Consider the following 288358-nt stretch of genomic DNA (forward strand, 5'->3'; position numbering starts at 1 on the left):
GAGGGCGGCCGCCATCTTGGGAGGGGCAGTCCCACGAGCCTGGCCGGAGTTAGCGGTCCAGTGCTCGGGTGGGACAGGATACAAAAGGGCCAGCTAGGCAGGGGGTCGCTGCGATCTTCAGGCGGTGGCAGAGCCTGAGGCACGCTTGAGGTCTCCTGTAGGGGGGGAAATCATCCTTGAGAGCTGTGCCAGAAAATTGTATTAATTGCGCCGCCCGGCGATATTTTTTTAAAAAGCATATTTTTAATTGTATCACTGTATTCCTATGCACTAACCCCTTTTTGTTGTGCAGGTGCCCGGTGTTCCCATACTTTTCACGGTCTTCCCCTCGTAGTCCCTCACCGGCCTGGTGCCGAGAGAGTAGAGGGCGGCCGCCATCTTGGGAGGGGCAGTCCCACGAGCCTGGCCGGAGTTAGCGGTCCAGTGCTCGGGTGGGACAGGATACAAAAGGGCCAGCTAGGCAGGGGGTCGCTGCGATCTTCAGGCGGTGGCAGAGCCTGAGGCACGCTTGAGGTCTCCTGTAGGGGGGGAAATCATCCTTGAGAGCTGTGCCAGAAAATTTTATTAATTGCGCCGCCCGGCGATATTTTTAAAAAAAGCATATTTTTAATTGTATCATTGTATTCCTATGCACTAACCCCTTTTTGTTGTGCAGGTGCCCGGTGTTCCCATACTTTTCACGGTCTTCCCCTCGTAGTCCCTCACCGGCCTGGTGCCGAGAGAGTAGAGGGCGGCCGCCATCTTGGGAGGGGCAGTCCCACGAGCCTGGCCGGAGTTAGCGGTCCAGTACTCGGGTGGGACAGGATACAAAAGGGCCAGCTAGGCAGGGGGTCGCTGCGATCTTCAGGCGGTGGCAGAGCCTGAGGCACGCTTGAGGTCTCCTGTAGGGGGGGAAATCATCCTTGAGAGCTGTGCCAGAAAATTGTATTAATTGCGCCGCCCGGCGATATTTTTTAAAAAGCATATTTTTAATTGTATCACTGTATTCCTATGCACTAACCCCTTTTGTTGTGCAGGTGCCCGGTGTTTCCATACTTTTCACGGTCTTCCCCTCGTAGTCCCTCACCGGCCTGGTGCCGAGAGAGTAGAGGGCGGCCGCCATCTTGGGAGGGGCAGTCCCACGAGCCTGGCCGGAGTTAGCGGTCCAGTGCTCGGGTGGGATAGGATACAAAAGGCAATGTGCTTCCGGGAGCGCAGCGGACGGGCGCAGCGAGCGCGACGGAGGCGCGCCGAAGGCGCCCCAAAGGAAAGCCCGTCTGTGCCCGTCCGTGACCGCACGGGACCCGGGGCCTGCCACCATGGCCGATCCCCCTTGATATACTCTTCCAGGTATTTGTTATCCTTACGTAAGAGCTACCCCATTGACCCAACAACTGCCTCACATATCTTGACCCTAGGCATCATTTGTCCCCCACCTTTACTGGAGGTTATTAACCCCCTGCCCTCACTCCCTAGTAATTCCCCGAACCCAGGCACCTCCATTATTCTATTAAACACCAGATCGGCAGTCGCACACCAGCAGGAGATATTTAACCTCCTTGACAGCGACAGCCCTGACATACTGTGCCTAACCGAGACATGGTATCGCCCTGATTCCCAACCCAGTGTTTTGGCGGCTCTTCCCCCCTCTTACTCTATTTTACGAGCTGACCGCCCTGATGGCAAAACGGGTGGTGGGGTGGCCTTAATTTTCCGTGACAACCTCAGATTTCAAATACTGACATCTCCCCCTTTACCTGTGGCAGACTGTTTGGTTGCACGCTCTGTTTCATCTAAATCCCCTGTAACCTATGTGTTGGTCTATCGTCGTCCCCAAACCCCCTCTCAGTTTATTCTTGCGCTCCAGGAGCTGTTGGCCCCTCTGGTGGTTAATAACGCCACTGTACTTGTGCTTGGTGATTTTAACTTCTGGCCCAGCGACCCCGCAGAAGACACTACTTCCAAGGATTTTACCTCACTGCTATCGAGTTTAAATTTTACCCAGCACGTCCAAGCCCCTACACATACCCGGGGACACATCCTAGACCAAATATGGACCCTCATTTTACCCACTGCCAATTTGTCCATTGCCCCCTGCGTATGGTCCGACCATCATTTACTGTCCTTTTCCTTGGACCTGCACTTGCGAAATGCTCCTCGTAGCTCTAAAACCTTATGGGCTAGAAGTTGGAGTCGTGTTGATATCCCCGCATTCTGCGATTCATTAATTGCCACCTGCCCTGACCCTATTGATACACCCTCTCAACTTCAGCTGGCCACTTTGGACAGTTGGTTAATCCATCTTCGCGATGAAAAGGCCCCTTTGAAGAAGGTCACCATTAACCACCATCACTATGCCAACAAGTGGTTTACTCCTGCTCTGAAGGTACTTAAATTTGCGGTCCGTCAAGCAGAACGGGCTTGGAGGTCAAAATACTGCCCGGTCAGTAAAATTAATTATACCACCTTACTTTCAGAGTATAAAATAGCCATCCAAGAGGCCAAGAAAGTTTTTTTCTCACAACGCATACTGACAGCAGAATGCCAGCCTCGCGAAATCTTTGCAACTGTCCATGAGTTAGCTATGTCAGATAGACCCTCACCCGCGATTATTCCCTCCCAGTCACTGTGCAACTCACTGAATGAGTTTTTTATTGACAAAGTTGCACAAATAAAAGCACATATCCCATCCCCGTCAAATCCTTTTTTAGATTGTTCTTCGCCACAAAATACCCAGTCCATCACTTTTATTCCTGAGTTAACCAGCGAATCTTTGTCCCCGCTTCTTAAGCGTATAAAATCTGGGTCCCCGTCCGATGCGTGTCCGGCCCGCATTCTGGCTCAGGTGTTCTTGGCCTGTCCTGTCCCTGCCCTTACTGTTATAAATGATACTTTCTCTAAAGGCCTAGTTCCTACTGTATTTAAATCTGCCACTATCATTCCTATACTAAAGAAGCCTGGGGCTGATCCCTCCTCCCCAATTAATTATCGTCCTATATCCCTGCTTCCTTACCTGGGAAAGGTGGCTGAGGCGCATGTTTCCCAGGTGTTGAGCTCCTTTATTGAGGACAGTAATTACCTGGCCCCATGTCAAGCTGGCTTCCGACCACGACACTCAACCGAGAAGGTGGTGATCTCGGTCAGGGACCAACTTAGGGAAGGACTCGACGCCAACACCCCCAAAATACTGGTCTTATTAGACTTATCCGCCGCCTTTGACACTGTGGACCATGACATCTTGTTATCACGTGTCAGGGCGGCGGGGATAGAGGGGTTGGCACTAGCCTGGGGTCGAGTCTTTCCTGATGAATCGCACTCAGGCAGTTCACCTAGGCACCTTTTCGGCTCCTCAGCGCAATGTCAACTGTGGTGTTCCCCAGGGGTCTGCTCTTTCTCCTTTATTATTTAATCTCTATATCTTTCCACTGGTGTTTGCTTTACAGAATATGGAGGTCACTGTATACAATTATGCAGATGATCTACAACTCATTTTTGATCTTTCTTCTCCCTCAGGAGTTGGCAGTTTCCAGTCCGTCATGCTATTTATCCGAGACTGGATGAACATCAATCAGTTAAAACTTAATCCGGATAAAACAGAACTTGTGATGACGGGCGGTGCTGCCAACCCCTGGTCCCCTTCCTTTTGGCCCCCTTCTCTTGGGTCCCCCCTCTCCCTTCTTGTTCAGTTAAAACACTTGGGATTATGCTTAATAATCAATTAACACTTCATTCACATATTAACTCGGTGGTTTCCTCCTGTTTCTTTACACTTCGAGTGATCCGGAAGGTTGCCAGGTTTTTTTCTGCCTCTGCATTAAAACTTATCTTAATGGCCATGGTCCTGTCAAAGATTGACTATGGCAACATTATTTATAATGGAGCCCCTGCTTATGCTCTACATCGGTTGCAGTTGATACAAAATCAGGCTGCTCGACTGGTCTTTGGCTTATCTAGGTCCCATCATTCGACCCCACTGCTCAGGAGCCTTCATTGGCTCCCTATAAAACAACGAGCCAGGTTCAAATTAGGGTGTCTAACTTATCAAGCAAGAGCGGGTACTGCCCCTGCCTTCATCAACTCGGCAATCTCTCCCTACGTTCCCCTTAGAGACCTTCGCTCTTCGAGCCTGGCCTTACTAACCACGCCCCGTTTTAAAAAGAAGTGGGCAGGGGGGCAGAAGTTTGCCGTACTCGCACCCACTTTTTGGAATGACCTCCCCCTACCGTTAAGACTCTCCTCCTCCTATATGGAGTTTCGGAGGTCACTAAAAACATTATTATTTCAGCAGGCTTTTGGCATTTAGCTCTCTCCTTTGTTCTCACTTAGGGACCTCACCAGCGCCATGAAACTGATTCAGTGTACGTGCGCTTTACAAGTGTTTTTAAATTCAATTCAAATTCAAACCACTGCTCATTTTCTCTTTGTCTGTCCCGTATATGCAATACCAAGACGTGTGTGGTTAACCCCGATGTGCAAGTTACTGGGTACAAACAGTAATACTGAAGCACTAAGACTAATATGTACTAGCACTTTACCAGTCATCTCATTATCAACTGCTAAATATTTGGGATGGGCGTGGGTGCTCAGACAAAAATCTTAGGCTGCCATCATCAAACATGTGTCTGTTCTGTTATTAAGAAAAATTAATCAGCATGATTATGTAATAAGTAATCTGCCACAATAGCTTTTTTCCATACAGCCTTTGAAATGAATTTTTTATTTTTAATAGTTTTTAATTGTTTTATCAGGATCACTTATATGTATATAATTGATAAACTTTCTTTGTACATATATTTGTAATATTGCGGAATGTCTATTTATGCTTTTATGAATACATCTTGAATAAAGCTAATTTGACTTGACTTGAATGTTTTGTGACCCCTTCCCCTTTGGAAATGCATGTACAAATATTTTTTAAGAGGAGGCAGTGGTCGCAGGGACCACTGCCTGCCCTTAAATAATGAAACTGAAAAGTTTCACTTTTAAATGCATCCCCTTTTCCTTTAAGGAAAACGGGCTGCATTAAAAAAAAAACTGCTTTAATGACAAAGCAGTCCCAGACATGGTGGTCTGCTGACCCCAGCAGGCCATCATCCCAGTGAGTGCTAGCAATTCCCAAAGGGGTCGCAAATTGCGACAGCCTCATTAATACTCATGAGGCATGCCATTTATGACCCCATTGGGAATCACACACAGTGTCTGAGACACTGTTGCACATTGGATTTTGTGACTTGCTATTTTTCACAATTTGCGAGTCGCAAAACCCAATGGTCGAACATCAGGCCACTAGTTCCTTGAAGTGGGTGGATTCTGGGCATCTAGCTCAGTTTCTCCCCCTGAATTTGTACCTCATTAAAGACTAAATGTAGCCATTCCTACTCATTGGTTGTGTTCTGAATCTTTTATATCAGTGTGTATTTCATGTGAGTTTTCAGGTAAAATGCAGTCAACACCTGTGTTCATCTGAATTTTAGGTACAAATGTATCTTGTTCTTCTTGGTTTGGTGGTGGGGGTAAGAAAATATCTTTGTTGAGGATGAAGGGTTACATATCCAATTACTGACAATTAATCTCAATGACGTAAAGTCTTAATTGTTTATATCACAGTCCTCAGGACTCTCTTCCCTTACCCCTTTCCTTGTTCGTAAACTGGTTTTACAGCCGAAACAACAAGCGTAAGCGATAGAAGGAGGCATCCTCACACCCTTAGGCTTCAAGAGTTTGGAATTCCCTTCCCCGGGAACTCCATCACATCCACCAGTGGTGTCAGAAGTGGGATTGAAATAGCTTTCAAGTGTAGACCTTTCCTATACATGGTAGAACGCGTTTAGTCTGAAGCAGTTTAATATATTGCAGTCTCTCTTTGTGCATACAAATTTGTATTTCTCTTCTATTACCCTTTCCACTTGAGGATTTTATTTCTTGATTATTATCTGCTATCAATTCCTTGGATCCTTTAGATGGCCACCTCTCGTATTACTTCTGTCGATGTGGTGCAACAACGCTCTATTGGGTCTGGATGATTCGAAACAAAGCCACAAATAAATGAGAATAAAAAATAGACATGAGGACTGATGCAAAAAAACAAAAAAATATATATGTTGACAAAATGTAAAATGTTGTGGGTTAGATGCTGGTGTTGAGTTGCTGACACCACCAATAAAAGAAGCCGTGGGACAAGAAAGAGGAATGAACTCCATAACGAAGATCACAAGTAACTTCCTTCATCACATAGAGATTCAATAGCATTTATTTTTTCCCATTTATTTGATCATTTCTCTGAGCTGTGTACTGGATACGACTTACCGGAGTTTATTTTCCACTCGAAGTCATTAGCAGCCGCGGCCCGTGCAGGTAAGAGCGGTGGGGCCGGGTGGGGGTGATTTAGACAGACGACAATGAGGGAAAATTAATTATTTGTTCAATTTTCCCTCGTCATGTGTTAAAATCCCCCCTCCACCCCTCCGATCCCTCCCCCAATCGGTCCCACCACACTTACCTGCATGGGCTGCGGCTGATCAAACTCGAAATTGTGAAAACCATGCTGTGCAAAAATAAGACCTGCCCATTGGTGACTTTAAATATTATCAGCGGACACATGTGCACAGCAGAGACACGGGTACCTCCCACACAGGGCCAGATGTAGGTGGCCATTTACCGGCCGGTAACGGCCGATTTCGGCCGTTACCGACCGGTAAATGGGTTTTTGGGATGTAGGGGGCCAATGTTACCGATTTGGTAAATTTACCGATTCGGTAAATTTACCGAATCGGTAAAATACCGATTCGGTATTTTTACCGATTCGGTAACTTCTAGATGTAGGTGGGACTCTTCTGAGTCCCAAAGGCCTTTCAGATTCGGTATTTTACCACCCAATCCAATTGGGTGGTAAAATACCGAATCCAGGTGTGCTTGCACATCAGTACATGCACACCTATTTTTTTTTTTTTTGAGTTTTATATAGCGCGAACTAGAACCGAACCGAATCAGTTATCAGAGCGCTTTACATAGCATCAGTTACGTTACATGAGGACACACTTTCATTTTTTTAGGCACGGGGAGATTAAGTGATTTGCCCAGAATCACAGGGGGTTATTGGCGTTGTTACCGAGACTCGAACCCAGATCCCCAGGTCAGAGGTCGAGCGCCTTAGCCGTTAGGCCAACCCCTCTCCCCAATGCCTCTCACCTATGCCATGTGACAGACAGACATGCCCATAGGGCATGTCTGTGTGCCACATGGCACACATGCCTGTATTTGGGGTGCTAGAGGGTGTCAAAGTGACACCCCCTGCAACCTTGCTGGAATCGGTATTTACCGAATCTGTAAATACCGATTCGGTAATGCCCATTGATTCCTATGGGCTTCAATGCCCATAGGAATCAATGGGCATTACCGAATCGGTATTTACAGAATCGGTAAATACCGAATCTTAACGATTCGGTATTTACCGAATCTGTAATACCTACATCCCCCCCTCTATTTTACCACTTCTTAAATACCGAATCGGTAAAATTCGGTATTTAAGAAGTGGTAAAATAAAGTTACCTACATCTAGGCCTTAGCGTCCAGCCACACAACATCTCCCATTTTTATACCTTGATATAGACTTGAAAAATAGAAACACACGTGCAGTTTTTACAAGACAATTAGACTTTAATAATACATAACATTCACAGTTGCATCTAGGTACACAATTGCTTGAACATTTTTCTTGCACAGGAGGGGTGGGGGTTCCCTGTTCCATTTAGAAATGAGTCAGAAGTCTGTCAGCAAGAGTAGCTGGATTGGACTAAAAGTAAATGTTTAGTATAAATCCAGAAAACTTCACAGGATCAATTGGTTTCAAATATGTTCAATGACATAAAATGTTATTAAACCATCTCTATTGGTATTAACAATTTTTAGAATGCGCCATTTGATTCCAGGTGGAAAAAGTAATCTTTATAGATCAGTCTGCTTGTTGTTTATTTGGAATGCACTTCTCAATCTGGAGAATTACACAAGATGCACAATTTTAGACTAAAAACTAAGCACCCAGTGTATTGTCTGGTGGTATTTTTTCATACAGTACAACATCATAGAAGCTAAGTACTTAAATACTTTAAGGAAATCCCAAGGGACGTCTTTTTTCCAACTGGTATGTAATCACATCTTCAAGTATCAAAGGCTCCCCTGAAGATGATGGAGCATCAGTGTGCCAGTGTCGTAGCAAGGGACGTCTCTTCAATGTAGCCACCGTGGGGGTGGCAAATGCAGGAATCACCCCGGGTGGTCAAATGTCAAGGGGAAACAACCTTTACAACGCTACTTTTACCACGCAGTGCCTTTACGACGCAACTTTTACAACGCAAACCATTACAACGCATTGCGCTGGGGGGCGCTCTAGGATAGGGAATAGGTTTAATTTACTGTCCAAGACCTTCCCTACTATCCACGGGGACTGGAGTTGGAATAGTAAATTAAACTATTCACTATCCAGCGCCCCAAAGCACTATGCGTTGTAATGGTATGCGTTGTAGAACTAGCGTTGTAAAAGCATGCGATGTAAAACCATAATTTGTAATGTCATACATCCAATATCAAGCTACACCACTGCAGTGAGCTGCGACTGGCATGCTGTCTGGCTGCCCCGGCATTTGCAATGCTGGTCACTGTCCAACGCCTGCTCCCTTCATCCGACAGCAGCCAGGAGTAAGTTAGGGTAGTAGACAGGGTACCCCACAGATGTGTTTATCCACTGTGGCCCTCAGGGCAGATGGCCTGACCTACCCCTTGCTTCCCTTGTCAGACAACAATTCGAGCAGGAGGCGGGCACACAGGTGCGGCTGACAGGATGGTTGGGGGACGGAATGGAAGAACTGAGCACGTGCAGGTGGGGGTCTATCACGACATGCACGAGCATGGGACATAAACCCCTTTCCCAAGCGCTTCCTACTGTAACACACTTGCAGTCTTAGCTGCAAGAAAACTACGGGGTGGGGGCGCTCATTCGCTTTCTTAGCTCCCAAACTCTGGAATGCTCATCGGGTGGAGCTGAGATTGAATTGGAATTGAGATTCAGAAAATGCTTGAAGACAGCTCTTTTTAATTAGTTTTGTGCGCTCAGGGCGATGCAGTGGATACAATGTTCCCAGTGCTGGGAGGGCCTCGTGGGTAGCTATGCGCTCCAGAAATCTACAGGAATGGAATAGAATGGAATGGAATGGAATAGAATGGAATAGAATGGAATAGAATGGAATGGAATGGAATGGAATGGAATAGAATGGAATGGAATGGAATAGAATAGAATAGAATGGAATAGAATACAATGGAATAGAATGGAATGGAATGGAATACAATGGAATAGAATAGATTGGAATAGAATAGAATACAATGGAATAGAATTGAATGGAATGGAATAAAATGGAATAGAATAGCGGGGGCCGTTATTATATATATACCCATATGTGTAGCCCCGCTTACGGTCGTGCTGAATAGCACTGATGGTGCACATCTAGTGTCCAATATATATAAATGCCTCCGGAGAGAGCTACCGGTTGTGGAGAGTACGGCTAGGGCACATTGGTCACTGGACCTTGGCAGGGAGATCACAGAGGACCAATGGGAGTATTGTTGTGACCTATCGGGTGCGGTGATGTCTAGCTGTCGCTTCAAAATTATACATTACAAGTTCCTCCATAGGTTATATTACACGCCTGTTCGGAAGGTTAGATTCGGCTTGGCTGACTCGGATAGGTGCGAGAGATGCGGACAGGGAGGGGCGGATTTCCTCCATTTGGCGTGGAATTGTCCGCAAGTACAGGAGTATTGGTCACAGATCCGTGAGGGCATCTCCCTTATGATAGGGGTGGCTTTGGACTTAGACCCACTGTTGTTCCTGTTGGGTTAACCACACAGATAGCGCGGACGGTTCGGAAATACACTAATGTTGCACTGTTGTTGGCAAGGAGACATCTGGCCTGCAGATGGGGTCGGGGTCGGGCCCCAAAATTCAAAGATTGGTTACAGGACATGTTATACTGTCAGGAACAATATGGAATATTCTCAGAACTGTTGCCTCTCAATTCTAGGCCGGCTGACATCTGGGGGCCTCTGCAGACATACCTTCTCTTAACTGCAACGCAAGGGGTGGAGGGTGCTGATGCTGTCAATGCACCCCCAGAAACAGACTCGGAATAGATACACGTGCTATATATAGGAATGGGGCGGAGGGGATGGAATGTTGGATGTCCATACCGCTGTTGGCCTATTGGATGTAAGGGTTACTGCCCGGCCAATAGTTCCTCCTACCTGTCCGATTGTGCAGGAACGGATGCTCTACGGGTCCATACTTGATAGATATTATGAACTGTGATGTTTACTTGCTCTGCTTCTTGGCTAAGCTACTATACATCAGGTCTGCACTACCACTGCTTTCAGGAGACGTTGCTACGCCTTGTGTCAGATTGTTACTGTGATACCCTCTCCAATGCTTTGTTGACCCTGATAATACTTGTACTATTCCACGAACTAGGCTTCCACTGACTACCGCCTAGTTGCAGGGTAGATTGCTATTAGGCCTGTCGTACATTGGCTGATATTTTACTGTTTTGGTGTTGGGTGCTCCCGACTACTTCTATTGTGCTCACTGCTGACGAATGTCCAACTGCCTCACTGATTGTGTATCGCTGCAGGCCTAATATAGTTGTAGGCACACTGCTGTGTATGTGCGCACGAATGTCAATAAAAGTTTATAATCCCCCCAAAAAAAAGAAAAAATAGCGGGGGCCGTGCACACTACCACACACGGCTCCTACTTACGGATCTACGAGTACCAGAGCAAGAGCCACAGTAGGACGTTGGGGCACAATACATACTTCTTGGAGGTCACCACTGCAGTGGCGTATGAAAATTGTTAGGGCTCCCCTGCAGGGTACATGGAGGGGCCCCCTCTTGGCTCAATCTGGAGCTCTCCAGCTGAAGTGCGGTGCTGAGGGGGCCCCCTAGAGGTTGGGGGCTGCGCGCCTGCGTTACGCCCCTGCACCACTGTTAGGAACCGTACCTTGGCTGACAAGCAGTCATCTCTCAATAGTACCAACTCACCACACTGACATTGAGAAAACATTCAGCTCAGGTAGACACACCACTGCCAGATGTGTGCTGAGCTGCAGCTCCTACACACACTATTGTAGGAGGGATTGTGCTCCACGACATCAGCCCCTTCCAAACTTCCAATGTGTGGTAACACATGCTTGTACCGTGATAGCGCCACACCTGAGCGGGGTTCAATCACGCAGAGCATGGCACTGCATCAATGCAGGATGAGTAAGGAGAAACATGGTTATGCCCCACCCATCAGCAACAGCAGGAACCTGGGCCAATAATCTATATCCGACAACAATGGTCCCTGTAGTTTTAGTTGCATAAATAGTATTTGTTATATCAGTTGCTGTGGTTGCTACCCATGATGGAAACAGTAATTGAGAAATAGATAAACTTTTAATCTGGGATATAACCTGGATATAACATTGTAATCAGACACTTAGTACAATTTATTTTTCATGAATAATAATGATCATAGCAAAAAAACAATTTTTTACTGCACAAATTAAAAGTGCTCAAAAGGTGAAAAGGCGCTAAGTGAATAGTTAAGTGACAAGTGCATATAGAAAGACAAAGACATATGACTCTTGACTCTGAAAATACTTTGCATGACTTGAGGCAATCTGAGTCTTCATAGCAGTGGCGGTGTGCAACTTTAGAAAGGCGGGGGTAGGCAGGCGGGCCACACATGTATACTCACACCCATGCATTTATACTCACCCATTCACAACACTCCCTCCCAAATATTTATACATACACACACACAGGCACGCACGCACCAAACATTAAAAAAAATTACGCACCTGCTGCAGCTTTTGGGAAGGGACGCCTCAGAGGTCCCAGGAGGGTTGGAACTGCAGTCTTCTCTCATTGGCTAACCTTAGGTCAGCCGATGAGAGGAGGCAGCAGCCCGCACCTTGTCACAGAGTCAGATGGGGTCAATGAGGGTTGCTGACCCCACCCCACTCTGTAGCAAGGTGTCAGTCTGGCCGTAGCAGGCACCGGGCGTTTTCCCGGTGGGCCGCCAGGGGGTGGGCCGGTTTCGGAACCCTGGGTGGCTGTTTTTGTTACCGGTAGCATGTTTTGCAGCATAGTTGTTTGTTACAAAAGCAGCTGCGGTGTTTTTCATGAGAAATACCCACCCCCGCTCTGCAGCCAGTTCGACTCAATTGCCAGGGCCGGTTTGCGCTCCCAGTCTGGCCCTTGTGTCATTGATAGATACTTGGCCTGGCCTCAAAACTGAAGAGCCCACGTCTGCGACCATCAATGGCACTCCCCTTCATCACGAGGGGCAGTGCCTCAAGGTAATTTACTAGACTGAAGAAGTCCTGCCCACAGGAGCTGTGACATCTTCAGCCCGCCAAAGGTCAGCTTAGGCAGCCAGGAGCCTGCACATTTAGCACATGTCTAGCTCCTGGATGCCGAACCTGAACAAGAAGAGTACCTGTTATGCTAACCTTTGCTGAGCCTGACAGACGCTCTTCTTGTAGGGAAAAAGGTGAGGAGGCTTGGCCTCTCCGCCCATAAGGATGGGGCGCCGCTGCTATATTGTGTCTGTAGTCAACAGTGTTTCAACCTTAACTTAGTCAAAAAAACCATCATCAGGAGAGTGACATTTTTTACTGAGGACAATTTTGTAGGCCAGGTCTTCCCGGTGAGGACTGTTAGAATGGAAAAGTAGCTACACACACCAATTTAACAAATACTATTTGTGCAAATAAATCTACAGTGAACCATTGTTCACAATGAACATCTGCTATTCAGCACCAAGATACCCTTGGGTGAACGTGCGCTTCACGAATTCACGTTATGTTATTGTTGCTTTATACAGATCAATGCAAGGCACATTCTTCTCTTTGCTGATACAGCTGTGCACAATGGTGGCCTCCAAAGAATCACAGGGAGCATGAAATGAAGTCTGCAAAGGACACTAGAGTCACCACCTGCAGACCGGTAGACTGCACTTTACCCTGTGAAATGATTGAAGACAGCAAACATGGCCCACATTAATGCACACATTGAACGTTGCCATTACGGAATAATACTGGGAGACCATCTCAATATGTTTTCCTTTTGCTGATGTATTTACCTTTATGACACATTGGTGCTGTTAGTTTCCTTAATGGGTCACCTGTCAGGACCTTGAAATATGATCTGATGTTCAAAGGAAAGCAACACTTGCATGTTTTGCAATCTTGCCTGGGAGTTGACAGACTTCATCAACCTCACCTGGTCATGTTGATCTGGAGAACACACAAATAGAAGAACATGGCTAGGGGAAGCCCATCAAAACAATTAGTTTCAGGAGAAGTCTGGCTTCACCATTCTGCTATTATCCCATTACCCAATAGCATGTGTGAAATATTCTGCAAGATACCTCAGGGTACATGCTTAAAGATGTATCTAAGAAGTCTCTTCCAATTGGGGCTGCAAAGGTAATACTCTTCTAAGGCACCTGGATATACAGTGTCATTTGTTAACCAAGTTGTACAATCTGAAATTTAAAGTGCATTAAAGTGCAAGGGCAGAGGTGCGATGAATCATAACGGCTACAAGCAAGAAAGGTTTACCTGTCTAGTGTAAGGGTGCGCACCTAGGTCCTAGAGGACTGGATCCCGGCCTTACATTCTGGCTAACCACCACCATGTCTGTACATTTTGTCCTGTGTGTCTTCTGTACATCTATTCCAGGCCATATGGCCTACATTGAACAAACCTTGCCTAGACATGCATATATGCTTGTGTCTACAACATGCAGGTGAGAATCAGTGCAACTGAATAAACAACAGTACAAAGTGCTGCCCCATTACACCAAATTGGCCAGAAAGGGGCGATACATGATTCCCTTGTGGCTACACCAGTGGCGAGCCATCACTTCCCCATCCGTGAGCACTGTGTTTAGAGTACGCAGCTTTGGCAAGAAAAGCATACCCAATACAAGAACATGCTTCAGACAAAGTATTGCAATTAATATGAGCCCTTGTGACACTTCCAGTAGTGTTAACAAGATCAACTTTGTACCATGACATAGAATGAACCACTAGGAATAGCCTTCTGCTGACTTCAGATGCATACTGGAGTTGGCCATCAGGAACTCTGTGTCAATTGCTTTTGTAGCTAGTATACATTCTCTACTTTTTGTACTGCACACAAACTTCAATTAAAAAGAAACATAGTTACAACTGAACATTCTGCTAGAGACAGCTAACTTTTCCCACTTTCTGTAAGACTCTTGGGGTAACCAAGTCGATTACCACTAGTAGAAAACATAGTAACAAATAGCAGTCTTAAAAGGATTAAAATGTGGAGGACAGAGATGTGGCAAGACGCGGCTGAACTTCACAGTAGTCAGTTCGTTCGAGAGAAATGAAGGAATGCCCAAGTGTCCGGTTCACTGGCATTAGACGGTCCACTTGGAAGTGGACATAGTAAGCCAGTCTCGAATCCTGCTTCAGGGAGCAAATTCTTCCAGTTCATACAGATTGATTTTCCTTAAGTGAACATGTTACCAAAACATGCTAAATTAATTTGGGAAATGGCGATCAGCATTGTCTTGCGAACTCAAGAATACATTTCTGCGTTGAAAATAGCCACCATATCTTTCAAACCACACTGAACATGCTGCAAGATATGTCAACCCTTTGACCACAATCTCCTATAGGGTTGTTTGTCCGATTTCATGTATAGATGCACTCGATTGGATGAGCAGACAACTGCAGTCAAGAGTTTGATAACGGATTATGAATCAAAGGGATATGAGTAAGACGCACCGTCTGGGACACTGTGCCACCGTCCATTTGATCCCTGGTAGCTGAATAAAGGAATCATCTTTGAGATAAATATTTCGTGGGATTGCCACAAAAAGTGTGTGGCCTTGTTCTTTTCTTAAGTAGCACACACTAGTAAATTGATGAAGAATGCCATGAGCCATGTTAAATGCCATTTGAGAGTGTTTAGTTGATCCTGTGGCAGACAGAGAAGATGCAATTGGATGAGTTTTGCTCTCCGAAATCTCTGCTCAAATGCACTTAGGAATAAATATATTGCACCATGAAAAGCAGGTGTGGGGCGAAGAGTTCCACTGTAAGTGTTCAGGTGGTGGTCCATGACAGATCAAACCTGGTAGATCTCCTCGTCATTTTCTAGAGCGTGGTTCACCCGTCCTTGAAGATGTTCTATAGTGGTGTTCCGTAAGATCTGCCAGCCACGGCTCGACCTTCTCTCAGAGGCCGCTCGCGAGAGTCCTGGTGGGGAGGCATCAGAGGGTACATATGGCCTGCTATGTGGATGGCATGGAATCTCCAGCAGCTCAGATTTCAAAGAAGTCTTCTCACTGAAATCTACGTCAGAACCCAGGAAAGCATTTGCGTATCGTCTGATCTTCTTCTTCGTGTTATCTTTACGGCTTACCACCCTGTTGATAGAAAGAATTGTCCACAGGTCAGAATCACTACACAAAAGGTAATCATCATTAACACTATTATACCTAGTACCAAATCTGTACATATGTTATAGCAAATGGAGAGCTGGAGAAATGGCATGAGTTGAGGTGGGTAGCAATCGGAACCAAAGAAGACAGAACAAAAAAGTCTGCACATGATCAAAGATTATGTTCTTGCAAAGACAGACCCATGTGGGATTGTGAAACATCCGCCATACATTGCTTACCTTAAAGATGAGGTGCCAGTGATGGCCCCTAAACATTTTGCTGTCGTGAATCTAAGCAACATATTCAAAAATTATAAACAGAAATGGAGGTGATGCCATTTTGTGTACTGAGTACACATTTTTATCAATTCCTCAGTACGCAGAAAAAAGAAGCGCTAAAGTTTGTGTTCTGTACAAGGCACTACCTACTTTCAGATCACGGCTACCTTACCAGAGAGAAACCTTGTTTTGCTTGCTCACAAAGGTTAGAATTTTGCCAATTTTTTATAAAATGTGATTGACAATGTTTTCGTCTCTATTGTTACCACTCAAACACACACTGGTTCAAGGGCTAGAATCTTCCTTCTGAGTTAGAGTGTTTTTTAAAACACTTTGTTGGGTGTATGGTTTCCAACTAGACATAACGCACACTAGTTAAAATATATTTTCCCTGAAGTAGATAGGGACAGGTTTATAGTGGAACAGTGTCACAATGGAAAATTACCTTCATATACAAGGGAATTCAGGGTAGTCACACAAGGTTATTGAGGACATGAGCATTAAGGAGTGTTGGATGAGATGGTGAGAGCTTGACATGTGGTGAGAGAGGCTAATGGCTGAGTTACAATACTATAGGAATTCATTTTTGTCGTGTGCTGTGAGCCTGACCACCTGATATTGGTTAAGGGAGAAATTAGGAAGGTTACCATGAGTACAACGACCAATCAGAGGTTTTCTAAGGGTATAGAGGAGGGGATAGGATGTTATGGAGAGGTAGTTGTTACAATATTCCAGTTAAAAAATTGAGCAAGGACTTGGTCAAGTGAAATATGAAGAATCTTGCTGAGGAAAAGGAGTTGCTGCCAAGAGTCAATATGGTTGGCAAAGACATGTTCCTAGATGTGATGGGGTGGGGGGAGAAAAATATGACACCACAAAGCGACTAACACCAAGGAGCAAATGTTTTTGTTTTAGTGGAGGGATTAATGGACACTTGATGTGGAAGAAACACAGCGGTGGTGGTAAAGTTCAGAGATTTGGATTACAGCTCGCTTAGTGGAGAGCACTCCGTGAAAGCCGGCCTGAGGTAAGGTGAGATTATTGTTGGTGGTAAGAAAATGTGTTTAAGACCAGGGAGATCAGTCAAAACTTGGCAATGATAAATCAGGTAACTCAGAAGTTGGCACTAACAGTAAATTGAAGCATGAAGCAATTTGGACAGTGGTTGGTTAACTTTTTGCCTTACAGTAATTGCCTGGAAATGGATCATAGTTACTCAAAATTGGTGCTAGGCGCGCCTAGAAATTTCAGTCAAGAGTCTCTCCTAATAGTTTACAGGTTTTGCACCTTATTTGTCCCAATCCAAAGCAAGACCACAACAAGTAAAGATAAGAATGTCTTTGTATCCTGCATTGAAAAATGTCTACCTGTGTGAAAAAGGACTGTGGAAATAGAGCTGTCTAATCTGCCTTTCATTTCTTGTACCTTGGTACCAGTCTCTTATTTACCCCCAAGGCTGTTGGTTGCAGTTCTTATCTGTGAAGCATGCTTGCACCTGTAGCATTCCCTCCTAGGGTGAGCGGTGCTGAATGTCTTGTGGGAGAAAACAGAAAACAAATTAAAAGACCACTACCACTGGACTTTGCTCCAGCTTGCCCTTTGTGTGACCTCCCTCCTGTGAGCTCTTGCACCACAGAGCAATTCTGCTATTTGCTGTGGACTGCTGCTGAATTTGTGCGAACGCCTTTACAATTTACTTAATCCTTTAGCATTATAATTAACTGTTAGGGTTCACTATAAGAGGGACCTGTAAGCATTAGAAAAGGAAACTTAGGTTTATTTTGCCAGGTTGAAATGACACTTCACAATTCAGGCTACAATGGCAGGCCTGAGACATGCTTAAGGTACACATTTAGTGGGTGGCACAACAACTGTTGCATGCCTACTAATAGCATTTAATTTACAGGCCCTGGGCACATGTTCTACCATTGACCCAGCTGTTTCAAAAAAATGAAATGTGCCAACTAGGTGTAGGCCAGATTGACCATATTTAGGAAATGAACCCAAGCACTTCAGCACTGGTTAGTAGAGCACAAAGTCCTAATGCCAGCAAAAACGAATTCAGCAAAACAGGACGGGTGAATGCAAAATGTTTGAGGGAATACCACGCTAAGAATGTCCGGTCTAGCACAGATACTGTGATGTCACTGCAGCTAACAATGACACAACTGCCAGAAAGTATTATTTTGTATAATACAGATACAACCTAAGATCTACATTTGAAAAATCTATTTTTGGCATTGATCAAGAAACTCACAGAAATATACAGCATGCTTTGCATTCCTAAAAAGTGAATGTGAGCTTTTTCTAGGTCAACAGAAATCCATCAGTATTTTTAGAAGCCTGGGGTAGAGAGAGGTTGCAGTGTGTGCAGATAGAAATAATCCACACCACAATTCCCAGGAGGATTAGAGTTGTTTCTTTAAAGTGCCAGTTCATTCACTTCAGAGACATTTTCTCCACTTGTACCCCCACTGTGGAGTAAAACTACAAAAATCCGATTTTTCTACTCTGAATCAGCCCTCACTGATGTTAACAAAGCAACTGAAGTCAAAGTGCTTGGAAAATGGTCTGATTGTTTGGATTGGCTGTCTATCTATTGTCACATTCTAGGTGTGATGAAGGACTTGGATATATGCTGACTCATCCCTTTTAACTAGAGTCTTTTTTTCCCCTTGGCACACCCAATCCTTCTTCCACTGATGGTCCATACCCAGTATAAAAAGGAGGTTTTTCGGAAATGTTAACAAAGTTTGGGGACTTGAAAAAGGATTCTAACATTTCGGGTAGAAGGGTAAAGAGCCAGGCACATCAGTATTCACATTCACCCACTGAGAATTCTGACTGAAATATACTAAATACACTTTAATAGGGAATTGGTCCTATCCTGCTGTGGCTCACCTGAGGTACCATCGGTCCAACATGCCGTAGTCCTTTCCACATATCCCTTGCCGTGGCCAAAGACACCGGGGAAGCTTTCGTTCCAGCATTACCGTTGTGGCAACAACCTGCAAAATAAATTCTTGGTGAAGATAGGAATAGATTCTTGGAAGACAGTCTTAGCTTTTATTGAGTGCCACCACAGATTGCGCCAACAAGTGGATGGAGAGACCCACGCCAGGGACATGATAAGACAGTTATACACTGGTCCAAGCTAGAATTTTACCAACAGAGGCAGGTAAAGGGTTTTAAGATTCCTCAGTTTTTCCATTGGTAGACAACAACGTAACACACAATGGTTAAGAGATAAATAACTTAGGGCCAGATGTAGGTGGGCTAATACTGGTCAGTAACTGTGAAATTCGTTAAATTTCACCATTACCGACCAGTAGGATGCAGGGAAGAAATCAGTAATAAGGAATCGGTAAATAGAGATTCCTTAATATCGATTTCTTATTGGCCTTGCATTTAAGCAATCGGTAATACCGATTCCTTAAATGCAATTTAGGTAGCACTTAAAACAGTGCACCTCAGCCATAAGGAATCGCTATTTACCACCAACTTCAAGTAGGTGGTAAGTAGCGATTTCCTTTCAAAAAATACTTTTTTGCTTTTAGTAGATATGTTATTCAGTTATTTGGGCAGTATTTTAGTATAGTTGAATATGGAATTTGAGAAGTGAACATGTTAGTCTGTTAATTTTGATTGAAAAGGATATTGGAGGGATAAAAGAGTGAAGGATTTTTTTTATGTCTTAGCAGTAGGAAGAGGCTTTTGGATGAGTAAAAAGGAGTTTTGGAGGGAAGGAGTCAGAGGGGAGAGTTTAGAAAGGTTTGTTTTAGGGGATCGGTGTAGTAAAAAGAGGTGTCAGATGATGCAAGGAGGGGTAGAGCAGGAGAGAGTCTAGAAAGGGTTATTTTGGCGATCATAGTAGTGGTATGGGGTTTGTGATAAATGAGAGTGTGGATGTAGAGGATATATTGATAGATGTATAGGATGAGAGATAGGATAGTGCATTGGAAGGAGTAGTAGAAAGAAGTTTGAGATGAGTCAGAAGGATGGGCTAGAAGATATATTGAGCGAAGTATGGGCTGAGAAATAGGCTAGCGCATTGGAAATGCTAAATTAGAAGAAAGTGATAAATATATAGATCCATAAGTACATTGAAAGTATATAGATACATAAAGGAAGTAAGTATATTTAGATTAAATATATTGATAGAGGCACAGGATGAGAAATAGGGTAGTGCATTGGATATGCTTTTTCAGGAGAAAAATAACAGACACACAGATCCAAGTATATGGAAGGTACATAGATACACAATGGAAGTATGTACATGTAGACCAAAGATCATTTTTATTTATTGATTAATATATATATATTTTTTTCTTTTCTCTTAACAACAAAATTATTTTAAATGTTTTATAAAGTAATACACAAAGATAGGTGCATATCTATAGTGAAAACAAATGCTATATACAGAGGGATATGCTGTAAATTTCGGTTTCCGTATGGTGCTTATATGGGGAAGAGCCAAATCTTGAGTAGTTTTCTGAAGATAAGGTGGTTGTCGGTGGATCTTATGTTGGGGGTAAAGAGTTCCATAGTTTGGCTGCTTGTACAGAGAAGGATGTGCCACCCATGGTTTTTTTCTTGTATGGTGGCATTTTGAGGCGAGATGCTCCTTTGGAGTGGAGGTTCCTTTGCTGAATGTGTTTGGTGATTTTATTCCTGATGAAGAGCGGTCCCATTCCATGTGTTGCTTTGTGGGTGATACAAAGCAGCTTGAACGTGGATCTTCTGCCAACCGGCAACCAATGCAGGGCTTTCAAGGCAGGGGAGATGTGGTCTCGCGGTTTGATATGCAAGAGTAGTCTGGCAGCCGAGTTCTGAATCCGTTGTAGTCTTTTCATGGTCGTTAAAGGTGATCCGTGGTAGAGGCTATTGGCGTAATCGAGTTTGGATAGAGCAAGGGAGATGGTAGCTTGGACCTCGTGTGGAAATCCCAAATGAGGGAAAATTTGTCGCAGCGTTTTTATAGTAGCAAAGTTTGATCTTGCTAGTTTATCCACTTGGGCATTCATCGACAGCTTGGAGTCCATGGTCATTCCGAGGTTTCTTACATCCTTCGATACTTTAGGCAGTGATCCCAGTTCATCAGGCCATGCAGCAAGCGGGTTGTACTTTTTCCAATCGTCACACGTGAGTATTTCAGTTTTTGAAGCATTCAATTTGAGATGGCTCCAAGTCATCCACTCATCCATGGCTCTGAGACAGCTGAAAATTGGTGACTTTTCAATGTCTTTGGGGCATTCCAGTTGAAGGTGTATTTGCGTGTTATCTGCATAGTTGTAGCACGTTAGGTGAAATTTATTGATATGTACTGGTAATGACTTCATGTAGATGTTGAAAAGCATGGGCGAGATGATAGAACCTTGAGGGACCCCTGTTTTTGTGGAGTACGGTTTGGACGAGAAAGGTGGGGTATGGATGACATTAGTTCTGTTTCAAAGGTAGGACGGGATCCAGTCTAGAGCATTTCCCTCTATGCCAGCTTCATAAAGTCTTTGTTTCAGAGTGTCATGGTCAACCGTGTCAAAGGCAGCTGAGAGGTCCAAGAGGAGTAGCGCAGCAACACCGTTGCGGTCAACTGTATTCTTTAGGTCATCCCAGATGGCAAGGAGGGCAGATTCAGTGCCTCTTCCCGGACGGAATACTGTTTTGAAATCTGAAAGTATGTCATTCTCTTCAATGAATTGTGACATGTGGGCGAACGCTGCTCTTTCTATCAGTTTGCCCAGGAAAGGTCCATTTGTAATGGGTCTGTAGTTGTCAGGGTTCAGCGGGTCCAAGTTTGTTTTCTTCAGTAAAGGGCGTATGTATGCATTTTTTAGTTCTTCTGGAAATATTCCAGTAGTTAAGGAATCGTTGATGATTCTTCTTACTGGAATGGCAGCAGAGGTTGGTAAAAGAATTGTCTTGAAAGTTTGTGGTGGACAGGGGTCAGAAGGGCTGCCGGCAGACCTGCTTGCTTTGACCAGGTCCATAAATTCATTGTGTGAGATGTGTTGAAAGGAACGGAGAGGCTTAATTAGAGCATTCTTGGATAGTTGTTTTGTACAAGGGTTAGTGCTGGTGCTTGGTTTCTGTTTTAAGTACGAGTCCAACGTGTCTGCTTTTTCCGTGTATTGATTTGCCAGTTTGTCTGTGAAATATCTTGAGTAACAGGATGAGTTCCTTCTAGGCAATTTGGTTTTCGAAATTCATTGAGTATTTTATAGAATTCTTTATTTGCACATTTAGCGTTTTGAATTCTGTCTGAATAGTACCTTTTCTTAGTTTTTTTGATAGCCGACTTATATAATCTGTTTATTTTCCTGTAGGTGAAGTTTGTCTTGTTTGGCGTTTGTTTTGAGCCAGGTACGTTGCACCTTTCTAATTTGTTGTTTTATGTCTTTTATTTCTATGTTTCTCCAAGGCGCTTTTTTTCTTTTGTTCTGTTGTGTGGTTTTCAGTGGTATCAGGATGTCAAAAGCTTCCTGTAGCCACTCATATAGATTCTGAACAGAATACATGGTTTCCAGATTTATACTGGTGTTAGTTGTGTTTCCAAGTGTTCCAAATTGAGTTTGTTCCACGGCCGATAGGTGGATGGATGTAAGGTAGTTTTAGGTGAGTCACTTAGTGTTGTCTTATGTTGGAAAGCAAGCAAGTCGTGGTCTGACCATGTGACTGGAGTTATAGTTTGAAAGGTAACTAGTTCAGTATTAGCAAAAATGACATCTAGGATATGTCCAGCGATGTGTGTAGGATTGTGGGCAATCTGATGCAGGTTCAATGCGTCTAGGCCGGTGATTTTTGTTTTTGGATGGGTCATTTTGGTTTTATCAAAACCAAATGTTAAGGTCACCCAGAATGCATAGGTTGGAGTGTATTGTTATCAGGTTTGAAACTGTGTCTAGAAATGCGTCTGGGAGTGTTGCCTTGCTAGGTGGAGGTCTGTAAAGGAGCAGGAAGTTACAGGTGGAAGACGGTGTAGGATTGCATCTTGTTTGAAGAGCCTCACAATTCTTTATGGAGATGTTGTCAACTTTAGTGATATGTAATGTTTGCCTGAATACAACAGCTAGACCACCTCCTTTTTTGGCTATACGATTTTGGGTGATTATTTGATAGCCTAGAAGAATGGATTCATGCAGGACTGGAGCCATATCCTCTCCCAACCATGATTCGGTTATGAATAGTATGTCTGGTTTTGCATCGGTGAGAAGGTCGTAGATGTGATGCTTGTTTTTAGAGAGGGATTGAACATTTATTAGTAGACAGTGTAGAGAGTGGCCTTTGGTGATAGTGGGACTTTGTTTTGTAGAAGAGTGATCAGTAATGTGTGGGAGTATTTTTAGTGCCGGTATTAGCTGTATTAGGATAGCAATCGTGTAGCTGTTCTGTATCGTGTTTGAAAGGTGGGTATATGTATTTATTTTGTGATGGTAAGTATTATGAGGTGTTGTGCTCTGAAGATCTTGTTGTGCTGGTGTGTGTGATAAGTTTTGCTTTTGAGGTGTAGTGAAAAGGGGTGCTGATGTATATGTTTCATGCACCGGATTTGGTTGTGTAGTATTGTTTATGAGAGGAGGTTGTGACGTAGAGGGGGTGGTGATGTGTTTATGAGTAGAGTGTATGTTGTGTGTAGGAGGGAATGAATTAGAGGTGATAATGTTGATCTTAGACTGGTTTGATTCAAGAGTTACAAAGTGTGGTGGTGTGCAGTGTGTGTGTTAGTGGTATTATGGTAGAAGGGAGAGGAGGGTGTTTGTTGGACAACTGATGGAAGGATCATTATATGTTTGTCAGTGATAAAAGGTGGTCTGTTAGGTGTAATTACAGCAGGGAGAGTGCGTCTGAATGGGATGTGGTTATCTATGGTGTTGATTGACGCTGTGTTAGTTATGAGTGTATTGGTTAGTGGTATAGGATAGAGTTGTGTACTGTTTGTGGGTGATGGTGGATATGTGTGGTAGTTGGGATAGTAGGGTGTGTAGAAGTGGTTTGGTTGGGTTGGTGATGCATGCTGGTACATTATTCTGTGCATAGTGTTGTGCATAGTGTTGTGCGTGGTGTGTTGCTCTGTTTGTGGATGTGGATGGTGTGGGCTGGGTATTGCTAAATGAGAAAAAGGGCAGCATTTATGGCCCAGTCTCGAACAGGCTCAAACAGGCAACTACCCATGTCCTCTTCATCCTTAACAGGCTCAAACCGGCAACTGCCCTTGTCCTCTCTGCCCTTAACAGGCTCAAACAGGCAACTACCCTTGTCCTCTGCACCCTTAGCATCGACTCCCGGGCTGAGAAACCCTAAGCCTGGCCTTGTTTATAGCCCTAGTAATCAGGTGACCCCTTCAGCCAATGGGAACCCTAACCCTAAAACTATCCAATCACAACACTAGCCCTAAAATCTAGAACCAATAGGAGACCAGGACCTTACTGTCAATCTTAGCCCTAGTCCAAGCACCCAATCAGTTAAAAAACCCTGATCTCTACGTCCAATAAAGGCCCAACCCAAGTCCAAGCAGCCAATGGTACAGGTAGCCCTAGTCCCTACTTCCAATAGAAAGCCTAACCCTACTCTTAGGCGCACAACTAGTCCAACAACCAATCACACCAGAAGCCTCCAATTAAAGGTCTAACCCTAGCCCTAGTACCACCCTACTCCCAACAACCAATAACATAGGAAGCCCTAGTCCCTACTTCCAATAGAAATCCTAACCCTAGCCCAAGTCCCAACCCTACAATGATTGAATCACAGACCCAGAAACCAATCAGAACCCTCAAATACCCAACCAATGAGGACATTAACCCTAACCCAATAGAAACACCAGATACAACCACCAATCAGTGTACACATGTGCCAATCACTAGCAGACCATATAAGGTCCCAGCGACCTCAGACAAGGTTTGCTGGCCAGGGATTTGGAAGCTGCTTCTCCTGTTCAGAATCTCCTAGGAGACAGACAGGCTCAATCCACACTTTGAACTTCTGCAGGTAAAGGCTTCACTAACTCGAAATCTAACAATACTGTTTGAATAAAACTTTACTCCCCCTGCTGCCCAAAAAACGAAGTGCACAGGCCCCAGTAAATACAGTTTAAACAGCTCACAGAAGCACCCTCTGATGTAGAATATCCCTGTTGCTGAGAGGGAGGCAGGGGGGCTGCCCTCACTGGCTTGTGAACACAAAATGGTGGCTGGGGGTGCACTGTTTTAGCACACAGGTCTTAGCACATTTCAGGGGTGCAACAGGGTGTCCTTTGTAATGTCTTCACATTCATTCCTATGGGCCTCCAAGCCCATAGGAATCAATGGGTAGGTATTCGTTATTACCGAATCTCAATTACAGATTCGGTAATAACGAATATTAAGAATTCAGTATTTTGTACCAAATTCTTACCTACATCTGAAATACCGATTTCTAAATACCGAATCGGTAAAATTCGGTATTTAGGAATCGGTATTTCCCCATTACCTACATCGGGCCCTTAATGCCAACCAAGACAAAGGATGATGTACAATTAGTAAAAAATATTTCAATTAAATAACACAAAAATTTCAGAAGTGAATATCGGAGGGGAGAAACAAATTTCCTTCAACAATCATTTCGAATTTGTTCCCTGAGAAGAGAAATCTCAATTGGTTGCATCATTTAAATGCGAGTGCTGAACAAGTGGCTTTTTCAATGCTTCTTTCATTTTTCTCTGCTAAAAAATAAAAATAACAATACATAACAATGCAAACAAAATTACCACCAGTGATTCTCAAAGCATTTTGCATGTGTAGGCAGACATCCTGTAGTGGTTTTCACATAAAGAAAAAACATTCCAGGTTTACTGCCCAGACGTTACCATGCAGACTGAGGCAGTAGTTCATTTTGGGATTTATTTAGAAAATTAATTTACTATTTCCAGAAGTTCCTTATCCATCACCCCATGGTAATTGAAAAAACAATATGTAACGCACGAGCCGCTGAGAAAACCGAGGGGTGCGGTATCAGTGTGCAGCTCATGAAAAAAACAAGGGGTCTGATATCATTGTACAGCTCATGGAAAAAACAATGGGCTCGTTGTTAGAGTACAGCTCATGAAGAAAACAAGGGGCCTTTATCAGTGTGCAGCTCATGAAGAAAACAAGGGGTCCGGTATTAGAGTGCAGCTCATGAAGAAAACAAGGGGCACGTTGTTGGAGTGCCCCTCATGAAGAAAAGAAGGGGCCAGTATAAGTGTGCAGCTCATGAAAAAAGCAAGGGGCCCGGTATTAGAGTGCAGCTCATGAAGAAAACAAGGGGCCCGTAGTTGCAATGCCGCTCATGAAGAAAAGAAGGGGCCAGTATCCGTGTGCAGCTCATGAAAAAAACAAGGGGTCTGGTATCATTGTGCAACTCATGAAAAAAACAAGGGGCCCGTTGTTAGAGTGCAGCTCATGAAGAAAACAAGGGGCCCGTTGCTAAAGTGCAGCTCATGAAGAACACAAGGGGCCCGTTGTTAGAGTGCAGCTCATGAACAAAACAAGGGGCCAGTTGTCATAGTGCAGCTCATGAAGAAAACAAGGGGCGCATTGTTAGAGTGCAGCTCATGGTAGAAAACAAGGGGCCCGTTATCAGTGTGCAGCTCATGAAGAAAACAAGGGGTCCCGTATTAGAGTGCAGCTCATGAAGAAAACAAGGGGCCCATTGTTAAAGTGCAGCTCATAAAGAAAACAAGGGGCCCGTTATCAGTGTGCAGCTCATAAAGAAAACAAGGGGCCCGTTATCAGTGTGCAGATCATGAAGAAAACTAGGGGCCGTTGTTAGAGTGCAGCTCATGAAGAAAACACGGGCTCTGGTATCATTGTGCAGCTCATGAAGGAAAGAAGGGGACAGTATCAGTGTGCAGCTCATGAAAAAAACAAGGGGCCCGTTGTTAGAGTGCAGCTCATGAAAAAAACAAGGGGCCAGTTGTTAGAGTGCAGCTCATGAAAAAAACAAGGGGTCTGGTATCATGGTTCAGCTCATGGAAAAAACAGGGGTGTTGGTATGTTATGTTATAAGCTGTTTTGTAACGCGCTCAATTACTACCGGAGTATCCTGGCGCGGTATACCGCTGGGGAACCCGTCCTGGCTTTCCCTGTGGGAGGGTCCCTACTGGGAGTACCCAAGGTGAAGCCAGACATCCCCGGCGTTGATGGGGCCATTGTGGAGATTAGGCAAGCTAATGCCCAGAGTTGCCGAGTGGGACCCTTGGTTAGAGTAGGCACCGAGGCGAGAATTATAGAGTCCGCTGACCCTGGTCCACGACCCTGCCGCGTCGGGAATTGAACCCTGGGCCCGGGCCGACTCCTGATTCCGGGTCTGCCGCCTCTAACCAGGGAGCCACACCACTCCATAATCATATGCAGCTCATATCATTGTGCAGCTCATTAAGAAAACAAGGGGCCTTTATCAGTGTGCAGCTCATGAAAAAAACAAGGGGCCCATTGTTAGAGTGCAGCTCAGGAAAAAAACACGGAGTCCGGTATTAGAGTGCAGCTCATGAAGAAAACAAGGGGCCTGTTGTTAGAGTGCAGCTCATGAAGAAAACAAGGGGCTCGTTGTTATAGTGCAGCTCATGAAGAAAACAAGGGGCCCATTGTTGGAGTGCAGCTCATGAAGAAAACAAGGGGCCTGTTGTTAGAGTGCAGCTCATGAAGAAAACAAGGGGCCCATTGTTGGAGTGCAGCTCATGAAGAAAACAAGGGGCCTGTTGTTATAATGCAGCTCATGAAGAAAACAAGGCGCCTTTTGTTATAGTGCAGCTCATGAAGAAAACAAGCGGCGTGTTGTCAGAGTGCAGCTCATGAAGAAAACAAGGGGGCCGTTGTTAGTTCAGCTCATGAAGAAAACAAGGGGTCCGGTATTAGAGTGCAGCTCATGAAGAAAACAGGCGGGTTGGTATCATTGTGCAGCTCATAAAAAAACAGTGGGTCCGGTATTAGAGTGCAGCTCATGAAGAAAACAAGGGGCCAGTATCAGTGTGCAGCTCATGAAAAAACAAGGGGTCCGGTATTAGAGTGCAGCTCATGAGGAAAACAAGGGGCCAGTATCAGTGTACAGCTCATGAAAAAAACAAGGGGTCCGGTATTAGAGTGCAACTCCTGGACCTTTACAAAAACAATTCAATTTTAAAAGATTTTTTTTTAAATTGGGGAGTGTGAAAAGTAAGGGATCAAAGTGTGAGGGAAGGTGGGGAAGACCAGCATGCGGTACGAAGAGGAACAGCAGACAGGGAATACAGCAAGGTCATGGGAAGGGGAAAGATGGGGAAGCAATAGATGAGAGGAGGTGGGGAGAAGGGGATGTGGAGTGGAACACTCAGACAAAGAGTGCGCCAAGAATGATATGCACTCAAATGGAGCACTAAAACATGGATCCCCGATTTCAGCGGTGGAAGAATACAGTCATACAATCACACACATGTTGAAGCAACTATGCTCATGTGCAGGGCATAATATCAGGAAGGAAAACCATTCAATAAGGTGTAGGGGACTGAGATTGACAAGAAAGCCATCAAGTCAAAAGCAAGGGCTGATCCAAAACCTATTCTATGCACGCCATTAACCCCTTCGATGCTGGTGACGGAACCGTTCCGTCATCAATCACGGCTGAGCTTTGCTGATGACGGAACGGTTCCGTCACGACCGCGCCCTGTTCTGGAATGTCCAGCACAGGGGCGGAATCGGCGCCGCGGTCAAGGTGTTAAAGACAATAAGCATTCAGTAACAATGCAAAGCCTGGAAAGCCTTAGTGCAGATGCCACAGTGGTAGACAAATGTTCAAGATAAAGAGTCAGTGCGAGTATTCCCGTCCTCAGGAGAACTAAATTTCCTTTTAGAAGTTCTAATGTTTATGTTAAATATTAATGTAAGTTAATGTTGTATATTCATGTATATTTATTTTGAATGTAGATTTTTAAAAAGCTATTGCACTATTAACTCAATTTAGAATTAAATCTGAGAAAGGCCCTGTAGGTGTGAACAGTGAGTGAATAACTCCCTTATCCATCTTGAAGATTACTTTGGAAGAGTAATTTGCTAGAAAGCCTACCTGCCATAACAGCCTAAGCAGAAGAAAATAATCCCCTCCTTTCATCCTGCATAAACCTTAAACCTGTTATGGTAATGTATCAAAGCTTTTTGCTCCATAATCAAGACACTATTAACAAAACCAGATAAAATAGTTTCATAATCTGGAAACAATGTAAAGCCGAACATCACCTTCACTAAATGATGCCTATCATACAAAGACGCTTGACAGCAATTTACACACTCACATTTTTTGATACTGAATTTTACGAGATAGTGTAAGGAAATGTGAACTATGGTTAAATTCAAGAGATCATTTTATTAAGGTAAGGTGAGATAAGCGGTGCAAATTTCCCCGACAATAGGAACAGCAGCTGCCATCCTAAAAGCTTGGAACCTTCCACCAAGAAGGAAGAACAAAGACTTCTTAAATCAGGCAGGAGACCAAGATGCCTACAGTAAGTAACAACATTGAAGTGTTTACAAACTATGAATTAAGATCACAATAAATGGTTGACAACCTCTGAAAGTAATTGTGCTTGTGGGGTGACCACAGTCCACCTGTTTCATAGCTATGGCAAATAACGAAAAAGTAGATGAGCTAGACATTGTATTTTGCAGAGCAAAATAAACACTCACCTTTATGCAAGTAATATTCCATTACTAATCCTAAAAATAACTGTTACTGTATTCATCACTATTTTTTCAGGTAGAATTTGTTCTGTTGATCACTACAGGGGTTTTGGTCTCTTACGAAAGAGGCAAGTCTTTGTTCCAACAAGCTATTCTGGTTGTAACTCACAATCTATCAATATGTCTCAATTTCTAAACATGTAATACATGGCCACATGCATCATTGTTACATTTTGCGATTTCTTAATTGCGAAAATTAAGGAATCGTAATTAAGAAATCGCAAAATGCTATGCATTAAGAAATCGCAATTTTTTTGCGATTTCTTAATTTTCCTTAATTGCGATTCACAATTTGCGAATCGCAATTAAGGAATCCCTTCCCATTGATTCCTATGGGCATAGAGGCCCATAGGAATCAATGGGAAGCCATTCTCATTTTGCGATTCGCAATTAAGGAATCGCAAAATGAGAATGCTATTTCAAGGGTGCAGGGGGGTCCCAAGGACCTCCCCCTGCACCCCTGAAATTGAACTTTAAGAACATTTTTCACACAAGTGTGTGTGTAAAATGAAACTTTCAAAAATGCACTTTTGTGCATTTTTGAAAGTTTTCGCAAATTACCATGAAGTTCAATTTCATGGTAATTTACCTCTTCCAATTTGCGAATTCGCAAAAACAAAATATTCATGCATTGCATTTAAGAAATCACAAATTGCGATTTCTTAAATGCAATTGCAAATTAAGAAATCACAACATAATTGCGATTCCTTAAATTGCGATTAAAGAAAAAAACATGATGCATCCCAAAAAAATGAAATTGCATTCGCAAACGGCCGAATTTTGCGATTCGCACCGTTTGCGAATGCAATTCACTTTGATGCATGTGGGCAACAGAGTCTTATCACTCTAAGTAACTGTAATAATAAACACAGGACCTTGTCTGTGTCATTGCTTAACTGTCTTGTCTGCTGCAGGACATATATGTTTGTTATTAAAATGTTTAAATAGCAAAAACACTTTTGAATCCTACTCCGTTTTTAAAAAGGCCCTTACAAGAGCCACATACCTTTGGTTTTCTGAACATATAATGATCTAGATTAGCTTTATTGGTAGTTTCTTAAATTACTCTACTTAAAAAAACAACGCAAAAGGTGTCATTCTTTTCGTCCTGCTCTCTAAATTCACAACACACAAGTCTGAAGTTACCTCGCAACGTTCATTACCTGCGCTCGCCAGAGCTCGTCTCGTTCATGTGCCACACGCCAGTGTGTATCCCCCATCATGGCGATGAGCAGGTTCAGCATTAGCAGGGCTGCGATGACCGCAAAGGCAGAGTACAAGACGCTGAACATAAAGGGGAGGTCTACGTCGTAATTTGCCGGTCCATCAATGACAGTGAGGAAAAGTTCAAAAGTGCTGAAGAGGGCCATAGGGTAGCTATAGAAATGTCCAAGCTGATCCGGGTTCTCAGTTTGAAAAATTATGTAAAATGCTGAAAGAAAAGTGATCTTGGAATGAGGTGAGTGTGCAGAACTGCTCTACACTCTACATCAAGAGGCATTACAAATGTAAAAACGATTGCAGAGAAAACAAATAGACTTTTGGAAACCACTCAATAGAGTCATTTTAGCATCAGCAGTATGTTGAAGGATTATTTTCGCTACCAGTATATCCTTAAAGTAGTCCATTCAAAATTTTAAAGAATACAATACAAACATAAACGCATACAAATATGGGAATTCTTCATGTCAGTAAATACAATACCAACAAAGTTACGTTAATCACATTAAATAGATATCACATCATCTGAAGAAAATTGGAACATTTTTGTTACAAAATTCTTCTTAGGAAGGGACGCTTTGAAGCCTCTGCTGTACATTAGGTCCTTAAAAAAGCCTTTTACTGGAGCTCTCCACTGATGACCATTCAAAAGCCAAAAAGTTTAATTCTATACTATATGCATTGTAGAATAAAGTTTGTGATAAATTAATCAGAGACATAGCAGCATCAACTGTGCACTGCACCTTGCAGGGATAGGTGTGAGCAGTGGAAACACAAAGCACATGATCCCTACTTGGAAGGAACACTAGCACATGTAGGAGGGCATGGTGGGATGCAAAAGTGCTTATTTTCTTAGTCTGGTATCCCTTCCACAACCAAGTATCAAGCACCGATATTCATGCGTATTTTTTGTATATTAGGGATATACTTAAATTTTGAAATAATAATGACGGAAGCTATAGATTTATCCTAGTTCTAAATCTTTCAATGCATGTGCTCTGCATTTATCTACTTACATGTATGGAGTGAAATTCGCTAAATAATTGAACATTCCCTATTGGTTTAAGTGCTTAATTTATAAAAGAATATGTGCCAGGGACCAGGTTGTACACAGAAGCATGCAGCTGATGCTACTGAAGGTGGGGCTGCCGAATGCAAGGGCTGCTGTGTCTTGATTCCACAGGGCTTTCTTGTAATTGTTTTTCTATCTTTCTCTTCCTCCTTTCTCCTTTGTGTGTTTTTCTCTCTCTTGCTCTGTCATCAAAGTTTTTTGAGGAAAAATGTGTGCCGGTCTCCAAAGATAAGTGCTGGTGTGCTCACCTGCAACCACCGGCTCAAATTATGCACGGACTGGTTCCCTACATCTGCAATGGGAATTTCAAGGGATTATTTAAATCACCTATGCTCCTCCAGCTTACCTTCACCCCATCCGCTACTGTACACACCATGGAATCCACTATTTAATAGAGATTACCACACCTCGAATGGATACAGTAGTACTGTCAATGAGGGCTAGACCTTATCACATTTTTCTGCCTAACGCAGGGCCCTCTTTTCCAGAAGCCCCTACAGCAGCAAGGGTCCACATACGAGAATAACTCCACGCGGACTCTGCAGAACTCCTCTGCCACATTATATACTACTTTTACTTATAAATCCACTTAATGTTATAGACTCCTGGCGTAGAGATCTAATTCCTGCTTTACTTTACAATTAGGAGGGATCTAAACTAGGGGTGGGCGGAATTTGCGTAATTACGTTATGCAAATCTCCGCGAAACTGTAAAAAATCTCTGCGAAAATGCAGAAATTCCGCAAACACGCGGAATAGCTTGTTCGCAATGCTTTTTTCCTGTTCACAATCGGTTTTTGTAAGCTCGGGGGAAAATATCTCATGAACACGCACTTTTAGAACGCGAACAAGCAAAAAATTTCGCAAAGTCACTGAGCGAAGAATTTTGGGTAATTTCGGGTTTTTCCGCGGAACGTGAAATTACCCAAATTCTGCAAATTCCGCGAGTGGAACGGAATTTACTGCCCAGGCCTAATCTAAACACTTACAGCTAAAATGGCCAGTGTAGGAAACGCTTGTTGGAGGCTGATCAACGCTCTAATAACATACATTTGGGAAACAGCCGTTACTATGACAGCTGAACCATGAGCTGCAGTTACAATGCGACCGTTGTAACAAACGCGTCTTTACCACGCCTTCCTTTACCAGACATATCGTTACAACGACATGCCTTAGGGAAAGCGGCTGTTGCACAGGCTGAAGTTGGGATAGTAAATCATACTGCTCCAAAGTCCAGCGCTTCCCCTAAGTCATTGCGTTATATTGATATGCTTGGGAAAGGAACGCGTGGTAAAGATGTATTTATTGTAAAACTGTGTAGTAACAGCAAAAATGGTATGGGCATGCGTTGTTCCGACAAACATACATGCAGAGTTGCTTAGATAACGTCTTGTATTCAGCGATATCACTCTATCTTTTAATACACTGGCGGACATTCCTGCCCGCTGCCAGTGTTGATGGTGCAAATGGTAATAAGCAAGTTGTAATCTGAATCCCACTGTGATCTCACATCTCAATATCCACGGGCAGGGGGTGTTTTGATTAGTTTGCACATATACATGACATGTGCACATTTACCACAATTGAATTTTTTTTTATTCTTTCAACATTAGCCCTGAAGTCTTCATTCCTATGTGTGTTATCTTTGTGCTCTTAAAGCGCCGCAGCACTCTTCCAGGAGCTCTTTGTGCACTCGGCAGCTGCCCTCATCTGCTGCCAAAGCCTGAGATGATGAGTGCATTCTCACCATCAAAGTAGCAGTTCTAACATGACACCCAACTCACAGAAGTATCAGAAGTGACTTCACACCTCAATGACATCACAGGAAGTGGCATCATATGACCTTTGACCCCCAATCCTAGGTCATGGGGAACACAAGACCTTAACCTGGTGACATCATAATAATAATGTTATTAGATGCCACTGAAGAGTGAGTAGTAAATACCCTGCAGGGGGGAGGTATTGCTAAATCTCAGGCGGATACACAAAAAAAGAGTTAAAAAAAACAATAGAGGACAGCACTAATTCAAAGGGACTATAAATTGTGTATGAACTATCTGGCTGGCTACATTTAGCCATTTTCTTTGTTAATACGTTTTAATTTAGCAGTGTTTGTAAGGAACTATCACAAATAAGGAAAACACAGGTGATGTTCAAAAACATATTCTTTCAAGTATGCACAGTGATAGACAATGTCCCAAAATATAATTTAATGTATATTTTTAAATTAGGTGGATTTTACTTTGAACTTTAAAGAGTGCCATGACACTTCTGAATGTATTTAATTTAAAGTGTAATTTTCCAAAGAGACCTGAGGGTAAACCATGTTTATCAGAAAAATGTTTAACTCCTGTTCTTGGTACTGCTTTGCCACCTCTGAAGTCAGGGGCTGCAAATGTGGGGATAGCAGGGGCAAGCCAGGGGTCACAGCTGAGACCCCTGGCAAGCCCTAAATGGCACACAGGAGTCCTAACGTCAAGCAAAGGTACTGAATGACGTAATTCACAAAAAGACAGAGCAAATGGAAAGCAGACACATATTTAGAATTGAGCCAAAAGAAGGACTAGCTTCTAAAGGTGAAATAGAGAAAGGGAAGAGCTTTTAATGTACTATTTCGTAGCTTTCCTGATGTTTTGAACAAATAAAGTTCTACCAACTCATGGAGGTGTGGAATTAGTCACATAATGCAACTGAAAGATGGGATACATGTGGCCACAACAACTGCAAATCTAAAACATTTTTATGATGGAAAAAGGCATTGGGAAGGCGTCGCTAATGATGGTGGCGAGGGAATAGGGGCAAAGCTCACAATCAGACTAAGTGATGTCAATACATGCTACCATTCCAAACTGAGGCACACATGTGCAGAATTGATGCACTTACCTGCAGCAAAGCCAAGTATGACAACAGCCATGAGCCAGCAGAACCGCAGCAGGTCTCCAAATATCATCTAGGCAAGAAAGAGAAAACCATGAGATACCCCAGGATTTACACCATCTTCTGTCGCTGTGCCACTTTTTTATTTATTTTTATTTATTTGATTTATAAAGCGCACTATCACCAAAATGGCATCCTGGCGTGGTTAACTCCAGAAAAGAACGGACAAAAAGATGAACAGGAACCAAACAGCCGACTACGTTTTAGGAAACAACCAGGTTTTAAGTCTCCTTCTGAAGACATACAGATCACTAACTTGTCTTAGCTTCAAAGGGAGTTGGTTCCAAAGTTTGGCAGCACATACTGAAGCACTGAACACAAGTTGTCCTTTGATGCGGGCCTCGTTGATGTGAAACACCCTTCCCTGCTCTAGGTGGTTCCTCTCACACCTACTGTGCTCTTGATTCGTGACCTCTGCACCGCCCCCACATGTTGTGTCCATTATTGCCATTTGCTTGGCAGTACACATTTTTCATCATTCCCTTACCTTCTGTATCATGATGGTGAAAGGCCCAAGCATCTGAAATCCACGTGTGAAGTACATGACGTAGCACCAGCCCAGGACCACGGTGAAGGACATTGACACGGCTTCTCCCTCGGTGCTGGTGACGCGCAAGACGAGTGTGATAAGGACCATAAAGGCAAAGATGATTCTGTCGGTGGAGTAAGACATGCAGAGAAATGAGGAAGACATGGTGGGACACCGGTTCTACCAGCAAACCTTGTTTATATATGATCCTGAACTGCAGCAACTACTCAATACAGCGCCACATTCAGACTCTCGAAAGCTAGAACACCTAGCTTGTTCAGTGTTCCATACAGAATTACTCTGTGCATCTGGAGAGGTTTTCCCTATGAAGGGCATAGTATTAATCCCTCATAGTGTCTGCTTTAAATTTCAAGCTGATCGTTGAAGGAAAGTGTACTTTCTGTCGCTGAAGTAGTACTGCTGTAGGATATATAATGTTAATTAACCTTACAAGACAATTTAAACAGCACCACCCTTCACACTACGCCTTGCGAGACACTGGACGCGGTCAAACAATGTTGTTTTTGTGACCAAAGGGACTTTCTTTTAAAAGAGCTTTGGGAAGGAAAGTCTCCACAGCTGGATCCTCCTTTGAGTTGATAAATGGTCATTTAACCTTACAGAAATGGCTTGTAGTCCCTGCCTATTAATGTTCAATTCAAGTATTCTTTTGAACAAATCTATAAATTATTCAGAAATTGCTCTATGGAGCTATCTCTTCATCAGAAATTCAATAGGTCACTTTATTTGGTAAAAGAAAAGCTCAAAGAGTCTACCGTGGACCTGAACTGAGACAGAAGATTGAGTCGGGGGCAAATGAGACTTCTTCCGGTGGTATGGAGTAGCAAAGACTCCCTTGCAAAGGCATTTGAAACTAAAAATAACACCCCTGTGCACACTGGTGTACATTAGTAATGGGACTATTGTATCTAACATTGTGCTCTAGCTGAAGAACCTGGTCAAAGGCAAACAACGAGGTGTGTCCATGAAGGAAATATGAAAGTGCTCCCAGAATTAATTGTGGGATTTGAAGTGGGAACCAGGTATATGGCATGCAGATGCTTAGACAGGGACCAAGACATTGGGACACCAAGAGAAGGGAGGTGTCAAAGTATTAGCAGGTGGCCCCTAGGATGCCTTTACAACACGCAAAATCTGTGTACCTTGTGCGGGACCAGTGTAGAGAGATACTTTTGTCTACTTAAGATTGTCAAATACTTTATTACAACAAATATGGGGTCACCTCTTAGGTGACAAGAGACTTTAGCAGAGGAGATATATGTGAGAAACCAGTTCCAATAAGGCAGAGGCCTCAATTTAAAACATACATGTATATCTCGATTAAATGGCGCAAGAACGCTCACATTGTTAAATCTATTTTTTTGCAGCACAAATAAACATATCTCTGATGAGCTAAGTAGCATGAATGTAACAGAGGAGTAAAGATAAAAATGTGTGAATTCTTACATCATAATGTGGAAAGGACCTCCAAGCACGGTCTGACCGAAGTACCGGGCAACGCCGACGCGAAGAATGTCTGGAACCTAAGCGCAGACTGTAAGTTAGTAAGTGGAATACTTAGCAAGACTGACCAAAGAGATAGGGAGAGTGGGAGGAGCCACGTGAAGTCCTCACCTCTAGGAGTAATATTGCAATTGCCCCGATCACGCTGATCAGCTCGCCCACAAGCCGCAGATCATCCTCATAGGTACCATATGCCTCCTGTGAAGAAGAAAAGGTTAATTGTTTACAAATGTACAACTTATCAATTGTCTATTCATTCAATGTTTATTACATAAATGAATTAAAATAAAAAATAATAATACTACATCACTCTGCAATAATTTATATCCATGTTCAGGTATAATAAAAATGAATACTTATTTTGCATGTTAGACATATAGATTTACAAATTGCTATATTCACCGTATTCCTACAATCAGACTTTAAAAAAACTTGAAAAACAGACACAGATCACAAAATGTTTTTAACTGACACTATTTCATGTTCTGTGTAGTTTGATATGGCAGTGTTTTGTGAAAACACCTCTACCACCTTGTTATGAAATCACATTTCTGGAGGTTTCAATGTATGACCAGTAGGTTTCTGCATATTTGTCATTTGACATTTTGTTGTGGTAGTGATATGTTCAGTTTTTTTCTACTGCTGTGTTTTTGAACTGCTTTTAGCAATGCAATGTTTTGTGTTCTATGTTTATATTGAGGTCTGTATGGACTTTTGTTGTTTTCTATCCTAGTATGTTTGTGTTATGTTGCTTTGTGTATGTTACTCTATTATGTTCTGCTGTTTACTTCAGGTGTCAACAAATGCTGCTACATTTCCCACCAGAAGCAGAACACAACAATAAGGTTCCTGTGGCAAGCAACCACTTACCACTACAGTGGTAAAATGATGCTGGTACAGAAGAAAACAAAATATGGGAGCACAGACTCATACACAATTAAGAACAAAGTTATCAGGTTGTCCCATCAGATCTTAAAATGGAAAACAAATTGTTCATGCTGTATGTAATCTAGTTCCAGTTCAGCCTGCCCTCACAAATGTGCCAAGAAAAGCACTCAAAGAAGGTAACTGGAAATCATGTTGGCATCCTTGATTGTATCTTTAGATTGGAATCTGTTCCAATGATTCAGTGCTAGATCGGTTAAATCTCTCCAAATATGTACAAAGTAAAACAAGTTAGTGATTGTTAACCAGTACTAAGGTTAAGGCCCTGAATACAAGTTGTGTGGACAAGAGTGGGGGAATTACCACACTTGGTAAGTAGCGTTGCCCCAGTGTGAGGTGATTACCAGGTGTGGCAAATACCTTCATGGTTGCATTTTCAACCTGGAAATGAAGGACACAAATCATAAGGCAGGTTCACCCTACCAAAATCTGCAATCCCTGTCTTTTTTACAGGCTCTGTCCACTGATAAACTTTGCAAACACAAGGAGATGATGGGTGGAGAGCTGAAACATTTCAGACACTCACCCTCAGTCACAGATATGGGTTCAATCCATCATCGTTCTTTAACTCACTTCGTCACCCCAGTTCAGACACAGCTATATGCATATCAGTCTTGACCCAGTGCCTCAAGGGAACAGTCCAGCCCGAACTGCCAAGCCAGGTCTTCCGTGGACCGGCAACAATCATCCTGGGACCAGTTTTGGGCTTACAGCCCATATCAGCCAGGCGAGCTTGAATCCAGTGGCAAAGTGAGCAAGGGACTCACGTCTGAGCATACCCTGCCAACTTAGGGCAAACAAAGCAAATACAAGGAGAAGATGGACGGAGCATCTGAAACTTTTCAGACACTCACCCCCGGTCACAGATCTGGGTTGAATCCATCATAGTTCTTGGCAGGTTTGATAGGTGAAAATAGTGAGAATAAGTTATGTTATGTTATGTTATGTTAGATGTGCTTGTATAGCGCACGGCTGCCCCAGCCAAGGGGCGTCCCGGCGCTAGCTGCCTATGTCCAAAGGACAGCAAGATGGAATTGCAGGAAGTCCAGAAGTGAATATAACATAACTAGTTAAAAAGGTGAGTTTTTATAGCTTTGGGCTGGAAGTCCATTCCAAAGTTTGGCGGCTAAGTATCCAAACGAGCGGCCGCCCATTCTGGATAACTTGATGCGGGGGATGATGACCAAGTTCTGACCTTCTGACCGAAGGGACCGCCTAGGGACGTAGGGTGAGAGCAGAGGACATAACATAGGTGGTGAGGAGAGTTTCAAAATTTTAAAAGCAAGACAGAGAGTTTTAAAATGAATCCTCTTTTCAACAGGTAGCCAGTGTAGGTTCCTGAGGGTGGAGGAGACCGATTTGTGCCGGGGTAGCCCTGTAAGAGCTCTTGCAGCGGCGTTTTGGACTCTTTGTAGTCTCGTTTTCTCAGCTACGTTAGTTCCCAGCAGAAGTGAACTAGCGTAGTCCAGCCGTGATAAAATAGCCGACTGTACTATCACTTGGCGGGTTTGGTGGTCGAAGAATTTTAGGATGGGCCGAAGATTTCGAAGAATCCCGAAACATGTGGCGGCGACTATTTTTGTGTGGTGGGTAAAGTTCAGCGCAGAGTCCACCCAAACTCCTAGGTTTTTTACCACCTTCTTGGGGACAGGCGGTTGGCCTAAGGTTTAAGGCCACCAGTTATTGCCCCAGACCGAAATGTCTTTGCTTAGAAGCAGAACCTCCGTTTTACCGGCGTTTAATTGGAGGTAGTTTGCTGACATCCAGCTGGTGATGTCACTGAGGGTTTGCCTAAAGTTCATGGCACTCAGGCCGTTATCGTCTTTTAGAGCCACCACCAGCTGGGTGTCATCAGCGTAGGACACCAATGTGAGTCCATGTTTCCTAGCTACCTCTGCCAGTGGGAGGATATATACATTGAACAGGGTCGGGCTAAGAGCCGACCCCTGAGGAACTCCCTGTTCAACGGGACATTCCTTCGAAATGAAGGGTGGGGTAGAGACCCTAAAGGATCTGTCGGCAAGGAAGGCCCTAAACCAGTCAAGGGCCTGGTCTACAACTCCTACTTCCTCAAGTCTGGACAACAGTACCTTGTGTGAAACTGTATCAAAGGCAGCACTGAGATCTAAAAGAATCAGTGCTGCCTTTCCTTCTGCGTCCAGTATGGTCCGAAGATTTTCAATGACGCTAAGGAGTGCAGTCTCAGTACTGTGCCCAGCTCGGAATCCATGTTGAGACCTGTCTAGAATGGAGTTAGACATTAGGAAGTTGGTCAGGATGGAATTGACATAGGCTTCTGCCACCTTGGCAGGCCAGGGGAGCAGGGAGATAGGCCTGAAATTCTCCGGGAGGCTAGGGTCAAGTGAGGGTTTTTTTATAATAGGTGAGACCCATGCATGTTTCCAGGTGGTGGGGATGTTGGCCGTAAGGAAGGACGAGTTGGTGATGGCTCTGAGTGGGCCCAGGACGAGCTCACCAGCTTCTCTGAAGAATTCAGGTTTTAAAGGTTCGGCGGGAGAGCCGGATTTGATATTGGCGCCGACTTTCAGATAGTTGTCATGGCTAATGGGTGGAATAACAGAAAGTTTAGGTCCATGAGAATCGGCGATGGGTAAATTATGGGGCACAGTTGTAAACGTGTTGTAGATTTTTTTAATTTTGTCCATAAAGAAGGTGGCCAGATTATCGCACAGGTCAGGGGAGGTATTGATGTTTTTTACAGTTTTTTTTGCACTCAGCTCTTTCATTATGCGAAAGATGGTTTTAGAGGCATTGTGGCTGTTCTGAATTTCCGATGCATAGTATGCCGCCCTGGTCCTACATATGTTACGATGGTAGCTTTTTTGAAGCTGGCAATAGATGCTTTTTAGCGTGGGGTCGTAGTCCTTTCTCCATTTGCGTTCTGCTTTTTTTAGCTCTTTTCTGAGCAAAGTGAGCTCGTTATTAAACCAGGGGCTAGATTCATGGGCTCGTGGTTTAGTTAGTTTAGCTGGTATTAATGAGTCTAGAGCTTTTGTTATCCGGTTGCAGAAACAGTCGTAGTCTAAATGGGGATCGTCGCTGGAAATAGAGGGGTCTGCAGTAAGGAGAGTGTGGAGATCTTCCAGGCGGAGTTTTTTCCAAGGTCTTTTCAAGACCTGGTGGGTGGGAATGGTAGAAAGGTCACTACTAGCGGGTAAATCCATAGTTACTAGGTAGTGATCTGTCCAGGTCATGGGGATGGGAGAATGGACTTTCAGGTTATCCAGGTTGGAAAAAACTGGGTCGAGAAGGTGCAGACCGCTGTGTGTGGGACCCTTCACGGGTTGGCAGAGCTGTAAAGCAGCAAGGTCAGCAATCAGGGAGTTGATCTTGTTGTCTGTGACTGAGTCAAAATGGATGTTTAAGTCTCCAATGATGGAGAAATTGGTGGTTTTGATGACTAGGGAACAGACATTCTCCAAGAGAGAGTTTATAAAGTTAGCATCCGCGCCCGGGGGTCTGTAGATCAGGAGACCCGTAAGGGTGAGTTGGGGGTTAACTTTGATGTGATACTGAGCACTTTCACAATCCTCTATTACTAGGTTAGTGAAGGTGCACGTAAGATGGCTTTTAGCAATCATTGCTATCCCGCCTCCTCTGGAATGTCTATTTAGAGTGTACGCGGCATATCCCTTAGGGGTTGCTAAGTTTATGATGGAGTCCATGTCCTCCTTCAACCATGTTTCTGTAACAAATAGAACGTCACAGGTTTGGTTGGATAGCAACTCGAAGATTTCTAGATGGTGTTTTGGAAGGGACCTGACATTCAAAAGACCTAGTCTAAGGGTTGCAGGGGGGGAGTTATACTTAATTTCTGAACTTGAAATTGGGTCTTGATAAAATTTAAATTCTACCTTCAAAGTACATTCAGAAAGAGTTCAGAGAAGGACCCAACCAGTTTTATGTCGAAGTGGTAGTACCTTCCTTACATGATTTTCATTACCCTATCTTCTTCCATTCATGAGTGCTTCATTAACCTTTAAATTGTCACAATACAAAAGGTCTTACTCAGCACCCCAACTAAGTTACCAAGACATGTACACCTCTACACAGAATATAAACCAATTGTCCAAGTTTCGATAGAACGCAAGCAATGAGTGGTATATGTAGTCGTTTTTTACTTCTTTATTTTTTATCTTCTTATAAAAAAGTACTTGTTGATTGTAGCCATAGCCCTCACTTCTTCACTTTATGAGTGTTTCAATAACCTTTAAATTAAAACTAGACACAGCTAGAGGTCATACTGGCAGTGACCCTGTAACAAATCCACTCATTCTGAAATGTAATAAAATCCTTCTAGCTGGGAAGAGCAAAGGCTCTTAATAGGTTACGGCTATTGTCTCAATATCTGAATGATTTCATATCCACTTGTTGATGCTTCAAGGCTGACAGAATCCAGTATGTTTCACACTAGTTGTCAAGTTAGATTACAGATATCCAACTTGTATGGGTTTAACCTATATCAATTTCTAACTTTAGGTTTAGTGCTTTATGTAGACCAAAATGTAAGCTTTAGTTTCATGAACAGACTCCCCATTGTAATTGTAAATGGTATTTATATAATGCTTTCTACCCCAGATGAGGCATTGAAGCACTTTGCAGAGAGTACCCTGAACCTAAGATTAGAGGTTAATAGTTAATAGATTAGTAAATTTGTTTTGTGCATTAGTTGTGTTAGAAGTGTGCTCTAGAAATGTAGAAATGTTTGTATGCTTGGTAGAGGTTAGAGTAGGGTTAGGGTGATGGGAATGGATTTGAAAGAGGAAGTAGTAAGGAGATGAAAGTTTTAGAAGGATGTTTGGGAGTTAATGAACACATTCTGCTTTGATGAGAGGTCTTAGAGTTATATGGAAAGAAATATACCATACTCTGAAACAAAATGTTTAACCGTGGCGGCAATTCCGCTGCGGTGCGGCGGTTTAGCGGAGTTGACCGGGCCGCGTCGGCCAATGGACGGACGCATCACTACGAAGCAGGCAAAGGGTTAAAGTTTCTCCGGTTCGGCTGCCCGTCTTCCTAGTCCAGTGTCATCCCTTCCACCCTTGACCCGTACTCACCTGCAGGTTTTTCTGCACAAGTATTGCCATGTCCCTTGAACTGTTGACGCTGCCTGGATCTTTGATCTTCAGAGGTCGGTAGATGCAGCTCATGGTGACACAGATCATGTAGATCACGTACAGGGCCGCCAGGAACCAGAAGTAGGGCCGGCCAAAGCTCTTCCACTTGAGACTCACCAGCTCCTTCACTGGAGTGAGGTCTAGAATCTGACGAGCCTGAAAGGGCAGAAGGAAGGAAGGCGAATGAGTGATCAGAGGGAAGGGAGGTAGCAAGGAGGCGTGAGAGTAAGAGAGAGAAGATCGCTAACTATTGGGCAGGGTCACTGGTTTTTCCGCATAATTGTGAATTTGCCACATTTGCCACATAACCCATCATAAGCTGCATAACTTTCATGATTTAAATAAAAGAATGTGTTTGCAACTCAAACGGATCAAAAGTTACAAAAAATGCAGCACCGCTTGTTGCTCTACAGCGGAAGGTACTTCACAAAGGTTGACTGTTCACCTTTCAGCTGCATTTGCTGTATTTGGATGTTAAACTTTTTTTTATTTTTTTATTTTTTATTTATTTAATGCGATTTTATATAGCGCGACCATTACCCGAAGGTGTCAGTGCGCTTTACATAAGAACCAATTGCAATACATAAGGAATTGCAAATATACAAGTTGTAAAGTCACACAAGGAAGAGATATTCAAGGAAAGGATACAAATGGATATACTCTAAGAGTCACATAGGAATGGTAGATAGTACACAGGTCTACTGCATATACTAGTGATTAGAGTTATCTCTCTATACATAGGGAAGGGATATGAATGGATATACTCTAAGAGTCACATAGGAAAGGTAGATAGTACACAGGTCTACTGCATATACTTTGTCAAGGCAGTGTGAAAGCAGGCCCACTTCCAACAGTAATGTAGATTGCATTGCCAGAGCCCTCGAGACATGTGCGATGTTAACATTTTAAGGCATAATTAGCATCATAGGTGAAGATGTCAGTAAATATCAGCGCTGAGAGTTACCTTTTCCTAGCACCTTTGCTTCTGTTCTTTTGTATCCTGTGCTGTTTCACAAGTTACACAGCTTAAATAAATTATCCTATAATAGCTATAAATACATTATCACCTACTATACTCTACTTTGACACAAGGGGGCTTATTTACAAGCCTCTTGAGACACTTTTGCGCCACCATTGCGTCACTTTTTCTGATGCACCGATGGCGTAAACAATGCGTCAGGTTTTGGCCTATTTACAACATGACGCATCTAGGCAGATACGTCACCTTGTAAACCCCTGTGCCACATTACACCTGCATCAGGTATAATGTATGCAGGTGGGCGTACCCCCACAAGAAAGCCTTGTAGAAGTGACGCCGTGAAATCTACAAGATTGCCACTTCAAGGACACCAGTGCATCAAAACCGGACTCCTGCTTGGGGCAGGCGCAAAGACTGATGCACTGTATTTGGTATAGACCTTCCCCAAGAATTGATGGAGTTGTGTCAGACTTACGACCAACTCCAGCAATGCGTGACTTTTGTGCCAACAGATGCGTCAGGATTCTGACATATCGGTCAGTCCTTGCGACATGGTGCGCTGTATTTTAAATACGATGCATCCATGGCGGACCAAGTGTTTCTTTGCCTGGCGCAAGGCAACTGAGGCATTTTTGCTCTAACGCGGAGATGCATCAGTTTCTTGTAAATAAGCCCCAGAGCTGGTACAAAATGTGGAATACTTGGTCAGAACAATTTCCAATGTCATGTTAAGATTGAGTACTACTGCTGATGGTTAGTTGAATAAGTGAAGCCGAAACAGATGCCACGAAGCTGCCAAAATGTGCCAGCACAGTGACGCGCATGGATTGACTGTAACTCCAGCACTTACCTCTCTTTTCTTCGCAGAGACGACGAGTTCCAGGACCGAGAGGTCATCGCCCCACGAGTCTATCCCGGTGAGATCATACAAGGTGGACGTCATTGGGCCAAAGGTCCACTGCACTTGCTTCCTTTTCTGCACAATATGGTGGAACATCTGTGGGGACAGTGAGAGACATAATGACCATGAACGGAGATGGAGCGGGCAAGCAACAAACTGACATGAGGAGCAGGTTAAAATATAATAACAAAAACAGCACTGCAAAGTCAATAGGTCTCACCTTTGTTACCTACTGGATTTTGTCAATGGGTTGTAGCCAGGGTATAGGGCACCCCTGATGCTGAGGAGCATGGCTAATGGAAATAAATCTAAAAAAAAGTGCTATGACCCAGCAGTCCTGGTGTATTGTAGGCGCACTCCATGCAAGTTCATGCGTACAAAAGGACACGTGGTTTTTGTTCCTGAAGCACCGGAGAGGGGCAAGCAACACGGGGGCCAGGGTGGGGGAATCATCATGGAGTGTGGGATGAGGAGGAGAATAAACTGTTGAAAAAGATTGAAGACACGGAGAGGGAAACTAACAGGGAGGGTGGACAGAGAAGCAATGGGTGACCGAGAAGGAGGTAACGGATGGAGGAAGCACCTCAGAGGGAGGGGTGGGAAGGAGAATCAATGAGCAAATAATAACATATGGCTGGTGAGCGAGAGAAAGCAACACAGAGCATGGAAGGGGAAAGAGAACAACACTAGAGAGACAGCTGGAAAACACATGCAATCTAGTGAACTGCTTAAGGTGAGAGAAAAAAGCAGGGATCTAAAAGTGAACAGAAGAGGGACACGTGTAAGTTAGCAATGCTCCAGGGGTGGGATATAAACAAGATGGACAAGGCAAGCCATCAACATGCATTTGCAATGCAATAGGTCTCACATTTACGAGAGTTTGAGCTATTAGCATTGCAAATGACAATGCCTTTTATTTATGTGTTTTGCAAACCTGCAAGCAGTGTGTAAGCTCCCATTTTGTACGTTTAGTCTTTGCAGCAACTGCGCCTCTTTTACTGCCAACCTTGCATCTCGTAAGCAGCAACTATAAGTATAAAGTGCGTGCTTACGCACTGCTTGTAGGTTTTCAAACCACATAAATAAAAGGCATTGTCAATTACAATGTCTACAGCTCAAACCTATTGCATTGCAAATGCTTGTTACTTATGCAACTAACAACCATTGACAAAGCAAATAGTCCTAGCTTGTCCTAGGTATAATGCTACTTGTTGCTTTATATATCTGGATATAATGACAAACAGCAAAATACCAGTCGGGTGGCACATTATGCTAAACGCACATTTTCTGGTTTGTGTTTGTAAGTCATGCCCTTATTACATTGGCCACGGCCCTTTGAGAGACTCCCCAGTTATTTCATCCCACTTAAAGCCCTGTGGCTCCATGCCACCACTTTTCAAATTCCTGGACTTTAATTTTACATGTCATTAATATCAAGTCTGTTGATCCAAATGGCTCAATTTAAATTAACCAAGACAACAACTCACAGAATAAATTCATATGTCAATAGAAAACTCAGAACTGCAAATACAATGAAGTCACCTGGTCACCCTACTCATGAAGCTTCCCTAGTTGTTGCACCTACACTCCCTTATAAACCCTACTCTCTAGTCTGGTCTGCTAGGGTCTGAATGCCTTCCTCACTTATGATATATTGTCTTGAAATTCTTCCCGCTAAACACGCCATGGCATCCATGTGGGGAATCTCTTCAGCCAGCCCCAACCCCCAATAGGGTAGCTGGCGGAATCTAAATACAACACTAAGCTATTAATTAAAGAATGGGGGAATGGAGTGCCCACCCTGTGATAGGGAACACAGAAGGAACCAGGCCTTCTGGATTGGAGCGGCCATCTTGGAATGACATATACTCATTTGTCAACTCGAAACAGTTTTGTAAAAAATAAAGTTTTGCCCCTTTATTCTATTTTGATAACTGCGGAGGTGAGTTTTGGAAAATATCTGTCCTTTCACTACAGTGTACCAACCATGGTGATTATCCATTCTGTGAATTATTCCCTCTGGATGCTGTACTGTGTTGTCACACAAGGTGACCCCTGAGGAACCTCAGGACTGTTTCACTCATGACTTGTGCCGACCTTGAGTGGATTCATGCAGAGCAGTACTGGACTGATCCAGGGCACTCCAAAGAGAGTTATGGATCGGGCATCCTTCACGGAAAGCGTCATCGTGTTATTTCTTCCTCCAACTTCGTAGCACATTTTTACTCTTCCTACAATGTGATCAAAAGTTTGCTTGGTAATTTTTTCATTATTTTGAAAGAATAGAAACTGATTGAACCTTGGTTCAAGTCTATTGGAATCATTGATATTATAGATTTGTTCGGTAATTTGTTGAGTTTAACGATTAAGTAATAATATATTGGTAATTTTTTCATTATTTTGAAAGAATAGAAACTGATTGAACCTTGGTTCAAGTCTATTGGAATCATTGATATTATAGATTTGTTCGGTAATTTGTTGAGTTTAACGATTAAGTAATAATATATGGCCTGACGATTTAATTGGAGATGGATCTGATTAGCACAGACAATCACACCTCCAATGATGTCATAGACCACCTCACCTTTGATCCAGGCAGAGGGAGTAGGAGGTACCATAGCACCTTAGCTATGTGAACAAGCTCCAGCCATCGGAGCAACACTAGTTGTCAAAGGATATTCAAGCATGAGATTACACCCCCATTCTAAGTGTCTACTGGAGAAAGCTTTCCCAGTACTGACTGATAATTCTATTCAGAAGCTGGTAGAGCCAAAGAATGTGGGTCCAAGTCTTTTTCACCTACTCTTTTACCAATGCCAACCACGAGAATTCTATACGTGCTCCAATATCATCCACTCTTCGGCCATTTCTCTGATGAACCCTCTGCGATGTCCCAGCCACTGCTGCAACCATTGATATCCATCACCGTTGTGACAGAGTAACCCGTCCACCAAGACCTAAATCAGGCCTACATCCATCCAAGGTATCAATAAATTGGTCTTTTACAACACTTAGAAATTCTCAAGAACTGTGAGCAGAAGCACTGTATTAAAACTAAAATATAAGTTACAGTGGTGTGGCTGGCTCCAGAGACCCAACATCTGTGTATATTAATGTGTATCCTGCACGAATTGGATCACTCTTCCAAAAATGTACACCTGTGTGCCACATTTGCCAGCAGGTGCTGACATCTCCTTACCTGGCACAGGGATTCAAAACTTTACTAAAGAAATGGTGACATTGCGGGCCACTGGATGTACGCGTAAATGTATGCAATGTGATGAAAACATTTGCAATTTTGCCAGCGATACCTCACAAACGTCAGGATTTTGCCCGCTCTGACAGTTTTTGGTTTACCTCTTCCACCGCCTGGGGACAGTGTTTCCTTATTCTGAGATCATTGTTAAGACAGACAGCCTGGTTTAGATCTTGGCGGACAGGTTACGCAGTCACAACAGTGACGGATATCCCATCTGCCGAAATGTACATTACATAGGATATAATGAGATTTATATTTTGACCAACGGGATATCCGTCACAGTTGTGATGGAGTAGGCTGGCCACCAAGATCCAGACCAGGTCCAGAGTGACGTATTTTTTATTTTTAGATCGAACCTAGCGCAGCGCGCATGTACTGCTCTGCTCGACTTTTTGATGCTCCTACTGTCTCTAGTCCTTTCTCAAAGGCCAAATCGCTACTGGACCCAGCTCAGTCCGCCAAGCTGGTCTTTGTGGCTGCTTCTCCTCTTTTCTTACAGCCGTGCATAGGAGCCCTCTTCCTCTCTCAGCCAGACCACCTGCTGTTGCATAAAATGCTGAAAACCTGCCTTTTGACAGCCACTATCTAAATCCTCTGCTAGGTGAGGCGGGTAAGCCCACTGCATGGATGTGCTTCTGGGTAATCACACGCGTTACAAGCATCACATTCATTCATTCAGAATAAGTGTGACATAACTTGTTGCAAATACCAGTGTTTTCATGCCAGGTGAAAAACTTTGCAATCTTCCATACTATATTCTGCCTCTCCTCCCCCTCACTCTCTGGTTTCTGCGATTGAGTGTCAACCAGATTACATACTGTACCTAAAAGAGAAGCACTCTCTGTAAGGGACTGCAAACCTTATTGGACCAAGGTGTCCACCTTATCAAATACCAAACAATTGACAATATTTATTTGTTTCTTCTGCAGATCATCTGAAACTCTATTACTTCCAGCCAGTCTAGAAATGTACCTTTAGACATCTACCACTCGTCTGCAAATGGTCCGACTAAGATGGACCTTATATTCCCTACTGAGAGACCTGATTACTGGATCTCTGTGATCAGAACGCAACTATTTATCGCCAAAACCACATCCACTCCCCATAGTTGCAAACTTACCACTATACTACCTTTTAGATCGGTCGGTAGAGGCTACACTACGGTGACCATCTACACCAACGGCACGGTCCTTATCCAGGCCAATAACGAGAACCTTGAAGCCTTCGACGTCCTTTTCCCCACATTAAGATCAACCTCCCCAACCCTACCTCACCACGCCGCAACCCCCTCTCCGCCCTCCCTCACTACTAACAGAGAAGACTATCATCCTCTCCTCCGTGACATCTTTCCTGCCTGCTACGCCCCCCCTCGCCCCGTTGTCTCACAATGGGCATTTACTACCAATCAGCCACAACAGGAAACTCCAACCCCTCCTTCAATCCCCTCTTCCAACAGCCACACCTCCCCCAGTTACCGCCTCCCTCATCCCCCTACTGACAATACTTCCTTGCCTCCAGGAACCTCACGCCCCACGAACTTCATCCCAACTCACAGTCACTCAAAGCCTCCCCCTGTCCCTTCCCCTCCCTCCGTCTTCAGTAACCCCCTCCCCTCGAGTCTCATCCCTGCTCACAGTCACTCAAAGCCCTCCCCTGTCCCTTCCCCTCCCCTTCCCCCGCCTTCTCCCTTGATCCCTCAACCTGATCCCATCAACCGCACCCTGATCCCTCAACCTGATCCCATGAGCCTCATCCCAGCGCACAGTCATTCAAAGTCTCCTCCTGTCCCTTCCCCTCCCTTTCCTCCGCCTTCAGGAACCCCCCTCCCCTCGAGTCCCATCCCAGCTCACAGTCACTCAAAGTCCTCCCCTGCACCTTCCCCTCCCCTTCCCCCGTCCTCTCCCCGGACCCCTCAACCCCCCAACCCGAACCACAACACACCTGGTGCTACCCCAGATACCCCCATCCCCTCCCTCAACTCTGTACCACAACGCCTGGCGGCTCTCAAAAACCAGATTGTCACGATCACCCAGGGCCTACTGGAGATCCTTTCTAACCTAGGTATAGCCCGCAGACCCTCCAAATGCCCCCCGCTGACGGCTCACTCCAGCAACGCTAACAGCTCTCCTAGGCCCACAGAAACCTCTAGTACCCAGCTTCACTATCCCCCCCCCCCTCAAGATCTCGGAATCCTGCCTACAGCAGAGTGCAAAAACCGGAGACCCCTTCCCCAGGTCCAAGACTCATACTCCTTCACACACTCCTCCAAACCCCCTATCAGACACAAAACACTTGACTTCAAGGCCTTTAAGATCAGCAGCACCTATGTCAGACAGCGAAGCAGCCCTACTAGCCGCCACATACAACACCACCGCATTAGATTCTCCCAAATCCAAAATCCAAGTAATCACAGGTCACCGGAAAGTCCCTCCCAGCACTAAACCTCAGAGATACCCGGTCCTCACCGCCATACCAAGGGAGATCAAAGATAAATCGGCCAGCAATCAAGAGCAATTCTCCAATTGCTTGCTAATCAACTGTAGATCGGCGTCACTGCACGCAACAGAACAAGCTGAAGCCATCCTCACTCACGATATTGACATTGCGTTCCTCACAGAGACCTGGCTAAATAAGATATCCCCTCCCTGCCTTGACTTGCTGGTACCACCTGGCTTCTCCCTCATTACCAAAGACAGGATAGAGCATAGGGGAGGAGGGGTGGCTATCATCCACAAGGACAGCCTGGAAATCTCAGAAACCACCTCTTTTGACTACGATTCTTTCGAATGCCTATCCACCATCATCAAGACTAATGACAAAGACTCTCTACGGTGTCACCTGCTCTACCACCCCCCAGGTAAAAACAACCCTTTTGGAGAACAACTTTCCGACCTGATTGCACAAGGCACACTCGGTGACTCCAATAACCTAATTCTTGGGGATCTGAATCTTCGCTGGAATGAGACGCACAATCCCCTAATCCAATCGCTATCCAGCCTCCTTCATGATAACAACTTGCTACAACATTGAGACTCATTACAAAGGAGCAACACTGGATGCTATCATCTCACAAAAGAAATCAATCACGATCAACCACATTCTTCCCGTCGACTGGTCAGACCACCACATGATCCTCTTTCATATCAATCACCCCATTACCTCACATAACCCCCCCCAAAACCCCCCCAAATGGACAAGAAACATCTCTCAAATACCCCTGGATATCCTGGATGATCAGTTGAGCTCTCTTCTTCCGGCCAACAAAGCGCGTTTCTTTCCACCAATGAGCTCATCGACTGCTACAACTCCGAGCTAGTGTCCATACTCGACAAACTTGCGCCACTAAAGCTCAAAAGAAGCAGAGTTAACCCTTCCAGAACGTGGTTCAATGCTGACCTCAACGCAGAAAGGAGAACTCTAAGAGCCAAGGTAAGAAAGTAGAGAAACAACCCAACGGCCATCCTTCGTGATCAACTGAAAGCAGCCCGAAGGAAATACAACAACCACATCAAAAACAAAAAATCCAGCTTCTTCCGCGAGGCACTGGACAAAGCCAAAAATAGACCGAAGGAACTTTACAGCATCATCAGGCAACAAACGTCCAAACCACTGTCTTCTTCTGTGCTAGCGTCCAAAGATCTTTGCGACAATTTTGCCAATTTCTTCAACGAAAAGATCACAAAAATTTAACTTTCACTTGACCCCAACAATTCACACCCCAAGAAGACCAGCTCGGCTGCTCCTCAGGCTCTCTCTCCCGGCTCTTTGAGCACCCTCTGGCTTAGTTTCCGCCCCGTCCCAGACGCAGAGATAATCTCGCTGATCTCGTCCTCCAAACCATCAGCTCATATCTCTGACCCCATCCCTCCCTCACTAATCATGAAAATGAAATACTCTCTTGCACCTATATGGGGCACCATCATAAACAGCTCCCTAAAAAACGGAGTGGTTCCTGACTGCCTAAAAATTGGGCAAGTTACCCCCCTGCTGAAAAAACCAGGTCTTGACTCAACAGACCTGAACAACTTCAGACCAATATCTAACCTCCCTCTACTAGCCAAAACATTGGAACGCTGTGTACTCCTGCAACTGACTCATCATCTGGACAACATCAATCTCCTAGACCCCCTCCAGTCTGGCTTCAGATAAGGATGCAGCACAGAAACAGCGATGCTGAACATCATAAACGATATCCACGGATCTCTGGATTCAGACAAATGCTGCCTCCTCATTCTCCTTGACCTTTCTGCAGCATTCGATACGGTGGATCACAAACTCCTGCCTAACCCACAAAGCCCTCCATACCGGCAAACCCGAATACCTGGCAAATAAACCAAAACCAGAAAGAAAAGAACAGCGGACTGCTCCTTCACTGGAAACGCCCCCAAAATCTGGAACTCCATCCCCCCCGCACATCAGAACTATTCCTTCTTTTGTGGAATTCAAAAGGCAACTCAAATCCCTGTTCCTGATCCGCTCCCTTGGCTGTGGATAACCGGGGTCAGCAAGCAACCCCTGAACTATGTGACTACAGTGAATCCCATAACGAAAGAAGCTCGGCAACTCACCCATGTACCGCTTACAATGTCACTCATTGAATGCTTATACCTTACATATGTTATGTTCATGTTCATGTTTATGTTATGTATATGTTTATACAGATTTTGTTATTCTATTACTGTAAAGCGCTCTGCTACCTCCGGGTCTTGACAGCGCTATAGAAAACTTCCTAAATAAAATAAATAAATAAAATAAATAAATATGATGTCAAGGTATTTCCTATCACTTGTGCAGCAAATGATAATACATTATAAACATGCAAGTCCTCTAAAACATATGGCTACAAAGTGTACAAGAATTCTGAAGAGCAGGCATATAAAAAATAAAAAGCTAAAGTCACTTGAAAAGAGGCGAGAGGTTTCTACTCACCACAGTGTTTCCTTCCACGGCGGCCATCTTGAATGGCGTGAGCCCCTGATTGTTGGTCATCATGTCTAGATACTGCCCATCCTCCCCCTTGTCATAGGAGAGGATCAGGTCATAGATCTGACAGGCAAAGGTCTTGTTTGGCTGCAGTGTCAGGATATGAAGCACAGTATTGCCTGAGGCCAATGACAGGGAGGTAATGAAAGGAGAAACAGAGAGGAGTAGAGGATTCATCCAACCGCTATTAATAACTTTCTAAGGCTCTAAATAGTTTTGCACTTTTTGAAGACTTAGAATTATTTATAAAGACACTGACATTACATGATGATGTCTTAACTCAAATGCAATGCCCTCTAATTGATTCCCATATGAGTAATTGATTAGCAACATTTTTAATCATTGAGCAATGTTTGAAATTCAATATATTGCGTCTGTGTTAAATTATTAGCTAGGTCTAAGTATTTTTCATAATTTGTAAAAGATTGTTCATTTAAGAATTTTTACTAGGATATTTTTCTTCATTTAGAAATAGCAAAATAGTTAAGCATATATGGCAGGAATGGCACGTATACATACATTATTTAGATGTATTTATTGTTAATATACAGTTATTAACATTTCTCTGGAATAAAAACATTGGATGTGTGAGGCTCCCTGAATCAGGTGCACGTTAAATGTACTATCACCAATCTTTAGCCAAAGAAAATGAATATAGCCATAGGTTCAGTGCTTCACCAACACAAATGTCCCTAGGGTTAGATGTGAACTTTTTCCCATTTTAGCAGAGGGTTTGTGATTGGTTGCTGGAGATTGAGGAGTGTTCAGTTCATTCAGACTGGGTGCATGCATAGACAACTGTTGCCATGACTACGGTGAAGAGCAACTCAGAAGCGCTTGCAAGTCTACGCCTTCAGTCCAACAAGCACAGCATGAAGGTAAGCGCTCTGAAGGCGGGCTCCCAAAGTTACAGGACTCGCGGATCTTCAATGTTTGCAAATACTTAGAAGACCAGGCGTTCCTGGTTACCTTTGCACAGGGAATAGTCTGTCCTAAAATATGTTTTTCTGTTTTAAATATGCGCTGTATTTCACACCTCCTTTATGGTAGAGCTTCAAGCAAGGTATTTTAACACTGATGCTCATGTGATAATAAATGAGATTAAATTCCTTGTGCTGACAATTCCAATCCACTGTCAATCACAACACTAGGTATACATGTCTCACTCAGTTATCCTAATAGATTCTGATAATTTCTTACCGAGACAATCCTGCATTTGAATGTTGCTTCCTTTGTCAATAAGTAATCGCACAATCTCCTCATGTCCTACGCAAGCGGCAAAGGATAGGATATGTTCACCTGCAAAGGAAGCAGGGATCTACATGAAATACAGTCTAGAGGTGCAGTGCAAAGCATTATTCTAAAACAAACATCTGAAATAAATGATGATGAAAGAAACCAACAAAAGTGGGGCAATGTACCTACAAATGGTGCTAAAACCACTTAAAACTGGTGCAAAGTACCTCCAACAGATGTCAAAGGTAGTTTTATTTCAGTTAATAAAAACCATAATATATTGCAGAGATAAAAACATTAAAAGGTATACTAGTATATTGTGAGTCAATTTTTAAAAATTTCATTTAAATATCACAGAAGTTCTTATTGTACTCTGTTGGGATAAAATCGCAATGGAGCCATCTTTACATTACATTCCTCAGACCTTTTGCTATCAGTAGCTGTTCTGCTTTGAGATAACATTTTATGAAAGCTGCTATTATTTGTGGGGACCCCCCTTTCATACAGACTAGTAAAGCGAACAGACATGATCTCCTACCATACTTATTAAAAAATATTTTCTGTTAAATTGTTCTTTCCGTTAATAGGATCGGGCAGATCGATAAAATGGGAGTCAAACTTTCTTCGTACCTCTAACAAAACAACCCCACCAGAAACACACAAGGCCAATTTACCAAGCACCCTATGAAGTAAAGAGGGGGAACCCTAAACCTTATAAGGAACAGCAACATCTCACCTAACAGTCATCCATTTTAAAAGTTGACTCGTTAGATCAACAGCTCATGCCATTGTATTTCCACCCTTCACTCATTCATGCCAAGATCATAACATCTGAAAAATTAGGTTTAAAAAACCTGAAACTACAGACAAATGATGTCCTTGTAGCTGCATCATAGAACTTCAAGTCAAACCTTAACAAAACTGTTGTTGGCTAGAATAAAAGCCTCCTTCAACTAAACAAGGTTGGCAGTTCAACCCCTTATCCTATGATCAGTTCACCAAGCCAAGAGATATGCTTGGTTCACCGTAACTCTGATGATTGAATAAAGACAGATGAAAAAACCTAGAAATTGGGATATAATAGAATGTCAGTAATATGCAGACTTCTTACACATTTCCCAGCTCCCGCCCGAGGTGAACAAAACGTATAAAAGAACAATGTTATTCAAAGCATCATTTCTACAAGCATATTTAGAAATTCAATGAAAATCAAAAACTCACAAGGGTCGAAGCATTCCAGGCTTTTACGACAATGATAGACTATATAAAGGATTAACATCTATATTAATTGTAGAAAAGGATATTATGTCTCTATCCTAAAACTCTGGCATGCAACAGCCCACTTTAACCCAAGTTAGTTATCCCAGATCTCAGAATTCAGCTTTAAATAACAGTATGGATCTCCCACTGATGATACATTTGCAGACTTGGTTAAATACTAGAAACTGATCTCTTCAGTGGTCTCTTCTTCGTTTAGCCCCATCTGTATGAATAGCACAGATGTTCACCAATCTCTACTTCAGAACTTTCATGAGTAACCACAGACCCACCACCTGCTTAATAATGTCCCTCGAGCTGACTTTGGAAAAGACTCCTTCAACCGACTCATACAGTCATGGAACAAACTTACCAAAGGATCACAACTTTCTGGAATGTGTCTCACTGTCCTAACTAAGAAGGCCAAGCTTGGATCAGGTCTCTCAATACAACACTGTCATGTAAACGCTAAATAACCACACAACACAAAAGTTCTGAAAGACATGAGGCCATTCAACTTGAAAATGCATTACGGAAAATAAATATACTTTTTAAAGATCCTTGATGGAACACTCCTCAGAACTTCAAGAGAACCATGGCAATCTGCCGTAAAGAGCAGATGCTTTGATCAAGGGTAATTCTGGTACAGTATTCTTCACAGATGTTACCGGAATATTAATGTTGCAATTAAACACTTTAGGCTGTCTAACAAACTCAAGCACATTTTCTCCAACCATGTAGGCCAGAATTCTTTGCTGGTGTTGATCTGCTGAAGCTTTGCTGCAACATGCTTTGAGGGATAACACGCTTGAGAGCCATCCACCTCATAGCTGTTTGACATCATGCCAATCTGAACTGATCTGAACTCAGAAAAGCACAGGGAAATCCAATGCAGTCCTCATATCAGTGGCTTTCACAGCCCACAAAAGCCACAGTTTGAAGTAGGAGGTTAACTGGAAGGGAAGCTGCGAGTCATGATTTCACTATAACATTTCATCCAAAACAGACCTGAATGCCTTTGGTCACGCACTAACATGTATGTACTATCAAGTGAACACGCACCCCGTTCTGACTTCGGTATCCGACTTGGCATGGAATCTCAGCCGGGGGAATCTTTGGTTTTGAAGGCACCAGGTGAACTCCTCAAAAGAGCCTCAACACTTCATGAGGCCTTCTGGAAGCCTTATGAAGACACCGTCAGAATATTCCATCACAGTACATCATTCAGACAGGGAAGCTTTCAACATTCTGTCCATTCTTTTCAGTCACAAATCATCTCCAGCCAACTGGCCCATAAAGCTGAAGTGTGGACAAGCAGTGTCTACACTCAGAATTTTTGGGTAAATTTTGGAGTGGAAGTGTTATTGACAAATTTGCTAATGAAGGCAGACCAAATCAAAAGCGCAGCTTTATCATCCTTAAGCATAATTCTCCATAAATACCTAAACATTTTAGGGGAGACCTGAGAAATGGGAAAGGACACATTTTCTTTACTCGTCTCCCCCGATGAACATCAATCTAAATCCTCTCTCATTGAAAGAGAGGAGATGAATATGGCCCATTTTTAGGGAACCCCTTGTTCACCTCTGTGATTTGTTTATCAAAACATACTGTCCTGATGAAGGTGGAAGTAAATTAAACCCACCGAAACGTGCATCGACAGACAACAAGGGAATCGCACATATGACAACATACCAGTGGAAAGCTTGTTCTTTGATTGATTTTTACCACTGTGGTCACGACTCAGTGTTTGTCATTCTAAACATTTGGAGTTTCCTGTATATATTTCTTTCCTTTTGTGCATGAGTGTGTGGTGTGTTTGAGACACTTTTGGCAGATATTATGAATGATGGATGTTTGTTATTGTTATTCTGTTATTAACCACTTGTTATTTTTGTAAATTTGTACTTGCCACAGTAATATGAATTACCTTTGTACCATGTTTGTTCTATAGATTGTCAAATGAACCAATGTTTTATATGCATTTAAAAATGAAAGTCGACTAGACAAACAAAAAAAAAATATTTTTGTCCCTTCTATAATTTGACACCTTGAAATATTAAAAAAATAATAAAATGAAGATAGAACTCTTTTTATATAAGTATCTATCCAGAGTGTTTTAGTCATACCCGCTCTTTACATGAGCCTAATGGAGGCCGCTTAAAAATTTGTGTAGGTCTGACAAGAGTCCATTTCATTGTTAATTGTTCTTTCCCCCCAACTCTTGGACCTCATACGTATTCTGAGGAGTACCTTTCTCTTATATAAGTTCATATGGCCCATCCAGAGCCCATGAGGATGAAGTGGAAATAGACCAAACGGAAGCAGCTGGAAAAATGAGGAGTAACTGCACGAGAGAGCTTAGCAAGGATGATGTACCCCTTTCCCTTTTCTGAAGATGTCAAGTGACTATCCTCACAAGCAAGGATACTCTAGTTGTCTCCATCAATATCACAGAGACTTAAGAACTTCAAGCTTAAGGATCCTCTAGCTGAAAACTCTTACCAAAATAGATGAGGTTGTGAGAACTGAGTTTGAAGAAGGTTCCAATGGCTCGTGGAAGACAAACATTGGCTCCCCTGTTGATCAGCAGTTCCACCAGATTCAAGTTTTGGTTCACCACAGCAATGTGTAGTGGTGTCTGTCCTGCAACAAACCAACAGAGGCGGTGGTTACGAATGCATATTTGAAACTTCCCGCATTAAGTACCAAAAATGAGAAATGACAACATAGATGGTACAGCATTCTACCAGGCTTCAAGTTTGATCAAAGAGGACATTTGAAGGTGAGTCTGGAGAATGATTTCCCACTGACACAGTTGTGCAAAGATCACCATTTTTGGTAATTTTTACACATCTTTGCTAGGCAAAAAAGTTTCCCACAATAAAAATAAAGGTTTTAGTACAAAAGTTTTTTTTACTAAAGATGCTTCTAATGGAAAAATGTAACCACTTTTGCAAGATAATTTGATGGCTTTTTACAAACAATTGTTTTAAATGTTGCACAAATTCTTGATATTAAGCAAGCTTGTAAAATGTAAATGTTAAATACCTCTTGATACAGCATAAAAGAAGATGCTCAATGTCACACACCCATGGTTAGTGGGTAGCAAGTAAATTATTTGATGAGGAAAGAAGGGTCTCCTCTATGGTAAGCTGGGTACACATCACACAGAGGTTTGGATTGAATCTTATTGGTGATGGGAAGCTAGTTAAAGTTGCCTAGCTCTGCATACTTTCAGAAATTGATTAGCCTCATCCTTCTGGAAGTTCTGGAGCCTGCAGAGAAGTATCTGCATGTACCAAAGGTAGCTGGCATAGTGGGAGTACAGACCATAGTCCCTTTTTCAGGATAAGAGAGTTAAAGGCACTATTGTTTTATGAAGGCACAGCCCTATGTCCTGGGTAAAGTCACCTCACCTTGCTCTCTACAAGACCAGGTCTTCTTTCAAATTTCATCATACCAATACTATACATCATTCTCTAGCAAAAACGTTTGTTGGCCCCAAGTTTCTTCCGCGTCTTACCTTCATAGAGTTCGGATGTCATAGGCTCATTGACGAGATCCGGTGCTGCATCCAGTATGGCCCGTGCAGCCTCAAAACTATCGTACAGAGCAGCTACATGGAGCGCGGTCTCGCCCACAGCACCTGCAGATGACAAAGCACATACATGTAACTTGTAGAGAGTGTGTAATAGAAGGAAGAGACAGTGGGGCAGGAGGAGAGAGGGCTAGACTGGAGACCTATAACTGGCAAAAAAGTTCAAACCAGTCCCATCATTCTGGAGGCTGTGACTCAAATATGGTTGCGTTGATGATTGGGCCATGGCGACCCATCCAGCTCTGAAAGCAGCCCCTTAGCCTACAGCCTAAAGGCAAAAAGAGTGACTACATGGCCAGTTGAACCCTCAATAGGTCAATATGTTGCAATGACCAATAGGCCACCACCTAACCCCAGCTCTTGCAAGAAATGATCTTCTGAGGTCTTAGGCGAGTCTTGAAAGACCCACTGGGGTTGCACTCCAGTCCACAATCAAAAAGAGAGGCTTGTATGTGTATGTATGTGTCTTGTAAAGCGCACTGCTGCCCTGAGGCATCGTGGCGCTGTAGACCGTTGGGGAACCCGTCCTGGTTATCCCTGTGCGATGGTCCCTACTGGGTATCTCCAAGGTGAAACCAGGCATCCCCGGAGAATGTGGGGGGCCGTTGTAGAGATGAGGCAAGCTAATGCCCAGAGTTGCCGAGTGTGATTCCTGGTTAGAGTAGGCACCGAGGCGAGAATTATCGAGTCCGCTGATCCTGGCCCACGACCGGGTCTGCTGCCTCTAACCAGTGAGCCACACCACTCCACTTGGCTTCGTCGCTATATCCTCATCTCACACTTAAATTTTCAATTTTACTGTGGTATCTGCTATTTGTTTTTACGCACTTTTAGGCAATGTTGTTGATAAAATGACAGCTGATCATTATGAAAATGGGTTCTTTTCTATTCAATAAAAAGACACAAGCAAACACGGTGTACTTTTCAAGCTGTATGTATGGTTAACAGAAATCTCACAGGTACCTTTACTAAATTTAATGATGAGAACATAAGACACAATAAAAGACAATAAAATGTTTAAGTAAGTACCGTCTTGAAACTAGGGTTGTGGGGCTAAAGAACAGCACCCCTAGTGTGTTCAAAAGGAACTACACAAACATAAAGATAGATAAAGCCTCATTTATATGCTCCAGCTACTTGGAAATTTGGTGGGAACCATGTGCATTGAAAGTTCCCTACCTCTTGTAAACAGGTCGGTCGATGGACAGTCCAGCAGTTTTCGGACAGCTCGGACATCGTTCTCCTTGGCAGCCAAAAGTAATGGTGATTCCCATATTCTGGAAAGAAAAATGAAAGTGAGCTAGCAGCTTGTGTACACATGAAACACAATTGACCGATCACAATTGAGAACATATGTGGCACCCCTGGACCTGGAGTCTCATTATTTATTCATTTTTTATACTTAATCAAGCCCTGCTGTGAAGAGTAATACAATTAGACACCACAGGTTACAGATAGGTGTATGTAGATATCAGCTACTTGGACACTGAGTGGTGTAAGCTTGTGTTTCCCTTTCATCTACTCCCTGGGTTCAAATGGTATGGTGTTAGTCAGTGGCAGGTTTCATCAGGTCATGAAGCAGTTGCTTTTTCCTATTGACACTGTGTAAAATTGTTAGGGAGCCTGATCCATCCCCAAGGGCAGTCTTCAGCACTTCCAGTCAGATCTACATTGTCGTTCAGCATCAAAGTGCACAGGAAATGAGGGTGGTAGGGACAAAAGAGAGAATGCATCATAACAAATTTGGCAGAGGTAGGAGTTGTGGTATTACAGAGAAAGCCGGAAAGGAGAAAACAAACATTGATTATGTCAATATGTCTGGCTTTACAGAAATGTTGATTTATGCTGCATTACAGGTATACATTTTTACAGGAACAGTAGGTCCCCTACATCACAAAAAATAGTTCATGTAATAAACACAGAGCGTTTTAAACGGCTTTAAAGGTCCTTTGTTGTGCTTACCTGCGGTGTAAAGATCTACCTTGTAACGTCCATCATGGTAAACACCACGTTGTAAATGTTACATACCTTGCAGTACAACTCAACACGGGGAAAAAAACACAACCCTTAATTAGGATTCAAACTTGAAAAGAAAACCAGTTGTCACCCAGTACGCACGGTACTTTTTAAAAAATATATTTTTTTGTGTCACTTTAAAAGGGAGGGTTAAAAGTAGGGCTGAGCGTAGTTTGCGAAGTAGCGCTACGCGAAATTACGCAAAGTGCACTACACAAACAGCGTAGTACCCTGTTTGCACTGTGAAAGATGCCGTTTTCAATGATTGCACAGTGCGGACAAGCATCCGGCACTCTGCAATCATTGAAAACGGCATCTTGCACAGTGAGAGCTGTAGTTTTCTGCCGCTCGAGTAGATTTTTACTCGATCGGCAGCTTTCTCAACGCAGACTGGTAGTTTATCATCGCGAGCGGTCGCGAGCATACGCGACCGCTCGCAATGATAAAGCGGACCTCCCCGCGTTGAGAATCTCGCCGGGAGGTTTATTTTCCATGCTCACGATCAGCAACTTGATGTTGCTGATCGCGAACGAGGAAAAAGTCTCGCCAGGATGTCATTTTGCTTGCTCGCAGTCACCAACTTGACGTTGAGGACTGCCAAGCAAGCAAAAAATTACTGCTGCACTACGCTATGCTACTCATGTATGAACTGTGCTACGTGCAGTTCGCGTAGTGCGAAGTAGCGCATACTACGCAAACTACGCAAGCGTAGAGTAGTGCTTTGCCCAGGGTTATTTAAAAAGATTAAGGGATGGGTGGTTAGAGGTAAGGTGTGGGTAGAGGTAAAGGTGTTCAGGGATGGGTAGAGGTAAAGGGGTTCAGGGATGGGTATAGGTAAAGGGGTTCAGGGATGGGTATAGGTAAAAGGGTTCAGGGATGGGTTTAGGTATAGGTAAAGGGAGTTAGGATTTTTTGCGTGAGAGTGAGCTGGAGATAGATGTTTCAGGCCCCTCCCCAAATTAAGACCCCCAAATAATATAAAAAGAACATTGGCCTTTATAATGACAAATGTGTTGTGAAGATAAAACAATATAAAATAATGCATGTGGTTATGGCTCCTTTGATTTATTTTATTTATTTATTTTATTTATGCGTTTTTATATAGCGCGGACTTTACCCAAAGGCATCAGAGTGCTTCACAATAGGAACAGTAATGATACATGAGGAAAAAATTACAAGTGAACAGATTACAAAAGCAAACGTTAAGTTACAGGAGGCAAAAGTGACATTTGTGAGCAAACAAAATACATGAGGTAGTAAACGGTACATTACAGGAGGAAAAAGTGACATGTGTGCAGGTTACAAGAGAAAACAAAGTACAATTAGAGGTATAATACTGCAATATATGGCAGACACTCGAGCACAAGAACAAACGTTACGTAGGCAATGGTGGCACTTGTGCAAGTATCAAAAGCAACCAAATGTGAGAGGTAGCAAACAGTGTGTTACAAGAGAAAAGTGGCGTGTGCAAGTTACAAAAGAGCACCAAACACAGGTACAAGGATAATAATGCAATAAATGGTAAACACTCCAACCACAAGAACACACTGGGAAGGCACTTCCATAGTCCTGGAGAATAGAATTTTCAGTAATGGAGGGTCTTCCTTCAGAAAATAGAGCGGGCGTGAATTAAATTTGGAGGTGTCTTTGGAGGAGGAGAACTTTGAGGTCCGTTTTGAAGGCCTGGGAGGAGGTGGTGGTCTGGAGCTGCGGCAGAAGTGAGTTCCAGATTCTCACCGCGTTGCCTGAAAAGGATTGGGCCATTGTTCTTTCCTTCTTGAAAGTGGGATGTTCAAGCAGTAGATTCTCCGCATTGCGTGAAGGTCTAGAGCCTCCAGAGAGTTTCAGTTTATTCGCCAGGTAGCGAGGAGAGGAGGAGTGCAGGGCTTTGTGGGTGAGACAGGCAGTCTTGTAGATAGCTCTAGCCTCGATGGGAAGCCAGCGGAGGGTGGATAACATCGGTGTGATGTGGTCGCTTCTTTTGGCCCCATAAATGAAACGAGCTGCTGAATGGAGAACAGATTTAAGGGGGTACAGGTGGGATTTGGGGAGACCAGTAAGAAGAGAATTGCAGTAGTCCAGTCTGGAGAGGACCAGCGATTGCACCAGGGGTTTAAGGTCTTGCTCCTGGAAAAAGCGACAAATTCCCCAAAGAAGGCGCAGTTGGTGTCGAGCAGACTTTGCAATGGAATTGATGTGGGAGATTAGATTGAGTTTTTTGTCGAAAATGACACCAAGGGATTTTGCGCTTTCGACAATGATAGGTTTATAGTTAAGTAGATTCATCTGATCCATCCATGATTGGACCGGGGGAGGAGAAAGTGAGGAGGAGAGGAGGAGGAGGAGGAATTCAGTTTTGGAGGGATTCAGAATCATTTGATGAGTTGACATCCAGTTTTGAATGGAGTCGAGAGAAGAGCTTAGGATGGCGAGATCATGATTAGAGGCAACCTTGAGGTAGATTTGAGTGTCATCTGCACAGAGATGATAGTGGATCCCGGATTTACTTAGGTGATTTCCCAGTGGTTCTAAATGGAGATTGAACAATGTGGGTGCAAGTATAGAGCCTTGAGCAACACCTTGACCTACCGCCACAGGAGACGAAAGGCTGTTCGCTATTTTGATCATTTGGGATCTACCAGAGAGGAAGGAAGCAAACCATTTAAGCACAGTGCCCTCCATGCCCATTCTCTGTTGCAGAGTTTTGAGGAGAGTGTTGTGATTGACAGTGTCAAAGGCTGCAGAAAGGTCAAGGAGAATTAAAAGACAGGACCCCCCCGAATCGAGTATCCTCAGCGCGTCATCAACCACTTGCAGTAGGGCTGTTTCAGTGCCGCAGTTTTGGATGAATCCGGACTGATAATTGTCAAGAAGATCATTGTCCTTGATATGACAAGAAAGTTGTTTTGCGACACATCTTGCTGTGATCTTCGCAAGAAAGGGTAGGTTAGTGATGGGGCGGAAGTTGTTGAGGTCATTCGCATCAGCAGTGGGTTTTTTAAGCAGAGAGGTGACCTGTCCAGTTTTGAAGGAGACAGGGAGGGAGCCTTGACAGAGGGAGAGGTTGACCAGAGTGGTCCAATAGGAAAGGGAATGGGTATAGAAGTCAATGGCAATGGCACTGGGGATGGGGACCAGAGAATGGTTGGAGGGCTTTGTTTCGAGGATGGAATTGAGAAGGGCACCTTCAGAGATGGGGCCAAAGTTCTGCCAAATGGCTAAGGATTTGCGTTCCTCTGGAGGGGTAGGGTGAGCGACCTGATCCACAAGGGATTTCACTTTTTCGTCAAAGAATATAGCGAAATCCGCTGCTTTCTTTGTAGAATCCTCCAACTTGGAGGTTGGGAGAGAACAGTTAGGAATTTTGATGAGATCGAATAGTTTTTTGGGTCTATTTTTGGCTGAGTCAAGGAGGGTTTTGAAGAGCGACGCTTTCCCAAGGCAGATGTTCTTGTGGTACTTGGATCTTGCTGAACGAAGCGTGGCCAAATTATCGGTGGAGGGCACTTGCCTCCATTGTTTCTCCAGGAATCTTAGCTGCTTCCTTTCTTCATAGAGGGATTTGTTGAACCAAGGTGCTGAGGGAGTGGGCCTTATCTTTTAGCTTTTTAGTGGAGCGACGTTATTGATTTTGACTGCAAGGACTGAGAGGCATTGGGAGGTGAGTTTGTCAACATCTAGGTTCGGGTATAGCCTTGGAAGTGATAACAAAGCTGATTCAATAAGATATTAGTATCTCCCACCAACACTAACTATGTCTCCCTAGTAGGACACGACCCGGCTCAAAAAAAATCAGCCTACTCTGAACGACTTCCCTTTGCTTACTATCGAGGATACAAAATTATTATTGCAATCCGCCAAATCAGGCTCTCCCAAAGACTTACTACCGACTAAAGAGATGAAAATACTCGCTGCAGAATTAGCTGAGCCTATATGCACCATCTTTAATAGCTCCATTACACAGGGCCGTCTCCCCAATGAATGGAAGGATGCGCAGATTATGCAGATTAGGAAAAATCTTAAACTTTCCCCCAACGAGGTATCCAACTACCGCCCGATCTCTTTGCTCCCCTTATTAAGCAAATTACTGGAAAAACACATTAATGCCCACCTCTCCTCCTATATGGAAGCCTGCCACTGCCTTGATAAGTCCCAATCAGCTTTCGTCCTTTGCATAGCACCGAATTAGCTTTGGTCAATGTAACGGACGATATTCGCATGCTGGCAGACGATGGTCAAGCAGTTATTCTTATACTGCTTGACCTATCCGCCGCTTTTGACACAATTTCCCATCAAATCTTGCAGGACAGACTGAGCTCTATAGGCATCCAGAACTCAGCATTTGCCTGGCTTCAGGACTTTCTCAGAAACAGGACGCAAACAGTCCAACTGGGACCTTTTTCTTCCAAAACCACTCAAGTCACCAGAGGGGTACCACAGGGGTCATGTCTCAGTCCCTCCCTATTCAATGTGTACATTGCCCTTCTCTCTGCCCTTCTCCGGAAGATTGGGTTTATCCCAATCTCCTACGCGGATGACACACAACTTATCCATTCGTATAAGAAAGACACACCTGACATCCAAAAGTTGTTTCAAGAAGGGATGAGAGTTATAACTTCCTGGATGAGCAGTAATATCCTACAGCTCAACGCAGGGAAGACCGAAGTCATACTTTTCAAGGACGCCATCACCAGCTGGTCCCCAAGTTGGTGGCCTGATGATCTGGGTCCTTCCCCCTCCCAAAGACAGTTGTCAAAAACTTAGGGGTGCTAATGGACAACGATCTCAGAATGGACGAATACATAGAGGCTATAAAAAAAGCTTGCTTCCTTGCTCTTAGCCTCCTTCGGAAAGTTTTTCATTTCCTACCGGTACCCACGCGCAAAACCCTTGTCCATGCTCTGGTACTCAGTCGTTTGGACTTTAGCAATGCCTTGCTGATTGCCGCTAAGGAATCAGCTCTGCAAGGCCTGCAGGTAGTACAGAATACAGCGGCCCACCTGGTAACCGGAGCTCCCTATCGTACCCCCTCTCTCCCTCTGCTGCGCAAACTCCACTGGCTGCCAGTTCGAAAAAGAATACAATTTAGAATCTGCTGTTTTGTTTTCAAAGTGGTACAAAAGGGGATGGTGATGGACGGAGCATGGACGGATGTTTTCAACAGATCTGGGATTAATCCATCACCGTTGTTTAGCCCACTCTGCCACCCCAGTTCAGACATGGCCATATGCAAATCAGTCTGACCCTGTGCCTCATGAGAACAGTCCAGCCCGAACTGCCAAGCCATGCCTTCCCCGGACCGGAAACAAGCTTCCCAGGACCGGTTTCCGGCATTTCAGCCATCCTCAACCAGGCTTGCTTGAATCCAGTGGCAAAGTGAGCAAGGGACTCACGTCTGAGCATACCCTGCCAACCTATGGCGAACAGAGTGGTACAAAAGGGGGTGGTGATGGACGGAGCATCCGAACCAATCAAACACTCACACACAGTCAACAGATCTGGGTTTAATCCATCACCGTTCTTTAGCCCACTCTGCCACCCCAGTTCAGACATGGCCATATGCAAATCAGTCTGACCCTGTGCCTCATGGGAACAGTCCAACCCGAACTGCCAAGCAATGCCTTCCCCGGACCGGAAACAAGCTTCCTAGGACCGGTTTCCGGCATTTCAGCCGTCCTCAGCCAGGATTCCTCAAATCCAGTGGCAAAGTGAGCAAGGGACTCACGTCTGAGCATACCCTGCCAACCTATAGCGAACATAGCGGTACAAAAGGGGGTGGTGATGGACGGAGCATCCGAACCAATCAAACACTCACACCCAGTCAAAATATCTGAGTTTAATCCATCACCGTTCTTTAGCCCACTATGCCACCCCAGTTCAGACATGGCCATATGCAAATCAGTCTGACCCTGTGCCTCATGGGAACAGTCGAGCCCGAACTGCCAAGCCATGCCTTCCCCGGGCCCGGAAACAAGCTTCCTAGGACCGGATTCCGGCATTTCAGCAGTCCTCAGCCAGGCTTGCTCGAATCCAGTGGCTACAGAATGGTGAAGGATTAAACCCAGATCTGTTGACTGGGTGTGAGTGTTTGATTGGTTCAGATTCTCCGTCCATCACCACCCCCTTTTGTACCGCTTTGTTCACCATAGGTTGGCAGGGTATGCTCAGACGTGAGTCCCTTGCTCACTTTGCCACTGGATTCAAGCAAGCCGGGCTGAAGACGGCTGAAATGCCAGAAACCGATCCTCGGAAGCTTGTTTCCGGTCCAGGAAAGTCATGGCTTGGCAGTTCGGGCTGGATTGTTCCCATGAGGCACAGGGTCAGACTGATTTGCATATGGCCATGTCTGAACTGGGGTGGCAGAGTGGGATAAAGAACGGTGATGGATCAAACCCAGATCTGTTGACTGGGTGTGAGTGTTTGATTGGTTCAGATGCTCCGTCCAACACCACCCCCTTTTGTATCGTTTTCAAAGGCATAAACCAGATGGGCCCGGCGTATCTTACAGCTAAACTAGTGAAATATATCACCCCCCCGCTCCCTCCGCTCTGTAGGGAAAGGCCTACTCAAGGTCCCGAGCATAAGATATGCCAGATTGGGAGGAAAGTTCTTCTCCTATCTCGCCCCTAAACTATGGAATCATCTACCTCTTGAGATCCGCCTTACCACCAACTACTTAGGATTCAGAAAGAAGCTCAAAACACTACTCTTTTAATCTGGCTGCCTGTCCTTACAGCTGTCCTTAGCGCGGAGATACCCCATTTGGGGTGATTCAGGCGCTTTACAAATGGCGTAAATAAATTCACAGAGGGGACCGACATTAATATTTTTAGCATCACGGAACCAGGAGGTAGCCCTGTTAGGTTGGCCAAGAGGTATATAGTGTGATAGGTGAAGAGAGAATGGGATGAGGAGGTGGTCAGACCAGTCTACATGAATAGGGGTAGCGATAGAAAGCATGCCTGCTTTAGAAATAACAAGGTCCAGGAGTGAGCCCTTAGAGTGTGTTGATCTGTGCAGTGTTGGATAAGATCGTTTACAGAGAGGAAGGTGGCCAGCGAGTTCGCAGAAGAGTCTTGCGGTAAGCCCCAGTGAAGATTGAAGTCACCCACGAAGGTCTGATTGTCACTTTGTGAGTATTGGTCGCTGATGAAGTCAGTGAGTTCCTCCATAAACGAAGGGCTACTACAAGGCGGGCGGTAAATGACATGGAATCTGAGGGGTGAGCGGTGGTACAATTGAAGCTCGAGAGAAAGGCATTCAAAGGAAGGAGCTGCTAGGAGAAGCCTTAAGTTGAAGGGAGTTTCGAAAGATGACTGCAACACCTCCCCCAACATTGCCAATTCTGTTATTCCTAAAAATAGAATAGCCTGTGGGTTAGAGGAGATAAAACAAAGAGTAAGAGGTATCGTTGAACCAGGTCACTGTGAGGAAGAGCATGTCAATATTGTGAAAGGTGATGGTATCGGAGATTTCAAGTTTGTGTTTTACTGCAGATCTGCAGTTGTGGAGCAGACAGCGCAGCTCTGTCAAGACTGTTTTGGTGACGGGGCACTTGGGCTCTGAAGAGTGATCGGGATATTGTACTTATACGGGGGTGCTCGGGAGGGTTTAGGTGGATGCTTGGTTCTAACAGAGGAGATGGTCGGAATAGTGTAGATCGTAAGGTTACTAGGAGATGCAGGTTGAAGAACGGTGGCGTTCAAGGGCTTGTGTGAGTTAACGACGTTTGCAGATGACAGGTTGAGCTTGGCTGTATTGGGGTGAGGGGGCGAGGTGCATCTCGTGGGAAGTTGAGGGTTTTCCAAAGGAATAGTGGTGTATGGAAAGGTGAAAATCTTGGAGCTTATAAGTGAAATGGCAGCTACAAGCTGGGAGATGGAGGTGATAAGAGAGCCTAGCTTATTTTCCAGAGAGAGTAAGGCAGAGCACGGAAGGTTGGGTGGCTCGATGGAAACAGGAGGGGGTGGAATTGGTGGTAGAAGGCACGGAGAGGTGGGGGACAGGAGGTGAGTTGGGGTATATGGTTCAACCGTGGGAAAAGGTGGGGGTTGAGAGCGGGAGTTGGTGAATCGGAGGTGAAGGGAGCGTTGATGGACGCGCATTCAACTTTTGGCTGGTGACACATCAATTGCAGACCCCAAAATACAACCCATATATCTGAACTCCTTCGCGTCTCTTCGGGATGTGTAAGATCATTGTTTTCCTTTTGCACATCTCGAAGTATTGTAATCTGTTTTTTACACATCTTTAATTACCACCTTTCATCATTGTGCACAGTTGTCTGGTTCAAATTCTGAACCTGGTTCTGGAATCACTATAATTCACTATGCAGCAAAGAGTGGTCATCACAGTGGGTTGTGTAGCCTAATGGCGCCTCCACTGAAGTCTTAAACAAGTTGTTCAGCAGCTCTGATTGGCTGTGTTGATTGCAGTTTATTGTATTGCATTATTTGTTCTATTGAAGATTAAAGTCAAACCTAACACATCTACGTGGGATCCACAAATGAGCGCCAGCTCTTGCGTGTAAAGTCAATATTGAAAAATCTGTGTTTTGTCTGAATATTTGAAGTAGGGCTGAGCCAGTGATTATACACTCTTTCATCATCCCAGTATTTAAACCTTGTTATAATCTTTAACTGAAAAAACTCAAATAATGCTGTCAACACAATGTCAAGCATCGTGTTGGTGAGATGTAATGAACTCAGGACAGGTAACCTTTTAAAGTTACCTGTTATGGATTCTGTCAAGAACACGGAGCGCATGGAACGCAGTACCGTTGGCTGCTCATTGAGAATGCATATTATTGATGCAACACCCAACGAAGATGCTTTCTTTGGTATCTAAAACTACTGTGGGGTTAAGTGGTAAAATTAATGGGAAACAACCATTACAACGCAGTCATTACAACGCACTACATTTACAACACAGTCATTGCAACGCAACAGCCTTCAAATCGCATGTCATTACAAAGCAGCCACTACAACGCATGTCAGTACAATGCATGCCATTACAACGCATGTCACTACAACACATCCCATTACAACGCATTAAAAGGTAAGTAATGTGGAATAGTAATTTTTAACCCTACACTATCCAACACTTATCCTACTGTTGCACTCACTGGAGTGGGAATGGTCATTTTTACCCCTACACTATCTAAAACTTACCCTACTGTTGTACTCACTGGAGTGGGAATGGTCATTTTTACCCCTACACTATCTAAAACTTACCCTACTGTTGTACTCACTGGAGTGGGAATGGTCATTTTTACCCCTACACTATCTAAAACTTACCCTACTGTTGTACTCACTGGAGTGGGAATAGTAATTTTTACCCCTAGAGTATCCAACACTTACCCTACTGTTGCCCTAAAAGTATTATGCATTGTATTGGAATGCGTTGTAATGGTATGCGTTGTAATGGTACGCGTTGTAAATGTAGTTCCTAAAATGCATTGTGGTGGCATGCATTGTAAAATCATGCGTTGTAATGGGTGTTGCAATGTAAAAACGGTGTTGTAAGGGCATGAGTTGTTAATGTTTGCGTTGCAACATGTCCTATTCAAAATTAACTATTATATGGATAATCAAGACATTGTGTCATCCTTAGCTATTTTCCATCAAACAACAAAACAAGAGAGGCATCTTGCACTTGACAGTCCATCAGCAGGTGTGAGGAGTGAGGTGTTTTGCTAGTGAGGTTTCATTACTTGCATCTTTGAGCGAGGTCAACACGCCTTCATGCAGACCACTAGGATAAACCTTACACATCCTTGGCACATACTTTTGACCAATTGTGGTGGAAACAATTACTGCCCACAACTTTTTCCTCAACTTATATCCACCACTAGAGTAGACTAATGACTTAGAGCTGTGTTTAGTATTTGGTGTACTAGATATGAACATGAGAGATTTCTTCTGCTGTATTATATGAACCTTCGGTTATGATGCTCTTGTAATATGGTGAACAATACATACGTCACGTTTTGACAGAGTGTCCCAGCCACCAAACTCTAAATCATCTTTTAGCATGGTTAAAGTCCAGACCTTCAGAGTGCTTTCTTCTATTAAACCACTTCAACCGTGCCTTAATTACTATAAGGTTAGCACATATTTTATTAAATTTTTCTTTTCTGTCCTATGTGCAATACTGAACGATTCCGGTTTTCTAAATAAAAATACCATACCTATACTAAGTTAGTTCAGTTACACTAAATGCCGATTGTTGACAGAACTGATTGTCTGAAAAAGTTAAAGCTATTTAAGATTTTGAAACGAGTGATTTGTTTAGAACATGTCAGCCAGGAGCAGGGGCGGCTCCTAACAGAGGGGGCTGGGCTCTGTCCATCCAGTTTTGCATTTCTGTGGATGGTAGCAATCGCCATCCAAATAACATTAGGATATGAGACCAAGCCACCTTAAAGGCCTGGCTGCCTTCCTTTCTCATGTCCTTACTGGCATGACAAGCTTGGTCGATGCTCGGTGGAGCTGTCCCATGCAGCTATAGAGCAGTTTTGGCTCTGGTTCACTCCCTTGGCCGACACCTACCCAGCCCGGAAAATTGACATGGTTTTTCTTGTCGCCCTTTGGATTTCCTTCCCTCCCCTGCATCTCATATTTTTTTTTTGTTTTCTCCTAGGTCTTTACTTGAAGCCTGCAATTAATGTGACTATGTAACCTGTAACGCTCAGATCCTCATGTAAAGCGCTCTTATACGTCTGGGTCTAGCCAGCGCTATAAAAAACTTTGCAAATAAATAAAATAAACAAACAAATAAATAAATAAATAAATGATAGTCAGGCAGCCAAGCACTTTCCAGAGGTACGTGCGCTAGTGCGCATGTGTCTACTCACAATATTCTTTGTGGGAAACATCCTTTACAATGCAACTTTTACCACGCAGTGCCTTTACGACGCAACTTTTACAACGCAAACCATTACAACGCATTGCACTGGGGGGCGCTCTAGGATAGGGAATAGGTTTAATTTACTGTCCAACACCTTCCCTACTATCCACGGGGACTGGAGATGGAATAGTAAATTAAACTATTCACTATCCAGCGCCCCAAAGCACTATGCGTTGTAATGGTATGCGTTGTAAAAACCGCGTTGTAAAAGCATGCGATGTAAAAGCATGCGTTGTAATGTCATACATCCTTCTTTGTTTCAGGCTGGGCTGACCTACCACCTACCCGGCCTGTATTTCTTGGGGGTCTCAAGAAACCACCCACAAATGACACTCAGCAGCGTCACATTTTAAAGACGCCCCTTGTGCCTACGGTATCAGCCCCATATTTTCAGGGGGTGCTTGTTAGTTAACAAACAGGCTGCAAGCAGCAGTAACACCCATCCTTTTCCAAGTTGTCACAGAATGGGGTGGGGTCAGTAACACTTGCTGACCCCATCCAGCCCTGTGAAAAGTTGAGAAAGGGGGGGGGGGGGACAGCATACTGCTCAAGTATGACAAACTTGATGGCTTCTCTTCCCCACTCCAAACTCCATCCCGGCCTGCGCTGTGAGAGCAGCAAGTGAGACTATTGCAGAGAGGAACTCAGCACTTTGTTGGTAATCACACGTGTCAATGATAAACATTTCTTACATATATTGTGCTGAAATACCTGACCACACAGCCCTCCCCCACTGTGACACCCCAGGTTGTGGCTGTAGGTCCTGTGCCCCTTAACAGTGGAGCTGTTGTATTTATTACCTGGCGAAGTTGATTCAAAAGTTATGCAGGTCTTTAGCTCCCTGGCAAAGCTGACCCTATATCCGCAGCTTCTCCAGGAGTCAAGCACAGAGGGACAAATATGTGCAAATAGCATCCTGATTTGTAGGATGCCAGAAAAATGCCAAAAGCCATGAAAAGCAGTGATTTGCAGGCTTAGTATATGCTTTGCATACTTGGTGCCTATTAAGATCCCAGTGTATTAGGATTAGATTGGAGCAGCTTTTCAAGAATGCTCTATCTAACCCTGGGCGGTGTTTGCGGAGTTGCATTACGTGGAGCTACGAGAAGTGCAAAAAAACCTCTGTCGCACTGGGCAGAGCTCCGCAAGCGGCTGAGTTCCATAGAAAAATGCCCCTTGCGGTGATTGCACAGTGCGGATGCTTGTCCGCACTGTGCAATCATTTTGAACGGCACCTTGAACAGTGCAAGAGGTCCCTTCTTTCTCTTTTCTTCCGCTCAAGTAGATTTTTACTCGAGCTGCAGTTTTCTCAACGCGAACAAGTAGTTTCTCATTGGGAGCGATCACAAGCATACACGAGCACTCGCAATGAGAAACCTGACACCCCGCGTGGAGTAATCTTGCTGAGAGGTTGATTTTCCTCGCTCGCCCTCACCAACTTGACGTTGATGAATGCGAGTGAGCAAAAATACTCCGCCCCGCTACGCGAAGTGGAGTTTTTCAGAACTCGGCGAGCTCCACATAACGCGGAGTGCGGGAAACTCTGCAAACTCCGCGAGTGGAGCGGAGTTCACCACCCAGGCTTAGCTCTATCCCCACTCTGGACATTTCAAAGACAGATGCTGCAGCATGCTAGAGGTTTGTGGTTGTGTAATTCTGGGTAGCCGACTCGGTCATATGACATTAACTTTGAAGCTAAATTATAGAAATGTAGCACTACAGAAGACCTGGCTTTTCAAAGAAAACCCACAAACATCCACAAAGTTTTCATGCATAGAGCTCATATTACAGAAGTGGAGTCAAACTTGCATAAAGCTTGTGACTTCGAAAATGAGTTGAACACAGGGCTTTAAGTGGGCCTGGTCCTTCCAGGGCTCGGACACAGAAATAAATGAAAAGGCTGTTGAAGCAAGTCCTTGTTGGGACCTGCATTCATGTCCTTAACATTAAATCCAAAAACACAGATTGATTTCTGAACAATGAATGAATAGATATTAAGATAGTGCATATCAGCGATTTAGTTCCTGTTTATGGTTCATGTTTTACTAAATCTTTCAATCTTCCCAGGATGTTGTGCTTCTGTATTTTTCTTCATGCAGCTTAAGACTCCTGTACAGCACATACTTTGGGCGGAGTCTCCTCCAGGTGCTTATAACAGATCACGATTGGGAGCTCTGGAGTTGAGACTGAAGGTAGTGCGCGTTTCTCACAGTGCCGGTCAGTGGGCCAAAAAGTGTGTTCAGAATACATGCTCATCCAATCCTTGGCCTCTCTACAGAGCAATGGTAACATATTCCAGTTACAATTGAAATTCTGTATAAATAAGTGCAAAGGAGGTACACAGTTGTCAAAATATTGAGAAGTCAATAGTACAGTGTCATAGCAAACACTTTGGCCGATTAAAGAGCGGGGGGGGGTCGATTGCCACCCTGAGAACGGCAGGTAAGACGGGGGTGCTGCCGCCTCCAAAACTCATGTTGCCTGGGGTGGACGTGCCCCTCCTTGCTACACCACTGCAAAAGTAAAATTAGGTGCAGTGATTACGGGTGAGGGGGTGTGTTGGGTGTTTAGGGGTGGTGAAGTGAAGGAGATGGAGCAAGTGCATTCAGGAGGGAGTGAAAAGAGGGTCCTGAAAAGGAAAGAGATGAGGTGTGAGACATGCAGATGGACGAGATGTGGAGAGAAAAATGGCGTACATGTCTAAGGAAGAGTGCACATAACAGATGTGACCAAGACACTCTGAAATCCAATACCTGTTCCATTCACAAGCTTCAGTAATATTTAAATCACAGACTTAAGAACTAAAACACTTTCAATATAATTATTTACAACAAAATCATTGCAGGTACTTGTTTATCTTAAACATCTAACAAAGAGCATTTTACTCCCTATAGTAAATACATAGTCACACCATCACCGTTTCCAAAAAACGCTTGCATCCTTGTTGCCTTTCTCTTTCCTGCTCATTACAGATCAGATGAATAAAACCAGAATATGTGCTGCAAAGTTAAACACACCAAAAAGTAGTTAGCAACTTTTATAAAAAGATATTAGAATCAGTCTAATGTAAGTCATGGCACAAGAATTTGGGACCCATCCTATGTACTAATGGGTCAGAAATCAAAATTCTGAAAGGCAGTGGGTCGCAATCCAGCCTATTCATCAATATTCATCATGAGGTGGTCATAAATTGTGAATCAGTAATATTGGATGCCATTATAACCTGCCGGGGTCTGTAGACCACTGTGCCTGTGACCGCAATTTAAATAAAGTCTTTTTTTAAATTTGTTTTTATAAAAACAGTCAATTTCTACTACCTGGCCTACTACCCAACGAACTTTTTTAAAAATTATTATTCACCTCCTTAGTGGAGCTGCTAGAATGCCAATGTTGTGTGATTGAATTTCAGCCTCAGAACCGTGGTCCATACCTTAATGAACAGCTGTTTTGAAGAGACGCCCTGCACAAAACCAATAAACCTGGTTAGTTGTAGATGTATGTACGTTAAGTTATATAACTGGGTGAAATAACAGAACCCTCAGAGAGAAACCAAAATACCAGTCGGGTGGCACATTCTGGGCATCAAAGAAATGTAGCTTACATGTTTAACCACGTCCCTTTTAGGGACCCCCGCTTTTTTATCCACCTTGAAGCCCTCTATTGAGCATCTCTCTTTAGGACTGCTTGCAGCTGGCAGCGGTTGGGTACTTCCTCAAGCCTGGGTAGAACATTTTCTTCTAATGTTGATGCAGGGCGCAGTACAATACACTGGGTAAGCATACACTTTAAAGGGCCTAAAGGCAGTGCTTAATTAGATCCGGTGCTTTCCGGTGCTCAGCACCGGCACTTAATTGGTTTCCGGTGCTCAGCACCGGCACCTGATTGTCAACACCATACTGAGAACAGTCTACCACATGGTGGCGCTGCTCATCTAATTTAAAGATGAGCAGAACAACAGTTGTTTAGAAATACAATAGACATTAAAATAGTGCTAATACTTGCCTCCCCAGCCATTCCTTTAGCTTTGGGGACCTGGAATAATCTGAACTGGTGCATTTTCATGGTAGAGAGATGGTTAGTAGTTAATTTGGCAACGATGACAAGGGCGATGGGTGGTGCAAGCTGCAGTGGCCTCCTGGTCAGAGCCCTGGCACTTAATATTTTACAAATTAAGTACTGCCTAATGATACCTTGGGGCGGTTATCCATACGGTGATAAATAGCATCTTCTTAATGAGCCACTCGTAATCAGGGACAATGTCTTCTAGGGTAAATACAGGGCTTAGTCGCTGTCATTTCATATTATGTCACTGTACATTTGATTAATTTCTGTTATGTTATACTAGATTTTTGGTGAAGTTTAATAAGCCTGCTCTCATGGTCTTAGTGTGGCATGGCACCCATTGTGGGCAAGCGATGCAGCTGTGCTCCTCCCTGGATGGGGGTACTCTGAGCTCTTAGGGAGTGGCATGGAATGAACGAATAATATGTGAGAGTACAAAATCCTGAATCAGGTCCCTTGAACTTGAGAACAAAAACAACCAGTCACCATCTGGTGCTGGAGCTTACAAAGTGATCAGTGATGCCCCTGAATATTAAAGGTATGCTTCTCAAAATGAAATCTAAAGTCCCAGCACATTTGATTAAATAACTAAAATCACAGCCTCAGCCTCGCCCTCGCTGTAAATCAATAGTGACCGCCCTCTGCACCTTCGCGGGCCATCAATCCCCTTACCTCTAACGGAAACCCGTAAGGACCACCAGCTCTCCAACCTTGGGCCACGGTGGTGTACCAGAAACTCAAAGAATGGTCAGGCAGAAGCATGCAGACCAAGGTGGGTGGAAGTGAAACCAAAGGACTCTCAGGGAGAGGACAGCTGCAGCTTTTCTTTCTTAGTGGACTTTATGATGTCAGGGTCTATACAGATGCAGGTGCTTCCATATGAACCTCTGCTTTCCCACAGCAGGAGGTGCAATATAGCCATGTTCTCAGTTGTTGGCTTCAAAGGGTTCTTTGATTGTTATCTATCCATTCCCTTTCTGCAGGTTGGAGTGCCTGATGTGGAAGACCTGTTATTGCATGTGGCAGGGTGCTCCCCAATCATATATGACTTGACTTCCATTTGGGATGACCAATGCTGTTTGAACTAAGAAGTCCTGTTATATAGGGGATAAAGCACCTCCTGCCACACATTATAAGGATATCACATGTCACTGAGGTGTTTCTTTATGAGATAGCGGAATTCTGAGGGGATGTGCAAAGAGTATTTTACTCCTTATAATGAATAAATAATCAGACCATCACCGTTTCTTAAAAAATGCTTGCATCCTTGTTGCCTTTCTCTTTCCTGATCATTACAGATCAGATGGAATAAAGCCAGAATATGTGCTGCAAAATTAAATTAAACACACCACAAACTAGTTAGCAACTTTCATAAAAAGATATTAGAATCAGTCTAATGTAAGTCATGGTAAAAAAAATTGGAAACCAACCTACATAATATTGGGTCAGATCTCAAAGTTCCAGTTGGTAATGCAGAAGGCAGAAATCTCAAGAGTACTAAAACACAGCCTGTAACCCTGACCCTCTGTGGTAACGCAGAAGGTGGTAATCAGACCAATCCTAAAACACAGCCTGTAACCCTGACCCTCTGTGGTAACGCAGAAGGTGGTAATCAGACCAATCCTAAAACACAGCCCGTAACCCTGACCCTCTGTGGTAACGCAGAAGGTGGTAATCAGACCAATCCTAAAACACAGCCTGTAACCCTGACCCTCTGTGGTAACGCAGAAGGCGTTAATCTCACCAGTCCTAAAACACAGCCTGTAACCCTGACCCTCTGTGGTAACGCAGAAGGTGGTAATCAGACCAATCCTAAAACACAGCCTGTAACCCTGACCCTCTGTGGTAACGCAGAAGGTGGTAATCAGACCAATCCTAAAACACAGCCTGTAACCCTGACCCTCTGTGGTAACGCAGAAGGCGTTAATCTCACCAGTCCTAAAACACAGCCTGTAACCCTGACCCTCTGTGGTAACGCAGAAGGTGGTAATCAGACCAATCCTAAAACACAGCCTGTAACCCTGACCCTCTGTGGTAACGCAGAAGGTGGTAATCAGACCAATCCTAAAACACAGCCCGTAACCCTGACCCTCTGTGGTAACGCAGAAGGTGGTAATCAGACCAATCCTAAAACACAGCCTGTAACCCTGACCCTCTGTGGTAACGCAGAAGGCGTTAATCTCACCAGTCCTAAAACACAGCCTGTAACCCTGACCCTCTGTGGTAACGCAGAAGGTGGTAATCAGACCAATCCTAAAACACAGCCTGTAACCCTGACCCTCTGTGGTAACGCAGAAGGTGGTAATCAGACCAATCCTAAAACACAGCCTGTAACCCTGACCCTCTGTGGTAACGCAGAAGGCGTTAATCTCACCAGTCCTAAAACACAGCCTGTAACCCTGACCCTCTGTGGTAACGCAGAAGGTGGTAATCAGACCAATCGTAAAACACAGCCTGTAACCCTGACCCTCTGTGGTAACGCAGAAGGCGTTAATCTCACCAGTCCTAAAACACAGCCTGTAACCCTGACCCTCTGTGGTAACGCAGAAGGTGGTAATCAGACCAATCCTAAAACACAGCCTGTAACCCTGACCCTCTGTGGTAACGCAGAAGGCGTTAATCTCACCAGTCCTAAAACACAGCCTGTAACCCTGACCCTCTGTGGTAACGTATTAGGCAGTAATCTCACCAGTCCTAAAACACAGCCCGTAACCCTGACAATCTGTCGTGACGCAGAAGGTGGTAATCCCACCAGTATTAAAACACAGCCCGTAACCCTGACAATCTGTCGTGACGCAGAAGGTGGTAATCCCACCAGTATTAAAACACAGCCTGTAACCCTGACCCTCTGTGGTAATGCAGAATGGAGTAATCTCACCAATCCTAAAACACAGTCTGTAACCCTGAGCCTCTGTGGTAATGCAGGACTCGATAGGTGTTGGCAATCCACAGAGGCTGGCACAGTCGCCCACCAAACCTTGAGACCCCCTTAATCTGCCCCGATGTGGGGGAGGAAAGCACCAGGCTATGCCAGGAGGGACAGAGCTCCCACACTGCTTAACAAGAAGAACCCACAGAGGCTTCAACAGGGGAATCTCGTTCACCTCCGATGGCTTGACATGACCAGGAAGGCAGTGCTCAGAGAGTGAAACAACCAATCAACAGAGAAAGAAACAAAGAAAATTACACAGCAAGTTTATATAGTGCTAGAAAATGAGAAGGGAAAAAAACAAGGATTTAATGTAATCAAAACTGAAAAAGTATCCTATTGCAAACAAAATACAAAAGGAATGAATTATTTTATGTCACAGTAAATTTCAACTTTTTGGAGCCCCCAAAAAAACCTCAGTACAAGGACCAACCAGCAAGGTGTATGCAGTCAGGGCTGCAGGGGCAGACACATGCTGCAGAAGCTGTAGGTGAAAGATGGACATCTGGTTGGAGAAGCTCTCATCTTGAAGAGTCCAGGTAGGGCCGGTCATGAAGCCTGCACTATGGCTGGGTCTAGGGCATTGATTCATCCCAGGGTAGCTTTTATGACCAGACCTGGAAAACTAGATGGACCACGAAAGAGTCCAGCGGGAATACCCAGAAGCCAGGGGTCCCCGTAAATCTGACCCTGGAAGCAGGCCCTGCTCACCCCATCGTCTGCAGGTCCAACTTGGAGGTGAGGTTTGAACGTCCAACAAGGAGGTTTCTGAAAGTGGGGCGCATCCATTTCCCCCCCCCCCAGAAGCAGTCAGTACTTTCTCTGTTGAATTGATGTCCTAGGGTGGCAACAAGGAAAGGCGAATGACAACATGTTGTATGTGATTGTATGAACAATGATGGTACTGCATCACTGGGCCACCCACTACATTAATGGTCCTACATCCTCGACACTGCCCGTCACTGCAATGTATACCATGATTGTGCCCGCACAGCAGCGCCGACATCAGCAATAATGATACCAATGCATGTCATGATCCATGCTTGTACAATAATATTGTTGATAATAAGCAGGGGCGGCTCCTCCATGTGGGCGGAGGAGTGTCGCCCCACTGCTTTCTCGCAGTGTGAGAAGCAGAAACTTAAAATGGTATTATAAATACCATTTTATGTTCCTGCTTCTCGCACTGCGAGAAAGCAGAAGTCTTTGGTTGGGGCAGGCGAGTGGCAGGTCTGGTGTAGGGCAGGGGAGGAGTGTGTTGCCCAATGCTTAGGGGGCTAAATGTTTGGTCCTTTAGGGCCAACCAAACCAGTCTTGCACACTCTGCCATTTCCTCATGTAGGCTGCATGCAGCCTAAATGGAAAAAATGGCGTCCCCATAGACGACCTGGATGGTCGGCGTCTGACAAATCACAATGTTGCCATTGCAGTGTTGTGATTGGCTTAGGGGAGGGAAGGGAGGCTACCTGCTTCCTGTTGAGGAGAGGAGCAGGGAATTAGAAACGACACGGGACCGGGCCAGCGAAGGCAAGTTCACTTTTTCTTTAATTAAACCTCCTCCTGCACGCGCCCCCCCCCTCCCGCACCATCCTGAAGCCCCACCTAGGTGTCAAGCCGGCCGCGACTGCTAATAAGAAAAATATCAATGTATGTTCAGACCAAAGCCAATATACCTTGGACAACACCAGTAAGAACAATGCCAATGTGCAAAATGACAACTGTGTGCTCTCTGCACGTAATGTAGATAAAAATGATACTAGAGGCTGCCATATTATTTTTAGGAGTTCCAATGAGTTCACATCATTGCTGTCGGATTCACCCAAGGTGACCTCCCTATCAACCCCGAGGCAGAGATATGTGGTCAGGAAGGTCCTGCGAACCCTGCACACCCTATTGAGTAACAAGTCACAGGTGGGGTCCCCATAAATGACAAGCAAACACACACTAAGGAAACCCCATATCTATTCCACCGATAGATAGTTTCACCACAAACAAGTCTGAGTTAATTGGCTTCAATAAAACCCGTTTGGCCAAAGGCTCACATTCCCCAGAAATACAACAAAGCTAAATGCCATATGTAGATAGGTACACTCAACCAATCAGGACACAATATGCACACCTCACGTACCGATCATGTGCTCCTCACACTGGTTATGTGTACACATACACACTGGCCGATGTTAGTTCTCCCCGAGGTTGAGAGCCATCTGTGTCCTTATCAGATGCATACTTGTGATTGATTTAGAACTAAGATGCTCTTTTGGGATCTAGAGAACATTTTATTGTACTTCATGAACTGTAGAAATTGACGGCCAAAAGTTTGCATCTGCTCAAAATCTTTCGATCTCCATTCTGTTCAGGCTCTCCTGGCCGCAGCGTTTAATTAAACCAACTTGATCCTGTTTTGCCAAACGTCTTTATATCCGAGCAACAGCCACAAGATCTATTAAGAATGCTTAAAATGTATTATACCACTATTCAACCTCATAGCATCAGCCCTTTCTCTACCATAATCTTTTTATAAATAAAAAAAATATATATTTTCAGTTATTGTGTTATTTACTGCATTTTTGGGATCTGCAAAGGTAAACTTGTTGCCTATTTTATTAGTACTTAAATAATGTTCAGTCATCCATACTCAAACCCTCAACGTAATGCTTACATTTACTCAATTTCAAATAAATTAAAAAATAACTAGCCTTACCTTGTGTAAATACTAACCTCATATTTAATTTAAAAATATTCACCCTAAAATTAGTACCCCTACCTAACTGCAATACCAATCTTATTCCTAAATGAATCTATTTTAAATTGCATTAAATCAATCATGTATCCTGAACATAACCCTAAAAAAGTTTAATTTAGGTTTAATTATTCATTTTCAACACAATCTCAGTGTTTACCCTATCCCATCATTAATAAACATAATTTATTTAAAACCCCATTTATACTTACTCTAGCTTAATTACATTTTTTAATTGTATTGCCTAATTAACTTTAGCCCCACTTTTATGTAAAACCAACATTAATATATAAAATATGTTAATTATATTTAACCTAATCTTAATTGATTTACATTAACCCCTTCGCTGCGGCGGCAATTCCGCCGCAGCGCTAGGGGAGAAGGGGGGCTGCGCGGTGCTCCCATGCTCGTGACGGAACCGATCCGTCATGAGCCTCGGGCGCGTTGTGCTTGTGACGGAGCGGTTCTGTCATGGCCCCGCCCACTCAATAGAACGCGCCGCACAGCCGCAAAATCAGCGCCACGCAGGCGCGCCGAGCGGGCCGTGACGGAACCGCTCCGTCACCAGCACAGCCCACCCGAGGCGCGTGACTGAGCGGTTCCGTCACCAGCATGGGAGGGGTTAAATGAACATAAAATATTTATCATCAGATTACAACGAGTACTAAACTTTAATTTAAATTTAACTAATTGTCCCTAAACCGGATGCTAACTGATATTCATTTTGTTGAATCAATTTCATATAAAATAAAAATTAAAATTGTACATACCCTATTTGTAATACTTTTCTTTACCTTCACTTATCGCAAATTCAATTAACTAAGGTAAGCTATGCTTACCATTTTTATTTTAAGAGACAATATTGAAATAACGTATACCATTCAAAAATGAATTACCTTTAATTATATGTAAACGTTTTTAACTAAGTGGATGTTCTGGTCATCTCTGTAGTTGTTACAATGATTTTGAGGCATTGATATATTGATCAATCAATGTAGTGCTATTGATTTTGTGGGTTAGAAAACAACTATATGAAGAGGAAATGACCAGCGCGTGAATCCCTACCTTGAGCAACAATACTGTCCAACACAGACAGACGTCTAAAAATGGTAGAAGATTGCACTGAAAAATAGAATACCAAAGATGTCTACAGTGGCTTCAGTGCACCGACATATGTACCGCAGAGGAGCCCTTGTGGCCCCTACAGCTTTGCATGGCATCAGCCATATATATGCCGGTCCAGCCGGTTTTACACCCCAGTGTCCCCTTCGGAATTTGTGGCAATTTGTCCAAAGGGCTCATGAACCTGGCCTAGCTTCTGATGTGAGCCTTCCAGCATGGGAAACATTTTTCTGCAAACTTCACAACGGTCTTGCCCTATCTTTGCAAGCTTTATTAGGTTCACCAAAAGTGCCAACTTCAGTTAAAGGAAAAGAATTTCTGGAAAAAACACCTTTTTTGCTGAGAATCTTGCATACAAACAAGGATTTTAGGGAACGTTTGTGTTCATAATATTTTCTCATGCAGAAATCTAGCTACGGTTGGAAACTTTTCCGACTTCTTGAAGTTGTCCAAAAAACCCTAGTACTCATCCCATAACATGTCGAGCAGTGGCACCTCAAGTGTTTGCTCTTCCAGTAAGATATGTAAGAATATTAGTTCTGTGAAATGTGTTTTTAACCCCTTAGGATGTATAGCTTAGTACCACCTTAAAGGATTTGAAGGGAATCTTGCAGCCATTTTGGAAAGATTTACTTGAATATTGAAGATATGGATAACACTTTTAACGCTGTGTGATTAAGATCAATCCGGAGTCGCTAGGGCGTAGGACTGCTACCCCTTGTATGTGATTTGTTACTGCTAAGGCTGTCATTGGGACCCTTGGCTTCAAGGGTTATTAAGGTGACAGCAGAAGAAAGAGAAAGTAAAGAGTTCAGCTTACTTTGTGCTTTGTACAGGTCACCCTCCCCCGTTACTGCCAACGGAGAAGGTGTTTTGGAGTTAGCGATGGGCCGGACAAGCCTGTTATAAGGGGTCAAAGCATTTCTTAGGTCACTTATGCTATCTGCTTAAGTAACAGCCACTGGACCCCAGCCTATTGGCAGGACCCATGACTCCTGGATGGAATACATGAAATAGGTGTCTAGAGGGTGAGATTACCTGTGATGAGTGTTTTATTTGGACCTGGAGATAAAAGTCTGGTTTCAGACTGCTACTCTGGGACCACAAAGCAGCTCTTGCAAAGTAAATACTAAAGCGGTCTGCACAAACTAAACCTAAGCTGTTGGACTGGACAGGTGTTTCTAACACCTTTCATCAGAGTATTAGTTTATCCCAGGTTATTATCTGTAACAGTAAACACACAACTTTGTGGTGAATGTGTCATGAGCATCCTGTTGGAACCTCTACAAGTGACCAACAAAGGCCGAGCAATGTTTTAAAGGAGTCCATTTGTTAGTTCTTGCGTCAACGGCTCATGGATGGTTTTTCTCAAAGTATTATGTTGAACTGATATGAACGCAGAGATTCAAGAACGTACAGCCATACAAGTGTTGATTCTGGAGGACCTGAGCAAGGTGGAGGCTCCACGCCGTGGTCATGGCACGGGCATGCGTGAAGATGAATTGGTTTCTATCCTGCATGTCCAGTGCTGCTATGTTGAATCCTCCTCCAAGACTTATTGAAAACTTGTGGGGGAGTTGTGTGTGTCTGTACCACACACGCCCTACTCGTGCACGGTCAATTGCCATTTGCTATCACCAGCCATGAGCTATCCATTTTTCTAAGTGTCACCACTAGACGCCGTCTTCACAGAGCCTCACAAGTGCTCGCCCCATTGCTTTTTCCATGGTAACTGCATTTCAGTTTTTTTCTTTAACACAGTAGTAAGACCCTTTGTGCTAATACTGACCACAGATTAGGATAGATTTCCAAAGCCTTTCAGCTTAAAACACATCCCCGTTCACAATTTTTGCACCCCTTGCACTACTCTCACTCCACACCACCACATGCAAACATTGGAAGGTCTACCTGGCTCAACTCAACGGCAGCGGAGTCTTGAATGTTACTTTCTGAGGTTCCGCTCAGGAGAAAGGTCTGCAGGTCCAACACGCATGAGCGGCCATGATCCTAACCCGCCATCTTGCCCAATGAATCACTACTAATCCATGTGCCTGCCAGGCCCCTAAAATGGACCCGTAGCGCTGCAAGGGCAACCGGTCACCTTTTGTCGCACCCTGATACCATAACACTGCTCACTTCAGATATCTTGATCATCTTGGTTTGTTCAAAGACATGGTCTCTGGAACCTTCTAACGGGCTCAAACCAGGGTGAATGCGGCAGCTACAGCTGTAGGAAGCTGTACGTAACTCTGCGTGCAGGTAAGTGAATTCCACCGAGTCTGATAATCCAATGCCGCTCCGCACCACCGCTTCCAACACCCTCCCCCTTCTTCCTCATCCTCTGAAGATACAATTCACAATTATACAGAACAGGAGTGACATACACCACCTGATAAACCTACGCTATGCCTCAATGCCATACATATATGCGTCATACACTTAAAACATTTTGTTTAAATTATTTAGAACCCGCTCAGACCCCTTGAGCGACCTGCAGAATTCACAAGAGTTCCACCTCCTTGCAAGGCCAACTTATCCTTTCATCCTACTGAGATCGATAAAGTCAGTACCATTGAATGTTAGCTTGTCTGGAGTACTTCAAAACATCAACACTGCAGCATTAAGAGGGGTATACAGTTCACATTTCTGGAATTAATATTATTATTAGTATGGTCATAGGTAATTAAATTACATCAAACCTCTACACGGCCAAGAGCAAAGTTACTCTTCCCTGCACTTACAAAGTGGATGCTTTCTTTTGTGAAGACAAAAATAGTCAGCATTTTGTTGCCACATATTTACCCTTGAAAATACCTGGAGCAAGTTAGACCCGAGGATTCCCCTACTAGAGAGCCAGAGAGAACAGCGAACATGTGTTTGTGAGTCATAACAGCTGCTATGAGACGGACTTCTTTGTGAATACATGGAATAACTTTCATAAAACAATCAATCAAGCATTGGCAAAGCGCGGCAAGTTACCCATGAGGGTTTCGAGGCACTGAATTGCTTGGGCGATGGAGCGGTCCTGAGGTGCAGCGGGTGGGTGTTCCAAGCCAGATGCGAGAAGAAGCGTCCTCCGTCGTTGGCTTGGCGGATCCTTGGGGTTTCTGTGAGGAAGACGGAGGCTGAGCGAAAGGGTCTGGTCAGTTAAACATTCCCCTCTGTTGGCCCATCCACAGACACTCCCATGGGCAGAGCGTACGTGTGTTTCATGCGCACTTGTGTGACACGCATTATTCACATATAGAACGCCATCAATTGGAATTTTTTACCAATGCACATTCGATGCTGCAAACAACACTTGTCCTCCAGGAAAGCCCTGAAAACCTGCCTCTGCTTGCTGTAAAGCGATGGTCATTCTGTTTTTTTCGTGGTCAGATTAGCGGTCTCTCCTAAGAGCACTTCACCCTGTGCATACCTTCCCTGGGACTATTATGGTCCAAGTTTATTTTTCACCTGGAAAAGATTGTGATTTGTCCTTCATACTTTAGTTACTTCAGTTGCATTGCATTTGAAGAGTGGTCGTGCACAGGCCCGCTACATATGCATGGGCCAAGGGTACATTACTGGTGCTGGTCTAATAGAACCCATTCGGATAAAGTCTACTTTTCCCTAAACCGGCACAACTCCTGCACTTTATTTCCTAACTTTAATGTTTTAAGAGAAACTCTGATTTCTGCTTGACGAGGGTGGTAATTTCTGATTAATGCCCGCATTACTTGCTGGCATACATACTTACTCCAGCTCATCTCTTCTTCTTACACTACTTAACTATTTGAATTCAAATGAACGTCTATGTAATTATTTTTTTAATTCTTGTATTATTTTATAAACTATTACGTAGTGAGGAATTACTAAGGATTGCTGAGTGGTTATATGCTGGAAGGACCGTGGGCCATATGTATGAACGTACCCATTTGCGAATCTCAAATAAAGAATTTTTAAGAAATCGCTATTTCAGATTCTCAAATTGGTATGTATGAAGCTATTCGCATTTTTTTTAACTAGTAGTTGGTGGTAATTTGAGATTCCTTAAGGACAATTTGCAATTTTTTTTGCTTCATACATTGCATTTAAGGAATCGCAAAATTTGCGATTCCTTAAATGCAATTGCAAAATAGGGAATGGCAACTTTTGTGATTCCTTATTTTGCACCAGATTTTCTTTTATACATACCATTTTGCGCATTCGCAAACGCCGAAATTCTGCGAATGCGAATTTGCTTCATACATATGGCCCCATGTTAGGGGCAATCCCATAACATGAAAGGCTCAGTTACTCAGATGCTAGCACGTGACCAAAGCTGGGTGCCTATCTTTATATTTATTTACAGATATTTTAAATCAAATGTTTGCCTATTCGGCACTAATTGTAGGATTTATTCTTCAATTTAAGTTTATGTTGAAATTTTAGGCAAGTAAAGAACTCTTCAAATCTCCTCATGGAAATCTCCACAGTCTTTTCTTTGGAACCACTGAATATGTTGATGTTTTACAGAAATAATTTACACAATTACAACAGTTTTCTGTAGGACTAAATACTGGTACGTAAACTGGGGGTTCAAAACCATTGAAAAAGTTTAGGAATACCCACTTCCAACTTTGAGGGTGCAAGCTACATTCCCAAGCGAACCACTCCCTGACCCTCAATCAGCAGGAAATACAACCTGCTGATGCATGAAGATCTGACCTTGGGTCTACGCGTGTCATGTGTGCATACTCAGATTTTTCTTTATTTCTAGCGCCCTAGGTGCTAAGGTTTTCAGTGAGTATAGCGAATTGATTTTTGAGTGGTGAAAGAGGGGAAAGAAAAAGGTATGCAAGAAAAAGGAAATGTATTCAAATTAAAAACACATGAAGAAAGCAGCAAATTTAAGTGGAAAGATGCAGAGTATTTCTTGCACACTCCATCACTCCACATTCGATAAAGACTCGTAGTTTGTCATCCTGTCCCCCACAACCTTCCAGCTTCTCTATGTCCCATTATCTCACTTTCTACCAAACAGATAAAGCTATACATCCTCAGGGTCCATATTTGTCCACATTCTCATTTAAAGTCACAAAGACTTACACTCAAGTTTAAGAGCTATGGACCATCCACATTGCAGAGAAAGGCCATAACCCATGTTTTAGTAACTAGAAATTCAATGAATGCATCCAATGATTAGTACAACAAAAAGTGTCCCAATGCAAGCCCTTCCTTCTGCTTGTTGATGAATACTGCTCGGCTTGATTTCCCCAGAGGTGGTCCTTAGGGCTTTCCTCGGGAAACACTCCACTCAAACCACTCCTCTTCGTTGGTTACACCATCACCTCTGGTGCAAGAAAGCAGCTAAATTGATTCCCAATGCACCACATGATGTGGCTCTTGGAAGCACCTTTGGAGACATTTGTGAAACCGTATAGAACACACAGAGGGTAGTGTAAGAGCACCTTCATGTCCTAATTTTATGTTCCTGGATGGTTCATATTCTGGTCAGAATGACAAGCTCACAGCAAATACCCATTTAGAAGCACTTCGCTTGCACAACTGCACTACACTAGCAATCACTTACTGCAGTAAGAAAGGCACAGTATTGGCCAGAGAAGAAGGCGGTCCAGGGCTCGAGTCGCGGTACCACGCGGGTGGACGGCATCCCCCCATGTATTTTACCGGGGGATGCCAACCCCCCCTGCCAAACAGCTGGACTTTACTCTTTGGCCTCTGTTGGACGAGATCGGAGCTCACAGAACGATGCTCACGCGCTGACTTCTCAGATGCAATCGTATCTAAGGGGTGAGCGAGGGGAGGCAATGAGCCCGATGGTGCAAGCCAACTTGTGTGACGTCACTTCCGGTCATGACATCACTTCCGGTGACAGCGTCCCCCCACTTCTTTTTTTAGGACTTGTGCGCTGGGGCGGTCCTATTCAACATGAAGACGTGGACTAGTAGTTCAACCAGAAGCTGTGTGTTGACACACCTGTAAAAGCACATTGAGTTCCATTCTCTTGTAGTGCTCAAAGAAAAGCATAGACGTAATACCCATGAAAACTATGCCTTTAATTTATGTATAGTTGCATTAATATTTTGCAGTGCATTTTTTTGCTTCTCACTACAGCAATTATCAATGTTTAAAAATAATGAAATTTAACTTTACTTCATGGGAATGTTTTGTAGTGTATCATTGGATTCCTCTAGTTCCCTGAACATGAGGACATTTGTGTTATGAGACAGCAACAACCAAAAGGAATGTGTTGGATGTTGGCATTCTGTTGTTGAGAGGCTGTTATGGGAACACTTTATAACTTTATAGGAACGGGGTCAGTGGGAGGAAATGCAAAGAAAACAAGATACAGTCAGAGTTTGCAAATTCCACCTGAGAGAGTTTTGTGAGCGAAACACTTCACCAGGTGGGATTAAAAAATTCAAAAAGTACACCTGTGTCTAAAATAAATCGCCTTTTAGTGTGTTTGACGTAATCCGTGATTTAAATCAATGAGGGGTTTCATACTTCCAATGTCGATAAAATGACCAGAATTACGATGTCGCACTAACAGCACCTGCTCTTCACTGCTTCGAAGCCACATGCCTTTGTCAGTAAGCGCTACATAAATACTGCATCGCGAAACCGAAAGAGCTAGAGTTTGCAAAAAAAACAAGAAAAAAAGAGAAAATCACATTGCGCTCAGTGGGGGCCCCCACCTTCCCTCTCCATCTCACTCGTCCCAGGGCTGCCGACGTAACAAACAAGAAGCCACGGACCCTGCGACTTCACCGCGGCGTCTCGGATGCCGTGCGAGACACAGTAAGCCAGGCGGGACTGCCTGCTTGAGGGCGGGGCCACCTGCACAGACAGGAAGCGGATGGGAGCCTACCCAGCGCTCCTGTAAAGAGAAGGGAGCAAGCGTGTGACCCAGCGGGGCTCCCGTGCTAAGGGAGAGCGCCGCCTGCTGCTGGGCTTGGACCGCTGCCGTGAGGAGTCTGGGGAGAGAAGCAGAGGGAGCTTGAGGCACTTTGCCGGTGCCTGCCCCCGCCGCCTACCAACCTGTGCAGCTACCACCACCGCAGGACGAGAGGAGAGAGAGAGAGAGAGAGAGAGAGAGAGAGAGAGAGAGAGAGAGAGAGAGAGAGAGAGAGAGAGAGTGTGAGTGTGAGTGTGAGTGTGAGTGTGAGTGTGAGTGTGAGTGTGTGTGTCTGTCATCCACTTGCTGGGAATCTGGAAGAGGAGATGTGCATGGCGCGTGGGTGAACGTGCGCGCACACATGGGGAAATCACCTGCGCATGCCCATCCCCTGCCCCACTTTCCCAGCAAGTGGATAACAAAAGATCTTTCGCTGGACGCAGCGCTTCGCACTGCTAACATCAGCTCGGCCTAAACAGATGCATGAAGAGAGTTCCATTTAACACACCAGCAGTTTTTTCCCACAACGGTGCAGTCTCAATTCTACTGGCAGGAAGCAGTATGCTGACACTGCACAACAACTCCAGAAGTTATTTTCAGCCTGAGACTCAGTCAAGATGAAGGAGCTGCCCATACTGCTTAGAAAAGGGCACATTTAGATAGATTTAGGCCCAGATCTCTGTACTGGGGGTAAGTGTGACATTGTTCAGCATTCCGTCCATCATTTGTTCTTTTTGTTTTTGTTGCACTAAGTGCGCCGGGTATGCCCAGACGTGGGTCCCGTGCTCTCCATGCCACTGGAGTCAAGCTAGCCTGGCTGATGAGGGGTGACACTCTGAAACCGGTCCCAGGATGCTTGTTTCCAGTCCAGGGAGGACCTGGCCGTGCAGTTCGGGCTGGACTGTTCCCATGGGGAGCAGGGTCAAGATTGATTTGGATAAAGCAGAGTCCAAACTGGGATGGTGTAATGAGCAAAAAACAATGGATTTAGGTCCAGACCTCTGTACTGGGGTTGAGCATTTGATCTTGTTCGTTTTTCCATCCATCAATTGTTCTGTTTGCATAGAAAAAGATTGCAGTCACACTGGACCAGGACATACATGGATATTTGCATACTGTGTACAATGCAATAAAGTTAGTTTGCAGGGTCTTTAGTGCTTGGTGCTTAGACTGCACCTAGAATGAACATAACTATTCTAGGTTGGAATGCTTATCTTGCTACTTGTGAAGCGGAGGTTGTTGACAAAAATGAAACCCGTTTTGGTATTAAATCTCAGAAGCAATTAAGATATCCATGCTCACAAATATCACTTAGCTACACCTGAGGCAGTGCCATTGGTCGTATTAGATCAACAATCCAGATGTAAATCAATATTTTTTTCTAATTCAGAGAGTGACCCATCAATAGAGTGTCATGCCTTTGAATCTTATTCTTGATGTATGTGATGCAGTATTAGGGTAATCCCTGTTTATTGCATTTCTAATCAACACATATTTTACCACTTGCACCCATTACTGGCCTGCGGTTCCCTAAAATATTAAAATTGTGGTCATACTCAGTTTCTGCATTTGATAAGGATGTATGGGACACCTGATTTCTGAGGAGATATGTTGAAATAAATATGTGATCTACTGAGCAGCATTACCACCCCAACAGAACAGAATAAATAAGGCTGGCAAAATGTTTCACAAGATGGAAAACCTGAAAGCAGGGGACATACGTGGCAATGCAAGGCCGTGTGCAGCTGGGGTTGGACTTCTGTAGCAGGTTCACAGGAGGACCTGGAAATAGGCCATGACCTGCATCCAACCCCCAATGGTCACAGTCGAAGGCTTCATAAAACCGGGTTAGGCCGCATGCGACGGGTTGGAGGAAGGGCCTTCCGGAGACCGGGGCTTGTACCCAACCACATATCACACACTCAAAGGCCATATACATCAGAGGTAGGCCACCCGCAATGGGTTGCCAAAACACTAATTTTCCAATGGGACTCTAAAAAAGGTGGTCTAACAATTGAGAAATATAGCATGGAACATTCAGTACTGCATTTAATGTATGTGTTGCAAACCATTAATTGAAAATGACAGGACTTTTGCATATTTGAGTCAAGACCATGAATCATTTTAACTATGTTTTTTCATTTAATAGATGTACAGTATATATGCAGATATGTAGAGCATATTTTTGAATGTATTGCCACCGTTGAGTGTGTGGGGCGGCTGTGACTCACTGTAGGAGCCCCAAGTGGGCCATAATGTCCCTCTCTTCCTAATGTTTAAAATTTAAGAAAATGTTTATTTTGTTGTGGGCTTCATGAACCAGAGGCTGGATTGAGGGTCGTCAGAGAGGCATTGCGGTTCTGCAAATGTAAATCGACGTCAAGTTTCAGTAGCCCCGTTGGCCTATGAAGGTCCAATAACCCCAAAATAGGTTGCAGAATCCATCTGAATGTCCAACGTAGGCCCATTAACCTTTTAGCTGCTGCCGTCGGCCAACGGTCATCGCGAGCACTACCTCGGTAGTGCTGCACACGTCCGTTGGCCTGAGGAAAATTGAATTTTGCCCTGTCATGTGTCCCTACGTGTTCCCCATTATATGTTATATGTGCATGATCGATTTGCATATTTACCTCCTTGACCTGTGGAAAAGTAAACTTTGCCATGTTCTGTGTCCCTACGTGTTCCCCATCTTATGTTATATGTGCATGATTAATATGCATATGTATTCCCTTATGATCGATTAAAGACGCAATTCCAGTTGTGTCCAACTCTAGTATGCCAATTTCCAGTTCTCGTGAAAGCTACGAGTATTAGGCCTATGTAAAGCTATGTTGCCACGTTTCACAGTGTGCACGTTAATTCATTGAAAAGTCCCCGTTTCTAGGCCTCAAAGGGGCCCGGACACCAGACTCAGCTCCTGTCTCCTGAACCCTCGCTGAGGAGCGATACAGCCCCCACCTGCATCCCTGACCCTTCACTTACTTCCTGCCTCACAGTGCCCGGCTCGGCCTGGCTCTGCCTCCCAGTCTGCCAAGAGTATGTTATGATTCTAGTTATCAGTCCAGCCCTCCTTCTCTGCATTCCTAAGCTACTGAATCGCATCAATAGTTTCAGTCATAGTCTAGCCTTTACGTCTCCATGTAAGATAAATACTGTATTAATGTTCATAGAATATTCCTCAACACGCACTACATGTAGAATAATGCATGCACCAGTCTTAGTGTCTGTTAGCCTTTGCCCTGATAACTTTTGGATTCTATCAACATGTTCTCTAAACATCAGATACTAGATAGTGTTTAGGTACATGTCGCTCTGACACTCCAGACTTTCGTCTCCTCTTCTAGCGCAGAAGTCATAGCCCCCAGTTCCTCCTGGTATCACGTCATTGCCAGCTTGCGCGCACCACTAGGTTAAAGGTCCCAGCTCCTCAGGTAGCCCCCTCCATGTTTCCGCCCCATTTATGACATATTCTGTTACATTTACATCACATGTCTATGTATACGCCCTGTACACGCCTCTTGTTACACCCACTTTATGCCTTATCTTTCGCGACTGCTACGAAACCCCGCCTACTGCTACGCCTACTGTATTGCATGTAATGTATTTTGTTTAACTATAAATATTGTGCACTGTTATTTAAAGTTATCCCTTATGCTCCCAGATCCTGCCCCCGGCAGCTGCCATCCCATTCCCATGCAGGCTGTCCTGTTCCTGTCCTTTATGCCTGATTAAAGCCTGTAAACTCCAGCTACCTCGAATCTTGACTCTTATTTATTGAGCTATCTGTTTATATTGAATCCAGTCAAAAATAGACCCGGTAATTAATTATTTATTTACCACATAATGGCGCCCGAATAGGGACTTGCCCTTTCCCCACGCGCCGGCGAAGCCACGCAAGCCCCCTGACCCTCTGCAGTCGTGACGGAACCATCCTGCGCAGTGGCAGATATTTCTGCTTCAAGTATCCCTCAGGCCCACGGAGGAGACGGAGGTTGCGGTCCAGCATCCAGACGAGGCGGTGGAGGAACGCGGCGAGTCCCGACCAGAGCCCAAGCCGAGAGTCCAAGGTCCGAGGTATCCGGAGGCCCACCCGTAACTGAAGTCCGAAGTTCGTAGTCCGTCGTCGTAGCAGTCCAGTCCAGTCCGAGGCCTTCCGTTCTTGCTGCCCGGTGAGTACCGTTGCTGGGGTAGTATCTAGACAGGGTCAATTAATTTGTCTCTGGTCCGTGGGTTTGGGTACGCAAATCCAACACGAACTGTCCACCTAGGTGGATGCGGGTCCTGACGTGTCTCTTTATGAGACCGGTATGTTTCGTACTGTTTCAGCAGTGCATCTAGTAATTCTAGTAAGTTCTGTTCTCGAGAAATTCATGTGTTTCTGTTCTCAGTATTCCAGGTAGTATTCTGTTCGAACTGTTATTTTAAATGTTATTTCAATGTGTTTTCAATGTCGTGGTATGAATGATTTGTTTTCTCAGTCATTATTGTGTTCATTGTGTATTGTATTGTGTCCAGATCCCAGTTTAAATCATGCCTCTATTCTCCAAGTTACGTCAGTTAAAAACTAGGAAAGGTCTGCTCGAGGAAGCAGTTCCTGTCCCGCCTAGGGACAGTCCAGGTCATTTTATGTATCATAAGCATGGCATAAGTGCCATATTATATCTAGATTTATGGGTCGAGTATACTAAGGAATTAGAAGAGAAATATAGATGGCCTGTATCAGGCACATGGGATGCCGAGTGCATCATGCGAGTAGAAGAAGCATTATGGAAAAAGAAAGCCAGACAGTCACAGAAAGATGCCATCGAGTTATGGCGCAAAGAATCTCATAAAAGAACCGAAAAAGAAATCAGAAAGTCAGAATTAAGTAGGGAATCCTCAGAAAGAGCCCAAGAAAGGGAATTAATCGAAATAGGTGAACGAGTTAAAACAGAACAGTCAGACAGACAGAGGAATGCCCTCATTAAGGGTATGTACCCTCTTCTTGCCGAGGGCTTGCCAAAAGCAACCCCGGAGGCATCCAGTAATTTCCCGCCACCATTAGTTCCGACCAAGCTACGTCACAAACCGACCGCAGCTGATATTTTTCTCTCGTCCTATTTGGACGACACAGTCCCAGAATATGCAAATCCTGCTCCGCCAGCTCCTGTAAATAATGTAATTCCTGCTCCTCCAGCCACCGGGGCACCCGTTGCAGCACCTGTTGCGGTACCCCCGGTCCAGCCTACATTACAAGTACCCGCTACATCGGTCACTCTGCCAGCACGAAGAGTATCAGTCGACGATTCCAGTTTAGGGGCCGCGGGGGGAGGTCCTCCTGGTACCCCGCCGCCACACAAACGTGTAACGTCAGTCGAGTTACATGAACGTGCGTTACAGCGTACGCGCAAACATCAGTCCGTTGCAGATATCCGGCGAGCTCTCACCGAATGCCGTTATGATTCAGTCCCAGGTGATGATAATATGGTTATATATTCATTGCGTGTAAGACGGGTGACCGAGTATTTGGACACCCTACCAAACATGAAAGAAGATCTAGACAGAATATATCGTTTCATCCGTACAGGAGAGGACCCAGAAAGTATTGGCGAAGCCATGTCTCAAAGGAAAGCTGAGACCCAGCTCATGCTTTTGAAGTTTCTAATTAATTGTTTAATAAGGGAACACGATTATCCAGATAAAGATCCGACTGAAATGAAAGTCCTGACAAGGTGGAGTGATAATATAGCCGAGGGAAGACACAGGACACTCAGTTGTATAGAGAGTATGTACAAGAAAATTCGTAAGGAAATAATAAGGTTACACGAGAAACGCAAAGCAGCACAAATAAGCGAGAAAGAAAATGACTCTTCTACTGAAGAGGTAGACGACGAGAATCCTTCCAGAATAGCGTATGTAGGTAGAACTAGACTTTCCGACCGACATTCACGTCTAGAACACAAGAAAGTTTTCTCTCTTCCAGCACCAGAACAAGGTTCTCTAGAGCAAGTATTTCAAGCTACCGATCATATTCTGAATTCACGAATCGGTTATAGTGAACTTAGTACTATGCATGAACAAGAACTAGCCCGATCAGCAGTCCGATGGGCTACTGATTCTACCACTTTTCCAGACGGAATAGTGGCACAAATGTTTCTGAAGCTGCCCCCAGCCGAGCAGCGACTGGTGGGTATGTATATGATCCAGCACCTCATTACACTGTATGAGGGTCAGCATTCTGATCCAGGTCCGTTACATGATGTTTTGAACGAGTTACTACAGTATAGATGGAAAGGTTTAGGTACCGATTTAATTAGTATCGTTCTAGAACAGCGCCACAAATACCGAACGTTTCTGAATCCGCATTTTGTTCATGTCTCACCCCCCGAAAATAAACCATTCTATATAGACAGACAGCACCCGTTACGAGAAGTACACCCAGTTAGGACAGAGGGTGGTGAAATGCAACGAGTATTTGTTTACACCCCCATCACAAAGATGGAACTCTTAGAGATGAAGAAATTGATTCCCTGTCACAACAAAGATCCAGCAGGGTTCCATCGAGAATTAAAAGACATGCTCCGTATGGGAGAATATACGTATCCAGATATAATTAAAATGTTAAAGGTCCTGTTACCTGCGGGCATATATGAAAAACTCAAGGAAAAAGAATGGGAGGTGGGAGAGAAAAAGATTGATTGGACAGCTCTAGAAGCTGAAGATAAAACACGTGTACCAGGTACCGGTCTAGGAGATAAATGTAAAGAATTGCCTGAATTGTTAATACAAGTTTTGCCAAGATTACTAGCCACGAAAAAGGAAGACTGGGATGCAATCTCAGCCTGTAAACAGAAACCAGACGAAGATACTAGTGATTTTTACTCTAGATTTGAGAAATGTTTTAGTATTAACAGTGGTTTGAAGACGAGTAGTGAGTCATACCCTCATCTTTTTGTTACTAAACTAGTCGAGAATTCAAGTCCACAAGTTAAAAACCGAGTCCTGAAAGTCGAAAGTACCTGGCAAGCTAATACTCCGTCCCAAATGCTTCAGATGCTTCAGTATCACCAGAATAGAATCAGAGAAGAGCAAGAACACGAAAGGAAACGTATGAAAGACACGAAAATGAAAGTATTAGTTGCACAATCTGTTCCACAAGACAGTCAGAAGAGGGGTCCGAATCAAGCCAGTCATCCTGCAGTTCCTGTTAAAGGGACCTGCAATTATTGTAAACAGCCAGGTCATTTTATAAACGAATGTGCAGTTCTGAAACATAACATAGCTACTGGTAAGACTAAAGAAAGACCACGTCCGCCTAGACAAGAACAAGTTTCACAGACTTCTCAGTCACCACAGAATGCACAACAGACAGCTCCAGCACCGCAGCCTATCGCTGCAACACAGCATGTTACACAGCAGATGTACCAGTATGCTCAGTCAGAGTATCCAGAGTATCAACAGTATTCATGAAACAGCCTAGAGAGGGAGGTAGGCTTGCCTCTCATCGAGATACCTGTAGATCAAGAGGGTCCCTATGTTCACAGTCAAGTATTAGGGAAAGACAGAAAGTTTCTGATTGATACAGGGGCAAGTAGGACTACTATCAGTCATGACGAGGTTCCAGGGGCTCCCCTCTCAGGCTCTAGAAATGTTTCCCTTGGATTTTCAGGAAAGCCGATAGTTAATGAAATTTCCAAACCAGTTTCTCTAGAAGTAGGTCCATTGTCCCGAACTACTGATTTGTTACTCACGAAGTCATGTCCAGAAAATTTGTTAGGCATCAAGACATTAAAGGAATTAGGTGTAGTTATTTGCTGCTCCCCAGAAGGAATACGTTTGTTTTACGTGACTTCAAAGGTCACTATGTATTACGTGATTTTGATTCAAGATTACTGAATGTCCCGCAGCATTTATGGGCACAAGGTCCAACTGATGTAGGTTTTATGCAAATCACACCCCATCGTGTGACTCTCAAGCCAGGTGTAGTGTTACCACGAATCCGACAGTACAGATTGCCACCTGAGGCTGTAGCAGCCTTATCCAAAATTATTGACGAGCTCATTGCTCAAGGAGTGGTTGTAGAAACTGACTCCAATGTATGTAATTCTCCTATCATTCCAGTCATGAAACGTACTGATCCAAACGCACCTCCAGTATATCGATTAGTGATTGACCTTCGAGAACTTAATAAATGTATCATTCCCCAGTATCCAGTTGTCCCAGATATCTCGTCCCTATTGACAGCCATTGATTCCGAAGCCACGTTTTTCACTGTCATAGACCTCAAAAATGCATTTTTCAGTGTTCCCATTCATCCAGACAGCCAGTTCCTTTTTGGATTCTGTTTAAATGGAAGGAGCTATAAATTCACACGAGCTCCTCAAGGTTTCACAGAAAGTCCTAGTATTTACAGTCAAGCACTTAAGAGACAGCTAGACAATATTCACATGCCAACTGACACTGCCCTGCTCCAGTATGTCGATGATCTACTGATCACAGCCCGTTCTGAACGTGACTGCGAGCGTGCGTCACTTACAGTTCTGTATTTCCTAGCCGAGATGGGGCACAAGGTGTCCCCTTCGAAGCTTCAATTCTGTGTCCAGCAAGTGATCTATTTAGGCCACTTACTGTCCAAGAGGGGTAGGCAGTTGACACCTGACCGTATCCAGTTAATAGCGAGTCTCCCTCAGCCCAAGACGCAGAAGGAGGTACGAGCTTTTATCGGCCTCACTTCTTACTGCAGACAATGGATTCCTCAGTATGCATTTCTAGCCAAGCCACTGATACAGTTAACGACACAGGAGGCAGCCGTATCGACTGTCCTCCCTTGGACATCTGAACATACACTTGCTTTTAATGAATTAAAGAAAGCCTTATGTCAAGCTCCTGTTTTAGCAACACCGAACTACAGTAAGCCTTTTACACTTTTTGTCACAGAACGTGAAGGTACAGCATTATCTGTTCTCACACAAGATCAAGCAGGACAATACAAGCCTTGTGCTTATTTTTCAAGCACATTAGATCCAGTAGCCCAGGCTCTGCCTGCGTGCCTCAAGTCAGTTGCAGCCACAGCTCTAGCTATCAGACAAAGTGATTCCATAGTATTAGGACACTCCCTGACAGTACAAGTTCCACACTCCGTGGAAGTTCTTTTAAACCGAACACAGACTCAGCACTTGACTATTGCACGTTTAACAGGTTATGAATTGTCACTGTTCCAGCCACACATAGAAATCAGACGCTGCAACGTTCTAAATCCCGCTACACTGTTACCGTCAGTTACCTCAAATCCTGCCACACATGATTGTGTGGAAGTTGTTAACACTATGACAAAGCCAAGACAAGACCTGACAGACATTGCATTACCTAATCCTGACCTGACACTTTATGTGGATGGTTCATGTATGAGAACTAGTACAGGAGAACTAGTAGCCGCGTATGCAGTGACTACTGAGACTGAAGTTATAGAGACACATCGTATTGACACCCTGTCTGCTCAAGCAGCAGAGCTAGTTGCTCTGACCCAAGCCTGCATATGTGCCAAGAACCTGAAAGTAAACATATACACAGATTCACGTTATGCATTCGGAGTTGTACACGACTTTGGAGTGCTCTGGCAAGAAAGAGGTTTTATGACTTCTCATGGAACCAAGATTCAGCATGGTCTCCTCATTCAAGCTCTGTTAGATGCAATACATTTACCGACAGCTATTGCTATTATGAAGTGCAAGGCACATACGAAAGTCACTGACATCATCTCCCAAGGTAACGATCTAGCAGATCGAACAGCCAAGCTTACAGCCCAGACTCCAGACATTCCAGTTAACACGACACAGACATCCACTCCAGATCCGACTACATGTATGACAGTTAAGGACCCCACACAAGATGTCATAGACATACAGTTACATGCTACTTCCGAAGAAATCAAGAAATGGTCCGAACAAGGAGGGGTCCAGACAGATCAGGGATGGTTGACGAAGGGAAAAGCCACATGGTTTCTCCCCGACTCAATGGTTCAAGTCATTATCAATACCGCACATAGTCCTGCACATTTAGGAGAAAAAGCCATGTTAGACAGTATCCAGAACATTTGGTTCAACAAGCATTTACGAGCTGCAGCCAAGCAGAAAGTCCGTACCTGTATGATATGTTGTCAGTTCAATCCAGGTAAAAGTGTCCCGGTGGAACAAGGGGGATTCCAGCCTCCTGACCACCCTTTTGAGGTCCTCCAGATGGATTATATTCAGATGGAGCGATGTCGAGGTTTCAAGTATGTCCTTGTAGTTGTATGCGCTTTGTCCAGGTGGACAGAGGCATATCCAGTCCCAGATTACACTGCCGCGACCACTGCCAAGCAGTTGGTTCGTGAATTTTTCCCTCGTTATGGACTCCCTAGGGTCGTGTACTCAGATAACGGCCAGCCATTCTCATCTGAACTAATGAAACATGTGTCCCTTCTGTTAGGGTACCAGTGGAAGTTTCATTGTGTACGCCATCCTGAAGCAGCAGGTCTCGTAGAGAGACATAATCAGACCCTGAAAATCCGCATTGCTAAAGTTTGTAAAGAGAAAGGTGTAGACTGGCTAGTAGCTCTGCCAGTCGCTCTGTTTTATATGCGCATGGTCGCACATTCCAGATCAGGTCTGTCCCCTTACGAGGTCGTGTTCGGCCGCCCCCGAACATGTGGGGTACACCTAGACCCCGAAGTATTACAGATGTTTCCAGTAATATGCTGACAGATTACCTAGCTTCCTTGATGTCTGCCCTACACTCTTGTCGTTCCCAGGTTGCTGCCGCATTTCCAGACAATACCGAAGTGAAACCACACGAGGTCATTCCAGAGGATCTCGTATTAATCCGGAACTTTGATCGTTCAAGTCCGCTGGAACCCCGCTGGAAGGAACCTCGGATGGTCTTACTCACCACAAGGACTGCAGCGAAACTAGAAGGCAGAAAAGGATGGGTCCACCTGTCCCATATCAAGAAATTTCATGGAATCCGGAAAAAGACTTTTAATGACAATTCCAAAGACTGTTCCATTTCTAAGGACTGCTTAAAAAGTGACTATGAATCAAAGCCTCCCCTGTTAGAGGAAACTCCGCAGCAGGAGTATAAAAGTAAGCTCCGGTCCAGTAAAATAAGTCAGCCAGTTTAATTGTCTAAGTCCCCCTCGGGTGAAACGGTTAGACAGGTATCTGACATGTATGAGATAGACCCCCATAGTGAGAGAGTTAGTCAAAACTCTATCAGATGTATCGTTTTTCTAAGTTTCATATTGTTTCTAAGTCTCATGGTTACCTGCACAAGTTATGCATTACATTTATGTTTTCCAATTTCTCATGTAAATAAGTTTTCTAATACTACAGTAGAGCACACATTTAGTGATCTGCCTCCTCACGAGCTATCCTATCGTCTTGCTATGAGAAATAATACATTCATTAGAATGTTGCACTATTCACACCAGACCAGCAATGCCACTAATTGTTGGGTGTGTGGTTGACTCCCCCCTTTCCAGACACCGAAGGGAGTTCTGCCACTCTTTCCTTATCCGTTTTCACATAATGGTTCGTGTGGAGCGTGGTCCACGTTAATGTCATCCTCAACTGATATGTCCCTTCTGAATAGTACATGTTTTCCAGACAAGCAAGGTCTCACCCATAGAACCGGGTTAGATCTAGAAAATGAAGTTTATGATTTAGGTAACTATTCTTCGAATTTTATGGTCCTGAATGTTCAGTCTGATACTACTCCAGATTTACCTGCTATTTCAGTACTACCAGTCAAAGGCGAATTATGTGTCCGAAAGAATGGTTCCGCACATGTAGGACATAGTGATTGTACTACTATTGTCAAGTATAGTGACAGTGGGAAATCTATTTTCAACGCCTCACGTCATTCTTATTTTGTTTGTGGTCAGACCGCATATGTTCGTCTGCCCCTCGATTGGGATGGAACATGTTACATTGCCTTCCTACTGCCACCAGTTTTTCTAGCCCCATCTGATTATCATAGAAACACACATCTAGTACACGTTAGACATAGAAGGGAGATCGAGTCCCCGATTGTCGATCAAACTGAAACTGCTCTAGAACAGTATCAAGACTTTAATAAAGGCTTCTTCTTCTTTATAGGACCTGTTCAGAATAGTAAGTTAATCCGTAGGTTAACCAGAACCCTTGAAGCAGTAGTGAATGAGACTACTTCTGCTCTAGGTAACTTAACCGAAGAGCAATCTGCTATGAGATTTGTCGTGCTCCAAAATCGTCTCGTTCTTGACGTCATACTGGCCGATAGAGGAGGAGCATGTAGAGTCATCGGATCTAGTTGCTGCATTTTCATTCCTAATAACGCGCCGTCTGTTTATTCAGCTATAACCAGACTTCATAAAATTGCCCATCAGTTACACCAGAATCCAGGCACCTGGACATGGTCCGGTTGGCTCTGGAGTATAATTTCTGCCTGGGGATGGAAAGTATTGTCATTCCTAGGTATAGCAGTAATGATCATTTTCAGTTGCTGCCTCTGTTTACAATGTGGCCCTGCGATTTGCGGCATTTGTGCTACATCCTGTATTCCAAGTCCTAGTCCTAAGTCCCGTTCCAAGACAATTCGAGACGAGCAAATGATACTGTATGAAATGATAGATGGTATCATGAATATTGATGTTTCCTGATGGAAACGTAGTGACAAGGAGGGAATGTGGAAAAGTAAATTTTGCCATGTTCTGTGTCCCTACGTGTTCCCCATCTTATGTTATATGTGCATGATTAATATGCATATGTATTCCCTTATGATCGATTAAAGACGCAATTCCAGTTGTGTCCAACTCTAGTATGCCAATTTCCAGTTCTCGTGAAAGCTACGAGTATTAGGCCTATGTAAAGCTATGTTGCCACGTTTCACAGTGTGCACGTTAATTCATTGAAAAGTCCCCGTTTCTAGGCCTCAAAGGGGCCCGGACACCAGACTCAGCTCCTGTCTCCTGAACCCTCGCTGAGGAGCGATACAGCCCCCACCTGCATCCCTGACCCTTCACTTACTTCCTGCCTCACAGTGCCCGGCTCGGCCTGGCTCTGCCTCCCAGTCTGCCAAGAGTATGTTATGATTCTAGTTATCAGTCCAGCCCTCCTTCTCTGCATTCCTAAGCTACTGAATCGCATCAATAGTTTCAGTCATAGTCTAGCCTTTACGTCTCCATGTAAGATAAATACTGTATTAATGTTCATAGAATATTCCTCAACACGCACTACATGTAGAATAATGCATGCACCAGTCTTAGTTGGATTCTATCAACATGTTCTCTAAACATCAGATACTAGATAGTGTTTAGGTACATGTCGCTCTGACACTCCAGACTTTCGTCTCCTCTTCTAGCGCAGAAGTCATAGCCCCCAGTTCCTCCTGGTATCACGTCATTGCCAGCTTGCGCGCACCACTAGGTTAAAGGTCCCAGCTCCTCAGGTAGCCCCCTCCATGTTTCCGCCCCATTTATGACATATTCTGTTACGTTTACATCACATGTCTATGTATACGCCCTGTACACGCCTCTTGTTACACCCACTTTATGCCTTATCTTTCGCGACTGCTACGAAACCCCGCCTACTGCTACGCCTACTGTATTGTATGCAATGTATTTTGTTTAACTATAAATATTGTGCACTGTTATTTAAAGTTATCCCTTATGCTCCCAGATCCTGCCCCTGGTAGCTGCCATCCCATTCCCATGCAGGCTGTCCTGTTCCTGTCCTTTATGCCTGATTAAAGCCTGTAAACTCCAGCTACCTCGAATCTTGACTCTTATTTATTGAGCTATCTGTTTATATTGAATCCAGTCAAAAATAGACCCGGTAATTAATTATTTATTTACCACAGACCGAATAAAGACGCAATTATAGTTGTGTCCAACGTTAATATGTCAGTTATCCAGTTCCTCGTGAAAGCAACGTGAATTAGGCTTTTAGGCCTATATTGCCAATGTCTTTACATTGTGCACGTTAAATCATCGAGTTGTCCCCGTTTCTAGGCCTCACAGGGCCTGGACACCAGTTTCGAGTCTCAAGTCTCCTGAAACCACTCCGAGGAGCGATGCAGCCCCTCCCGCATCCCTGACCCTTCACTTACTTTCTGCCAAGCAGCGCGGTGCCCGGCCTGGCCTGCCTGCCTGTCTGCCAAGAATATGTTATGCTTACAGTTATCAGTTCAGCTCCCCGGCTTCACATTCCTAGCTAACGAACCGCATAAACATCTTCCGTTATAGTCTAGTCTTTCTGTCTCCATGCAAGAGAATTACTGAATCAATATCCATAGAAGATTCATGGCACACGCAATACATGTAGAATATATGCATGCACCAGCCTTAGTGTCAAGTAGCCTTTGCCCTGATGACTCTTAGATTCTATCAACATGTTCTCCAAACACGAGATATCAGATATGCTATAGGTACATGTCGTCCTGACATCCCAGACTTTAGTCTCCTCTTCTAGTGCCAGAAGTCAGAGCCCCCAGCTCTCCCCAGTTACACGTCATGGCCCGTTTGCGCGCACCAGTAGGTTAAAGGTTCCAGCTGCCCAGGTAGCCCCCTCCATGTATCCACCCATTTATGACACTTCTGTGACGTTTACATCACATGTCTCTGTGCACGCCCTGTGCACGCCTTCTTTTTACGCCCATGTGTTCTTATCTTTCGTTTGTCACTTGTTACGCCTACTGTATTCAATGCAATTGTATTGTTTTACTATATATACTGTATGATGTTAATAAGATATTAGACTGTCATTCCTGTCCCTTCCTGAACCTTTGCAGGTGATGGAACCCGATGGTCCATTGGCTCGAGCCATCTGATTAAAGCACTTTCTGACTCAGATATCACGGATCCTGCCTCTTATTTATTGAGCTATCTGTTTCAGTTACTGCATAGAAAAATAGTACCGGTAATTAATTATTTATTTACCACATAAATGGCGCCCGAACAGGGACTAGCCCCTTCCCCACGCGCCGGCGATGTAACGCAGGCCCCCTGACCCTTCTACAGCCGTGACGGAACCCTACGTGCACGTGCAGATATTTCTGCTTCAAGTCTCCCTCAGGCCCACGGAGGAGACGGAGACTGCGGTCCGGCATCCAGACGAGGCGGTGAGGAAGGCGGTTCGTCCCGACCAGAGCCCAAGCCAAGAGAGCAAGGTCCGAGGTATCCGGAGGCCCACCTGTTTCCGAAGCCCGAAGCCCGAAGCGCATGCGTAGTGCGTAGCAGTAACCAGACGTCGTAGCAGTCCAGTCCAGTCCGAGGCCTTCAGTTTTGCTTCCCGGTGAGTACCGTTGCTGGGACGTATCTAGACGGGTTCATTAATTTGTGCCCGGTCCGACGGGTTTGGGTACACAGATCCGGTCCGACGTGTCCACCTAGGTGGATACGGTATGACGTGTCTCTTTAGGAGACCGGTATGTTCTGTACTGTTTTAGCAGTGCATCCAGTAATTCTAGTAAGTCTGTTCTTGAGAAGTTCAAGTATTATGTTTTCAATGTATCAGGTAGTATTCTGTTCGAACTGTTATCAATGTGTTTTTGATGTCGTGGTATGAGTGATTGATTGCTATTCATTACTGTGTTCATTGTGTATTGTGTTCAAGTTCAAGTACGGTTCAAATACGCCTCTGTTTTCGAAGTTACGTCAGATAAAAACAAGAAAAGGGTTACTCGAAGAATCAGTTCCTGTCCCTCCCAGGGACAGTCCTGGACATTTCATGTATCATAAGCATGGCTTAGATGCCATACTGTATCTAGATTTATGGGTTGATTACACAAAACATCTCGAAGAGAAATATAGATGGCCTGTTTCAGGAACATGGGATGCCGAGTGCATCATGAGAGTAGAAGAAGCATTATGGAAAAAGAAAGCCAGACAATCCCAGAAAGATGCCATAGAATTGTGGCGTAAAGAATCCCATAAAAGAACAGAGAAAGAATTCAGAAAAGCAGAATTAAGTAGAGAATCCTCCGAAAAAGCCCAAGAAAGGGAATTACTAGAAGAAGGTGAACGAGTTAGAGCAGAACAGTCAGACAGACAGAGAAATGCCCTTATTAAAGGTATGTATCCCCTTCTCGCCGAGGGTTTGCCGAAGGCGACCCCGGAAACACTCTGTAATTTATCGCCACCATTGGTCCCGACTAAGCTGCGTCATAAACCGACTGCAACTGAAATTTTCCTTTCTTCTTATTTAGATGACACCGTCCCAGAATATGCTAATACGAATCCTACTCCGCCTGTTCAAGTTCAACCTCCTGTTAATAACGTAATTACTGTGCCTACAGCCGTGGGACCCGGGAATCCTGTCCATGTGCCAGTGCCAGTACCCCAGGACCAACCCACATTACGTACACCTACTTTACCAGTCACGTTACCAGCGACCGCACATTCAGTATTAGCTGACGATTCCAGTTCAGGAGGAGCAGGGGGAGGTACTCCTATCACCCCGCCTCAAACAAAGCGCCTGACGCTGAGAGATGCAGCATTACAGCGTACGCCAAAAGTGGCTACGTACGAAGCCCTCAAGAAGTACCTTACTGATTGTAGATATGACCCAGTGCCAGGCAAAGATCACATGATATTATATTCCGTACGTTTACGACGAGTTGCAAACTTCTTGATCACCATATCAGATATGAAAGAACATTTAGACAGAATATATCATTTTATCCGAACAGGGGAGAAACCAGAAAGTATTCACGAAGTTATGGTACATAGGAAAGTCGAGACTCAAGGCATGATTTTGCAATTTTTAATAAATTGTTTAATAAGAGAACAGGATCGTCCTGATAAAAATCCAGAAGAGATGAAAGTCCTGATAAGATGGAGTGACAATATAGCAGACGGAAAACACAAGACCCAGAATAGTATAGAAACCATGTACAGAAAGATTCGGAAAGAAATTATAGGCATACACGAGAGGGAGAAAGCAAGAATAGTAGCAGAGAAAGAGAATGACTCTTCAGACGAAGAGACAGACAACGAGAATCCCACTAGAATAGCGTATGTAGGTAGGACGAGACCTTCCGATAGACACACACGCCTAGACTACAAGAAAGCTTTTCCTCCTCCCGTACCAGAACAGTGTTCTCTTGAACAATTATTCCAGGCTACCGATAAAGTTCTGAAACTACGAATAGGTTATAGTGAGCTCAGTACCATGCATGAACAGGAACTAGCCCGATCAGCAGTCCGATGGACTAGTGATTCTACCACGTATTCAGACGAAGTAGTGGCTCAAATGTTTCTGAAACTGCCCCCAGCCGAGCAGCGATTGGTGGGTCTGTACATGATCCAGCACCTCATTACACTGTATGAGAGTCAGCATTCTGATCCAGGTCCTTTATATAATGTACTAAACGAGTTACTCCTAAACAGATGGAAAGGTCTAGGTACCGATTTAATTAGTGTCATTTTAGAACAGCGCCACAAATACAGAACGTTCCTGACTCCGCATTTTGTTCCTGTTTCACCCCCATTCTACATAGACAGACAGAATCCGTTGCGAGAAGTGCATCCTGTTAAGGGAACGGGGGGTGAGCTCGAACGAGTATTTGTTTACACCCCTATAACGAAAATAGAACTACTAGAAATGAAAAAGTTAGTGCCCTGTCACGATAAAGATCCAGCAGGGTTCCACCGTGAATTAAAAGACATGCTCCGTATGGGAGAATACACGTATCCTGATATCATCAAAATGTTAAAGGTCCTGTTGCCCGCGGGCATATATGAAAAACTTAAAGAAAAAGAATGGGAGGTGGGAGAGAAGAAGATTGATTGGACCGCGTTAGAGAACGAAGATAAAACACGAGTCCCAGGTACTGGTCTTGGGGATAAAGCCAAAGAGTTGCCCGAGTTGTTAATACAAGTCTTGCCAAGATTATTAGCCACGGAAAAGGAAGATTGGGATGCCATCTCAGCCTGTAAACAGAAACAAGATGAGGACACTAGTGATTTTTATTCCAGATTTGAGAAATGTTTCATTATTAATAGCGGCTTGAAAACAAGTAGTGAGTCGTATCCACATCTTTTTGTTACTAAACTAGTTGAGAATTCTTTACCGCAAGTTAAAAATAGAGTATTGAAAGTCGAGAGTACTTGGCAAGCTAATACCCCGTCACAAAGGCTCCAGATGTTACAGTATCACCAGAATAGAATCAGGGAAGAGCAAGAACACGAAAGGAGACGTATGAAAGACACGAAGATGAAAGTACTAGTTGCACAGTCTGTTCCAGCAGATAGTCAGAAGAGGGGTACGAATCAAACTAGTCATTCTACAGCTCCCGTTAAAGGGACATGCAATTACTGTAAACAGCCAGGTCATTATATAAACGAATGTGCAGTTCTGAAACACAACATAGCTACAGGTAAGACGAAAGAGAGACCGCGTCCTCCTAGACAAGAACATGTTCCTCAGAATTCGCAACCGCCACGGAACGCACAACAGTCCGTTACAGTACCGCAGCCTATAGCTGCCACACAATACGTTACACAACAGATGTACCAGTACGCACAGTCAGATTATCCGGAATATCAGCAGTATTCATGAAACAGCCCAGAGAGGGAGGTTGGCTTGCCTCTCATCGAGGTTCCTGTAGATCAAGAGGGTCCCTATGTACACAGTCAAGTATTAGGGAAAGACAGAAAGTTTCTGATTGATACAGGGGCAAGTAGGACTACCATCAGTCATGACGAGGTTCCAGGGGCTCCACTCTCAGGCTCAAGAAACGTTTCCCTGGGATTTTCAGGAAAGCCTATTGTTAATGAAATATCGAAACCAGTTTCCCTAGAAGTTGGTCCTTTGTCCCGAACTACAGACTTGTTACTTACGAAATCATGTCCAGAAAATTTACTTGGTATTAAAACATTGAAAGAATTAGGAGCTGTAATATGCTGCTCTCCGGAAGGAGTGAGATTGTTTTTACGTGATTTTAAAGGTCATTATGTGTTACGAGATTTTGATCCAAGATTACTGAATGTACCACGGCATTTATGGGCGCAAGATCCAACTGATGTAGGTTGTATGCATATTACACCATATCGTGTCACTCTGAAACAAGGTGTTGTATTACCACGAATCCGACAGTACAAATTGCCACCTGAGGCTGTAGCAGCCTTATCGAAAATTATTGACGAGCTCATTGCTCAAGGAGTAGTTGTAGAAACTGACTCCAATGTATGTAATTCTCCTATCATTCCAATTCTTAAACGTACTGATCCAAATGCACCTCCAGTATATCGATTAGTGATTGACCTCCGAGAACTTAATAAATGTATCATACCCCAGTACCCAGTGGTTCCAGATATTTCATCCCTATTGACTGCCATTGATTCTGAAGCTACGTTCTTTACTGTTATTGATCTCAAGAACGCATTCTTTAGTGTCCCCATTCATCCAGACAGCCAGTTCCTTTTCGGATTCTGTTTAAATGGAAGAAGTTATAAATTCACACGAGCTCCTCAAGGTTTCACAGAAAGTCCTAGTATTTACAGTCAAGCACTTAAAAGACAACTAGACAGTATTAACATGCCAACTGACGCTGCCCTGCTCCAGTATGTCGATGATTTATTGATCACAGCCCGTACAGAACGTGACTGCGAAGGCGCGTCACTGACAGTCTTGTATTTCCTGGCCGAGATGGGGCACAAGGTGTCCCCTTCGAAACTGCAATTCTGTGTCCAGCAAGTGGTATACCTTGGACACTTACTGTCCAAGAGGGGTAGACAGTTGACACCAGACCGTATCCAGTTAATAGCACATCTTCCACAGCCCAAGACACAGAAGGAGGTACGAGCTTTTATCGGCCTCACTTCTTACTGCAGACAATGGATTCCCCAGTACGCATATCTAGCCAAGCCACTGATACAGTTGACAACACAGGAGGCAGCCACATCGACTGTCCTCCCTTGGACCCAGGAACATACACTTGTTTTCAATGAGTTAAAGAAAGCTTTATGTAATGCACCTGTATTAGCAACACCAAACTACAGTAAGCATTTTACACTTTTTGTTACTGAACGTGATGGTACAGCATTATCTGTTCTTACGCAAGATCAAGCAGGACAACACAAGCCTTGTGCTTATTTTTCAAGCACATTAGATCCAGTAGCCCAGGCTCTGCCTGCGTGCCTCAAGTCAGTTGCAGCCACAGCTCTAGCTATCAGACAAAGTGATTCCATAGTGTTAGGACACTCCCTGACAGTACAAGTTCCACATTCTGTGGAAGTTCTTTTAAACCGAACACAGACTCAGCATTTGACAATTGCACGTTTAACAGGATATGAACTGACACTGTTTCAGCCACACATAGAAATCAGACGCTGCAACATTTTAAATCCTGCTACACTGTTACCCTCGATTACATCAAACCCTGCCACACATGATTGTGTGGAAGTTATTAACACCATGACAAAGCCAAGACAAGACTTGACAGACATTGAATTAACTGACCCAGATCTGACACTTTACGTGGATGGTTCAGGTATGAGAACAAGTACAGGAGAGTTAGTAGCTGCGTATGCAGTGACTACTGAAACTGAAGTTATAGAAACACATCGTATTGACACCCTGTCTGCTCAAGCAGCAGAGCTCATCGCTCTGACCCAAGCCTGCATACGAGCCAAGAACCTGAAAGTAAACATATATACAGATTCACGTTCTGCATTCGGAGTCGTTCACAACTTTGGAATACTCTGGCAAGAAAGAGGTTTCATGACCTCTCACGGAGCCAAGATTCAGCATGGCCCCCTCATTCAAGCTCTGTTAGAAGCAATACATTTACCGAAAGCCATTGCCATTATGAAGTGCAAAGCACATACGAAAGTCACTGACACTATTTCCCAAGGTAACGATCTGGCAGATCGAACAGCCAAGCTTACAGCTCAGACTCCAGACATTCCAGTTAACACGACAAAGACAGACGTGCCAGTCCAGACGACTTGTATGACAGTTAAGGACCCTACACAAGATGTACTAGACATCCAGTCACATGCTACCCCAGACGAAATCAAGAAATGGTCTGAACAAGGAGGGGTCCAGACAGATCAGGGATGGTTGACGAAGGGAAAAGCCACATGGTTTCTCCCCGACTCTATGGTTCAAGTCATTATTAATACAGCACATAGTCCAGCACATTTAGGAGACAAAGCCATGTTAGACAGCATCCAGAACCTTTGGTTTAACAAGCATTTACGAGCAGCAGCCAAGCAGAAAGTGCGTACCTGCATGATCTGTTGTCAGTTCAATCCAGGTAAAGGTGTTCCGGTGGAACAAGGTGGATTCCATCCTCCTGACCACCCTTTTGAAGTCCTCCAGATGGATTATATTCAGATGGATCGATGTCGAGGTTTCAAGTATGTCCTCGTAGTTGTATGCGCTTTCTCCAGATGGACAGAAGCATATCCAGTCCCAGATTACACTGCTGCGACCACTGCCAGGCAGTTGGTTCGTGAGTATTTCCCCCGCTATGGTTTGCCCAGGGTCGTGTATTCAGACAACGGCCAGCCATTCTCATCCGAACTCATGAAACAAGTATCTCTTCTGTTAGGGTACCAGTGGAAGTTCCACTGTGTGCGACATCCCGAGGCAGCTGGCCTCGTCGAGAGACATAATCAAACTCTGAAAATCCGCATTGCAAAAGTCTGTGCCGAGAAAGGCGTAGATTGGATGGTAGCTCTGCCAGTCGCCCTTTTTTACATGAGAATGGTCGCTCACTCCCGTTCAGGTCTGTCCCCTTTCGAGGTTGTATTCGGTCGTCCCCCGAACATGTGGGGTACACCGATGCCACGTAAAATTACTGATGTTGACAGTAATATGCTGACAGATTACCTAGCTTCCTTGATGTCTGCACTACTCTCTTGTCGTTCACAGGTCGCGGCTGCCTTTCCAGACAACACCCAGGTGAAACCGCACGAGGTCGTTCCAGGTGATCTGGTTTTGATCCGGAATTTTGATCGTTCAAGCCCGCTGGAGCCCCGCTGGAAAGAGCCGAAACTAGTTCTGATGACCACAAGGACCGCCGTCAAAGTGGAGGGCCGCAAGGGCTGGCTTCACTCCAGTCACATCAAGCATTTTCATGGACTCCGTCCAAAGACTTTTTTCAAGGACTGCCCCGATACTGACTCTAAACTTCCCCTGTTAGAGAAAACTCCACAGCAGGAGTATAAACTCAAGCTCAGGTCTAGCAAGTCAGACAGTTTAATTGTTTAAGTCCCTCTCGGGTGAAGCGGTTAGACAGGTTCCTGACATGTATGAGATAGACCCCCATAGTGAGAGAGTTAGACGAAACTCCAAGAAAATACGTTACTGTAAAAATCTGCGCAGCAGATGTATTATCACTTTATTGTTTATGTTATTTCTGAGTCTTACGATTACCTGCATAAGTTATGTTTTACATGTATATTTTCCTCCTATTGATTCGCATGTACATCTTTCCTCTAATGATACAGTAGAGCACACTTTTAGTGAACTACCCCCTCACGAGTTATCCTACCGACTTGCCATGCGCAACAATACTTTTATCCGTATGCTACACTATTCACACCAGACTAGCAATGCCACTAATTGTTGGGTGTGTGGTCGACTCCCCCCTTTCCAGACACCGAAGGGAGTTCTGCCACTTTTTCCCTATCCGTTTTCACACAATGGTTCGTGTGGAGCATGGTTTACGTTAACATCATCCTTAGACGATAAGTCCCTTTTGAATAGAACATGTTTCCCAGACAAGGAAGGTCTTTCCCATAGGACAGGGTTAGATCTAGAAAATGAAGTATATGATTTAGGTAATTACTCCTCGAATTTCATGATTCTGAATGTTCAGTCCGAGACTACTCCAGATTTGCCTGCTATTACAGTCCTACCAGTGAAAGGCGAATTATGTGTCAGAAAGAATGGTTCAGTACATCTAGGACACAGTGATTGTACTACTGTGGTCGAGTATAGTGACAGTGGGAAATCTACTTTCAAAGCCTCACGTCATTCATATTTTGTATGTGGTCAGACCGCATATGTACGTCTGCCCCTAGATTGGGATGGAACATGTTACATTGCCTTCCTACTGCCACCAGTTTTCCTAGCCCCATCCGATTATCACAGAAATACACATCTAGTACACGTCAGACATAGAAGGGAGATCGAGTCCCCAATTGTCGATCAAACTGAAACTGCCTTAGAACAGTATACAGACTTCAATAAAGGTTTCTTTTTCTTCATAGGACCTATCCAGAATAGTAAGTTATTACGTAGGTTAACCAGAACCCTTGAAGCAGTAGTGAATGAGACTACTTCTGCTCTAGGTAACTTAACCGAAGAGCAATCTGCTATGAGATTTGTTGTTCTTCAGAACCGCCTTGTTCTTGACGTCATACTGGCCGATAGGGGCGGAGCTTGTAGAGTCATCGGATCTAGTTGTTGCATTTTCATTCCTAATAACGCACCGTCTGTATATTCAGCTATAACAAGACTTCATAAAATAGCCCATCAGTTACATCAGAATCCAGGCACCTGGACATGGTCCGGTTGGCTCTGGAATATAATATCTGCCTGGGGATGGAAAGTATTGTCATTCCTGGGAATAGTAGTAATGATCATATACAGTTGTTGTCTCTGTTTACAATGTGGCCCTGCGATTTGCGGCTTGTGCGCTACCTCTTGTATTCCAAGTCCTAAGTCCCGTTCCCAGAAAATAAGAGACAAGCAAATGATGCTGTATGAACAGATAGATGGTATCATGAATATTGATGTTTCCTGAAGGAAACGTAGGGACAAGGAGGGAATGAGGAAAATTGAATTTTGCCCTGTCATGTGTCCCTACGTGTTCCCCATTATATGTTATATGTGCATGATCGATATGCATATTTACCTCCTTGACCGAATAAAGACGCAATTATAGTTGTGTCCAACGTTAATATGTCAGTTATCCAGTTCCTCGTGAAAGCAACGTGAATTAGGCTTTTAGGCCTATATTGCCAACGTCTTTACATTGTGCACGTTAAATCATCGAGTTGTCCCCGTTTCTAGGCCTCACAGGGCCTGGACACCAGTTTCGAGTCTCAAGTCTCCTGAAACCACTCCGAGGAGCGATGCAGCCCCTCCCGCATCCCTGACCCTTCACTTACTTTCTGCCAAGCAGCGCGGTGCCCGGCCTGGCCTGCCTGCCTGTCTGCCAAGAATATGTTATGCTTACAGTTATCAGTTCAGCTCCCCGGCTTCACATTCCTAGCTAACGAACCGCATAAACATCTTCCGTTATAGTCTAGTCTTTCTGTCTCCATGCAAGAGAATTACTGAATCAATATCCATAGAAGATTCATGGCACACGCAATACATGTAGAATATATGCATGCACCAGCCTTCGTGTCAAGTAGCCTTTGCCCTGATGACTCTTAGATTCTATCAACATGTTCTCCAAACACGAGATATCAGATATGCTATAGGTACATGTCGTCCTGACATCCCAGACTTTAGTCTCCTCTTCTAGTGCCAGAAGTCAGAGCCCCCAGCTCTCCCCAGTTACACGTCATGGCCCGTTTGCACGCACCAGTAGGTTAAAGGTTCCAGCTGCCCAGGTAGCCCCCTCCATGTATCCACCCATTTATGACACTTCTGTGACGTTTACATCACATGTCTCTGTGCACACCCTGTGCACGCCTTCTTTTTACGCCCATGTGTTCTTATCTTTCGTTTGTCACTTGTTATGCCTACTGTATTCAATGCAATTGTACTGTTTTACTATATATACTGTATGATGTTAATAAGATATTAGACTGTCATTCCTGTCCCTTCCTGAACCTTTGCAGGTGATGGAACCCGATGGTCCATTGGCTCGAGCCATCTGATTAAAGCCCATTCTGACTCAGATATCACGGATCCTGCCTCTTATTTATTGAGCTATCTGTTTCAGTTACTGCATAGAAAAATAGTACCGGTAATTAATTATTTATTTACCACAGGCCGACGCGGCCCCACCCGTTCTTCAAACGTTCAGGCGCCAGAGATCGCCTGAGTGGTTCGCTGTCCGCAAGGTGTTGGGAACAGGAACAGGCCAGAGCTGAGGCCCTGCGCTTCACCACTGTGGACAGTTTGATGAAAGTGTCTGGTTGGCTGTTCGATACCCCCTGAAGGATTGGATGCAGGACTAGGATGAAATGTATGAATTTAGTTTCAAGTTATTGAAAGACTTCAAAAGATAGAACTATGGGCTACTCTTGACCGAATTACTTACTCCTGCCCAATAAAATATTGTAATAAGAATATAGGGTATTGTTATAGCAACTAGTTTATTCTTTACATTTATCTAGGATATGAAAGCGTTGACACATTTATATATATGATTATTAAATATTTCATTATTTTTAAAACACAAGTGTGCGGTTGTGCATTCTTTACTTAACAATGATTATATGGTTAAAGCTACTATTTCATGATAGATATTTAGGTTAATTATTGCTTACACATGTAACTCTGCCCAACCTGCATTAGTATTCAGAAATACACAAGGAGCAGATGGAGGCAAGTGTGAGATCACTGAATTCCAATGACGTAGATGTACGTGCCCTTTGGAAATGGTGTAGTAGTTACTCAGTGTTATTGTTTACATTCCACGAGGAGACGTAGAGGCGGAGACGATGAAGAGAGCATGACCCCTGCTATTGTGAACTCATTCATTTAGCAGCAAACATAATACAAAGAGGAAGTTCACACAAAGAGTTAGGAGTAAGAAGGTGATCAATGGGTACTGCATTGGCACCAGGTGCTGCTTTTCTATTCCAAGGTTTTGAAGGCAAGTCCCACAGAAGAGCAGACCTGTGTCATACTGTACGTATTCTGGCAGACAAGGGCTCCAATGAGAAGGCTATCACTACTGCTATTGACAGCACACTTGGTTTGCATGTTCTATGCCTTGTTATGCAACATTTTGTCAGCCACATTCTGTCAGTCCAGTTAATGCAGTATAACTTCTCAGGAGATCATTTTTTTCAACTGACCTGCCAACAAATCAGACTTTTCATACATTCTGTTCAAAAGTAGAGACTGACTATGACCATATTGTTAAGGACTGATAAGAAACTAGGCCAGGGAGGGCCACACACAGAGAAATATGGGTTGACTTACAATGCAGTAAAAATACAGAACGTAAACAAATATATATAATAATTATTGCATCAATAGGTTCAAGAACGAAGTACAAAACCACATGAGACCCTTGCTGGATTGCTGACTGAATTCTAAAAAAAACAAAATTCTAGGTCTCAATATTTCTTTGTTCGGTTTTACAAACAATGAAATATTTACAATTGGTAAACAGGCACAAAGTCATGAACAATTTAAAAAGTCTATAATAATAATAACCCGTATGCCATTTCTGTCCATCCATTCTTGTAACGTCATTACTTATAAACATTTTCACTTGGAGGGCTACATTAAATCCACAAATCAATATGTTATTTTAAATATTTACCTGATCAGTTTTCCACCTTTCTTCCTCCCCTCTTTCCTGCTTTCCACCCTTCTTTCTTGCCTGTTTTCTTCCCTTCCTTCTTTCCTATTATTTTTCCTGCTTTCTTCTTTCTTCTTTTCATCTTTCCTCCTTTCTTTCTATCTTTCGTTCCATCTTTCTTTCAGTCTATTTTTCTTGCTTTCCTCTCTCCTTTCTTTCTGGCTTTCCTCATTTTTTGATTTTCCACTTCTTGCTTTCCTCCTTTCTTTTGTTTTTTTCTTCTTTATTGTCTTCTTTCTGGCCTATCTACTTTCTTGAATTCATATCTTTCTTGCCTTCTTTCCTTCCTACCTTTTTCCTTCTGCCCTTCCTTTTCCTTGCCTTCTTTCCATTTTATTTCCTTCTTCCCACCATTCTTTCTTTCCTCCCTTCTTTTGTGCCTTCTTTCTTTCCTGCCTTCCTGCCTTCGTCCCTTTTTTATTTCCTGATTTCCTGCTTTCTTTTCTGCATTCTTTCATTCCGGCATTCTTTTCTTTTCTAGTTTCTATCTCGTCTCCCCTTTTTTTCTCCTTTTTCTCCATCTTTCTAGGTTTTTTTTATTTTCTACTTGTCTCTCCTCTTTCTTTCCTGCTTTCCTCTTTTCTTGCTTTCCTCCTTTCTTTGTTTCTCAAAAGCAGGAGACTAGCAGCCAATGACAGAACTATTGGCTTTTTTTTAGGTCTGTATTCGCCAAGACCTTTGGTTTTTACTGAAATTATGTGTAAGATTTGGGGTTTTCAGCAACAATTAATCAATTTTCTGTGGATTTGTCATTCACATTTTTCTCCAGCCCACTCAAGCATGCATCAAGGGGCAACATGTCACCCCACTTCAGCCATTGTCTGGCTTCACTTTAGATTTACAGAATTCCACCCTTACACAAGGAGCACATCCAACGGAGAGATTTTCCCCTTAGTGTCAGGGAGTACATATTGCAATGTGTGCTTTTTTTGTGACCCAAAAACATTTTTGCCTTTAGTCAACTTTTTTTTCCCATTTTTTAAAGATTGAACAACGCCCGGCAGGTTCATGACAAATCAATACAAGAATTGCCAAAAGGCTGGTAGACAACACCAGACCTACTGGCTTTCCAAATGTTTGTTGTCAAAGGAACAGAATTTTTCAAGACTTGGTCTTTTTGTTTTGCCTAATATTGCTATTAGGGGTGCCAGTACTATTGTTTCAGATGAAGTTCTCAGACCACAACAGTGGTGGTCGGCTCGGACCGGGGGCTGGAGGGCGGGGCGGGGGAAATTGGTGTAAAAAAAGAAAAAGAAAATAACGTACCTTCTCGCCGCGTCTTTCCTCCGTGGTCCCTCACTCCGTCTGGAAGAGGAAGCACATCCAGGCTTTCAGTTAGCCAATCACACTGCTGCAATGTAGCGTTGTGACTGGTCTGAGCGCAGTGGTTCAGAGCTCAGATGCTAACAGGGAGCCTGGGTATGGAATCCGTGTAATGCAGCCTGCGTGGAGAACATGCAAAGGGTGCATGAATGTTTGGCTGGCCCACGACAGCCGACCAAACATTCATGCGCACTTACATCGTGCTCACCATTCCCCCTGCTCCTGTCATGAGAGCAGTCCAGCCCCGCAAAGCTGCGGGACATCAGGACAAAATAAAATGATAAATAACACAAGTTATTATCATTTTATTTTTCCTTCACTTCACTGCCACCGCCTTAGCGGAGGAGCTGCCACTGTACCACAAGTCCCAGAATGCACTTCTATGTTAAATGAAAGACCCACGTCTTGATGAATGCATGATAAGGGACAATCATTCGTATGAGGACTCGAAGATGGGCAAATGTCACTTGGCTCTTCAAGATGCAAGGGGTATGCTACGCATTGTAGCAAAAAACAACAAGAGCATGATACACAACTTCCTGTTCACTGGATAATCGGTGTGCCATTAGTGTTTTTCCATGAGCAAAATAAAACTCCCCTCTTCCTCAGCCTCGTGAGTCACTGTTTCCTGCCAAATATTGATCACCACCACCCTGGCTTCCTTTATTCGGTCCTCCTTTTAGATTACAATAACCAGGACCAAACATTACTGAACACACAAAAACAGGTGGGGTGATGAATGTCAGTTGTATGTGTTTCTGAAGGCAAATTTACTTTAGGGATGCTTTCCTGGGGAACCCTTTGCCACAAACCGGTTCAATCATTTTATTTTTCAAATGAATAGTATTCCAAGGATGTCTAGCCCATCCTGGTAAATATCCTCCATGTAGAAGAAAATATCCTGCAGTCTTACTTATCCACAATTACACAATCTCACTTGCATTCCCTTTACATCAAGAAAACCTGGGGTGGGCGATAAATTCCACTCTGCTGTTGGAGTTTGCAGGGTTTTGCCATTCCACGTTATGCAAGTAACGTAGATTTCTGGCAAAACTCGGCCAACCGCAGCATGGTGGAGTATTTTCTCACATGCGGTTCACCAGAAGTATGTGGGTGAGCTTGGACGAGAATCGGCATCCCCTAGTGCGATTTGCAGGTGCTAGAACAGCATCCAGTGAGATTTTCTCAACGCGGGCGGTTGCGACCATTCACTGTGAGAAAGCTTCCGCTCAAGTAGAAAAACTCGTTGAGCGGCAGCAAAGAAGCAGCCCCACCTGGTGCACCGCATGGTGCGGTTTGTGCTGATTCTGCTGCGCGGAACTAGCTCTCGGCACTAAAAATCAGCGTGAGCAGCGTGGCATGTCGATTCCACCCACTCACTCACAGAAGTCCATAGAATCTCGTAGAGTTTTCATGTAACTCCACGGAATTCACTGAGTGAAACTCCGCGAGTTGCACCCGCCCATTATGAAAACATACATAGCCTTTTTCTCAGTCCTTTCCGTCTACCATCTCTTTGTGTCTTTTTGTGGATGGGGAGCACCCCCCTCATTCTTCCCATAATTTTTCTTCTCAAATAATTGTTATCCCTCTTCCTCAACTCGTTGATTCCTCTACCATCACTCAACCATATATACCATATATTTTTTTGTTTATCAAGGATGTCTCCCCTTCCAATATCATGATGCCTCAAAGTCTACCTACACCTCCTGACCCAACTTATACCCTAGTGCTACTACCCCGTCTTGTACCTTATTATCCTATTTACACTTGTATCTTAGTACTTATTCACTTGCCATACATGAACACCTATACCCTTAGGTATACCCTATTACTTCCTCCCTGACAATACCCTACTACCTCGTCCTACACTACTGTAGATTTTCTTGCTGATTCTTAAGTACCTTCAACCATATCTACACTTTTATAGATCTACCACTGCCTATTCCCTGTTACCACTAGCCTAACAGTAACCTAGTACCACTTGTATATACACCCAATCTAGCCATACTCTACTACCTCGTGCTATACTCTAGTATGGATGTTCTTGCTGATTCCTTAGTATCTCCAACCTACCTTGGCTCGTGCCAATTTAGATGATTTCATTTAAAGTAAGAGGGCCAGTGGTTACCAGTGAAACAGGGAATACCCCTCCAATCCCTGTGCATAGCTTTGACAGCACTTCAGGGTGTGGCCCAATTCCCTCTGTATTGCCAAATTTAGGAGGATAAGACAGGGGGCGTGCATTTACAGTTACTGCAGCCCAGCTCTGGTGCAAGCACTCAAATTACTTTCATATTTCACTATACTAATTCAACACTAATCCTTTATGTGTTCCGGAGTAGCGTGCTACTCACCAAAAAAAGCGATTTGGTGCCTCGTCAGAGGTAGTAAGCGCAATATAAATGCAAATACAATACAATACAGCACATGCAGCTGTTGATTTTCTGGTAGAGGTTGATAGTGTCAGGGTACCATATTGGTGATAGTGCGCTTTATAAATGTTTAAATAAATAAATAAATACTTATACTAATATTATTATTTAAACTCAGTCAAAAGTTAACACTGTTGACGCAGAAGGCATCAGTATTATTGCACGGATGTGTCAAAATGTATGAGATGATATCGTAAGAAGTTTCGTAGTGAGAAGTGTTAGAGGCGTCATATTTGATGTCCAGTCTCTGTCTTCCAAGGTAGGTCGATGGCTGATTGTATGTTAAAAATGAAAGTGATTCTGTCAGTAACCCGTACTATGAGAAGGTTGCATGAGGCCGTCCTATTCATTGCAGCTTTTTAGATCCATCTCATTAAACATCAACTTTCTAATCAGATTGCGTAAGATCAGACACTACGCCAAGTGGAATCCCTCGACAGGCTGTGTCTCCTTCCTTTTCAGAATAATTAAAAGTTGTCTTAATGAAAGATGCTCTTTTACATATCTCCAGCCTGTGTAATTGGATAATGTCTTCTGTTCCTGGCTTCGGTCCAGGCTGGCCCTGCACGTGAAGCACGCCTTGTGAGACATTGCGCATCAGCTTCTATAAAAGAGCAGTTACGCCCCAGTAATGACCGGTTATGTCCTGGAAATTCACTGTAGGTTGCCTGTTCTGGACATGGACCTACAAGCGGTTCATAAATCAACTCTACGTCCAAGCACTGGCTCAGGCGCTACTCAAGGATTACGCCACTGACGCATTCTTCTGCCTTGCCAAGGGATGTAAACAACACAGTAAACAAAATGTACCTGCAAGAGGAGAACATTACTGTGCTCAGCTTCACAATCCCATGCATGTAGGATGATTATAGCGTTTGCACATTGCTCCATTCCCCAACATTGAGTTTTAAAGTTGGCTACAAATTTAGGCTACGGCGAAAGATGGAAACATTTAGCATGTGTGTTCTAAAAAGGGCTACTGTCCCAAATCCGCAGATGCATATGTAGTAAGTAAACAAACTGCAAGACACAATTTGTCCAATTTTTAGAACTTGCAGCCATCTTTGACAACTGTACATGAGACGCGTTGGAACATGGAGCGCGTTGGAAAGCGGTTTAGTAGGAACCTACATTTTGTATCTAGTGCTCAATGTTCACAGAGTGGTAGCTTGTATCCTTTCTGGTGAAGAATTGGCTTGGTAGTTTGGTCTGCCCTGTTCCCATGATGCACTGGGCCAGGGACAGACTAATTTGCATATGGCCAGGTTCTGAGCTGGGATGGGGCAGTGAGCTAAATAACGGTGATGGATCAAGCCCTGATCTTTGGACTGGGTAAGAGTGGTCTGCTTAATTCAGACACTCTGTTCATCACCACCCCCTTTTCTGAATCGTTTTTGGCCACTATAGGTGTGGCAGGGTATACTCAGACATGAGTCCCTTGCTCACTGCTCCATCAGGATTCAAGCAAGCCGGGCCGACGAGGCTGAAATGCCAGAAACCGGTCCCCGGTAGCTTGTATCCTTTCTGGTGAAGAATTGGCTTGGTAGTTTGGTCTGCCCTGTTCCCATGATGCACTGGGCCAGGGACAGACTAATTTGCATATGGCCAGGTTCTGAGCTGGGATGGGGCAGTGAGCTAAATAACGGTGATGGATCAAGCCCTGATCTTTGGACTGGGTAAGAGTGGTCTGCTTAATTCAGACACTCTGTTCATCACCACCCCCTTTTCTGAATCGTTTTTGGCCACTGTAGGTGTGGCAGGGTATACTCAGACATGAGTCCCTTGCTCACTGCTCCATCAGGATTCAAGCAAGCCGGGCCGACGAGGCTGAAATGCCAGAAACCGGTCCCCGGTAGCTTGTATCCTTTCTGGTGAAGAATAGGCTTGGTAGTTTGGTCTGCCCTGTTCCCATGATGCACTGGGCCAGGGACAGACTAATTTGCATATGGCCAGGTTCTGAGCTGGGATGGGGCAGTGAGCTAAATAACGGTGATGGATCAAGCCCTGATCTTTGGACTGGGTAAGAGTGGTCTGCTTAATTCAGACACTCTGTTCATCACCACCCCCTTTTCTGAATCGTTTTTGGCCACTATAGGTGTGGCAGGGTATACTCAGACATGAGTCCCTTGCTCACTGCTCCATCAGGATTCAAGCAAGCCGGGCCGACGAGGCTGAAATGCCAGAAACCGGTCCCTGGTAGCTTGTATCCTTTCTGGTGAAGAATTGGCTTGGTAGTTTGGTCTGCCCTGTTCCCATGATGCACTGGGCCAGGGACAGACTATTTTGCATATGGCCAGGTTCTGAGCTGGGATGGGGCAGTGAGCTAAATAACGGTGATGGATCAAGCCCTGATCTTTGGACTGGGTAAGAGTGGTCTGCTTAATTCAGACACTCTGTTCATCACCACCCCCTTTTCTGAATCGTTTTTGGCCACTATAGGTGTGGCAGGGTATACTCAGACATGAGTCCCTTGCTCACTGCTCCATCAGGATTCAAGCAAGCCGGGCCGACGAGGCTGAAATGCCAGAAACCGGTCCCCGGTAGCTTGTATCCTTTCTGGTGAAGAATTGGCTTGGTAGTTTGGTCTGCCCTGTTCCCATGATGCACTGGGCCAGGGACAGACTAATTTGCATATGGCCAGGTTCTGAGCTGGGATGGGGCAGTGAGCTAAATAACGGTGATGGATCAAGCCCTGATCTTTGGACTGGGTAAGAGTGGTCTGCTTAATTCAGACACTCTGTTCATCACCACCCCCTTTTCTGAATCGTTTTTGGCCACTATAGGTGTGGCAGGGTATACTCAGACATGAGTCCCTTGCTCACTGCTCCATCAGGATTCAAGCAAGCCGGGCCGACGAGGCTGAAATGCCAGAAACCGGTCCCCGGTAGCTTGTATCCTTTCTGGTGAAGAATAGGCTTGGTAGTTTGGTCTGCCCTGTTCCCATGATGCACTGGGCCAGGGACAGACTAATTTGCATATGGCCAGGTTCTGAGCAGGGATGGGGCAGTGAGCTAAATAACGGTGATGGATCAAGCCCTGAACTTTGGACTGGGTAAGAGTGGTCTGCTTAATTCAGACACTCTGTTCATCGCCACCCCCTTTTCTGAATCAATGTTCACAGAGGGGCTTGTGCGTCTCAACCATAAGAGGGGGTCAATGCATTTGTGTGTAGGATCCATGGGTTGAAGCTTAGAATCTCACTCCACTGAAATGTCCACAAAACTTTTTTTTTTTTTACAAATCTATTGAAATCTTTAGAGAGAAAACTATTCCCAATTCCGGGGGGTCCTCTCTGGGGCCTAAAATGAGAGGGCAGCTATTTGGTTTAAATTCAGGTCAAGTTCCAGGTACTCTTTGGTGGAACTTTGTACTTCTTACAGCTCATTGGGGAAACTTCACTGCACCTTAGATGAAGTTTCTTGCAAGCAGACAAAGAAGGAAGGGAGAATGATAGACTCTGCAGCTGTGAAACTGCAGTGCAAGAACCATGTGAAGAGTGAACCCTCGTGACAACCTCCCTCTGCTTAACCTTTGTAAGAAACATTATTTTACAGTCATTTTCATGCAGAACCATCCCTGGAAACACTAACACCAAGAAATATTTTGGGAACGTAAGATCTAGGTTTGCTTGATAGCTATTGTCAGCATTGCTTTTGAGGTGCCTTCTGGGTTCTAAATATATTAAACTGAAGAATGGTATGTACTTGTCAAGCACACACAAGGAATTAAAAATCATAACACTTGCACAAAAGGCTTTGGGATCAGAGCGATGAATGTAGTTAATACACTTAGAACTGGCACTCCCTGCTTGCTCACCTCCCCCCCTCCCCAGGTGTAAAGTCAATCGTAAATAAATCAGTGGCGACGAGTCGTTCTCAAGAAGCGTGTAAACTCCACCCCTTTGTCAGATGGCTGCAGTCTTTCTTCTGCACTGCAGGAGTAGCATCAAGCAGGCACTCCCCCAAGAGTGGAAACAGATTTACTCACCCATCTGAACAGGCATTACATTACATTGTTCAGTAAATGAGCGACCTTGGCCAACATCCTCACCACTGTGAAGTTCATCCTTTTAAGTCACCTGGGGCAGGGGTTCCCAACCTTTTCTAGGCTGGGCACCCCTAGAAATGTTTCAAAAATATTCGCACCTACTGAGCTTATTCTCGCCAAATTTCAGGGGGGGGCTAATAATATTTGGGGGTGGGGGGCTAATTCTTCCAGCATTAAGCAGAGCGGAGATGCAGGACCTCTAAGAAGGCATGAAAAAAACAACAAAGCCTCGTTAACAAGTAAATACTCTTTTAAAGACCTGTGAATTACTAGGGAAAGACGGACGCCAGACCAGCCAGCCCACAGCAGCTCAAAAACTGTCTGTGTGTGCCCGGGAAGCTGTCTCATCCCGGGCTGACACACACGATGGGGGGCTGACCCTTTGAGCCCTATGTGCGTTGCGTGCCTGCATACTGTCCCTCTATGTCACACCCCCTGAAATGCCCTCTTGCCCCCCGTGGGGTGCAGGCACCATAGGTTGGGAATTCCTGATCTAGGGGTCCCCTGAGCTCGCTTCCGCGACAGAAACAGGTTCTTCATGTTTTAAGGACACAAAAAAGTCAATCTGGTGGGGGAAGGTTTGAGTTAGGATGAGACAGTAAAAGCTCTTTTACAGAGATAGGAAAGAGTTTAATTTGGACATTGGGTCGCACGCTGCTATAATAAAACCCAGTTTTTTTAAATTAAATTACAGGTTAAGATGAGATCTGAGAAGAGGTGTTGGCTGTGCAGTACAGAGGATATCTATGACATTTTCTGGAGCAAGCTTCTAACCAGGGAGTAGAAGAAGAAATGACAGAAGGTGCCTCATAAGAAGCCTCTGGGATGCTTGGGTGTCTCATTGCCTTCCCTTGTTCCAATCTGATGATTCCTGCTAACTATAAGTAACAGGCTGTCATCTCCTTCCGTGAATCCATTAGATGGCTCCTGAGGACTAGATTCATCTTGTGTTTATCGCCTTCTCTTAATCCAGTCGATGGCTCCTGAGGACGAGATTCATCTTGTGTTTATCGCCTTCTCTTAATCCAGTCAGAGGGCTCCTGAGGACTAGATTCATCTTGTGTTTATTGCCTTCTCTTAATCCAGTCGATGGCTCAAGAGGACTAGATTAATCTTGTGTTTATTGCCTTCTTTTAATCCAATCAGATGGCTCCTGAGGACGAGATTCATCTTGTGTTTATCGCCTTCTCTTAATCCAGTCAGAGGGCTCCTGAGGACTAGATTCGTCTTGTGTTTATTGCCTTCTCTTAATCCAGTCGATGGCTCAAGAGGACTAGATTCATCTTGTGTTTATTGCCTTATTTTAATCCAATCAGATGACTCCTGAGGACGAGATTCATATTGTGTTTATTGCCTTCTCTTAATCCAGTCAGAGGGCTCCTGAGGACTAGATTTGTCTTGGGTTTATTGCCTTCTCTTAATCCGGTCGATAGCTCAAGAGGACTAGATTAATCCTGTGTTTATTGCCTTCTCTTAATCCAGTCAATGGCTCAAGAGGACTAGATTAATCTTGTGTTTATTGCCTTTTTTTAATCCAATCAGATGGCTCCTGAGGACGAGATTCATCTTGTCTTTATCGCCTTCTCTTAATCCAGTCAGAGGGCTCCTGAGGACTAGATTCGTCTTGTGTTTATTGCCTTCTCTTAATCCAGTCGATGGCTCAAGAGGACTAGATTCATCTTGTGTTTATTGCCTTATTTTAATCCAATCAGATGACTCCTGAGGACGAGATTCATATTGTGTTGATCGCCTTCTCTTAATCCAGTCAGAGGGCTCCTGAGGACTAGATTTGTCTTGGGTTTATTGTCTTCTCTTAATCCAGTCAATGGCTCAAGAGGACTAGATTAATCCTGTGTTTATTGCCTTCTTTTAATCCAATCAGATGGCTCCTGAGGACGAGATTCATATTGTGTTTATCGCCTTCTCTTAATCCAGTCAGATGGCTCCTGAGGACTAGATTTGTCTTGTGTTTATTGCCTTCTCTTAATCCAGTCGATGGCTCAAGAGGACTAGATTAATCTTGTGTTTATTGCCTTCTTTTAATCCAATCAGATGGCTCCTGAGGACGAGATTCATATTGTCTTTATCGCCTTCTCTTAATCCAGTCAGAGGGCTCCTGAGGACTAGATTCGTCTTGTGTTTATTGCCTTCTCTTAATCCAGTCGATGGCTCAAGAGGACTAGATTCATCTTGTGTTTATTGCCTTATTTTAATCCAATCAGATGACTCCTGAGGACGAGATTCATATTGTGTTGATCGCCTTCTCTTAATCCAGTCAGAGGGCTCCTGAGGACTAGATTTGTCTTGGGTTTATTGTCTTCTCTTAATCCAGTCAATGGCTCAAGAGGACTAGATTAATCCTGTGTTTATTGCCTTCTTTTAATCCAATCAGATGGCTCCTGAGGACGAGATTCATATTGTGTTTATCGCCTTCTCTTAATCCAGTCAGATGGCTCCTGAGGACTAGATTTGTCTTGTGTTTATTGCCTTCTCTTAATCCAGTCGATGGCTCAAGAGGACTAGATTAATCTTGTGTTTATTGCCTTCTTTTAATCCAATCAGATGGCTCCTGAGGACGAGATTCATATTGTGTTTATCGCCTTCTCTTAATCCAGTCAGAGGGCTCCTAAGGACTAGATTTGTCTTGTGTTTATTGCCTTCTCTTAATCCAGTCGATGGCTCAAGAGGACTAGATTCATTTTGTGCTTATTGCCTTCTTTTAATCCAATCAGATGGCTCCTGAGGACGAGATTCATATTGTGTTTATCGCCTTCTCTTAATCCAGTCAGAGGGCTCCTAAGGACTAGATTTGTCTTGTGTTTATTGCCTTCTCTTAATCCAGTCGATGGCTCAAGAGGACTAGATTCATTTTGTGTTTATTGCCTTCTTTTAATCCAATCAGATGGCTCCTGAGGACGAGATTCATATTGTGTTTATCGCCTTCTCTTATTCCAGTCAGAGGGCTCCTGAGGACTAGATTTGTCTTGTATTTATTGCCTTCTCTTAATCCAGTCGATGGCTCAAGAGGACTAGATTCGTCTTGTGTTTATCGCCTTCTCTTAATCCAGTCAGATGGCTCATGAGGACTAGATTCATATTGTGTTTATCGCCTTCTCTTATTCCAGTCAGAGGGCTCCTGAGGACTAGATTTGTCTTGTATTTATTGCCTTCTCTTAATCCAGTCGATGGCTCAAGAGGACTAGATTCGTCTTGTGTTTATCGCCTTCTCTTAATCCAGTCACATGGCTCATGAGGACTGGATTCATCTTGTTTTTATCGCCTTCTCTTAATCCAGTCACATGGCTCCTGAGGACTAGATTCGTCTTGTGTTTATCGCCTTCTCTTAATCCAGTCACATGGCTCCTGAGGAGTAGATTCATCTGGTGTTCATCGCCTTCTCTTAATCCAGTCAGATGGCTCATGAGGACTAGATTCGTCTTGTGTTTATTGACTTCTCTTAATCCAGTCACATGGCTCCTGAGGACTAGATTCGTCTTGTGTTCATTGCCTTCTCTTAATCCAGTCACATGGCTCCTGAGGACTAGATTCGTCTTGTGTTTATCGCCTTCTCTTAATCCAGTCACATGGCTCCTGAGGACTAGATTCGTCTTGTGTTTATCGCCTTCTCTTAATCCAATCAGATGGCTCCTGAGGACTAGATTCGTCTTGTGTTTATCGCCTTCTCTTAATCCAGTCACATGGCTCCTGAGGACTAGATTCGTCTTGTGTTCATTGCCTTCTCTTAATCCAGTCACATGGCTCCTGAGGACTAGATTCGTCTTGTGTTTATCGCCTTCTCTTAATCCAGTCACATGGCTCCTGAGGACTAGATTCGTCTTGTGTTTATTGCCTTCTTTTAATCCAGTCACATGGCTCCTGAGGACTAGATTCGTCTTGTGTTTATCGCCTTCTCTTAATCCAATCAGATGGCTCCTGAGGACTAGATTCATCTTGTGTTTATCGCCTTCTCTTAATCCAGTCAGATGGCTCCTGAGGACTAGATTTGTCTTGTGTTTATTGCCTTCTCTTAATCCAGTCGATGGCTCAAGAGGACTAGATTAATCTTGTGTTTATTGCCTTCTTTTAATCCAATCAGATGGCTCCTGAGGACGAGATTCATATTGTGTTTATCGCCTTCTCTTAATCCAGTCAGAGGGCTCCTAAGGACTAGATTTGTCTTGTGTTTATTGCCTTCTCTTAATCCAGTCGATGGCTCAAGAGGACTAGATTCATTTTGTGCTTATTGCCTTCTTTTAATCCAATCAGATGGCTCCTGAGGACGAGATTCATATTGTGTTTATCGCCTTCTCTTAATCCAGTCAGAGGGCTCCTAAGGACTAGATTTGTCTTGTGTTTATTGCCTTCTCTTAATCCAGTCGATGGCTCAAGAGGACTAGATTCATTTTGTGTTTATTGCCTTCTTTTAATCCAATCAGATGGCTCCTGAGGACGAGATTCATATTGTGTTTATCGCCTTCTCTTATTCCAGTCAGAGGGCTCCTGAGGACTAGATTTGTCTTGTATTTATTGCCTTCTCTTAATCCAGTCGATGGCTCAAGAGGACTAGATTCGTCTTGTGTTTATCGCCTTCTCTTAATCCAGTCAGATGGCTCATGAGGACTAGATTCATATTGTGTTTATCGCCTTCTCTTATTCCAGTCAGAGGGCTCCTGAGGACTAGATTTGTCTTGTATTTATTGCCTTCTCTTAATCCAGTCGATGGCTCAAGAGGACTAGATTCGTCTTGTGTTTATCGCCTTCTCTTAATCCAGTCACATGGCTCATGAGGACTGGATTCATCTTGTTTTTATCGCCTTCTCTTAATCCAGTCACATGGCTCCTGAGGACTAGATTCGTCTTGTGTTTATCGCCTTCTCTTAATCCAGTCACATGGCTCCTGAGGAGTAGATTCATCTGGTGTTCATCGCCTTCTCTTAATCCAGTCAGATGGCTCATGAGGACTAGATTCGTCTTGTGTTTATTGACTTCTCTTAATCCAGTCACATGGCTCCTGAGGACTAGATTCGTCTTGTGTTCATTGCCTTCTCTTAATCCAGTCACATGGCTCCTGAGGACTAGATTCGTCTTGTGTTTATCGCCTTCTCTTAATCCAGTCACATGGCTCCTGAGGACTAGATTCGTCTTGTGTTTATCGCCTTCTCTTAATCCAATCAGATGGCTCCTGAGGACTAGATTCGTCTTGTGTTTATCGCCTTCTCTTAATCCAGTCACATGGCTCCTGAGGACTAGATTCGTCTTGTGTTCATTGCCTTCTCTTAATCCAGTCACATGGCTCCTGAGGACTAGATTCGTCTTGTGTTTATCGCCTTCTCTTAATCCAGTCACATGGCTCCTGAGGACTAGATTCGTCTTGTGTTTATTGCCTTCTTTTAATCCAGTCACATGGCTCCTGAGGACTAGATTCGTCTTGTGTTTATCGCCTTCTCTTAATCCAATCAGATGGCTCCTGAGGACTAGATTCATCTGGTGTTTATCGCCTTCTCTTGCTCCAGTCAGATGGCTCATGAGGACTAGATTCATCTTGTGTTTATTGCCTTCTTTTAATCCAGTCACATGGCTCCTGAGGACTAGATTCATCTTGTGTTTATTGCCTTCTTTTAATCCAATCAGATGGCTCCTGAGGACGAGATTCATATTGTGTTTATCGCCTTCTCTTAATCCAGTCAGAGGGCTCCTGAGGACTAAATTTGTCTTGTGTTTATTGCCTTCTCTTAATCCAGTCGATGGCTCAAGAGGACTAGATTAATCCTGTGTTTATTGCCTTCTCTTAATCCAATCAGATGGCTCCTGAGGAGGAGATTCATATTGTGTTTATCGCCTTCTCTTAATCCAGTCGATGGCTCCTGAGGACTAGATTCATCTGGTGTTTATCGCCTTCTCTTAATCCAGTCAGAGGGCTCCTGAGGACTAGATTAATCTTGTGTTTATCGCCTTCTCTTGCTCCAGTCACATGGCTCCTGAGGACTAGACTCGTCTTGTGTTTATCGCCTTCTCTTAATCAAGTCAGATGGCTCCTGAGGACTAGATTCGTCTTGTGTTTATCGCCTTCTCTTAATCCAGTCACATGGCTCCTGAGGACTAGATTCGTCTTGTGTTTATTGCCTTCTTTTAATCCAGTCACATGGCTCCTGAGGACTAGATTCGTCTTGTGTTTATTGCCTTCTTTTAATCCAGTCACATGGCTCCTGAGGACTAGATTCGTCTTGTGTTTATTGCCTTCTCTTGCTCCAGTCAGATGGCTCCTGAGGACTAGATTCATCTTGTGTTTATTGCCTTCTTTTAATCCAGTCACATGGCTCCTGAGGACTAGATTCATTTTGTGTTTATTGCCTTCTTTTAATCCAATCAGATGGCTCCTGAGGACGAGATTCATATTGTGTTTATCGCCTTCTCTTAATGCAGTCAGAGGGCTCCTGAGGACTAGATTAATCCTGTGTTTATTGCCTTCTCTTAATCCAGTTGATGGCTCAATAGGACTAGATTAATCCTGTGTTTATCGCCTTCTCTTAATCCAATCAGATGGCTCCTGAGGACTAGATTAATCTTGTGTTTATCGCCTTCTCTTGCTCCAGTCACATGGCTCCTGAGGACTAGACTCGTCTTGTGTTTATCGCCTTCTCTTAATCAAGTCAGATGGCACCTGAGGACTAGATTCGTCTTGTGTTTATTGCCTTCTTTTAATCCAGTCACATGGCTCCTGAGGACTAGATTCGTCTTGTGTTTATCGCCTTCTCTTAATCCAGTCACATGGCTCCTGAGGAGTAGATTCATCTGGTGTTCATCGCCATCTCTTAATCCAGTCACATGGCTCCTGAGGACTAGATTCGTCTTGTGTTTATTGCCTTCTTTTAATCCAGTCACATGGCTCCTGAGGACTAGATTCGTCTTGTGTTTATCGCCTTCTCTTAATCCAGTCACATGGCTCCTGAGGACTAGATTTGTCTTGTGTTTATTGCCTTCTTTTAATCCAGTCACATGGCTCCTGAGGACTAGATTCGTCTTGTGTTTATTGCCTTCTCTTGCTCCAGTCAGATGGCTCCTGAGGACTAGATTCATCTTGTGTTTATTGCCTTCTTTTAATCCAGTCACATGGCTCCTGAGGACTAGATTCATCTTGTGTTTATTGCCTTCTTTTAATCCAATCAGATGGCTCCTGAGGACGAGATTCATATTGTGTTTATTGCCTTCTCTTAATGCAGTCAGAGGGCTCCTGAGGACTAGATTTGTCTTGTGTTTATTGCCTTCTCTTAATCCAGTCGATGGCTCAAGAGGACTAGATTAATCCTGTGTTTATCGCCTTCTCTTAATCCAATCAGATGGCTCCTGAGGACTAGATTAATCTTGTATTTATCGCCTTCTCTTGCTCCAGTCACATGGCTCCTGAGGACTAGACTCGTCTTGTGTTTATCGTCTTCTCTTAATCAAGTCAGATGGCTCCTGAGGACTAGATTCGTCTTGTGTTTATCGCCTTCTCTTAATCCAGTCACATGGCTCCTGAGGACTAGATTCGTCTTGTGTTTATTGCCTTCTCTTGCTCCAGTCAGATGGCTCCTGAGGACTAGATTCATCTTGTGTTTATTGCCTTCTTTTAATCCAGTCACATGGCTCCTGAGGACTAGATTCATCTTGTGTTTAATGCCTACTTTTAATACAATCAGATGGCTCCTGAGGACGAGATTCATATTGTGTTTATTGCCTTCTCTTAATGCAGTCAGAGGGCTCCTGAGGACTAGATTTGTCTTGTGTTTATTGCCTTCTCTTAATCCAGTCGATGGCTCAAGAGGACTAGATTAATCCTGTGTTTATCGCCTTCTCTTAATCCAATCAGATGGCTCCTGAGGACTAGATTAATCTTGTGTTTATTGCCTTCTTTTAATCCAGTCACATGGCTCCTGAGGACGAGATTCATATTGTGTTTATCGCCTTCTCTTAATCCAGTCGATGGCTCAAGAGGACTAGATTCGTCTTGTGTTTATCGCCTTCTCTTAATCCAGTCACATGGCTCCTGAGGACTAGATTTGTCTTGTGTTTATTGCCTTCTTTTAATCCAGTCACAAGGCTCCTGAGGACTAGATTCGTCTTGTGTTTATTGCCTTCTCTTGTTCCAGTCAGATGGCTCCTGAGGACTAGATTCATCTTGTGTTTATTGCCTTCTTTTAATCCAGTCACATGGCTCCTGAGGACTAGATTCATCTTGTGTTTATTGCCTTCTTTTAATCCAATCAGATGGCTCCTGAGGACGAGATTCATATTGTGTTTATTGCCTTCTCTTAATGCAGTCAGAGGGCTCCTGAGGACTAGATTTGTCTTGTGTTTATTGCCTTCTCTTAATCCAGTCGATGGCTCAAGAGGACTAGATTAATCCTGTGTTTATCGCCTTCTCTTAATCCAATCAGATGGCTCCTGAGGACTAGATTAATCTTGTGTTTATTGCCTTCTTTTAATCCAGTCACATGGCTCCTGAGGACTAGACTCGTCTTGTGTTTATCGCCTTCTCTTAATCAAGTCAGAGGGCTCCTGAGGACTAGATTCATCTGGTGTTTATCGCCTTCTCTTAATCCAGTCAGATGGTTCATGAGGACTAGATTCATCTTGTGTTTATTACCTTCTTTTGGTCCAGCTAGACGGATCATGAGTACGAGAATAAAGAGGTTATTTTGGCCCTCTGTTACCTCCAATCAGATGGCTCATGAGGAAATGTGTATTTGCAGAATACATGAAATACAGGTTTCATCAATCATGATTAACCTGTTATGTTTATCAACAGGTTTTAAAAATGTCAGGCGGTTGAGCAGGTAGCATCCTGGAATGCAGATGCCTCGTTTCTTCCGTGCTTCAAGTCCACGGCACCCTCTCTCGACGGCTGTGCTATGTTTGGCATGACGTCATGTATCTGACGTGTCTGAAGTGAGGCCCCAGGACTGCAATGGTGCTGCTGCATCACTGACAGAGAGCATGGACGTCAATCTGACATCACATGTCATTTGACCTTTACTTTCACTCAGACACACATGCTTACACATGGTCACACATTTACACACTCACATAAACACACTTGCACTGGCAAGCATGCATACAATATACAATTAAAAGCATTTTTTGCTTGCTTTGTTTGCCAGATAGGGACATATTCCAGACAAATGTACTCAATTTTATCACACTAATAGTGAATAACTTTATTCACTATTTGTGTTAGAAAAATATTGACAGAAAACCAGTAAAGTGGAGTCCCAATTGACGAACTGCCCTGTGCTCCAGGCACTGTATTTACCACCTGTAGCGCCAGGGGTCGCAGTGCCAGGGGTTGCACGGGGAAAGCCAGGGGTCGCAGCTGCAACCCCTGGTGAAAAATAAATGACATCCATGAGACAGAGGTTGTGTAAGGCAAACAGCATTGGAAATGTGACTGGAAACTCAATCTCCTGTGTTTAACCTGCCAAGTTATCAAATCCGGTACAAATTTCAGCAACTTTGGAAAACAGCCTCACACTCTCTGCCTCACTTACATACCTACATCAATACCTGCCCTCAGGTGAACCAGTGTTTCCTCTCAATGTTCTCTACCTTTAATGCAACCAGGGTCGGAGTGGGACTCAAAATGAACTTGGGCAGCAAAATAAAAAGTAGCCGCCATTAATAAATCAAAAAGTTATAAAATTTGGAAATTCAGGAAGTATTTGAACTTGTAAAGTTATGATGTATAGGTGTTTCGCACTGTATGAGAGGCAGCATGTATTTGCAAATGCTGAAAGCAGTGATTGAGCTAGTATAGGGGAAATCAAGTAAAAACCAGATCATAAAACAGGCCCACAAAGTGCCAAAAACCGGTCCATACACTGACCTGTCGGACCGGTATTGTCTGATTGCCCTGTAGGCCAGTCCGCCCAGAGTGTAACCATTCTGCCGTGTTACTTTAAGGACCAAGCTTGACTATGTGGTGTGTCATCTGCACTGTGTTTGCATCATTTTGCCATTCCTGTCCTGTTGCTCTGCTGGTTTGCATGTGCTTGTTTCCAGCCTGATGGGTCTGGTAGACCCGGGGCACAGAGCCAGCCCTGGGAGCCAGGGGCCCCTCAGTTATGTCTCAGTAATAAGAAGGTCAAGGTGTGGCATAAGTCAGACCTGTTGCTTTGATGACTTTGGATACAAGAATCCCAGCCTCTACTCCTGTCCCTCGGGCTCCTCCCCTTGGCCTCTCGTTAAATAAACCCACATCAGATGGCTTCACTTCTTGGCACAGGACATATAATATATTGTGTGCGTATGTGGCATCAGATAAGATGCAAAGATCTGTAATGACAACAAAGGCCCAATTACAATCCACTTTACCAGGACATTTGACTTACTGTCATCAGACTACTTCTGGGACTTATCAACAAACGTTAGCGTCAGTAATATTTTCATTAAAAGTATGAACCCGCTGACTACTCGGATCAAGAACTTCAGCGGTTGCCTCTCACCTTTATTTTTTATTTTATTTTGAAGGTTTTATATAGCGCGAACAAGATCTTTGCAGATATCAGAGCGCTTTACAAAAAACATAAAAAACAGGGGGTAGGAAAAACAAGAGAGCGATTAACAAGCTTTTGAGCAAAGAATACTTATAGGTAATAGATGAGTAGCAAAATAGGGTAGATACATGGGGGAGCATAGTCAATCAGCTAAAACAATAATACAAGTAGACAGTCAGATAAACGAATATTACAAAGGTGAGGAGTCTCAAATAGTTCCAAAGTGAAGTACAAGTTCAGGTGAATTTAGCCATGAGGATGGCTTTCACTTCTTTCTTAAAAAATGTAGTGGAGGTGATAAGTCTGGTTTCTGGAGGGAGAGAGTTCCAGATCCTGGGTGCCATTCCTGAAAAGGAGCGCTTATATGTTTTTTCCTTCCGGCGCATGCTCGGTCTTTTCAAGACCTTTTGTTTTCTATCAGTGGGATTACAGCCCGCCCATTCCTTACCATTGGTTGGCTTCAATGTTACTTTCATTTGCTGGCTTCTTTGTAGTCAGCTGCCATAGGTTTTCTACTGTCTTCTTAGTATGTTTGTCCCTCCCCTGGAGCAAGGACACATAACTTGTGCCCTTCCATGTTTATTTGTTTAGTTTATACATTTTTATTTGTGGTCAAGCACACTAACAGAGTGTGTCTTTCCAACTGGCTCCCTTATGTACTTTTCCACCTTCAGTGGTCCTTCCTTATTGTTTGCATCCACCCTCCCATCCTAAAGATGTTGCTGCCTGCACTAGTCCGCCCTCTCGCGGTCATTGCCTGCGCCTGCGCTCCTTCACTTTTAGATGTTGCTTGCCCTGGCCCTCCCTCCCTCCCTCCTGTTATTGCTTTCCAACCAATCCCCTCTGTCCCTTTGTTGTAACCTGCCCCGCTCCACTCCTCTGTTGTCATTGCTTGCCCTCCACCCCCTCAAACCACACCGTTTGTTTTCTCTTTCACTTTCAGCCGTGCGCCCACCATTCCTCCCTCCCGGTTTGCTTGCCTTCGCCCTCCCTCACATTGTTGCTTGCCTCGACCTTCCTTCCAGTTGCCATTACTTGTCCCCCTAACCTCCGTCCCATTGCCATAGCTTGCCCCCACCCCACCTCCCTTCTTTCTAGTTGTTTGCCCCCACTCAATCTCCATAACAAAAAAACAGAGCTATAACATGGACAACGCTGGCCGCGTCAACGCACTTTTTCCCCCAACACCCTCCATGTTGCACTCCCTTCCTTCCTTTGTTATGCCTTCCCCATTAATAAAATAGGTGCTATGACATACTGGCTGCATCGAGTTTTTGAAGAAATAAAGGGGCATATTTACAAGGCGGCGATAAATACATTATCGCCACATTAGCGTCCGTTTTCGGACGCTGAGCGACGATAATTTTATCGCCGTATCAACAAGGCCACTTAGCTTTGGTTTTCAACGCTTAGCAACCGGATTTTTTATCGCCTAGCCTCGCATCGCTAATGAGATGCAAGGTAGGCGTGTCTGGGAATACTTCAGGTAAATCTATTGCTAACGGGGCTTCGCGATATTAACAACGAGGCCCAGTCAGCGTTAGCGTTGCAATTTATAATGCTAACAGGGGCTTAACTCAGGAATTTAACATCTGTTAAATTCCCGACTTAGGCATACTTGTAATGGGGGGTGGATTAAGTGGCAAAGACCACAGGCCCCATCAACAAGGTTATCGCCATTTTCAATGGAATATCGCTGGAAAACCAGCAATATTTCATTGACAACGGCGATAATCCCCGTTATCGCTGGGATTTTCATCTCCATGGCGTTAAGCATTGTTAATACAACGCTAACATGGAGATTATCGCCAGCGATAGCTGGCAATAGACTTCCTCACGCTAACAGGGGTCAGCGATAATTATCGCTGCTGCTTGTTAGTATGCCCCAAAGTTTTTACTTTTATGTATGCTGCACAACAGCTGCACTGCAGTACAAGATAGCTAAAAACAATGACCAAGCCAATACCTCACCGAGGCGAGGCCTACTGGCTTTGCCAATGCTTCTTAAAGTTTGCCACCTCTTGGGATGTCCCCCTTCACCTGTCGCTGAACCTCCGGCTCATTATTGGCATTAAATGGGCAGGAGGGATATCTGCGTATCCATATCAGCGGGTGATTTACTTTCTCCAACATATCAGTACTTCCTTCTCATTGCAGTTAGCAATCTTAGAAGAATGTGCCAACGATTCTGGCCTGGACATTACCCTTTATGAAACTCAGATGGTTACAATCACCCCAAATATACAGCTGTGAAAGAGAAATTAAGAAATAGCTTCAGGTGACCCACTGCATCATGGTTTTTGTGTAACAAGGTCCATGCTGGCTTGGCCTCTTGTAAATGATTGAATCTGCTCTAAAATAGTGTGTACAATTCAAGGCCCTGGAAGTAGGGTGGGGGTGCTGCACCCCCTAATAACAATGCTGGAGTTCAGAAGGTGAATGGGCAATAAAGAGATCTTTAAATTGCGATTTTATCTGGTCACGTTTACTCAGGCGTTCAAAGAACAAGGTCAAATGTCAAGCTAGGTCTTCTGACACATTGCTGCTTATTTATTTATTTTTTAACAAGGAGATTGGTGTTCACTTTTTTTCTCTGACTGCAAAGTTAGAGGACTTTGTAAGGTGAACTATTTCACAATCTTGCTGCTGTACAGGGAATGAGATGGAAAAGCATATAGGATGTCCATTTCTTTCTAACATACGAACAGAATTTAAATCTGTAAATCAACTCTACAAACATTTTAAACTTTATCAGCAGTTAGGAAAGCACAAACGAAGTACAAATGTTTTCATCCGATAAAAACTAGTCCAGACACTGGACTTGGTGATGTGCAAATGATAAAGATTTGCTGAAACCCAACACACATTAGCTATATTTTGAGTCCTACATAGTTTGAGGAGTAACCCTGTATGATTGTGCAAATTTAGTGTGTGTTCCAATGGAAAGTGTGCAGTGAGCTACCACACCACACTTTGGTAGTATACTTGCAACAGTGCACGACTGGCTACATACTACACCTTAACCACTCTCCTGGTGAATGGGCGTGGCTTATTTACTACACTAGTACTTAGTGGGACCCTTGGATTTTTCACCGCCCCCGGGCATTGAGTGATGTAATATTGATGGCAGCACCCCCAGCCCCACTCTGAAAACTGTTCAAGCACCTCTGATACAATGAACTGTGTTCAGTATTTACAAAGAATGCTGGCGCGTTTAATTTCCTAAATATATAAACCATGAAAGTGAAAGCCCAGGGACTTCGAATGCAGCTATATTTCTGCCAGATAAAGGCGACCTCTGGAAAGCAGGGCCCAGACACCGTATTAGTAATTTAAATAGAAGTAAATTAGCAAAAATGTAAGACTAAATTGTGGGCAACTTATTCCTGTTAAATGGTATCAAATATGCAGGACAGCACTTTAACTGTGCCCTAGATATAAACGTCATCAGATGATCTGGACATTATGTCCAAAATTAAATTTTACTTCGCAATATCTGACACGTCTTCATTCTTTTCTTCACTGCAGTATGCCCTCTTCACCCAGAGGTTCCGCGTGAAGTGTTATTTGTCAATGAAGGCACACATCCGGTGTCTGACTGCTCAGTGTGTCCTTCTGAAGAGGAGCACGTGCCAGAGGGAATATACACTCTGTGGGTATCAGGGAGGCGACCACATTTAGGCTCTGTTAGTGTATCTGCATTTATTAGGGGGGTGATGGATTGTTGTCACAGTGGTAGCAGGGATTATGTTACATAGGAGACATGCCCTTGTGGTATACAGGCCATTTTTTTTAGAAAACTAGTTTCCTAATAAGTGGACTGCTTGTGACTAAAGAATGAGTTGTGACGTCCAATTAGTGGGAACTCTGTATATTTATAGGAATGTAATATGGCCTTGGTATTAATAATATGTTTATTTTGATGTGTGTTTAACAAATACAAATAAACAAAAATTAAAACTTCAAGAGTGGAAAATATACACCTCACTTTTAATGTATCTATGTTATTATGAATATTTAATAAGATTCATATTTATGGAAAAATGTTTTTGTATTCCATTGTCAAAATATCAATGAACACACTTGGAATATCCAGGAGACAGATTAAAAAATTAAGATAAACCTGCATTTATGGCCGAGTAAAAAGGGGAGGCTGCATTCTTCCAGTGGGGGTCGGTGCTGTGAAGTTTTTAATGCATTCCCACAAAAAAAAGAAACTAAAACAGATAACATCTCAGCACTTCATTGTGCACGAACTCTACTTTTTAAATAGATTCAATAGGCCCCCATGCACAGGGGGCATACCCACTTTCATCCATCCAGAGGGGGATCTGGCCACACACCAAAGGAAGTTTGAAATTCATGGCCCAGATCCAAGTGGTGTGTTTGGACAGTAGGGCTGGGGTGCAGGACACAGAGCCACTGCCAAGGCCTCTGTGGCATGGGGGACACAATATGTACCTCCACCTGCCTTCCTGGGACTCCCTGCAAAGGTCCCAGGATGCCTGTAGCACCTCTTCAGAGAGCATCAGGTGTGGCCAACACTCGCGGAGGTTGTGCCTGCGACATGTTGCGTGCCCCAATGTTCACAACCTGCCTGCGGGGCACATATTCTGGCACCTGGCCAACGTCTCCATCAAAAGTTCACAAACATTCAGATCCATTGTGGTTATGTCCATAATACTCACAGATCAAGTAGCATTAATGGAAGACAGGGCTCTGTCCATGTTCTTGCAAGAAGCGGACATGGATAAGCCTTTCCAGCCTTTAGCATGAAGGTACAAACAAGGGGTTACCTGGCAACAAGCTCTAAAACATTCATCTGTCAATTTCACAGTCAAAGCTAGAAATGTCAGATTAGTGGAAGATGGAATAGCATCAACCACAAACACTAATCCTCACAAGAACTCTACAGCAAAGGCCTGTCAATGGAATGACTGGCCGTGTACTCTTGGGCAGAAGTTCAACAGATAAAATGCAAATACCTTTGAACTCTTGCACTTTTAACTAAGTGCCTGTAAAGTCTAGGACAAACATATCACACTGGGCTATAAAGCAGATTTAAGTACACCACAGGCCTGCCTGTGATGATACTGTAACATGTAATAGAGCTGGCAGTGTGAAAACAAGTTTCGATTGCAATCAATAATTAGAATTTCCAGCTGGCTTTATTGGTTGATAACATAAGGGACATGAGGACAACATATGGTTGACAAATGTGTTCACAGTAACAGGGAGATCAAACAGCAAGTAAATACCCGCTGGACAACCATTTGGACACCTTTGGGATTAATAAACATTGTTTATTTTTTATAAGTAATTTTATGCACGTTGATCCCAGGATATACTGGGATTGACAAACAATTGAGGACAAAAAGGAAAGAAAAATCAATGAAGAAGAATGCATCAAGGGTTCACCCAAGAGGAAGAAGCAATTATGGGTTAATACATTAATTCTATCCTAGTACTATTCATTACCGAACAACCCTTCTCTTTCCACAGTACCAACTTTTTGAAAATGAGCCTAAATCATTGACACAACCACCTTGCTCATCTAGGCCAGGTCAAGGGAATGTCTTCAGAAAAACTTTGATCTTAGAGGTAGTGTGGAGTGACTGACCATCACACCACCTACTCTCAGAGGAAACACACTTCCCTCAGTATACCCAGTGGAGAGATCCATCCATTAGGGTATGGCTGCAAGAACAGGAGCTGAAAAAGTAAATATAACATCTAGAACCAGGTAAGGGAACCAGACAGATGGAAATATGGCCACCCACCGTAAACAAGTATTAGAGATGTGGTCAACTTGCCTTGAGAACTTGGAAGATGCAATTAGCAATCTCGCCGAACAAGGTAGGCATTGGGGACACAGCGGCTGTCGCCTTCGCAGCCCTGAATCTCAAGGATACAGAAGAAGACAAAGACGTATGCACAAGAAGTCATGAACCAAGGGTAAGAGCTCCAGTAAAATTCACTTAAAATAAACTCCTTACTATCAAAGGTCACTAAAGCAGCAATTCCACAAAGGGCTACCTCCCAGTGTTCCTATTGCAGAGACAGCACACTGTGTGGAACCCGGCTCAGACATATTGGTCAAGTCCCACAGCGATTACCTGTGGTGTAACTTCACACTGAAACTCAAGAATACCACTCAGTAGGAACCAGGGAATTCTCTGGTAGTTCCCACAAGCATAACCACTCATCCAGAAGGGGCCCCTGAAGCAAAAACCAGGCAGAGGCAACAGGGGAAATCAGAAATGCAATCATGACAGTAATTATCTCCCAATCCATCCTTGTTGATATTACAGAGTTATTATTAGCTTTATATTGTGTGTGGGGGTATTTCCTTCTGTGTATATATCAATATTTTGGTAAATGTTTAACCCTTTCTTTTGTAGGACGTATGAGTATGTGTGGGTATGTTTCTGTTCGTTCGAAAGAATGTGTGTGTGTGTGTGTGTGTGTCTGTGTGCGTGTGTGTGTGCGTGTGTGTGTGAGTGTGGGTGTGTGATGTAGGATGCGCTTGGATTATTGTTGTGTAACTTTCACTATGTTTTTATATAAATTGCAAAATTATATTTCATAAATACATTTGATATTTTTGCTATTTAATGTTTCTTTGTACCATACTTCAGAAGGCCAGTGTTTCATGTTTGCGGTACTGTATCAGTGGCTAAAAGCACAGTATGACTTTGTATACAGGCAGAGAATTACTGTCATGATTGCAGTTCCCGCAAGCATGTCCGCATGTTGTTGTTGTTCTTTGAGCCAACCAGGGCCTGTATTAAAGAAAGGGCACCAAGGGGCAGATTTACAAGCCCCTTGCGCCACTTTTGTGTTACTTTTGTCATGTTAAAAATGACTCAAAAGTGGCGCAAGGGGCTTGTAAATCTGCCCCCACGTCTTTCCGCCATGGCGCACATTGAAGAGGGGTACCGGGTACAACCTGGGACAGTAACTACTTAAATGAATGTGCTGACCTCAGGGGAGACACAAACCTGACCCCGCTTTGAAGGCGGAGCACTTAGTTCAAATATGTCGCAGCTGTGTACAGGCTGCTCCGTGTTTTACAGTGCAGCGGCATGCCGCCTGCTCTTTAAAGTGGGAGTAGTGAGTGACTGCACTGCCTGCAGGGGGATGTCTCGGGGTCCATGGGGCAGAGTCTGATACACCACAGGGTCTAGTTGCATTGATTGGAACTGATTAAAATTTGCTGCAATTAAGAGAACGTACCTATGGACCCCCAGACACCCCCTTGCAGGCGGGTGCAGTCACTCACTGCACCTGACTGCAAGGGGATCTCTAATTCCCTTTCAAAGTGCAGGTGCATTGTCTCCTGCACTGTTAAAACACAGAGCAGATTTAAAGCAGCAACTCAGTTTTTCACCTGAATGCGCTGCCCCCAGGGCAACGCAAGTTCGCGGCTACCCTGGGTGCAGCGCATTCATCATAATACAGCGCATTTTCATTGTTTGCATGGGACGCACTTTTTAAAATGTGCAACCGGCGCAAACTATGAAAATGTGTGTTTTGTGTAACACGACCCCAGGTCTTTATTGCTATCCAATTAATGGTACCCATTTAATCGACTCTTGAAGGATGACTGGTTGAGTAGCCCCACTAGGACTGAAATCTGTGACCATGAGATCAAACACAGAGGGATCCACTTAGCCAGTAGAACAGACCTGCATGATTGGATATCTTGCTCTTCTAAATTCTGCATGTGAAATGAGTAAAACCTATGTTCACTGAAATGCATTCTTTCTGCCTAGAGAGACCACTGAAAGTAAACCCAAGACAGTGGTGGCTTCTCTGCTAAGGTAGAGGAGCGTCGCCCTACTGCGACAAAGCAGTGAAATTAAGGAAACATAAAATGATAATAGCCATGTTCTACTTATGCAGCAGCTTTGTGGGCTGTGCAGGGCCAGACTGCTCACACAGGAGCAGGGGGAGGAGTAGTTTGCCCACTCCAAGTGCACATGGATGTTTGGCCTGCCATCTCGGGCCGGATAAAATTTAAGCGCACTTTGCATGTTCTCCACGCAGCCTGCATTACAGCGTGGGTGGAAACAAGCCCAGGCTCCCACTGACTGTCTGAGCGTGGAACCACAGTACTCAGACCATTCACAATGCTGCACTGCAGCATTGTGATTAGCTATGGGGAGTTAGGTGTTCCCTCTTCCTGTTCTGGCCAACAGAGTTGATGAGGGATGCAGAGGAGGGATGCAGAAAGAAGGTATTTTTTATTCTATTTCTTTTTGTTTTTACACCCTTTTCACCCTGATCGGGGTTGTCTGCCACTGCCCAAAGAGATACTTTGGACGGATGCTTAGTTAAGCCACTGTTATTAAGTTGCAGAATGCTGAGACCACACCACCTACAGTGGCACTTGACCTAAAGCAAGCATTTACACAGCCAACTGTTGTGCCAGGTCATGCAAATAAAAGCATAAGCAAATTATTTCCGCATGTGCTGCATGCAGAAATACTGTTCATCCGATTAAAAGAAATATGGCTTGATTTTGGTCCACTGTGGATAAAGGAGTCGAAGAATCAAAAGTGGTAAATAATGTGATAATAGACATGCAAATAGTCATGCAACGTAATGGAAGCACTTCCTGGATAGCAGAAGGATACAACAAACAGCCCAAAGCACGAGGACAGCTTTAGGTGGAGATAACACACAACTGTGTATATTTTGAGGAATTGATCATGCACACAGCTACGCTCTCAAGCCGGAACTTAAACCTGCGTCGGAGTCACTGGTGCAATCTAGCTGTTGGTGAGCAGCCTGGCAGCAAGCTTAACAGAGGGTAACTCGTGATGTGAAAGTGTTCAGGGATAGTATCAGGGTAATTAACACATTGTCACTCTTCCCCTATTATGGCCGCCTGTTTATAGCTCATGTTGGAAATACCCATTTTGCTGGGTTACCCAAAACTTTTTGACTTCTCCCTCCTCTGTTTTTGGCTTTGTATTTGCTGTATTTCGGACTCTGAGCACTTCTTCACTGCTGACCATTGCTAAAGTACATGTTCTCTGTGTCTATAACGTAACAATATTTTGTTGTTCCATGATTGGTATATTTGATTTACTGATACGTCCCCAGTACAGTGCACAACATGTGCCCAGGGCCTGTAAATCAAATGCTACTAGTGGACCTGCATCACTGATTGTTCCAATCACATGAGTAGCCTTTGTATCAGGCCGGTCACTGCAGAGCCTGTGTGTGTAGTTTTAAACTGCAATTTCGCCCTGGCAAGTTCCACCACTTGGCCGGCTCAAACCATCTCTTTTATTACATGGAAGTCACCCCTAAGGTAGTCCCTTGGCAGCCCCATCAGCAGGGTACAGTGTATCTAAATGGTAGGACATGTACTTTTGAGTTTTACATGTCATGGTAGTCCCAAACTGCTACATTTGTTTTTCACTACAGCAAGGTCTATCTTTCCCATAGGTTAGCATTGGAGCAGGCGTGTAACACTTTACAAGTGTAACTTCCAATTGAGAAAATGTTGGAAAATTTAATTTGGTGTTGCTTGGCTCACAATTTGAAGACATACATATTTTAGTAAAGTTGTTTTTTAAGTTGCAGGTCTGAAAATGACACCTTTAGAAAGTTGGCCTTTTCATATTTTAACCATTCTGTGCCTCTGCTTGTCTCTGGAATACAGGTCCGGGTTGGGTGACAGCTATACTTTGTGCATTCCCTCTAGACAGTCACACACAAAGCGAGCTGAGGTGTGCCTGCATATCCTCATGGCCCATCACCAGGCTGATGGGTCTTCCTGAGCTAAAGTGAAAGGGAGGAGCTGAGACTTGCACCTGAAAATGTTTGTGACTGTCTCCACATACAGGGCTACATATTCACCTGTAGTGTGTCTGGGGCCAAGGCAGGATCTTGTGCACAACAAAGGCCTTTAATTGAAGTCTCCCTTTGCGCCAGTCCCCAAACAAATCACTACATACCCCCATGTAATGAGTCTGCGGCCAAGGCAGGAAAGAGTAGGGTCTTTTGCACTACAAAGACTTTTCTTTGAAGTCTTGCTACTTCAGAGGCTAAAATAGGCATAAGTACTGGACAACTGACACTGTATACTTATAACACTTCTGGAACGCTGAACATTCTACCAGGAGGAAAATCTGATGTGCTGTCAGGAGAGACACTACTTTGCCGCTTGCTTTGCTGAGTTGGTCTACTGCTTCTTGCCCAGGAGTGAGAGGACTAGATTTGACTCTCTACATCCTGCATCTCTAAAGGTTCTACAAGGGCTTGTTGGGTTTGCCGCCTGTTTCTGAAGTCTCAGGGATATCAAAGACTTCACCTGCATCTTACTACCAACCCCATGGCTCCTCTGCTTTCAGTTCTACTCTGCCAAGTGATGACAAATCCAGTCCTGGGCCCTTGCAAGTGAGTGTTTGGTGCTGCAACAGAAAAAAAACAACACAGACACCGAAGCATCGATCACCATCGGAACATTTCCCTGTGCTCCTGACGCATCACCACTGCTGGTACCTGGGCCCCGAATCGCCGACATCTGCGATGTACTGTCCCAGGACCACCGAAGCAACCCAGTGGTTCCAGATCTGCGCATCAGTCTGATGCACATTGCTTTGGACATCGACGCATCATCGACATTGCCCGACTTTGGAAATGACACATCGTCTTCAACACAGACACATCCCCTTCTTTGTTCAACACATCGCCCTCAAGTTTCAACGCTGTCAAGGAACTATCTGGGGGTCTGCTTAACTCATGAACCCAGTCCGTGCTCCATCACAGTTGGACTGAACTTTTGGATTTGCCCTGGTCAAGCATGACCAGATAGCCCCAGTTGGAGCCATTGATTTCTAAGCACAGCATTTTGATTTAATCTTGCAGGATTCAAAATTTGACTTGTATGGTGGTTTTTTCTATTGCTTTGGCCTTGTTCTACTCAGATAAATATTGGATATTTTCCTAAACTGGTGTGGAGTCCATTTGTGGTGTGTTCACTGTATCACTTTGTATGTGTGCGCAAATATTTTACACATTGCCTTTTTAGTTTAGCCTGACTGCTCTGGGCCAAGCTACCCGAGGGTGAGCACAGGTAAAACCTTTAGTGTGCACTACACTTACCTTGACTAGGATTGTGGTTCATGCTTGGACAGGGTGCATATCTCTGCCAACCAGAAACCCGCTTCCAACAGCTCAATTAATACATTACACTGAAATCTATAGGCGATCAGGCAGAGATTCATGGCTGTCATAACCATGTAGTGGGAAAACACAGCAAAAAGATCACTGCATCGAAGATTTCTACAGATATTCCTGACACAACCAACCATGGGTGAGAAAGACGAGATCCAGGTGGACAGATATCACCCTGAACAACTACTCTGCCCCACAGGTGGATCCACACTTCACCATCTTTCATTGTGTAAATAGCCAAATAAGGTACCAAAGCACAGACAGTCCAATTATTATCTCTTAATCTTGTCTTTTTTTATTTCAAGTTCTCAGTGGTCTATTGAGGTTCCAACAAAAACAGTACAAAGTTCTAATTTATTGCAGGAACACTTCTCAATACATCATTGATCACGAAAGTAGCAGCCAACACTTGTTTCTTCCTCCTGGAGTATTTCGAGGCTGCAAAATCATGCATGATTCCCGAAGAGCAACGCAGGATGAGAGCACTACCAAAGACATTAAAAGCACTTGACTGCGTGTAAACTCCACTACAAAAATGCAGGTACAGAGAAAAAACTTAATTTAAAAGAAAAATGAGGATCTATTGAGATTCCATGAGACATTTCATCAGTAACAGGACAATGCATTATGGGATCGGATTTGTACTATTTTTAAAGAACTGGTCATGTGACTAAGTATAAAAAAGCATGCGCTTTGCACTTTAATGATTTCCACCTGTGATCAAGGCAACTGCCGAAACGCGTAGGGACTTGGCAATATGTGCTGTTCCGCCTTTGGAATAAATGCTGTCTATCCTGAAATGGGCCTCTTCGTGTTCCTTGTTGTGCTGCCTAATGATGGGCTGCTCCATGCCCATTGATAAAGAGGCCAGCCTATAGAGTCAGGGGCTCCTTTGCTTGGAGACTCTTAGATTCCTCTCGCCTCCTCTCCTTCTCCGGCGGAAGTCATGCACCACAGCAGGTACATTTATAAACTATATTTTGATTTAATACACCATGTGCAAAAAGTGCAAAAAGAGGACGGCCTACGCGTTTCGGCTACGATTAGCTTTCAACTGGACCATCTGTCTGTGTACGTATAGACGTGTACATATATATATATATATATATATATATATATATATATATATATGTGAAGAGCAAAACGCCAAGCGTATTTAGAGAGGGCTCACCATGACACACCCGGACCCTCCGGTCTCTGCTTGCATTCCGAAAATCTCACAGCCTCCCTCCACAAGGTTAAAAAGAAGTCCGACGCGTTTCGGGGCAGACACGCCCCTTCTTCATGGACGCTGCACACAGACACATGAACTCACCCAGCTGATTTAAACGCCATTTATTTAAATCTTATCCGCCCTGAGTGGGTGTGGTTTGTGATGCTAAGCCGCCAGAGATGCTGGTAGCTGTAGTTTTCAGGTGAGTTGATCAATGATCCTTAAGTAGGTTGTGCCGCTGTACATTTCAATTGTCATCTGGTTCATTTCCTTCAGTAGGAGCTGGGTGGGCAAGCTGCGAGATTGTTGTTATCACATGGATGAGTCGCGCTGACAAGCTAGGACAGAGTGTCCCCGCCACAGTCCCCGCCAGGTGCAGAATTACTGTTCGCCTGACGACGTGGAGCCCCTCTCTCGGTTTCGGCAAACCGTGGAAATGTGAAGAGCAAAACGCCAAGCGTATTTAGAGAGGGCTCACCATGACACACCCGGACCCTCCGGTCTCTGCTTGCATTCCGAAAATCTCACAGCCTCCCTCCACAAGGTTAAAAAGAAGTCCGACGCGTTTCGGGGCAGACACGGTGAGCCCTCTCTAAATACGCTTGGCGTTTTGCTCTTCATATATATATATATATATATATATATATATATATATATATATATATATATATATGAAAAAAACAATCCTTGTTCCGTCAGTGGTTGGCGGAACCCAATAGGTTTAGACCTGCAATGGCCCCACACAGTGCAACGAAAATCCAGCCAAGAAACCAGTCAAACCTCAAGTGAGTTGCAGAATGGCGATATATTTAACAAGCCGTGAACAAGCCGTAATGGTGAAACGCGTCGTGATTTTTCACTTGCAGAAATAAATGATTGCAAGCAAGCTCTGAGTGTCCTGGTTTACTTCTTCCAACGAGAGGTGATTGGAGTGAATTTAGAGGTCTGCCGGCGACCTGACGTGGACCGCTCGTGACAGCTGAAGTACTCATACCGGCACTGGTGGAATATATATATATATTATATATATATATATATATATATATATATATATATATATTACCTACTGGCGGTCGCCAGTAGGTATATATAGTTAGGATTTTTTCTCTATGGGATTTTTGAAAATTCTATGTCTAATAACTTTGGCGTTTGTGGACGGAATTGGCTGAAATTTTCAGGAAAATGGCACATTTTGTTTCTGAGCAGCCCTTGAAAATTTGGGGGGGTTCGACAAGGGGGGGCCGAGAAAAAAGGGGGGTCCCAAAACGTGTTTTTAACATTGAGTTTTCCATAGGGCGGTTGGCCTCACTTTTAGCCCGAACGGCTGAATGGATTTGCACGAAACTTGGCAAAATTGTAGGGACTGGTAGCCCGATGTGCCTTTGCTAGGTCTCAATATATGTGCTCCAGTGGATTTTGAGAAATTAACGTTCAAAAAAAGATATATATCTGTAACAGCGGACCGGGCAGCGCTCCGGTTCGCGGACTTTTCGCGGTACGGAGCTTTGTGAAGCGAAGCTGATTGGTTCTCCGGCGTCTGTGAACATTCCAAACAGTCCGTAGCGGCCGCCATCTTGTCTCTCGGTAGGATCGAGAGACAAGAGGAGGCCAAAGCGAAGGGGCAAATGACCATAAGGGGGCATAGTAGATCCTCGCTGACCCCCTAGGTTTGATGTGGAGGTTTTAAAAGGGTCCCGCGGGGCAAAAAAAAATAATAATAATAATAATCGAACAGCTGAATGGATTTGCACGAAACTTGGTAAAATATTAGGGACTGGTAGCCCGATGTGCCTTTGCTAGGTCTCAATATATGTGCTCCAGTGGATTTTGAGAAATTAACGTTCAAAAAAAGATATATATCTGTAACAGCGCTCCGCTTCGCGTAACGGAGGTTTGCGAAGCTGATTGGTTCTCCGGCGTCTGTAAACATTGCAAACAGTCCGTAGCGGCCGCCATCTTGTCTCTCGGTAGGATCGAGAGACAAGAGGAGGCCAAAGCGAAGGGGCAAATGACCATAAGGGGGCATAGTAGATCCTCCTTGACCTCTTAGGTTTGATGTGGAGGTTTTAAAAGGGCCCCGCGGGGCAAAAAAAAAATAATAATAATAATCGAACGGCTGAATGGATTTGCACGAAACTTGGCAAAATTGTAGGGACTGGTAGCTCGATGTGCCTTTGCTAGGTCTCAATATATGTGCTTCAGTGGATTTTGAGAAATTAACGTTCAAAAAAAGATATATATCTGTAACAGCGCTCCGCTTCGCGGAGATAAAATTATATCTGTATTACCTAGCTGTTGCTAACACCAGTTAGCGACGGCTAGTAGGAGATAGCGACCATCTTGGGCCCCACTTTGCATGTGAGTGATATTTATCACTAATGACATGCAAAGTGGGCATGCCAAGATGTTAGCGACTGGAAACAGTCGCTAACATCGCTATCTCCTATTATCAACTTTTGGAAATATTCGAGATAAGCGCGAATATCTCCAAAAGCTAGCACCTGCCCTGAGCAGTTCTTAGCCATGTTATCCAATGGGAGGTGGATAACATGGCTAAGAGCATTAGCTCGGTAATGCATGAATATCGCTGAGTTTTCAGCAATATTAATGCATTGCGGTCGTTTTTTATCGTATTTGCGATAAACCTTGATAATAGCAAGGTTTATCTGCGATAATTTCTGACGATGCTTAGCGGTAAAAAAATCGTTGCTAAGCATCGTTAGGGATAAATATCGCTTAACTTTGGTAATATGCCCCAACGTCTGTTAACGTTCGATTCGAAGGAAATCAGGAAGTGTTGAAAAACATTGTCTGCGCCATCTTGTCTTTTTTCAAATGCCACACTTTTGTCGTGCACGGCAGCCATTTTAGATGCCTTGACCAGACCCACTCTGTGCACGCTGTCGATCCTTAGCATGGCTCCCCACCCTCGCAAGCATCTCCCCCAGGCAGTGGTCACCCCCGCTCTCTGTCTTATGCATGGGTAATAAACCTCCCCCCATCTGTGCTGCTCTTCCCTGAGAATCACACCCTGTGCCCGCCCGACACCTCCCTTTCGCCCTATTCACTACCGCACCCTCTGACACTCCTTTTCCTCTGTGTCCGATTGTCAAGGCCGGTCCTAGGGTATCAGCTAGCCCTGCAGATGTAGTTTATGGCCCCAGCTGTAAAGAATCACCCCTCTTCAAAGGAGTTATAGTAGATCAAGGCCCACACTCGATGAGATCCGTCACAGCAGACGCGTTCCTATTATCTGAAAACCATCCTGTATTGTGATTGGGGAGGGGACCGAGCCTGAAGCGGAAGATTCCAGGGATGACTCTTTGTACATCAAAGTTTTTACAATTATGTGTCACATTAAAAATATATAGCACTCCGACAAAGTAGTAAGATTATAAAACTTTAATAACTTATAAATATATACAAGAAAACAAAAATAGTAATAACATATAAACATTTTTAGGGAAAAACAACGAAGTAGCGGTCGGCTGTGCGAATAGTCCCAACGCAGCACAACGTCCAGATTTCCGGCGTGGGGCGTCGCGGGGGGTGGGTCATCAGTAGCAAACTGTTGTGCGAATAGTTCCAAGGCAGCAGAACGATGGCACCAAGGTGATGTCCAGTAAGTTGCCGCACTGGTTTTGGTATCCTACAATGCTGCTCCGAATAACGGCGTGGGGCGCCCCGGGGGAGGCGGCGTGAACGGGCCTCTCCAGGTGGAGTGTCATCTGTTGTAGTGGGGCGCCCCTTTACCGTTTCAGTTGCCATTCCGTCCGTTTTTGGTCCACTGTGTCAAAAGCCGCAATTCAGCTGAGTTGCGCCCACTCTTGCGGTGCAGCGATAGGCGGCTGTCACAGGACTCTCAAAATGGCGGCAGGCTGTTTCCTTTTTGGGCCTGGTCCACTGAAATGGCCCTGGGACACCTTGGAAATCGGACGCTTGTCTGCTAGGTCTTGGACCCCATTCTCGAAAGCGTCCCCTCCGCCTTGAGGATTCATCAAAAGTTTTGGGGGCCCCCGACTCCTGTAGGCTTCTGGTGGGGAGCGGTTGCCATGATTGCTCGCGGAATGACCACGACGGAGCTACGAGATGGTGGTGCTCTCATGCTGACGCCAGCTTCAGTCTGAAACATCCAGAAACAAGGTGGGGCTTTCATCGTTTGGGGGAAAAAAAAAGTTTTCATCCAATGAAAAGTGTTGTTTTTAGGTCATATGATCAAGCCTTCCATCATTAGGAAACCAAAAGTAAAATGAACCAATGAAGAGTTTTATAAACAAGTCACATGACCTGTTATGCGGCATAGGGTATAAAATGCGGAGAAAATACGTTGGCACGTGAGGCGGCGTCAGTAGCGGACCGATGTGCGAATAGGCCGAAGGCAATACAACGCGCCAAGATCCGGATGGCACCGAGGTGGTGTCCAGCAAGTTGCAGCACTGGTGTTGCCATCCTACAATGCTGAAAGTCGGCGTGGGGCGCCCCGTTGGCCTGTGAGTTTGCGTCAGTAGCGGACCGATGTGCGAATAGGCCGAAGGCAGCACAACGCGCCAAGATCCGGATGGCACCGAGGTGGTGTCTAGTAAGTTGCCGCACTGGTGTGGCCATCCTACAATGTTGAAAGTCGACGTGGGGCGCCCCGTTGGCCTGTGAGATGGCGGCAGTAGCGGACCGATGTGCGAATGGGGCCAAAGGCAGCGCAACAATATTTTCGGAATAGAAGACACCACAAGGCGCTGAGATGCCAAGATCCGGATGGCACCGAGGTGGTGTCTAGCAAGTTGTGGCACTGGTGTGACCATCCTACAATGGTAAAAGTCGGCGTGGGGCGCCCTGTTGGCCTGTGAGATGGTGTCAGTAGCGGACTGATGTGCGAATGGGGCCAAAGGCAGCGCAACAATATTTTCTGACTGACACCACAAGGCGCTGAGATGCCAAGATCCGGATGGCACCGAGGTGATGTCTAGCAAGTTGCTGTACTGGTGTGGCTATCCTACAATGGTAAAAGTCGGCGTGGGGCGCCCTGTTGGCCTGTGAGATGGTGTCAGTTGCGGACCGATGTGCGAATGGGGCCAAAGGCAGCGCAACAATATTTTCTGTATGGAAGATACCACTAGGCGTTGAGATGCCAAGATCCGGATGGCACCGAGGTGATGTCTAGCAAGTTGCTGTACTGGTGTGGTCATCCTACAATGCTGAAACTCGGCGTGGGGCGCCCTATTAGCCTGTGAGATGGCGTCAGTAGCGGACCGATGTGTGAATGGGGCAAAGGTAGCGCAAGAATATTTTCTGAATAGAAGACACCACAAGGCGCTGAGATGCCAAGATCCAGATGGCACCGAGGTGGTGTCTAGTAAGGTGCACTGGTGTGGTCATCCTACAATGCTGAAACTCGGCGTGGGGCACCCCATTAGTCTGTGAGATGGCGTCAGTAGCGGACGGATGTGCGAATAGGCCGAAGGCAGCACAACGCGCCAAGATCCGGATGTCAACGTGGTGGTTTCATAGTTGAGAGGCACTTCATCTGCAGTGGGGCGCCGAGATCCGGATGGCACCGAGGTGATGTCTAGCAAGTTGCTGTACTGGTGTGGTCATCCTACTATGCTGAAACTCGGCGTGGGGCGCCCCATTAGCCTGTGAGATGGCCTCAGTAGCGGACCGATGTGCGAATAGGCCGAAGGCAGCACAACGCGCCAAGATCCGGATGTCACCGTGGTGGTTTCATAGTTGAGAGGCACTTCATCTGCAGTGGGGCGCCGAGATCCGGATGGCACCGAGGTGATGTCTAGCAAGTTGCTGTACTGGTGTGGTCATCCTACAATGCTGAAACTCGGCGTGGGGCGCCCCATTAGCCTGTGAGATGGCGTCAGTAGCGGACCGATGTGCGAATGGGGCCAAAGGCAGCGCAACAATATTTTCTGAAGAGAAGACACCAAAAGGCGCTGAGATTCCAAGATCCGGATGGCACCGAGGTGGTGTCTAGCAAGCTATGCAGTTGAGTTGTGTGCGCACTTGCGGCGAATAGGTCGAAGGCAGCATAACAATGTTTTCTGAATAGAAGACACCACAAGGCGTTGAGATTCGGTTACCACCGAGGTGATGTCTAGCAAGTTGCCGCACTGGTGTGGCCATCCTACAATACTGCTCCGAATAACGGCGTGGGGTGCCCGAAGGGGGGGGGGGGGAGGCGGCGTGAACGGGCCTTCCTAGGTGGAGGCTCGTCTGCTGTAGTGTGGCGCCCCTTTACCGTTTCAGTTGCCATTCAGCTGAGTTTCGGCTGCTCTTGATGCTACAGCGACAGGCGGCTGCAACAGGACTCTCAAAATGGCGGCCTGTTCTTTGGATTTGGGCCTGGTCCACTAAAATGGCCCTGGGACACCTTAGAACTCGGACGCTCGATTTTTTTTTCCTTTCCTGTACATGCAAAAAAAGGTAAATGCCCGGTACGTTACACGCTTCATCTGCCACGATGAACTCTCCAGAGGAACCGGAAAAAAATATAGTTATGGTAACTATACCATGCATCGTCATATGGAGAGGTGGCACCAATTAATTATAGTGCTGCATAAAAGAGAGATTTGGAGGAGAACCCCTGACCTGCTAGTACATTCATCAAAGAAGTGGCACTGACAGCATCAGAGGCAAGGGAAACGGTCCCAAATATTTAGAAGAACTTTGGAAAGATTAAAATGACATGTTTAGATTGTGGCAAATTAATTTCATGTGGACAGATGAGTGTTACTCTAATAAATACAGCATATGAACATCATCATAGTCGATGGTTGGTAGAGACATTTTGACTATATCCTGGACCTGCCCGTCCTCGCCCAAAATGGCGCCGGAATAAATGGGACTCGTAACTCCTTGTTGTGTACTGGTTGCAGAACCTTGAAATCACGAGATACGTATGCAGTTTTGAAGCACATGGCGGGCGGGGACGAGAATTGATTGAATATTTCGACATCCCTATTGATATTAAGTTCTGATGTGTTATTGATTACTGTACTATTAAAAGTTCGAATTAACGTCACCCATGGTACTTGCCCGCAAATGTATATCTAGATAATTTTATTGTAACTGGCCCTGTCGTATTTTAATTATAAAATGTACGTCCACCGATTCCGTAACTGTTAGACACCTTAGTTCTTGCAACCTAATGGCCCGCCCGTTACGTTCCTCTACAGTGTAAATGTCTACTCATCATATACAATTACAGTTTGCTCCGTGGCCGGCCCACGTGGTTATAGGCTCGTATTTGTATAATGAAATTTTCACAATAAAGGTTTTTAAAAGAAAACATGGTAGTAGTATATACATTGGTAAAGTTTTTAATAATAGTCACTGTTTTAGAATCATTAAAAGGCAAGTGAAATAAAGCAGACCAATTACATGAAGGGTAAAAGGTATAATACGAAGGAACGCAGTAAAGATAAATGGTCAAGGGCTGTTGTGTTTTCTATTCCTGCAACATAAAGTGATCGATAAGAATCTCATATTCAGGCGTATCGGCGACTAAGACAGCAGGTCGACCCTCTTTTGCTCAACGGCTCCGTCATGGGACGTAGAAACGCTCTTTTTGTCGAAAAAAGAATATATTTTACTTGCAGGACAGTTGTAAATTTTCCGGGAAAGTACATTAGCCTGGAACATTATAACATATATTTAAGAAAAAATAATGTTCGGAAGTAATAAAAAGCGTAATTTTTAGGTCATATGACCAAGCCTTTCATCATTAGAATAAGAAAAGTAAAATGAACCAATGAAAAGTTTTATTAACAAGTCACATGACTTGTTATTATTATTATTATTATTGGGACATTTGTAGAGCGCTGCGATTACGCACACCGGCGTGTCCACGCGCTAAAAGTGGGAGAGGCAGCTAACAGGGGACACAGAAACTGAGCGGACAATTATTTAGTGTGCTTACGTTACGCGCTGCGCGCCCCGGATGACTTCCGGATGCGCTAACGCGGCGCGTCATATGACGCATTACGCGACAACGCAGGTCCAGAATATAGTCAAAATGTCTCCACCAACCAGCGGTCGGAACACAACCCCTTTCAGCAGGCTAAATAGTTCTGTTAAATGACAACAGAAGGGACAGGCAACAAGAACCATCAGTCAAAGAGGGGAGGGCTAGTTCTTCTCTACCGGGTTACATTGGGGCGCTACCGGAACTGATCGAATTGGTAGTCTACAGTGTTTCTGGATGTTTCAGACTGAAGCTGGGGTTAGCATGAGAGCAGTACCATTTCGTAGCTCCGTCGTGGCCATTCCGCAACCAATCATGGCAGCCGCTCTTTATCGTTATTTTGGGCGGGGTGGGTGGCGGAGCCGAGCTGTTTTGCAGCCATCATTGTGTGGAGTTCAGTTCATTTCACTAGTTTTGTATTTGTCATGAGGGGTTGTTCCTAATGTTTCTATTTTAGCGAGGTCAAAAAGAGATCCCGTTAGTGGCCTACTGATTTTGCTCGATTCCTTTTCTTTTTTTTTTACACGATTTTTCGTTATCTGCAAAGACTAAACAGAGTATTGCGACTCTGTGTTTGTTTGTAAATAGAGAATGAACCAAAGAGAACCAATTCTAAAACAGTAAATACTTGGATAACAATCAATCAAATGGAGAGAGAAGCAGGCACGACGTATTACAACGGGGGCAAAGGCCTGCGTTAACTACCCTTCACTATGTGCAAAGAGAGAGTACTCCTAATAGAAATGAGGGGGGGGGGCACCATTCAAAGCAGATCAGTGTGCATAAACACGAAAATGTTTTCACTTACCACGTACTTGACATTCGACAGCTTATGATATTTGCTATTAAAAAACCATTGAAATTCACTGAAAAAACCATAGGTTATAGATCATATATAGTTAGGAATTAGCATTTACAAAACCTTGAAAATTCACTGAAAAAACCATAGGTTATAGACCATATATAGTTAGGAATTAGCATTTAAAAAACCTTATTTTACTCACACAAAACCATTGAAATTCCATATATAGTTAGTTGCACTAACTATATATCGCGCACCCGCAATCCACTGCTGATGATGTCACATATTACATCATTCATGACATGGTCAGTGACATCACTGATGACATCACTGATGACATCTCAAATGACATCACTGATGACATCACTGATGACATCTCATTTGACATCAATGACCACATCACTGATGATATCATTCATGTGACAATACAATGCATCTCCTCATATTTTAATATAACCTCTGTTTCACCCAGTGTTAAATACAGAGTATAATTTTTGAAACCATTGACACACCAATACTAGTTACTACATATGTACTCACTGATTCCTACGTCTACACACACATTCACTCATTCACCCATACAATCATTCATACATACAATCACTCATCTTTACAACACTATCATATGCACTCATACACCTATACAGACACTCACACTCTGCCACTCATCCATGGAGTTACTCACACACCTAGTCAGTCCTGTAAAGAATCAATCACACTTCCATTTTCTTGTCTATACAGTTAAACATAGAGCACCTTATATTTTCAAACATATACTAACACATACTTACCTTGTTATACAATCATTGATATAAGTACACATTGATCTGCACAGAGTCACACACCTCCCAGCCAGCCACACACACACTCAGTCTCCCATACAAATACTTGGACAATCAATCAATAACCCATATAGTTACTCATATAGCTACTGATCAACACATGCAGCAGTTTACAGAACAACAGACATAATGATGCACAAATTAAGACAGTTTAGTCACTAACCCATGCACTCAGTGAGACACATTTAATCACTCACTCATACAGTCAGTCATGCACCTACTAAATCCTTCGTCCAGACACTTATACATCCACTCATTCTTCAATATGCAAGACACATTTTAACTTTACAGAAACATACAGTCACTGGATGTTGTCATCAGTGATGTCATCAGTGATGTCATTTGAGATGTCATCAGTGATGTCATCAGTGATGTCACTGACCATTTCATGAATGATGTAATATGTGACATCATCAGCAGTGGATTGCGGGTGCGCGATATATAGTTAGTGCAACTAACTATATATGGAATTTCAATGGTTTTGTGTGAGTAAAATAAGGTTTTTTAAATGCTAATTCCTAACTATATATGGTCTATAACCTATGGTTTTTTCAGTGAATATATATATATATATACACACACACACGTCTATCGTACACAGACACATAGCTGGCTCAAAGAAAACGCTTGAGACAGGGCGTACAGCAGGTGTCGCACTGGGAAGCCAAAACCAGCTACAAAGATCCAATCCAGCCCACACTGCAGGGGATGAGCAGTGGGGGCACAGCTGGGGCACACAACCCCACCCTGCTCTGACAGCAGCCTCTTAGCCGGCAGCCCCTCGGGCGTGTACCAGCCAGGGAGGCAGAACGGCCAGTCTGGCCCTGCGGACCAGTCTTTCATCATCCCACGCTCACTGCTTCTATCTCCCAGTACTCTTAAACCATGCTTAACTTCTGGCAAACAACGCCTCAGTGCAGATAATGCTGTGTGTGTGTGTGGCAGATTAGAGGCAAGGCCTGCCAATGTCAATAAACCATGCCCGGAAGTCAACCGCAGAGCCTGTCGACATCATTATGTAAACAATGTAGTTTGGCCATGCGTGGCCTTCACGCGTGCCGGGGTCGACGGCAGCAAATACTACTGCTTTTTATAACCAACATTCGGCCAATATTCTGGGGTGCTGGTGGGGGTAGGCTGTCCAGATGCCACACAAACTGAGTTTGCAAACAAATGAAAGAGAATCTCTCCCTATCTTCACAGACAGCTTACTCGAGCCTCAAAATAATACCCCACAGGCGTGTAAAAAAAGTCCCGATTTAGTGGGGAAAGTCTATTCCTCATGCAAACAAAAAAATATATACATGAGGTTCTCTTTCTCCCAACTGGCTCCACTCCAATGAAAGTTTACAATTCATGACATTGCCACATGTTTAGATCTTGATTGGCCAGTTCAGCAGTCAAACAGACTCATTGCCTCCAACAGGCTTAGGGCAGGCTTTGGCCCGCCCCTTCAAACAAAGATTTTTCGACCCTCCTCTCTCAGCTACTGGCTCGAGACTTTGTCCATCACCTCTTGTCTCAGCCCAGACAATAGACCCCTAGCACCTGCTGCTATTGGCTGCTAGAATGTATACTCCTCCAATGGAGTGCTGCCATCGACTGCATGAAGGACTATTTTACTATTCCAGGCCTCTCTGCCACTTCCTGGATGCAGTTTAACCCTTTATGTCTGGTCACCCTGGCTTACCCTCACCTTACCTCTTTCCCATGTGCCCTAGCTTTGGTAGCCCGGTCAACCCACCTCCTGTTCCCGCCTTCCACCCCTCTTCCTTTGCCTGGTCTGCTCGTGAAGGTAACCACTCCAGGGGAGCCTTCAATGCAGCCGTCGTCGCTTTCCAAGGCATGGAAACTAAAGAAGGGCCTTCCCAGTGTATTCTTGTGGTTGGAGTGTCTGCCATTTATTGCAGTATTACCCTTGTACCTGTGTTTGGTACTCTTTTGTAACTTTCACACGTCACTTTTCTCTTGTAACACACTGTTTACTACCTCTCACATTTTGGTTGCTTTAGATACTTGCACAAGTGCCACCATTGCCTACGTAACGTTTTTTCTTGTGCTTGAGAGTCTGCCATATATTGAAGTATTATACATCTAATTGTACTTTGTTTTCTCTTGTAACCTGCACACGTCACTTTTTCCTCCTGTAATGTACCTTTTGCTACCTCATGTATTTTGTTTGTTCACAATTGTCACTTTTACCTCATGTAACAACGTCTGCTTTTGTAATTTGTTCACTTGTAATTGTATCCTCATGTATCATTACTGTTCCTATTATGAAGCGCTCTGACGCCTTCGGGTAAAGTCCGCGCTATGTAAAAACGCATAAATAAATAATATAAATAAATAATCCAACCGTTATTCAGCATAGCACTAAGGACATCCCTGTACTGAAGGCAAGGGAACCTTCAACCTAGACAACCTTTCATTTCTTACATTTGTGTGGCTTATGTGTCTGCTACATGCGTCAGCAGCACTCCAGACCTGCTGGCTTTGCCAATGCTCGTTTTCTACGTATATCCCTCTTAGGTGTTCCCAGATGTTGGCAGGTGTGCAGTAGTATCGTGGAGGCGGTGTATCCTTTTAATTTCTATAGGAAACCCCTCGGTTTTCATATAGCGCCTCTTACCGCGGATTTTGTAGCCCTGTATCTCACAGATGTTACTACTGACCTCCTGAATGCTATTCACTTTTTTAGCCTCAGAAGGATAAAAGGAGGAGTCATTATCCGAATTAACTTTTCCCTCTCCAGCACGTGGCGCCTTTCACACTCACTCATTCATACACTCACAGACCCCGGCGCATCACATTCATGTGCTCACTCACTCACAGTCGGACACTCACTCACATTTCCAGCAAAGGCACGTGCTCTCGGACACGCACTCCATCAGTCGCGCGCACATAGTCACTCACGGCTCACCCTGTCACTCGCGTGCAGGATACATTTCTTTCTAAATGCATCCTGTTTACGTCCCGAAATGTAAAAATAATCGGCCCATTTATCCTTCACCGAACGCGTCACTCGGCCTTCTCACGGCACCCTTGTCTCGTGCACACGCGCGCGGGAACGCAGGGGAATGTGCACCTGCATGGCGAAGTGCTTTGAAGGTCTGTGAGTCTGCGATGCAGCGCTATACGTAGCTCAATCGCAGGGAAAGGACCAGCCCGACACTGAGGGGGAGTGACTGTCTCCGAAATGAAAGTCACCTCCGCCTACACTCCCAGGAGCACTATATAACAAGCATTGGCAATGCCAACCGGTCTTTGCAAATGTTCCTGTTAACAAGGCTTTCAATGGCTAACAAAGTATTTATGAAGGAGTTCAGAGATGTCCAATGGGTCTCGCTATTTCATAAATAAAATTACTTCGTAAATAAACACTGGCGCACAGAAATGCTGAACACATTAGCGCATCAACGTCAAACGTGTTAGCTGTGCCAATGCTTGTTTTAGGGCAATGTTACTACACCGAACCCGTTTTAGGTACACAGTGGAATTTACTTATGGTCAAAGGTCATGGAAGGGAGGTGAGACACTAGTGGAAAGTGTCCTTCATTGGTTCGTGAGTCTGTGGAGGGGGAGGGGGAATTGTGCACGGCCAAGTGGGAGGCAGTGGTAAAGTGTCAATGGATGGATGGCTAGATGCCTACGTCCAATCAGTCATTCATTCATTCATCCATCCATCCATCCACACACTCAGTCACTCATCACCCATGAGCTCGCTTACTCCTCCATGCATTCATTCATCCATTCAACTATCAGTTGACTCATTCTTGCATTCACCTATTCAAACATGCACAACGCCATATACACGAAGTCAGTAAAGATGTCCCTTCATTAATCAGCCAGACCTACTGACTTTGGAAAATGTTTGTTTTTGTTTTGCATGAATCCCGAGTAACTTTGAGTGGCGAGGACACAGACTCCAATCCCCGCTGACGACTCCCATCCCCACTGAAGGATACCATCCCCACTGAAGACTCACTCCCATCCCCACGGAAGACTCACTCCCACCCCCCTGAAGACTCACTCCCAACCCAACTGAAGACTCCCGTCCCCACTGAAGACTCCCGTCCCCACTGAGATTCCCGTCCCCACTGAAGACTCCCGTCCCCACTGAAGATTCCCGTCCCCACTGAAGACTCCCGTCCCCACTGAAGACTCCCGTCCCCACTGAAGACTCCCGTCCCCACTGAAGACTCCCGTCCCCACTGAAGACTCACGTCCCCACTGAAGACTCCCGTCCCCACTGAAGACTCCCGTCCCCACTGAAGACTCCCGTCCCCACTGAAGACTCCCGCCCCCACTGAAGGCTCCCGTCCCCACTGAAGACTCCCGTCCCCACTGAAGACTCCCGTCCCCACTGAAGACTCCCGTCCCCACTGAAGACTCCCGTCCCAACTGAAGACTCCCGTCCCAACTGAAGACTCCCGTCCCAACTGAAGACTCCCGTCCCAACTGAAGACTCCCGTCCCCACTGAAGACTCCCGTCCCCACTGAAGACTCCCGTCCCCACTGAAGACTCCCGTCCCCACTGAAGACTCCCGTCCCCACTGAAGACTCCCGTCCCCACTGAAGACTCCCGTCCCCACTGAAGACTCCCGTCCCCACTGAAGACTCCCGTCCCAACTGAAGACTCCCGTCCCAACTGAAGACTCCCGTCCCCACTAAAGACTTCCATCCCTACTGTAGACTCCCATCCACACTGAAGACTCCCGTCCCCACTGAAGACTCCCGTCCCAACTGAAGACTCCTGTCCCCACTGAAGACTCCCGCCCCCACTGAAGGCTCCCAACCCCACTGAAGGCTCCCATCCCCACTGAAGACTCCTAACCCAACTGAAGACTCCCAACCCAACTGAAGACTCCCAACCCAACTGAAGACTCCCAACCCAACTGAAGACTCCCAACCCAACAGAAGTCTCCCATCCCCACTGAAGACTCCCATCCCCACTGGAGACTCCCATCCCAAATGAAGATTCCCATCCCCACTGGAGACTCCCATCCCCGCTGAAGACTCCCATCCCCGCTGAAGACTCCCATCCCCACTGAAGACTCCCATCCCCACTGAAGACTCCCATCCCCACTGAAGACTCCCATCCCCACTGAAGACTCCCATCCCCACTGAAGACTCCCATCCCCACTGAAGACTCCCATCCCCACTGAAGACTCCCATCCCCACTGAAGACTCCCATCCCCACTGAAGACTCCCATCCCCACTGAAGACTCCCATCCCCACTGAAGACTCCCGTCCCAAATGAAGACTCCCGTCCCAAATGAAGACTCCCGTCCCAAATGAAGACTCCCGTCCCAAATGAAGACTCCCGTCCCAAATGAAGACTCCCGTCCCAAATGAAGACTCCCATCCACACTGAAGACTCCCATCCACACTGAAGACTCCCATCCACACTGAAGACTCCCATCCACACTGAAGACTCCCGTCCCAAATGAAGACTCCCGTCCCAAATGAAGACTCCCGTCCCAAATGAAGACTCCCATCCCCACTGAAGACTCCCATACCAACTGCCACCTTCCTTTCCAACTGCTGCCTCCCGTTCCGACTGCCATTTCCCATTCCAACTGCTAACTCACATTCCAAAAGCTACCTCTCATTCCAACTGCCATCTCCTGTTCAAACTGCCACATCTCATTTTAACTACGACCTCTCATTCCAATTACCCCAATTGCTGCCTCCCGTTCCAACTGTTCCCTCCCTTTCCCAGCTGCTGCCTCCCATTCCAACTAACCAAACTGCTGCCTCCCATTCCAAATACCCCAACTGCCACCTCCCATTCTAACTACCGCCTCCCACTCAAAATACCCCAACTGCCACCTCCGATTCCAACGGCTACCTCATTCCAGCTACCCCAACTGCTACCTCCTATTCCCACTGCCACCCCTGTTCCAGCTCCCGCCCCGTTCCGACTGCCGCCCCCTGTTCCAAGTCCTGCCTGCCATTCTAAACACCCCATCTGCCACCCCCATCCCAACTGCCACTTCCCACGCCAACTGCTGCTTCACTTTCCAACTGCCGGCCCCCCTTCAGAGTCCCCTGAATGCACAGTTGACTGCTACCTCTCCTTCAGTGACTCCTGCAAAAGCAGAGCAGTACATAAGATCTTCTCGTTCTGTAACTGAGTACATTATCAGCCACTAGTCCCTCCCCTTGGGGCGGTTCCCTGTCGCTGCCCACAGTGTAACTGGGGCAGCCGCCGTGCATTCGATGAGCCACAAGTGGTTGAAAATATATGTGGTCATATATGTGGTCTGGCAATGACCAGTCTTTAAAGATCGGTTCTGGCATCAAAGGAGGGACATGTGCTCAAAGATCCTGTACCTTCATAGTGAAAATTAAAGGTTTGACGTGCATTTTAGAGAAAAAACACTACCGACCTTTCTCTCGCATTGTTCAATACAAAAGACTGTATGTACCTTCTAAGATGGCCGCCAAGTAAGAATATGGCGCTGCTTGGTTTTATACTTCCTCTGCTGCACTTCCACGAGAATCTTTAAACAAACTATAGAGCCCGACTCAATTGGATCAATCTAAGACCCCCCTCGTTGACCTAGGTAGAAAAGAATCCTTTTGCTGTAAAGAACTCACCCAACATGGGTGCCCCTTGGTGGCATGCTTCATCAGAGTTCTTTCTGTTTGGCTGCGGAACGGGGTGTGCTACAACCTCTGAGATGTACAGGAGCACTTTGTTGGAAATGGCACAGGGTAGCGAGTGGGGGTAGGGTAACTCTTTATAAATACCTACATGGTGGGGCTAACATTCTAATTTGGGTACCAGCCGGTATGATTAAAAAGGAAACGTTAGGAAGTCCAGGGGCTCTAGTGACCCCTACTTTCTCTTAGGATCAGAATGTGTCTGCCACGTATGTTCCTAAATGCTTGTGACGTTCATCAGTACTGGTTATACCACCGCAATCCACACCTATTCCATAATGCTGACCTAACTGGTGAATTTACCATACATATGTCAAGTACACCTCAACCACCTACTTGTTGTCCATAAATGGGTTTATATTAAGGCACTTAATAGTGCTCCATGGGTACAGGGGGAAGAGACATGCATGTTGTCGCACGGATTGGAAGGTCCCCGCTAGCCTGTTTGCCTATACCTCAGTCCGTGCCGGCATCCAACGAGATCCAACAGTCACAGTTTTGTAGAGCACGGCATTGGCATTCATGGGAGCGCCAACTGTGCTGGTACAAGGGTCTTAAGGCAGAGCATCAGGGATGCTGCGTACCTGGGTAAGACAAACATGCGCATCAGCGGCTTGTGAAAGCGCTTGTTTTCAAGCAATTTGGGTGCCTGTGCCTTCTCTACTCTCAAGAACACCCACTTTAACGCCTGGTAGACGGAAGGCAGCCTGTGAAAGTCTGTACACTGGCATCAGCACCATCCAAGTGGCATTTTTAGGTTTCGCCTACCGACAGCTTTCAGTTGTATGTTTGCGATTGACCTCTTGTGGACAATACCAAAAACTCACTGTGGCCTTGTAGTCTGCCCCTTGCTTACTATTCTAGGCTTTATTGCCACTCATGTACTTGCTTCTTTGATGGCTTTCCTTCACATTCTCATCTTTGTCTCTTCCATGGGGTATGGCTCTTTAACATTCTTTTAATTGGATGATTTAGAGCCTTGGACTGCGCACATTCAAGGAACACATTTTTGTTCCTTTCTCTTCCAGGGCCCCATGAGTGTTCCTGTGTTTTCTTCCTCTCTCTGTAGGTATTGTTCTTCTCCCCCCCGCCCCCCGCTTGTCGATTGCTACCCTGTTGCAGCTTGGCTTTGTTTGGTTGTGTGTGTTGACCCCACCGCCCCACCGCCCTTACCTGCATGGGCCGCTGCTGGCTGCAACAAGCTCCTGCTTTATCCATAAGCTTGTTTTCTCACGGTCACCTTTCACAAGGGTCTGTCAGATCTGCTTGTTGTAGATTGTCTTTGCAGGTTTTGTTGTGAAGCTCCTGCAATCCTTTTTAGGTCCCGCCTGCATCAGTGCATGCGCTCTCGCTTGCAGGAGATATTGTGTTCTCCCAGGGTGGTGAAGCCCGCCCATGGCGTTTCATTTGTGGGCTTCATTGTCACTCTTATTTGCTGCCTTCTAATTGGGCAGTGTGAGCCAGCCTCACTTTCTATTCTTTCGGCAGGAGCCCAGACCCAGTACCGACTGCTTCAATTGCGTTAGAGTCCTTCCGCTGCTGGCATGGTGACTGAGGTACTATTTTTTTTTCTTTCTTCTGCTGCTGCCGTCCTCGTCTGTGTTGCTTTTTCCGCTCCCTCACACCGGGGACGCCATGGATAGAGCAGTCAATGCTATTAGATTTGTAATAGGTGCATTATACTCATGAACGAACTGCACGCATATATAATCAGTGTTTGGTTGAACTTTGTGCATAGTAAAACGAAGCCTATGTATTATTGTACGAAAATCTATAGAGTGAAATTATGTCATAATCGACAAGACTGATTAATATTTTGTATGAATTGAAAGAAATCATGTAATTGTGCACGTATATAATGAGGAGTAGAAAACTAAATGTATTCACTGTTAAATGATTTATATAAAGCCTGTTTAACAAATGCATATTAAAGAATGTTTTAGGTTAGCCGCAATGTAGGCCTAACATTCGTTTGTTTCAAGGTTTCATTTCTCCTCGTTTGCTCTTAGGTCACAAGTTAAGTGTGTAGATGGTGTCCTTTCCACCCCTCCGGCAGGTCCAGGGAATTTGCTCTCGGTATTCTAAGATTTAAGAAGATACATGGGAGGAACGGAATGCCTTTGAGATGCTCGGACAAAGAGCAGGGAGGACACCTTCCACGCCTGGAAGAACTTGGGAACCAAGGTCGGCGGACAGAGCTGTAATTTATTTAGATTTCTGTGGCAAGTTATTCAAGAAGGTGCTCACGGAATACGTACCACGTGACCTATTAGGGGTGTAACTTTGTCTTTTTGTATTAGGCACAGGGACAGATTTGCAGGACTTCTGCTTTTGACGGAGAAAAAAGAGCGTTTTAGAAGGAGCTCTGTGGCTTTACGCTACTGGACCCATTTAACGTGAGTGTACTTCATAGGGAGGCAACACGTGCGGACACCTTTTGGGAGATTCTTCTGAGAGATTAGGAAGGGATGCCACGTTAGAAGTAGTGTAGGGACAGAATGTTCTGTAATTCGGAAATACAAATGAAAAAGGATTTGGACCCAGGGTCTATACTTAGCTGTGTTCTGATTTTGGAATTCACTGTTCTATGCCTATTGTGTTGTTTGTACTATATTCGTAGATTGGGCTCTGTATTAGTTTTCTTGTATCTTTACACCTTAATTTTGAGGTGTCTTTATATCATATTGTTTCTGGCTTTGTAATAAATTAACAACAACTGAATTCAGAGTCAGTAATTATTTAGATTAATGGGAAGGGAAAGCAAATTGGTAAAGTGATTTCTTCCCTCCACACTTCTAGCAGGCAATAAACGTAACACTGGGTGAAGTACTACGCTACGATCGCGTAGTTTGCGAAGTTGCGCGACTTCACACTATGCAAATTGCACGTAGCACAGTGCAAACACGCGTAGCGGTCAATAATTGCTTGCTCAACATCAAGTTGGTGACCGCGAGCGAGCAAAATGACATCTGGCAAGACTTTTTTCTTGTTCGCGATCAGCAACATCACGTTGCCGATCGCGAGCGTGGAAAATAAACCTCCCAGCAAAATTCTCAACGCGGGGAGGTCAGGTTTCTCATTGCAAATGGTCACATATACTCGCGATCGCTCGGGATGAGAAACTATCAGTCCGCGCTGAGAAAGCGGCCATTCGGGTAGAAATCTACTCGAGGGGCAGGAAACTACCGCTTGCTCTGAACAAGATGCGTTTTGCACTGATTGCACATGGCGTACAAGCATCCGGCACAGTGCAATCAGTGCGAACAGCATTTTGCACAGTGCACTACGGAGTTCGCGTAGCTCATGTAGTGCAAGGTGAGCTACGCGTAGCGCTACTATTCAAACTACGCCCAGGGTTAATATAAAAGACCATCGAATGAGCTCTTTCTGGAGAAAAGTAGAAGAGAAAATTCGGCCCCACCACCATCACGAGAATTTTCCACCTTTTCCCTGAGATTCTCAGTGAACAATTGGTAGGGCTTATGGACCATATAGTGAAATCAGGTACCTATCCAACACTCTGGAAATCAACCTCAGTTCTACCCCTGCTAAAGAAACCTAATTTAGACCCAGCAGAACCTGGCAATTACAGGCCAATAGCTAGGATACCTTTTGGGGCCAAGGTACTTGAGAAAATATTAAATAAACAACTTGCGCAATTTATTGCGGACACAGACACTCTAGACCATTCACAGTATGGCTTCCGTGAGGGCCATGGCACGGAAACAGCCCTGCTGATGGCGGTACAAGAACTCAGGAGTGTTCTGGATTGTTAGAAAGGCGACCCCGGGGGAGGCAGAAGATGTCTGACTGACCACCCCTAGGTCCACCTCTCCGTCAAGAAGTAGCCGAGCGTTACTGAGAGGCCTCCTGGGTGAGGGCCCTCTCCTAGGATCGCACAGCAGAGTAACCACACACTACAAATGGACACCACACCAGAGGTAGAGTTCGTAAGCTTTATCAGGAAATAAAGGTTGCTGGTTCTCAGTGATATGTACAAGCAGACCGAGGGGTCTGTAAAGTCTCGCAAGAGGGGATCAGGGTAGCGGGACAGTCTCGGTTGGGGTGTAGGCAGGGATACCTTGCCCACAGCTCTCAATCCTCGAGCCGGGGGTTCCGAGAGGTTGAGCCGCGGCAGCGCCAGCAGGCTCTCAAGATGGTTCGGCAAAGGTGGGCCGCGGCAGCGCCAGCAGGCTCTCAAGATGGTTCGGCAAGGGTGGGCCGCGGCAGCGCCAGCAGGCTCTCAAGATGGTTCGGCAAAGGTGGGCCGCGGCAGCGCCAGCAGGCTCTCAAGATGGTTCGGCAAGGGTGGGCCGCGGCAGCGCCAGCAGGCTCTCAAGATGGTTCGGCAAAGGTGGGCCGCGGCAGCGCCAGCAGGCTCTCAAGATGGTTCGGCAAGGGTGGGCCGCGGCAGCGCCAGCAGGCTCTTAAGATGGTTCGGCAAAGGTGGGCCGCGGCAGTGCCAGCAGGCTCTCAGGTTCTCTTCAGGTTACAGGAAATGAGTTCTTCTGGGGTCGGCCGTGACGGCGTCAGCAGGGCTCCCCAGTCCAGGATACAACTGACTTCTAATCCAGGGCTGGCCCAGATATAGGACTGGAGTCCTTTGATGTCCGGACCCTCGCGCCTGGGGGTCAGAGGGGCCGGGATGATGGTGTCCAGACACCCAGCAGGGGGGTGGAGCCAGCGCCCAGGGAGGCTGGAGGGCGATCGAAACCAGGCGTCCGGGGACGGCTGGAGGGCCATCGAAACCCCCTTTTCTCCGGGATCTGTCGAGTGGCCACTCGACCACCTGGGTGGATCTTGGTGCCTCGATGAGTGGGCTGCGCTGGGGCTTGGGCCGGGGCCGAGGCCACGTGGTCGTGACGTGGTGGACCCAAGATGGAGTCGGGCGCGGCCTTGTGCTTAGGTCGTGAGGGGTCCACGCTGGAGCCAGGTCGGTAGTGGAGGTCCGGGATGGTGGCTGGACCAGCAATGTTGGGGCGTGCAGTGTCGGGCAAAAGGGCTGCCCGATGCTGGGTGGAGGGCCGATGTCGTCCTGGGCCCGCCATGCGGGAGGGGTAGGACCACGCCATGAGGCCGGGTCCAACACGCGTCCCCCCCAGCTGAAGGCAGGGGAGAGTCACCCATCTTCTTGGGGATTCTCCTCGCCGAGGCGGAAGAATCTGGAGAGGCCGTCAGCATTGGTGTGGTCGTTGCCGGGGCGATGCTCCACAGTGAAGTCCATCCCTTGCAGGGAGATGGACCATCGCAACAGTTTCGGGTTCTCGCCCCGCATCTGCATCAACCACCGCAGGGGCCGGTGGTCGGTCTGGACCCGGAAGTGGGTGCCGAAGAGGTAGGGCCGGAGCTTCTTTAGGGCCCACACAACGGCGAAGGCTTCCCTCTCGATGGTGCTCCAGCGCTGTTCTCTGGCTCCGGCTGATGAAGGCAACGGGAAGGTCGATTGCCTCAGAGTTCACTTGGGAGAGGACCGCCCCAATGCCGTGCTCCGAGGCATCGGTTTGGACCACAAACTCTCGGCTGTAGTCGGGGGCCTGGAGCACAGGGGCGGTGCACATGGCAGTCTTTAGAGTCTCGAAGGCTGCTTGGCACTCGGGGGTCCAGCACACCTTCTGGGGTAGCTTTTTGGAGGTCAGTTCTGTGAGGGGCCCCACAATGCTTCCATAGTCCTTGATGAAGCGCCGATAGTAGCCTGTGAGCCCCAGGAAGGCTCGGACGGCTGTTTGGGTGATTGGGGGCTCCCAGGCCCGGATGGCGTCAATCTTTGGCTGGAGGGGAGCCACCAGGCCGCTCCTCACTTGGTGTCCCAGATACGTCACGGACCCTTGGCCGATCTGGCACTTGCTGGCCTTTATTGTTAGTCCGTCCCGTTGGAGGGCCGACAAGACCTCCCGGAGCAGGGTCAGGTGTGCATCCCAGTGGAGGCTGTACACCGCAATGTCGTCTAGGTAGGCGGCGCTGAACTCTTCTAGCCCGGCCAGCACTCTATTCATGAGTCTCTGGAAGGTGGCCGGGGAGTTTTTCATGCCGAAGGGCATCACCTTGAAATGGTAGTGGCCATCCGGTGTCGAGAAGGCTGATCGCTCTTGCGCTCCAGGGGTGAGGCCGATCTGCCAATACCCGGCCGTGAGATCGAAGGTGCTGAAATACCTCGCAGCTCCCAGGCGATCGATCAGTTCATCCGCCCGGGGGATGGGATGGGTCCTGGTGACGGCATTCAGCCCCCGGTAGTCAACACAGAACCGGAGCTCCGGGGGCGTGCCGGGGGCGGCGGCTTTAGGGACCAGGACAACTGGGCTGGCCCACGGACTGTCGGATGGTTCGACTACCCCCAGCGCTAGCATCTTGGCCACCTCGGACTGGATGCAGGCCCGAACTCGATCGGGCACTCGGAAAGCTCGGTGTCTTACAGGCAGGCGGTCTCCGGCGTCTACATCATGTACACACCACCGGGTGACTCCAGGGGTGAGGGAAAACAGATCTGCAAACTGCCCCAGCAGCTGCCGGCAGTCATGGTGCTGCTCCGGGGTCAGGGTGGAGGAGAGCATGACCCCTTCGATGGAGCCGTCCTTCTCAGTGGTGCTCATGAGATCTGGCAGCGGTTCGGAGTCGTCTTCCGCTCCTTCATCGGTCGCTAACAGCAGACTTAGTTCAGTGCGGGCAAAGTGCGGCTTGAGCCGGTTAGCGTGTAGAACCCGGAGGGGGTTCCTGGGGGACTCCATGTCCACCAGATAGGTGACGGGGCTCTTGCGCTCCACCACCCTGAAGGGCCCCGTCCACTTGTCTTGGAGGGCACAAGGTTCAACCGGGGACATGACCCAGACCTGCTGGCCCGGTTCGAATTCGATGGACGAGGCGTTCTGGTCATACCAGCGTTTCATCTCCTCCTGACTGGCTTCAAGGTTGGCCTCGGCAAGTTCCCGGCACTTCAGAGTCTGGTTGCGGAGGGTCAGGAGGTACTGGTAGACATCGGGTGGAGCACCTCGGGCAGCCGTCTCCCAGCCTTCTTTGACCAGGCTGAGGGGGCCCCGGACCGGGTGCCCATACAATAGTTCGAAGGGGCTGAACCCCAGGGACTTCTGGGGTACTTCGCGGTACGCAAACAGGAGGCAAGGCAGCAGAACATCCCATTTGCGTCGGAGTGGCTCCTCGAGGCCCTTGATCATTCCCTTCAGTGTTCGGTTAAACCGCTCCACAAGTCCATTTCCTTGGGGGTGATACGGGGTGGTGAACTTATATGTGACCCCGCACTGTTGCCACAGGGATCGCATATACTTGGAAATAAAGTTTGTGCCCCGATCACTCACGACTTCTCGGGGGAAGCCGACTCTGGAGAAGATCCCCATTAGGACTCGGCCTACTACTGGGGCCGTGATGGTTCGGAGGGGGATGGCTTCCGGATATCGGGTGGCATGGTCCACCAGCACGAGGATGAAGCGGTGCCCTTGAGGGGTGCGGGGGTCCAGGGGCCCCACGATGTCTATCCCCACTCGCTCAAAGGGGGTGGTGACCACGGGAAACGGCTGGAGCGGGGCTTTGACTTTCCCCCTGCTCTTCCCGCTGGCTTGACAGGTCGGGCAGGATCTGCAGTGATTGTGCACATCGTTGCGCATTTTCGGCCAGTAGAAATGAGTCACCAGGCGGCTGTAAGTTTTGTCCTGCCCCAGGTGCCCGGCGAGGGGCACATCATGTGCTAAGTTCAAGAGGAAGTCTCGAAATCGGAGGGGAACGACCAGCACCCGGCTCGCCCCTAGTTCGGCAATCTTCTGTTCACTGTAGAGAAGGTCATTGTCCCAATAGACCCAGTGGGACCCCGCCGGGTCTCCAGCGGCTTGAGTGGCGGCTTGCCGTCGAATCCCCTCGAGGGAGGGACAGGTGCTCTGTTCTTGTCGGAATTGTTCGCAGGTGGGGCCACCTTCTTGGCGCCACTGAGCTAGTTCCGGCAGGTGGCCGAGCTCGGTGATTTCCTCATGGCTGGGCCCCGGGGGGCCGGGTTCAGGGTCGGTGTCCTCAGGGACGGCGGGCGGTGGAGGTGCGGGCCACTCCGGCTCCTCGATCGGGGCTTCCTCCGTTGGGGGGGAGGCCCGGGCGGACATGGAGCGGGTGGTCGCACAAACCCACTCGGGAAGGCCTAGCATCCCCAGATGCTCTCTCCGCTCTACGCCGGCCCAGAGGGAACTTTCCAGGTCGTTCCCGAGGAGGCAGTCCACGGGGGCATCGTCTCGGACAGTCACTTTCAGCATGCCCGACACCCCTCCCCACTCGAAGGGAATGCGGGCCATCTGGCACAAACTTTCAGAGTTGTCAGCCGACCGCACTGGGCACAAGACGTTGGGGAGAATTTGTTCGGGGGTCACCAAGTGGCAGCGGACCGCCGTCACGCTGGCTCCAGTATCCCGGAGGGCTTCGGCCCGGCGTCCATTGATGGTGACCCATTGGCGGTATTTCTGGGTGTTACCTGGGATCGGGTCTCGGGGGATCATGTCTCGATCACCCAGGCATGCTAAGATCATGGCTGCGGGCTCCCACTCGGCCTGCTCGGTGTCGTCGCCCTCTTCTTCGCCTCCCTCCGCACTCAGGGCGGCGGCCGCGATCTGGCGGCTCGGGGGACCGGTGGTGCCGGGTCGCTGGTTCATCGGGCAGAGAGGGTCGTTCGCATAATGGCCCTGTCGCTGGCATCTGTGGCACGTAACATTCGGGCGGGGCCCGGGCCTGGCTGGGGGGCCTCCCCTCCAACCCAGGGATGGTGACGGGGAGGTAGGGAATGACCCCGCGGGGGTGTCTCGGCCCCGGCTCTGGCCTCCTCCGCCGCCTCGGGGTCGGTGGTTCCCCGGGGATCCCCGGCCGTAGTCTCCCATCGGACTCCGGGGAACTCGGTTGCTCACCCATCTATCCGCCTCGACAGCGAGTTTTCGTGGCTCTGTCAATTTGCTGTCGAGGAGGTGCTGCCGGAGTTCGACGAAGCAATTATTGGAAAGATGCTCCCATAGGATGAGGTCGACCAACTGCTGGTAGGTGGTGACCTGGCAGCCTCTGATCCACCCTTCGAAGGCTCTGCTGTAAAAGTTCACGTACTCCACCCAAGTGGTACCGGGGATTTTTTTACAGTCTCGGAATCGCTGCCGGTACATTTCGGGGGTGAGTCCGTAGCGAGTGAGGAGGGCGGTCTTCATGTGTTCGTACGAGGTCATCTCGGCGTCGGGGAGCTCTAGCAGGGCGTCTCTCCCCTCGTTGATGAATTTCCCCCATAAGCCGGCGCCCCAGTCTTTGACGGGTACTCGATGGGCGGTCATGGCGACCTCGTAGGCTTTGAACCACTGTTGGATGTCGTCGTTCTTATAGTATTCTTTGACGACCTCCTTGGGTATGTGTACCTTCGTGTCCCCCGGCGGGGGTGAGGTCTTACCCCCGGCGGTGCCGGTTTCTGTTGTTTTGGCCTTGATTTCCAGTTCTTTGAGGCCGCGCTCATGCTCGAGCATGAGTTTCTTTTCTTCAAGGTCTCGTTGTCTTCGCCTTTCCTCCAGGTCTCCTTCCAGCCGTAGTTGCTCGAGGGCTAATTTCCTTTCTGCCAGCTGTATCTCTCCTTCTTGTCGGAGTCTGGCGAGCTCCAACTCGCGGAGCCGGTTCCTCTCTCGTTCTCGGGCATCTTCGTGGGAGAGGCCCGTGTCTAGGTCTGCGGGTCTTTCCCCGCTGGGTTCGTGTCGGTCTCCGGGCGTCCATGCGGGCCCGGGTTATCTTCATTCTGGGGCGGCGCGTTATCGGCGTCCGCCCAGGCTTGCAGGGCTCATTTAAAGTCCTCTTTGGTGTTGAGGCCCGTGGTAGCGATGCCTAGGTCCTTGCAGAATTGTTTTAATTCCTTGTGGCTGTAATCTTCCATCTTTTCTTTCTGGAATTCCGCTGTCGGTCTGGTTTCCTGAGTAGTCATGGTCGCAGTGTGTTTTTCTCGGTAGTGAGTGAATTACTCTCTTGTACAATCTGCGTCGGCTCGGATCCCGTCGCCTGCCACCAATGTTAGAAAGGCGACCCCGGGGGAGGCAGAAGATGTCTGACTGACCACCCCTAGGTCCACCTCTCCGTCAAGAAGTAGCCGAGCGTTACTGAGAGGCCTCCTGGGTGAGGGCCCTCTCCTAGGATTGCACAGCAGAGTAACCACACACTACAAATGGACACCACACCAGAGGTCGAGTTCGTAAGCTTTATCAGGAAATAAAGGTTGCTGGTTCTCAGTGATATGTACAAGCAGACCGAGGGGTCTGTAAAGTCTCGCAAGAGGGGATCAGGGTAGCGGGACAGTCTCGGTTGGGGTTTAGGCAGGGATACCTTGCGCACAGCTCTCAATCCTCGAGCCGGGGGTTCCGAGAGGTTGAGCCGCGGCAGCGCCAGCAGGCTCTCAAGATGGTTCGGCAAAGGTGGGCCGCGGCAGCGCCAGCAGGCTCTCAAGATGGTTCGGCAAGGGTGGGCCGCGGCAGCGCCAGCAGGCTCTCAAGATGGTTCGGCAAAGGTGGGCCGCGGCAGCGCCAGCAGGCTCTCAAGATGGTTCGGCAAGGGTGGGTGCGGCAGCGCCAGCAGGCTCTCAAGATGGTTCGGCAAAGGTGGGCCGCGGCAGCGCCAGCAGGCTCTCAAGATGGTTCGGCAAGGGTGGGCCACGGCAGCGCCAGCAGGCTCTCAAGATGGTTCGGCAAAGGTGAGCCGCGGCAGCGCCAGCAGGCTCTCAGGTTCTCTTCAGGTTACAGGAAATGAGTTCTTCTGGGGTCAGCCGTGACGGCGTCAGCAGGGCTCCCCAGTCCAGGATACAACTGTTGTGTTGTGGTACTGGATCAGGCGCCAGGACGCCCCTTCGCTGGGGCAGCTGTGCGCTGAATAAAAGTTACTAACATAACATAACATAACATAACTTCTAATCCAGGGCTGGCCCAGATATAGGACTGGACACCCAGCAGGGGGGTGGAGCCAGCGCCCAGGGAGGCTGGAGGGCGATCGAAACCAGGCGTCCGGGGACGGCTGGAGGGCCATCGATACCCCCTTTTCTCCGGGATCTGTCGAGTGGCCACTCGACCACCTGGGTGGATCTTGGTGCCTCGATGTCTGGGCTGCGCTGGGGCCTGGGCCGGGGCCGAGGCCACGTGGTCGTGACGTGGTGGGCCCAAGATGGAGTCGAGCGCGGCCTTGTGCTTAGGTCGTGAGGGGTCCATGCTGGAGCCAGGTCGGTAGTGAGGTCCGGGATGGTGGCTGGACCAGCAATGTTGGGGCGTGCAGTGTCGGGCAAAAGGGCTGCCCGATGCTGGGTGGAGGGCCGATGTCGTCCTGGGCCCGCCATGCGGGAGGGGTAGGACCACGCCATGAGGCCGGGTCCAACATGGATGCTGGGGGGAAGGCCGCCCTGATCCTACTGGATCTGTCGGCGGCCTTCGATACGGTAAACCATGATACACTCCTGGCCCGGCTAACAACAGCAGGAGTCCACGGAGAGGCAAGAAAATTACTGACCTCATTTCTGAGTAACAGAAGCTTCACAGTGGAATTAGGAGAGACTAAATCGAAACCCTTCAGCTCCCCATGTGGGGTCCCGCAGGGATCATCACTGAGCCCTACGTTTTTTAATATATATGTAGCACCGCTAGCGGGAATCATTAGGCAATTTGGTTTCCTCCCGGTGTCATATGCAGATGACACGCAAATTGTGGTAGCAATTAAAAACGACACCGTAAACACCGCAGATAAGTTCAAGAACTGCATGAAGCAGGTCAGTGCATGGATGGAGCAAAATTGCTTGAAACTTAACGGGGCTAAAAGCGAGGTGATGATACTGGGAACAAACACAGGGATCAGGTCCCCAGACTGGTGGCCGGAAGAACTAGGTAATTGTCCATCTCCGGTGGATAAAGTAAGAAATTTAGGCATCATGCTAGACAATAGACTAACATTCGAAGCCCAAACTAACAAACTAATAGCCACAATGTGGATTGTTCTAAAAATCATCAGGAAAATACTGCCGTACATCCCTACAGACACCCGCAAGACTGTGGTCACCGCATTAGCCCTATCAAGACTTGATTACGGGAATGCGCTATATGCCGGGATGCAGGCGCAGCATCTGACCAAACTCCAACGCCTACAGAATTCAGCGGCTAGGCTGATTCTAAATATCCCAAAGTCGGAACACATGTCGCATCATCTGGAATCACTTCACTGGCTCCCTCTGGCAAAACGAATCAGGTTAAAATCCCTGTGCCTGACATATAAAGCGCTCCAGGGCTCGGGCCCCAGGTTTTTGCGAACCCATCTAAAGCCATATGTACCCTCAAGAGAGTTGAGGTCCAGCCAAGCGAAACTGATACAGGTCCCTAGATTCAAACAGGCCAGATGGGGGGGGCAGGAGTTTCCTACTGCATGCAGCCAAGGATTGGAATCGACTCCCACTGGACATCAAGAATAGTACCTCCTTACTGGCTTTTAGGAAAGCAGTGAAAACCTGGCTATTTAAGTCTCGTTAAAATTTGAACACACCAACAGCACATATCATCAGGTTCGTTCTTCTGTAGCGCTAAGATGCCCAAGGGCAAACGTGCGCTTTACAAAACTACAAATCAAATCAAAATCAAATCAAATCACCGTCCCTTCCATTTCCATAGTATACGCTATGGCATACTGAAAGTGGCTATAACTCTGCGCTCTTTGTAAATCGCTCACACTGCGTGCGTTCCAAGGCAAGAGACACAATTTGCGCACCAGTTTATCCCACAATACATGTGCCTACCAAACAGGAAGCTTGCTTTCCTACCGGGCACACTTTAAACTTTCACAATTACACCTTGTGTTTTTTTGGCACACATAGCTTGAAATGACTGTTATTATAGGATGACGGACTAAAGGCGTGTACACAAAAATAATAATTATATGAGTTTTGTTTCACTGTGCACTTACGAACTGTTCCTAAACTACAAATATAACAACCAGGGAAAGAAAGTAGAATGTCCTTGGGCCACTACGTTTCTTAAAGTGTTATTTACGTTGTAGAGGTGCGGCTAGAATCCGTTCGGAAGGCGCTACAAGCCTTCTCTTCTCCCCACCGGCAGCTATCAGCCAGATGAGGGTTTTGCTCTCTTAAGTGATGAAAAAGAGAAAAGGTCGCATTTTTCGGGCACAGTAGTGGTGCAGTTAGAGAAATTAAAATTAAACAACATTTGTATTGTGTTGTTCTTCTTCTGAAAGTGCTTTCGGCTGCGTCACTCTCACTGCTGCCACCCATGAATGATGCACCGTTGTGTTTCGACTCCTCGTTGGCGGCGGAGCTCCGAGACAGAGGGCAGCCTCCCCCCAGCTTGGCTGGCTGCTTTGAGCCCCGAGTCCTGGCCCGCTGTCCTTCTCCAGCTGCAAACATCTGGCAGTGCTGTTCGACCATCAGCTTTCCTTCTTCCTGCCTCAGGTGGCTCAGCGAGCTACCTGTTTCTGCTATTAACCCCTAGACTGCTTCGAACGTTCCGCCCCAGTGCGGAACGTTCGAAGAACGGGCGGGGCTGCGACGGCCAGCGGTCATTCGCAGCACCTGCCAGGTAGTGCTCCCGTTGGCCATTGACCAAAGGGAGCACGGAACGGGTTAGAAGATTTTTAAGAAACGGGTTCCTTTTATGTTGATCCTTTGCAGGGCACAAGTCCTATAAAAAGAAGTAGGGGACTGACCTAGTAAGACAATATGCAAATGACCTCATGACGTCACAACGTAGCAATATAAAAGAAATTAAATAGTGCTATTTAAATTATTTGTGTAAATACTGGGACGGACAAACCCATCCGACAGTCTTACAGTGTCTGCATTGATATACTGTGACCGAACAAAGGCAAAAGCTGCCTCTCTTGAGTACCTGGGTAAAGATAAGCTGTGTGCCTTTGTTTCCCCTCCAGTGCATTTACATTTAAGTGTGAGGTTCCAGCCCACCTCCAGTCAGGATATTCAAGCAAAAGGAGGCCCGATGGCCCCTTAACTGAGGCCCAGTTGGAGGTGAACAAATGCTCCCTGGCTGCCTGCACCTTGCTGCTGGGAATGGAAAGCAGGCAACGGGCGTGTCACGGTGTCGAAAAATTACACCAAAACAAGTTCAGCATATGTGTCCCAGTGTCTGAAAATTACACCAAAACAAGTTCAGCATATGTGTCCTAGTGTCTGAAAATTACATCAAAACAAGTTCAGCATATGTGTCCCAGTGTCTGAAAATTACACCAAAACAAGTTCAGCATGTGTCCCAGTGTCTGAAAATTACATCAAAACAAGTTCAGCATATGTGTCCCAGTGTCTGAAAATTACACCAAAACAAGTTCAGCATATGTGTCCCAGTGTCTGAAAATTACACCAAAACAAGTTCAGCATATGTGTCCCAGTGTCGAAAAATTACACCAAAACAAGTTCAGCATATGTGTCCCAGTGTCTGAAAATTACACCAAAACAAGTTCAGCATATGTGTCCCAGTGTCTGAAAATTACACCAAAACAAGTTCATTATATGTGTCCCAGTGTCTGAAAATTACACCAAAACAAGTTCAGCATATGTGTCCCAGTGTCTGAAAATTACACCAAAACAAGTACAGCATGTGTCCCAGTGTCTGAAAATTACACCAAAACAAGTTCAGCATATGTGTCCCAGTGTCGAAAAATTACACCAAAACAAGTTCAGCATATGTGTCCCAGTGTCTGAAAATTACATCAAAACAAGTTCAGCATATGTGTCCCAGTGTCTGAAAATTACACCAAAACAAGTTCAGCATGTGTCCCAGTGTCTGAAAATTACATCAAAACAAGTTCAGCATATGTGTCCCAGTGTCTGAAAATTACACCAAAACAAGTTCAGCATATGTGTCCCAGTGTCTGAAAATTACACCAAAACAAGTTCAGCATATGTGTCCCAGTGTCTGAAAATTACACCAAAACAAGTTCAGCATATGTGTCCCAGTGTCTGAAAATTACACCAAAACAAGTACAGCATATGTGTCCCAGTGTCTGAAAATTACACCAAAACAAGTTCAGCATGTGTCCCAGTGTCTGAAAATTACACCAAAACAAGTTCAGCATATGTGTCCCAGTGTCTGAAAATTACACCAAAACAAGTACAGCATATGTGTCCCAGTGTCTGAAAATTTCACCAAAACAAGTTCAGCATATGTGTCCCAGTGTCTGAAAATGACACCAAAACAAGTTCAGCATATTTCTGTGGGGCCCAACCTCTTGGCAGGGGAGACGGCGGCTACCCTGTGAAAAGAGTGGGGGGACGCCATGTACCTGGGTGTACCCCCGACTCGAGCCCTGGTCCTTTATCACGTCGGTGGTAGGTGCCAGACTGGACTATGCCAATGCCCACCTCCTGGCCTCGGTCCCCACTTCTCATCCAGTGCCCCAGGACAGAGGCGCGAGGCCAGACCTCAAGCTTCCTCCGGGTCCCATAGTCGGTCATTTAAGAAACCTTCCCGTCGTCCTGGTCACAAACGTCGGACTTTTAGAGCCTTCATCTGCGCTTAAAAGCATCGGACCCTTACGGCCCTGGGTTGCTCCAATGCTTGTTTGAGGATTACGCTTCTAGCCCAGAGCCAACTATGAGCCGGTGGCGCCCACTCTTTTTTGGGGACCAGCATTTGTTGTTCACTGTTAGAACTGGCTATTTCTGGTAGGCTAAGGCTGACGCCAAAGCCAGGCAGAAACCACCATTCTAGTCAGGGCAAAGAAGTCACACGCCGAGATAACCCCTGCTCACCCTCTAGGTAGCTTGGCACGAGCAGTCTAGGCTAAACTCGGAGGCAATGTGTTAAGCATTTGCGCCAGCGCACAACAGCAACAACATCCTAGGCACACCACAAAAGGAACTTCACACAAGGTTATATTAAAATAACTTTTGTATTGTCAAAACACATATCAGATAAAAATCACACATGTACATTGTGCCAACTGGCACGGGCAACATTCATAAGGGATTATTTACAAGACAGGGCCACATGGGCCACTGTCAGAATCAGGATATAGCACTTTTAGAATAAGGAATAATAAACATAAAATGGTAATCAAAAAGATCACAACCAGTATCCACTGGTAACAGGAACCAGGACCTTACTAGGACCACCTGTACTAAAAAGAACAACCACCTAAGAATAAAATACATTTAGGGGTCTACACAAGAACACATTACCCATGATGCATGAGACACACTCAGAGGAGTCATAAAGAGATACACATGATGCCTAAAACATTCAGGTGTTAAGAATAAAGCACATGATGCAATAAAATACATTCAGGGGTACAGCGCAAGAAGACACATGATGCCTAAAACATTCAGAGGTGGAGCGCATGGAAAGAAAGACACATGATGCCTAAAAACATTCAGAGGTGCCAGAACAGCACAATAGCGCAAAAACACACAGTAGGCAATTACTATTAAAAACATAGAAATCACATTGCGCATAACTTACATAAGCCAACTGGCCTTGTCGGGGCTCAGACGCCCTGTGTCCAATGGCAGGGCGCGCTGCCATGCAGCGCTAGTCCAAGAACAAGCCTAAACGTAGCAGGGGCCCACTACTTGCTGGGCACCTGTGAATATCCCAAGACCTAAACGGTGCAGCTGCCCACTAATTGATGGGCAGCTGGGGAGCTTCAAAACTGCGCCAGGGCCCTCACTGACCCTTAGGCGCAAACTGCGCCACTGCTGGATCCACACAGGCTCTACCACCAACTACTGTGGCCAAACGTTGGAGCCACACAGGCTCTTAAACTATCGATGGCCGTTGGAGCACTCAGGCTCTGCAAACAATGGCCCCTCGAGCCTTCATGGCTCTGGACAACGTTGGGGCGACCCGCTGCCAACCGGGGCCGCCCTTAAACGCACCAAAGTTAAATATATTATATGCCCCTACGAGCCTCTCGGGGCTCGCGAAACAAGATGAGGCCCCTTGAGCCTCTCTGGGCTCGCAACACACGTTGGGGCGACCCACTGCCAACCGGGGCCGCCCTTGAAGCCCTCATGGCTTCATATTGCCAATTAGCGCGTGCTCGCGCTACTGGGGGGGGGGCGGACACCGACAATGTGTCCCGGCGCCCCTCCCTTCTTTTCTGCCCGGCCCAGCCCAGACTCACCGGCAGCCCATCGCGGGCGGGGCGATGGCAGGTCTCTGTTCACTCAAGGCTCTCCCTCCATTCGGGGAGCCTCGCGCCGGCCTTCTCTCTCTCTCGCCGGGGCTCCCTCAGCACACGGGAGCCCCAGCAGCAGGCAATGCGTCTTCTCCTCTTCCCAGGGCTCCCTCCTCCTCACGGGAGCCCCGTGAGCACCAGCCGCCTTCCTCCCTCGCTCCTCGGGCCGGCAGCATCTTCTCCAGAGCCAGCCAATCCCGTCGCGGCTCCTGTGACGAGCCCCTCTGGACGCGAGGCCGCCAACCAATGGCAGCGCGGCCTCGCCGATGACGCTCCGCTCCACGGGCCAATCCCGTCACGGCTTCACAGGGCGAGCCTCCCAGGCCCGCCAATCGCAGCGCGGCATTCCTCGTGGCTTCGGCCAATCAGGTCGCGGCCTCTTCGTGTCTCGGCGATCTCAAGCCCCGGGCAGCGGCGGTGAATGGGAATCCAATGCCGGGTGGGCTCCGGCTCCAAATAATTAAATCAAAACGGGGTGGCACCCGTAAATTAATTAAATAGACTAAATTAAAAGCGCTACTAAGCGCTTGGGGGCAAAAGTAAAGCGCACTCAGCGCTATAAACGAAATGCAACGCTCTCAGGCGCTAGAAGCAGGAAAAAGGCCTCTTGAAGGAAAATGCAGCTTCTCCATGCTGCCAATGGTCCCAGAGCGTCCAAGGGGCAGAGCAAAGTCCCCCCATCAGCCCAGCAAGGCAGAGGGGTCCCCCAGGAGTCCAGGAAAGTCCATCAGAGGTCCAGGGGCTGGGCAGGGCCCAGGGATTCCCCTCAGTCCCAGCAGCAGCATGCCCCTGGCAGATTCAAGTTAGAAACAAGAACAATTTGGAAGGGGACACAGCCCCTTCTTATACACAGAAAAGTCTTTGAAGTCTTTGAAGTCTCAGTGTAGGAACCAGCTAGACTGGTTTAGAGGGAAGTCCCTTCAGTATCAGGGACAGAGGTGACAGTCGCCCAGCGGGGGGTGGAGCCAGCATTGTGGCAGGCAGGCACAGCCCTTCACTATCAGGTGCTAATCTCCTCCCACTTCCCTGGCAGCAGATGCTGCCTTTCATCCACGGGCTGACTCAGACAACCATCTGGGGACTCTGCAGCCCCGGTCACACTCAAACCAGACAGTCTATCCACAAACAGGCCCCGGCACTCCTGGGCCAGGCTCACCAGCCAATCACATGCCAGCAGCCTCACTACACAAATATACCCACTTCTAAAAGTGGCACTTCTAGAATAGACACAACCATGCCGCATACACCATTCTGCAGCATTCATTCTCCCGAGTTCACACATATCAAACGCGACCCTGCACTCCCCACACATCAGGAACTACCATGGGCATACATATTCCCCATTCATTCCTATGGGAGGGCAGGTCACTCACCACACATACACAGAGAGCACACGCACTTTACACTGTACCACAGTGAAAAAGTGCGCAGAGGCCTAAAATCACCAACCCAGGTTCCAGAAACAGGCTAGGAAAAAGCAAAAAAAAGTCTCGGGGTGAACCTGTCCAAAGGGCCGGGTCCAACACAACCCCCTTCCAGCCAAAACGCAGGGTAGACCAATCACTCCACTGATGGGCTTCACTGCTTTGGGCGACAAAAACACGGACACGGGCCCGCACGGCAGGGGCACCCTCCTGTTTTTCGCCACTCTGAACCCACATAGATTTCCCTCAACAAGAACTCTCTGTCACAACTAAAATACCCCACTGGTACTCTCTAGTCATCCATAGCCAGGACCAGGCCCTAGGCCATCCAAATATCACAGGTCCTAACCAATCCGCAGAGTGGGGGGCAGTAACCCCTGGCACACAATAGCCATTCTCCACTCTCTCTCTCAGTGTAGCTACAACTACCACTGATCCTTCAACCTTGGGACCACACCCCCAGGCTGACCAGAGGTCACGGACAAGAATGCCCCACCCTACCTCCACTTCTGGTTTCCCGCACCCTTACAGGGAAGCACTCACCAGAACACAATCCTCCTACCAGATCAGGACCTCACTCCATCACTTGTCTACCACCTGGAAACTATTTCACTTCTGAGGTACAAAGCACACAGCACAGTCCCTCTTCGAGCAGGTGGGGGAACACAGCACACAGCAAAATCCCCTTTCCTCTACCTTAGTGGAAACAACCAACTGCAGGTGAGCCCCAGATCACACAGCAAGGGCAGCCCCCTCAGTCTCTTCAGCTGATCCACTTTGGTAGAGATTCCTCTTGACCTGGAAGCTTCCTAATCTCCCAACCTAGGATCTAAACCCTCAGGTTGCACCGGGGTCAGAAGTACACGTCCCTCTGCACCTCCTTCCAGTTCCATGATTACAGGCCCAGTATGTCTCAGGCTAGACAGAGCACACGCCAGCGGCGTATCAGCGACACACTCTCCTCCAGTACTCCTTATCACAGGGTAATTCTCAGTATGTCCCAGGCTAGACAGAGCACACGCCAGCGGCGTATCAGTGACACACTTTCCTTCAGTACTCTTTCCAGGTCAGGCCACAACCCCAAACTGGCTTTCCCCCTCCTCGGGGAACGACCTCCAGAGGCCCCACAAATGGTCAAGCACTCTAGACGGTCAAATGCTCAGCGAGCCAGGACTTCTGCACCCTCCACTTAGGAGCGGTACTGCCCAACACTAGGACCGCCGGAGTTTGGTTACAGACACTCCCCGTCCTCTAGACACAGGAAGATCCTCCTCAAATGACTTGTAAGTACAGCCTAGGCCCCTGACCTGGCGCTCCCTAGGGAACTCTCCAGGCCCTGAGACAGAGTTTCAGGCTAACGTGGGACACACCGTCCCACACTCACTCCGCCTCCACTGAGACAGGACATAAGCCCCTACACCACTACCATCCTAATGGGACCTAGCTGGGCTACACATGAACCTCTTCACCTACACAGGATCATCAGATACACAAGCCACTACTTTCAGAATCACTCCCTAATGCCTCTGCAAGACATCCAGCACACCGCCAGACATCCACCTTCTTGTCCAGTGCCTCTGCAGGACCTCCTGCACACCACCAGAGGTACACCTCACGTGCAAGCTCCTTAAGAAAACACTCACACCAACTCCTCCAGTTCAAGACACCACTCATCCACACACTCCCCCTCCAGACTGGTGAGACAGTTCCTCACTGCCCCTGACTCTCAACCTGTCACCCTCTTACTGAGCACCAGGCACCATACTCTGGGAACTGGGAATGGGAATTCACGCACTGGACACATTTAAGCTGCCACTACTGGATCCTACCATACTGGGGAATCCAGACACTCACACACACTACACTTAAGGGATAACCACCCTCCCAAGCAAGCAATTTCTCCTCCACACTCCCTCTCTTCCATCTATCCACACAGGAACAGGAACAGGGATTGGACACTGGACCCAGCAAGGGATTCCTAATCTATGGGAACCTCCCCTCTCTACTGGCGTCCCGCCCTGTCATTTTCTCTCATCTGCCACTAAACAAAGCGCAGGAACACCATCTGAAAAGGACACTCTTGAGGAAAAACAAAATCATAAACAATAATCCCAAACATGTGACTATCTGAAAAAATGCAGAGTTTTTGTAATGTAGCCAGTTGTCGCTGTGGCACTGCGCAAACACATGTCCAAATCCGCACCGCTGACCAACAATGTTAGAACTGGCTATTTCTGGTAGGCTAAGGCTGACGCCAAAGCCAGGCAGAAACCACCATTCTAGTCAGGGCAAGGAGGTCACACGCCAAGATAACCCCTGCTCACCCTCTAGGTAGCTTGGCACGAGCAGTCTAGGCTAAACTCGGAGGCAATGTGTTAAGCATTTGCGCCAGCGCACAACAGCAACAACATCCTAGGCACACCACAAAAGGAACTCCACACAAGGTTATATTAAAATAACTTTTGTATTGTCAAAACACATATCAGATAAAAATCACACATGTACATTGTGCCAACTGGCACGGGCAACATTCATAAGGGATTATTTACAAGACAGGGCCACATGGGCCACTGTCAGAATCAGATATAGCACTTTTAGAATAAGGAATAATAAACATAAAATGGTAATCAAAAAGATCACAACCAGTATCCACTGGTAACAGGAACCAGGACCATACTAGGACCACCTGTACTAAAAATAACAACCACCCAAGAATAAAATAAATTTAGGGGTCTACACAAGAACACATTACCCATGATGCATGAGACACACTCCGAGGAGTCATAAAGAGAAACACATGATGCCTAAAACATTCAGGTGTTAAGAATAAAGCACATGATGCAATAAAATACATTCAGGGGTGCAGCGCAAGAAGACACATGATGCCTAAAACATTCAGAGGTGCAGCACATGGAAAGAAAGACACATGATGCCTAAAAACATTCAGAGGTGCAAGAACAACACAATAGCGCAAAAACACACAGTAGGCAATTACTATTAAAAACATAGAAATCACATTGCGCATAACTTACATAAGCCACCACCTGTGGCAGTCCCTAGGCCAACTGGCCTTGTCGGGGCTCAGACGCCCTGTGTCCAATGTCAGGGCGCGCTGCCATGCAGCGCCAGTCCAAGAACAAGCCTAAACGTAGCAGGGGCCCACTACTTGCTGGGCACCTGTGAATATCCCAAGACCTAAACGGTGCAGCTGCCCACTAATTGATGGGCAGCTGGGGAGCTTCAAACTGCGCCAGGGCCCTCACTGACCCTTAGGCGCAAACTGCGCCACTGCTGGATCCACACAGGCTCTACCACCAACTACTGTGGCCAAACGTTGGAGCCACACAGGCTCTTAAACTATCGATGGCCGTTGGAGCCCTCAGGCTCTGCAAACAATGGTCCCTCGAGCCTTCATGATCTGGACAACGTTGGGGCGACCCGCTGCCAACCGGGGCCGCCCTTAAACGCACCAAAGTTAAATATGCCCCTACGAGCCTCTCGGGGCTCGCGAAACAAGATGAGGCCCCTTGAGCCTCTCTGGGCTCGCAACACACGTTGGGGCGACCCACTGCCAACCGGGGTCGCCCTTGAAGCCCTCATGGCTTCATATTGCCAATTAGCGCGTGCTCGCGCTACTGGGGGGGGCGGACACCGACAATGTGTCCCGGCGCCCCTCCCTTCTCTTCTGCCCGGCCCAGCCCAGACTCACCGGCAGCCCATCGCGGGCGGGGCGACGGCAGGTCTCTGTTCACTCGAAGCTCTCCCTCCATTCGGGGAGCCTCGCGCCAGCCTTCTCTCTCTCTCGCCGGGGCTCCCTCAGCACACGGGAGCCCCAGCAGCAGGCCACGCGTCTTCTCCTCTTCCCGGGGCTCCCTCCTCCTCACGGGAGCCCCGTGAGCACCAGCCGCCTTCCTCCCTCGCTCCTCGGGCCGGCAGCATCTTCTCCAGAGCCAGCCAATCCCGTCGCGGCTCCTGTGACGAGCCCCTCTGGACGCGAGGCCACCAACCAATGGCAGCGTGGCCTCGCTGATGACGCTCCGCTCCACGGGCCAATACCGTCGCGGCTTCACAGGGCGAGCCTCCCAGGCCTGCCAATCGCAGCGCGGCATTCCTCGTGGCTTCGGCCAATCAGGTCGCGGCCTCTTCGTGTCTCGGCGATCTCAAGCCCCGGGCAGCGGCGGTGAATGGGAATCCAATGCCGGGTGGGCTCCGGCTCCAAATAATTAAATCAAAACGGGGTGGCACCCGTAAATTAATTAAATAGACTAAATTAAAAGCACTACTAAGCGCTTGGGGGCAAAAGTAAAGCGCACTCAGCGTTATAAACGAAATGCAGCGCTCTCAGGCGCTAGAAGCAGGAAAAAGGCCTCGAAGGAAAATGCAGCTTCTCCATGCTGCCAATGGTCCCAGAGCGTCCAAGGGGCAAAGCAAAGTCCCCCCATCAGCCCAGCAAGGCAGTGGGGTCCCCCAGGAGTCCAGGAAAGTCCATCAGAGGTCCAGGGGCTGGGCAGGACCCAGGGATTCCCCTGAGTCCCAGCAGCAGCATGCCCCTGGCAGATTCAAGTTAGAAACAAGAACAATTTGGAAGGGGACACAGCCCCTTCTTATACACAGAAAAGTCTTTGAAGTCTTTGAAGTCTCAGTGTAGGAACCAGCTAGACTGGTTTAGAGGGAAGTCCCGTCAGTATCAGGGACAGAGGTGACAGTCGCCCAGCGGGGGGGTGGAGCCAGCATTGTGGCAAGCAGGCACAGCCCTTCACTATCAGGTGCTAATCTCCTCCCACTTCCCTGGCAGCAGATGCTGCCTTTCATCCACGGGCTGACTCAGACAACCATCTGGGGGCTCTGCAGCCCCGGTCACACTCAAACCAGACAGTCAATCCACAAACAGGCCCCGGCACTCCTGGGCCAGGCTCACCAGCCAATCACGTGCCAGCAGCCTCACTACACAATTATACCCACTTCTAAAAGTGGCACTTCTAGACTAGACACAACCATGCCGCATACACCATTCTGCAGCATTCATTCTCCCGAGTTCACACATATCAAACTCGCCCCTGCACTCCCCACACATCAGGAACTACCATGGGCATACATATTCCCCATTCATTCCTATGGGAGGGCAGGTCACTCACCACACATACACAGAGAGCACACGCACTTTACACTGTACCACAGTGAAAAAGTGCGCAGAGGCCTAAAATCACCAACCCAGGTTCCAGAAACAGGCTAGGAAAAAGCAAAAAAAAGTCTCGGGGTGAACCTGCCCAAAGGGCCGGGTCCAACATTCACCAACAGCCTCTGATCCAGAACAAGAGAGAGAAAAACATAAAAGGAAGAGAGAAAGAATAAAAAGAACAAGAAACAGCCGCAAATGGAGTAAGCAGGGATGAAAAGAAACCTGAAACAGTGAAATAAAGGGGGGAAGAGTATCTAAGGGTGGATTAAAGAGGCGTGAGGTGGAATATCAAGACTATGCACTATTGCATGGGTACTCGCAAAAATTTTCCCAGGGGCCAAAAGTTGTGGTCTGTGATGTGACCGAAGGCCGTATTGGTGTCCGTGGGGTGTGGGGAGCATTGAGGGTAAGGTGAGTGTAGGGGAAGCAAATCGTATACATCGAGTTGCTGATTTGCACAATGTGAAACCAGGAAACCTGGAATTAATCACGGCTTCCCCACTTTGACAAATTGTGTGATCCTAGGCAATAGTTTTTTTTTACTTTATGTCTTTTTTCTTCATTATTATATATACGAGGACTTCGAAATACATGACTTCAGGATGCACACTGTACAAAACCTTCTCCCATGTTTCATATAATAAACAATGTTTTATTTGTACAGTATGGAAGCCAGGTCACCTAAAGAGTGCACATGACAACTGACTTGCCTCTTTAGTTCACTATTGGCATTGTTGTCAGGGTGAGGGGAAGAATGAATGCTTCTAAATCCATGTTTAACAATGTTCACTTTATAATAATACTTCTCAATGCTCTGCTATTATCTGCTGTGCTAAAGTGAAAAGGTCCTGCAAGGTAATGAAATACACTTTTGAATTTTGAATAGACTATCATATTTGTTATACTTTTGCTGCAAGATGGATTTAAAAATGAAGGTGCTCCTACAGTGAAGTGGTGCAGGGCTCAATTGTCACTTCCTTTCTTTAACATCAAGTAACTTTTTAAATAAATGCTTGCCTGTTTATTTAACATGGTTGTTATTATCAGTATCTCTCTAGGAACCAGCAGCTGAATGCTGCTGTACACCTGGGGGCCGCATATAAAGCTAAGGAGGGCTGCACTTTGAGTATCAGATCACTATAGCCCCCCGCCCTTCGACAGCGCTGCCTGTGGGTACTGGCAGGGCTTTGTGGGCCGAGTCCCACCGGGTCGGAGCACCAGCAGTTTTTTAAAGCAGGCCTCAAAACGGGTCTCTTTCGGGCTCTGTTTTATGCCTGGCACAGGCGGTCCTGCAGTGACACAGGCACATCGATGTGCGCTGCTCACACTGCTCACTTCTCTCTAGTGTGCGCGTGCTCACACTGCTCACTTCTCACTAGTGTGCGCATGCTCACACTGCTCACTTCTCACTAGTGTGCGCATGCTCACACTGCTCACTTCTTACTAGTGTGTGCGTGCTCACACTGCTCACTTCTCTCTAGTATGCGCGTGCTCACACTGCTCACTTCTCTCTAGTGTGCGCGTGCTCACACTGCTCACTTCTCACTAGTGTGCGCATGCTCACACTGCTCACTTCTCAATAGTGTGCGCGTGCTCACATTGCTCACTTCTCACTAGTGTGCGCATGCTCACACTGCTCACTTCTCACTAGAGTGCGCATGCTCACACTGCTCACTTCGTACTAGTGTGTGCGTGCTCACACTGCTCACTTCTCTCTAGTGGAGAAGTTACGGCATGAGGTCATGCCAGGTGAGTGTTGTAGGGGAAGGGAAATCCTTTAAAGAGAGTCATTTTCTATGTGGATTTCCCTTCTCTTTTTGAAACTCAGGAGCAGCAACATTGTCGTGGTGTCACCAGGGCTGTAAGTGGAAGCTTTTTCAATATTATATACAATATTACATACACTAGTTGCTGCTTATTTATCTTATGCAACAAACCATTGACAAAGCCAACAGTCCTGCCTTGTTGTAGGTATGATGTGACTTGTTGTATCATATATCTGGACGCAATGACAGAAACAGCCAAAATACTAGTCAGGCAGCACACTGTGCTAAACACAGATTTTTAGTTTATGTGTTGTTAGCCGCTCCCTTAATTACATTGACCATGCCCCTTTGAGACACCCCTCCTCCCCGCCCCCCCAGTTTTTTTCATCCCATTCAAAGCCCTGGGTACAGTCACCTGTTGACTTATGAACCAAGCGGGTTCTTCCCGCAGGCTTAGAGCATCACACTATTACTTCAAATACCTAAAATTTCTGAAACTGCGCCACGAAGGGATTTTCATGATCTCCCCCCCATACCCCCCCCCCCCCCCCCCCCCCCCCGCACACCCTTTCCTTCTGAACTGTTAGGCAGTTTCCTGTTAGGCATGAAAACTTGGCTTTTCACCCGTGGATTTTCCTTTTTTTATCTTTGAAGCTAGCGCCAGGATGCCTTCAGGCAGTTGCACAATTAATCTTAACAAGAATATAAGGTTATAAAAAGCTGCGGTTTTTCACACATCCTCCTATTTTAGGTCTCGGTGCTCCCTTTTACACTGCAGCTCCAACTGTGATCTTGGTGCTACGTATCAGCCGGTCACCCGGCTGCTTCTTTAGGTCGAGCATTCGAGACCTCTTGTATATACTTTAGTATATACTTATTATATACATATGTGTATGTACTTTGTGGGCTCTGGTGATCAGCCCTAGGACTTGGCCCTAGTTACTTTTTATTTCTGTTCAACTGCCTCTATTTAACTGTAGTTGGAACTGGCCCTTCTTGCAGGGTCATACCCAAACTTTTTGCTTTTCCCGCCCCTATTTTTCCTGACCCGTGGCTGTTGGCAATAGGACTCTGCGCACTTTACCACTGCTGATCAGTGCTAAAGTGCATATGCTCTCTGTGTAAATTGTTATTGTGATTGGATATACATGATTGGCATATTGGGAGAGGTGTGGCGCCGCGGCCAGGGCGACTGACGCTGGAATCTGGGGATCACGGTTCGATCCCCGGCTCCGGCGGCAGGTTAGCCCAGCACCATGTGACTCTGGGCAATAGCTCGCTTAATCTTCCCGACGGCCCCCAGCGCCTAGAGACCCTTACGGGTGATTGTGCGCTTTACAAATGTGGACTTTTATATTTGCATCACCATGAAGTCCCTAGTAAAGTGCACTGGGTGGGCCAGGGCTGGTGAAGACAAATGCTACTAGTGGGCCTGCAGCACTGATTGTGCCATCCACATGAGTAGCACTAAAATTGTGTCTCAGGCCTGCCACCGCAGTGCCTGTGTGCAGTCTGTGAACTGCCATGTCCTCCTGGTCAGTGTCCTCACTGACCAGGCCTAACCCTTCCCTTTTTGTGCACATTGGTCACCCCTATGGAAGGCCCAAGGTACCCCCCTGGGCAGGGTGCAGTGTATGTGCAAGGTAGAGCATGTACTTGTGCAGGTGACATGCTCTGGTAGTGAATTACAGCCATTTTCGTTTTTCACTGCTGGAAGGCTATCTTGCTCCATAGCTTAACATGGGGAATGCTAGCTACAGTGGCTACCAGCATTTCTTCCCATAGGAACAAGATAGGATATAAGAGTCTAGTATCCCTGAACTCAGAATTTAATAACACATATTTTAGGAAAGGTTGTTTTTGAACCCTGTGTTTGAGAACAGCACTTTTAGAAAGTTGCTGTTCTCTTGTCTGACCTTCCTGTGTGCCTTGGCCTGTTTGTGTATTGACTGTCTGGTTTTAGAGTGACAGGGGCTGGGATTCCCCAGGAGCCTGGCTGAGTCAGCCCTAGGCTGAATGACTGCATTTGCAACTTGAGTGGTGGGAGGAGATAGCACCTGGGCCTGAATAGGGCTGTGCCTGCCTTCCACAATGCTGGCTCCACCTCCTGCTGGGCGGCTGACGACCCTGCCCCTCAATCTGAAAGGAAAGGAGAAGCCAGAAAACCAAAGTGCTCAAGAAACATCCAGAACTGGTTCAGACCGGGCTCAGGGCCCACTTGCACAACGAAAACAAAGACATTTAGGGGTATAAGTACAGGACCCCTGACGACAGAAAATTAGATCATCCTGGAATCAAGAAGGAACCTCTGCCAAGGAGAAAGCTGAAACTGAAGAAGGAAGATTGTCCAGCTGTTGCTCTGCTGGATTGCCCTGCTGTTGCTTTGCTGCCAAGGAGAGGGGAAGGACTTTGCTTTGTGCTGTGTCCCTTGAATCTCCAAGAGCCTGCAAAGAGCTGGCTCCCTGTTCTGAAGTCCCAGGAACAAAAGGACTTCACCCCCAGCTTCCCCTGAGCTCTACTGAGAGAGTTCTGTCCTTCCTGGAGTGCTTGGCCCCTGTGTGGTGCCTCTGGAAGTTGTACCTGTGCTGGAAAGCTGGAAACTAAGCTTAAGAGACTTTGCTACAGAAAAGTTATCGCATCGCTCACTGCGGAGCGCATCCCCGACAGTGCGAGGAAATTCCCGCCGCTACGAAGGTCGAGATCGTTGCAGCACCTGTTGCCGCTGTCAGAGACGTCGCATCCTTCGCTTGCGGGATGCACCCGATCGGTGCGGGAAGCCTAACATCGCTGCGAGTGTCGTCGCTGAGCCTGTCGTCGCTGGGTGAGATTGCCGCACCGCCTGCTTGCGGACCGCATCACGTTGCTGTGAGAGTCATCGCCGAAGCCATCGCCTCAGAGAGCTGAGAGAGAGAAGATCACCGCTGGTTCGCGCATCGTCGCCCCGGAGATCGTCGCAACTCCAAAGATCATCACATCGTGCCTTTGAGAGAACAAACTTCCTACGGAACCTACGCACCGGAATTCATACAAGTGGCCTTCCTCCCCATACAGACCAGATTCACCGCCACACGCCCGCTGCTGCACCGGGCTGTTGCAAACACCTCCCCAGGGTCTCAGGAGCAACGTATCGCTTGTTTTCCACCGCACCAGCTTCTGCTTTTGGAACTTTGTCGCAACTAAAGGTACTATGAGCTAAACGTGACGCAACTGTGAACTTTTCACGTAACTGTGGATTATTTTATCGCAACCTGAAGAATTTTTATCGCAACCGTAAGAACTCTTTTGAAACCATATTCTTGAACTGTGTATGTTGGATTTTTGTCGTTTTGGTCTTGTGTAGTTTAGATTAAATACCTTTATTTTTCTAAACTGTTGTGGAGTCAGTTTGGGGTGTTTTCACTGTGTTACTGTGAGTGTTGGTACAAATACTTTACACATTGCCTCTGGTTAGCCTAGGCTGCTCGTGCCAAGCTACCTAGAGGGTGAGCAGGGGTTATCTCAGAGGGTTTCCTCCTTACCCCGACTAGAAGCAAGGGTCCCTATTTGGGCAGTGGTACCTACCCCTGCCAACTAGAGACAACTGTCTTAATAGAAAACAAACAGAAGAGGTCAGTAAAATACCAGAATTTCTTTCTGATTAGGGACTTTTTTTTCTGTTCAACTGCCTCTATTTAACTGTCTTGATAGAAAACGACCAGCAGAGGTCAGAAACATACTAAAATCAATTTAGAATTTTCTATATTCCAGTCCATAGAAATTGTCTTCCACGAGCACCCTTAGACAATAATATTTTTTTCAACTCTTGTATTTTCAGTGATTTAACCCCCGAACTCCTTGATTTTATACTAAAAACAGAGCTTTGGACTATACAATTTCCTACTTAAAGGAAATATTTCTCTCCAAGTGTTCCCATACCTGGCGTGTCACGCAGTTTGGTGCATACATTCCCTCCATGTTAAAGAACAGTAGATGTTTCAGCACCCAGGCTAATGTGCTGCATAGCTAAATCCCCCCCGTTTGAACAATCCCATGTTGAGATACCTCACCATAACCTCCTGTTTTTTTATTAATATACCACTGCTCAAATATATAATGATTAGTTTGTATCTTATGTAGCTACACTGCTTAGCTGCACAAGTAGGGAGTCAATGGTATGTAAGCACAACCATATGTACATGTATTGCTTTGTTGATGATAGGAGTTCGAGATTACTCCTTTGTGTTTTTAACGTGTTTTATAAATGTCTTTCAGAATTTATTGTGGCTCCTGAAGAAGGCGTTCCCGTGATAACGCCGAAACGCGCGTCGATAACTAATATTGTTCGCCACTGTTTTAATATATTTTTTTGTGCAATTGTGTTATAAATACATCATTTGTATATGATTGACTGTTTATATGAATTTCTGGTTTTTATGTTCTCGCATCAAATGTTTTTAATATGAATATGTACACCTAGCAATAAATGCAAGTTTGTTTCTCCTATTTGGGTTTGTGCTTCCTACATTGCTCTTTCCCGTATGTATTATCAATTGTGTATATTTTTCTCACACTAGCTAAATACATATACAGTCTCAAAGGTGACACCAATTGCATTGCAAATGATGGTTTTGGAATCTTGCCAGCCTGGTCTTGCACGGTTAGGATCTTGGCGCTTTTCTTCAGATAAGGGCTCAGTGTGATCTTGGTGACCGGTAATGCTTCTCTGTCCCTGCTCTCAGGCTGCTGCCAGTGTGACGCGTGCCTATCTGGCCTCCAGGCTGTTTGGTAAAAACACCAAACAGGTTTTATTTTGCTAATCCGTCCAGCTAATTGCTTTTTTCCTCTTTTTTAGAAGACCTTTTTTGTGTGCATATCAGAGTGTTGAAATGAGTGAAAGGAGTTGAAAACATTTGTTCTAAAAATGTGCATTTTAGTGAAAGAAAAAAATAAGGGTAGCATGTCTGCTGCCTTTTTCAACTCCTCACGGGAAGCAAGAGGTAACTTTGCGACGAGGTAACCTTCTCCAACTAAGAGTACCTTTAGAAAACCTACACACATTGTAAAAGACAACAAGGGCGTGTGACAAACCGGTTTCCTTTCACAGTATCCCTCAAGTACCACTAAGCAGGGAAGCATTCACAATACCTCACACCACTTATCACGCAAATAACCCTCCTTAAATGAAATAACCCGTCCACACATCAAAAATAAAATCAATTGACCTGGCGCTGCATAGATGAGTCAGCAGCCCTCACGCAATCCAATGCTCTCTCCCCTCACACAACAGCTTCTCTGCTTTCTGCTCACAGAGGCACAGATCTGGCTTTTTAAACAATGCTTCATTGTGCACTTAGTTACTACTTTCATAAGCGTATCGCAACCAAGCACAAGTGATCTCTCAATACAGCCTGACCCATTGGCTTTGCCAATGTTTGTCCAATGCTGTTCAGTATTGCCAACAAACTAGGTGTGCGCGGATTGTCTTATTCCGTATGCGGAATTGGGGGGATTTGGAGACTTAACGTTTCTCTTGTAACGCGGAGTTCCAGCCAAATTCTGCCAATCGCCACGTGGAGGAGTTTTTTTCCTGCAAAGCTCCAGAAAGGAGAGTACGAGCGGGGTCTGGCGCCCCCTAGCACGATTTTCTAACGCAGGCGGTCGCAGTGAGAAGGCTGCTTCGCCAGTGGATTTGCTGCTGCTTGAGCGGATATTCTTCTCGCGCGGCTGTATAATTGACTGGAGCGGCCGTGCACTCTTGCGTACCGCATGGTACCGTACGCGCGGGTATTTCATTGCTGCTCGCGCTACTAGCTCTAAATTGCAGTGCAAGCAGTGTGACATGCATATTTCTTCTCGGTGAAGGATCTCAGAGGGATTTTTATGTAGCTCTGTGGAATTGCAAGGAGTGACCTCTGCAAGTTCCACTCACCCCTACAACAAACAGTTTCTTCTCAATTCTGAACAGCATTGGTAACAAGCACTGGTAAAGTCGAAAGGTCAGTTAGTATCCTTGTAAAGTGAGAGGCAATGGATTTACAAGTGCGTGTTTACACTTAAATGTTCTGTGCCTGCAACCGTGTGGCCGTGACCTCACCTCTCTGGGTACAGCTATGGGTCATGGTTGTTGAAAGATATTATTACATTTGCAAACGTTTGTTCAGCCTGGAGACCGGCTTATTTAGCGGTCAGCTAATTTCTCTCAATGATGTTTGCATGGAAAAAACCCCCAGAAAAGCATAATTTGATTGAACAGACTTCATCATGCATGCATGAAAAGACGTGTGGCCTATAACAGCAACTTTAAAAGCAAGCATTGGTAAATGCATCAGTTCTCGCCTATGTGATTAAGATTTCTTTTGTTGTACATTTTAGCTGGGTGAGCAGTTGTGCAATATAAGTTACTGAAACTTCACAAAAGTGTTATGACTAGTTTATTGAAAAAGCAAGAAGTGCAATACCTGTATTTTCACGCAATTATGGATTTGCCGCATAATCCATCATCAGATGTATAATCTGCACGTTTAAAAAAAAAAAATATATATATATATAAAAAAAAAAAAGTTTCTATCCCATACGGTTCAAAAGTTACTGAAAACACAGTGATGTGCAGGGGAAGGCCCATTGCAAAGGTTAACCGGTCACCTTTCTGTTGCTTATTGCTATATTTGGGTGTTGCACCGGTAATAATGAGCTGTGACTTGTGCCCAAACAGTGTTAACAAGCGTAACAAGTGCTAGAGGTCAGCGTAAGTTTAGAGATGGACACCTCCCACAGCAGGCACATGCATCCTTGCTAACCCTGGGCTAAGCACTACGCTACACTCGCTTAGTTTGCGAAGTTTCCACTACTTCGCACTACGCGAATTGCAAGTAGCACAGTACAAACACGCGTAGCGTAGTGCAGCAGTCATTTTTTGCTTGCTTGCGGTCCTCAACGTCAAGTTGGCGACCGCGAGCAAGGAAAATTACATCGCGGCGAGACTTTTTCCTCGCTTGTGATCAGCAACATCAAGTTGCCGATCGCGAGTGTGGAAAATAAACCTCCAGGTGAGATTCTCAACGTGGGGAGGTCAGGTTTCTCATTGCGAGTGGTCGTGTATGCTCGCTGCCGCTCGCGATAAGAAACTACCAGTCCACGTTGAGAAAGCTGCTGCACAAGTAAAAATCTACTCGAGCGGCAGAAAACTACAGCTCGCACTGTGTAAGATGCCGTTTTCAATAATTGCACAGTGCCTGATGCTTGTCCGCACTGTGCAATCATTGAAAACAGCTTCTTGCACAGTGCGAACAGGGTACTATGCAGTTCACGTACTGCTACGCGGAGTTCGCGTAGTGCTACGCGGAGTTCGCGTAGTGCTACGCGAAGCTCGCGTAGTGCGAAGTGCACTACGCATAGCGCTACTTCGCAAACTACGCCCAGGGTTAATCCTTGTGACATGTCTGCCTAATGTGCTTAAAGTGCCCTCCGTCAGGCAGCTGATGAAAGCAAGGCTCATAGTAAGAATAGCTTGTTTGTGGCATAGTGGCCAGAGCTGCCAACTTTGGAGCTAGGGAACCAGGCTTGAGTCTCGGCATCGGCTCAACATTCAGTGATTCTGCGCAACTTACTTAATCTCCCGATGCCTTTCCCCAAAAAATTGATGTGTTATCGTGTAATGTAACTAGTGCTCCAATACCTTCAAGTTCATCGCAATGTCTAAAACAAACTAGAGTGCAACATTGCCTATAGGCATGTGTGCAACCTTTAGTAACTGTTAGTGCTAGCCTTTAATGTATGTGACAGTCTGCTCTTAATAAATAATATTATTATAAAGCATGCTTCAAATGAATGCTTACAGAAAGCAAATCAGGCGTGTGGTTTCCAAACAATTTTATGCAACTTGTCAACATGCTTTAAACAACTCTATTTTATTTGAAAGAAGTAAGAGCCCCAAAAGTGTATAAAAATTAGAAGCACAGTCCCCAAAAAGGTGCACCAGTAAAAGCCCACGTCACATGTTTTTGGTTTTGTTGTATTTACATTATAGTGTGAAGGTACAGGAGCGCTTTTAGATGAGACACTGTTACGTCACACAAACACACATTTCTTCATTGTTGGCATTGTGAGATTAAGTAATTTGACCTGAAGGGCAAAATGTTGAGCCTGCGCAGGGACTTTAACCTGGATTCCGGGTTTAAAAGTAGTCCGCTTTGGACGTGCAACCCTCTAGGCGCTAGCTCTTAGTAGATCCTGTCCTTCCATTTGTAAAAACTTTTGCATTTCCTCGTTTGAAATGTTAACTGATGCCCGTAGGCTCACCTTTAAAGCAGGTACGTATGCACACAAAAATACATATATTAAGTATACATTTGTCAGACTACGATGACAACATGCAAACAAATGCGTGTTGGCAGAGTACATGAATGAAAGGCCTAAATAAATGTGTGCTCACGCGAAAAGCTAATATGTATATAATGCTGTGAAGGTAAAAAAAGCGCATTAAATGCGTGCAGTCTGGGAAAGCGAACTAAATGCTGGACTAAGTAATAAAAGTGTAAGATAAATAACAAAGGTGGCTAATGAAATGTATTGATGTGCGACCTAGTTGGGCTCTGTTGCGTAAAACAGCATATTTTATATTATGGATATTTCTATGTGGGAATTTAAAAATGAAAGTACTTACTGTATCGCTGTTTGTACCTCGCTCCTGCTGTTATAAAGTGCTGGTAATAACAAATGATTTGAGCGCTTTTGCGTGAGCCCTAGTTCCGTTACACAAAGACACATTTTTGTTAGGCCTGGGCGGTAAATTCCGTTCCGCCTGCGGAATTTGGGCAATTTTGCGTTCCGTGGAGAACGCGAAATTGCCCAAAATTCTACGTTCTGTAGAATTTTTTGCTTGTTCGCGTTCTCGAAATGCGTGTTTGCGAGGTATTTCCCCCGAGCTCGCAAACAGTGATTGCGAACAGGAAAAAAGCATCGCGGACAAGCAATTCTGCGTGTTCGCAGAATTTCTGCGTGTTCGTGGAGATTCCTTACCGTTTTGCAGAATTTTGCGTGGCGAGACCACGCAAATTCCGCCCACCTAATTTTTGTTCAGTAGGTACTGGAAGAATAACTGAATTGCCCAAATTTACAGGATGCAACGCTGGCGCTGAAATATGAACCAGTTTCCCTAATTCCCAAGTTGGCAGTAATGTGCGACACACTTTCACTCCAAGATGAGCAAGCCGTGAAAGTTATAAGCCGAAGGAAGTTAAAAGCCAAAAAAAATTAAATAATGAAATGGATCGGAGAATCAAAGAAATGGAGACAGCAGTGCTGCCAGGGAAAGTAATCAAAATGTGCGATATGGTTCAATGCAGCGAAAGTAATGCCAAAAATAGGTCCCGCACAAAAGCACAGCAACACAGTACTTCAGCCTTGGAAACTGAGAAGAGCTCTATTTAGAATATATTGAATACAAGAGATTTCCCAAACACTGCGTAAGCGCTACATAGGCAAAACCTAATAACAACTACCCCCAGCACTAAACACTGAAGAGAAAGGAAAAGGAACTTTTTTAAAGGTGAATGTAAGCGATGTGAAGAGAAGGAGCGCAACCAATCACAGTGAGCCAGTGGCTGCCATAGGCAGACTTCATTGCCCTATAGTGCATGTTATAGAGGGCGGGACCAACTATGATTGACATTTTAACAGAGCAATGAATGATGAGTGTTGACCAATAAGTGTACAAGGGGTATGAACTTTTGGGCAAGGCATTGGTCTAAAGCTTAGCTAAAGTGGTTTCATACCGCCCCTGCTGCTGACTGCCTCTTCTGAAGGGCTCCACCAGCACCTTTATTTTTATTTTTTATTTATGTTTTTTATTTAATGAGTTTTATATAGCGCTGGCTAGACCCGTAGGTATCAGAGCGCTTTACATTCCGTTACACAATGTTACAGAAAATGATAACAATTACACATTATGTCAAAAATAAACAACACGTTAAAAGAGGAAAGAAAGGTGAGAGAAGTAGAGAGGAGGGGGTAAGGGGGAAGTGTGAAGGGGGAGGATGAGGGAAAAGACGGCAGGAGAGACGAAGGGAAGTCGGCCCAAAGACCAACTGAGTAGGTGATGACTGAGGTGGGAATCCACTGCCTGTCTCCCCTTTAGCTAAACAGGGTAGCTCCATCGGGCATCAGTCAAATAGCTAGGTCTCAACTGACGAGGGAAAGTTCAGATAAGAAAGTCTGCTGGATAAACAGGGTGGAAACTATGAGCAAGGACAGGTGAAGGCAGGGGTCGATATGAAGTGTCTTTGTTAGCAGTCATTCTGAGCCTGTAGATTCTGTCTGCACAGGTGTCTGGGGTGACAGAGAAGCCACCAACAGTTCTCAGTGTGCAGGACTCAGCCCAGACACTTTCATCACAGCCCACCATCCCTACTGTGAGCGGAGTGCAAAAAAACTAAACAAAAACACCATACACACATCCCCCAGACCTTAAATAATAAAAATATATATATATATATACGGGGATGTCTGAAAAGTAACAAAATGTGTTCTTTCTTTTCTTTACATTAGCACTTGGTTAAGGCAGGGGTCTCCAACCGGTAGCTCAGGAGCTACTCATAGCTTTCCAGCTACACGTGAGTAGATCCCCTGTGCGCAGCCCAATCTAGTAAATGAAAAGCGTTTGCTTGGTTGAGCTAAATAGGTTTCTAAAATGGAAGAGGATGTCTTTAAAAGTAAATATATTGTTCTCCAAAAATAGAAGCATTTTTGGGCAGATACATGGTAATTCATGCTACATAGAGAGTTTCATTACAGATTTTCTTTCTTAGGTGCCAGGGGCATTGCATATATCACTGTTATGGCATATAGAGGCACTCAAAATTGAAAGTGCTACAACTTTTTAAAAATAGATTATTGCTGGTTTCCTTGCAAGGTGCACTGAGGTGATGTTTTTTTTGTGCTTGTAGATGTTTTGGTGAACTTTGGTACATAAACAGTTTCCTTGTTATTCAAAGTATTATTAGCACCACATTGCTAAAACTGAACCAGCCGACACGTGTTTCGCCCAAACGGAACAATTAGACTTGGGCTTTCTCATGGCTTTGCAAAGCCGAGGACTTGACCCAGGACTTTTTACGTTGTGTAGGATGACAAAAACTCTGACAAAACGTGCAACATGTAATTGATCTGAATGACAAAGGTTTGAACCAGACTGTGTTACAACAATTTTCAAAAAAGCCTTGAGAACGCCCAGGTCTAAATGATCTGTTTGGGCGAAACATGTGTCGGCCGGTTCAGTTGTAGCAATGTGGTGCTAATAATACTTTGAATAACAAGGAAACTATCACTGTACCGAAGTTCACCAAAACATAACAAGCACACAAAGACTATTAAATAAACTCCTCCTTGAAAATGAACTGAGATCTTGTTGAGCTTACTTATTCACTAACAAGAAGAAAGGGGGTTACACTTATAGCCATTTCCTACAGGTACAATTTAGAGGCTGGAGAGGTCCAGTGCCTCGAGTGAACCCCCTCAAACCTACTCATACAGAGAAGCATACTTGGCAATACCATCCAGGACTGGGATCCCTGGACCTTCTTAAAACACTGGAACTGGCACGGGTGTGATCAATGGTAGTCATCCTGCATGGGACTTCCACTAATGGAATGTCATCTACAGTGGTCATTGCTGTAAGGCCGATACTTTTGGTTATTAGCTTGAGTTGATTTTTGTCGAATATAAGTAGCTCTTATTAAATAAAATGTTGGAGACCCCTGCTGGATCCGGCATTGGTTTTACACATAGGAAGCTGCTAACACGCAGCTGCCCGTCTGTAAAAGCAATTCTGCTCCGCTTTAATTCCTATTTGTGAAGCACACACATATCACCTATTAAGGTTTTAAGGCACTATGGGCCATCCAGGAGATTAATTGAGCCATTGCCCAGAGTCACATGATGCTGAGCTGAGCTGCTGCTGGTGAATGGGATTAAAAGGTGATCTCCGTGCTCCAGACTCAGCCGCTCAGGCCGCTGCACCACACCTCTCCCATTTATTTTTTTCACTTACTAGTAGAACACTAGTTTTTGCTATGGCTTGGCGGGAACAGTGCTCCTGCCAATCCATAGCAAACTGCAATGTCCCGGGGGTGGGTGCTGCGGGACATTGAAAGAGCCAGCCCTGGGGCGTGGTGGTCCCCAGGGCCGTTATTGGCTCCAAGTGGTGGAGGGCGCGGCCCCATACCATTTTAGTTATTTGCCCTGGGGAGGTGGTGCTCCCTGGGGCAGCGGGGGCAGGTGTATGGGCCTCCCTCGCATTTTTAACAACAACGAGGCCTGGAGAAGTGGTGGTCCCCTGGACATAGTAAGCCGGGGAGGGGGGCTGCTGCGACCCTCCTTCATAATTGACAATGCCCCTTGGACCTGGCCCACAAGGAGGCCCATTGATAACAAAGCGCAGGAACCCATGCTTGTTCTTTGTTTTGTTTCAGAGGGATTCGCGTGCCCAGCGCAACTCCCGACGGCAAACAATTCGTACTTTTTTGGCCCGGCCTAGGGGGTAGAGTGTTTCTTTGATTTATGTATTTTCCTGTGACTCAGTTTCTTCGAGTCACAAGATGGCTGCCAACACTTCCTGGCTTGAAGTGTTGGCAGCAAATCAGATCTCAGCACGAGATCTTGGCTGAGGTCACAGATCCTCCACATCCCTAGTGGTATATCTTAAAAATCTTTAAATTTCTAATAAACTACTGAAAGGATTTACATCATTTAACATAAAGGGCGCATTCTGGACAAACAGATACCTTTCTGCTAACTTTGGTGTAATTTCGTTCAGCAGTTCGGGCTGTAGCCGGGTCTAAACATTGATATGGTAATCAACATGGGGAAAAAGTATTTTGGGACCCCTCTTTTTCTCAGCACCTGCTTGACGGATAGTCCCACAATTTTGAAGACAGCATCTGACATGAGTGACAAACCTTTCTGGGAATGTTGCGAGGATTTGCCAAATGCCGCCAAAGTTATTGGCAAAACAAAAAACGCTCTTCCTATGGACATTAGGTCCTAACTACAACTACAGACTGGCAACCTCCAGTAGGAGGTATATATTAATATATACACACACACACACACACACACACATATATAACCGTATTAGCCCACAACCCCTAAACTCAACACCCCATAAATCCTAAAATGACACTTGCCACCCAAATTCCCTTACCCACCCTAAACCCGAAAAATATCCTTGCCACCCAAAAACCCTTACCCACCCTAAAACCTGACTGTGTAATATGAGAAGGGGATTTACTGGTTTTGTGACTGTTATAGCTGCCCGAGTCACGCTTCCTCAATAGAGTTTTGCTTCTTTACAGCATTCAACAAGATTGGCTATTTTGAATCTTTCATCATTGTTGACCATAAGTTATGTTCACAAAAATCATTTGAATCAGCAGGCTCCTAACCAAATGTTCCCACAAAAGCATCTACTATGCAATATTTTGCTGTGTATGTCTTTTAAGTTCACCACTTACAATGCAAACTTCATTTTCTGAGTTCTTTCCAGTACACTCGTCGCTGCGGGTACAGAGGTTGCTTCTATGAGATTTTTGCTCTAGGACAGCTAATGGCATCACTCAATGAGTCTTTGGAGATGGGCTTTCCTGCGTCAACGGGCGCAAAATAAATAAGTGATAAGATTGGCAAGTGGGCTCTTCCAGTGCTTGGTGCAGAATGGACTCCGTGCAAACAAGGCAAAGAAGCGCAAACAAGGCAAAGAAGCGAAGCCCGCGGTCAGATCAATACACCCACCTGATGGCCGAATGACAAACCGATACCTCCTACAGCCAAGGACCGTACAAAGCAGTCATCGTCCAGCGATCGATTCCTGTTGTGGTCTTGCAATTTAATAAATTGGAAAGTAATAGTTCCGTTGCCTCGCGCATTGTTTGCAGATTCACCGGCAGGCGCGGTAGCTGAAGCGGAGTAAAGGGAGCGAAGCCCAAACTCAGGAGAACCTCAGCTTTCATTTTAAAATTAATCACCTGGCAGCCACCTGCTGGCTTTGATTCCATTTCCCAGATGTAGCAAGTATTTAGCAACAAGCAGACAGGGCCAGAAAAACACACATTAGATTGGGTAAACGTGGTTGTCATTTGTGCATCGACTTAGAGAGAATCAAATGGTATTTTGCAAACTGACCTATGTACTAATAGAACACTACAAAAAGACCACATTCTAGTGGGTCGTAATCCACCCGACCTCATGAATTTTTATGAGCTGCCCGTCTGTTAAAGCAATTCTGCTCCACTTTAATTCCTATTTGTGAAGCACACACATCACCTATTAAGGTTTTAAGGCACTAGGGGCCATCCAGGAGATTAATTGAGCCATTGCCCAGAGTCACATGATGCTGAGCTGAGCTGAGCTGCTGCTGGTGAATGGGATTGAACAGTGATCTCCGTGCTCCAGATTCAGCCGCTCAGGCCGCTGCACCACACCTCTCCCATTTATTTTTTTCACTTACTAGTAGAAAACTAGTTTTTGCTATGACTTGGCGGGAACAGTGCTCCTGCCAATCCATAGCAAACTGCAATTTCCCGAGGGTGGGCGCTGCGGGACATTGAAAGAGCCAGCCCTGGGGCGTGGTGGTCCCCAGGGCCGTTATTGGCTCCAAGTGGTGGAGGGCGCAGCCCCATACCATTTTAGTTATTTGCCCTGGGGAGGTGGTGCTCCCTGGGGCAGGTGTATGGGCCTCCCTTGCATTTTTAACAACAACGAGGCCTGGAGAAGTGGTGGTCCCCTGGACATAGTAAGCCGGGGGGGGGGGGCTGCTGCGACCCTCCTTCATAATTGACAATGCCCCTTGGACCTGGCCCACAAGGAGGCCCATTGATAACAAAGCGCGGGAACCCATGCTTGTTTTTTGTTTTGTTTCAGAGGGATTCGCGTGCCCAGCGCAACTCCCGACGGCAAACAATTTGTACTTTTTTGGCCCGGCCTAGGGGGTAGAGTGTTTCTTTTATTTATGTCTTTTCCTGTGACTCAGTTTCTTCGAGTCACAAGATGGCTGCCAACACTTCCTGGCTTGAAGTGTTGGCAGCAAATCAGATCTCAGCACGAGATCTTGGCTGAGGTCACAGATCCTCCACATCCCTAGTGGTATATCTTAAAAATCTTTAAATTTCCAATAAACTACTGAAAGGATTTACATCATTTAACATAAAGGGCGCATTCTGGAAAAACAGATACCTTTCTGCTAACTTTGGTGTAATTTCGTTCAGCAGTTCGGGCTGTAGCCGGGTCTAAACATTGATATGGTAATCAACATGGGGAAAAAGTATTTTGGGACCCCTCTTTTTCTCAGCACCTGCTTGACGGATAGTCCCACAATTTTGAAGACAGCATCTGACATGAGTGACAAACCTTTCTGGGAAAATGTTGCAAGGATTTGCCAAATGCCGCCAAAGTTATTGGCAAAACAAAAAACGCTCTTCCTATGGACATTAGGTCCTAACTACAACTACAGACTGGCAACCTCCAGTAGGAGGTATATATTAATATATACACACACACACACACACACATATAACCGTATTAACCCACAACCCCTAAACTCAACACCCCATAAATCCTAAAATTACACTTGCCACCCAAATTCCCTTACCCACCCTAAACCCGAAAAATGCCACCCAAAAACCCTTACCCACCCTTAAACCTGACTGTGTAATGTGAGAAGGGGATTTACTGGTTTTGTGACTGTTATAGCTGCCTGAGTCACGCTTCCTCAATAGAGTTTTGCTTCTTTACAGCATTCAACAAGATTGGTTATTTTGGTTCTTTCATCATTGTTGACCATAAGTTATGTTCACAAAAAATCATTTGAATCAGCAGGCTCCTAACCAAATGTTCTCACAAAAGCATCTACTATGCAGTATTTTGCTGTGTGTGTCTTTTAAGTTCACCACTTACAATGCAAACGTCATTTTCTGAGTTCTTTCCAGTACACTCGTCGCTGCGGGTACAGAGGTTGCTTCCATGAGATTTTTGCTCTAGGACAGCTAAAGGCATCACTCAATGAGTCTTTGGAGATGGGCTTTCCTGCGTCAACGGGCGCAAAATAAATAAGTGATAAGATTGGCAAGTGGGCTCTTCCAGTGCTTAGTGCAGAATGGACTCCGTGCAAACAAGGCAAAGAAGCGCAAACAAGGCAAAGAAGCGAAGCCCGCGGTCAGATCAATACACCCACCTGATGGCCGAATGACAAACCGATACCTCCTACAGCCAAGGACCGTACAAAGCAGTCATCGTCCAGCGATCGATTCCTGTTGCGGTCTTGCAATTTAATAAATTGGAAAGTAATAGTTCCGTTGCCTCGCGCATTGTTTGCAGATTCACCAGCAGGCGCGGTAGCTGAAGCGGGGCGCAGGGCGCGCAGCCCAAATTCTGGAGATACTCAGCTTTCATTTTAAAATTAATCACCTGGCAGCCACCTGCTGGCTTGGTTTCCATTGCCCAGATGTAGCAAGTATTTAGCAACAAGCAGACAGGGCCAGAAAAACGGATGTATGACGTTACAACGCATACTTTTACAACGCCTACCTTTACATCGCAAGTTTTACAACGCATACCATTACAACGCATAATGCTTTTGTGCGCTGGATAGTGAATAGTTTAATTTACTATTCCAACTCCAGTCCCCGTGGATAGTAGAGAAGGTGTTGGATAGTACATTAAACCTATTCCCTATCCTAGAGTGCCCCCCAGCGCTATGCGTTGTAATGGTTTGTGTTGTAAAAGTTGCGTCGTAATGGTAGTGCGTTGTAAAAGTTTCGTTGTAAAGGCTGTTCACCCAGAAAAACACACATTAGATTGGGTAAACGTGGTTGTCATTTGTGCATCGACTTAGAGAGAATCAAATGGTATTTTGCAAACTGACCTATGTATTAATAGAACACTAAAAAAAGACCACATTCTAGTGGGTCGTAATTCACCCGACCTCATGAATGTTTATGAGTAGCTTTCAAATGAAAACCCATTACGATTCGCTGCCATCACAGGGATGTTGACCTGCTGTTTTTTAATTTTTTTATTCAGTCACATAACATTATTACATAGCAGAAAGAATTGCCAATCAAAAGAGAAGCACAAACAGGCCCCTCCCAAACAGAAATTCATTAGGATTTCCTAAACCCATTTAACAATTTCCTAACAAATTAGCACAACAGGTCAGTGCGTGGAAGCGGGACATTACACGAGTGCACCGGTAGGGATTCAATCTATTGACACAGATAAAAAGGCCTCGTCACAACTGTAAATTCACAAACGATGGTACGCTTGCTACCAGTGGACTGTGCGCTCAACATCCGACATGGGGAGTAGTGCGCGTACTGCCAACGAGGGCATGTGTAGCGCCCTCCTCCAGGTCACATGACCTTACTCATGTCAACGGATGGGTCTAGGCCTCTGCACACACTAGATACGTCTGACACTAGGTCCAAAGTTGGAAACCAGAATACCAGATACTCACAGTCAGCCAATGAGAGAAGGGGAACACCTCGGCCCACCTAGAGGGGACGTTCCCATCCCAGCAGCGGTGATCCGCACCTCACAGGTTCAAATCCTGGCAAGGCCTATTCAGCCCCCATCTCTTACAATCTGATAAAGGGAGTAACATTTAATTGTGTAATACTAAAACATTGTATCTACAGGGCTATAAAAGGGAGTCTCATATCAAGGAGAGATCTGACTTTGAACAGGGAGGGCAAACTCGTGTCCGACGCCCGCCACAGTAGAGCACAATACAATACAATAGTACCTATGACACCCACGGCTGCCAAATACAGGCGCCTTGGCGCTACAAGCAAGCAACTTAAACCACACTTACTGACAAAAAAAGCCAGGTCTTAAGCTGTTTTCCTGCAAATGTTTCATCAAATTGGCCGGTAGACCCAAAAATAAAGCATTTGATGGTCCAGTCTAGAGGTATTAAGCGCATGAACAATGGATTTCTGTGATTCAACAGGGACCACGTCTAATGTCTTTCTTAGAGCAAGAAGCAAAGCAAAAACACATCCCTCCCAACTAAGTGATGTGGGGACAACAGGAAAGCCTGTTAACAAATTTTACCTAAAGATTTTTTATTCCATCCAACGATGCCGGTATTGGGGCCAGCTCTAGGTCAGTTGGCCAACAATCATTCAGTTGGTAACCTTGTGACCAAAGAGTAAGCTCTCGGTTTCAGAAGAATTGCAGCACAGACTGTTCTGCTTCATCCAACCCATCTCGTTGAACATATAGTACTTGAAAGCAGTGGTGGCTTCTCCGCTAAGGTGGAAGAGCATCGTCCCACTGCACTGTGAGCAGGTCGACAAGGAAAAATAAAACGATAATAATGCAATGTTGTTATTTTATTTTTCCGAACTGACTCAGTGTTAGGTTCAGGGCTAGGCTGGGCTATCCTGAGCAGGGGAAGGAGTGGTGGGCACTCTAAGTGTGCATGACGGTTTGACCGGCCATCTTGGGCCAGCTAAACCGTCATGCGCACTTAGCATCCTCTCCACAGGGCTGTGTTGCACAGCCTGGGTGGAGAACATGCACAGGCTCCCAGCTCCTGTCCGAGTGATGCTGCAGTCATGCTGGTGGCAGCAAGGTCGTGATTGGCTAGGGAAGTCTTGGAGCTGGTGTAATTCCTGCTTCCCTGTGTGGTCGACAGAATAACAGAAGAAGGACGGAGGAGTGGGGGCAGCTAGCCTGCAGGTAAGTGATTTTTATTTATTTATTTCCATCCCCCCCGCCCGCAACTCCTGTTAAGTAGCAGCTGCCACTGCTTCAAAGTTTCCTGTCCTATGGCTGCACTATCCCGTAACAAAAAAATGAATTGGGTGTTATCCGCAAAGGGGATAGCCTGGAAAACAAAGGCTTAAATAACGGTAGCCAAAGGATACACATAAACATTAAATAGTGTGCGACTCTGGGATAATCCCTGGAAACTACAAATTTAAAGGCTTTGGCAGGGGGGAGAAAAAGCTCTAACTGAACAGCTTGGGACCGATCTGACAGAAAGAACAGGACCCACTGCATAGCAGTATCTCCCACCCTCATGTCGGCTAATCTCGTCAAAGGTTTTTGATGTGAGGTAGTGTCAAATGCTGCCGACAAGTCCAGAAGGAATAATCCGCTCTCAGGCTCTGCTGCGGATATTTCTTGATAGATTCCGAGACCTCCAACAACACTGTCTCAGTGCTTTGGCTCTAACGAAAACCGGATTGAGAAAGAGACAACAGCTTGTGGTGCTCCAGAAAGTTATCTAATTGCAGATGTACCAACTTCTGCATTTTGGAAGCAGCGGGTAGTGGAGAAATAGGTCTAAACTGAGCTGAGAAACCTCTCTTTCATTGTCCCCTTAAACATTTTCCATCTGGCAGACTGGAGGCCGAAGTCCAGTCCAGATGCGGTCACCAGCAGGGCACGTGCATCACTGCCCTTGCACAGCACAGCATTGCTCTCCAGATGTGCAAACCTTATAGTCGCGGCCACTGGAATTATGCAGCAGGATTGGGCCAAATTATGCAGCAGGATGGAGTATATTATGCTGTAGGAAAATTAATTATATGCTGTAACGCGCCACATTTTACGATTGTGATAGTTCATAATATTTTCAGCTTTACATTTGTTTACGCTTCCTGGGCATTGGTTGCGCCTCATTAGTACCAGTTTAACACCCAAGTGTAGCAATAAGCAACAGAAAGGTGGCCAGACGAGCTTTGCAAAGAGCCTTAAACTTCGCAGCAACACGTGTTGCTGCACTTTAAGTAGCCTTTGCACGGTTTGAGCAAGAAACAAAATGTTTTTTTGTTATAATCTGCAGATTATGCAGCAGATGATCGATTATGTGGCAAATCTATAATTACGCAAACATTAGCAGCGGCTACACAAGCGCATAGTTCCAGTGGCCCTGCTTATAGTGCATCTATGTGTGACAGGTCCCTTGCCACGCTCACCCTGCTCAGCCCAGCAGAGCTGCACAGGAGCCACTTCTCCTTTGCCACTGCCCCTAGACAGCACACTGGAGTGCCAGCCACTTCAATGCCAAGATGCCACCACAGGTGCATCCCTTGCAGCCTAACCATCCACTTTGTTAATGTCAGAAGGTAGTCTGTGCACACCTCTGTGGCTGCATCCTTTTCCCCTCCTCCGTTGGGTCGCCTCCCTGGTTTTCTTTGGACTTGGCCCTCATAACTTTTGGACTGGAACTCGTGTGCACCCCACAATTTTGGGACCCTCTCCTGTTGTCACTCCTGCCCTGGGTGCATCTTGCCATGTTGAGATGGTTTCCATCGATGCCCACGACCCGGGTCCGCCATTTTGTTGATTCTTGTCCTTTCCTTTGGTCCATTGGATTCCATCCTGCTGACCTTCAGACATTTCTCTTACGCTGGACTGACTTATCTCTTTCTCCCCCTCAGGTCCCCCTCTCTCCTCTCACCAATCTCAGCCTCCAACTCTTCTCCCCGACATACCGCTCTCTACCCCTTTTTATTTAAATTTAATTTAATTTTTAACTTTTTATTTCTCTTTTCACTGTAAATATGTGATATATACTTGTCCAAGCCAAATCGCTGGTAAAATGGAATCCTGAGGAAATCTACTATTTGTATTTATATGCATATAGAGATAACTCTAACCACTAGTATATGTAGTAGACCTTTGTACTCGCTACCATTCCTATGTGATTCTTAGAGTTTATCAATCAATCAATCAATCAATCAGAGCATTGATATAGCGCACTACTCACCCGGAGGGTCTCAAGGCGCTGGGGGGAGGGGGTCCGCTACTGCTCGAACAGCCAGGTCTTGAGCTGCTTCCTGAAGGCGAGGTGGTCCTGTGTCAGGCGGAGGTGGGTCGGAAGGGAGTTCCAAGTCTTGGCGGCCAGGTAGGAGAAGGACCGTCCTCCTGTGGTGGCTCTTCGGATGCGGGGGACGGCGGCGAGGGCGTGGCTGGTCGATCGAAGCTGGCGTTTGGGAGCGTAGAAGTTGAGGCGGCTGTTGAGGTATCCTGGTCTTTGGTTGTGTAGGGCTTTGTGTGCGTGGGTGAGGAGCCGGAAGGTGATTCTCTTGTTGACCGGGAGCCAGTGCAGGTCTCTCAGGTGTCCGGAGATGTGGCTGCGGCGGGGGATGTCCAGAATGAGTCGTGCTGAGGTGTTCTGGATCTGCTGGAGTCTCTTCTGGAGTTTGGCGGTGGTTCCGGCATAGAGGGAGTTGCCGTAGTCCAGACGGCTGTTGACGAGGGCCTGGGTGACCGTCTTCCCTGGTCTCGGTGGGGATCCATCGGAAGATCTTACGTAGCATGCGCAGGATGTTGAAGCACGACGAGGAGACGGCGTTGACTTGTCTGGTCATGGAGAGGGAGGAGTCCAGGATGAAGCCCAGGTTGCGTGCGTGGTCTGTTGGTTTTTTGTGCGCTGCCCAGGGCGGGGGGCCACCAGAGTCGTCCCAGGCGGAGGGTGGGGATCCCAGGATGAGGACTTCCGTCTTGTCCGAGTTCAGTTTCAGGCGGCTGTTCGACATCCATTTGGCTACGTCTGTCATCCCTTCGTGCTGGTTGGCTCTGGCGGTGGCGGGGTCGTTAGTGAGGGAGAGGATCAGCTGGGTGTCGTCGGCGTAGGAGATGATGTTCAGGTTGTGCTGGCGTGCGATGGCTGTGAGGGGGCTCATGTAGACGTTGAAGAGTGTTGGGCTGAGCGAGGAGCCTTGAGGAACGCCGCAGATGACTTCGGTGGCCTCCGATCTGAACGGGGGGAGGCGGACTCTCTGTGTCCTTCCGGCAAGGAAGGAGGTGATCCACTCCAGTGTCTTCTCCTGGATTCCGACGTTGCTGAGGCGCTGTACTAGGGTACGGTGGCAGACAGTGTCGAAGGCCGCGGAGAGGTCCAGGAGGATGAGGGCCGCTGTTTCTCCGTTGTCGAGCAGGGCTCGGATGTCATCGGTAGCTGCGATCAGGGCGGTCTCGGTGCTGTGGTTGGCCCGGAAGCCAGACTGCGAGAGGTCGAGGGAACCGTTCGTCTCGAGGAAGGCGGACAGTTGCTTGTTGACGGTCTTCTCGATGACTTTGGCCGGAAACGGGAGCAGCGAGATGGGGCGGTAGTTCTTGAGGTCGGTTGGGTCTGCTGATGGTTTCTTGAGTAGAGCGCTGAGTTCGGCGTGCTTCCAGCTCTCCGGGAAGGTGGCGATGTCGAAGGCAGTGTTGATGATGTCCCGCAGGTGGGGTGCGATGACAGCGTCGGCCTTGTTGAAGACGTGGTGAGGGCAGGGGTCTGTCGGAGATCCGGAGTGGATATCCATTTGAATCTCTTCCTTGAGTGACTTTACAACTTGTACATTGCAATTTTTTCTATTTGTATCTCTTCCCTGTGTGACTTTACAACTTGTACATTTGCAATTATTTTTTCCTGTTTGTATCTTTTATGTAACTCATGTAATCCTAAATCGTTATGTATCGCAACTGGTTCTTTTGTAAAGCGCTCTGACACCTTCGGGTAATGTACACACTATAAAAAAGCGCATTAAATAAATAAATAAAATAAAATAATGCTTTCGTTGTAGACCTAATATGGGTGGAGGGGTGGGAGAGAAGAATAGAAGGAGAAAGTAAATAAAAGGGTGTGTGCTAGTGTGAGAGAAAGCGAGAGAGGGCATGTTGGTGGGTACCTGCATGGGTCTCCCATATGCGCAAGTATACTAGAACTTATTTTCTCTGTGCACTCATATGAGCCTGTTGCATTTTGCCTGTCTGTGCTTGTGTGCACGTGGTGCATGACAGGCACGCCCATTGTCCTGGTCATTGCTGGTTGAGATCTATGTCTGACATTCTTGGGCCAGTTGTTAGCTCAGCTGCCAATAAATCACAGATGCATTTCTTGGACTGCACCAGTAAAGCTACGAACCGCTTTAATCCCAAGCAAACGAAAGCTGGCAGGAAACTAGTGTCTGATCCCATACAAGAGTTACAATGTGCAAATAAAGTGGGCGCAGGAGGGTGTGTGCCTGTCTTGGCCAGGGGATCACATACGCCCACTAAGCTTTTCTTTTATTTCTTTGACCTACAAAGCAGTAGTTGACAGAGATGCCTGCAGGGCACAGGCTTCTAATCCACACCTTTCTGTGCAGCCTTCTTAAGCAAATATTTTAGGTATATATTTTAGGTGTGGTCTGATGCAGCGTTACAGGCTTGTAACACACAGAAATCACAACAGCCTCCAGGATGAGAGCTAAGCTGAGGAGGGAAAAGGTAATAAAACAGATGCTCTGTTAACAGGCAGCGCAGAATTTTATCCAAGTCCTGTCAAAGGCGGCGCAGAATGTTATCCAAGTCCTGACACAGGCGGTGCAGAATGTTATCAAAGTCCTGACACAGGCGGTGCAGAATGTTATCCAAGTCCTGACACAGGCGGCGCAGAATGTTATCAAAGTCCTGACACAGGCGGTGCAGAATGTTATCCAAGTCCTGACACAGGCGGCGCAGAATATTATCAAAGTCCTGACACAGGCGGTGCAGAATGTTATCCAAGTCCTGACACAGGTGGTGCAAAATGTAAACACAGCGTGTCCAGACACAGGTGGTGCATAAAGTTATCCTTCTCCAAGGCCAGACACAGGCGGTCAGGCCCGGTTCTAGCAGGTGGGCAGTGTGGGCCAGGCCCACCCAAACATGACCTTTGGCCCTCCGAGTCCCAGCAGAAGAGGTCACAGAGAACACCTGTTAAGTGCTTCCCACATGTCAACAGCCAAACACTGTGAGGTTGTTTCAACTTTTACTTTAATTTTCAGTCAGGGGTCATCAAGAAACCTCTAGCATGCAAGTTGTAAGTATATTATTTTAATAATAGCGGTTTTGATCATGTACTGAGAGGGAGAAAAATACTGGCTTTAGATGATTTTCCTATTTTTGCACTGGCTGAGACATTAAAATACTGGCCATGCCGGTAAAAAGAAAACAGCCGGGTGGCAACCCTAGCTCATGTCTGAGGCAAGCTGCAGTGGGGAGGTGTCTGTCGGGGCGGGAACAGGGACTTACCTGCCAATGATGCAACAGGTGGAGTGGCACCAGGGCTATGAACAGCCTTCTGCACCATATTTCTGGCTGTGTCTGTGTGGGGGGTCTGAGAGTGTGGTGTAGTTCAGCCTGTGTAGAATGTGCGCAGTAATGCTCTGTGGAAAGGGGCATGCCTTATACTAATCAGACCTCAAGACTCATTGGCTGAGCAGCCATAATGTGGAATAACAATGCCTACTAGAATATGTGCGTCTCTCTGCTCTCTTCCAGATGCTGTGCTAAAGTAAATAACCGCTTTATCTAAAGTAAGACATTGTACTGGGCTAGATTGATTCTCACCGGTGTAGCAGGGTTACACACGTGTGCATTTCATATTCTCATATCTTGTCACAGTACATTGCACATTCCCAGGCTATAGTCTGGGCCAATGGAATTATGCATTTTGCAGCTATGGTGCTTTCTGCATAATTATGGACACCCCGCATTTGCCACATAATCCATTACCTGATACATATTCCTCAGATAAAAATAAAAACACTTGTTGCTGCAGAGTTGAAGGCCCTTCGTAAAGGCTGACTGGTCACTTTACTGTTGCTTATTGCTATACTTGAGTGGTAAAAATTTTCTACTGAGGTGGGACCTATGCCTAGGTAGTGATAAAAAGTGTGAAAACGATGGTAAAGTAATACGATCACAAATGGTGCCACATAACGCCGCATTATTTGCCTTCCCTTGCTGAATAATTTAGTCAACCCTGCCGCATAGTTTCAGTGGCCCGGCTGATCTTACTCTTTCCATGTGCGAGCCATGATCCTGATCAAAATTCAGCTCAATAAGGAGCTACCAGCAGTTATGCAATGAGGGATGATGCACACGTGGTGGCATGAAGGCTAATTATCCAACCTTATCTCAGAACTAAAAAAATCATTCCACAGGTATATTTCAAAATTGATACTGCTAACCTTTTGCCACAAAGTATGATTTTCCGAAAAATGGATAGTCTCTGCATACATCACAGCACAATGAAAGCAAAAGAAGGACATGAAAATAAACAGTTACAAAGATCAAAGTGTGCAAAGAAATAGGTGTTGGGCACATTGCAAGGAGTCAATAGCCAGTCTTCCAAGTGCAAAGATGCACAGGCTTGGGAGGGGTTACAGGGACCTCCTCAAACCTGAACTACTATTACAATCTGCTTGGTGTCCTGGTGCCTTCATTGAAGTCTGGCCTGCTGGTAAGGATGAGGGTTGGGCCCAAAGATTATAGAGATCAGCTTTAACTCTCAAATACCTCTCTGCATGCTCTGTATGACTGTTTGGAAGAAAATATAATGTAAATCTAGTGCGTCGAGGCTACCTCCAGAACGGTCAGATATTGGGCAGATATTTGCCCATATGAGCGCACCCTTGGCTCGTCCAGATATACATTCCTGGCACCAGGCCTGCAGGCAGGGAAAAATTCTAACCATCCAGGTTCTGACACAGCAGAGCAGAATGTTATTTTTGCAAGCCCTGGCACTGGTGGTCAGGGGCGTGGCTTGGCAGCAAGATTGGGGGATGTAGGCTTCAGATTACCCAAAAATCATGCGGGTTACAGTACATTATACGCTGGCGCGTAGCTTTGGGGGGTGGGTGGGGGGTGTTTGGAATGTTACACCACCATAATAATTGTCTTTTCTGGTAATAGTTGGGTACAGCTGCTTTCAGTTGGGTATTGTGAGGTGTCTTTCAGAATTCCCTTGGATTTGTTTACACACACACGTGCACACACACACGCACACACACAGAAAAAGGGGTGCACACACACACAGAAAAGTTGCGCACACACACTTCTCTCGGTTTTGAAAGTCTTCAAAGACGTAGGTTATTTTGGAAAATGTCACGTTTTCTCTCACTTAGTACCATTACCAATCTGGTCTCCTCTACTTTTCCGCGGACCCTTAACCCCCGTCATTCGTCTTGCTTGTCCAGTTATGTATGTAACCACAGTAGCGGCTGGCAGGGATTGAGAGGGGGGGGGGCAGAGGGGTGTTACAGGGGTGTACAAAACACAAACAACAACTAAAAACACTTGCCTCCTCTCCGTGTTTCTCTCCTCAGACATCCCTCGCCATCTCTCCGTCTGGAACCAGGAAGCACACAGGCTCCCTCCTCTAAGCTGATCACAATGCTGCAATGCATCACTGTGATTGGGCTGAGCTCCGTGGCTCGGCACTCAGATGGGGAATGGGAGACTGTGAATGTTCCTCACCAGGCTGGGTAATGCAGCCTAGTGGGGAGCATGCAAAGTGCGGAGGACTGATTGGCCGGCCATGCTGTCATGCACACTTTGGAGTGCAGCAACACTCCTCCTCCAGGACGTCACGGGAGCCCAGCCCAGCCCTGTCCAACCTTGCTGACACTAGAAATAAAATAATAATAAACAGAAATTACTTCTGTTATTGTCATTTTCTTTTTTCTTTTACACTGCACCACGAGCAGTGGGGCGATGCTCCTCCGCCTTAGTGGACGAGCCGCTATTGTTTAAACAGGATATGCCAACGTGATTGTTCAACAATCTAACACTCACACACCCAAGTCTTACTAACCAAGCTACACCCCTGAGGGCAGGAGGGGGCCTTCAGAAGTAGAAGGAAGGAAGAGGAGTGCTGATTGTGAAGGTGATATAGAACTCAATATTTTGTAGAATGACCATATTTTATGACCTTTATAAGAGAGACAGAGTGTGTGTGTGGGTGTGTGTGTGTGTGTGTATATATGTGTGTGTTTGTGTGTGTCTGTGTGTCTGTGTGTCTGTGTGTATATGTGAGTGTTTGTGTGTGGGTCTGTGTGTATATGTGTGTGTTTCTTGGCCTGTCAGTCGGTGTTTTTGTTTGCATGTGTATGTAAAAACACCTTACCATACCCGACTTAAAGCACTTGTACCCAACTAATTACTACAGAATATATTTATTAAGGGGGGTGTGACACCCCAAACACCCTCCCGAAGCTGCGCCCATGCTGGTGGTGCAAAATGGTGTTATCCTTCCAAGTCCGGACACGGGCGGAGCAGATTGTTATCCTTCCAAGTCCTGACACAGGTGCAGATTGTTAGCCTTCTAAGTCCTGACACAGGTGCAGATTGTTAGCCTTCCAAGTCCCGACACAGGTGCAGAGTGTTATCCTTCCAAGTCTTGACAGGAGAGATGCAGATTGTTATCCTTCCAAGTCCGGACACGGGCGGAGCAGATTGTTATTCTTTCAAGTTCTGACAAAGGTGCAGATTGTTATCCTTCCAAGTCCTGACACGGGTGGAGCAGATTGTTATCCTTCCAAGTCCTGACACAGGTGCAGAATGTTATCCTTCCAAGTCCTGGCAAAGGTGCAGATTGTTATACTTCCAAGTCCTGGCAAAGGTGCAGATTTTTATCCTTCCAAGTCCGGACAAAGGTGCAGATTGTTATCCTTCCAAGTCGGACAAAGGTGCAGATTGTTATCCTTCCAAGTCCTGGCAAAGGTGCAGATTTTTATCCTTCCAAGTCCGGACACGGGCGGACCAGATTGTTATCCTTCCAAGTCCTGACACAGGTGCAGAATATTATCCTTCCAAGTCCTGGCAAAGGTGCAGATTTTTATCCTTCCAAGTCCGGACACGGGCGGACCAGATTGTTATCCTTCCAAGTCCTGACACAGGTGCAGATTGTTATCCTTCCAAGTCCTGACACAGGTGCAGATTGTTAGCCTTCCAAGTCCTGACACAGGTGCAGATTGTTAGCCTTCCAAGTCCCGACACAGGTGCAGAGTGTTATCCTTCCAAGTCTTGACAGGAGAGATGCAGATTGTTATCCTTCCAAGTCCGGACACGGGCGGAGCAGATTGTTATCCTTCCAAGTCCGGACACAGGTGCAGATTGTTATCCTTCCAAGTCCTGGCAAAGGTGCAGATTGTTATCCTTTCAAGTCCGGACAAAGGTGCAGATTGTTATCCTTCCAAGTCCTGACACAGGTGCAGAAAGGACCCTCCGTTCAGCACCACTTTTAAATTATTACCCCTTTTTGGCTCATTCAACCGTTCCTGATGCTAAAAAAATATGTAATTCTGTAATAACTTTCTGAAACATGGACAAGCAAAAACAGCCGAAAGTACAAGCTGCCCCTTGTCCGCCAGCTGTTTAGAGAGGGGAAAGAAAGGGAACAGAGGCAGAATGAGGGAGGTGGAGAGATGAGGTAGAGAACTAAAGGAGAGACACATCGAGAGGTGAGGTAGGTAGAGAGCCGTGGGGTAGAGAAATGTGAGGTAGTGGGGGAGAGGTTAGGTAGAGATGTAAATGAGAGAGCGGGGAGGTAGGTAGAAAGCCGTGGGGTAGAGAAATGTAATGCAAAGATGCAGATTGTTATCCTTCCAAGTCCTGACACGGCTGCAGATTGTTATCCTTCCAAGTCCTGACACGGCTGCAGATTGTTATCCTTCCAAGTCCTGGCAAAGGTGCAGATTGTTATCCTTCCAAGTCCTGGCAAAGGTGCAGATTGTTATCCTTCCAAGTCCGGACACAGGCGGAGCAGATTGTTATTCTTCCAAGTCTTGGCAAAGGTGCAGAATGTTATCCTTCCAAGTTCTGACAAAGGTGCAGATTGTTATCCTTCCAAGTCCTGGCACAGGTGCAGATTGTTATTCTTCCAAGTCCTGGCAAAGGTGCAGATTGTTATCCTTCCAAGTCCTGGCAAAGGTGCAGATTGTTATCCTTCCAAGTCCGGACACAGGTGCAGATTGTTATCCTTCCAAGTCCTGACACAGGTGCAGATTGTTATTCTTCCAAGTCCTGGCAAAGGTGCAGATTGTTATCCTTCCAAGTCCTGACAAAGGTGCAGATTGTTATCCTTCCAAGTCCTGGCAAAGGTGCAGAATGTTATCCTTCCAAGTTCTGGCAAAGGTGCAGATTGTTATCCTTCCAAGTCCTGACACAGGTGCAGATTGTTATCCTTCCAAGTCTTGGCAAAGGTGCAGATTGTTATCCTTCCAAGTCCTGACAAAGGTGCAGATTGTTATCCTTCCAAGTCCTGGCAAAGGTGCAGAATGTTATCCTTCCAAGTTCTGGCAAAGGTGCAGATTGTTAGCCTTCCAAGTCCTGACACAGGTGCAGATTGTTATCCTTCCAAGTCCTGACACAGGCGCAGATTGTTATCCTTCCAAGTCCTGGCAAAGGTGCAGATTGTTATCCTTCCAAGTCCTGGCAAAGGTGCAGATTGTTATCCTTCCAAGTCCGGACACAGGCGGAGCAGATTGTTATTCTTCCAAGTCTTGGCAAAGGTGCAGAATGTTATCCTTCCAAGTTCTGACAAAGGTGCAGATTGTTATCCTTCCAAGTCCTGGCACAGGTGCAGATTGTTATTCTTCCAAGTCCTGGCAAAGGTGCAGATTGTTATCCTTCCAAGTCCTGGCAAAGGTGCAGATTGTTATCCTTCCAAGTCCGGACACAGGTGCAGATTGTTATCCTTCCAAGTCCTGACACAGGTGCAGATTGTTATTCTTCCAAGTCCTGGCAAAGGTGCAGATTGTTATCCTTCCAAGTCCTGACAAAGGTGCAGATTGTTATCCTTCCAAGTCCTGGCAAAGGTGCAGAATGTTATCCTTCCAAGTTCTGGCAAAGGTGCAGATTGTTATCCTTCCAAGTCCTGACACAGGTGCAGATTGTTATCCTTCCAAGTCTTGGCAAAGGTGCAGAATGTTATCCTTCCAAGTCTTGGCAAAGGTGCAGATTGCTATCCTTCCAAGTCCTGACACAGGTGCAGATTGTTATCCTTCCAAGTCCTGACACAGGTGCAAATTGTTATTCTTCCAAGTCCTGGCAAAGGTGCAGATTGTTATCCTTCCAAGTCCTGACACAGGTGCAGATTGTTATCCTTCCAAGTCCTGACACAGGTGCAGATTGTTATCCTTCCAAGTCCTGACACAGGTGCAGATTGTTATTCTTCCAAGTCCTGGCAAAGGTGCAGATTGTTATCCTTCTAAGTCCTGGCAAAGGTGCAGATTGTTATCCTTCCAAGTCCTGGCAAAGGTGCAGATTGTTATCCTTCCAAGTCCTGGCAAAGGTGCAGATTGTTATCCTTCCAAGTCCTGGCAAAGGTGCAGAATGTTATCCTTCCAAGTTCTGACAAAGGTGCAGATTGTTATCCTTCCAAGTCCTGACACAGGTGCAGATTGTTATCCTTCCAAGTCTTGGCAAAGGTGCAGAATGTTATCCTTCCAAGTCTTGGCAAAGGTGCAGATTATTATCCTTCCAAGTCCTGACACAGGTGCAGATTGTTATCCTTCCAAGTCCTGACACAGGCGCAGATTGTTATTCTTCCAAGTCCTGGCAAAGGTGCAGATTGTTATCCTTCCAAGTCCTGACACAGGTGCAGATTGTTATCCTTCCAAGTCCGGACACGGGCGGAGAAAATTGTTAGCCTTCCAAGTCCTGACACAGGTGCAGATTGTTATCCTTCCAAGTCCTGACACAGGTGCAGATTGTTATCCTTCCAAGACTTGGCAAAGGTGCAGATTGTTATCCTTCCAAGTCCGGACAAAGGTGCAGATTGTTATCCTTCCAAGTCCGGACAAAGGTGCAGATTGTTATCCTTCCAAGTCCTGGCAAAGGTGCAGATTGTTATCCTTCCAAGTCCTGGCAAAGGTGCAGAATGTTATCCTTCCAAGTCCTGGCAAAGGTGCAGATTGTTATCCTTCCAAGTCCTGACACAGGTGCAGATTGTTATCCTTCCAAGTCCTGGCAAAGGTGCAGATTGTTATCCTTCCAAGTCCTGGCAAAGGTGCAGATTGTTATCCTTCCAAGTCCTGACACAGGTGCAGATTGTTATCCTTCCAAGTCCTGGCAAAGGTGCAGATTGTTATCCTTCCAAGTCCTGGCAAAGGTGCAGATTGTTATCCTTCCAAGTCCTGACACAGGTGCAGATTGTTATCCTTCCAAGTCCGGACACGGGCGGAGCAGATTGTTAGCCTTCCAAGTCCTGACACAGGTGCAGATTGTTATCCTTCCAAGTCCTGACACAGGTGCAGATTGTTATCCTTCCAAGACTTGGCAAAGGTGCAGATTGTTATCCTTCCAAGTCCTGACACAGGTGCAGATTGTTAGCCTTCCAAGTCCTGACACAGGTGCAGATTGTTATCCTTCCAAGTCCTGACACAGGTGCAGATTGTTATCCTTCCAAGTCCTGACACAGGTGCAGATTGTTATCCTTCCAAGTCCGGACACGGGCGGAGCAGATTGTTATCCTTCCAAGTCCTGACACAGGTGCAGAAAGGACCCTCCGTTCAGCACCACTTTTAAATTATTTCCCCTTTTTGGCTCATTCAACCGTTCCTGATGCTAAAAAAATATGTAATTCTGTAATAAACTTTCTAAAACATGGACAAGCAAAAACAGCCGAAAGTACAAGCTGCCCCTTGTCCGCCAGCTGTTTAGAGAGGGGAAAGAAAGGGAACAGAGGCAGAATGAGGGGGGTGGAGAGATGAGGTAGAGAACTAAAGGAGAGACACATCGAGAGGTGAGGTAGGTAGAGAGCCGTGGGGTAGAGAAATGTGAGGTAGTGGGGGAGAGGTTAGGTAGAGATGTAAATGAGAGAGCGGGGAGGTAGAGAAATAGATTAGAAAGAGGTAGAAAGAAGAGGAAAGGTAGTAGATATATGAATGAAGAACAGAAAGCAAGGTAAATATAGTGAGGGGGTTGTGAGAAGGGAAGAAACTGGAGAAACAGGATAGGCAGATGGAAAAAGGGCAGTGAGGTACGCATCCTCAGGGAAGGATGAGGTACAGAGAGGGATTGAGAAGGATTGATCTAGAAATACTGACTTAGGCAAAGCCATTAGAGCGCAGTAAAGAGAGTGTTATTGGAAGAGGGGGGTGGTAGACAAAGGTGAAGAGGAGAGAGGGTGTATTTACTTAGGACTGTAGAGAAAGAGAGTGGTTAAGAGAGAGGGGTATGGAAGAGGAGGGGAGGTGAAATAAAGAGAGAGATATGACATAAAGATTACTTTTCAACTCAATTGGCAGCAACTGCGAGAGTGCGGGTCAGAGATGCAGACGACGGGCCACATTTATCAACACTTTGAGCCAGTGCAAAGTGACAAAAAAACTGGTGAAAACCAGTGCATGGTCTACATTTAGGATTCACTTTCCAGTGCAGTTCGTTTTGCATTGGAAAGTTGCTTAAAAATACTGCAAAGCAGCACCATGCCCTGTTTTGCGTTTCTTGGCATCAAGGCTTGGCTCCATGGCTGGTGTATAGTAGCTCCCATGGTAGTGAAGGCTGAAAATGGTACAATACTGTCGTATGACTCAGCTTACTTCAGTTATGCGAGAGAGGCCCAAATGCACTCTAGTGATAAAGTCAGAAAGACAGAAGTTACTTTAAAAATAAATGATTTCACTGTTTACCACCCATCTCTACTCTATTCCACTTTATTTATTCCTTCTTTCCCAGCATTAGCATTAGTAAAATCACTCGGTTTAGTATCAAGCAAGCAGATGCTAAACATGTGAGTCTTCAAGACTCCATAGTAGTATCTTCTGCTCATGCGCAAGAATTTCCCTCCAAGCAACAGCTTGTCATACTACGTAGATGCAGTTGACGCATGCGCGGTACAGATTTCCCAGTTTGAAGCATTTTTACTTCTTCGTTCATACTATTACCGTTAGTAAACACAGAAGCAAGATTCACCAACCCTCGTGTTGGTGTGGTGCGCATTAGTTTTACACAAAACAGTTTTTAATACTTGTTAGTGAGTTAAAAGAGCTGACTGCTTTCGAGCAAGTCTCTTGTCTACGGGTCCTTGCTCCATCAGTAGCACCCATATTTTTAAATGGAAAACCTTATCTACTAACTTTTGTTGACTGGTCTTTGCACCAATAAATTAAGCCTCCTTGAGGCAAGCACAAAGTTTTAAAATTAGTCTAAACATATGGGTAAACAACTAAAAACTCACAACACAGTGCAACATAAGAAGATGCTACGTCAGGGGAGATGGAGCAAGCAGGACAGCACCACATCTACTGAGACAGGCCACTGTCCGGTTGTCCCCCTAGCGTTGGCGGACAAATAGGCTCCCTAATACCACACACTCCTCACTACCATAGTGAAAGTGTCTGCATCGTGTCTAACGTGGGTTTTGTACTAGAAGGGCATCCTTCCAGTGTGAAATACCACACGTAGGCAAACTTTAAAGCTTTCCCTCTCATTGTAGGTTTGCTGTACTGTGCAGCACACATGCAAAGTCAGAAAAGTTTAAAGAAATAAAAATATTTCTCCATCTAGCGTTTGTCTCAAAGAGGCAAATATTATTTAGTGCAAAACCATGTCTACTATTGTTCGTAGATAGGACTTTGTGTCGCAAACAGTGGGTTTTTGCATGGGATCGCCCGCGTAACTAACCAAGGTACGGCCCTTTGTCACAAAGCAGCACACAGCACTGATTTCTATTCCTTTCGGGCAACTTTCTAGGGCAAAACATGTTTTGCACTGCAAAGTAACTTCCAAATAAAGGTTTTTGCTGGTTGGTGTCACTTTCGTGATGCAAGCCTGGTGTAAATGTTAGTAAAGAGTGTTTTTTACTGGAAGGGTAAGCTTTCACAACAAATGCTAGACTCATACACATAATTTTGCACAATGGTGCAAAGTCATGTGTGCGACACAAGGCAGAAAATGTGTGTTATTACTTGGGACGAGTGCTGCAGCTGTTCTACTCTCTCTCTTTCACGCAATGCACTAGAGCAAGGGGGGTTGCGGTGCTGCGTTGCATGAAATAATAAAACACAACTTTTACAACGCACTACCATTACAACAAAACTTTTACAACGCAAAATCCATTACAACGCATGTATTTACAATGCAGTCATTACAATGCATGACACTACAACGCACACCACTACAACGCATGCCATTACAACGCATGCCATTACAACGCATACCATTACAATGCATTGCATTACAACACATAGTACCATTACACTATCCAACACTTACCCTACTGTTGCACCCCCTGGAGATAGAATAGTAATTTTTACCCCTACACTATCCAACACTTACCTTACATGCAATGTAATGTAATGCGGTGTAATGGTATGCGTTGTAAATGTAGTGTGCGTTGTAGTGGAATGCGTTGTAAAGGTAGTTTCAAAGAATTCGTTGTAATGGCATGCGTTGTAATGGTGTGCGTTGTAATGGATGTTGCGGTGTAAAAAATGCGTTGTAAAGGTATGCGTTGTAATGTCATACAACCCAGACATTTTGACTGTACCACTCACGTTACCAGGGAGCATCTTGGAAGGTGGTGGCCTGGGTAGTAGCTCAGGTCTTAAATGTTCTCTGGTGCAGAGTAATGCGGATACTCTCCGTTTCAGATTTAAAAGGACAGGTACTCAGTATCTGACAGTATTTGTTCCTTTCTAGCATAGGTAGTGGCAGATAGGATTGCACACGCAGGAGGGCACGGAATCTGCTGGTAGTCAAGCCTGCCAACACACTTGGTGCCACAATGGGTCACACACTAGTTAAACACTTCACCTGGTGAACACAAGGGCTCTGAGAAATTATAATTAGGGCTGTGTGAAATCATGGTGGAGACATTTACCATGCCGACATGCGTAGTGCAAAATGTCTCATGCCAGCCACATTGGTGACGTTTTGTACTTAAAATAAAAACATATAATTTCCTTCATGTGACTCAGTGTCCAGAATTCTCAGCTGCCCTGAAAGTCCCAACGAGGGCTCATTTGAAATAGCGTACTCAGTCAGGGCTTCAGGTGGCCGGAGACATTCTCTTGAATGTCCCCCTTTTTCACTTGGTGTGGGGACAGGAATGAAAGCTCTGACCAGGCGGAGTGGCCATGAGCAACTGATATCTCCAGCTTGAACCCTCAGCCACCTCCCAGATGGAACCCAGGAATAGAGTCCAGTCCCTGCCCTTATGTGTCCTGGCTAGAGGAGCAGTCTGATCACCAGGTGCTTGGGCAAGGACTGGGCGCAGGGCAGTCTCCTCCACCCGGGAGGACCCTATCGACTTGACTGGGATGGGTAACAGAGAGACCCACTGGGAGGCACATGATGTACCAGAAAGCCCTCCAAAGACAGTACCCACATTCACACAGCATGAACTTGGAGCAAATCAAGTCACAGTAAATGTAAATGTAAATCCAGTACTTGTATAGCACACAAATCACCCCTGTAGGGGTATCTCGGCGCTGGGGGTCATTGGGAAGATTAAGTGAGCTATTGCCCAGAGTCACATGGTGCTGGGCAGACCCCTGCCACCTGAGCCACGGATTGAACCGTGATCTCCAGCATCCAGCATCTGTCGCTCTGGCCACGGCGGCACACCTCTCCCCATGCCACAGTGCCTTCCTGGGTGGAGACTCCCCAAAGGCCTGCCACCTGGACCCTTCTGGGCCTAATCCCGCCCTGCCCAGGTCTTGTGCCACTCAGTGGCCCATTTTGGGTGGGTGGATGGCCTAGATGAGAAGGAGCCGGGCCCGGGAGGGAATCAGACTTTTCTAGGCCAGTGTGATCTGCTCCGAGGGGCGAAGGGGAGAGCTGCTGTCGTCCTGTTTCTCAAGGTTCTACACATGAGTATTGAGTGGATCACTTTGACAGCATGTGGGAGAAACCGGTCTCTCCTCCTCTGATGCCTCTCACCACTGCAAGGGGCTCCATTGCGGAAGAGTTGCCCTCAGTCACTCAACATGGAGTTGGGTTCAGACACCTGACGCTGAAGGGGTGGAGACAGGCTCCCTCATGATGTTCAGTGTGAGAAGGCAAACTACACCACAGAAGCTTGAGGGACCCAAGGGGAGAGTTCTCTTTTCTTTGTGAAGGGCAAACTGGAAAGTGTTTTCCCAAAAGAGGGGGCCGAGCTTTGGAAATTGTAGTTCCAGCAGCATCCGGTGAGCTCTCTCTGGTCCATAAAAAAACCTAGGGAGATGGTGTTAATCTTGCGCCGGACCATACCCATCTGCTCAGTAGGTCTCCAAGGTGAACAGCTTCCGACATTTTGGACCAATGTATGTACTGCAAATCTGCAAGTCAAATTCACAATGTTGGGATACGAATGCAACACGGAGAGTGTAAGGGGGAAATTAATATAATGCATGCAGCAGTGTCTGAGTGGAGTGGCGTACAGTGGAGTAAAGTGTTGTGGAGTGACGTGGAGCAGAGTGGTGTCAGAGTAGAGAGGGGCAGAATTGCTGACCATGATAAGGAGCCAGACCCAGACAGGTTTTTTATTCCACCAGGCCTGTCCTACAGGGAGAGGAGGGGGGAAGTGAAAAACAAAAAGAGAGATGGAATGGATTGAAGAAAAGAGAAATTGTGCGGGGAAAGGAAGGGAGCGGAGCGGAGATAGTTTAGGATTTTTTCCAGGGCTGTATATCGTAGCCCAACAGAGGTATAGCGTACGGCATATAAATCACCAATGAAGTGAACCTCCACTTTCGAAAGGGTCAGGATATACACGTTATCCTGCTTCCTACGCAAGTATGGCCTGGGCATTAAGTTCTGGGAGAAGTTCAGGCCTCTTTGCTCTGTAATTCCGGGTATCATATGTAGAGAATATACATTGGCATGTGTTGATTTGCGCTTATCTCTTTTGAGTTACCTTGGTGTTCATCCCTGTGCTTCATTACCTCAGATTCACCCTAAACCTGCCCTGCAGCGACCACAAATTAATTCCTGTTACCAGATTAAGTTCAGCATGTCCGCGCTTGATCAGCAGCATGAAATGTAAACCCTTCCTAACTTCACATGATCCTAATGCATGTTTAGACCCCTCCTCCAAATCCCCTTAATCCTTTTAGAGCCTTGAAAGGGAACAGGCCCTTATGCCAGCTCTCCTGCGACAGTTGTCCTCCTCAGCTTGCCCGCAGTCAGCAACCCCTCCGATGCCTGTCTACCTGCTGCCCTCTATTTGCGCTTCCTCTCTTCGGTACTTGCTCGGTTGCTTTCTGTTTTTCTACCCTCTGTTTTGCCTTTTTCTGCTTGTTTCTGCTCTCTTCCTGCTGTTTCCTCAAGACCTGGCTTTTTGATGGAGACTTCGCACCCTAGCGCCCAGATACCCCCAGGGGTGACAGTGCTGCTCTCTATAAATGTTGATTTATTGACCGATTATGCAGCTCAGCACCAATTAACTTGTTCTGAAAAAATAAGAACTCAACACCCTCCATATTCTGCTATGAACTTTCACCATAAGACATTAACTATTCTAACCACATCAACAGGTTTGCACCAGTATCATGTTTTGGTTAACACCCTGAATTGATTTACGGCACAAAGTACTCTCAACTCCGTACAAGTCTGACGCTTAGAATGCACCCATTGTCCGGGTCCCAAAGCAAGTCTCGAAACATTACTTACCACAGCTATTGTTAAGAGTACCGAAGTAATTATGTATAGAACAGAACCAGATGTTACCGTCTCAACAGGATTATGTGATCCATGGTAAGTTCACACATCTGGAGAATTTCACAAGGGGACTTAACTTGCTAACTCGGAGTGAAAAACAAAAACATATTGAACAAGCAGTTGCAAAGCAAATGAGAAATCAATATAATATGTCAGAGTGGAGTGGCGTACAGTGGAGTAGAGTTTTGTGGAGTGGTGTAGGGTAGAGTGTTGTGGAGTGGGGCAGAGTGAAATAGCATAGAGTGGAGTCAAGTGTATAGTTGAGTGGAGTAGATTGTTGTGGAGTAGAGAGGCACAGAGTGGAGTAGCATAGAGTGGTGTGTGCAGAGTGGAACTGAGTGGAGTGGCATGGAGTGTCGTAGAGGGCCAGAGTGGAGTAAAGTGTCATAGAGCAGAGTAGCATAGAGTGGAGTAGAGCTGTGTGGCATGGCTTGGAGTAGAGTGGGTGGCATGAACTGAGTAGAGTGTGAGAGTGGAGTGGAGTGGTGTAGATCGGAGTAGAGTGTCTTAGAGGGGAGTTGAATGTCGTAGACTGGAGTGGTGTAGATTGGAGTACACTGTCAGAGAGTAAAGTGGTGGAATGTATGATGTTACAACGCGTGTTATTGCAACGCGTGCCATTACATCGCGGTTGTTACAACGACTGCGATGTTACCACGCTATGCAATTACAACGCAAGTCTTTACATCGACTTGCGCTAGGTGGCGTGCTCACATTAGAAAAGTGTAATTTACTATTCCAACTCCAGTCCACTTATCAGTAGGGAAGGTGTTGGGATAGTAAACAACACTATTTTTAATGTTAGTGCGCCATCGAGCGCAAGTCGATGTAAAGACTTGCGTTGTAATGGCATAGCGTGGTAACATCGCAGTCGTTGTAACGACCGCGATGTAACAGCATCGCGGTGTACTGTCCGCGTTGTTAATGATGTTTCCCAAAGTGGCGTAGGGTGATGTAGAGTGTCCTAGAGTAGAGTGGTGTAGAGTGTTATGGAGTAGACGGGCGTGGCATACAGTGGAGTTGAATGTCAGACTGGAGTGGAACAGAGTGGAGAAAAGTGGTACTGTGTGGAGAGATGCACATGATTAGTGCCAGCTCGAAAGCTACTGTCTCTATTACAAAATCCTGGGGTGGGCGAGTATTTGGGTGGTTGAATGAGTGTGTTTGTGGGGGGGATGGGGTGTATGTAATCTGAATGAGTGAAACCCAAAGTGGCAAAATGAAACCAGCTGAACTGTTGCTTACAAATTAAGACAACAGAAGTGAAAGTGACAAATATTCCAGCCAATGGTAAGTAATGTGTGGGCTCTAAGCACGTTTTAGATTTGTTTAAGATACGATAGACCTCGAAAAGACAGTGCAGGTGCGCTGCCTCAGGCGCGACCTAAAAACAGGAGGATCAAGCAAAATATGCAGCTTCTATTTTTTTGTCAACAGGTTTCTGTGTTTCAATGTTTCCCCCTGTGGGGTAAGGCACCTTCCTCAGGACAAATAATACAGAGCCAGGAGTGAAGGGCCCAAGGGAAGTTTAAAGACCTGCACGGATAGTATTGTATAGCACCTAGTTATCCGCGGGTCTAACAGGCTTCACCAAAACCTTAAGGTGCTAGGACACAGGCAAATGAACTCTCAATCATTCATTAGGAAAGTACTTAAAAAAGGACGGAATCCCATCACCCACCGAGGTGGCATTATTCATAATCTGGGATTTCTCCTCTTGGCTGCAACGCCTCGTGAAGTCAAGGGCTACAACCCCCTCACTGTGAGCTCAGGGATGTTTTGAGATGCTATTCTTATATATGATCTACTAAAATCCAGAAGATGTAAAGCATGTAATGTTTGAGTAACGGGCGCAGTGCAAAACGTGAAATGTGCTTTAAAACTAACTACCAAGAGAAAAAAGACTTTATTGGTTACCTCTTGGTGTCAGGGTTAAAAACAGTGCATGTGCAGTTTAGAAATAATAACTGCATCTGTCCATCTAATGGTTCTACAGGTTTCAGCCATTTGACCTGAAAAGCATCTCGGCCTTCCTCAGGACATTTGATATTTTATGCTACTGCGTTATGAAGTAAAAACAATAGGTGTAACAAAAATGTGATTTGAAACAGATACAACCTACAACACCAGTAGTTTCACTTTTATAGAAATAAGATGTACTGGTGGTACCTGTGGGAAAAACAGAAAAAGAGATCAAATGCCTGTGTCTAGTAAGCTTATACCTAGGGAGTCATTTATATTCATCTATGGACATATCAACATGTGTCTAGTGAATTTAATCCATTTATTTAAAGTGAACTTAATTGTAGTTTACGAGTAAGAAGCCACACCTCACCTGGCAACAGCTCAGCACGAGAGGCACCGCTCTAGATTACAGTGGGAACTAATTGTTCTTTTGAAAGTTTATCAAGTTGCGGTTAGGCTAGATTGAATATCTTAGTCTGATCCCGCCAACAGTTTTCTCTAGAGCGGTACACCTTGCACCACAAAAACAATGCAAGTTTTCCGCCTTTGCAGGACAGGTCGGGCAGCAGCAGTACAAACTTTCCCCATCACAGGGCATGCACGAATTGGGCAAGAACAGGGTCAAATTTGCTTCTGCACGGGACAGGTACAGTGTGGCGAAAGCAAAATACTCTTCAGTCTCTTGCATAAGGCGGCACGTCCAGTCTTCCATTCGCTGGAGGACAGATCGAGCAAGGCAGACAAGCTGGAGGTTTCATCGCTCACAGGACATGCATAGTTAAGGCATGAGTGACATGTCAGTTATAGAGCGATTCCTGCAGTTGAAGCTTAAATTACTGAGAGGAATGTACAGGTGGATGCGTGAGTGAATACTCCAGTGCTGACATCATTTCCGGGCAGGTGATATTTCACGTTAGCAGCTGTAACCTGGCAGGCCGTTATGATGAGAAGCAGCCCAAGTAACTACTACGGGAACACCCTCTACTTAGGTAGCACCACGCGCTTACTTTAGAGACTCCAGCTAATAGGGAGCTCGGCAGCCAGACTCATCCTCGACCTCCCCAGATGAACACGCATCACATCACACCTCAAAAAGCTGCACTGGCACCCAATCGTATACAAGTGCCGGTTCATAATGCTGACCCGCGCACACAAAGCCTTGCACAACACAGGGCCAGCATATATCAACAAGCGCATCCCTTTCCAGCACCGTTGCCGACTCTAATGCGCCGCCTCCCTCTCCTTCGCCGACACACCCCAGATCTGGCGAAGCAACAGTGGAGGATGCCCATCCGCTCACCCAGCGACAAGACTTGGAACGACCTTCCCCCGCACCTCAGGACCGCCTCATTGCTCCAGGAGTTCAGGAAAGTACTCAAGACCGGGCTGTTTGACTGAGCAGTACACCACCAAGCGACCAGCAATCTCTGCGCACTGAGACCCTCGCGGGTGATTTGTGGCGCAATATAAATAACCATAATTGATTAATTGACTGAGTAACTCTGTTCTAGGGAGGCACACGGGTGTCAACCTCTTTAACCTGTTGGCTGTGGGGGTTATTCCCCGCTGTGCTGGGGGGCGGGGGGCGTGCACAGCGCCCCGGTGCTCGTGACGAGCTCAGCTCGTCATGAGCCACGGTGCTCGTGTGCTCATGGCGAGCTGAGCTCGTCACGGCAACTCCCGTTTCCTCAGAACGCCCAGCACAGCGGGGTAATTAGCCCCGCGTGTGAGCGTTCCAACCGTTATGATGAGCACAGCTCGTCATGAGCACATGGGCACCGTGGACTGCACGCTCACCAGGCACTGTGCAACCCCAGTCTCGGTGGTGCACCTCTTCAAAATGTTGAGGGACGTCACCCAATCCTCGCGAGAGCAGCAGCACCAGGAGCGTATATGTAACGTGACGTGGGCCCCCAACCCTCCCATCGGTCGCACACTGCAGCACTGCTGGCTACAGACCCGCCCGCAGTCACGCCAGCCATAGCCCCCTCTGCCAGGCACTGCTGGCTACAGACCCGCCCCCAGACACGCCAGCCATAGCCCCCTCTACCAGGCACTGCTGGCTACAGACCCGCCCCCAGTCACGCCAGCCATAGCCCCCTCTACCAGGCACTGCTGGCTACAGACCCGCCCCGAGTCACGCCAGCCATAGCCCCTTCTACCAGGCACTGCTGGCGACAGACCCACCCCCAGTCACACCAGCCACATCCCCCTCTGATAGGCACTGCTGGCTACAGACCCGCCCCCAGTCACGCCAGCCATAGCCCCCTCTACCAGGCACTGCTGGCTACAGACCCGCCCCGAGTCACGCCAGCCATAGCCCCTTCTACCAGGCACTGCTGGCGACAGACCCACCCCCAGTCACACCAGCCACATCCCCCTCTGATAGGCACTGCTGGCTACAGACCCGCCCCCAGTCACGCCAGCCATAGCCCCCTCTGCTAGGCACTGCTGGCTACAAACCTGCCCCCAGTCACGCCAGCCATAGCCCTCTCTGCTAGGTACTGCTGGCAACAGACCCGCCCCCAGTCATGTCAGCCATAGCCCCCAGCAGCACCAGGAGCGTATATGTAACGTGACGTGGGCCCCCAACCCTCCCATCGGTCGCACACTGCAGCACTGCTGGCTACAGACCCGCCCGCAGTCACGCCAGCCATAGCCCCCTCTGCCAGGCACTGCTGGCTACAGACCCGCCCCCAGACACGCCAGCCATAGCCCCCTCTACCAGGCACTGCTGGCTACAGAACCGCCCCCAGTCACACCAGCCATAGCCCCCTCTACCAGGCACTGCTGGCTACAGACCCGCCCCCAGTCACGCCAGCCATAGCCCCCTCTACCAGGCACTGCTGGCTACAGACCCGCCCCGAGTCACGCCAGCCATAGCCCCTTCTACCAGGCACTGCTGGCGACAGACCCACCCCCAGTCACACCAGCCACATCCCCCTCTGATAGGCACTGCTGGCTACAGACCCGCCCCCAGTCACGCCAGCCATAGCCCCCTCTGCTAGGCACTGCTGGCTACAAACCTGCCCCCAGTCACGCCAGCCATAGCCCTCTCTGCTAGGTACTGCTGGCAACAGACCCGCCCCCAGTCATGTCAGCCATAGCCCCCTCTGCTAGGCACTGCTGGCGACAGACCCACCCCCAGTCACACCAGCCATAGCCCCCTCTACTAGGCAGCGCTAGCTACAGACCCTCCCCCAGTCACGCCAGCCATAGCCCCCTCCACCAGGCACTGCTGGCTACAGACCCGCCCCCAGTCACGCCAGCCATAGCCCCCTCTGCTAGGCACTGCTGGCTACAGACCCGCCCCCCAGTCACACCAGCCATAGCCCCCTCTGCTAGGCACTGCTGGCTACAGACCCGCCCCCAGTCACGCCAGCCATAGCCCTCTCTGCTTGGCACTGCAGGCTACAGACCTGCCCCCGGTCACGCCAGCCATAGCCCCCTCCACCAGGCACTGCTGGCTACAGACCCGCCCCCAGTCACGCCAGCCATAGCCCCCTCTGCCAGGCACTGCTGGCTACAGACCCGCCCCCAGTCACGCCAGCCATAGCCCCCTCTGCCAGGCACTGCTGGCTACAGACCCGCCCCCGGTCACGCCAGCCATAGCCCCCTCTGCCAGGCACTGCTGGCTACAGACCCACCCCCAGTCACACCAGCCATAGCCCCCTCTGCCAGGCACTGCTGGCTACAGACCCGCCCCCAGTCACGCCAGCCATAGCCCCCCCTGCCAGGCATTGCTGGCTACAGACCCACCCCCAGTCACGCCAGCCATCGCCCCCCTGCCAGGCACTGCTGGCTACAGACCCGCCCCCAGTCACGCCAGCCATAGCCCCCCTGGCAGGCACTGCTGTCTACAGACCCGCCCCCAGTCACGCCAGCCATACCCCCCTCTACCAGGCACTGCTGGCTACAGACCCGCCGCCAGCCATAGCCCCTTCTGCCAGGCACTGCTGGCGACAGACCCGCTCCAGTCACGCCATCCATAGCCCCCTCTGCCAGGCACTGATGGCTACAGACCCACCCCCAGTCACGCCAGCCATAGCTCCCCCTGCCAGGCACTGCTGGCTACAGACCTGCCCCCAGTCACGCCAGCAATAGCCCCCCTGCCAGGCACTGCTGGCTACAGACCGTCCCCCAGTCACGCCAGCCATAGCCCCCCTGCCAGGCACTGCTGGCTACAGACCCGCCCCCAGTCACGCCAGCCATAGCCCCCCCTGCCAGGCACTGCTGGTGTCAGACCTGCCCCAAGTCACGCCAGCCATAGCCCCCTCTGTCAGGTACTGCTGGCTACAGACCTGCCCCCCAGTCACGCCAGCCATAGCCCCCTCTCCCAGGCACTGCTGGTTACAGACCTGCCCCCAGTCACGCCAGCCATAGCCCCCTCTCCCAGGCACTGCTGGCTACAGACCTGCCCCCAAGTCATGCCAGCCATAGCCCCCTCTGCCAGGCACTGCTGGCGACGGACCCGCCCCCAATCACGCCAGCCATAGCTCCCTATGCCAGGCACTGCTGGCTACAGACCCACCCCCAGTCACGCCAGCCATAGCCCCCTCTGCTAGGCACTGCTGGCTACAGACCCGCCCCGAGTCACGCCAGCCATAGCCCCCTCTACCAGGCACTGCTGATGACAGACCCGCCCCCAGTCACACCAGCCATAGCCCCCTCTACCAGGCACTGCTGGCGACAGACCCGCCCCCAGTCATGCCAGCCATAGCTCCCTCTACCAGGCACTGCTGGCGACAGACCTGCCCCCAGTCACGCCAGCCATAGCCCCTTCTGCCAGGCACTGCTGGCGACAGACCTGCCCCCAGTCACGCCAGCCATAGCCCCTTCTGCGAGGCACTGCAGGCTACAGACCCGCCCCCAGTCACGCCAGCCATAGCCCCTTCTACCAGGCACTGCTGGCGACAGACCTGCCCCCAGTCACGCCAGCCATAGCCCCTTCTGCCAGGCACTGCTGGCGACAGACCTGCCCCCAGTCACGCCAGCCATAGCCCCTTCTGCCAGGCACTGCTGATGACAGACCCGCCCCCAGTCACACCAGCCATAGCCCCCTCTACCAGGCACTGCTGGCGACAGACCCGCCCCCAGTCATGCCAGCCATAGCTCCCTCTACCAGGCACTGCTGGCGACAGACCTGCCCCCAGTTACGCCAGCCATAGCCCCCCCTGCGAGGCACTGCAGGCTACAGACCCGCCCCCAGTCACGCCAGCCATAGCCCCCTCTGCCAGGCACTGCTGATGACAGACCCGCCCCCAGTCACGCCAGCCATAGGCCCCTCTGCCAGGCACTGCTGGCGTCAGACCCGCCCCCAGTCACGCCAGCCATAGCCACCTCTACCAGGCACTGCTGGCTACAGACCCGCCCCCAGTCACGCCAGCCATAGCCCTCTCTGCCAGGCACTGCTGGCGACAGACCCGCCCCCTGTCACGCCAGCCATAGCCCCCTCTTCTAGGCACTGCTGGCTACAGACCCGCCCCCAGTCACGCCAGCCATAGCCCCCTCTGCCAGGCACTGCTGGCTACAGACCTACCCCCAGTCACGCCAGCCATAGCCCCTTCTACCAGGTACTGCTGGCGACAGACCCACCCCAAGTCACGCCAGCCATAGCCCCCTCTACCAGGCACAGCTGGCTACAGACTCGCCCCCAGTCACGCCAGCCATAGCCCCCTCTGCCAGGCACTGCTGGCTACAGACCTACCCCCAGTCACGCCAGCCATAGCCCCCTCTGCCAGGTACTACAGCTTCATGGGTTTGTATTTTAATGTTTGAAAGTTTTAAATTGTGAGTTTTAATTAACTGTACAATAAAGATTACTCTAACTCTCATGGTTTTGCACTTTCTTGCTAGAAAGGCAAGGCCATTGCTTTCAACTTTGTAGAACAACCCTTCATTCACAGAGCCCACGAACATGTGATAGAAACTATTTAAAATCTGAAAATGGACAGGAGTCGCTATATAGACCCAAACGCAGTGCACTATCATATCCGGCTATTATTAGGCGCGTGTGCGTCTATAGAGCTTTATTGGCGCTAGAAAGGTACAGACATCAACGTAGCAGAGAGTTTATCATCACCGACATCCCTACACATTTGAAAACCCACATCTCAAGGTGGTTTCTAAAACCAAAGAGGAAGACATGCTCTTAATTCTGGGGGGAAATATACATCCCACGAAGTGGGGGTGAAAGCAGAGTGTGATCCGCCTCCTAATTTAAGTTCTCAAACCGAGGAATGTTCCAGAAACGAGAATTGGAATAAGAAAGAGGACACAGACAAGGTTCACGGGTGAACGGGTCAGGCAGGGGTCACGGTACCTTTTCTGCTGCAGCAGGTGAATCTCGTCCACATCCGGGTCCCAGGGGTCATCGGTCACAAGCAGAGAGCGCACAGCGCTCCGAAGGTTGGAGAAGAGTCCGCGGCTCCTCTCCGAATAGATCCCCATCTCCGAGCAGGGGGTTGTGTCCAGGGAGAAGGGGTCAGAGGTCAGCGAGCATCAGCTGGAGTAAGGTCATGGCAGCAGACCACCTCCAGTCCCAGCGGCGCGCCTTCACAGGTGTGCGTAAAGCGGGGTCCCGGGGTGGATGGATGGATGCTGGAGCGGACACTTCAGCTCGGAGCACCTCTCCTCTGGCAGATGAGAGGCGAGGCCAGCCCTGCCTCAGCACACACCCTCCCTCTGCTCGGGTGCCCAGGTGAGCCAGGGGTCAGATAAAAGGGGCCGCCTGGGTCAGGTGTCAGATGGAGCGGTGCGCCCCAAACCGGTCCAGGCCCCCCCAGCAGCGCCTGGCTGCCCCCGGATGCTATTGGCACCTCTCGGCAGCGGGCACGGATGCTTTTTAAGAGCACGGCAGCGGGAGGGAGGCGGGGAGGGTGCCATGTGAGTTTAACTGCTCTTGGCACCTGCGCCAACTTTTAGGACAGGCACGAATTCCTGCCTGAGCGGACACACCCCTCCATAAATTGTCTTTGTCTTAAAGCGATAGGATAGCGCGTCACTCTGTTTGGACACAAACAGAGTCTAAGCGGCGGTCAATTAAAGTCTGTGTGCCTAAGGAGGGGGTGGCGGGGGAGGTGAGCACAATGACACGAGCTGGGGAACCCCCGGGGGGGGCTGTCTCCCTCACACACAAATCCTCCCTCTCCCAATCTCAACCACCCCCTGTGAGGGGCGACCTCTGGGGAGGGGGTGTGAATGTGATGGTCCATTCAGGAGGGCTCTGTTCATTTAATCATTCACAGAGACCCCGCAATTCAAATCTTAATGGCAAACTGCACTGATAACATTATTAATTAAGGTCGCCTATTGTTTATGTAGGGTTAATTTGAAGCCGAGCTTTTTGCTTGAAGTGTACTGAGCCTTCTTGTTCCATATCATTATGTGCCTTGCATAGCGCCAAACCGCCCCAGATCATGCAATTGACTTTGAGCCACTCCTGTGTTTTAAGGCAACAACGCTAAGCTTTCTGGGACATGTAGTTTTACTTTTCCCATCACAAGCACTGGCCAGCAGTCCCACCATGGTTGGTGTTGAAGGCTGCTAGCCAGGGCTGCTCCACAGGCGCCATGTTGAGAAGGGTCTGTCATGTTGTGCTGCTGGAATCACAACACAGATACCAGGTATGTGGTTAGTTAACTGGCCCAGGGCAGGTGCACCCAGCCCCTTTTATTAGCAGGGTCACCTGACCAGTGAAGCCTGTGATGGGTGGGTGTAAAGTGTGTAACATCCATCTCCCGAACACTAGAACGTGTCCCACCGGGCACTGCACCCCTCCCGAAATTTATTGGCAACAAAACCAAACAAAATCTAACCTATCAATCAAGAATTTGTAGAGTGCACTACTTACCCGTGAGGGTGTCAAGGCGCTGGGGGAAAAAAAGGGGGGGGGGGCGCTACTGGTCGAACAGCCAAGTCTTGAGTAGCCCCAGGGGCGGCTCTAGGCTCATGGCGGCCCTTGGGCAGGGAGCGTAGGTAGGGGGGCCCTGGAGGAACGCAGACGCGGAGGCCAGTGAAGAGGGGGGGGTCAGGGTGTTTGGAAGTGGAACAGAGGCCACCAAATCCCTGCCAGGGGCCACCACGCAAATATGTATCCATCCTCTGAGGATTACTATAATAAGGATATATATTGGCGTGGCGGCCCCTGGGGTTTGGCGGCCCTGTGCAGGTGCACAGCTTGCACATGCCTAAGGCCGCCCCTGGTAGCCCCCTGAAGGTCAGCAGGTCTTGGGTCTGTCGTAGGCTCAAGTGGGGTGGTCCAGGTCTTGGCGGCAAGGTGGGAAAAGGACCTCCCACCGGTGGTTTTTTTCTGATGCGCGGGACGGTGGCGAGGGCGAGGTCGGCGGAACGGAGCTGGGGGTTGGGGATGTAGAAGAAGAGTCGTCTGTTGAGGTAGGCTGGGCCGGTCTTGTGGAGTGCCTTGGGAATGGGAAAAACAAACAACAATGCACAGCGCCATTGAGTCGCTACCGGCCACCTGCCGGGCAGTGCTGGAGCTCTGGATCGCATTTCAAGGTCATAGTTTGGACCGTCCTGGTCTCGCCGAGTTGGAGTCTATTTACACAGTTCAAATAGCGGTGCATCTGGAGGGGTGGTGGAGTCCACTTTGGAGATCTTCTTTAAGGCGGTCAGGGTCGGTGGATGGCAAACCTGCACATACTGAGGATGACCTTGGTGGATGCGGTGCTTCCCTGGAGGCGATGATGCTTCCCAATGCCCGCTGGTAGAGCAGCTTCAGACTTGCCTCTGCTGCCTGGACTCCCCTCTAACAGGAGTCTCCTGGAGGGCCTTCCTGCCGGGCTGCCATGGGACCATGTGGACTATGCGGGCCTCTCGTATGCGTCGCTGAGGAGCTGCCAACAGGACCACAGCCAAGTCGGTCATGCAGCCGCAAAAGGGTGGTGTCTCAGAGTCTGTGTGCTCTCGCCGTCAGGAGTCTGGTTCCATGCCTTCCTCAGATGGTCTTTGGGTGACCAGTCTCCATCCGCGACCTCCTTGCTTCCTGGTGCCTGTCGAGGTGCTGCAGCAGACGCATCTCTTTTGTTGGGATCCCCCTCCCACCAGAATTCCCTTGAGGTCCTTGCCCCTAGATTGCCACGTGACTGCATGGGCTGTGCAGGGCCTGTAGTAAGCTGCGCGAAGGGGTTGCTGTGGAACTCCCAACAGGGCCACGGCTTAGCCTCGTGCAACCCCAATGGTGGATAGTCCAATGGTTGAGTATGCTCTTCTTCGGCAGGTCTCAGGTTGACGGGGGCACACAGAAGGCTCCTGGCTGGCTAGCTTCCCACGGTGCCAGGAAAGTCTTTTTGGTCTATGGATAACTCAGGCATTTGGATCCACTCTGGTGGTGTGGTGCTCCGTAGGTGTTTCTGGTGATGCACCAGGGTAATGAGGACGATTACCTTCTTGCATTTGAGCGAAAGGTGGTGATATCGTTCTTGAGGCGAAATTTTGGAGTGAGGAGGACTGGAGGGACTTCGTTGCCACTTGCAGTTAATTTTTGGTAGGTGCACTTACTAGTTGTAATGCCATCGATGCCAAGCATCTAGTGACAGGTGAGTGGATGGTCGCACTGTGAAGCGTGAGGCCTGGACGTAGATCGCGCTTGCTAGCGGCTTACGGTTGGTCCTCCTGCGGAGCTGTCTCCAGTGACGTCTCTGCACCCCAGTGGCTGGCTTGTGTTGATGGACACCTTCTCCGGTGCTGGCACGAGTCCTCTTTCCAATCACTCTTCTCTCTTTTCTCTTGTGCACCTGTGGTGGTTGTTCACCCTGTTGCATTGTGCCTCTCTCTTCTCATCCTTCTGACCGGGTTCCTCATTCTGATGTGGCATCATGCCACATGTCTCATGTTTTGAACAACTTAAGTCAGTTCTTAAAAATCTTTACTGGGATCAAAAATATTGTTCAGTTTGAGACCAGTATTTTGCAACCACATATTCCTTCATCTGGCCCTTGATGCTCACGGTGTCTTCTAACATATGAGGAGATTCTCTTGGACTAAGGATCTCAGAAAGCGACTGTGAAAGACCACACGCATGTACTAGGAACACTACTGTGCCAGCCCATGTTAACCACTGCTGTGCGGGCCGTGCTGTTTCAGACATATAGCCTCATTCTCATGCTTGCCAGTTCAAAGCAAGGATTCACAAAGTCCGCACTGCGCCTAGAAGTTTACACTTTTTATAAGTTTTCTGAAGGCCATTGGTACCTTCTTCATGCATATGCTGCACACACGCAGTGATCCAGCTATTTCGATTTCTGTCATGTGTTCAGTTGATGCCAATATGATAACATCCATAAGGCTCAGCATTAGATGCTTACTGTAGTCGAGGGGCACCCATTGTCAATTTATCACGTGATCATAATATCCATATTTTTGCTTAATAAACATGCTCAGACCTCAAGTAAACTTCTGAGGGGATTCTTCATTAAATTGGGTGACGCAGCACGGAACTGCTTTTAGGGCCACATGTACATAGGTTTCATTTTGCGATTTCCTAATAGAGAATTTTTGGAACTTGCTATTAGGAAATCGCAAACACCCTTGCACTAATGTGTGTTTGACACATTTAGCGATTTCTAAAGGGGTCTCAATTGACCCAGCTCATTAATATTCATGAGGTAGGTCACAATTTGCAACCCATTGGGTATCAATAAAACACAGGGATGGTGGCCTGCTGGGGACAGCAGTCTCCCATTTCCATGTTTGCTTTTAAATAAAGCAACTTTTTTTTTTTTTAAATGCAGCCCGTTTCATTTAAAGGAATATGGATACATTTCAAAAAGGAAAATTAAACGTTTCAGTTTAATTTTTTGAGAGCAGGCAGCGGTCCCATCTCTTAAAAAACGTTTTCGCAACCATTCCTAAAGGGGAAGGGGTCCGCATGGGACCCCTTTCCGTTTGCAAATGGGTAACCACCTACTTGGAGTAGGCATTAAAATGCAAATGTTTTGCAACCAATTTTCGGTCTCAAAACATTTACACATATTACTACCAGTGGGTATTAGGAAGGGACGCCCTTTACCCGCCCCTTCCTAATACCTAATCACTAACCCATTTTGTGATTCTGTAATAGGTTAGCCAATTGCAAAATGGGTTTGGTACATAAGAAAATTGTTTTTTCTGGTCGCAAATGGCTTGATTCTGCAAATCAGGCCATATGTGACCCCAAAATCCTACGTACATGTGTCCCTGTCGGAGGGAAGGTCAGAAAAAGAAGCGAGGAGGCCGTATGGGGTGAATATTGTGGGTTTTATTGATGATACAATAACCCCGCAGGGAGAGTGAGAATATTGGGAACAGTCAGTTGGATAGAGAAAAACGATGCAATAAGAGTTGGCAGCATTAACTTCTGGGGGTCTTCCTCAAGGATGGTGTCAGGTGGTCCATGGAACCTTGATACTCGGTGGTGGAAGCCTCCGGGGTACTGCAGTCGCTCAAGACAAAGAAAAGAACAGTGTCAATGTCGGGTTTTACTCTAGGAGGATACCTAATCCGTCACCACACCGTGCGTAAGGTTTAGCGATGTGAGGGAGGGGTTTCTTGGATGCACAGGTTATCAAAAGAAGTACTGTGCGAAGAATGTTTAATTAGGGTCCAGTTATGAATCGGAAGGCAAGGAAGCGGTATAAAACGGGCTAAGTGCGGCAGGAAAAAGAACAGAGTTTACGACGTTCTCTCACAGCCTCCAGCTATCTCCCAGCTTCCCCCCCCACCTGTACCCGCAGTTCCGCTACGTACCAGGGTCTGCCACAACTCTCCTGAGTTGCGGCAGCTAGTACATGTCCCCCGGGCTCCACCAATCTTCGGTCCACACCTCCGGATCTTCTGGCTCCTCGGGTCGGGTCTCCTTGATGTCCTCTCGAGCAGTGGCGGCGTCTTCACCTCCTTCGGCATCTTCTCCCGGTCCTGTTGGCAAGATTCCAGCAGGCGCGCTGGTTGTTGTTTCTCCCGGGTTTTTCTGCTGCTCGTGGCCTTGTTGCGGGCTTCCTGATTGGTCACTCCATTGATCAGTCTGTGGAGGTCCCCCTCTTGGGAAAACAACTTTCGGGTCGGGTCCGACGTACTATGGGGCGGGGAAAAGAGTCATTGTTATTGAGTAAGCTGTGGCATCGGCTTCTTCATCTTCATTAGGGCGGTAAGGAATCCAATCTTACCTATCGCTAATGATATTTGTACATCCCCTGTTTGGCTCCTCCTCACAGTCCCCGAGTCAGCCAAGATGGGGAGAGAGATGAATAGGACTTCAGGTAACAAACCCAGACACATTGTTCGGAAAAAGATTTCCCAGTGAGATAGGCCCTGTGATCAATCTACTGATCAGGTCAGGCAGTGTTAGCAGGGTTAGAATTATGAAATGTGGAGTTTGATGATATTTGTTCTCTTTTTGTATTTTTGAAGAAGTTTAGGGTCTTGTCTGGGTAGGAGACGAGGGGTCAAACCAGAATGGGGAGGTAGGGAGAAGTCCCAGGAGTTAGGATTGTGAATGTAAATCATGGTATGGAACAAGAGGGTCAAATACAATGAAAACCAACCAGGGAGCTGCAATTCAAAGCTTGCGTGTTGATGGCGTGCAGGTGGTGCTTGATGTGGAAAAGGAGTGCTGTGTGGTAAAGCTGTTCTAGTACCACATGGGTAGAATCAATGGCACCTGCTACACCAAAAGGGCAGATCAATCGTACATGGCTGACAAATCCAGACCAATTATTAAAGGGTTTCCATCAAATAGACTCAGTGATCAGTCCTATCATTTGGCCAAACCCAAGTGCATGTCAGTCTGGTCCCCTGTTCATTGGGACAACAAACACCGCACTATCTATTGTTGGTTAAGGATTAGGTTCAGCAACATGCGTGAACCGTCAGTGATGGCTGATCCTTGATGGTCAAGTGAAAAACAGTGCAACAAAGAAAATGTGACTTAAAATAGGATGGAGTGTCCTCCTACTAATAACTTTATTCTGCGGACAAACCACACCTCCTAATTAAAACCAAGAACAGTGCAAGAGAGACAGTCAAACAAATATCTGTCTAATAACGGGCCCGGTGACTCGGACTGACAGTCCAGCTACATAATTAAGCTGATAGACCCCCTGTGTTTTCTGTGTTATACATATAGAGGTTGCTGGGGATACTAAACAGGTATGGGTCTCTAAACCTTATATCCCTTGGACCCTCCATTAATCCGTTTTGTTGTTGTTTACCTGCTACACCAAGGCATACAATTCTCTTGGCATCCTTTGTCTTTCCACCAATGACTGTGGCAGGGTGATAAAGCGGTGCACTCTTCTGTTGATGCATCTCAGTACCTGATGCACGTGTCCAGACTGGCATGCCTGTGACATGCCTATGTTGGGAGGGGAGGCCCCCTATGAAGATCCCGTGGCCATGAAATGCGGGGTAGCCAGGACTTTGACAGGGGGATGGCTACCCTTGGAACAGGCTGGACATGAATCAAGTTCCTGCCCCCATTCGGAAACCATGTCAAGGATCACATCGTTTGAGAAACAGTCTTTGTCAATGACTTCTTCCCTTGAAATCCCAAAGATGTTCATCCTTTGCCATTGCATAAACTTGAGTGTTAACACTAAAATAGTATCAAGGCCATGGAATTTGCCTAAATTGATGCCATAAAAAAGTGATGAGGACTAAGTACAGAATAAAAAATGATTATGATCCAGTTGACAAGCAAATTGTCTAGATTTACCTTTTTTTGTAATCCTGCTACTCCTTCATTTCAAATATTCTGAATCTCATAAGCCTCTAGTAACTGTTTAATGTCATTGAGCAATAATTAATCTCCTTTACATGCTGTTGCAGAAATAGGAAGCAAATCACTGGTGCAGTGTTTAAAAAAATCAGAAATCATTGCCTCCACCAACCCTGTGCAGATGCTGGCGACCCCATCCCAAGAAATCTAATGAAATCGGGTGCTCAACATTTAGACCCACTTATTCTGAGCATCATTAATTCCTCTCATGAAAAGGGCATGTTTCACATCACTCCCAAATCTGGTCAATTCCCACTCCACTCCCACTGACTTTCAGAACTTAAGATCAGTTTCCAGCTTACCTCATTGAAAAATCTATTCCTCTACAACTCCTCTCTCACATTACAGACACCAGACTTCCAATCCCCTTCCAATCTGGTTTATGGCCCAAATCCAGCACCTGAAATACAATCCTACAGTTTTATGATACCCTGAATATTCTTAAACTTAGTGATATCCACCTCCTACTGTTACTGGAACTTCCAGCAGCATTTGACACCACTGCCAATTAGACACTACTCCGTTCGGGGTCAGACTGGGAACCCAAAGCAGCCCTGGCAATTTTGACGGACCAGTCTCCCTGCTGCTTTTGTTACCAGCGTCAGATTGGTAACGCGGGCAATGCCCGAGGGGCCGGTGTCCAGTTCCAGCCGTGAGCTGGTTTTTTGAGCAGTCTGGAGGGGCGAATTGGCGGTTTCTGCGTTATTCGGATGCCGCCAGCGGCCCAGTGGATGCCTGAGTGGCCTTTCTGGAGGCAGATGGACATTCATTACCTCCCTTTTATTAAAGGGCAGAGGTGTCACTCCCTTTCTCTCACTGGGGCCGGTCCATTAATATATGCATATTGAGCGGGGGCAAGGGGCCTGAGCAAAAGTAGCCTCACTTATATTCAGGTGTGTTTCACCAGTGTAAACTAATCCATGCATTTTTTTACCCCTCCCCTTTTTTTTCTATAACATTTTGCCGAAGCAGTGCTTTGCAAAGGCAATATGCAAATTTTGGGCCACTTTTTTTTTTACCGTGCCTGGGCGGATTTTTAATCCCAATCCAACCCTGTTTGTTACTGGGGCCGATAAAGCAGCACCGCTGGAAATATTGCCCCCAGTAACAAAAACAGTCCCACTCTTCCAGCCTCCTGGGAGAATGCCCGATGCCCGCTACAATCAGTGCGGCCCTCACTCCGTATTCTCCGCTCCAGAATAGGGATCAAGGGTGGTGTTCTGACACGGTTCTCTATTTTCCATGCATCTAATGTCAGATGTACTCAGGGAATTGTTTGCGATTACCAAACAGCACATTTTTGCGATTCACTATTTGGTAAAACACCAATGTACAAATGTGTCTTTGACACAGTTTGTGATTCCCAGTGGGTCACAATAGACATACCTAATTAATATTCATGAGGTAGTCGTAGTTTGAGACCCATTGGGAATCACTAAAATGACAGTGATAGTGTCCTGCTGGGGTCAGCAGACCACCATGTCTGTGAATGCTTTTCAATAAAGCAATTTTTGTTTTTGAAATGCAGCCCGTTCCCCATAAAGGAAAATGGAATGCGTGGAGAATTTTTTTTTAACATTTTCTTTTCATCTTTTAAGAGCAGGCAGTGGTCCGTGGGACTACTGTCTGCTCTAGGCTTTTACAAACATTCACAAGGGTGAAAGGACCCCTTCCCATTTGCAAATGGGGTACCACCTACTTGAAGTTGGTGGTAAAACGCAAATGTTTTGTGGTTGCAAAACATTCACACATACCACTGCGATTCGGTATTAGGAAGACACACCCTAAACATGCCCCTTCCTATTAGTGAAATGCAAATCCAATTTGAGATTCAGTGATAGGTTACCCGATCGCAAATAGGGCTTTATACATTAAAAAATGATTTTGCAAACAGACTAATTCTGCCAATTGGGCCATTTGTGACCTCAAAGAAGCTTTTTTCATCTGGCCCCTAGATCTCAATTTGTAAAACTGGACTCCTCCACGTCTTCCTGTTTATCCACCACTGTTTATGCACAGCAAGTTGTAACCCTTTGCCCGCCTAACTCATCCTTTACCTGGCTGCATTATGATCACTGATACAAAATAAAAAGATTGTCATACATGAAGACACACGCATTCCACAATTACGCACAGTTACACCTAGACATCACAAACCCCTCAGATATCGAAAGTGTAAATATCCTTTTCAATAAACTCATGCACTGGGGCCATAAGTACTAAAATTGATTGACAAAAACAATTTGAAAACTGTGACTTTCTATGAATCCAAGTAATTTTGTGTATTGACTTAAGTACAAACAGGCTCGTTTGCAAACCAGGGACTCACAGGAAGTTGTAGAACTACCTATCCAATCAATTGACATTAGGCAGGTCCCAGTGTGTGACCCTCTGCAATTAATAACAATCACAGGAATGTTGGCCTGCAAGAGGCAGCTAACCACCAGCCCTGTGGTGTATTTCAAAATGGAAAACCTGTTTCTTTGATTCAGCTCAATTATCTCAAAGGAAATCTTGGGAGAGAGTTGGAATGCACCATGAGACCTGGGAGTGGCCTGTTCTTGGGAAGCAAACGTGTACTTGCTGTGCTCCACCTTTTATGATGACAGACTTGGATGCCAAGCGTTACTAGAGAAAATAACATAATATTGTGGATGTGTCTTGCTATTGGTAGAAATTATTTATATATTGATTTTTTTTGTATTATTCTATTTAAAAAATGTTTTCCATTTTGAAAAATCTTCAGTGAGAGTTGGAAAACATGCAAAGGTGAAAAGGAAATGCTCACAAGCTGGTGCAAGCAGGCGAAGAGGACAACACGGGCAGATAGGACTACGGAAGAAGGAAGGCGAAAAGAATGCACTGTGGATATTTGGGCAGGGAAATCTCTCCAGCCTTGGGGGATATACTCACAACATACTCTTGTTATTTCTATGGTATGAGCTGTGTTCTGGTACTCAGACTGATAGCAGCCAATGTGTGTGTCATCCATGTTACACATACTGCCCTACGTGTTTGTTTACATGTATACACGTTGACAGGGCTGTAAGAATTACCCATGACATTCTTTATAAGGTCAGTCAGCAACACAAGGACACCTTCTCATGGACCTCCTGTAGAAATTATGCCAATAGGCAGTGCTTAATTTGTAAAAATGGGAGTGCCAGGGCCCTCTTCAGGAGGCCACTTCGGCTCGCACCGCCCACTGCTGCTGTCAGAGCTGCCAATAAAAGGAAAAACATAACTACTATCCATCACACACCTACAAGTGTGACAATTCTGACTATTCCAGGCCCCCAACTCTACAAGACTGGCTTTGGCGGCAGGTATTAGTCATTTTTAAAGTGCATTGAAGCACTAATCAACTGTTGTTATGCTTGTCTCTGAATGAGACAAAGAGCACCACCATGTGGCAGATGTTATAAGTACCAGTGTTGACAATTAAGTGCCGGTGCCGAGCACCGGAAGCCACCTGCTCAAATTAAGCACTGCTGATAGAATGCTGTAAACGGTCTGAGATAGATTCTACATGAGAGCTACAGGTACTAGGACAATCCGGACCATAAACAGCCAGCCCTGCCAGAGGCTGGCTGTGAGTGACATGTCTTTAGCAAACAGGATTTTAATTGCTGTATTCCATGTCTCAGGATAGTAGACACATTAGATGCAAAGTATAAGTAGAAGAGACTCGCTACAAAAGGAAATTACAGAATATAACAATATTTTCGATCTATGCCACTACATTGGCCATAACTACATAAAGAGTCGGCATTACATTCAGCAGATTGGAATGTACTACATATGAAGTACCATTACATCACATAGATACTCAAATGCAGAAAAGGTTTTTAAAAAGAATATATATACATATATATTCAATCATTTATGTATTGATTTATTTGTATTATTTTATTAGTGAGTTTAACCTCCCATCTAAACCACCATAATAATTTTCTTACTTTAGAAAAAATTGTATTTGAATTTACACCCTTACAAATGTCATTAAAGTCTGTTGATAAGTGGACTACTTGCTGAGGATTTTGAAACACTAATCTAGCAGAAACCACAATTCCTGCTAAGGTGAAGTCACAACCAACTCCAAACTAACCTGTGTTTAACCCTCTGATAGCTTTGCATAAAGTAGTCAGGCCTAACTTAGAAGCAATGTGTAAAGTATTTTCCCACACCACTATAGAAAAATAGTCATATTTAGTAAATTATTTAATTCAAAAACAACAAAAATCCAATCAGTAGAACTGAAGATATGCAATTTCGAACTGTTCAAGTAAAAAAAGAGCCTAGAAGCAAAAAGTGCCATCTGTGGTTATCTGGTCCTAGTGGACCGGCACAAAGTCGAAAGTTCAGGCTGATCCAGATAGAGTGCGGACCATATACAGGGACCAAGTTAGGTCTGCTGAACAAAGTATCTTAAATACTGGTCAGCAGAGAGTTGTGAGATTCCGTGTTGAGGATGTAGTGCAGAGGTGGTTATGCTTCACAGAACCACAGCTGGGCTGGCAGAGCACCTTCGGGCCCACTTCCTAGGCACAAGGACTAGGATTACAACATTTGGGTGGGAAGGCTCCCAGCAGACAGAGTTCAGATGCTGGGTTTAAGATGGTCGGAGCCTTTTCCTTCCCTGGGGCTCTGATCAGGGGGAGAAGGTTCAGGAGGTTTGCACCCCAAGAAATGTTTGGAGTTTCCTGCCTTCCTGACCAGGCACCAACTTGTATGGGGATCACAAAAACTAGTGTCAAACCATTTGTGATTGTGCTCAGGCAGAGCCTTTGTGATGTGCAAGTATGGTAGGTAACAGCTCTTTTCCGTCATCACATCAGAGATGGTGCATCCTGCCAACACCTAGTCCCTTTGTCTCACTGTCTGGGAGTAATGCACAAAGGTCAACTGCTAGATACATCAAGTCATGTGGCCCAGCAGCATTTCTTAAAGCGACATTTTCAGAACTGAGTTTAAACTATGACTTTACCATTAAAGAGGGTTTTAAATTACAATTCCTTAGAAACCAAACTCAATACTCCTACCTGCTCACAATTGAATGTTATCACTTATTAAATGTAATAAGTTAAATCACCGTTATTCTATGGAAGAGGCAGCCCTTGAACCAGTGAAAAAAACAAATTTAAGAGTTTTTCAGTAACAAGGCATGTAAAAGTTTAAAAGCACTTGTCTAATGTTTTAAATACACTGCATCCTGCCCTATTGGCAGTTTAGGGCTTACCCTAAGAGTAACTTCCATATATTAAAAAGGAAGGCTGAGGCTTGGCATAAGGTTTACATTGCAGGTTGAAAGAGTTGTTTAAAACTGCCCACACAGGCTTCAATGACAGGCCTGAGACATGTTTAAAGGGTTTCTTAAGGGGGCGGCACAATAAATGCTGCAATCCCACTAGTAGCTTTTAACTTACAGGCCCTAGGCATATGCAGTACCCCTTTACTAGGGACTTATAAGTATATTAAAAATGCCAATTGGTTGTAAGTCAATTTTACCGCGTTTAGAGGCGAGAGCACACACACTTTAGCATTGGTTAGCAGTGGTAATGTGCACAGAGTCCTAAGGCCAACAAAAACGAGGAATATGGCAAATATTTGAGGTGGAGACTACCCCAAGGCTGTCAGCTATAACATTTGACCCCCCCTCCACCCCCTAGCAGGAAAGTGCGGAGATATGCCCAATCTTCTTGGAGTTCTCCTCATCAAGGCGGAAGACCTAGAGAGATCCTTGTTATGGTCTGACCCATGGCGTTGGTCCACTGTAAAGTCTATTTCCTGTAGAGAAATGGACGATCTGAACAGCTTGGGATTCTCGCCCCTCATTTTAATGAGCCATCTGAGGAGTCTTTTGGTCTGTTTGGACCCAGAAGTGGGTTCCCAAACAGATACGGCCTCAGTTTCTTCAGTGCTCGGACCACAGCAAAAAACTTCCTCTCAAAGGCGCTCCACCTCTGTTCCCAGGGAAGTAACCTCCTGCTAATGAAGGCTACAAGTTGGTCTAGTTCCTCAATATGTAACTATGGTAAGAACAACGCCATTCTTTGATTCATCCGTCTGCACAATGAACTCCTGGGGAAATCAGGAGCCTTCTGTACAGGTGCTGAACACATGACCTCCTTGAGGAAGTCAAAGGCTTTCTGACAGGCCTCTATCACCTTCTTGAGCTACTTCTTCAAAGTGAGCTTAGTTGCGAGGTCAGCAATGGTGCCATATCCCTTAAAGAACCTCCTTTAGTATCCAGAGAGGCCCGAGAAGGCCTTCACCACAGTCTGTGTTTTGGGGGGTAGCAAGCCTAGGATAGTTTCAATTTTGGCCTCCAGGAGGTGGGGCTAACCAAGGGACCTGGGAGCTATATTAAGGACTGTAACTAAACCAAGAGCCTACTATGAATATTATTTTCTACAACTAAGATAAATACATTTTCTTTTAACTACACCTCGTCCACCAGACATTTATTATTACATTTTGGAAATGATTTTGAGTAAGAATTACAGAAACTACGCATGAGGACCAATTTGAAATAACCATTATTATTATTAGTATTATTGACGAATTATAAAGCGCATAGCTGCCCTAGGGCTTCCCAGGGCTAAGAGACAGGGCGCAGGTTAATTTAGGACAGAGATTAGAGGTATTGCTTGAAAAGCCATGTTTTAATTGCTTTCCGAAACGCCAATTCTGTGTCCAGGGTCCGACATTCCCATGGTAGAGAGTTCCAGAGTTTAGGGGCCAGGTGGGAGAAGGATCTGCCATTCAAGACACTGGTCAGTAGAAACTAGTAAAGGAAAATTTCAAGAGCCTGAAATAAGCAACAAAATCTCCTGGCAGCCCCACCAATGCCCTCTACATCGGACAGACCCAGCCAGGGTTTGCTTCAGTTTGTTATGTTATGGTTTTCAGGTTATTGACACCTGCAGCGCGCTGAATATTTCCAGCAACATGACGTTTTTAAAGATTCTGTTAGCAATTGGACCTAGGAAACTGGCAGCTTTTGTTTCATGGAACCCGACGGCGCGACAAGTTGGACTATGCTCATTTGCACATCTGTAGGTGTGCAGTCTACATTACATGTACGTTAGGAATGGGGGGCTGGGGAGGGGGCATTCGAAGAATGTCTGTCCCCGGGCAGCTTCGGGCTTGGAATTGCCCAGAGCGAGCGCGCCTTGGTGAAGCGCCTGCTTTAGAACGCGGCGGTTTCAAAAGCTGCATTCTAATTAGTGCCAGTTGGGGGTCCTAGAGCAAGGTAGGCGGCAGCGCGGCTGTTTTTGTGCCGTTTTGTGGTTTTATTTACTCTGCGCTGGGCTCTATTGTAATTTAAACAATGAGGGCTGATGCCTCCGCTACTGTTAGCAACTTGCATGCTCATAACGAGCTGAGCTCGTCATGAGGCACGGTGCTCCTGTGCTCATGACGAGCTGAGCTCGTCATGAGCCGTGGAAAGCTCACACGCGGGGATAATTCCCCTGCTGTGCTGAACGTTCCACGAAAACGAAAGCTCAGCTCGTCATGAGCACAGGAGCACTGTGCCTCATGACGAGCTCAGCTCGTCATGAGCATGGGGGCACTGTGCGCGCCCCCCGGTCCCACAGCACAGCGGGGGAATTACCCCCGCAGCGAAGGGGTTAAGGGATGCCTTGAGTGTCATTTGCCAGGCAGGGATGGTGGTTTTGCTGGCTCCTGGGGTGCTGGGTCAAGGAAGGGCTTATTTGGATGGGGTTTTTTCTGCCGCTAATGGGCTGGATTTATATCTAGCTCCCATGAAAATGTTTTCTGTTAAGATGGAGCAAGGGCATTGGTAAGGTTTTGAAGGGAGGTGCTTCACTCACATCTGGTCAGCAGCAGCCTGCTTCCTCAAGTTTGGGGAGAGGGAAGGGCTGGGCTCACACACGCGCAGTCAGAGGTATCAAGGAAGCAGAGGCTCTTAAAGGGGACTGTGTTGGCACAGATGTTGGTTTTTTGGTGAAAGTCAGGTGTTGGCGCCACCTAGTGGCGATCTACATAGGGCTATTTTGATCTTACTCAGGGCTCTGCTGCTTAGTTCAACTTCTAAATGTTATATTCATATTTGGAACAAATTTCTTTAAAAAAAAACAGTGCTTTCTGTGTTTGGTGAGAGGTCTATTTTGCCGGCGATTTCTTATGTGAGTGGCAAATCATCTTTAAGTTGTGTAGTTTCAGTCCATTGGGGACGCGTTCAGGGTTGGTGTCGATGTTCAGTCTGGTTTGAAATCTGCTAGGGGCAGCCAGGTGTTGCAGTCTAAGCGTGGTGCATCTTTTTGCTGCTTTCAGGTATTGTGATTGGCAGTGTCAATCATTTTTCAGTCAGGGATGTATAGTGAGCTTCTAGGGCAGGACCAATAGGTTTCGGTTAGCTTTGAAGGTAAGGGAAACACTACTTCATCTGACCTAATGTTGAGTCCCCTATGTCTGCGAGTTCTAGCGTCTTACAGGCCAACGATAAGACAAGTCTGCAAAAGGGCATCAGGTGCAGTAATACACCTTTGAACAGGTATCAAGCATCCTGTTTTCATTTCCTCAGCAGCAAAAGGAAAATCACGCAGCGGGTTTTCCGAATGCCTTCATCTATCCACAAATTCACACAGTTCAAAAAAGCGGTGAACTGCAGTCCCTTTGATGGTGGTGAGGGCGATGGAGCCCAACCATCCTGCAGCGGGGTTCGTCAGGGGTTTCATGCTAATGGTGACAGTCCATTATCTGTTTTGGAAGAGGGTGAGCTTGCTAGCAGTGATTATTTGTCTAATAGCCTTTTTTCTCTCTAAAGGGGGGATTAGTAATAAGATTTCCTGAGCTAATATTTTGCAGATAAAAGAATCTGAAAGAAGTTGGAAGGATTTGGAGCGATAAAGGCATCTGAAGGCTCCAGCAAGAAAAAGCTTATACCACCGGACAAGCCCTGTCAAGCAGGTGAGCCGCTGTGTTTGAGTTTTCCTAATAAGACAGTTTCTAAGAAACATAAAGCAGATGTAGTCATCAGCAAGGCCGCAGAGGCTAAGGTTTGTTGCTGCTGGTGAGCCGCCTTCGATGCTACAGAATGTAGTTTGCATAAGTTTGATATAGTTCAAGACAAATTGGTGGTGTCTGACAGAAATTCACTAGGGGAGAATGATGGTAAGGACAAAGTCATAGGTCTTAAAAGGCTTCCCTATATGGGGCTGTTGAGGTCCTTGGGTTCACATCTTAACAAGAATACCAAAGACAAAATATTTGGGGTGGAGAGTGTGTGGATGTGTTCAAGTTACTGCAGGGAGGTTCTATCCAAAGAAGGGTCTAGGGAGGAGGCTTGGGAGCTAGCTAAAAGATCCAGGGCTCCCACTAATATTGACTCTTGAACCTCGACCTTTTTTTGATTTTTTTGCAAGTGTTTACTGTATAAGATTTCCCGACTGTTCGGTCCCAATTTTCAAATATTTGGATGCAATTACAAAGGCTCAATCAGAATTTTGGAAGTTTTTGCCTGACTACATTATGACGAAGAGTTTAGAACCCGTCTAGTCCTCGTTCCAGAGAAGCTTTGGAGTGAGGTGGATAAAGAATTATGGGTACAATGGATTTATCCCCAGAGACCTGCCCCTATGATGCATACTGCTAGTGGGCTTGCTATTGCCCTTTGGCCCATTCTTAACAGATATACCCCGGAAGGGGTGGGCACTTGGGCACAATCTCAAACTTTCACTACAGGAGCATGCTGGGATTTTAACAGAGGTTTCTGCCAGGAAAATACATGCAAATATAGGCACGAATGTTCCAAATGTGGTGGCCAACATGCCATTTATGCAATGTTTAGCTAAAAAGAATTAGTTTCCCTGTCGGTCAAGGTAGAGGGAGAGGAGCCCCATTCCAGCCTTACTTCAAAAGCAGTTCCACCAATTGATATCCCAAGCTCTGTTTGTGGCTTCATTTTTTATCCTCAAAAAAAGCTTTGAAGTTGTAGTGGGGGTCTTTAAGAAGGTTGTAAGCTCTGTTATCAGGGTTCTAGTAACTGCAGGTTTGCCCAAAACTTGAAATCTGCAAAACAATTCCCACAGGTCATTACTCATAAATTACACTCTAAAATAGCTGAGGGTAGGATGGCCGGCCCCTTCCTTTTTTGGCCTCTTCCCAATCTTATCATTTCTCCTTTGGGAGTGGTTCCAAAAAAGACTTGGGGAAAATATTGCATGATACAACATTTATCCTGGCACCAGGGTTTGTCAGTGAATGATTTTATCACCAAGGAAGACACTATGCTGCAGATTTCTTTAGTGGATGTAGCTCTTCATCTGGTGAAAAAGGACGGTTTAGGAGTGGAGTTAGCCAAATGTGATGTTAAACCTGCTTTTAGGTACTTCCAGTCAGCTGTCGAAGACTTTAGCTCTTTTTTGCAATGGATTTTCTCATTCAGATCAGGTCATTCCTAGTGTCCCATTATCTGGATGATTTTCTTTTTATTAAATCAAAAAGATCACAACAGTGCAACAAGGCAATCAATTTCTTTAAATCTTTAGAGCAAGAGTTAGGCGTGCCTCTGGCAATAGGGAAGACAGGGGGATCTGCTACATGCCTCATATTTCTGGGTATTGAGATTGTTACAGTGAAAATGGAGACCAGGTTGCCAGTTACTAAAGTGCAGGAAATTATGAATTTGTTGAAACAGGCTAGGATGTCACCAACACTCACTCTATTTGAAATGCAGCGGTTACTAGGGCGCCTAAACTTTGCTTTCAGTGTAGTAAAGGCAGGGAGATCCTTCTGGCGGAGGTAGGGCTTTGTTATGGCTGTTTTTTTCCTTACCTCATCACAGGGTTAGAGTGTCTCTGTCCATGAGATTCCATTTTGAGGTTTGGATTATGTTCCTTAAAAGTTTTAAACGGTGTTCCTATCAGGCCTTTGGATGAACGTTTGATATAGTCAGTAAAAAAAAAATCTGATGTGTCAGGAGCTAAGGGTATGCGGAACCATGGCCTCATAAGTGCATTATTGAGAATTGCAGTATTGCATTCTTTCCCCTGATCGTATCTTTGACAATTGTGAGCACGTTTTTGGCAAACAAATCAGTGCTTTTCATGTCGACAACAAAACTGTAGCGGATCTGGTGAATGTTCAATAGGCAAAAGAGAGAAGTCTGCTTCAATGGTTGCAGAGATTTAAGCTGGTTTGCTACGGGTCAGTAGTAGCGCTTTAACAGACGATTGATTGATAATATAACATTTAGAGTTAAGCATATGCCTGGTCTGGACAATAATATAGCAGATGCGTTCTCTCGTTCTCAGTGGCAGAGAATCCGCAGTTTGGCTCCCAAAGCAAACTACGAAAAAACAGGTTCCTCAGGAGGTATGGTTTTTAGCGGGTTGAAGATAAAGATGTTGGTGGAACACTATTGCTATCAGCACACGTTTAGCTTACAGAAGGGCTTGGGCGGAGTTTCTCCAGTCAGATTCGGCTTGTCTTAACAACGATCAAGTAGGCTCTTTACTACGTATCGATGACATACTGCGTTTGTTAGACCTGGCACCTTGGCGTGAGTTTCCCTTCCACTTTTTGCTGTTGTGCCTCAAATGTTTTGCTGGTGTCCGCTACTCAGGGCACTGCGCCACGGCCAACCCGTGCCGCAGTGCAAGTGCTCCCTACTGTAAAGTGTACATATGATTGATATCCATGATTGGTTCATTGGATTTACTGTTAGTCCCCAGTAAAGTGCACCAGGAGTGCCAGGGCTTGTGAATGCCAATACTGCTAGTGGGCCTGCAGCGCTGGTTGCGCCACCCACAGAAGCAGCCTTTTAAAATATGTCTGGGGTCTGCCATTGCAGAACCTGCGTGCAGTCTGGTACTGTCATGCTAGCTGGGCAAGTGCACACACTTGCCAGCCCCTAAACCTTCCCTTAACTTCATATTAGTCACCCCTATGGTAGGCCTGAGGGCAGGGTGCATTGTAAGTATAAGGTAGAACATGCCCTGATGTGTGTGGCATGTTCTAATAGTGAATTACTGCCAAATTCGTTTTTCACTATTGTAAGGCTACCAGTTCCCTTCTAGGCCAGATGGGCTGCTGGAATTATTACACTCTATAATCCCAGTAGGCTCAGGGAACATGGTAGAAATTAATGTTTAGTATGCCTGAACTCAGAATAATAAAATACTTCTTTTAGTAAAGTTTATTTTAATATCCTGTGTTTGCAAATGCTACTTTTAGAAAGCTAGCATTTGCTTGTCTAACCATTTCAGCCCGCCTCTGCTCTTGTGTGTATCTGACTGTCTGAGTGTGTGAGTGACAGGGCTAGGAGTTGACAGGTTGTGAATAGCAGGATGACACCTTAGTGGGTGGTGGGAGTTTCCCCTGAATGATGCATCAGGCTGTGCTCTGCCTCCACAATGCTGGCTCCGCCCTCCTGGGGAGCGACTGATGACTCAGCCTGCACCTGGCCCAGGAAGGACCGAAGCTTGTCAACAAAGTGCTCAGGCTGCCCCTGTCCTCACAATGCCGGCTCCGCCCCCCTGGGGAGCGGCTGATGTGCCTGCCCTCACACTGAATGCAGAAGCAGAAGTACCCACCACAAGTGCTCAGGGACTGAGAGCAGTTATGCAAAGGCCCCCCTGGCCTGTAAGAACAAAAGAAACTGGGTATAAAAGTAGGAGCCCTGCTCCTTGTAAATTAGATCCTGTTTGCGCTACAGAAGAAACTCTGCCCGAAGAGAAGGACCTGGAAGAAGACTACAAGGAGGAGTGCTGTCTCTGGCCTGTGTCTGGTGCCTTGCTGCAGAAGGAGAGGAAAGAAAAGACTACAAGAGACTTTTGCTTTTATTGAACTTTGTGCCAAACTCTGCTAAAGATCTCCAAGGGCTTGCTGTGGAACTTGCCCCCTGAACTGCGCCCCAGGAACATTGGGCGCTACCCCCCAGAAGGAAGAAGCTGCTGCTGGAAGTGTTCTGACCCTCCAGCGCTGATTCAGGGGAGCGGAGTGCGTGAGGAACCCTCCCCGCACATTCCACGAAGCAGGGCGTCCCCGGTCCACTGAGCACCGCGACCTCTGCTTGGCCGACCCACAGGAAGCAAAGTAAAGCCCAGCCGCACTGGGCCGAGCACCGTCAACTGTTGGAAAGGCTGAGCCTGGGTCTGCAACGTAAGGAGGACCCGTCCGGTCCGAGCACCACGAGCTGCTGGCCCCCAACGCCGCAGCCCGTAAAGTAAAGACGGACCCCCGCCCCGCCTCGACCTCCCCGCCGTGATCGCACTGGAAGAAGCGCCCGCTGCTGTGAAGTGCACAGCTACGAGCGTCCCGCAGGAGAGTACGTCCCGTTGTGTCCAACCCGTACTCCTGCCCGCACCACCTGCAGCCGCTCCCCCTCCTGGGTAGAAGCGCACGCTGCGGGTACGTCTGTCTGCCCCGCAAAGCACCGTCCTTGGAGAGCCCTGAGCCTACGCCTGATGAGCCGTAGCCCGCCTTGCCCCCAAGAAGCACCGCGACGTGATCAAGACTGACCCCCGCTGCTGTGGCCTTCGAACCCCTCAAGAAGGTACTGTGACTGTGGGTGCAAAGTGCGTGGCGCTCAGGACCCGAAGTCCGTGAGGCGCGCACTCCCTCGAGCCCCCTGAGGCCCCTCCGCTGTGTGGCCGTACCTGGGAGACGTCCCCATCCTGTCTCCCGGCTTCGGTACGGCTCGCACAGCTCCAGCGCACAGTACGCCTCGCCCCCCTTCCTCAGCGCCGTACGCTGCTCACGTGAGATGCGTGAGGTTTAGCGGGGCCGCGCTGGATTCACTGAACGAGTCGCACTGAGGCTCTGCAAAGCGTACCAGAGCCAGCGAAAGGGGCCCACACGCAGCACACGGTGCCTGGACCATTGTGAGCCTAATTTAATCTGGGAAAGGTCATTTTTTTAGGAACATTGGTCCATGAGTAACAACGAGCACAATAAGAACTACAATTGCTTTTGAAACGCTGAACAAAGATTGCTTATTGCTAATAAGAACTGTGGCACATTACAAGTAACTAGAATTTTGCAAGTAACCAAGACTGTATTTACAAGCCTGCGTGAAAGAATCTTATATAAAGATATATATTTTTTTTCTACAAATACAGTTTGGTGTCATTGGGTGGTGGGTTGGTTGTGGTGGTATAATATTGCAAATGTTTAACCCTATGTGCCCCAGAGATTAGCCTAGACTGCTTGCGCCACACTACCTAGAGGGTGAGCAGAGGTTGTTCTTGAAGGTAACCCTCAGCCCTGACGAGGAAGAGAGAGGCCCTGCTTGTCGCCAGTGCTGCACTGCGCCAACCAGAGACTCCCCCTTCCTACATTGGACGCAGCGGTGAGGATCGCGAATTTACATTTGCAGTGTTTTACCTTAGCTACTGACCATTGCATAGTGATTACAGTCCAGTATCTTAGCCACAGACTTTTTTAATTTTGCCAAAGAAGAAGATCCCTAGTGTTGAAACCATGCCTGGCACAAACAGCATTGATGGAGGAGAATCCATAGCCTCTGGTGCGTTGGAGCTAGAATGGGATGCATCAAAGCTGGATGACTACACAAGAAAGGAACTGAAGTTCTTCTGCAGGAAACTCAAGGTTCCACACGTGGGGTGCAGAAACAAACCTGAGCTCTACAAGGCCCTGAAGGCCTGGATTGAATCTAGGAAGGCGCATGAGGATCAGGATGCACCTATGGATCCTGTGAGTCTGGAAAAACCAGACAGCGTCCTTAGCTTTGGCAGAGGCCTGTCGCCAGAGGAGCTGGCAGACAGACAGGCAACCAGGGATCATGAAATGAAGATGGCAGAATTGAATTTAAAGGGCCAAATGGAGCTTGAAAGCAAAAGAATGGCTCTGGAAGAGCGAAAGCTCCAAATGGAGCATGAAGTGAAAATGAGGGAGATGAGTCTAAAAGAGAAAACCTTGGATCATCCTCCCTCTGGTGGCAGCGCAACGCCGGTGCAAGTAGAGTCTAGAGTGCACATCCCCAAAGATGTAGTTAAAGAGTTCTTTAAGGGGGATGACATAGGACAGTGGTTTAGGGCCTATGAGGTAGCCATGTTTTCCCACCGGGTCCCTGACAAGGATTGGGGAGCGGGGTTGTGGGGAAGGTTCCTTAGCGAAGGGCGGGACACCCTGCTAGATTTGCCCACTGAAGACCAGAGATCCTATCCCCATATGAAAGAAGCTTTAATGACCAGGTATGGGCTTACCCCTGAATTGTATAGACAGAAGTTTAGGGGGTGTACTAAGCGGCCTGGGAATACATATGTGGAGTTTGTGACTTTTTTTTGCAGAGCACTGGATGGTTGGGTGAAGGGTAACAAAGTGAATGATTTTCAAGGTCTCTTTGATTTAATTGCATGGGAGCACTTGTCTGATCAATGTTTTCCTGAGTTACGCCAGCACCTGATTGATAGCAAGCTGTCCAACCCGAGGAAGCTTGCTGAGGAGGCGGACCGCTGGCTCAGCACCAGGGTCCACAAGGGTCCAGTGGGAGACTCCGCCAAGGGTGGGCAGGGTCCCCAGCAGAAGAGTGGGGGGGACAAGGGAAAACAGAAAGGGTTCCAAAAAGGCCCCCAAAGTAATCCCCAAGGGGACCAGCAGAAAGGTTCTCAGCCTCCCCCACCCCCAAAGCAGAATGGGGCCCCGACAGGTAGACCTGTTCCAAAGGGGCCCTTTAATTGTTTCAAATGTGGTGACCCGGGGCACATAGCCAGTGACCCCAAGTGTCGCCTGTTTGGAAAACCAGCACCCACTGATGCTCCGCCCCGACAAGTGACCAGTGTTCACTTAGGAGAAGAAGTGATGGTCCCGGGGGGTGGAGATCCTGTTCAGATGACCCTAGTCTCCCTAGGAGACAGTGAGATGGTCCCTACAAACTACCTGCCCTCTAACACTAAAAAATATGGGCAGGTGGTTACCATCAATGGTAGGAAAGCTGAGGCTCTTAGAGACACAGGAGCTAGTGTGACTGCAGTGAGGCATCACCTGGTGTCTCAAGAGCAGGTTGTACCCCATGCCTATTGTAGGGTTGTCAATGCTGACAACTCAGAGAGTCAATGTCCAATGGCTCAAGTTCCCTTCGAGTGGGGGGGGGGGTCTCTGGTACTCTGCAGGTCTGTGTGAGGAAAGCCATGCCTGTTGACTGTTTGCTAGGGAATGACTTGGAGGACTCCCCTTGGGAAAAGGTGGAGAAAACGACTCACCTGAAGATGGTGGGTCTACCTGACTGGGCGTGCGTGACCACCCGGTCAATGGCAGCCAGTAGGGGTGATCAAGAGGTCCTGGGGCCTGAAGGAGAGGCCCAGGAACCGGCCTTAGGGAGAAGGCGCAGGGTGCGCGGGAAACCGGCCCCTGAAGTTCCCACGGTCCAGGAGGAAGCAGACCTTGAGGGGGATGCCCTGGAGCCTACTGGGGAACAGATTGCCGAACTGGGGGACCTGCCTGAGCTGACCCATTGGCAGCAAGAAGGAGGCCCCTCCAGGGAGGCATTCTGCAGGGAGCAGAAAGAATGTTGGTATGCGGCAGCAGGCTGCAGACCAGGCCAATGGTGTTCAGGCCAAAACACATTATGTGTACTGGGAGAATGACCTCCTGTATTCAGAGCCTAAGGCTGCTGAACCTGGGTCAGCCCGTGTGCTGGTGGTACCCCAGAAGTTCAGAGCCTTCCTACTGGGACTGGCTCATGATGTGCCTTTAGCAGGACATTTGGGGATGGACAAGACCTATGACAGGCTTGTCACCCACTTCTACTGGCCCCAAATGCACAAGAGCTCAGATGCTCATTGTAGGACCTGTCCAACTTGCCAGGCAAGTGGGAAGAGCGGAGGGAAGAACAAGGCTCCCCTCCAACCCTTCCCTGTGGTCAGTACTCCATTCCAACGAGTGGGTATTGACATTGTTGGGCCTCTGGACCCCAAGACAGCCATGGGCAACAGGTTCATCCTGGTCTTGGTGGATCATGCCACCCGGTACCCTGAAGCCATCCCTCTGAGGACAGTGACGGCCCCCGTGGTGGGGCGTGCACTGATGGGAATTTTCTCCAGAGTGGGATTCCCTCTAGAGGTGGTGAGCGACAGGGGGACCAACTTTATATCCAAGTATATGAAGTCCCTTTGGCAAGAGTGTGGTGTGACCTACAAGTTCACCTCACCTTACCATCCCCAAGGAAATGGGTTGGTTGAAAGATTCAACCGAACCCTGAAGGGCATGATCATGGGCCTAGAAGGTCCAATGAGGCGTAAGTGGGACGTCCTCTTACCATGCCTGCTCTTTGCATACCGCGAGGTGCCACAGAAGTCCCTAGGGTTCAGCCCCTTTGAACTGCTGTATGGTCACCCCGTGAGAGGACCACTGAGTTTGGTAAAGGAAGGCTGGGAGCAATCTCCCAGGAAACCTCCCCAGAATGTATATAGCTACATGCTGGCCTTCAGAAACCAAACCAGGCGCTTCAGACAACTTGCTGAGGCAAATCTGGAAGCCAGCCAGGAGGAGATGAAGCGGTGGTACGACCAGAATGCCACTCTGGTAGAGCTTCAGCCTGGACAGGAGGTGTATGTCTTGGCCCCAGTGGAACCCTGTGCACTTCAGGATAAGTGGACAGGTCCATTTGAGGTTGTGGAGCGCAAGAGCCCAGTGACATACTTGGTGGACATGCAGACCCCCAGGAATCCTTTAAGGGTCCTACATGTTAACCGCCTCAAGCCCCACTTGAAAAGGTCCGAAGTGGGCATGCTGTTGGCCACTGATGATGGAATAGAAGAGGAGTCTGAGCCTCTTCCTGACCTCTTAGTGGCCTGTGAGAAAGATGGGTCAGTGGATGGAGTTAACCTCTCACCCACCCTGACCCCTGAGCAACAGGAAGACTGCCGCCAATTGCTGGGGCAGTTTCCAGATCTGTTTTCCCTGGTTCCTAGTGTCACAGATTGGTGCGTCCATGATGTGGACACAGGAGACAGCTTACCTGTGAAGCATAAGGCTTACAGGGTGACTGACAGGGTCAGGGCCTGCATCAAGGAGGAGGTCTCCAAGATGCTTGCTCTTAGGGCGGTTGAGTCTTCCAGCAGTCCTTGGTAGCCCCGTGGTCTTGGTCCCAAAGGCTGCTGCGCCGGGAGCCACACCTGAACTCCGGTTCTGTGTGGACTACAGAGGACTCAATTCAGTCACCAAGACTGACGCGCACCCTATCCCCAGAGCTGATGAGCTCATTGATCGGCTAGGGGCTGCCCGGTTCCTCAGCACGTTTGATTTAATGTCTGGGTACTGGCAGATCGCCTTGACCGATGGGGCAAAGGAGAGGTCAGCATTCTCCACACCAGATGGGCATTTCCAGTTCCGGGTTATGCCATTTGGAATGAAGAATGCCCCTGCCACCTTTCAGAGGTTGGTCAACCAGGTGTTGGTTGGGCTGGATGAGTTCAGTGCCGCCTACCTGGATGACATCGCAGTGTTCAGTGGTACCTGGCCAGAACACCTGTGGCACCTCTGGGAAGTGTTGATGGCCCTGCGCAAGGCAGGCCTCACAATCAAGGCAAGCAAGTGCCAGATTGGGCAGGGTTCAGTGGTGTACTTGGGACACCAAGTGGGGAGTGGCAAGGTGGCACCCTTGCAACCCAAAATTGCAACCATCCTGGCTTGGGAACCCCCCAAGACCCAGACTGCAGTGAGAGCCTTCCTGGGGCTTACTGGGTATTACAGGAGGTTTGTCAAGGGCTATGGCACTATTGTGACCCCCTTGACAGAGCTGACTTCTAAGAAGCAGCCCAGGAATGTGATTTGGACTGACACCTGTCAGAAGGCTTTTGACACCCTGAAGACTGCCATGTGCACGGCGCCCGTGCTCCTGGCTCCTGATTTCTCCAAGGAAATCATAGTGCAAACAGACGCTTCAGAGCATGGTGTAGGGGCTGTTCTCTCACAGATGACTGAGGAGGGCTGGGACCAACCTGTAGCCTTCATCAGTAGGAGGTTACTTCCACGGGAAAGTAGGTGGAGTGCAATAGAGCGAGAAGCATTTGCTGTGGTCTGGGCGCTGAAGAAGCTAAGACCCTACTTGTTTGGGTCTCACTTCCGGGTTCAGACAGACCACAGGCCCCTCAGATGGTTGATGCAAATGAGGGGTGAGAACCCAAAACTGTTGAGGTGGTCCATCTCCCTACAGGGTATGGACTTCACGGTGGAACACCGCCCTGGCACAGATCACGCCAATGCTGATGGTCTGTCCAGATTTTTCCGCCTTAGTGATGTGGAACTCCCTGGGGAAGGGTAGTTCCCCCCACATTTCAGCTGGAGGGGACACGTGTTAGACCTGGCACCTTGGCGTGAGTTTCCCTTCCACTTTTTGCTGTTGTGCCTCAAATGTTTTGCTGGTGTCCGCTACTCAGGGCACTGCGCCACGGCCAACCCGTGCCGCAGTGCAAGTGCTCCCTACTGTAAAGTGTACATATGATTGATATCCATGATTGGTTCATTGGATTTACTGTTAGTCCCCAGTAAAGTGCACCAGGAGTGCCAGGGCTTGTGAATGCCAATACTGCTAGTGGGCCTGCAGCGCTGGTTGCGCCACCCACAGAAGCAGCCTTTTAAAATATGTCTGGGGTCTGCCATTGCAGAACCTGCGTGCAGTCTGGTACTGTCATGCTAGCTGGGCAAGTGCACACACTTGCCAGCCCCTAAACCTTCCCTTAACTTCATATTAGTCACCCCTATGGTAGGCCTGAGGGCAGGGTGCATTGTATCGTTTTTCACTATTGTAAGGCTACCAGTTCCCTTCTAGGCCAGATGGGCTGCTGGAATTATTACACTCTATAATCCCAGTAGGCTCAGGGAACATGGTAGAAATTAATGTTTAGTATGCCTGAACTCAGAATAATAAAATACTTCTTTTAGTAAAGTTTATTTTAATATCCTGTGTTTGCAAATGCTACTTTTAGAAAGCTAGCATTTGCTTGTCTAACCATTTCAGCCCGCCTCTGCTCTTGTGTGTATCTGACTGTCTGAGTGTGTGAGTGACAGGGCTAGGAGTTGACAGGTTTTGAATAGCAGGATGACACCTTAGTGGGTGGTGGGAGTTTCCCCTGAATGATGCATCAGGCTGTGCTCTGCCTCCACAATGCTGGCTCCGCCCTCCTGGGGAGCGACTGATGACTCAGCCTGCACCTGGCCCAGGAAGGACCGAAGCTTGTCAACAAAGTGCTCAGGCTGCCCCTGTCCTCACAATGCCGGCTCCGCCCCCCTGGGGAGCGGCTGATGTGCCTGCCCTCACACTGAATGCAGAAGCAGAAGTACCCACCACAAGTGCTCAGGGACTGAGAGCAGTTATGCAAAGGCCCCCCTGGCCTGTAAGAACAAAAGAAACTGGGTATAAAAGTAGGAGCCCTGCTCCTTGTAAATTAGATCCTGTTTGCGCTACAGAAGAAACTCTGCCCGAAGAGAAGGACCTGGAAGAAGACTACAAGGAGGAGTGCTGTCTCTGGCCTGTGTCTGGTGCCTTGCTGCAGAAGGAGAGGAAAGAAAAGACTACAAGAGACTTTTGCTTTTATTGAACTTTGTGCCAAACTCTGCTAAAGATCTCCAAGGGCTTGCTGTGGAATTTGCCCCCTGAACTGCGCCCCAGGAACATTGGGTGCTACCCCCCAGAAGGAAGAAGCTGCTGCTGGAAGTGTTCTGACCCTCCAGCGCTGATTCAGGGAGCGGAGTGCGTGAGGAACCCTCCCCGCACATTCCACGAAGCAGGGCGTCCCCCGTCCACTGAGCACCGCGACCTCTGCTTGGCCGACCCACAGGAAGCAAAGTAAAGCCCAGCCGCACTGGGCCGAGCACCGTCAACTGTTGCAAAGGCTGAGCCTGGGTCTGCAACGTAAGGAGGACCCGTCCGGTCCGAGCACCACGAGCTGCTGGCCCCCAACGCCGCAGCCCGTAAAGTAAAGACGGACCCCCGCCCCGCCTCGACCTCCCCGCCGTGATCGCACTGGAAGAAGCGCCCGCTGCTGTGAAGTGCACAGCTACGAGCGTCCCGCAGGAGAGTACGTCCCGTTGTGTCCAACCCGTACTCCTGCCCGCACCACCTGCAGCCGCTCCCCCTCCTGGGTAGAAGCGCACGCTGCGGGTACGTCTGTCTGCCCCGCAAAGCACCGTCCTTGGAGAGCCCTGCGCCTACGCCTGATGAGCCGTAGCCCGCCTTGCCCCCAAGAAGCACCGCGACGTGATCAAGACTGACCCCCGCTGCTGTGGCCTTCGAACCCCTCAAGAAGGTACTGTGACTGTGTGTGCAAAGTGCGCGGCGCTCAGGACCCGAAGTCCGTGAGGCGCGCACTCCCTCGAGCCCCCTGAGGCCCCTCCGCTGTGTGGCCGTACCTGGGAGACGTCCCCATCCTGTCTCCCGGCTTCGGTACGGCTCGCACAGCTCCAGCGCACAGTACGCCTCGCCCCCCTTCCTCAGCACCGTACGCTGCTCACGCGAGATGCGTGAGGTTTAGCGGGGCCGCGCTGGATTCACCGAACGAGTCGCACTGAGGCTCTGCAAAGCGTACCAGAGCCAGCGAAAGGGGCCCACACGCAGCACACGGTGCCTGGACCATTGTGAGCCTAAAGTTAATCTGGGAAAGGTCATTTTTTTAGGAACATTGGTCCATGAGTAATAACGAGCACAATAAGAACTACAATTGCTTTTGAAACGCTGACCAAAGATTGCTTATTGCTAATAAGAACTGTGGCACATTACAAGTAACTGGAATTTTGCAAGTAACCAAGACTGTATTTACAAGCCTGCGTGAAAGAATCTTATATAAAGATATATATTTTTTTTCTACAAATACAGTTTGGTGTCATTGTGTGGTGGGTTGGTTGTGGTGGTATAATATTGCAAATGTTTAACCCTATGTGCCCCAGCGATTAGCCTAGACTGCTTGCGCCACACTACCTAGAGGGTGAGCAGAGGTTGTTCTTGAAGGTAACCCTCAGCCCTGACGAGGAAGAGAGAGGCCCTGCTTGTCTCCAGTGCTGCACTGCGCCAACCAGAGACTCCCCCTTCCTACGGCGTTTTATTCTGAGCAACATTGACAAGAACATATCCCCTACCACCATTGCGGGGAAGCTTTCAGGCATTTCTTTCTTTGGTAAGTGCTTTTGGGGTCATGACCCCTCTTTAGGTGAGTAGGGAAAGAGATTTTTTACCAGGTTGGTCTAAAACAGAGAGGTGTGGCACTGTGGTGCACAAAATTGAATCTTCTTCTTTACAGGGGGGCATTATATCAACACTGCCTAAACTTTGTTGTGCCACATTTGAAGCTTCATTATTCACACTTCACATGTTACGAATATTCTTTGGAGCTTTTAGGATATCTGATTTTTAAGAAAATCATTTTGTCAAGGGCTAAAACATTCCAAGGTGTCTACCACACCAAATTCGTTAAGTATTGTTTTATAATCCTCTAAAACAGACCAAAGAAGAAAAGGGGCTACTATGGTATTGCGGAAGCTTGGCGATCTGCTATGCCCATGGTCAGCTTGGTTACAATTTAAAGAATGTAAAAGTTATTCAAATAAGTATTGAGAAAATATTTGCTTTTATTAGGTCTTAATCCTTTAGAATTTGGTACCCATTCTTTTAGAATAGGAGCAGCTTCAGAGACTGTCAGAGGTTTTTTTTCTTTACAGCAGCCGCAAAGGTTGGGCCGTTGGGCATCACATTCCAGTTTAAGATATGTTAGAGATTTCTAATGTATTCTAAACATCATTTTTTGGTCTTGCTAACATTTGTTTCTTTCCAGGTCATCAATCTATTCTCCGGCATACAAGGCAAGCATCTGGATCGTGAGACACCCCTTTCTAAAGTGGGCAGTCATGAAGGCCGAACAAAGTCATTATAGATCTAACCTATGTTTTCAGCTTTGAGTTTATTATTCATTGATTGATTGATGGGGGAAAAAGTGTCATGCTTTGGGGTAAATTCATGCTTTTGTTACATGATTTATTTTCTTATAAAGCCATGCTCAAACACCCTACTTATTCATTTGGGGGAAAATGACTTGGTACAACTTTCCGGCCTTGCGTTACTTTGTTTTCAGAATTTTTCAAACCTGATGGGGTTCACTTTTGATATACCACAAGAATTGTATTTTGTAAATATTAAAGAAATGTACTTGATATTTTGGGATTGCATCTTGGGGTTGAGGGCTGTATTAGCGACAGTCTCTTACTTGTGTCTTGCCAACAAGATCTTATGTTCTGGCGTTTTCATCTAAAGCAGCTGTTGATACTGAACTGGTTTGGGATTTTGTTTTCATCTTTACTGAAAGGTGGAACTTTTCACAATTTCAAATCTTTAGGGGTGGGGGGGGCAGGAAAAACGCCTTTGCTGGGTTTTTTCTTGGTGGCAGATTTGGACGGGATTGAGGCAGGAAGGGTTGGGGTAGGCAGAATAGCTTAGGACAGAGGGAAAACAGAGGGCAGAGGAATGAGGCAGGAGGTAGGAAGGGGGACAAACTAAGGGGTTGGGGTCAACGTTCAAGGTGGGAGAAAATTCATGGGGGATCAATATGGGGAAAAATTCATGGGGGATCAATATGGGGAAAAATTCATGGGGGATCAATATGGGGAAAAAGTAATGGAGAATCGATATGGGGAAAAATTCATGTGGGATCGATATGGGGATATTTCATGGGGGATCAAGAGTGGGTGGCGGGGAGGGGTTACATGAAAATTAATTGATTGCGTTAATGTACTGAATTGTCGTTGCTGAAATAAAAGCGACCTTTTAACCCCATCGGTCTGTGATGAGATTCATTGCCTGATTGGGACTTACACCGTACTTTGCGATATCTGGTTACTTTACTAGTGGCCGGTGAGTGAGTGTCTGAAGTGAGGTTTGTTAAACCGTAACTATTGCATGAGCTGCGTCTCATTTGGGATTTTACGCACAAGCCCATAATCGATCTCGAGATCTGGAAAGGGGGTGCGCGCATCCCCTTACCGGTGCCTTGGGGTGCATGGATGCGATGCAGGACATGCAGCGTGGCTTCTCCAATGAATTTCAAAAACGTGTGCTGCCCAATATAGTTTGGTTCACGCACGCACATGAAGGCACTCAGCGTTGGGCACTTGTACGTGCCGCCATCTTTCTGTCCCAGGGTCTTTCTACTTCACCTGGAACTACACAGTGGGACATTATATTAGGTTGCTACCACTTCTCACTGTGGTTTCGCTGTGAAAGTGAGCTTCCATGAGCATGTTTCGCAGATGGAGCAGCGTCTGAGCCCCGGTACAGTGTCACAGGGTTCTGGGACTGGCAACATTCAACAAGTTACAATATGTTATGATCCTCAAATTCTACTGACTAGCAGCCACTTTATGGACTTTTTAATTTGGTGTCCAATAAAAGGATATCTTTGAGGAAGATGCAAAGTGTGAGCCTTAGAGTAGTGCCTCAATGCACTGTGTTCTTGGCAAATGGGCAGTTTCTGCAGTTGTTATTTCTCTTCGATGTGGATGTGGCATGCAGTTTGGGTGTCAGACATCTCACCAGTGACTTTATCCTGTGTTCTTAGTTTGCTGCTCTGGTGTTGTTTTTCCCAATTTCAAATGCTTTCTTTTCAAGTTTATGCCTTTATGTCCTGGATGCTTTCCACAATATGTTCCTTTTAAATTTGTTGCTTTGGTATTTAAGTTTCTCATTTGTTATGCTGTTTCTTACATTGCATTTCATGTTTGATGTTTTTTCATTTTCATGTTGTGATTCTCAAACCGGTACTGCTTCCCAGTGCTTTGTTCACTACATGCCATGATGACCTGGATGTTTCATACTATTTATATTTGGTTTCTTATTCATAGTTTATTGTCTTCTTCAACCGTATGCTTATCGTGTCATGTTATCTTGAGTGATTATTTCCAGTGTGTGTGATTTTGTTCTGGTGCATGGTTTAAGTGCGTACGAGACATATGGCTTCTTTTCTACAGGATTCTTTTATGCCCTACCTGTGTGGAAAGATAAGGTTGTTAAAGATAGTCTTGTGAGTGGGTATATTCACTGTGTTCATCCAAGATGTCTTATTTACGGTGTGTATGTGTCATTCCCTATGGTGCACAAGTTTCCTTTGCATTTGTGTTGCTTCTGAAGTGCTGTGGTGGGGAATTTCTTTCTGGTGTGCAAGGTTCTGAGAGTTGCCACTTAATATACTGTCATGTTGTGTGCTTACCTGTGTATCTTCCCTGTTGCTTGGGCCCGTGCTCTTCAGCCAGTGTGAATGTTCTGCGGGGAATGTTGGAGTAGTGATGATGAATGGAATGTTTGGTGCCTGTGAGGTGAGGAGTGTCAGGGCTGAGCAGCAGGGAGGCTTCTCCTGGTGGGGCTAACCTACAGACCTGGGAGCTATCTTATGGACCAAACCAAGAGCCTGCGATGAATATTCTCATCTGCAACTAAAATAAATAAATTATGTTTTAACTACACCTCGGCTACCAGACATTCATTACTACAGGTACCCAGCCCTATCTGGAGGTGGTTCCTTCCAGCTGTAGCTGAAAACACCAGTGTAATCGAGGTAGGCAACCCTCAAGTCCGCCTTCCTAGCCAGGACCCCGTTCACCAACCTCTGAAAGTTGGCAGGGGCATGCTTTATGCCATGGGACATTATCTGAAACTGAAAGTAGCCCACTGTGGTTGAGAATGCAGAATTCTCTTTTGCCCACTTAGTCAGAGCAGTCTGCCAGAACCCTGATGTGAAGTGAAACGTAGTGAGAAATTTGGAAGTGCCCAGCTGTTGATGTGCTTATTAGCTCGGGGGATGGGGTGAGCGTCAGTCTTGGCAACTGAATTGAGTCCCCTCTAACCCACCAGAACTTAAGTTCTGGAGTGGTGCTCAGTGGGGTAGCTTTGGGGTACTAGCACCACAGGGCTGGACCAGGGACTACTGGAGGGCTCAATCACGCCTAATGCCAGCATCTCGGAGACCTCCTCCTTGACGCTAGCTCTCACCTTGTGCGAAAACCTGTAAAATGATTTTCTTCACAGTTATACTGTCTCCAGTATCTATGTTGTGGGTACAGAAATGTGTGAGACCAGGGGTGAGGAGGAACAGAAAAGAAAACTGCCCAGCCCTTCTGCTCTTCTGGGGTCATAGCAATGACCCATCCTCCTCCTGGGTAGACAGAAGGTCAGGGAGAGGTTTGCTATCCTCTTCCACTCCAGCATCTGTTTCCAAAAGGATGGTGACTTCAGAGCTCTCAAAATGAGGTTCGACAAGGTTTATGTTGAGCGCCCTTATGGGGTTTTTAGGGGTATTGATGTCCACCAGGTAGGTGGCATCCTCCTTCATTTCCTTCACCTAATATGGGCCTGTCCAACTATCTTGGAGAGCTCTGGTCTGTACAAGTTTCATGACCCACACCTTCTGACCAAGTTGAAACCCCACCAAAATGACGTCTGGTCGTATCAGATATCAGGAAATCTAGACTGGGCTCAAGATAGTCTTTCACCTTTTTCCAAACGAATTGCATCTGGTTATGGGGAGGCAGCATGTAGGTGACTACTTCCTGAGTAGATTTTCTAGGAGCTAACAGCGTGTCTGTGGAAGAGATTAAATGGGCTAAACTCAATACCCTTCTGTGTTACCTCCCAGTAGGCGAACAGCAGGCATGGCAGAAAGATGTCCTATTTCCACCTAATGGGCTCAGGCAGGCCCATAAACATGCCTATGATGGATTGTTTAAATCGCTCAAGAAACCCATTTGTTTGAGGGTGATCGGTCATTGAGAACTTGTAGGTTATCCCACACATATCTAACATGGACTTCACGAATGCTGACATGAAATCAGTGCCTTTGTGAGACACTACTTCCTTTGGGAACCCCACGTGGGTAAAGGGCCTAGGTACTGTTTGTGCAGTCACCAACCTCATAGGAATGAACTCTGGGCAGGCGCGCAACGCCCATTGGGCTAAAAGTGCCATCCAAACACCTTCAAAAAGTGGAGGCTCAGTTTTTATTTTTAAATTTCTTCTTTTGTCCCTTGCACTCGAGCTCTCTTCAACCCATTTACAAGGCCTCAAAGACTTGGGGGTGGGGAACAGATGAAAGGCCCAATTTGCATCTCAACCCTCTCCCCACTGACAAACGCGCTCCAGCCATACCTTGTCAGGGCTTAACTTCTAGAAAGGAGAAATGATATGCATAGTTTTCTTTTAAAATGTAATTGAACAAGATAGTTATGACTAGATGTACCACCCTCTTTTGCTCTCGCAAACGGGAGATCGGCCCTTTTCCACCCCAAAAGAGGGTAATGGCGTGTATAAACTCTATTTTGAGAGTCGCTGACTCACAAAATAGCATTTGCGACTCTCACTATTAGGAAGGGGAGTCCCTTCCTAATAGTGAGACTCGCTGCCATGTAATATTGTTTTGCAACAGCATTTGCGACCGCAAAACATTCGCAGTTTACCACCTACTTCAAGTAGGTGGTAAACCACTCTCAAACGGGAAGAGGTCCCCAGGGGACCCCTTTCCCTTTGTGAGTGTGTGAAAGGGTATTTTTAAGAGCAGGCCATGGTTTCAGAGACCACTGCTTGCCCTTAAAAAATGAAACTGAATTTTTCTTTTTTAAATGCAGCCCGTTTTCCTTTAAGAAAACCGGGCTGCATTTTAAAAAAAAACAACAAAAAAACGCTTTATTTAAAAAGCAGTCCCGGACATGGTGGTCTGCTGACCACAGCAGGCCACCATCCCTGGGAGTGCTAGCCAAATGGGGTCGCAAATTGCGCTTGCCTCATGAATACTGATGAGGCATGCAATTTGCAACCCAATTGGGGATCGCTAACAGTGTCTGTGACATTGTTGTACATTGTATTTGCGAGTCACAAAATGTAAGGGTCGTACACTGGCCCTTAATGATATCGGTTATGCTGCGCTTTCTATAGCACCTTCCCAATGCTTGTGAGGCCCACAGCGCTATTACACTGGAAACTTGAAGAAGGGTTTTACATTCAATTATAAGTAAAATATTTATGACATTAGAAAATAAATGTTAATGAACTTTTTTCTTTGTGCCTTTGAAACGGTTTCTAACAAAGCGCCAATAAAAAAAAATCTTATATGATTAGTTGCATTTTTTCATGAAGTTCTATCAATGATTTTAATCAAAGGCCTGCCCTCCTCGTTCATCCAAGCATCCCAGGTATTTGTTGCTTTGAGCACAGTTTATTGTGGGTGTATTAGGTTTGGTTGTACTGCAAAGTGCATCTGGAATTTCTCTTGCATAGAGGCTGCTTTGGGGGTAATTGGGTAAATGTTTGTGCACTTAAACTGTTGAAATCACTATCTTTGCACCCTTGAAGGACAGAAACCCTTCTTCTCATACCAAAACATTCCAAACATAGGCCACAATGCACTCACACACTTCTATCCATTAGAATCGTTCGAGAGCACCTATCTCGCACTACTCTTCACTTCAAATGCATGTTATGTTATTAGAGCTTTTAAAGTGCACTTTTACCCAAGGGTGTCCTGGCGCTGAGCACTGTCTAACCGGTTTCCATGGGCGCAGAGGCTTATTCAGAGAACGGCCACATTTTCAACCCTTTCCTGAAGGAAAGGAACTCAGTAGAATTCCTGAGAGGCACTGGTAGGTTGTTCCAAGCTTTTGCGGCACAGAAGATGAAACTGCAGCCGCCCCAATTAGCTTTTTTCACTCGGGGAACGATCACTTGTTTTCCTACAGAGGAGCGCAACATTCTTCCGGGGACATACCATTGAAGGCGTCTTCTCAGATATTCTGGGCCACTGCCCATCAAGGACTTAAAAACGATGCACAGAGTTTTGAATTGTGCACATTGTTTTGCTGGAAGCCAGTGCAGGTGTCGGAGTCCATTTCTAACTGAGACGAATCTTGGTGTGCCCGTTAGCAGCCTGGCTGACGCATTTTGTACCAGCTGGAGTCTGTTCAGATGTTTCTTTTGAATGTTCAAGTAGAGACTGTTGCAATAATCCAGCCATGACAAAATGAGGGCTGAGGCTGCTGTCCAAAAGCAGCCCTCTGGTGGAAACATTTTTAATTTCCTCAAGATTCTGAGGAGTAAAAATCTCGTTGAGACAACCCCACTGACCTGATCACCAATGGTAAGTTTATTGTCCATAATCACCCCCAGGTTCTTGGCTTTCACAGTCACAGTGGGGGCTGGGGGCTTGCTCATTTCAACAGGGCACAGGTCTGGTGTCCAGAGGTTGGGGTTATTCCCAAATATTATGACCTCTGTTTTGCCTGCATTAAGGTTCAAGCAATTCGCGGACATCCAACCAGTTATGGCTTTCATGCAATCATGGCATCTTGAGACCGTTTCGGCTTCTTTGCCTCGCTGAAGGGACAACACAATTTGTGTGTCGTCCACGGAGTATGTTAATTGGAGCCTGAAAGATCTTATCAGGGCTGCCAGCGGGCTGACGTATTTGTTAAAAAGCGTGGGGCTAAGGGAGGACCCTTGTGGCCCCCAGCAAGGAAGGGAAAAAGGCTTGGACCTGTCCCTTCTCAGATACAACTTTTTTGTTCTATCGGCCCAAAAAGATTTCAAGAAGTTCCAGGCCTTGCCCTGAACCACCGCCATTGATAATTGGTCCATCAGAACTTCGTGATGGACTGTGTCGAAGGCCGCTGACAGATTCAACATAATCAGGATCGCTGCGCCTCCCTGGTCCACGGCCTCTCGTACCTCCTCTGTGTCTTTGATCAGAGCTAGCTTCGTACTGTGTCCTGCATGGAAGCCGTAGTGCATAGGATCAAGCACATTGTTACTCTGAAAGAATGTGCTGAGTTGCACATTAATCGCCTTCTCTATCATTTTTGCCGGCAATGGAAGTCGTGAGATGAGTCTATAGTTGTTGGGATCACTTGGATCCAGGTTTGATTTTTTTATCAGTTGGAGTATTGAGGCTGATTTCCAGGTTGTAGGGTACGGGCCCGACTCAATGATGATGTTAAACAGTGGTGTAAGGATGGAGGCAATGACATCTGGGGTGCTTTTAATCACAGACACTGGTAGGGTCAAGGGGAGACCCAGATCAAGTCGCCATTAGAAGGTTGGTTACAACTTGAGTCTCAAGTGGTGTGAAACTCTCTAATATTGGTGAAATGTTGATGGCCATGGATTTTGGCCTGGCTGCCACCTCACCCCTCCCTCCTTGCTGGTTGGTAAAGGAGGAAGATAACTTCCACCTTATTCCGAAAGTAGGAGGCTAACGGTTCACAGAGTGCTGGACTGCTGTGTGCGTTGGGTTTGTCGGGATTCGTAAGGTTAGTTATAGTTCTAAACAGTTCTCTAGAGGAGGATTTGGCCTCATTCAATTTCTCCGCAAAATATGCTTTTTTTGGCTTCTAGGAGTAGTTTTTTGTAGTTAGTGAGGCTTACTTTATAGGCTTCTTTATTTCTGATGTTATACCCTTTTCTCCACACCCGCTCCAGCCTCTTCCAGTCCGTTTTGTGCTTATGCAGATTATCGGAGAACCAAGGGGTTGAGGGAAGGGCTCGATTAGGGTTGTATAGTTTAACTGGGGCAAATTTGTTGCATGCGGCCTCAATCCATCTCGAGTAAGCTGCCATCATGCATAACAGTAGTGACAACTAGAGGTTGGCACGCCACTGAAAGCTCGAGCATCAAGCCTGGCGCTGGCTCAGCATGATGCCCTGTTGGAACCCAGGGCCGGACTGGCTACCGGGCAGTCGTGTGTGCTGCCGAGCAGGGGCATGATTTCGTTGGTGGGGACCTGTGTGTGCAAAACGAAATTCGTTTTGCTTTTTTTATTTCAAAGCACACACAGGTCCCCATCAACGAAATAAGCCCCCACCACAGAGAAATTAGCCTCCAGCTCGGCAGCACACACAACTGCCCGGTAGCCAGTCCGGCCCTGTTGGAACCCCGACCCCGTAATGAGCCAAGCTTTAATGTGGATTCCGCCTTCCTCCCCCCTCTGACCAGGATGTGGTGTTACAGCCAGTGCTGACTATTTTGGAACTGGAGAAGTAGATTCAAGTATCGGCGTCCGCTCAATATCCTCTGAGTCTGACAAATCGCTTCAATACCCATGCCTACAAGCAATGAACGTGATCTTGTGAAATGTAACTCATAGTCATCTAAAGTGCTCCTATTTGTTCTTTGGGTGGAGGTCTTGAAGTAGTAAAAACAAAGCCTTTACATAAGGAAAGACAAAGAGATACCCATTTCCTGGCTGATTTGTACAAAGTAAAACCAGAAAACCTGGATAAATAGCAGCGGCACCCCCTAAATTGTGTGATCTCAAGCAGATATCTTATTTCACATAAAATTATTTCTCCTACATATCTTTTAATAACTTTTTTTCAGTGCAGCACTATAATGTGATGTATTCATTTCAAAGCTTCACTGGCTAAAGAAATACACTTTAAAAAATTTTGAACAACTTTATCATATTTTTCCTGTAATTTTTCTTGTGATTTACGTAGCAAACATGTTCAGGGCTTAGCTCTTGTACGGGCTATAAGATCTGCTCCAGGCCCTTGGCTCGGCTCTCCCTGCAAATTTACTGGCACCTCTAGTGACCACACATGACAAGAGCACAACTGTGAACAACATGCACAATATATATACAGAACCTTTATAGGTCGCATGACAAACACACCGCATCCATAGCACTCTCACAAAGCAGTGAGCCTCAGCGTCTCATAAGGAGTATTAAGCATTATAGAAAAACAATTAACCCCACAGCACTGCTGAGCTATAATAACAGCAACACAGACAGTTCTCTGTTAACATAACAATACTAAACACTACTTTTGTTTTGTTGGTGTTCAGCTTAAGATAGTCACCTTAATCCAGTTGTGGACTTCGGTCACGCAGGCTGAGAACTTTTTCCAAGTGTTGTGGGTCTTTTCCGAGTGGGATATTTTGAGTTGCATGTCATTGGCATAGGAGAGAATGTTGATGTTGTGAGCATGGATGACCCTGGCTAGAAGGATCATGTAGGCATTGAAGAGGGTAGGGCTGAGGCACTCCACAGAGAAGTTTGTGAGTTCCGGATGAGTTTGTGGCCAGGCTCACAGCTTATGTTCTGCCTGCCAGGAAGGAGCAGGTTTATGGGAGGCCAGGTACTTGGATGCCAATCTCCTGAGGACATCAGATGAGAATGGGGTGGTAAATTGTGTCAAATGCTGCAGAGAGCTCCAGGAGGAAGAGGGCTGATGTGCCTCCTTTTTAATCGATCATGTGGATGTCGTCTATGGCATTGATGAGCGCTCTTTCTGTGCTGTGGTCCTTTGTGGTGATACGTGGCATGCATAGTTTTCCTTGTGTTCAGTTTTAGCCAACAGTTACTAAATGTGGGGCTGGTGGCAATGTTGGAATAAATCAAGCAGTAATAGTGGGTTGTGGGTCTTGTCTTTTGGTGAAGAAGCATTGTCTTGTGAAGGGTAGCTCAGGATTTTGGAGCAGGAACTAAGAGACAGCTTGGCTTTGTGAATGTTGTATATAAAATGTATGTGTAAGCTGCTGCCTAACCACTTTGGTCCATTTCTTATAGTGCAAACAGATATGTAAAATGCTGGAATGCTGTCATTGGAGAGGGAGTACAGCATAACATCAGCACTTCCCTTGTATAGATATTGCAACACTGTGTCGTGCCTTTCTAAATAGTGTAGTGTAGCAGCAAAATACTTGTGAACCCTAACTCTGTTGTCAAACGAACACAGGGCCTGGCAAAAATAGCATTACACATGGAAAAGTGACTTTGAGAAATATTAGCAGGGGCACTATCGCCGCTTTAGCGGCAATATTTTCATCGCCCATCAGCAAGCTGTCGCTAACAGTAGTTAGCGACAGCTTCCAGGCGATAGCGACCGGTTTGGGGCCCGCTTTGCATTTCATCAATATTTATCGCTAATGACATGCAAAGTGGACGTACCCAAACTGGTAGCGACTGAAAGCAGTCGCTAACGCTGCTATCGCCTATTAGCAGCGCTGGCGAAGCGATAAAAAAAGACGCGCTAAGCACGATTATCACTATTATTTAACACCTGCTGTAAACCTGACTTACCTGTATTCCTCAATGGGAGGTGGATCTTCAAGCTAAATCCACCATGGCGTTAATGCGTGAATATCGCTGGATTTACAGCGATATTCAGGCATTATGCCGCTACCGCTGGATATTTTATCACAGTGGAGATAAATGTTGCTAATAGCATGTTTTCTCCTCTAAAATATCCAGCAATAGGCAGCGATAAAAATAAATGCGCTAAGCGCGTTTTGTGATAAATATCGCTGGTTCTTGCCAATATGCCCCTTTGTGCACAACACATTTCAATGTGTACATCACACTTTTTCCTGTATTAACTACACACATTTAAGGACCACCTTTACAGACTAGCAAATTATGCATTTTATGAAGCACATTGCACATCCAAGATTTAACACTAATACATTTTAGTGGTTTTGAGATTGTATGTGCTGTGGGTCTTAGAAAAGAATTGAAAGCTGGTTGTTATAATGTATGTTATTAGGATAAACTATTTCTGTTTCTCTCGGAGTGACATCATCACAGGACAAAGCATCAGCTTGGTGACTTACTGCATGGATGTAGCTCAATCATTCATTGCACATGAAAACATCTCTATGTGGGGCAGTAACAACAGTATGTTATGTGTCAGGTGGAGAAGTGTGGCTCAATGGTTAGAGCGGCAGACCCTGATGCAGAGGTCTAGCCCGGGACCAGGGTTCAATTCCCCGCCTCGGCGGGTCTTGGGCTCAAAAATGTCCACGGACCTGATCATTCTCGCCTCGGTGCCTATTCCAATCATGGATCCCACTCTGCAACTCTGGGCAATAGCTTGCTTAATCTCCACAACGGCCCCCACAACGCTAAGGATGCCTGGCCTCCACCTTGGGGGTGCCCAGGAGTGGACACCCCACAGGGAAAGCCAGGATGGGTTCCACAGCGGTATTCGTACAAGCGCCTTGAATCTTGCGGGTGAGTAGTGCGCTATACAAGTATCAATTTACATTACATTACATTTACATTACATTACATTACATTACATTACAGATAGTGCAGATTCATGGCAGGGCAAATAACATGTTAGAATATTGGCCACTGAGTGGTGTTCAGTCATTTTCACTAGAAATAAACAAAGATTCAGGAATCAAACCTGTTACTTACCAGTCATACACCCAAAACAGGCTTGCTAACCCCCTTTGCTCAGTTTTGTGAGAGCAGTGCATGAGTGCAGCCTCTAACAAGCACATGTTGCAACATCCTGCTAATCAGGCAGTAAACATACCTTTGGCCAACAATCAGACAGGAGCGCCTTTCCAGACATGAAATAATAAATACTTAATGGAGCATGATATCCTGCCAGGAAGGAATTGCCGAAGAATTTGTGATAATGGACAACATTTTGAAATAACTTTACGAAAACTTGATTAATGTTTCTTTGTACTGAAATCTGTTCTGCTTGTTACTTCACTTCTCTCAAACTCCTCCTTCAAATGTCTTTGTAAGTAGGCTATAAACATTGTCAAATCCACCAAATCATGTTTGCTCTGATAGTTTTGGGTTTTTCCAATATGTTTAAAATACACAGTTTCTCTCTATTTTGTTGTATTGGCTCTGAGGATGGGTCCACTCTTAATTATTTGAAGTATTCGCTCCGCCTCAATTGCTTGGTTCGTCAGACCCCCCCCCCCCCCCCAAAGTTCCAGTCTAGTTGCGCCCCTGCTTCTGGGTATCGTGTGGCATGGTCTACCAAGACCAGACTGAAGCTGTTGCATAAGGTTCTCTTGGGGTCCTAGAGACGAACAATGCTGATAACCATTTTCTCAAGGAGAGTGTCATTAACAGGTAAGGGATTTAGGGGAACTTAAAGCTTTATCCCTGTTATCCAGCTGGCCTGGCAGGTGAGACAAGACATACAGAACGTATCCGAGTCTGTCTTCATTCAGGTAAAAAAAAAGTGGGTGAACAGCCATTGAAATGTCTTGCCCTGCCCCAGATGTCCTGTCATGAGCTAACCCCAGGAGGAAGGCCCTTTAACACTGGGGGACCCCCAGCTCATGGGCTGCCCCAGAACCAGGAACTTTAGGTTCATTGTATAGAAGGTAATTCTCTGAATATGTAAGGTAATCTGCAGAGTTGTCAACTACTGCCTTGGCCCCAGCTTGTCACTTTAATTCCTTTAGAGCTGGGAACTCTTTTTGCACCTTGCAGGATTCCTCCCTGGTGGGCCCACCCTCAGAATGCCATCTGTCAAGCTCAGGCAGGTCTTCTAAGGTGGCAGTGTCCTCCCCGGTAGGCTCAACGGCAGCTTCCTAAGATGCCTCATGAACCTGGGCTACGGGCACTTCAGGGGCTGGTTTCCCATGGCCTTTGCTCTTCCTCTTCCTGGCAGCTGCTTTGGACATTATTGTGGGCTCAAGGTCTCAATGAATCACTTTGTGGGCATCCATGGACCGTGTGGTCATATAGACCCCTTCAGGCATGTCTAAAATCTCCAGGGGTGACCTGAGCTCCACCTTTTTTCCAGACATTGTGCTCTAGTTGCTGAACAGACAATCTACAGGGAGGAGAGGGCTCACAGCTACTGTAATAGAACCTGTAAGCACCCGCTCCACTCAAAGGGAACCACAGCCATTGGGTAGTGACTACGGTTTTCTGCGACCATTACTGGTGGAATTTATTAGGGATGACCTGCTCTGAGGACACTAGTCATACTGGCTTCTGTGTCTCTCAGAGCCTCAACCCTATACACATTGACAGTGATTCACTGCCTATACTTAGTACTATTTGAAGTCATATGGGTTTTGGCACCATCTCCCCATCCCCTAGGAGATACTAAGGTAACCCCCAACCTAACTATTACCATCCCCTCCACAAGTGCTACATTTGCCAACTCAGGTCTCTGCCCACTGGTGGGGCTGTGCCTTCAGTACATGGGGGAACAAACCTTCCTGTCTGTTTGTCATAAAACCCCTTTCTTTTGGGCTCAGACTGGGACTGGTTACTACTGTTCTTTTGGAAATTATTTTGGGGGCCTTTAAAGAACTAATTTCTTAAAATGTTTTCTCCCTCCTCTTTCTTCTGGTGGAACCCCTGACCGCACTGATCCCCCAGATAACATTTTGGACTCTCTGATGCTGACAGAGAGGTCTGCCTCCTTAGAAAGTTCTGTGCCATCAGTAAGCTTACTATCAACTAGGTGCTGGCGCAGCTCTGTAACACAGGTATTGCACATGTGTTTTCTAAGTATTATATTAAACAAACAAGAAAAATCACCAACTTTGCTCCCACACATCCACCATTCTGTGCCTTTCTAGAGTAATCTAGAAAATCCACTTAAGACTGGTTCTGCATCTTTTGGCCGTCCCTGAACCTAATGTTGTAATTCTCTGGGGTGAGATCAAGCTTCATGATAAGGATAGTTTTCAATGGTTTGTACTTGTGTGGTCCCCTACCTCCAGTGTAAGGAAGGTCTCCTTCCCCACTGTAGGTATATGTTTCCAGAGTGCTGCCTCCCAAAACTCCGCTGGGACCCTGTACATCTTAAGGGACACTTCATAAGCAGAAAACCACTTGTCTATGTCAGCCCTTACCACATAGCTGGGCACCCTATCGTAGCTCATGGGCCAAATCTTCTCTTTTACATGGCTAGTCTCTTTTCCTCTAAGGTTTTTTCAGCCTCAGCCTTTTTGTTTGCCAAGGCTCTCTCAGCCTCAGCTTTCTTCTCCTCCCACTTGAGCTTTGCAATCTGCAGCCTAACTTCGCTTTCTGCCTTGCGGTCCCCCAGCTCCTATGGGGACAGGTCATGTGAATTTACACTGCTCACCACTCTGGCAGGAAGTTATAACCAAGGAGACACATTATAACCCTCCCTTGAGTGCTTCATCTCAGGGCTTTCACCCAGGCACTGCTCCTGCTCATCCATATCACCCTCCTTATTCTCATCCTTTGCTGCTGTCATCAGCTCATCGACCTCCGTCCAGGCCCTCTGCTCATTCTGAAGCTCCAACTTCTTGGTGCCTTTCTTTGTTTGCTGTCCCCTTTCCTAACATAACTTTTTGAGCTCAAGCACAGTGTAGCTTTTCATGTTGGTCAGTCCAAATTCCTTCTTTTTTTTTTTTTTTTGTTTTTTTGGCAGAGGCAAAAAAACATACAAAAACAAAGCAGTATCTGATCAACAACCATCATTCAAATTATTACTAGTACATTATCGGTATAAAAAAATATCATTACAATAAACAGTAATTATTAGATTTAAATCCAATTTTCAATAGGGAACCATAAATTCCTAGCGAAGATCTTCTTTTTCTGTCCCTTCAGTTTATAAACTGCTTTGTCCATTCTATATATATTTAGCAACTTTCCCAGCCATTGTTCAAATGTGGGCGAATCTATATCCAGCCATCTAGAAGTAATGCAAAAACGATATACAGCCATTCCAATAAACAGAAAATATTCCTGATTAGTAGTTAGGTTTTCAGAAGGAAAATAAATACCAAAAATTATCAAAGAAGGGCATAACTTAATATTGACATTGAGCAGGTTGTCAAGAATTTTTCAATCTTATCTATATATAACGCCAATTTGAGACAGCTGTAAAACATATGACATGAGTCCGCTGCTAAGATTCCACAACGGCTACAATTAATACCCTTCGTGGCCTTCCATTTGGCTAGTTTCGCGGGTGTGTAGTATAGGTCCAGGGTAGCCATATAGTGTTGGCTCTTAAGAGAACTATTAATTAGTACCTTCTTACTCATCTCAAAGGCCCTTGCCAAATCTATTCCTTCTATGCCCAATTTTCTTTGCCATTTCTGGGCCTGCTGATCTAGATCATCATGCAACCTATTAACCATTAATTGATAAATCGTACCAATACGGCTATTCGTCCTACAGCTTTCTAAAATATCAACAGTCTCCATAGCATCATTATATAACAGATTTTTTTTTTCCAAAAAGCTACGGATCTGTAAATATTTAAAGAATTCATTCCTAGAGAGGCCAAATGTTTCTTGGAGTTCAGAAAAGGACACAAAAATCCCATTTTGATACAGTTGCCCCAGTAGATAAATCTGTCTCATTTGCCATCGATATATTGCTCATCCACAGCTCACCTACTCAGAGTCCCCCGTACACGAAGAGCTAATTGGGGAGATAAACGCTTCTCTGTTGCTACAGCCAGGTTGTGGAACACGCTCCCCCTCCACATCAAAACTGCGCCCACACTCCTCAACTTTAGAAAAAAATTAAAGACATGGTTGTTCTCAGCCTAATTTCTCCCTCGACCCACTGGAAGTTCTGCAACTTAGCGCCGAGACACCCTTGAGGTATTTGCGCGCTCTAAAAATTGCTCAAATAAATAAATAAATTGCCGTATCTTGAAAAATCCCCGATAATGACATATTACCAGAAATAGGTGTATAAAAATTGAACTTTGAGATTATCCGCAGGGTTTTATTGATTTGTCTCCAAACTAAAAAAGCGGACAAAAACACCTTGAATTTTGTTCTCTTATAATAGCTTGGTTCCGTGAACTTCAGTAGACATTGACGAACTTCTATGTCCATTAGCATTTCAAAAATAGAAGGTGCCATAGAAGGTTCGGTAACATGATCATGGAGTAATAGCACCCTGATTGCTTTAAGAGTAATAGCCCAATAATACAATCTAAAATTCGGAAATCCCAACCCAGCACGTTCTTGTGGAAGAGTACACCACTTTAAAGATCTTCTTGAGCGGCGGTACCCCCACAAGAATCTGGACAGCATCCTATCAATCTTGTTAAAAAGAGACATCGAAAAAAATAAAGGAATAGTTCGGAAAAAATAAAGAAATTTTGGGAAAATCATCATCTTGATGACATTGGTACGACCGTGTAAAGATAAGTGTAAATTATTTACCCTTTCTAAAGTTCTATTAGTTGATATAAGCAAAGGATCCAGATTTAATCCAACAATGTCATCAATTTTAGAAGAAATAGTTACGCCAAGATATGTACCAGTAGAATTTAATGGAATATCAGTAGGTATACCAGTCTCAGAATGTATAATCTAGGTCTTTAAAATATTAAGTCTGTAACCGGAGAATTTGCCATATTCTCAAGCTACTTCAATTATTTTAGGTAGCGCAGTGGTAGCATCGGAAGTTACAATGGCCACATCGTCTGCGTACGCGAGAACTTTATGATCTACCTCGTGAATTTGAACTGGTGGAATATCAGGTTCCATAATTAATCTGTCCAAATAGGGTTCTAAGTAAAGAGCGAATAAAAGCGGGGAGCAAGGGCAGCCCTGTCTGGTCCCCCTAGTAATTGAAAAAGGTTTAGAAGTATCAGTGCCTAATCTTATTACACCCTTGGGGTTAGAATAGAGTGCTTGTATCGCTCTAATAAATTGTAGCGGAAAACCCTTCCATTGTAGCACCGTCCAAAGGAACCCCCAGTCGACCCTATTGAATGCTTTTTCAGCGTCAAGTAGAATCACCCCGACTGGGGATTCCTTTGCCTGAGCCCAGTCCAATAATGTAATAACACGTTTAACGTGATCTGTAGTATCCCTGTGTCTAATGAAACCGTGTTGAATATGGGAGACCAAGCCTGTCATTACATCATTTAATCTGTTTGCAAGAATTTTAGAATAAATCTTGCTATCTGCGGTGATAAGGGAGATAGGGCGATAGGACCCTAATTCTTTTGAGTCCTTATTCTTTTTTACAAAGACAACTATAGTGGCCATAGACCAAGAATCGGGAGATTTACCTTGAGACGCTAAATTAAAAAATTTTAACAGCTCGGGTTTAAGCATATGTCTAAATGTCCGATAAAATTCAAGAGGTATCTGGTCTGGCCCCATCGCTTTACCTGCCGCAAGACTCATAATGGCTTTCTCAATCTCCTCCCAGCTTATTGGCCTTATAAATAAATCTGCCTCTTCAGGACACAGTGAGAGCTGGTTAGCACATCTTAGATAATCTAGCGGATCAAGAGTCTTGTCAACTTTGTTATTGAGATCATTATACAGTGTCTTATAAAAATCATGGAATGCCTCTAATATTTCTTCCCTACGTTCATGAAAAACACCATTCATGTCTTTAATACACTGTATTTCATTGGCTGAGGCTTTTTGTCGCAGGCGTTGAGCTAAGACTTTTCCGGTGCGTTCACTGTATTCATACCGTTCAGTTTTATATTGCTTAAATTTCGCAGCTACTTCATCAGCGATATGGGTGCGAAGACCAGAGCGCTCCGTGACTAGACGTAATTGTGCGTCCTCTATTCCTACGTTGTTTTTGCAGGCAGTAGCTAGATTCATCTCGGCTATTATTTATTTATTTATTCAAAGTTTTATATAGCGCGAACAAGATCCTTACAGATATCAGAGCGCTTCACAAAGACAGGGAAGGGGCAACAGAGTAAACAGAGATAATGGGAACAGTATAATAATCAGTGACAAGGTAATAACATGGATGATAAAAACAAACATAAAACCAATCCATATATGATCAGATAGGTAACATGGTAACATGGTAATAACATGGTAATAACATGGTAAGTAACATGGTAATAACATGGATGAAAAAACAAACATAAAACCACTCCATATATGATCAGGTAAGGGAGTAGTATATAGCAGCACAGGTCATTGATCCCACTACCATGGCGTACAGGTGGATCAGTAAACCAACGTGTATCATATTTTGGTCGGTAGTAATAGAGTAGCGTAATAGTGCCCCCAACAAGTCGAGGATAGGCAGAGCAGCGATACAAGCAATGCAGAGTCTCTGACCCAACATCTGTAGCGATCAGGAGATCTTGGCCAGAAGCATTGTTTTCACCTCTTTCTTGAAGAGTGCAGTGGAGGTGATTAGCCTTGTTTCAGGAGGGAGCGCATTCCAGATCCTGGGTGCCATTCCTGAGAAGGAGCGTTTGTAAGTTTTCGCTTTCCGAAATCTACGAGGTTTCAGGAGTAGATTTTTAGTACTCCTATTGGATCTCGACCCTCCTGATATAGACAGCTTTTGAGCGAGGTAGTAGGGTGCCTTGTGGTGCACGGCCGCGTGTGTCATAGTTGCAATTTTTAGCTGTATTCTGGCTTCAAAAGGCAGCCATTTTAGAGACTTTAGGTCTGGGGATATGTGCGAGTGCTTTCTTGAGCCAGTAATGAGTCTCGCGGCAGCGTTCAGGGAGGCTCTTAAGGGTGCTGTTGTGGATAGCGGGAGACCGCTGAGGGTCGCAATTCCGTAGTCTATTCGAGGGATGACTAGAGCTTGTACAGCAGTTTGGAAGTCTTTGGCAGGGAGGAAGGGTTTAATTTTCCTCAGCGTGTTAATTTGGAAATTAGCTGCTTTTGTGGCTTTGCTGACGTGCTGCTGCATGTCGAGCTTGGCGTCGAGTGTGATGCCTAGGGATTTCGCCGAGTCCACGATGGTAGGTTGGACATTGAGTGCTGTTAGGTTGTTGAGCCAGGTTTGGGTGGTGGAGATTTTCGCCGGAGGTGAGATGAGTAGGAACTCAGTTTTTAGAGCATTTAGTTTGAGGTGATTATCGGCCAGCCAGGATTGGGTGTTAATAAGCGTGGAATTCAGCTGTTTGATATCTTCCGGGGACTGTAACTTTAGGTAGAGTTGCGTGTCATCAGCGTACATATGGAATTGAACATTGGATGCTTGAAGCAAGGTGGCGAGGGGTTCCATAACGAGGTTGAACAGTGTAGGAGAGAGGGTGGATCCTTGTGGAACCCCAAGATCTGCAGGCACCGGTGTAGATAGTACATTGTCGATCTTGAACCTCTGAGACCGGTTGTGAAGGAAAGACGAAAACCATTTGAGAACAGTTCCCGATAGCCCCATCCTAGTACTTAGCAGCTCCAACAAGTTCTCATGTTTGACCGTGTCAAATGCTGACGAGAGATCAAGAAGGATGAGGAGGCAGGACTCATTACGATCCAGAATTTGGAGGGCGTCATCAATTATGTGTGTCATAGCTGTTTCCGTGCTATGTTTCGCTCTGAAACCTGATTGATGAGGGTTGAGGAGGTCAAATTTATCAATGTGTTTTGTTAGTTGGAGTTGGACACATTTCTCCAACAGTTTGGCCAGGGTGGGGATATTGGTGATGGGTCGATAATTGTTTAGGTCAGACGGATCAGCTGTAGGTTTTTTGAGTATAGGCGTGACTTGCCCCACCTTAAGGGAGTCTGGAATGTGTCCTTGTCGCAACGAGCTGTTAATGATCTTGGTCCAGAGAGGGAGGAGCAAGGGGGTAAAGTCTTTTACCGCATTAGCAGGTAGAGGGTCTGTGAGGTGATTAGAGGGCTTCAAAGTGCAGAGCAGTTTGTGTATAGCTTCTTCCGAGTAGGTGTCGAAGTACTGCCAAGATGCCTTGTTTTTAGGTTGAGTGTCAGCCATTCTGGTGTAGTTGGAGTATCGATTTACATCCATTATGAGGTCATTTCTTATGTTGTCAGTCTTATGTTTAAAGAAAGCAGAGAAGGCTTCACAGTGTGGAGTGTCATTTGTTGTGCTATTTGCTTGTGTGGGTTGTGCCTTTGTTTGGGTCTTGATTAACTCGAACAGTTTTCTTGGCCTATTCTTCGCTTGGTCCAGCTGGCGGCTGAAGAAGTCCGACTTTGTGCGCTTTATTTTCCTAAAGTAGGCATTTCTCTTGTTCTTGAGCTTTTTGAGATGCAGTGCTGAAGGGTCCGATCTCCAGGTGCGCTCTGCCATTCGCATATTACGCCTTTCGTCATTGAGACTGCCATCATACCATGGGTTAGAGATTTTGGTGGAGACTCTCTTCAGTTGCAGAGGGGCGACTTCATTGACTATTGTATTCATAGAGTCAAGGTAGTGGTCAGTCAGTGATTGAACATCTGAGGCACCTGAAGGGGGAAGGAGGAGGTTGCCGATGTGGGGAGGTAGGGTGGAGGGGTTAAGATTCTTCAAATCCCTTTTCCATGTTTTGGATTTGATTGGTTGAGTAGGGTTAGGTTTAACTTTTTCGTTGATAAAGAAGGTGATAATGTGGTGATCTGACCAATCGCAGGGTAGAATCGCTTCCAATTGAATAGCGTTCTCTTTGGCAATGATGAGATCGAGTATCGCGCCTTTGTCGTGTGTTGGTTTATCGCATAATTGGGTGAGGTCAAGCGCATTGAGGAAAGTTTTTAGACTATTCACTGCAGTGTCTTTCTGATCGTTCCAGTGGAGATTGAAGTCACCCAGGTAGACTTGAGTGGTCTGCCGACCGGCGTTGGAAGTGATCAGGTCCATGACTTGTTGGGTGAATATGAGATTGTCACCAGGCGGGTGATAAATGAGATGTAAAGTACATACTTGTTTGCCCTCACTGATGATGTCTAGGCAGAGGAGTTCACAGGAGGAAAGGGAGGGGGAGGTGACTTGAGTAACGGAGATGTTGCTCTTAACAATGCATGCAATTCCCCCGCCCGTCTTGCCAGGAGGCCTGTCCAACCTAATGATGTGATAATTGGGGGGGACTAGTATGTCCATAATCGGGGTGGAGGCTTCAGTGAGCCACGTTTCCGTTAGAAAGGCTAGGTCTAGCTCCCTATTTGAGACAAGATCCGCGATGTCGGAGGAATGTCTCTGGGCCGATCTGCAGTTTAGTAGGATGCATTTGAGTTTGGGACAGAGAAGGGTGGACGAGCTTTCTAGTGTGAGGGGAACTTTCCTGAGGTTGTTAGGGACGGAGCCTCTGTTGTTGAGTGTTGGGAGCCTCAGAGCGTTTGTGGGAATTGTGGGTATGGGGATGTGTGAATTGGAAAAACCTTTTACCGGACCTGGGCCATAAGAGTGTAGGAGAGAGCAAAGGTCGAGGTCAGACAAGGGGCTGAGAACACGACGGGGGCGGTGGGAGTTATTGCGAACGGGGATAGTGGACCATTGCTGGAGTCGTCGGGGGCGAGTGTATGTAGGAAGGGTGCATCGTTTGTAGGGTAATGGGATGGTGGGAGGTAGACTGGGCTGTGAGGAGAGAAGGTCTTTGATTGCGTGGATGTCTTTTTTGATTTGTAAAATTTCCTCCTTGACTTGTTGGAGTGTGGATAAGGTCAAGTCAGGAGGGTTGTTGAGGTGTTCCGCGGTGCTAATGGGTGGGATGGTATTCAAGGTGTGGACGTGTTTGTGGGCGAGGGGTGTGAGTGGTGAAGGTGAGGCAGGCGGTGGGTGGGAAGCATAGATAGTGGCTTCAGTGGGAGACGATACAGGTGAGTAGAAGAGTGAGTGAAGGTTGAAGACAGTGGGGGAGACAGGAGGGTAGTGAGGGCTCAGAATAGGAGGTGGGAGAGAGGGGGGTGCTAGGGTAAGGGAGGAGGTATGTTCTGTATCTTGAGTTGGGAGGGGGATAATGTTATGAGTGGGAGTGGGGAGGGAGCGGGGAAGGGAGAGGAGTCTGCCGTGGGGGGGATGGGGTTGTTGGGTGGATAAACTCCGCGTGATGGTGTGTGCAGATGTAGGCGTGTTGTGGGTGGGAGTTGTTGTGTCGGGTGTGAGAGACACGTGGGTGGGAGTGGAGAGAGAGATGGGGAGGGAAAGGTGTCTGTCGAGGGGGGGATGAGAGGGGGTGGATAAACTTTAGGCGATGGCTTGTTCAAATGGTGGAGTGTTGTGGATGGGGGATGATCTGTCCGAGGGGAGATGGATGGAGGGGGTGTAGGTGGGGATAAGAAGTGTCGTGTTGGAGGGGCTACTAGTATGTGCGGCGGGGATATTCGTGACTGTCCTTGGGGAGTGGCGTGCGTTAACAGCAGGTGGGCCATTTACTGGGGTGCTGGGGGTAGAGGTGTAGTAGGTGGTGGCTGCGAGGTCAGGGGGGATAGTGCTGGCGGACTTCTGGGTTCGGGTCCGCAGCTTGGAGAGGTGCTCTTTGAACTTGGGGAACAGGTTGTCTAGTAGTTCCAGGTTCTTGTCCGTGGCTTGGATCAGGACAATCCCGGTATTATAGATTGTAATGGTAGACCTGCCAGGGAAGAGGTGGGAAGGTGTGATGGTGAGAGTTGAGCCATGGGCTGTTTTCTTGGTGATGGAGACTGTGAGTAGAGATAGGAAAGTTTTTCTCCATTGGGCTCTGCGTGAGGTGTGGAAGATGAAATCAGTGTTCAGGGCTCCATTGCCCGATGAGAAGTAGGTGTCGGCAAAGGGTGTTTCCGGGTGCGCCCTCAAGAAGTTGTGTTTGAAACGTTTAGTGGCATTTTTGGAGAGAGGGGTGGAGGGGTAGTTAATTCTAAAAGTGTGCTTGCCGTTGAGCTCCATTTTAGAGAGGCTGTGGTGTTAGGTGTCTGAACTAGGGCGATAGTACACGCTGTCAGCCGCTAGTTACAAGGCCAAGGAGGACACTTGTGAGTGAGCATAGATATCCTATTTAGCCTCTCCTTAAAATCTGTTTGGGTTTTCTTCCTCTTATAATTTGCAAAGCTAATTGTCTCTCCCCGTACAATGGATTTAAATGAGTCCCACACTATTTGTGGAGAGGCAGTATCATTATTTATTAAGAAATAATCTTTAATAATTATAGCCATGGATTGAAGATATTCTTCATCTAGTAGCAGATTTCTCTGAAATGACCACAGTCTAATTGGATTTGGACAGCCAGTGGGAAACTGAATCTCAGCGATCATAGGATTATGGTCTGAGATAACTTGAGGTAGTATTTCAATATGAATTTTCTCCAAAAATACAGAGGATACAAAAAAATAGTCTAAACGGACGAATTTCCGATGAGGAATGGAGAAAAAAGTATATCCTGGATCTTTAAAATAAAGTTTATTCCATGCATCAGTTAGCCCATTATTTAACACCAAATCTCTAACTGGCAGATGCATCAAAGTTATGTTTTGCGAGTCCTTAATAGCTAATTTTAAGGAATCGCTATTAAAGACTCACAAAACGGGATGCATGTAGGAATCGCAATGTTATTAGAGATTCCTAAAAATTCCTTATTTGCGATTCGGTAATAGCTAATCGCTAATAAGGAATGGCATTCCCATTCATTCCTATGGGCCTAAAGGCCCACAGGAATGAATGGGAAAGCCATTCCTTATTAGCGATTAGCTATTACCGAATCGCTAATGTTACGCTATTTCAAGGGTGCCAGGGTGTCCAAAGGACACCCTGTTGCACCCCTGAAATGGACCTGTGCACAAATGTTACACACACGCATGCCCTAAGGGCATGTGTGTGCGCAACATGTAGCTTTGAAAAATGCACAAAAGTGCATTTTTCAAAGTTTTAGCAAATTACCACAAAGTTCAACTTCATGGTAATTTGCTCCCCCTATTAGCGAATTCGCTATTTTTTTGGGTTTCATGCATTGCATTTAAGGAATCTCATTTTGGGATCCCTTAAATGCAAGAGCAATTTAAGGAATCGCTGTTTAGAGATTCCTTAAATTG

The 288358-nt window shown here is 46.2% G+C and overlaps 1 protein-coding gene across 1 annotated transcript; it reads right to left on the reverse strand.

Annotated features, from left to right (window-relative positions):
• Positions 1–11415: 11415 nt before the first annotated feature.
• LOC144767865 (transient receptor potential cation channel subfamily V member 6-like) lies at positions 11416–234989 on the reverse strand. Its single transcript, XM_078651223.1, has 15 exons — positions 234513–234989; positions 60252–60349; positions 58998–59120; positions 57977–58117; positions 54179–54277; positions 52925–53097; positions 44686–44832; positions 42797–43012; positions 36885–36971; positions 36717–36793; positions 35208–35373; positions 34667–34733; positions 30655–30923; positions 18672–18778; positions 11416–15477 (listed from the first exon to the last, which is right to left on the reverse strand). The coding sequence occupies exons 1-15, from the start codon at positions 234638–234640 to the stop codon at positions 15177–15179; spliced, it is 2199 nt and encodes a 732-aa protein (XP_078507349.1). The 5' UTR covers positions 234641–234989; the 3' UTR covers positions 11416–15176.
• Between the last annotated feature and the right edge of the window lie 53369 nt (positions 234990–288358).

The sequence above is a fragment of the Lissotriton helveticus genome, chromosome 7 (assembly GCF_964261635.1).
Source record: "Lissotriton helveticus chromosome 7, aLisHel1.1, whole genome shotgun sequence".
Classification (NCBI taxonomy): Eukaryota; Metazoa; Chordata; class Amphibia; order Caudata; family Salamandridae; genus Lissotriton; species Lissotriton helveticus.

Coding starts and splice junctions, on each gene's coding strand:
- LOC144767865 (XM_078651223.1), bottom strand. CDS start 234,640: ATGGGGATCTATTCGGAGAGGAGCCGCGGACTCTTCTCCAACCTTCGG. Junction 59,121..60,251: donor GACCGACCTGTTTACAAGAG/GTAGGGAACTTT, acceptor TGTCATCTGCAG/GTGCTGTGGGCGAGACCGCG. Junction 30,924..34,666: donor CATACTTGGCTTTGCTGCAG/GTAAGTGCATCA, acceptor CTTTTCTTTCAG/CATTTTACATAATTTTTCAA.